The 246,438-nt window shown below is 33.1% G+C and overlaps 24 protein-coding genes and 1 pseudogene across 40 annotated transcripts; 9 read left to right on the top strand and 16 right to left on the bottom strand.

Annotated features, from left to right (window-relative positions):
* Positions 1 to 7,050: 7,050 nt before the first annotated feature.
* LOC129285995 (uncharacterized) lies at positions 7,051 to 9,014 on the bottom strand. Of its 2 annotated transcripts, none has more exons than XM_054922024.1 (2): positions 8,917 to 9,014; positions 7,051 to 8,594 (listed from the first exon to the last, which is right to left on the bottom strand). In XM_054922024.1, the coding sequence occupies exon 2, from the start codon at positions 8,572 to 8,574 to the stop codon at positions 7,267 to 7,269; it is 1,308 nt and encodes a 435-aa protein (XP_054777999.1). In that variant the 5' UTR covers positions 8,575 to 8,594; positions 8,917 to 9,014; the 3' UTR covers positions 7,051 to 7,266. The 2 variants fall into 2 exon arrangements, with proteins under 2 accessions (XP_054777999.1, XP_054777997.1); XM_054922022.1 differs by lacking the exon at positions 8,917 to 9,014 and adding an exon at positions 8,701 to 8,832.
* A 16,923-nt stretch (positions 9,015 to 25,937) lies between these two features.
* On the top strand, positions 25,938 to 28,500 carry LOC129285200 (tubulin beta chain-like). The gene is made up of 3 exons (XM_054920779.1): positions 25,938 to 26,408; positions 26,932 to 27,201; positions 27,590 to 28,500. The coding sequence occupies exons 1-3, from the start codon at positions 26,015 to 26,017 to the stop codon at positions 28,258 to 28,260; spliced, it is 1,335 nt and encodes a 444-aa protein (XP_054776754.1). The 5' UTR covers positions 25,938 to 26,014; the 3' UTR covers positions 28,261 to 28,500.
* A 90-nt stretch (positions 28,501 to 28,590) lies between these two features.
* On the bottom strand, positions 28,591 to 32,795 carry LOC129285201 (protein CutA, chloroplastic-like). The gene is made up of 6 exons (XM_054920781.1): positions 32,633 to 32,795; positions 32,436 to 32,551; positions 31,973 to 32,035; positions 30,834 to 30,865; positions 30,530 to 30,624; positions 28,591 to 29,014 (listed from the first exon to the last, which is right to left on the bottom strand). The coding sequence occupies exons 1-6, from the start codon at positions 32,770 to 32,772 to the stop codon at positions 28,933 to 28,935; spliced, it is 528 nt and encodes a 175-aa protein (XP_054776756.1). The 5' UTR covers positions 32,773 to 32,795; the 3' UTR covers positions 28,591 to 28,932.
* Positions 32,796 to 34,200: 1,405 nt separating this feature from the next.
* On the top strand, positions 34,201 to 35,347 carry LOC129287315 (putative germin-like protein 2-1). The gene is made up of 2 exons (XM_054923530.1): positions 34,201 to 34,488; positions 34,602 to 35,347. Exons 1-2 carry the CDS (start codon positions 34,371 to 34,373, stop codon positions 35,135 to 35,137), a joined length of 654 nt encoding a protein of 217 aa, XP_054779505.1. The 5' UTR covers positions 34,201 to 34,370; the 3' UTR covers positions 35,138 to 35,347.
* Positions 35,348 to 43,923: 8,576 nt separating this feature from the next.
* Positions 43,924 to 48,284, bottom strand: LOC129284925 (uncharacterized). The gene is made up of 11 exons (XM_054920438.1): positions 48,089 to 48,284; positions 47,892 to 47,975; positions 47,176 to 47,271; positions 47,004 to 47,079; positions 46,811 to 46,906; positions 46,641 to 46,714; positions 46,441 to 46,548; positions 46,218 to 46,355; positions 45,199 to 45,304; positions 44,780 to 44,985; positions 43,924 to 44,349 (listed from the first exon to the last, which is right to left on the bottom strand). The coding sequence occupies exons 1-11, from the start codon at positions 48,155 to 48,157 to the stop codon at positions 44,281 to 44,283; spliced, it is 1,122 nt and encodes a 373-aa protein (XP_054776413.1). The 5' UTR covers positions 48,158 to 48,284; the 3' UTR covers positions 43,924 to 44,280.
* A 1,755-nt stretch (positions 48,285 to 50,039) lies between these two features.
* On the top strand, positions 50,040 to 53,666 carry LOC129286775 (probable protein phosphatase 2C 39). 4 transcript variants are annotated; one of them, XM_054922804.1, is made up of 8 exons: positions 50,040 to 50,262; positions 50,666 to 50,731; positions 51,135 to 51,179; positions 51,639 to 51,803; positions 51,880 to 52,125; positions 52,267 to 52,540; positions 52,780 to 52,934; positions 53,331 to 53,666. In XM_054922804.1, the coding sequence occupies exons 1-8, from the start codon at positions 50,254 to 50,256 to the stop codon at positions 53,472 to 53,474; spliced, it is 1,104 nt and encodes a 367-aa protein (XP_054778779.1). In that variant the 5' UTR covers positions 50,040 to 50,253; the 3' UTR covers positions 53,475 to 53,666. The 4 variants fall into 4 exon arrangements, with proteins under 4 accessions (XP_054778779.1, XP_054778778.1, XP_054778781.1 ...); XM_054922803.1 differs by having other exon boundaries at positions 51,636 to 51,803; XM_054922806.1 differs by lacking the exon at positions 50,666 to 50,731 and having other exon boundaries at positions 50,044 to 50,262.
* Positions 53,667 to 56,688: 3,022 nt separating this feature from the next.
* On the bottom strand, positions 56,689 to 57,696 carry LOC129286052 (uncharacterized). The gene has a single exon (XM_054922093.1). The coding sequence runs from the start codon at positions 57,694 to 57,696 to the stop codon at positions 56,689 to 56,691; it is 1,008 nt and encodes a 335-aa protein (XP_054778068.1).
* A 7,131-nt stretch (positions 57,697 to 64,827) lies between these two features.
* LOC129284919 (uncharacterized) lies at positions 64,828 to 69,633 on the top strand. Its single transcript, XM_054920431.1, has 6 exons — positions 64,828 to 65,372; positions 65,731 to 66,387; positions 67,716 to 68,165; positions 68,480 to 68,652; positions 68,727 to 68,910; positions 69,236 to 69,633. The coding sequence occupies exons 1-6, from the start codon at positions 64,959 to 64,961 to the stop codon at positions 69,329 to 69,331; spliced, it is 1,974 nt and encodes a 657-aa protein (XP_054776406.1). The 5' UTR covers positions 64,828 to 64,958; the 3' UTR covers positions 69,332 to 69,633.
* Positions 69,634 to 70,699: 1,066 nt separating this feature from the next.
* On the bottom strand, positions 70,700 to 77,620 carry LOC129285829 (histidinol dehydrogenase, chloroplastic-like). Of its 2 annotated transcripts, none has more exons than XM_054921749.1 (14): positions 77,460 to 77,620; positions 75,974 to 76,078; positions 75,803 to 75,855; positions 75,582 to 75,654; positions 75,375 to 75,476; positions 74,828 to 74,929; positions 74,641 to 74,712; positions 74,489 to 74,551; positions 74,318 to 74,359; positions 73,740 to 73,799; positions 73,533 to 73,643; positions 72,958 to 73,128; positions 72,447 to 72,537; positions 70,700 to 71,238 (listed from the first exon to the last, which is right to left on the bottom strand). In XM_054921749.1, the coding sequence occupies exons 2-14, from the start codon at positions 76,064 to 76,066 to the stop codon at positions 70,967 to 70,969; spliced, it is 1,305 nt and encodes a 434-aa protein (XP_054777724.1). In that variant the 5' UTR covers positions 76,067 to 76,078; positions 77,460 to 77,620; the 3' UTR covers positions 70,700 to 70,966. The 2 variants fall into 2 exon arrangements, with proteins under 2 accessions (XP_054777724.1, XP_054777726.1); XM_054921751.1 differs by having other exon boundaries at positions 73,533 to 73,638; positions 73,744 to 73,799.
* An 860-nt stretch (positions 77,621 to 78,480) lies between these two features.
* On the top strand, positions 78,481 to 80,293 carry LOC129286746 (pentatricopeptide repeat-containing protein At5g43790). Of its 2 annotated transcripts, XM_054922756.1 has the most exons (2): positions 78,481 to 79,688; positions 79,784 to 79,924. In XM_054922756.1, exons 1-2 carry the CDS (start codon positions 78,567 to 78,569, stop codon positions 79,790 to 79,792), a joined length of 1,131 nt encoding a protein of 376 aa, XP_054778731.1. In that variant the 5' UTR covers positions 78,481 to 78,566; the 3' UTR covers positions 79,793 to 79,924. The 2 variants fall into 2 exon arrangements, with proteins under 2 accessions (XP_054778731.1, XP_054778730.1); XM_054922755.1 differs by having other exon boundaries at positions 78,481 to 80,293.
* Positions 80,294 to 80,531: 238 nt separating this feature from the next.
* On the bottom strand, positions 80,532 to 88,971 carry LOC129285021 (small RNA 2'-O-methyltransferase). The gene is made up of 10 exons (XM_054920558.1): positions 88,707 to 88,971; positions 86,951 to 87,277; positions 85,986 to 86,075; positions 85,313 to 85,767; positions 84,991 to 85,236; positions 83,177 to 84,102; positions 82,790 to 82,941; positions 82,598 to 82,714; positions 82,182 to 82,319; positions 80,532 to 81,301 (listed from the first exon to the last, which is right to left on the bottom strand). The coding sequence occupies exons 2-10, from the start codon at positions 87,218 to 87,220 to the stop codon at positions 80,861 to 80,863; spliced, it is 2,835 nt and encodes a 944-aa protein (XP_054776533.1). The 5' UTR covers positions 87,221 to 87,277; positions 88,707 to 88,971; the 3' UTR covers positions 80,532 to 80,860.
* A 7,431-nt stretch (positions 88,972 to 96,402) lies between these two features.
* Positions 96,403 to 97,953, bottom strand: LOC129284820 (uncharacterized). Of its 2 annotated transcripts, none has more exons than XM_054920302.1 (5): positions 97,757 to 97,953; positions 97,611 to 97,665; positions 97,404 to 97,508; positions 96,918 to 97,304; positions 96,403 to 96,758 (listed from the first exon to the last, which is right to left on the bottom strand). In XM_054920302.1, exons 2-5 carry the CDS (start codon positions 97,662 to 97,664, stop codon positions 96,753 to 96,755), a joined length of 552 nt encoding a protein of 183 aa, XP_054776277.1. In that variant the 5' UTR covers position 97,665; positions 97,757 to 97,953; the 3' UTR covers positions 96,403 to 96,752. The 2 variants fall into 2 exon arrangements, with proteins under 2 accessions (XP_054776277.1, XP_054776276.1); XM_054920301.1 differs by having other exon boundaries at positions 96,403 to 96,666.
* A 124-nt stretch (positions 97,954 to 98,077) lies between these two features.
* LOC129284821 (uncharacterized) lies at positions 98,078 to 101,687 on the bottom strand. Its single transcript, XM_054920303.1, has 5 exons — positions 101,462 to 101,687; positions 101,134 to 101,307; positions 100,723 to 100,890; positions 100,312 to 100,463; positions 98,078 to 99,838 (listed from the first exon to the last, which is right to left on the bottom strand). Exons 2-4 carry the CDS (start codon positions 101,294 to 101,296, stop codon positions 100,378 to 100,380), a joined length of 417 nt encoding a protein of 138 aa, XP_054776278.1. The 5' UTR covers positions 101,297 to 101,307; positions 101,462 to 101,687; the 3' UTR covers positions 98,078 to 99,838; positions 100,312 to 100,377.
* Positions 101,688 to 108,558: 6,871 nt separating this feature from the next.
* LOC129285249 (probable 3-hydroxyisobutyrate dehydrogenase, mitochondrial) lies at positions 108,559 to 113,532 on the top strand. Its single transcript, XM_054920837.1, has 10 exons — positions 108,559 to 108,764; positions 109,281 to 109,369; positions 109,529 to 109,643; positions 110,010 to 110,160; positions 111,142 to 111,224; positions 111,587 to 111,682; positions 112,045 to 112,187; positions 112,512 to 112,596; positions 112,873 to 112,952; positions 113,223 to 113,532. Exons 1-10 carry the CDS (start codon positions 108,651 to 108,653, stop codon positions 113,317 to 113,319), a joined length of 1,053 nt encoding a protein of 350 aa, XP_054776812.1. The 5' UTR covers positions 108,559 to 108,650; the 3' UTR covers positions 113,320 to 113,532.
* A 1,301-nt stretch (positions 113,533 to 114,833) lies between these two features.
* On the bottom strand, positions 114,834 to 119,898 carry LOC129286925 (LRR receptor-like serine/threonine-protein kinase GHR1). Its single transcript, XM_054923031.1, has 4 exons — positions 119,497 to 119,898; positions 117,885 to 119,217; positions 116,204 to 117,745; positions 114,834 to 115,721 (listed from the first exon to the last, which is right to left on the bottom strand). Exons 2-4 carry the CDS (start codon positions 118,945 to 118,947, stop codon positions 115,138 to 115,140), a joined length of 3,189 nt encoding a protein of 1,062 aa, XP_054779006.1. The 5' UTR covers positions 118,948 to 119,217; positions 119,497 to 119,898; the 3' UTR covers positions 114,834 to 115,137.
* A 1,639-nt stretch (positions 119,899 to 121,537) lies between these two features.
* LOC129285342 (obg-like ATPase 1) lies at positions 121,538 to 140,721 on the bottom strand. The gene is made up of 12 exons (XM_054920979.1): positions 140,403 to 140,721; positions 139,752 to 139,919; positions 138,152 to 138,275; positions 137,955 to 138,046; positions 135,989 to 136,087; positions 135,067 to 135,180; positions 134,391 to 134,455; positions 131,056 to 131,172; positions 129,882 to 129,957; positions 124,110 to 124,202; positions 123,543 to 123,593; positions 121,538 to 121,956 (listed from the first exon to the last, which is right to left on the bottom strand). Exons 1-12 carry the CDS (start codon positions 140,487 to 140,489, stop codon positions 121,858 to 121,860), a joined length of 1,185 nt encoding a protein of 394 aa, XP_054776954.1. The 5' UTR covers positions 140,490 to 140,721; the 3' UTR covers positions 121,538 to 121,857.
* A 6,578-nt stretch (positions 140,722 to 147,299) lies between these two features.
* LOC129284962 (polyadenylate-binding protein RBP47C-like) lies at positions 147,300 to 151,665 on the bottom strand (annotated as a pseudogene).
* Positions 151,666 to 151,681: 16 nt separating this feature from the next.
* Positions 151,682 to 155,001, bottom strand: LOC129284961 (pentatricopeptide repeat-containing protein At2g30100, chloroplastic). 2 transcript variants are annotated; one of them, XM_054920486.1, is made up of 3 exons: positions 153,832 to 155,001; positions 152,491 to 153,172; positions 151,682 to 151,796 (listed from the first exon to the last, which is right to left on the bottom strand). In XM_054920486.1, exons 1-3 carry the CDS (start codon positions 154,585 to 154,587, stop codon positions 151,777 to 151,779), a joined length of 1,458 nt encoding a protein of 485 aa, XP_054776461.1. In that variant the 5' UTR covers positions 154,588 to 155,001; the 3' UTR covers positions 151,682 to 151,776. The 2 variants fall into 2 exon arrangements, with proteins under 2 accessions (XP_054776461.1, XP_054776460.1); XM_054920485.1 differs by having other exon boundaries at positions 151,682 to 153,172; positions 153,832 to 154,997.
* Positions 155,002 to 156,569: 1,568 nt separating this feature from the next.
* On the bottom strand, positions 156,570 to 159,947 carry LOC129287274 (probable receptor-like protein kinase At1g30570). Its single transcript, XM_054923483.1, has one exon. The coding sequence runs from the start codon at positions 159,340 to 159,342 to the stop codon at positions 156,766 to 156,768; it is 2,577 nt and encodes an 858-aa protein (XP_054779458.1). The 5' UTR covers positions 159,343 to 159,947; the 3' UTR covers positions 156,570 to 156,765.
* A 4,726-nt stretch (positions 159,948 to 164,673) lies between these two features.
* LOC129287276 (WPP domain-associated protein) lies at positions 164,674 to 171,951 on the bottom strand. Of its 7 annotated transcripts, none has more exons than XM_054923484.1 (6): positions 171,550 to 171,951; positions 169,089 to 171,328; positions 168,448 to 168,574; positions 166,806 to 166,907; positions 165,332 to 165,415; positions 164,674 to 165,077 (listed from the first exon to the last, which is right to left on the bottom strand). In XM_054923484.1, the coding sequence occupies exons 2-5, from the start codon at positions 171,248 to 171,250 to the stop codon at positions 165,341 to 165,343; spliced, it is 2,466 nt and encodes an 821-aa protein (XP_054779459.1). In that variant the 5' UTR covers positions 171,251 to 171,328; positions 171,550 to 171,951; the 3' UTR covers positions 164,674 to 165,077; positions 165,332 to 165,340. The 7 variants fall into 7 exon arrangements, with proteins under 7 accessions (XP_054779459.1, XP_054779464.1, XP_054779466.1 ...); XM_054923489.1 differs by having other exon boundaries at positions 164,674 to 165,071; XM_054923491.1 differs by having other exon boundaries at positions 164,674 to 165,068.
* A 31,577-nt stretch (positions 171,952 to 203,528) lies between these two features.
* Positions 203,529 to 210,153, top strand: LOC129287263 (probable ADP-ribosylation factor GTPase-activating protein AGD13). Of its 2 annotated transcripts, none has more exons than XM_054923466.1 (9): positions 203,529 to 203,684; positions 204,458 to 204,540; positions 205,043 to 205,124; positions 205,249 to 205,324; positions 207,228 to 207,391; positions 208,827 to 208,956; positions 209,226 to 209,342; positions 209,473 to 209,568; positions 209,670 to 210,153. In XM_054923466.1, exons 2-9 carry the CDS (start codon positions 204,504 to 204,506, stop codon positions 209,949 to 209,951), a joined length of 984 nt encoding a protein of 327 aa, XP_054779441.1. In that variant the 5' UTR covers positions 203,529 to 203,684; positions 204,458 to 204,503; the 3' UTR covers positions 209,952 to 210,153. The 2 variants fall into 2 exon arrangements, with proteins under 2 accessions (XP_054779441.1, XP_054779442.1); XM_054923467.1 differs by lacking the exon at positions 203,529 to 203,684 and adding an exon at positions 204,123 to 204,195.
* Positions 210,154 to 211,375: 1,222 nt separating this feature from the next.
* Positions 211,376 to 212,214, bottom strand: LOC129287149 (uncharacterized). The gene has a single exon (XM_054923315.1). The coding sequence runs from the start codon at positions 212,010 to 212,012 to the stop codon at positions 211,527 to 211,529; it is 486 nt and encodes a 161-aa protein (XP_054779290.1). The 5' UTR covers positions 212,013 to 212,214; the 3' UTR covers positions 211,376 to 211,526.
* Positions 212,215 to 214,342: 2,128 nt separating this feature from the next.
* Positions 214,343 to 218,257, bottom strand: LOC129286700 (ferredoxin--NADP reductase, root isozyme, chloroplastic). 2 transcript variants are annotated; one of them, XM_054922694.1, is made up of 5 exons: positions 218,105 to 218,257; positions 217,764 to 217,820; positions 216,721 to 217,053; positions 216,414 to 216,633; positions 214,343 to 215,235 (listed from the first exon to the last, which is right to left on the bottom strand). In XM_054922694.1, exons 1-5 carry the CDS (start codon positions 218,126 to 218,128, stop codon positions 214,736 to 214,738), a joined length of 1,134 nt encoding a protein of 377 aa, XP_054778669.1. In that variant the 5' UTR covers positions 218,129 to 218,257; the 3' UTR covers positions 214,343 to 214,735. The 2 variants fall into 2 exon arrangements, with proteins under 2 accessions (XP_054778669.1, XP_054778671.1); XM_054922696.1 differs by having other exon boundaries at positions 216,721 to 217,032.
* Positions 218,258 to 224,187: 5,930 nt separating this feature from the next.
* LOC129284784 (nuclear transcription factor Y subunit A-7-like) lies at positions 224,188 to 228,591 on the top strand. Its single transcript, XM_054920260.1, has 6 exons — positions 224,188 to 224,431; positions 225,782 to 225,844; positions 226,946 to 227,088; positions 227,336 to 227,434; positions 227,518 to 227,682; positions 227,884 to 228,591. The coding sequence occupies exons 2-6, from the start codon at positions 225,817 to 225,819 to the stop codon at positions 228,067 to 228,069; spliced, it is 621 nt and encodes a 206-aa protein (XP_054776235.1). The 5' UTR covers positions 224,188 to 224,431; positions 225,782 to 225,816; the 3' UTR covers positions 228,070 to 228,591.
* Positions 228,592 to 234,680: 6,089 nt separating this feature from the next.
* On the top strand, positions 234,681 to 239,111 carry LOC129285602 (translocase of chloroplast 159, chloroplastic). The gene is made up of 2 exons (XM_054921351.1): positions 234,681 to 235,675; positions 235,775 to 239,111. The coding sequence occupies exons 1-2, from the start codon at positions 234,859 to 234,861 to the stop codon at positions 238,864 to 238,866; spliced, it is 3,909 nt and encodes a 1,302-aa protein (XP_054777326.1). The 5' UTR covers positions 234,681 to 234,858; the 3' UTR covers positions 238,867 to 239,111.
* Positions 239,112 to 246,438: the final 7,327 nt, after the last annotated feature.

Raw genomic sequence — 246,438 nt, 5'->3', positions numbered from 1 at the left:
GGGTTTATATAGCATGATTTTTCCTCTGGCCATTTCATATCATAGAGAAGAATGATTATTGTTTCCTGGGAATGTGCTTGCTTTCAAGTTCGTTGCTACAGCAAGTTAGTAATTAACTACCATGTCAAGTTAGTAATTATTCCACAGATAGATACTGGTCAAGTGCAAATTCTTGCCAATCAAGGGGCCAAACTTTCGGAATCTTGCGTTATATTACATGACATGACATTCCCATTATTTTTTTAAAGGAAAATCACAATTAAAACCTTTGTATGAAAATTTATATAAGATGAATAGGGACGGATCCACATCAGCTATGGTGGGGGCAATTGCCCCCACAACCCAAAAAAAATTATTTAAAATAATCTTGGTTATATTTTTATTTTTATTGCCCCCTCAAAAAAAAAAATTAATTGTCCCCTTACTTCAAAAGAATTTCATTTATTTTCTTATAAAATTTTACTTATCCCATTAGAAAATTTATTATTTAAAACTATAATATATTTAACCTTGAATAGCAATAGTTTTATGATGGAAAAGTAATAGTCCAAAAAAAAATTGTTTATGAAAAAAATTTTGTACAAAAATTCTCAAACATGTAATTTCTTTGGAGGCAAAATGATGATAAGAAAATGAAGAGATTTTTGTGTGCAAAATTCTCTACCATACAAAAGAGGTCTACTTCCTCAATAAAGCATTTTTTAGATATTGAATATTAAAAAATATAAAGTATTTTTAATATTTTAATGTGTAATTAATGTGTTTTTTAAAAAGTGCTCTTAATAAATAGATCACTTTATATTTATTTTAAAGTAAAACACTTTATTAAATAAGAATAAATATGAAAAGATTGTATTATTTTAAAGAAAACTAACTAATTTATTAAAGTGAGATTTGGTTAAAAACGTATTATATTTTTTAAGTAAGGAAATATTAATTTTATTTAATGAAAATTAAAAAAACACAATGCTATATATAAAGAGAGTGTTTTATGTTATTCTAATGCTATCTTTATGTGTTGTTTTAAATATTTAATTTTATTAACTTATATAAAAATAATTATATATGTAGTTAGTTTTTATAAAAAATATAAATATTTATTTTAAGTACAAATTATGCCCCATTAATTAATTTTTTTGGGTTTGTCACTGCAGATGAGGATCAGTTATTATCAAAACCTAAATAAATACTTATTGATTCAAGTTAATTTTTTGTTAACAAATATTGATTTAAGTTTTAATAATAATAATTTATTCTAAATTAATAATAATCCTTAATTCATAGAAATTTCATGTGGGGATATTTTCTTGTTTTTTTTTTAACCCAAATTTTGCGTTGCATCCCCCCCCCTCGGTCCTTGTCACATAGGGTTCCTCGTTTCATGCTCTTCTCTCTCTGTTTTTTTTTTCCTTGCCCCCTCCCCCCTTTATGCAAACAACTACAAACATTTCCCGTACATTGTAGCTCTTTGTTTGAGTTCTTTATAATGTAGTATAACATACAATATAATCAATCTCACATTTATGAATTCTAGATCATATTAGCATCCAATGTAACATTTGCATCTAATTTTACAGAATATGAACTTCACTGTGACCACAAAAGGTCATTACCGCTTTAATTTTTTACAATTCAATTTGATGTTGATTGCCGCTTTAATTTTTTTATAATTTAATTTGATTTTTATTGGAACTGAAATTCAATTTTTTTTAGTTCTGGTTTTAAAAATGACTCGAACTTTATCGCGCCATAAGCCATATCATAAGTGGATTAGTTTATTTTGTAAAAAAAGAACGAGACAAAAGATGGGTTACTTTCGTCTTTTTACGGATGGACATGAAAGGGCTATAAATCAAGGGAATTGATAAATTTGAAAGCGACATTGGAAAGCAAGGACGTGTCAAGAACCGATATGGTGGCTAGATCGCTTCTTTAATCTTTAAGGCCTGCAAGAATCCGCTCACCGAATTATAAAAAGGCTCCAGGCTTTATAAAATTGTGGTTGGTCTCAAAAGAAGAGAAAAAAAAAAAAAAGCTTTATCAGATTGCTTATATTACAAAAAGAAATTCTATGTATTCTTCACAAACAACAAGAAGTACTAAATGTGATAGAAATACTGAATTTCAAAAGATAATAATGAGTTTTTAAGCTCTCTTGTTATAATTTATCTGAATGTAAAGATAAAAAAAAATTGAGATGAACAAGTATTTTAGTTAATAAGTATGTAAAGCACAAAATTGTAAACATTACAAAAGCTGAAAATGATAATTATTAACTATTTGAGAAGATAAGGGTAAAATATTAAAAGTGCTATTAAATGCTGTTGGTTGATTATCCGTCTCCTCTTCTTTGACCTTTTGTTTCTTTTATAAGTATTCAATTGAGACTCTTATTCTCGCAAGATCCGAAGCCTATTCGTGAAATATCAAGGATCTCTTAGCATAGGCCATGAGATTCTTGGCATGTTACATCATATTTCCTTAACGGTCTCATACATCTAGTCATTCTAAGTCTTAAAGACTACATCATGTTCGTGTGTGGGATGCCTTTTTCCTAAAAGCCAACTGGGTTATGGTTCTTGGGTCTATTATGTTTTTTATCTCTCTTGTTTGGTTTGTTGCTTCGTTTTTAGTCTCAACCACTATGAAATTATAAAAAAGGCATGTTATTAACAATAAATAATCAATCAATTAGTTCTCATGATTTACTTTAAGTTTCAATTTTAGTTGAATATTTATTATTTATTTACGGTTAAGCGTTAAGTTAGACATTAAAATAAATTATACAGACTATTTTAATGCACATATTATTCATATAATCCACCTATTTGTTTCGTAATCTGATTTAAAAGTTCCCTATATACCATTATCATTGATTTAAAAGTTCTATCTATCTAGTTTACCTTGAGAACATCTAATAGTTAAAAAACTTTATAAACAATAAAGACAAATGTTATTGGAACATTGAATATGCCTGGCCTTGCAAATAGAGTAGTTTGGAGATGTTATTCTTTTTTCTTCATTTGATAGTCTTAATTGATGCCATCAGCTGGTTTCAACAAGTTTGTTATTTTTTTTAGGCAGTATTTTGCTTACCTTTACTTTAGAAGTATACAGGGATCCTCTTGTGCACCCACAATCGAAAAGCTATTAAGGTAATGTTAACCCTATTGGTAAGTACTTAATCTAAACTTGAACCAATGTCATATTAAATGAGTTGCTATAAGTTTTATGACTATCATAATTTAAAAGAGTTTGTTGTATTTTTGTACAACTTCTGTTGATATCAAGAAAGAAGCAGAAGCATGATCCCTACCTTCTAATGTTGCTACTAGAATGGAGGAATTGCACAAGAAATATGAAAGTGCAATATGTATTTTGTTGATCTTGTTTATTTCAATAAATATGTGCTATATTTTAGATGTTTTGTTTTGAAATATATGTGAGCTTTTTATTTTGTCATATGCATACAAAATGCAATCATTTTATTTGGAATCACTTTATTTTGCAATAGATATAATGTAAATGAAATACTTGACTACGATCTACTTGACTAAATCATTCCGAATATCATAATGAAATCTTGTAAGTATTCAAAACATTATAATGAACCTCAAAAAATTTATATTTCACGTATTAATAATATTTTGAGTCTATCATCTCTTTTATTTATTAATGTTTGTAACTTCAATCTTTACCTTATGATTGGCATATCATCGTATGATGTTGGATTAATGTTGGTGTACTTTATATTGTGATTTTATCTTTAATATATTTTATTTTTTTTATTTGTATAATAAAAGGCAAACTTATTATAGTATTAAATCACCCCCATGTCAGTTGTCACAAGGAACCTAAATTTTTTACAAGATAATTATAAATTGTAATGGCCTGTTTAATAATCTTTTGAATTGCTAGTTGTAATTTTATGGGTGTTGTATATTAATACTTGAATGACCTACTTGTGATGACTATTAATTTTTATTTCACGCATAATATTTTAGATACACTAAAGCATAAGGTTTTGTTTGAGGATGAGGGGGAAAAGTTTAAGTCAAGAAGCTCTTACACACATGTCATAATTCAAGCGAGCTACAAGGAATGCTAATCAAAGATGACTTTTAACTCAGTGATCATCATGTAGGAATCTATGATGATCTCAGATCAAAGAGCTTAGTGATATGGTTACATATGAAATAAGCTTATAACTTATATCATGCAGCTTTTTCATAGTGGGTCAATCTAGCACCTTGTACTCTTTCAAGTGCCTATGACTTTAATTTGTATTTCTATAATTAATCAAAGTCATATTAGTCTTATTTTCTCTATGATTCCTCATAGATGACCGATCAGGGACATTTAGAATAATCACTATAATTTGTCTAAGGATACAGTTATCATATTGAACATGCAATTGATATGATAACAAAATAAAAATTAATTAAATAACAATATGCATAATATAATGATAGGCTATAGGGCATAATTTCCAATAGATGCACTGCGGCGTGTGGCTTAGTAAGTTCAATCTTACTTGTGCTTGCTCGTTTTACCCTGAATTGTCTTTCTATCATTTAATCCTATTAATATAACATCTAAACAATACAAAATACTAACTTAACACCCAAACTACAATCAATCTAATAATTACTAATTTACATCTGATTAATAACTAGCTCCTGAGATTAAAATTCAAGATGTTACACACCCTAAGCAAAAATCCTTGCACCCTTTGATTGCTGAGTTTACACATAATCAAGGAGTGTTGAATTTTTTCGACAACCTTCACCTGTTGTCTAGAGATCTGGAAAGCACATCATCAATTGTTGGAGGAGTAGTCGAAGCTCTAGCAATCGAATTTTGTGCCTTTATCTTAATTTTTTTAGTTAACATAAAGGGACATTTTGGTCATTTGATCAAATTATTTTATGAATAAAATAATAGACTTGATCCTTTAATTTACTTTGGTCCTTAGGCACAATTTTGGTTTCAACTAAGTCTTTTCTACCAATTTTCATTTTTATTTGTGGAAGATAAATCCAATGTTGTGCTTTCTTCAATGTATATACAATGTAGTGTAAGTACGTCTCTTATAGTGCATGATTAAATTAAAGTATCATGTTGTCTTATTTGTTTTTCGTAATGAGTGAGTTTGTATCAGGGTCACTTTGTAATCAAAATTTCTCTATTATTTAACTGAGCAGACTTAAGGTTAAAGGGTCTTAAGTATGTACTAAAATTACCTTTATGAAAAAAGAGGAATGGGGATTTTTGCAAGGAGAAGTGATACAAACGTTAGGTCTAACATTGTATCGTGGCTTTACAAGTGCTCGGATCTAACTTGTGGTTATATTGAAAAATAGAGGATGTAGGCCAAGTGAATTGGGTTGAACTAAGATAAATTTCTTGTATTGTCCTTTATCTCTCATATTCATCTACTCTATTTTATTATCTTGACATTCATATTCCAAGTTTTTGAAGTCAAGAGCTTTAAATGAAAAATCGAATGACATCCAACCCCCTCTTGGGTGACTAACATATTTTACATTGGGTGCTTTGTACTAATAAGTTAGTAAATTTTTCCCTGAACCATTTTTTTAAGGAACAAAAAACCCATTTTGTTAGTTACCTATTAACCTTGCTATTTTTTGACTAATGTGGTTAGTACGCAAGGTCCACATGTAATGACAAATAGAATTTTGACCATGTTTTTTTAGTGATAATTTGCCTTTAAATTTCTTTTTCAAAAGTGTTGGACACTCTGAAATCTTGTTAAAATAAAATTTAATAAATATTTTAAAATATTAATTATTTTAATATTTAATGACTTAAATATTATTATTTATAAATGTTCATTCAAAATTTATAAATTATTTTTTAAATATTAACAGCTCAAACTAGTTTTTTAGAAATTTATAGATGATTTGTAATTTTTTATACATCTATCATATTTTTAATATTGATTAAGTTTTTTAAATTTTTAGGTCATTCTCTACAACTTTTATTGTCAACTAATGATCTTTTTTTAAAATACTGCACCACTCAAATTTAATATTTTAATATTTGACATTTTTTTATCAAAAACAAATGAACTTCTAAATTAATTGATAAAATGAACTTTTAAATTATGGGAGAGATTTTTTCCCTCATCTCTTCATTATTCTCTTGTTAAGTTACTCTTTTTACAGTACATAAATGGGGTAGGCATTATTTTTCAAATAAAAATTATTGTTGGCATGTTGGTCTTGGTGTATCATGTTTCTAATTTTAGCCGTACCACTGCATTATACAATAAGTATTAAATTTAGTTGGTGTAATATTTTGAAAAAAAGAAGACTGTTAGTTAATAAAAAAAATTATAGAGAAGAACCTAACAAATTTGGAGAATTTGATCCATATTAAAAATATGATCGATATATAAAAAAATTTTAAATATTAAAAATTTAATATTTTAATAATATTTATTAAACTTTATTTTAATAAAACTCCAAGTGCTTGATGCTCTTGAAAAAATGCTTCAACGTTCCCAACGTTTTTGATAAAAAAATTTAAGGGCAAATCATTAACAAAAAATATTATTAAAGTCTTACTTGTCACTGTACATAGACCCCATGCATATGTCACATCATAAACTTCATTCACATGTCATATCAATAAAAAATAATAAAATTAATGGGCGACTATCAAAAGTAATGTTTTGCTCTTTAAAAAAATAATTCAAAAAAAAATTACCTTACGTGTCAATATAAAATATAAGATATTCAGTGCTTTTAAAAAAAATTTAAAATAAAAATTCCTTAATCTTATATACAAATTAACTAATAATATTAATAATAAGAAGTTTTTATATAATGAATTGGTTGAAAACAAATGTCTCAAATAGGTAAGGCCAAATAGCTGAAATGTTTTTTTTTTTTCTTTTACTAAATGAGAGGTACTCATCTGTCTGCAAAGAATGAAAAAACAGTGTCAGCTTTGAAGCTGAGCAAGAGATTTTGAATGCATAGCAACACTTCAGATCCTGTTTGGGGGAGGGGGGCCACACTGTGATTTGTATCTAACTATCTATGAAGTTGCATTCCAAGGTACAACACTATCAAATTGGCTTATCAACAAATGACGAGCATTCGAATTAGAATGCAGGTAGCAGGATAACTTCTGTGAACTGAAAGCTGTGAAAAAGAAAATCTGTGAGAAAAGAACCAAGTTGTCCATCAAGAGATATGTTCACAACAACTTGATAAGATGTACATTCAGTGATCTCCCTCAACATTTGAGTATCTTCAGCATAAACATCCATACCACTGCAAGTAAAAAAGCAAAGAAGCGACCCTCTACAAGCCCAGCAAGAGCAACTAGAAACAACATCAGAGCCCCCGATTCTGAACTCCAACCTCTATCTCCCCTCTCTTGTTCTTGTTCATTACTGTCACCTTCCCCTACCTCCTGATTGGAACCAGAGATTCCATCATCAACCTCCTTATCTTCAATACACTCTAGTTTACTCCAAGGCTCTTGCTCTTCTATACCTTGCCCCTCTTCTTCTATCTCAGGAATTGCTGGTTCATCTCCTTCCGCAGAGCTAGGAACTTCACTGCATGACTCTTCTTCCTTCTCCTTGCTCAACTTTCCAATTTCTTCCCTCTCTTTCATTCTCTTTCCCCTCTCCAGACCTCGAAGCTTTTTGGGCACGAGCCTCTTCACTATCTTGGATTTTAATTTGCCGCTTCTTTTACTCTTGGTTTTATCTTGACTAATTCCACATGCCTCCTCAATTTCTGAACCAACCCCTTTCTTGCGTTCATAGAAAGAATTTAGTTCAGATCCCCCAAAACAAATCTCTTCACAACCATTTCCAGTCTCGGTATCGCTCTTGGGTTCAACAACTTCAATCTCTTCCACTGACGAAGAACCAGAGCTCGATTGAACTTGAATTTTTTCACGAACAAATGATGGCGGCTCTAAACCTTCACAACTATGCCTTTTCCCCATCACCGACACAAGATTTTGGAACCAATCACAACTATAAACCCTTACGGCAAAACATTTGAACGCCATGTTTGCATCGGGGCAAGGTTTAAACCAGGGAACGACATGTTTCCCAGCGTATTCAAGGAACAGGAGCACAAATGCGGAGATTGTGATCCCGAAGGTAAGCTTCTTCACACTCAAAGTCACAACCAGGACCACAATCATCTTCAAGATTGCAGCAATCACCTTATTGGGATCCGAATTCGATCCGTCGTGGACCTGCTCCGAACCCGTGACCCCATCATCTCCATTTCCCGCCAACCGCCTCGAAGTCGAAGCTTCCGGATATGTCGGCTCCGCACGAGGAAGCAAGCGGTGACACGAATCGGCCGAGTCCGGCGGTGGCGGATCAGGAATTTCTTGCGGAGGCCGTTTCCTGGGCTTGGGTTTCTGGAAGCGGCCGCGGTTCTTGACGAAGAGGTCGATGAGGGAGGTGGGAAAGCCGGTCTGGACGACGAGAGAGGCACCGCGTTTCGGAGAGTGAAGATCGGCAACGAAATTGGATATTCGGGCGACCTTCTTTTTCTTCCAGGGAAACGGCATGGCGGTCTCCTCAGCGTCGGCTGCAATTTCACAAGGAACAGTGAAACATAGAGAGAGATCAAAATCGGGAAATCCTCAATTGGGTGATAAGAGCAGAGGAATTGAAGAATGATGGTGGAGGCATACACTAGAAAGAGAAAGAGCAGAGCTTTCCGAGGTGGGAGAAAAGGAAGGAAACGTGAAGAGAGGAAAGGGGCGGAAAGGGCGTGAAAGTGGCAGAGAAAGTAAAATTATGGTTTTATTACAGGAGACGCAGTTTCTACTTTTGAAGACAGCGGAGGTTTTGCTGATGAGAGAGAAAAGAAGAAAGTGTACAGAGAGAGAAAAAGGCAATGTTAGAACCTGAAACGTTCCCCAGTTCAGTTTCCTCATCAGAGGCGGAATTCACAAGGCAATCCTTATTTTTTGGGCAAATTTCCAAAGCTTTCAAGTAAGTTTGTTTCGGTGTTTGTTATTTACTAAATTTCTCGCAACATAAAAACTCTATGAAGTTCTCACCAATGCAAACACCTTTGGACATATTTCACAACTTATTTTAAGTACAGTTTTTAATTTTTAAGAATGAAATGATTAAAAAAATTGTTCAATAATATATTTTTAAAAAGTGTTTTTAAAATAAAAAATAAAATATTATTATGAAAAATAAAAATCGAATAGATCTTTCAGATGTTCTAAAATTATTATTTTAAAAAATAAAAAATAATAAAAAAATATTTTTTATTTTTTAAAAAATATGTACTATAAAACACTAGTTTGTATAATAATAAAATAAAAACAATTTGAAACAGCTATTTGTTTCTTGTGTTTTCATTCAAAATTTTAAAAAAGAAGTGGAATATTTTTTTTATTTAGAAAAAAAGTAAGGAGGTTAAGTCACCAAATCACACATGGCTCAGGAATAGAAACACTAGAATGTTTTTGGGTTCAACATTTAATAATTAACATTAGAGAGAAATAAAATTACTCCCTCCATTCCTATTTACAAGATAAGAAAAAATATTTTTTATTGGGATTGCAAGTCATGTCTTAATATTTTTATCACAAATTTTCTTTACATCCTTATTAAATAAGGATGAGAGAAAATATGTTATTAATTTTTGAGAATGTAATAAGAAATTGCAGGAAGAGGGAAGGAGGAGAAGGAAGCAGGTTGCTGGAGGGAAGTGGAGAATGGGGGGATGGGGATTGGCTGATTTGTGTATCTCATAATGCAAGAGAAGGGAAGGGAATCAATGTGGAGATGCTTTTGCAAGTCTGGGTTTAGAATTGGAGGCTGGCCTTCATACTTGGCCTGAGTTGATTGATGGTTTGAAGTGGCCGTGTTTTGCGGACAAGTGCGGTTTTGGTTTTGATTTTGATAGGGGCAGCTACGGGTTGTTTTTTGTTGTTCTGGTTTTAGTTGTTTCCTATGTTGGACTTCAAGCCTCATGTTTCCTCTCAAAAAAAAAAAAAAAAAGAGCATATGATAACAATGATAGAGTTAAAAATTATAAAAAGAGTCAATAAATTTTAAAATTTTTTAATTTTAATAAAAAATATTAAAATAACTTAAAAACAGATATGATAGAATATTTTGGTAAATAATTTCTTTTTTTGAGATGAGGAGAGATGCATGTTGGTAAGTAAATTGGGGGTATAAAAAATGTGTGGGGTAAATGATTGGAATTTGGAAGGGGCATGACTAGTAAAAGGCAAAGCAATCCAAGAACGAATGAAGAGAGGAAAGGGGTGGCGGGCTCATAATTGGAGAGAAGCAAAGCACGCCAAACTCGGTTGCTTTAAGGAATGAGAAAAAGGTACATTCATTGAGGGAGGGGGTGGCGAGGGTCCAATTCCAGAAACTGTGGAGGCTGAGATGGATACTAATTAGGAAGAACTATTTCAAAGTCATGTACAGATGCACAGAAAATGAAAATGTTCTGAAATCCCACCAATTACACTAATTATCATACAGTCCCAAGATTCTTAAATGTAATTGATTTTTTTTTTGTATACATTTATCAAAATTCTTTCCTTTCAAAAAAATAAAAAATCTCTCCCATAATCACTTGCGCATTTGCTGCCGTAGGTGACCAGAGCCTTGCTACATAAAGCATTGACAGCAAGGCAAGCAGAAACAACAATAAGATAAAGGGCATTGACAACCAAAATAATTTGAAATGTAATAAATTCATGATAAAATGCATAAATTATATCACACTAGTTATTTACAATGAGGTAGAGAGCATCGACAACAAGGTAAGAGAAAATAACGGCAAGCAAAGTGCACTAGTTATTTATAATGAGGTAGATGGTGATGCCAAAAGGGCGAGAGAAAATGACAACAGGATAAAAAGCATTGACTACTAAAGTTTTGTAGTTGACATTAGGTTCCATAAGCGTGTGCGTGTGTAAAACTTTCGTATATGTTTATCAAATGGGTTCAATAGTCACCTGATGTTGTGACCTTTGGGGATCGAAGAGGTTGCATCCTTAAATTGTCTCATGATCAATAATTCACTTTCTAGTGTCAGAACTCTAATGGCTGGTTGGCGACGGCGGTTTTGGCTTCAATGACCATGGGGAGATTAGGAGGATATTTTCATAAATGCACATAAAAAAATAATTACATCTAAAGAACTTGGTGTTGTATAACAATTTATGTAATTGGTGGGACTTTATGGTATTTTCAATTGTTGTGTGGGACTTTGGAATAATTGTGCCTTGGTAATTAAATGTGTGAATATGTATATAATTCCTAAGACCTCAATTCATACTTTTAATCCTATTACTCTCTATCCTTCACTTGAAATTTCTTGCTACCTAACGCTTGTTTCGATTTACATCATTCAACATTTGAAAAGTGCATTCTCACATTCAAAAAGCCAGATGTTGATTGAATGCTTTAAAGTTGTGCAAATGAACTTTTCAAAAACACATATAAAGGCTGACTGGAGTTTTTTAAAAGCACATTCATAATATTTTAATTATATTGATAATTTTGCCCTTACATTTTTATTTTTATATCAAATTATTTTTGTATTTTCCTTTTTTTTCTCCAAGTCCAATGAATTTTTTTTACATTTTCATCCTTTCTTTCTTTTTAAATCGATTTCTCCTGGTCAAGTAATAATTTTTTATTAAAATTAATAAAATAATTTATCAACAATTATTGTGTTAATCATGTATATTACTCGTTTACGATTTATCCCCAATATCTAAGGGAATCTGTTAATTAATATTTTTTCCATCCCAATTTACTGTTTTTTTTGCAAAATTACACGTGGATAAAAAATTTTATTAGATACAGTTTTTAATCGTAATTTTTTATAAGACATTTTAATCTAATATGAAGTATTTACATAACAAAAATTATAAATAATAAAAAATAATATTATTTATAATAATTATACATTTAAACACACATTTCACTATATATGATTCAAATAAATTTTAATTTACTAAAATATTTTTTTAAAAAAGAATTTAAATATAAATTTTATTAAAATAATTAATTTTTACTAAATTAAGTTTTTCTAAATAAACTTTTGAAAAACTAATTTTTTATCAACAAAAATTAAACACGCAATTAATAAAGGTTGTTATTATTAGTATGTTTTAACAACTAATCCCAAACAGTCAACTGAATGTGTGCAGAGGTTATGTAAGTATTGGGCTACTCCCTCCATTAAATTTATATTTTTTGAGGGGGTTAGATGTTAAAAATATAAAATATTTTTTATCTTTTAAGATGTAATAATTATCTATTTTTTAAAAGTTCTTTAATTGATAATAATTTATATTTATTATAAAATATTTAATAAAATTAAATATAAAAAATAAAATTAATTTAAAAATAAATAATTATTTTATTAAAGATAAAATTTGATTAAATTTTTTTTATACTTTTAGACGAAGGGAATACGTTACTGAATAACACTTGGATTGGGCGAGGAGTAAGGCGCGCGTGGGAGTGGAATGAATCCCGTGCTGTCGTTTGACTCTGACTTTTGGTCTCTCCTGCGCACTCTCAGAAGTTGCCACCTTGTCTCTGCCTTTTAGGACACGCACCTTCGGGCAATTTCAGGACCAAGATGGGGTTTAATTACTAAGAAGCCTCAAAAAATTTTAAAATTTCAATTTAATCTAAAAGGATCAAAGTGAAAATAATTTTAACAATAAAAAGATTAAAATACCTTTTATTTGTTAATTTTATCAAAAATATAAAATTATTAGTTATTAATTTTATTAATTACTTATTAATTTATCAATATAAGTTATAAATTATATGAATTGATCTATAAATAATTATATAAAACTTAATATCAGTCAGTCAATCACAAGTAGTAATATCATTTATTAAATTACTAATTTTATTTATTAATTTACTAGTGTCAGTTATAAATTATTGACATTACAACTGATATTAGTAAATTAATTTGTAAAGTTAGCAATTTAATAAATGATATTGTTGCTTGTTTGACAAATTGATGTAATTTACAACTCATATTTGTAAATTAGTAAGTGAAATAAGTGAATAATAACTAATAATTTTACATTTCAAATAAAATTAATAAATGAATAGTACTTTAATTTTTTTTACTATAGTCATCTTGATTGAAATGACATTTTAAATTTTTTGGGATTCATTTATAATTAAGTTACATCCTTGACCTTTAGTTGAAATTTTCCTTTTTATATACTGCTTTTGTTTTTTTATTATTGAAAAAACTATTACTTTTCACTCATATTTTTTTATAAACAAAATCGGGCCATTTCAATAAGTACTTATTACATATTTCTTAAATCATTCCTCATAATTCATACCAAAGAGAAATAATTAATACATGTTTATGTTAATTAACACAGAACATTTTAATTTTTTATTTTTAGATATAATTATTATAATTAACTAACTTTTTAAAATTGTGTAATAATTTTTTTTTCTTATACATAAAAATGAAGGGGGTACATGTGCTCAATTTTTTTTAAAAAAAAACATAGATACAGGAAGGGTGCTCATTTTACATGTTTTTTACGATTAAACCATTGCATCTTCACTTAACTAATAAATCACATACCTAGAATGCAAATTAGATGGATTTGTAGTAGCAGCAAAACCAAATTCTAGTTTTCAGATGGCACTTGAGATAGAGTTAATAATTTAGATGGTCCAAGCTCAATTCAAGTTGAATTCATTCTGGTTGAATTTAAAACATCATACCTTTTTTTAACAAAAAAACTCATATAATCAAGTTTAACTCTAACTTTTTAAGAGATTTGGGCCGATCTGTCAGGCTTAACTTGAATTGTCAGCTCTACATACATATAGAGTCAATAATTCTAATAGTCAAACTTATTCAAATCAAGTTTAAAATATTTTACTTTTTTTAAAAAGTTCATATAATCAAGTTTAATTTTAACTTTTTTTCAAGCAGATTTGGGATAGCTTGATATGTTTAGCCTGAATTAAGAGCTCCATTGTGAGATATACTCCCTCCACTTCAAAACATAAATATTTTTTTACTAATTTTAGTACAAAATATAAGTAATTTAATACATGTAAAAATTTTAACCTTTCATTTTATCCATTATATTTATTAATTTAGATTATTGTATAAAGTTACTTCTCATTTATTATAATATGCATTGATTTTTTTTGGCTTGAATCATGATCTGTATTAATAATTAAGACTAAAAGTAAAATAAAAAATAATAATCATTCTGTCAAAAAATGTAAATTTTTTTTTAAGGATTGGATGTTAAAAAATATTAAACATTTTTAAATTTTTTAAGGTATAATTTTTTTAAAATATATTTATTAAATATATTATTTTATATTTTTTTAGGATAAAATATTTTATTAAATAAAAATAAATATAAAAAATAAAATTAATTTAAAAATAAATAATTATTTTATTGAAATGGATTGAATTAAAAATAATGGAGGGAGTAAATATTTTCGTGAAACCGAATTTTATCCTAATGGGAATTTTTTAAAAAAACTGAAGTATAATATGGTCTGAGACAGGGGGAGGACCGAGGTCTCACATCACGTCGTTCTCTCGTGACAGTTCATGTCCTATCATGTCCTCCTAAACCTAAACGCCTCCCTCGCTCCAATTATATAATGTTATTGCTGCGGCCACAGTTACATTTTATTCAAAAGTTGATAATTTTCGTTTGGTTTTACGTTTAGAAAATAAAATTTTATTTTTAAAAAATTAAAAATTATTTAAATAAAATATTTTATAAAAAAATACATTCTAAAAATACATTTAAACAGTAACTGAAAATGAATTTTTGAAACGTAATTATTTAAAATTTTTAAAAAGTGAATTTAAAAAATAAAATATTATTTCACTATACTACCCTAAATTTAATATCTTATTTTTTTATTTAAAAAATAATTAATTTATTAAAAATATAATTATTATTTTAATAATAATAATTAGGTATCAATTTTTTTAGTATTATAAATTGAGTAATTAATCATGTTAATTTTTAGCATTAATGTATAATAAAAATTATAAATCTTTATTACATCTTTTAAAATTATAAATTAAAAAAATACAAATAACTAGAGATCAAATTTTTAGCATTATAGATCAAAATTTATATTATTCAAAATCTTTATTATATTTTTTTAAATATTTTAAATATATTACATTTGTATAATAAAAATTATAAATAATTATAAATCAATATCATTTTTAATAATTGTATATTCAAAAGCACATTTCACTATCACAAACCAAACAACTTTCAATGTATCAAATTGACTTTTGAAAAATATATCTAAACATAAATTTTATTACAACAACTGACTTTCATTAAATTGATTTTTATCAAATGGACTTTTATCAAATGAACTTTTGACAAACTAAAAAATAAACGCATACTTACAAAACTAGAACAGGACGGGCGAAGCTTCAAGCTCATCCAAATGAACTCCAAGCTGTATCCACCATCCCTCGCAACTATTCTCTTTACTTTTATTTATACATTATTTTTAATATATTTTATAAATATTAAAAAAAATCTTACACCATTATCAACCTCCCATTACTTGATTGGGGGGGTTGTTTTTTTTTTAAGCTTTTGGTTTTGTTGTTTGTTAGGCTCTGTTTTTTTTTTAGGTTGTTCTTTTGTACTGTTTTTTTTTTTAAAATGAAGATTCCGGTATCACTCCAAAAAAAAAAAGAAATCTTACATCTTATTAATCTATTTTTTACACATAAAAGTAAGATATGTGTGCATTTCTAAAAATGTTATGATTGTAAGCTATTCATCTCAACATTAAGTTTTAAAAATGATTTTTGTATAATAGTAATAAAATGGTTTTGCAATAACAAGAACAATATGATTTTAAAATTTCTTATTTCTGGATTTTCTCTCCCACATTTTATCCATTATCATAACTTCCTAACTTTTCTATCTTCCATTCTTCTTAATTTTTTATTTATAATTTTAATTTTTTAATTTAAAAATCTTGTGAAAATGTTGATAATAAACAAATTTCGTATATATATAACTTGCCTATCCCTCAAAAATCTCTCTACTCCACTGAAAATTAAAATCTCTCCATTTTAAAAATTCGATTAGATTTCTTTAAAAAAATATTTGTTGTCAGACATGGTTGAAATTCATGCTTGAAAGGATAATCATACATGATGGAAACCAAGCTACAGTCCATTTTTCTTTTCTTTTTTTTTTTCTTGTTTGGGCCCTGCTGCAAGTTTTCCCTTTACCCCACCCATGCCACTCCAATGCCTTCATCTCCATGATATTTCCCCCTTTTTTCACTCCTTTACATGCAATATAAATTTAAATCCTACAAATTTCCATCTTAAGAGTAACTTACAGGCTCACTCACATTCATATGCTTGGTTTTTGCAATAATCATTGGAACGAGGTTTGTCTTCTTGGTTTGTTAGTGTGTCGAGGTGCAACCTTTCTTCCTCTAGGATTAGAATTTTCAATTTGCACCTTTTATTTCAATGCTCTTAAGTAATATGCTTATAATAAGGAGATTTGGCTTAACGTGAAGGGGAATGTTTTCTTGATTTAAAACTGTTAGGAAATAATATGAGTCTTAATTATGTAATTAGTTATTTTGTAGATAAGGATGACTTTTGTACCTTGTATAGTTTCTCTCACTACGTGTCATTTATTCATTTGTTACCTTATAACAGTTTTGCACAGACTTGTACTATTTATATCAATGGAAATGGCAGGCCAAAGCACCGCACTATTCAGAGCACTCTTCATTTCTTGTCTGATTCTTCTCTTGGCATCAGAGCCAGAGATATTTTCTGTTATTCAAAAATGTCGTCATCTTCGTCCACTGTTGCTGCTAATGCATCCTCTGTTTCTCTTACTATTACTGTTCACACTGTTTCTAAAATGAATCCCCTGTTTAGTAATCAGATCACCTCGGTCAAGTTGGAACGAGGAAACTATTTGTTTTGGGAGTCTATCATTCTTCCACTAATTGAGGGCAACAAATTGGAGGCCCATATTAATGGTGTTGGTCCTGTTCCATTGCCTACTGCTACAAATGATTCAGGTGTTGAACCAAATCCTGATTACATTGAGTGGTGCGCTGTTGATCGTTTGCTCATCGGATGGCTGAGAAACACAATGAGCATGGACATTGGAGCTCAACTCTTGCATTGCCGAACTGCCCAGGAGATATGGGATAGTGCTAAAGCTCTGGCAAGTGCATCTACTAAAGCTCGTGTGCTTGTCTTCAAATCAGAACTCCAAAGTACCAGAAAAAATGGCATGAAAATGGATGCATACCTTACCAAACTGAAGAATCTAGCTGATCAACTTGCAATGGCAGGATCTCCTATCTCAACTGAGGATCTCATTACTCAAGCTCTTAGTGGTTTGGATGCTGAATATAATGCTATTGTTGTTAAGCTTGTTGATGTTCCTAACCTTACATGGATTGATGCTCAGGCTTCCTTAATGGCCTTTGAAAGCAGACTTGAACAGCTTAATTCATTTTCTGCACTATCTCTTCAGCCCAATGTGAATGCTGCTCACCATGATGATTCTTGCTCTTCTATTGCTCGTGGTCCCATTCGTAGCTTTCGTGGTGGTCGTGGATATCGTTCTCGTGGACGTTCCTTTCGTGGGGGAGGTCGTGATACTCGTTTTTGTTTTTACTGTCACATACTTGGTCATATGATGGCAAACTGCTTTCAGCGTCTTGATCGCTCTTTCTCGTCTAGTACTGATTATGGTTCACCTCAGGCACATTTTGCTTCACCACAGTCTGTGAATGACTCTGCCTGGTATATGGATAGTGGTGCAAACTATCACATTGCTCCTACTTCTACGCCACTTGATTCAACTATTCTTATTGGTAAGTCTCACTTACTAACATGTACTGGGCAAAAGACCCCTATCTCAGCCATTGGTACCTCTTCTCTTGTTTGTGATTCAACCTCTTTAAATCTTAATGATGTTCTAATCGTTCCTTCTGCGACTAAAAAACTGTTGAGTGTTCATAAACTTATTGAAGACAATATGGTGGATGTTCTATTTACTGATCATGGCTGTCTTGTGAAGGATAAAGTGACAGGTCAAGTGCTACTGCAAGGGAAACCAAGACAAGGAATGTATCTAATGGGACAACCTCCACCTGAAGCCTACTCTGTTGTTTTTGCTATTCATCCTGAAGCTTACTCTATTAGTTTAGATGAATGGCACCGTAAACTAGGACATCCCTGTGAAAGGGTTTTGCATCAAATATTAAATAAATGTAATGAAAAGGTGAAAACTAATGGAAAGTTTTTCTGTGAGGCTTGTCAGTTTGGCAAAGCAAAACGTTTACCTTTTCCACATTCAATGTCTTGTTCCTTAGCACCTTTAGAGCTTGTTCATACTGATATTTGGGGACCATCACTAGTTCAATCTGTGCAAGGTTATCGATTTTACATACATTTTCTTGATGATTTTAGTCGATATACTTGGCTGTATCCATTGAAACATAAGGGAGAAGCTATTAATGCCTTTAATCACTTTAAGGCTCTTGTTGAGAATCAGTTTAGTACAAAAATAAAAAATATTCAAAGTGATATGGGAGGTGAATATAGACCCATTGCTAATGTTGCTACTGCTTATGGTATTAATGTTAGATATACATGTCCTTACACCTCTGAACAAAATGGACGTGTGGAACGTAAGCATCGGCACATTGTTGAAACTGGTTTAACATTACTTGCACAAGCCAAAATGCCTTTCACGTATTGGGTAGAAGCTTTTCAAACAGCAGTATTTCTTATTAATCGCATGCCTACTCCTGTGCTTAATAATGACACACATCTGTTTAAGTTGTATGGAACAGAGGCAGAGTATAAGAATTTTCAACCATTCGGTTGTGCTTGCTATCCATGTCTTCGGCCTTATAATGATCATAAATTCCAATTTCATAGTCAAAAATGTGTGTTTCTTGGATATGCTTCCCAACAGAAAGGATACAAATGTCTAAGTTCCAGTGGGCGCATTTATATCTCTCGGCATGTTGTATTTGATGGCTCTGTTTTTCCATTTGCTACTGGTTTTCTTCATCAACCAGTGAAAGATATTGCTATAGAGACTTTTATTCCTGTTATGATTACTTCTTCTTCCTCCTTATCAATATCTAAGTCTCAAGAAGGTGCAGAAAATACTGTAGAAAATTCGACAGCTATGGAGTCTATATCTCCTCGGGCTGCTTCACCATCCGAATTTGTCGAAAGTAGTTTTCTATCCAGTATTTCACCAAGAAGCTCCACGTCAGAGTCAGCTTCTGCTTCACCTCAGTTAGCAGATCACGTGACCGCATGTGATATTGTTAATGAGCATCCCATGGTGACTCGGGCTAAGCGTGGGATCTTTAAGCCCAAATATCCATTTATCGGGTTATTAAAATCAGAGGATCCGGTTGCACTTCATGAGTTTGTGAAACCTAAATCTGTCTCTGAAGCTCTCGCCGTTTCTCAGTGGCGTGACGCCATGACTGAAGAGTTTGAAGCTTTAAATCGAAATCAAACATGGATTTTAGTACCTCATCATAAAATGCAAAAGGTGATTGACTGTCGCTGGGTATTCAAGACTAAATATAAAGCTGATGGCTCGTTTTTGAAGTGTAAAGCACAACTGGTTGCAAAGGGCTTTTAGCAAACTCCAGGTTTTGATTATAGCGAGACCTTTAGCCCAGTTGTTAAATCAACCACGGTACGTGTTGTTCTTACTCTTGCTGTGACCTTTAATTGGGAAGTTAGGCAACTGGATATTAATAACGCTTTTCTCAATGGATTTTTGGAAGAGGAAGTTCTTATGCATCAGCCTGAAGGATTTATCGACTCTCAAAAACCAAATCATGTGTGCAAGCTTATTAAAGTAATTTATGGCTTGAGACAAGCACCGCGTGCATGGTATGAAAGATTGCGACTTACTCTGTTGCAATGGGGATTTCAAAATGCTCGAAGTGATACTTCATTATTTATGCTTCGCACAAATGGATTAATGGTATTTATCTTAATTTATGTGGATGATATTCTTATAACTGGCAATAATCCTTCTTATCTGAGGTCTTTTATTCAAAAACTCAATAGCTTGTTTTCCCTCAAAGACTTGGGTTCTATTCATTACTTTCTTGGCATAGAAGTGGCTCGTGACAGCTCTGGAATGTTTTTGAATCAAGCAAAATATGTCCTTGATTTGTTAAAACGACATGATATGCTTGATGTTGCCCCTGTGTCTACACCCATGGTTAGTGGTCGACAGTTTTCAATTTCTGATGGTGAACCATTGACTGATCCCAGTAAATATCGACAAGTTATTGGTGCTCTTCAATATTTAACAACTACTTGACCTGATATAGCCTTTTCTGTGAATAAGTTGAGTCAGTTTATGTCAAGCCCAACTTCTGTTCATTTTCAAGCAGTAAAAAGAATACTAAGGTATCTCAAGGGAACTTATAATCTTGGGTTGCACATTAAACCATTTTCTCAGCTACAATTAAATGCCTTTACAGATGCTGATTGGGCTACAAATGTGGATGATAGAAAGTCAATAGCAGGTTTTTGTATATATTTAGGAAATACTTTGATTGCCTGGGCATCTAGAAAACAAAGGGTTGTGTCAAGATCTAGCATTGAATCAGAGTATAGAGCTTTAGCAGACACCACTGCTGAAGTTAATTGGTTGTGTTCATTACTAGATGAATTGGGATGTGCACCTAAGTATCCTCCTACTGTTTGGTGTGACAATATCAGTACAAATGCTCTTGCTGCCAATCCTGTACAACATGCTAGAACTAAGCATATAGAAATTGATTTGAATTTTGTGAGAGATCAAGTTATGGCCGGTATCCTTCACGTTAGATACATTCCTTCTCATAATCAAATTGCAGACTGTTTTACCAAAGCTTTGGCCTCCACACAATTTTCAACCTTCAGGAACAAACTTGGGTTGTCAATAACCCCCTTGCGTTTGAGGGAGAGTGTTAGAAAATAATATGAGTCTTAATTATGTAATTAATTATTTTGTAGATAAGGATGACTTTTGTACCTTGTATAGTTTCTCTCACTACGTGTCATTTATTCATTTGTTACCTTGTAACGGTTTTGCACAGACTTGTACTATTGATATCAATGGAAATGGCAGGCCAAGGCACCGCACTATTCAGAGCACTCTTCATTTCTTGTCTGATTCTTCTCTAAAACCCCAATAAGGTAACATTACTTTGTTTTGCATATTTCTTTAGTCCCTCCTTTCATTCTCGCCCTTCACACCTCAACAGATAATTGATGATCGCTAACTCTCTGGGTTGTTAGGTTGTTTAGGTTTTCTACAATCATGTTAGTTGGCATATTTTAGCCATAATCTACCCCAACGCAAAAGACAAAAAGCCTTTGGAAACAATTGTTCCATAGGTAAGGGAAGCAACAATTAAAAAAGAAGGCATATAATGTTTATTCCTTTACGGTCTTCAAGCAGTGGATTTGCTTAAAGAGTTGCATTGTCATTCTTATCTCATAAGATCATGAAAAATGCTTTCGTAGTGATCCACCTAGTCTCGAGGTAATGAAATTTTTATTTGGGTATTGACTTAGACTTCGATGGGGTCATCAGCCTAAAAAGAGTGATTAACATGTGTGTGTTAGTGTGTATCTAAGATCCCATCAGCTAATAATTATAGCAATGGTTTTATCTTATAGAAGAAGGTCGAAAGCATATGAGCTTGTCTTTATGCAACATTCTAGATTTTTGAACTTATTTTTCAATCTGAAAGCAAAAACAAGGATGCTTAAAATGCCACCCGTCCGCATGCGGTCTTGGCTAGTGATAAGCGTTTAAATGAAACGCCCATGATTTTGCACCTTGTCCTAGCGCAGTTGAGCTCAGTTTTGTGTTCCTCTACCCTTGAACAACACCAGGATGAAGAAGGCCCAATCTTGTCGAGCTCAGTTCAGCCTAGACTTCTAATTTGGACCTTAATCTACCTTCTTATATGATCCTTGCCTCAGTTTAATTCATAATCAAGTGCCTAAATGTGTGGTTAACCCAGAATAACCTTAAATACATATTTGTTCCCTAATTTAAACCTTAAACAATATAAATCTCTAAATTTTAAATCCTCCATAAATCCTCATTTCCACAATTTATTTATTAACTAAAAATCAAGATGTTAAACTTTAACCAGAGCATGGAAAAAGCTGTCAATACATTGATATGAAAAGCATGCAAAAGATGAAAACTTATTAGGACAATGTTTTGAGCCTAATATTGTATCTATCCGCTAATGATAGTACAAACATATGCTATCTGATTATCGTAAGTTTAGGTTATGGATGAACATTCTTTTGACCATGCTTCATTTCTTAGTCACATTGTATCTTGCCATGTATGTTTACGGCCCATTAGTATCATGAATGAATAACACATTTCTTTGAATATTTACCAACAATATCATTGCTTACTTACTAATCTCTTCTCTTTTATGTACTTTTATGTACATATTACCTTGCTTCATGATGTCCTCCTATTTTCTTCAAGTTGGATTTCTTATCGGTTGTGCAATGCCTAGGAATTTTGCTGATTGAATCTGTAGGTGCAATTCTTTTATAGCCTATAATCTAGTGACAAGCATCGATCGGGGAAAATGAGCATGCACTGATATTTCCATCATTGCTAAGAAGACAATTTAGATGGAGCCAGTGGATTAGTAATGTATTTCTTTCCATGTTTTTGTGTTTCTACCAATGTTTCTTTGTTTCTAAGAATTTAAAATTGAAGTTTAAGATTCTTTTTTTTTTTTTTCCTAGCAAAGTTTAGAACTCAGCCTTTTCTTTGTTTACAGTTTGTCATTAGCATGTGTAGACAATATATTTTGCATTATAATATATTTACAGTGATGTTCTTCCCTACTTTGTGCCAAGCATTTTCATATTATGTGATGGTCATGGAAAATCTGATTCGCCCACATTTTTAAATTGTAAGTTGTTTCATTGGAACATGGGGTGCATTTCAAACATCAGTCAAAGTTATAATACTTTCTCCTTAGAAAATATTTTATAATGTTAATAAATTTTAATCGATTTATGAGTCTCAAATATTAAGTTCTCTCACACACACAAATATGTGGGTTACACTAAAAACAATTAGGAAGAGTAAAGTAACAATAAAGAAAATACAATAATAATAGCATGCTTTTGTGTGTGTATGAAAAGTTAATTTAAACATAAGAAAAAAAATATTTTCACTTAATAACATTTTAGATTTTTATTTTTATTAATTATTATTATTTATTTAAATTATTTTTTATTTTTCACACCTCATGCATCGCACGAGCCAGGTGCTAGTTTTATCCTAAAACTTAGCAGCTTTCCATCTCCTTCCCTAATAGAAACACAAAAAAAACTATTTTCAGTATTTTTTTCTTAAATTTTAATAAAGGCGAAAAGGTAAGGATAAATATAAAAATTAATAAAGTACTTTATAAATAGGACTAAAATTAATATTCTTTCTCTACTTTATAAATAGGATTAGAGGAGTATGTGTGTGTTTTATTTTTTATTGGCCAAAAGTCAGTTTGTCAAAAAATAATTTGACAAAAATAAGTTTAGCAAAATTTAATTGTTGTAACAAAATTTATACTTGAATATATTTTTTAAAAAGCTAGTTCTTTAAACTAATTTTTTTTGGATTATATATAATGAAATTTATTTTTAAATGCATAATTAAAAATATTAATTTTGATAATTTTTAATTTTTGTTAGACAAATGTAATATATTAGAAGTATTTAAAAATGTCATAAAAATTTTAAATAATATAAAATTTGATCTATTGAATAATAAAATTTAAAAATAATATAGAGTTTGATATATTTGACAAAAAATTATATACATAGTCAAATATACATGAATTAAAATTGAAAATTTACGTGATTAATTATTTAGTCTATAATGCGCAGTATGATTTTTAATTAAATTGCACACATTATTCATTTCTCCTTAAGAAACTACACGTGAAAGTGAGGAAGTGAGAATAGAGATGCATGCTAGGAATTGGCTTGCTCGTGTCTCAAGGTTTTTATGCTTTACCAAAAACATTTGAGCATGGTTTCGAGCTCGTAGGTCCTTTGAGATTGTCATTCTCCCAAGAAATACTTGCTAGGATTATCATAGCATCATCAATGTAGGAAAATTATATGTCATATTTTTTAAAAAAGTAAAACTATTTAATTAAAAATAACAACTCTATATCATTTAATTAAAATTATATTTTTTTAAATTACAGCATAGGAATTAAAAAATTGCTATAAATAATTTTTTTTAAAAAAAAATCACATTTTTTCATTGGGTGAAAGCACGTTAATGCTAGTTTGAGAAAGACTTTCACAATGTACCTTCATCTTATATTTTTTACCCAAATATCTTTTAACTACTTTTTTAGAGAGTTTCAAATGACTTTTCAAAAATTGAAAGTGGGTTATCCAAACCCACTCTATGTGCACCTGCTTAATTTACATGGGTGGCGATGGAAGCTTAGGCTTGTTTGGTTATCTTTTTAGAATCAATTTTAGGTTTAAAACTATAATTTTGAAAAATTTTATCTAAACATTTCAATTTTTTTAAATTCCATTTGGATTTTAAAACTCCATTTGGGATAAGTTAAAATTTATTTTATTTTAAAAAATCAATTCTAAATATTATTAGCTTGTCACTTTGAATGGTAGAATTATTGATTTAAAATTAATTCTAAAAAAATTATCTAAACATCTCAACTTTGTCATAACTAATTTCTGAAAATTTATTCAAATATCATCCCATTCTAATAATTAATTTGTTTTCATAATTAATATTTTTTAATTGAAATCCAAACACATCCTCAGTAGAGCCCAACAGCCCCAAACACCAATGGCTTTCGTGCTCGTTAATTCCCATATACCAACAGACCCATACATAGTATTTGGGTTTACATATCGCAATTAACAACTCGCCATCATACAGAATTTAGTCCGCAGAATTATGCTTAAGCTTCCACATAACTTAGTAGCATTTTCATCATCAACACAACATTTATATTTCAAAACACACTCCCAGCCCAGTCCACACAACAAACAAGCGTGCAGGATGAATTGAATCTTGCCTGCCATTTTTACTGTTTGGTTTTATATTTCTTTTACTAATCTTTGATCTTTTCCTAATTTAAGAATTTCAGCTCATGTTCTGGCCAAAAAAAGACAAGAGAATTTGAGCTCCGTGCTCTAATCAATCCTGCCCAGCTTTTATTACATGAATTAGAAATGTTTTGTTATCTTACTAATTAGTAATTACTATCAAATTGGCAAATTCTTACCATACAAAATTATACTATTTTTAACTAATACCTTTTTACTATAGTAATAAATAGAAATAAATTTAAAGCTTCCTACCTCGAAGATATTTTAAACATCAGTGGATTTGGGTTGAGAAATTGTCTTTGATGGCAAAGTTTTGAAGTCCCATTTTATCCTAAACATAGAATAAAGATATAGTAATTATTTTTTTTAATATTATCCTTCTTTAACTGCATCAAGTTATAATTCTGAAATTACATTTTATTGCAACAATTAATTTTCAGCAAAAGAAAAAATATAAAAGTCAAATATTTTTTATAAATTAAAATTCATAATAGTCATAGTATAACTGGAATCAAAAGAGGGGGTGTTGTTCATAGCTTGCAAGGGATTGAATTTGAATGTAAACCTCTAGGACGTACCCCATTCCGTGCTAAAACTTGAGGGGATATTTTGTGATATTTTGAAAAGATGGGCAGTCATTGATTGGTGCATATGATTTTGAAAATGATGTGTCACCAATGACATGCACTTCATCAAATTAAAACAGGCCCCGCCCTCGTTGGACTCGGACTGCAACAAAACCCTCCCCTTCCTCCATTTTCCCCCACAACAAGATGAGAGAAATCCTCCACATCCAGGGCGGCCAGTGCGGCAACCAGATCGGTGCCAAGTTCTGGGAGGTCATCTGCGACGAGCACGGCATTGACCCCACCGGCAAGTACGACGGCGATTCCGACCTCCAGCTCGAGCGCATCAATGTCTACTACAACGAGGCCAGCGGTGGCAGGTTCGTCCCGCGCGCCGTCCTCATGGATCTCGAGCCTGGTACCATGGACTCCGTTAGATCCGGTCCCTTCGGTCAGATCTTCCGCCCTGATAACTTCGTCTTCGGCCAGTCCGGTGCCGGTAACAACTGGGCCAAGGGCCACTACACCGAGGGAGCCGAGCTCATAGATTCCGTTCTGGATGTTGTGAGGAAGGAGGCCGAGAATTGTGATTGCTTGCAGGGTAATCACCCTGCTTCCTGTCTCCCTTAATGTTTGTTTGCCTTTCCTTTTTCTTATCAATCGCTTATCGTTGAGAAACTGCTCGCTTTCGTTCATTATTATCTTGTCACTGCCTGATTTGTCCATTTGTTCTGTCTTGTTCTCGTTCTTTACATTTTCTTTCCATCTTAATATTTCGTTCCAAACAAAGGCTTGATATAGCGCATGATTGCTTGGTACTGGTATATGTTCCTGATACATTATGCATGTTGACTTGATTTGCGATTCTCATGTTATATTGTTGCTTTCATGATCTCCAATAGTGATTCATGAAAAGGCAATGTATCCGATAATGCTGCATTTAATGTTCGCTACGCTTGAGTTTTTCTTTGGATTCTGCACATTCGTTGTTTGTACTGCTAGTCTTGTTTCGTATCATTGTTAATTTTGCAGTTTAGGTTCATCATAATTTTCATTTCTGTCGAGAAATTTCACAAACCTGAATTTCTCCAAGCTAATGCCGGTTAAATCTTATATCTAAACAGGATTTCAAGTCTGCCACTCTTTGGGTGGAGGCACTGGCTCTGGAATGGGAACACTTCTCATTTCAAAGATCCGGGAAGAGTATCCAGACCGTATGATGTTGACATTTTCTGTCTTTCCTTCTCCGAAGGTATCTGATACAGTTGTAGAGCCATACAATGCTACACTCTCTGTGCATCAGCTTGTTGAAAATGCCGATGAATGCATGGTCTTGGACAATGAGGCTCTGTATGACATCTGCTTCCGAACTCTGAAACTTGCTACGCCAACTTGTAAGTCTTTCCGCTTAAGTGGAGTTGAGTCGATTTGGTGCTGCATACTGCCATTTTTTTATCATCACTAATGGTGCTGATATTGTAGTTTGTTTCCTTTTGAGTGATGGCTAATATTTAACTACAATTGATATAGATATAGTGGCGGGGTTTACCTTTTCGACCTTCCAGTTAATGAGACAAATAAATATCATTATGTTTGTTGTCAGTTTCAAGGGTGTCTAGGTCATGTGTGTCTCTTATGGCCGGTGGTTAAGGTTGTTGTCTTTTGTAATCATTGGGTTATTTTTTGCATCAATGGATGAACGCTCACAATCTTATCCTTTTTCTTTTTTCTTTTGATAACCAATCTTATCCTTTTTCTTCTTTTGGAATTGTTTTATTACAGTTGGTGACCTCAACCACCTCATTTCTGCTACCATGAGTGGGGTTACTTGTTGTCTACGTTTCCCTGGACAGCTGAACTCTGATCTTAGAAAGCTTGCCGTTAATCTTATCCCATTCCCGCGTCTCCATTTCTTTATGGTTGGGTTTGCACCCTTGACATCGAGAGGATCGCAGCAGTATCGTGCCTTGACCGTTCCTGAATTGACTCAGCAGATGTGGGATGCCAAGAACATGATGTGTGCTGCAGATCCACGCCATGGTCGCTATTTGACTGCTTCAGCAATGTTCCGTGGTAAGATGAGCACAAAGGAGGTGGATGAACAGATGATTAACGTACAGAACAAGAATTCTTCTTACTTTGTTGAGTGGATTCCTCATAATGTAAAGTCTAGCGTTTGTGATATCCCGCCCAAGGGTCTAAAGATGGCATCCACTTTCATCGGAAATTCAACTTCAATTCAGGAAATGTTCAGGAGAGTTAGCGAGCAGTTCACGGCAATGTTCAGGCGCAAGGCTTTCTTGCACTGGTACACTGGCGAGGGAATGGACGAAATGGAGTTCACCGAGGCTGAGAGTAACATGAATGATCTGGTGGCTGAGTATCAGCAATACCAGGATGCTACTGCTGACGAGGAAGAGTATGAAGAGGAAGAAGAGGAGATAGATGCTTAAATGTCCGTTTCCATTTCTCAAAATTCTTGAAATTTTAATATGGTTGGCTTTGAACGTGTGAAGTCCATATTTTCGAGCAGTCAAATTAGATTGACTTGTTAATTCGTTTGTTGTTGTATGGATTATGGGTCAATACCTAAGCTGTTTTTTTTTTTTTTTGGGTTGACAAGGTTTTGAGATAACTATTGGATATTGGATTCTACCAGGCAAATATATATGTATATCGAAGTTGTGAACTAATCTGTCTTAACATTCATCTTTCTATCCTCGTTGGCAACTATTGCACTGTCAATAACAGTAAATAAATCATAGTTGTCAACATGCAAAATATTATGAAAAAGAATAACATTAATTGCCAAAGCACTGTAATGCCTGTCATAGCATGCTCTTTTGCCCGAAAGAAAGCCATATAACTAATATTTTACCCTTTTGATCGATAAATTATATGCCAGAACATATTGCCATAATGTAACTAAGATAAGAGACAGGCTCAAACCACCCCCGAACTTCCGAAGTGAAAAGACTATTTATGAATCTCATTTGTCTAGGATTTTAACTATGCCAACGTAAAACCAGTACAAAATATATCATGATATTTAGTCGCGTCATATGCCAGCTACACCCTCCACAAAGGGTGGTTCACTCAACTCATCCTCTGGCTAAAATAAATAGTTAGTCCCGAGTGCTGTCTTTGATCCATTCAAGGTATTTGAGATTGCCCCCAGTGATCGGTAAGGATATCACTTCAGGTGTCCTGATGAAATGACACAAGGAAAAGGTGAGATGACAAAATATTAGAATGCATAACTATTTTCTAAGTTTGCCCCAGCATGGATATCACGCCAAAGTTCTAAGAGTCTTGGCAAATTCAAAACTTTGACTTAATTGCAGTTTTCTTCCCTTTAGTTTCCAGAAAGTCAAATGTTGGTGCCCATTTTTAATTCTCCCTCCCGGTTTTCAACTTGATACAAGACCCTTAGAAACACGCTACTGATCAGGTAGAAGTGAGTAAATATATATTGCTGATATTAGCGAGGGGTCAATACTTCCCTACAATATTCCACATGACCCAGAGGCATTAGCCACCTTAGCACCATACCGCAACGAATACTGTCTGAGAATGGCAAAATAGTAAATATAGAAAAGACTCAAGAAAGTTAGTGATCCATAGAAACATTTTCAATTCTGCGCCATTAAGTTTGCCTAATTTATGAATAGTCCTGTTATGTTAGATGTAGTTCTGAACCACAAAAATCAATTCTTAAAAGATTGACCGAAAGACAATGGCCTTAGTCCCAAATCTATGCGGCAGCAGACCTCAACTGAACCGCATAGGTGACACAGACACATGCTGTCACAAACCTTGCTGTCCTATCAAATTTGTCATTTTGTTGGCATTGCCTATGTTTTGAAATGCCACGATGATGAGGGACTTAGGGGAGAAGCATCCTTTCTCGTGCATCAAAGGGTGTGACTGATCAATCAACTAATAATGAGGATTTGATGATCCACATCAAAAGGTCACTTTTGCATAATAAGTAGCATGAGTCTCTATTAGCAAGAAGTTGACTGATCAAAGTGCACAGTCGACTTCTCAAGGAACTCATCATATTCCATTAGCTGTCAACAATCCATCAATGATCCAACTACAAGCCAACTTAGACCACATCCTCAGACCTTGAAGTTCAAGGAACGACCCTTCCTCTTGAATCCCTCCACGTTATAATATTTCCAGACACAAGCAATCCTAGAAAAATGATGCATATGATAGGAACTCAAGATTTGTGACATATACAGACTCATTGTGTTGCCTCCCTTGATCTATATGCAGCGATTTGGATTTGGAGATTTGAACTACAATATTCAACACAGTATAGCTATTAATATATTAGGAAAACCAAGAGAGGATAATCAAAAATGTTTCTGTTGATTGTTGATTAACAAATTTTGCTGGTTCTCACATGTAGCTTGGCAAAGTTTCACATGGGCAGCGTAACTAGCAACATGACGCTGAGAAGGCAACTCCCTATTGGGCCATGTGGAGGGGCATGGATAGACCCAACTTTCCTCTTTTATGGAATAATTTAGTGCCATGATGGCAAAGAGGGAAACCTTGTAAAACAGGAAGAAACAGTAGATTTGAGCTTTTAAGTTACTACATTCAGGTGTACCAACTACCATTTAAGTCCTTCCATCTTAAAGATTCCTTTTAGTATCTTATAATACAAATTTACACTTATCTCATGTCAACTAGAAGCATCGGCCTTACTCATATTCATGATTTTCTTTGATGTGCTCTGTCAGTGCTTCCAAAAGGGACTGCCTAGTCTTGATTATGAGAAGTTCTTCAGAATCAGTTTGGATCTGTCATTTTTCAATATAGTGACATAGTCAATCTACATTCAACAGCATATTTTCAATAAATTTCTGCAAGCTATTCAGACTACTTATCCACGTGAACATTAAGCAAACAAGAAAATAAGACGAGCTTGTAATGTTAGGATGATAAAGTTCTAGAGAAGTTTCTACCAATATCAGGATTTTTGGTCAGTTATTGGAAATGTAGTTCATACCTCTCCCTTCCACTGATATACAGATTCAATACCTGCATAAGACAATACACATGGTTTATAAAAGTCAAATAAGTGAAATTCATACTTGCAGCTGCTTAGTCAGCACAGCTGACAATGACATATAGCACTCTTAATTAGCAAACACAAAATTTTAGATCGAATCCAATTCAGTCCCATTGAGTCACAGTTCTACCAGTACCAAGTCAGGGATTCTTGGCTTGATATCTTGACCATGCAAAGCCCAGACATGAAACAAATAAGTAAAAGCTCAAAATGGAAAAAAAGATATCAACACATACCAACTCATTCAATTTGTAATTACTGAAACGGCTATATCTATAAAAATGTGCACAAGTAGATCTCAAAATGCATCATCTATGGACGTTAAGCACCAAACCAGCAGCTTTTCAAAAAGGAAGGGAGTAGCCAAGGCAATGTCTTTAAACTGGATGGATCATTAAATCGGTCAAAGTATTAGTTTGAGTTTCACTGATTTGACTACAGTAAAAAATTGACATTAATTAAATTAATATGTTTTCAATTTCATATATTAAGATATTATATAGAAAATAAAAATCCATAACTAATAAATTTCTTAATATTCAAACCTAAATAAATTAATATTCATGCATGGTCGCACATTGAACTCAAAATAGGCAACTAATAATCCACCATCAAGGCATTATAATGTAACAACAACAACAAGCCTTATCCCAATAGGTGGCATTTATTATGTAAATTCATAATTATTAATAATTGTGCACAAGAATAATACTCCTATAATATTAGAAATTTAGAATATAGAAGGAAAAAATTTATCCCAAAAGCATGCCATTTTGCACCAATAACCAAAAAAAAAAAAAAAAAAGAGTGTAAACCGGTTGAACTAATAACCCTGTTGGTTCTAGAGTTTGGACTGCTTTTGGCACTGGTTCACTGGTTTTCTAGCCGGTTGGTTTGGTCCAATTATGATAACCATGAGTCAAACACATAGTTTGTATAAGGTTCTTTGTTTTGAGGAAACTATTTCAAAAGATAAAACGAGTTTCAGTCTTGATGATTCAAGCGAATATGTTCAGGACATACAAATAAGTCCATATCGAGAGAAATTATCTGATGAGTTAACAATTCTAATATACCTGGAACCCTATTAACACAAGCTGCAAGTTTTTCTTTGACAATGCTTTCAGCCAACTTTTTTCCTGCAGAATCAAGAATCAAGTGAATATACAAAAACTCGTTAAAAAGGGCTGAGCCGGCCCCATTATCCCTTGCTTCATTGTACTTCCAGACGCAAGTAGGATCCTTGACTTTAGAACAATGACTATTTCAGTTTTGTTTCACTAATATGCTCGCGTAAAGATATAAAAGCACAAACATATGAACTCCGAATATGGTCGACCCTGAAAATCAATTCTTGATGTAAATCTTAAGCTCCAAACTAAGCATTTGAAACAAGAAAATGATCAACGGAATCAGAGTAAACAGCTTGATCCCGACGAGACTCATTCATAATCCAATTCCGCCGTACCCCAGTAAAAATGAGGGAAAGAAAAAAAGTCGAAAAAGAGAACTGACGTTCTGCATAAAAAAGACTCGTACCTGCTTGTTCATTAGGAACGGTAACATAAACAACGATGCTTGGAACAGTGGCGCTACTGCCTTCCATTCCGACAGAGTGAATAGTCCTCGCAGGAGATAGGCCACTAAATTTGGACCTGAAACGGTGAGAAATGATAGTGAGAAATCAAACTAAGCAAAGATGGAAAGAATTGAAAGGTAAAAGAGGAAGAAGCAACCGTGAGTTGGCGAGAGAGGAGTAGAAGGAAGAGGAGGCGAAGGCGAAGATGCAGACGGCCCCTACGATCGGCAAACGACGTCGTAGCGTAGAGGGAGAAGGGAGAGGGAAAGATGGCTTAGAGCGGATTGAGGAAGGCATTGGCGTCAAGGTTAGTTTAGGTTCGCTGCCCCTTTTCCCTTCATGTGCTAAAAATATCATTGATTAATTTATGACAAAAATTAGAAAAATTAATTATTAAATTTTTTATAGTTTTGAGGGTTAGTCACTCAGCTTTTTTTTTTTTTAATCATCACTCACCCCTCTGTCACTAAACTTACTGTGTAACTCACTTTCTATAATTTTGATTATTTAACACTAGTATCTAAATTTCAAAAAATAATTTTAGTACTTATAATGGAAAAGAGACGACATCAAATCTTCATATTAATATAAAGTCTTGGAAAGATCAGCTTATTCCATAAAGTAACTATTTACCCATTGAGGAATGGTCTCACATTGGCATTCTTATCCTAATTAAATTACAATTTATTTTAATTTATATTATGAATTATAAATTGAACGAAGCAGGGTTTATAAATATAAGAGGTTAACATGTGTGATTATATTTTTTGTCATTTCACTGTCCATGAAATTTTACAATTTCATTTTTAATTTTTTAAAAAATTATTTTTTTGGTAGAAAATGAATTTAATTGATCGTAATCATATCTTAAAAACAAAAACTAAAAAAAAAAGAAAAGAAAAGAAAAGAAAGAAGAAGAAAGAAACACTGAATTGAAGCTGATTATCTGGCACCACATTGATATGAATGAAAGCGTTATGTATCATGCATGATCCTTTAATTCATAATGCAGATTCTAGTAAGATGCTTCAATTAGTATTTTGTTTAAAGAGATATATTTTCTATACGATTTTCAAATTGTTAAGTGCTCGATCTTCAATAATATATCTAATTTTAAGGGAAAATAACAATCAATGATTCTTATATAGAATTTATATCAATCAAGAATTAATTGTTATCAAAATTCAAATGAAAATTAAACTCAAATAAATTATTGTTAATTTAGAATGAATTGTTATTAAAACTTGAATGAATACTTATTGATAAAATGTTAACTGGAATCAACAAGTATCTATTTGATTTTTGACAACAATTAATTTATGACTGATATAAATTTTATGTAGAGGTTTTTGATTGCTATTTTCCTTAATTTTAAACCTTTGGTATAAATTTGAAGTTATGAAGGCATCGTATGGATTACTAAGAATCCTATTGAAAAGCACGTCCACACAAAGCTATAGTTTTTAATTGTCTAGGTAATTTTGATCGAACAAAGTTATAGTTTTTAATTGTCAAGTCATCTCGATCTTGTTCATTTGGTTTCCTCCATTTATATACGTCAATTGAACAAATAAATGGAGAAGTTGAATGCTTTAACTTAATCAATCAAATAATGAAGATTCCATAACTAGTGGTTAGCCGGACAAGCCAAGCAAGGTTGGCCAGCTATAAATCTATACTCCATGAACAAAAGATGACCATTTCAGTTTCCTTGGGCGGCAAAGATGTCATAGGTTCACAAATCCTACATCCCCAGTGCCTATAAAGAGGCTACATTATTGCCACCATGCACTTGCATGCATCTCAGTGAGATCTAATTACACACTTCCACAATATTCATATCACAACATTGCCGAATTAAATCTCCTTTCTGTTCCTTTCTTGTTGGTCATCAAATGGCTAATCCACCTTCATTGATATTGTTGGGCCTCTTGGCTCTCTCATTCTCGCTCGTTTTAGCAGTTGATCAAAGTACTCTTCAAGATTTCTGTGTGGCTGATCCAAATGGCCAAGGTAAGCATGTTTGTGTGTGTGTAATTACATGTATATTATCTTATATATGTGAACAAGGCTCTAATTCGATTAATTAATGAGATTCTAACCGGAAACATGTCCCTCAATTGCAGTCTTGGTGAATGGTCTGGTGTGCAAGGACCCAAAACTAGTTGAAGCAGAGGACTTCTTCTTCAGCGGGCTTCACATGGCAGGCAACACATCAAACCAAGTAGGGTCTAAGGTGAGTCCAGTTTTTGCAGCTCAGGTTCCAGGATTGAACACTCTGGGCATCTCCTTAGCTCGCATCGACATCGCTCCATGGGGCATCAACCCTCCTCACTTACACCCTCGAGCTACCGAGATCCTGACTGTTCTTGAGGGACAAATTGAAGTTGGATTTGTGACATCAAACCCAGAAAATCGCTTCATCAGAAAACTGTTGCAGAAGAGTGATGTGTTTGTGTTCCCAATAGGGCTCATCCACTACCAGAAAAACGTTGGTGGTGGTTATGCTGTGGCCATTGCAGCACTCAGCAGCCAGAACCCAGGAGCTATAACCATTGCTAGTGCTGTGTTTGGGTCTAACCCAAACATACCCAGCAAAGTTCTTGCCAGAGCTTTCCAATTGGAAGACAATGTTGTTAGTTACCTGCAGCATAAGTTCTAGAACAAGTGGTTTTTTTTTTTTTTAAAAATGTGTTTGAGTTTCATGGTACATGTTTGAGTGGTCTTGAATATTGAGGTATTCCATTGCATTTGTTTCAACGTATTATTAAAATATAATGCTTGTACTGATAATTTGGTTTTATGTTCCGTATATACGTTCATTTATACGTTGATGTACGTTTTATATTATTAATGTGTTAGTGATGTGCAATGAAAGGAAATGTTGAGTCATCATAATTATTTTTATGTATGTTTATTTTGTGCTAGTACATTTTTCTTGCTTCTCTTAGCTCCTCCAAATTCACAACTTCATTTTTCCACTTCTAAAAATTCATGTCCATCGAATATCCTTTAATTGATTGCAATGTATATCTATATATATATATATATATATTCTAATAAAAAAATTAAAAGCCACTAAATTGGAATTAACCAATCATGTTTGGTAACGTTGACATGAAACATATGCGTAGTGTCCTTTAATTCATATGGGGCAAGAGGCAATTGAAACAAGACACGAAAAACACTGGTACATTTCTTGTATAGTTTGGTGAAAGATAATGGATACATACATACATACATATATATATATACATACACGCACACAGAGAGAGAGGGAGAGAGACAGAGTCGAACAGCTCAAAAAGTAAAAAAAGAGGAAGTTAATGTATGATTTGAAGCAATTTGGATACAATTAGTATAGGCAAACGGTATATTTATATAGTGTATTTATATAGAGTTCAATTAGTAAACGAATTGACTCCGATCCTTAACAGATTTTTCAATATATTTATTGATTTCCTGCATCATATATGAGATTTAACCAATCAAAAACCCGGGTGTTGCAAGGAATTAATTATAAAATAATAATATAACCTTTTCAAACATGTGTCAAGCATAATAAATAGGTTTAATAAAAAAAATAGAATTGGGAAAATAACAATTAAGACCTCTTTGAGGTTTATATCAATCAAGCGTTATTAAAACTTAAATGAATACTTGTTCATTAAATTCAAATCAATAAATACTCATTCAAATTTTTATAATAATTGACCCTTAATTGATATAAATTGCATACAAAGGTCTTTAATTATTATTTTTTCTAAAATTATGCTAGCTACAGAATTTGTATTGAATACAGCATCATCAGCATAAGACAAAAAAAAATTAATTAATTGCCTATTAGGATCAAACATTGCAAATTTTTGTAAGTTTCTCAATACACAACATTTGTTGAAGAGTGGCTTATTGTCATAATTGTCATTCAAAATTTTTAGCACATCTATATTGTTAAGAGGAAATGGTATTAAGGGCCCTAAAAATAAATTTTATTATAATTTGAACATAAATAAATTTAATATTGCTCTGCAGGCCTTGGGGTCCTTATTACAATATTTTTTTCATACCAAAAATACAATTTTGCCCTTTATTTGATTTGAATTCAAAACTTGCTCAAACCCTTGAAATGACAGAATAGATCATGCACGATACAATATTTACTATACACAAGATGATATTCATACATGCTCAATAGAAAGTCTATGCATTTTGAGTATTTCACTAGTCTAGGTTCTAACAAAAATGACAAGTTAGGCAGATCATGTATGACACAACATTCATTATGCATAAAACGATGTCCACGCATGCTCAATAAAAATTCTATATATTTCGAGTATTTCACTAGCCTAGGCTCAACAAAATGACAAGTTAGGCAGATCATGCACGACACAACATTCACTATGTATAAGATGATGTCTACGTATATTCAATAGAAAGTCTATGCATTTTTAGTATTTCATTAGCTAAGGCTTAATAGAAATGACAAGTTAGATAGACCATGCACGACAAAATATTTACTATGGATAAGACGATATCCACACATGCTCAACATAAAGTCTATACATTTTTAATATTAAGAAGAAAAATTACGTCAGAGATGAAGAATTTCATATTAGTATTGACTTATGTACTAAAACAAGTATCCATATAAAATTTGACATGATGTTTCAAGTATGATATATTAAAAAAAGTAGCCACTATATTTAAAATATCTAACAGTTACTTTTCTATATACAAACAAAAAATATCCGTGATTCTCAATTACCCAAAAAATAGTACTTGAGAATGCTTCTATATACATAATTATAGTTGCCTATATACACCAAAAAGGAATAATGTGACTACTTCTCATGTTGGGTTCAGATTCTTGCATGTCTGGCAATTATGTCCAGCCTCCCTCCATCTTAAACAATGATAAATCTTTTATTTTAATCTGTAATGAACAAACTAATTTAGGTAAATGTTTACATACAAAAGCTTAACTTTTATTTTACACAACTCAAAGTTTATTTTTGTACAACAGATACCTTAAAGCCTTTGATAACTAATTTTTTTCATATTGGGAGTCATATTTTATTCAATTTACATGTCAAAGTCCAATATGAATAAACCAACCATCACTATTGTACAGCAATTAATCCACTCTAAAACTTCATAACTAACTTAATGCTTCAGCAATCTTTAGCTTATATCAATAGGTTAGGCTTAATAAAATGTATAAGTAGGCAAACAATGTATAACGCAATATTCATTATGCACAACATAAGATTTATATATTCTCAATTGAAAGTCCATACAATTCTACAGTATTAGTAGGCTAGGCTTAATAAAATATTTAAGTTAGGCAAATAATGCACAACACAATATTCACTATACAAAACACAAGGTTCATATATTCTCACTTGAAAGTCATGTGATTCCAATTTATTATTAGGCTAGGCTTAATAAAATGCATAATTTAATGTTCAACAACAATAACTTAGAGTTTATTTTTGCACAATAAATACTCTAACATTTCTGATAACAAATTTTCTTCATATCGAATAATATTTTATTCAGTTCTCATGTAAAATTTCAATATGAACAAGTCAACCATTATTATTGTACAATAACTAATCTACTCTAAAACTTTTACGGCCAAAATGATTCAATAACCTTTAGCTCATATCAGCAATAAAATCATAAATAAAATTCTAATTTCAACAATATCACAATGTAGTTTGTACAACAAAACGTACATCTCATATGTATCCTACTACCTCATATAAAACTCCCACTAAATACTTCCATTAAATGGAAGTACTACATATTAAATGAGTGAAGATCACCTCTGTTGCTACTTTAGCAGTAACTAACATGTAGCAATGACAAACCTTTTGCAAGCCAGAATGTGAGAAACTTTCAAATAACAACAACAACAACAATAACAACAACAATAACTCAACTCAACTCACCAAATAATAATAACTTGTGTAAGCCAGAACATGAGAAACCTTTAAATCATTAGCTGAACTCTCAGCTTAACAAACATTTAGCTTATGCAAGTCAGAAGATGAGAAAACTTCAAAATCTCCAGTTGAGATCTTGAAATCATCAAAAGCACTATTTAAGATGGAGGGATTTTGAAATCTATGCACCTCAAAATTACTCCTAGCCATTAGAGCTCACAAACCTTTGCATCCTTCAGCTGAATACCAATTCCTGTGTTTGTCATCCTTTTTCTTCATTCAATTTCATTTATTTTCATTAAGGGCAAAATTATATTTTTGGTGCGAAAAAATATTGTAATAAAAGTCTTAAGGCCTGCAAAGCAATATGAAATTTGTTTAGACTCAAATTATAATAAAATATATTTTTAGATCCTTTGATGCCATCTCCCCCATTGTTGACTAGTGCTTTGAGATATAGATTGGGCCAATCAATTTAATTGTTTAGACTGAGAGCCAATCACATGTTTAGTTTGATTGACATGAGAAAAATGGGGAGGTGATAAACAACTTTGGCTGGAGAGTTGGCCCCATATTTTCAACTTTTATTTTTTTTATAAAAATTAATTCACATATTTCAAGTTATGATTTATGTATATTTATATTTAATAGGTCTTAACAAATAAAAATATGAAACAAATACATATTAAATATGCACGCTCGCGCGCACATGCGCGTGCGTGTGTATATATATATATATATTCTAAAATTATAAATTATAAAATAAGTAAATATTTTTTTCAATAAATTAAGACGAAGAAGTATTGATAGATATTATTTTACTATATATATATATATATATATTACTTTTCCTTGAATTTAGTAATCATTTTTATGATTATAGATAATTATTTTTATTTTATTTAAGCATATATCATTTAAAATACATTAATTTATTAATGATTGATATGACTAATAAAATTAGACTACAATCCTAACGTTGAACCTTGAACTTATGTCTCGACCTGTTCAATGGCTAGGCTAATTTTCTTAACATTGTCCTTAATTAACTATGAGTGAACATAAGTTTGGGAAGATATACAACCTAATATATGATATGGAAATGTCTTGACTTTTATTTATTATCATTGCAAAGGAGATGGTAACGAGGAATTATCTTCTTTGCATATGTGTACGGAAGCTTATGTTATTGTCTAATGGAGATTTATTATTCATTCAATGAGTAACAACCTCTTGAGTTTTGACCATCATCTAAACCATTCAATGTATTCAATTATACTCTTATCAAGATGTGAGACATGCAAGCGCGTGCAATTACACAATTTTAAAGCTTGATCAATATTTTTCAATAGCATAAGTGGTGCCTATATTCCCAAGGTCATTATCATCAATGTGGACACCGGTAATGCACAATTAATCGAGACATGCATCCTTTTTGTCTTGCATTTGTTTTAATCTTGTTCATTTCATCGTATATAAACTTGAACAAGAAAGAGATTAAAAAAAGCTGAATGTTTCAACTTGATAAATGCATCTCAAGTAATTAAGATTCTATATAGTTAGTGATTAGCCGGCCAAGCTAGCCGGTAATGTTGGCCGGCTGTAGTCGAGTTGTGAGTGCATGAGGACCAAATTAGGATGACCGTTTCAGTTCGTTTTGGGCGGCATATAAGTCCCTATGGTTTCACAATTCTTAATTACATAATAACCTTCAAGTCCTATATAAAGAGGGGCTACACACACACATATATATCAGCATATAACTAAGATCTTAATACACACATATCGATATTTTAATTATCACTAGCAAGTTATATCAACTAGCTTATTTTTGTTCCTGTTCTCACCACTCATCATCAGTCAAATGGCTTACCATCTTTCATTAAGATTGCCGGGACTCTTGGCTCTCACATTCTCCCTTGTCTTAGCCGTTACTGATATTTGATGCAACATGAGTTCTTGCAGAAGATATATTTGCTGAATGAATTTCTTCATGAACAGATGTGTAAGGAAGGGAAGGTCTAGGAGATACAATCAGTTGTGGACTTGGAGAAGAGTGTTCTGGTGAACTTAATGAGGGTGTATTAGATTCAATAGCAGATTCATCAGGACATAAATTCGGCAATGAGGAAAGTGCTTGCTTAAAGAAAACTCGAGGATGGACTTCTTCTGCAAGTACACTCTTCTTGTGGATGAAACCTGTAGAAAAAGGGAATTCAAACTCATTAAAAACCACAGGTCTTGACATGTAAATTCTACTCGTGGGACTTAAGCACTTACAGCCCTTATAAGAGTTGTCATAGCCAAGAAAAGCATACTTCATGTCCCTGAACTGAAGTTTGTGTTGATTATATGGCCTTAAGCAAGGATAGCAAGCTAAACCAAAAACTTTTAAATCTTTATAATCTAGATGTCTTCCATGTAGGCGAAAAAATAGAGTTATCCCACCTAACACACTTGAAGGTAACTGATTAATTAAGTAAGTAGCTATGTGAAAAGCTTTCCACCAATAAAAAAAGTGGCATTTTAGCTTGAGCCAACAATGTCAAACCCAACTCAACAATGTGTCTAAGTCTTCTTTCAGCTCTACCATTTTATGGTGATGTACGAGGACATGAGTGTCTAAAGAGAATTCCAGATTACTTCAAAGCATTAGAAAATTAAAGCTTCTATATACTCCAATCACTTTGAACGACTATAATTTGACTATCAAATTGTTTCTCAACAAATTTTTTAAACTGTAGAAACATAGGAAGAGCCTCATTTTTTGTCTTTAAAGGATAAATCCAAGAGTATCTACTATAATCATCAAGAAACAAAATATAGTATTGAAAAACCATTCATTGACGTTATAGGTGAAGGGCCCCAAAGATCTGTATGTATAATTTGTAGTGGTTCTGAGGCATTTGATTTTGAGACTTTAAAGGGAAGAGAATGAACTTTGCCATATTTGTCATATTTGACACAATTTTTTTTTATATACACCAGCAGATGACACATTAGACTTTGCGCATTCTCCCTGCGGTACATTGAAATTTCGGACTGAATATTTTTTTATGAAAGTAATTGATGCCACACATCAACATTTACATATATCTAAGTGTCCAATAAATTGGCGTCTCTTTAGTAAACAACTGCCTATGGTGATACCTGTGCCCTGGGAAGCACAATAATCTTGGAAGGATGTCGTACGGATGATGCAGCTCATGCATATAAAAGCTAGAATTATCCTTGCTGGGGTAATTCTTCACTACAGTTGCAGAGCCTTGGTTTTTAACATGTTCTTCGTCTTCCTGGGCCTGTTTTCATTTCGTTTGTTCTTGGCTTTTTGTGTTACTATTTTCCAGCTATTTTTTTGTCCCCATTGTGTGTCTGTCAGTTATTTGTAATTGGCCCAAGTTAGAGTAGCTGCATCTTTTTTTTTAAATCATCTTTAACTTTAAAGTTGTCTTTAATACTATGTATATTTCACCAAATTATTGCAAGACTCAATGGTATCTAAAGATCTTATTCTTATCCTTACTCTAAATTCTTACACAATCTGGAAACCTTCCTCCATTCAGAGTTGGAAGGAATTTTGATATGGAAAGAAATAAAGTGGTTTCAAAAAGCTAGAACATAATGGATAAATAGTGGAGATAGGAATATTAGATATTACCACATAAAAACAACTTTGAGAAGAAGGAGGAATAGAACTTTATCTCTAAAAAATGAGGAAGGAAATCTGATTGAAGGTGATTAGGAACTTCATCTGCTTGTCTCTCAATTTTTTAAGGATATATATAGTGTTGAAGACACTCACATGACCTTGTTGTCCACTAAATCGTCTTTCCCTGCTATCAACCCAACTATTGTTGAGAGTTTGACTGCTATCCCTTCCAAAGAAGAAATCAAAAAGGCGGTGTTCTCCATGGGTCCCTATAAAGCTCTAGGATTTGATGGTTTTCCACCAATTTTCTTTAGATCTAATTGGGAAATTGTGAGGGACTCGTTCTACAGATTTATCACAGAATTTTTCTAAGGTATTAAGCCTGTAAAAGAGGCTAACAAGACTTTAATTTCACTAATTCTCAAAAGAGACAATCCTTTTTTGGTGAGCCACTTTTGACCAATCTCCCTCTACACGGTCTACTATAAGTGTATTGCAAAAATCATCAATCAACGGTTGAAAGTCTATTTGGATTCAACTATATCCCCCTTTCAAGCTAGTTTTGTTTCAGGAAGATAAATTCAAGAAAATATAATCATAGGGCAAGAAATCATGCATATTATGAAAAAAACAAGGAGAAGGCTTAGTTTTTTTTGCTATGAAGATTGATCTTGAAAAGGCATATGATCGCATAAGGTAAGAATTTCTTAAACAAGTTTTGATTGAAGCTGGCATGAGTTCAAATTTTATCTCATTAATTATGAATTGCATCTCAACAATCTCTTATAATGCTCTATAGAATGTGAACCAATCTGAGTTCTTTTCTCCCCAGAGAGGCCTTAGGCAAGGAGACCCATTGTCTTCCTCCACCTTTACACTCGTGAGTTATAACATTATTTAATATCATTTTCCCCTTCATTTCTGGAGTTATTAATAAAACATCATGCTAATGATGTTATTTTGGTCACCGATTGACGTTAACCAAAAGAGCATATGCATGACTGGGTTCCATTTCTACTTGAATGCCAAGTGATTCCCTATTCCCTTTCTGCCAATAATTTATCATAAGATGACACTTTTTTTTTTCAATACCAGCAGATGACACATTAGACTTTGCCCATTCCCCCTGCGGTACATTGAAATTTCGGACTAAATATTTTTTTATGAAAGTAATTAATGCCACACATCAACATTTACATATATCTAGGTGTCCAATAAATTGGCATGTCTTTAGTAAACAATTGCCTATGGTGGTACCTGTGCCCTGGGAAGCACAATAATCTTGGAAGGATGTCGTACGGATGATGCAGCTCATGCATATAAAAGCTAGAATTATCCGTGCTGGGGTTATTCTTCACTACAGTTGCAGAGCCTTGGTTTTTAACATGTTCTTCGTCTTCCTGGGCCTGTTTTCATTTCGTTTGTTCTTGGCTTTTTGTGTTTCTGTTTTCCAGCTATTTTTTTGTCCCCACTGTGTGCCTGTGAGTCATATGTAATTGGCCCAAGTTGGAGTAGTTGCATCTTTTTTTTTTTTTTTTAATCATCTTTAACTTTAAAGTTGTCTTTAGTACCATGTATATTTCACCAAAATTAAAAACATGTGATTACAATATGAAATTTGTGAAAAAATAGAATAAATATTTAATTTTACATATACTTAAATAAAAAAATTTAAATTTACATTACATTTTCTCTCATAACTAACAAATTTAAATAGAAATAATATTAAAAAAAATATAATTAATATCTCATCAAGTTTTTTATATTAAGAACCAAATTTTTCTTTTTTCAAAAAACGTCTTATAATAAAAATTGTAGTAGAGAGAGAAGGGGGGAGGTTCACTGTAATCATGAAGCCATAGGATGCAGGATCCGTGAAATTTTATTACTTAACAACTGAACAATAATAATAAACAAAAATTATATTACTTTAATGTACGCGATGACCACAAATCTATCAAACTGAATAAGCAAGCTTCACAATGCAATGTCTTTCGATCTAGTAATGAACTTCTCGATAGAGCCAAATTCTGATTCAACTAGTTACCGATACCTAAATACAACATGCTATTGCTCGAAAGACAATAATGTAATCAGGGACGCAGATGGCTAGGAGGCATCTAGAAAAAGCCTCCATAACTACGTTCAACGGTAACCTAGTCCTCCACTCTTTTTGGGTGAAAATATTTGTCATGAAGCTTTCCTTGCTTAGTCAAGCTTGACATTAGAATAGAGGAGGGTGTCCCTTGTGAGTGGCATGTTCAAAAGGTAGTATATCTGTCAGAAAAAAGAGAAATGGTCAATATTTACCCTTCCTCTCTCAATACCAGCTGGTATTGTCAGGATGAAAGCAAGAAAGAACTCCAAATAAATATCTGTTTATTGATTCTATCATCAGAAATATAACACGTGGATATAATCTAAGCATAATTTTGAGCAATACGTGCAGTTTACAAGAAAAGTTTGCACTACCTATCCTCGATAAGAGGTTGACACTTAATGAAATAAGAAAACAAATCAATGAAAAATTACCCCCCAAAAAGTCATCTAACCGGTAGCAAGATCTTATTGGTAAATATTAGTCATCCTTGCTTTTAAAAAAAAAAAAAAGTTACTTTTATTGCCTTGTTTTCGTTTTAAATTTTTCTTGCTTTAGTTAAGGTCACCAATTTTCAAATATTACGACCATCATTCACAGAGGACTTACCCCTATCAGAGTTGAGAGCAGCAAAATCAATCCCGTTACCCATGCGAGGGTTCGCCTGACCAGCACCACTTCCGCAAGTGATGCATTCAATGCTTTATCTTCCACCAACAATCGAGCAGCATGGTGAGAGGTAAACACAACATCAAGTGTCTTACCTAGCTCCTGAGTAGTCCTTGAATGAGAGTAGATAACTCCCACAATTTGACCTGCTCAATCATCAATAATTAACAGTTACGCAATTTAATTCTTTGGAGCAATCAACTTTAACGGTGACATCTCAACAATCCATCCGAGAATCTTCAAACTTTGAGAGTAATATCACTGAGGAATTATTATTCTAAAGAAAATCATTGCCAATGAAGTTGTAAAGCTCTTGTTTTAGATCATGTAGCGAGTATTTAAGACAAACAATATTTGACCTTTGTAAGCTTCCTGCAGTGAACCAAGTATCTTGGTTAAAGTAGCAAGTAACAGCTCCACCCCATCCTGAAAAATACTTTCAGCTCCATTTTGCTCTTGCAAGGCCTACACCATATTTGTTCACAAGACAACTATAATCCATGTTGATAACAAACATTTAAGGTAATGATGAACATAAATAAGCATTGAACCACCAAGAGAAAAAAAAAACTAAGCTCTAAGCACTTGAGGGAAAAGTGATATTCGAATTCCTTTCTTTTACATTGAAATTTGAAACTAAATCACATCTCTATTAACTATGCAAAGATCGTCTGTATTGGCAAATTATGTAGAGAAATCAATGCGCCTTTCCCCATGTACAAGCACCACATAGTGAGCAAGCAAGCATTGGCCAAAGTGATTCAGCAAAAACCTTAGAGTGTAAGCAAACAAATTCTCACTAAACTAAAGACTTGCATTTCCTGCTATCTTCAGTATGAAAATCATGACACGGAAGTCAGTTGCTAACATGTTTAAGGAAGTAATCAGCTTGTCAAACCCTTTAGTTTAATTATTCTACTGCTGCGTCAAATAAAACCATAGACTTGAAAGGGGCACGAGGTTTCCCTTAAATTAGTAATTTTCATTAATTTGGAACATTCACGTCATCTTTTTGGTTCCTTTATGCCTCATCTGGAATTTAATCAAAGTTTTCAGCAATCATTGGGGTGGGTACATTGACAACATTTTCATAACAAAATACCACTTAACTCAAGTATTATTGCTTCTCACTTTCATAGTTTCCACTATTTTGAATTCATTAACGTAAGCCTAGCCTTCAAAACATGACCTATAGGAATTTTGATATTAATAGCTTTTCTAAAAGCACAATCCAGAAACTATGACACTTCTAGTATGTTGTTGAGCAAAACAACAGAGGCACAGCAATAGTGGTTTCACTACATTCTTTTGAAAAGTTTAAGGACAGCTAAAAGAAAAGAACATGAATGCAGGAAACAAGAACAGAAATAATAAACACCTTAATACCACTGAAGCATCCCATCAACAACTCTGCCGGATTCCATGGACTCTGTGATAAGTCGTCATGCATTTGGATTGCCCTTTCAACATTGCGAACCAGAGATAGAATGGCCATTATATACTCCCTTTCTGATTTCTGCAAACAAAAACATGTAAATCTTCAATCAGATTCACAAATAGGCTCATGAGGTACCAAATAAAGTATTTAATCCCCATGATACCTTCGACATATGCAATTTCATCATTGCACCATTTGCCAAAGGGATGGTCAAGACTCCATTTAATGGCTCTTGGGCATCAGGAGCGTATGATCCACCCATCATAGATGCCTAAGAAAACAAAGATAAATTTCATTTTCATATAAAAATTGATAATCAAACAGCATAAAAATAACTCATAAAATTATATAATCAAGACTGACATAAGCACTAATTTCTTTTTCAGTGCAATCTTCTGACAGTTCATCCAAGAGAACCAAAGAAACATCATCTTCATCTGCATACATTTAACAAAAAATAGTAAGGAATAAGAACCTCCACAACAATCTATATTCTATTATCCCTAGTAATTATGAACTTTACTAAGTCTCACCTGGAAAATGAATCTCAACTTTGTCTGAACCAAGAATGTTTGTGCTTCTAAATGCATTGCTGAACATATTGTTATATTGGGAAATTTGTTTATGGTCTGCACGTATCAATTTTTTTTTGCATTCAATTATTATAAATGAAAAATTATAATAAAATAGATAAGCAAAAATCCAGCTCAAACACAGGCCAGAGACCGATAATTCCATTCACTTCCAGCAAAAGCACGGCACGGGGCCTATTGAATGGATTGGGAACAAGGATCGCATCCAACTGCAGGAAAGCAAAACATTAAGATTGATTAAAACTTAAAAAACATAATTAAACATAAAAAAAGGTTATCAGAAACTCAAAATCGCTAATAATTACCTTGGATGAACCAGCAGCTGAAAGGCTGGAAGAAGGTGCAAAACCAAGTAAAATAGATACAGCGGCACCAACTTCCTGAAGCAACAATGATGGATTCTGCAGAAAGTGTTAGTAATACATTCCAGTGAGATAGTGTGGAATATGATATTGACTACAAAAATAGAGCGCAGTTAAGATTTCTCCGTATATCAGGAGTTAACTTCGAAAAATCTTCTCACATTTCACATTATATACTTGCACGCAATTTGGTTCATTTTGCAAGACAACCACTCTAGAATACAATACATTTAATCAAGCGATTAAGACTTAAAGAAAGACGGGGAACGATAGGAATGATCTTACGTGAAACTTGGAAATAGAAAAGTTATCGGCACTAGCCGAAGGGGTATCCCAGAGGACCACAATTCACCCAGTGAACAATACTTCCACTTCCGTGGCTAGAACTTCGCGAGTCAATAGAACATCAAGCTTTCATTGATTCGTCACTTTTACTTCCCCATACTTCAAATACCAATTATTAGACTTGAAGGCTTGTGTTGTACGAATTATACATGAATCACAGGATTCAAGTAATTTTATTTTTCAAAGAACATCTTCTCGTAAACAAAGGAAATTTGATAAAGATAAACTCAATGAAATTACATAAGTTTACATGGATCTGTAATTTGAATCGGAAGATATAATATAATCTAAAAATGGTATAAGCACAGAAGTACCTCAACTTCATGGTCGGACGATCTCGTGCGAAGGAATTGATGGTCAGTGCCATCAATGAAGAAAACCGAACCCGAATCCTCACTCTGGCCAAATAATCAGATCAGAAAAGACAGATTGTTAGATCATAACCACAACGGAGAAGCTTACTCTTCAACCCAGGTTGATTCATTAAGGCAGAGAGAGAAGATGGACAAACCCTAGCTCGAGGAGAGATGAGAAAAAAGATCACAAACAAGCTCAAAACGCTGTAAACACGAAACTCCATCGCTCCAAGAAAGAAAGAGACGCTACTCGATCTCGCGGTTCAACGATGAAGCAGGAAGGGAGTCGGACTTCCCAAGTTGCCTCAAGATACTGAGAGGCGTCGTTTAGAATTAAAGGTAGACGACGTTTGTCGTTACCCATCCTTTGGCCATACAACGACGTCACCTCCCCCACCCCCTCTTTCTCACGCACCGATCCTGGACTAGCTTAGTTGGGTGAAGCAATATTTTTAAAATCGAATATAAAAAAGTCAATAATTTATGATTTGTATGGTTCAGTTGAGTTAGACCCGATAATGTAATAATTAAATTAAAAAAATTATATACATATATAATAATCTAAATATAAGAAATATATATAAAATTGCTATTTAACTTAAAAAAATCAAATATTTTAAGTTTATCATGACTTAACAAGCCACATGATATAACATAATATTAAATGATTAAAAAAATTAGTCATTTTTTAAAAAAATTTTGATAAAAAATAAAAAAAAGTTTTTTTAACAGTCCAGTTTTTAAAAATCGAATCCGATTTCCGATCCGACCACCAGTTTGAAACTACTCAACCTAGTTCAACCTCTAAAATGGCTTTTTCCTCTGAACTAAATCGATAACCAGACTGGTCGATAGTTGGACTAGTTCGATCGACCGGTCCAATCCAATTTTAAAAATATTGGGGTGGAGGTTAGGGATGAAAATGGGTCAACCCCTATACTTTTGACGGTTCGACCAAACCTATTTCAAGTTCAATTTAATTTATTTATTAGTTAAGTCTAGATAAATTATATTATACAAATATAAACTTTAATAGTTCTAAATCATATTTAAAACATTTAAAATTAATATATAAGCATATTTAAAAATCTCATTTTTAAATAGATTTTTAAATAAACTTTTCAATTATATTAAGTTTTGATAAGCTTAAGTTAAAGTTATGAAAAAAAAAAAAATTTATATAGGTTTTAAGTTAAATTTAGGTCTTTGTTTACTACACAAATGCTCAGGCCTATTTGTTAAAGTTTAGCTAAGTCTGATTTATTTCCACCAGTAGAGATGGGTAGGAAGCTGTATAAATTAAATTAAGATGATATATATTTTGATTATTTGATTTTGAGTTCAGAAATTAGAATATAAAATTAACGAAGAATTGATTCACTGGCTGAAAAAAAAAAATCTTATGCTAAGAAAAAATGGACCTAATTTTTAAAAATTTAAAAGTATGATCAATTCATATTGATATATAAAATATTTATTATTAAAAATTTAAAAATTTACAAAGAATTTATTATTATATACAATGATATATCATTGATAAATATAATAAATCGATCATAATATAAAATATAATGAATGTTAAGGTATTTGTTTAGTTTAGCCCTATAACATGGGTTATATATGCAAAATCTCCTAAAATTAAAACAGTATTTTGATTATCACTTAAACCAAAATTAAAACAACATAAAATTAAGTACAGCATGTCTTACCGCGAGATGAGTAGAGAATTCAACTTTTTGCGACTAGTTTTGTTTGTATTATTGTTCGAGGTCTTAACTTATTATCTATCAATTTTTAAATTTATGTCATATTTATTTTTTGACAATGTTAAAAACAACGTATATAATAAATACTAGCTCGATGCATTTATGCAGGCATGGTGTATGCATTTCGCAGTGATATTCGAGATCGAGACAGATAAATGTTCCAGTTAAAGAATCCAATATTTAAAGTTTAGTCAAGACTTGCTTTTAAATTTAAACGATTTTTGTTTGGGCAATTCGCTGTGTAATTGATAATTGGTTGGTGCAGGAATATTTGGAAACATGTGCTGCTGAACAAGGAGAGGAACACTCAAAGCACAGTCACAATATATGAATGTTCGCCACTTGCCCCTAGTAGAACTGTAGACTCAAGCCTGGACGGTGAAGGACACTGCTACTTTCATTCTATAGCCACGCGTCCTTTTTGCTATCCCTGTTCTCTCCTCCGCCTCCTCATTTATATATATAAGCAAAACCATGCAATTCCTTTCTCTCTCAGGTCTCACCTCCATTCCTCCAACAGCTTCTCATCAAATCCGCAAAGCCATTCCCCACATATGACCAAGGTATCGGCTTGAAACAAATTACACTTTCCACTGTAGTACTGAAGTGGTTCACAGACATAGTTCACAGAAACACATAAGTTGTTTAGACGGCCTTTTTTGCTAGAATAATTGATCTTCTATGTGAAAGAGAAATGATAAGTAGGTTTTCGGCTGATTACTGATTGCTATTTTTTTTTTTTTTGGGGACAAATACTGATTGCTAATTACCTGCAGTTGAAGTGTAAAAAGATAGGCAATGGAAGTCACTTCTGCTAACTTTAGTTTATTGAGATCAGATTACGGCTTTACACAGACTTTTTGTGCATTATTCCACCACACGTATGGAGTCTGAGGTTTATATCTGGTCCTCACGCAACTATTTTCTGACTTCAAACCTTTGTTTTTATTATTGTGCGTTGGGCAGGGCTCTGTTAATTCACACAAAAGAAAGTCTTCTTTGGATAATCTTGTAAACCCTCCTGCATCCAAGGTGTGAAATTTCCTTTTTGGTCATGGAATGGAGTTCTTTTTTGGAGGATGCTTTCCAACTTCTACATGTTTCATTTTTTGTTCATTTTGTCAGCAGTTGCCGTTGGCTTCTCTAGGTTTCTGCTTTATAATATATTTAGGATCTAAAGAACTTGAATGAGGGTGCCTTCTGTATTCACAAATTGACGATATATACTGCGGTTGGAGGGTGAAATTGGCCTCAAATACATTTTTAGCTGTTTAAGAGTCACTTTCTCTCTGTCCTTTGGATCAATCACAAGCCTGAGTTCTTCAACACAAATAATTCGAAATGACATTTAAAACTCTGAGGCATGACTGATATAGATGTATGGATCAGATAAAATTATTTTTTTCCTACTTCAAATAACATTTTTCTACTGTAGATTACAAGATGCAGTCCGGAAGAAGCTTTGTTTGATAAGATGAAGGTATGCATGCTTTCCTTCAGGCTTTAATTCGATGCATCTCTGTATGATTTACGTGCTTGAAAATGCTTTATCACCTGAGAAATACTTCTCCAATACTTCTCCACGGAAGAATATATAACCAAAGTCTGAAAGGAGCGGATAAAGTGAATAATGCAGAAACAGTAAGTATATGTGCTGAGATGTCTCACTTAGAGAAAGAAAGCTGTGTTTGCCTTCTGCTTTTTATGAACTCCTGTGCTTGCTTTCTTTTATAACTTCTTTCACTGACATTATCTCATTTATATCCTTTGTCATTTGCTATATCATATAGCACTTAGCCAAGCCCAAGCCCAAACAAGTTCACTTGGAGACCAAATTTTTATGGGGCCAATATTGACTCTATTGCTGCAATATACCTGTTTCTCATTAATGTTTCTCAGTTCTCGAAGTCTGCAACCTTATCCTTGCATTTGACAGAAGCCAGAGGAATACTTGATTAGAGCCGAAAAAGATGATGAGAATGAGGACAAAATTGAAAATGAGCATGGTGGTGATGATGGAGAAGGTGAAGATGCTGAGATTGGCAATGATCTTCAAGATGAGGCGGCGTACTTGTCACGAGACGAAGGCCCAACTTCTACAGAGGTATCAATCCGTTAATTTAACTGGAGAATCTGTGTAATTTACATGTTTACAGTAATATTAACTTTTCCTCATAAAGAGGGAACTTGAAAAGGGTTTTCCAGCAGAAGATGCAGATGAGGAGAATAAGTCTGCTAGACATTTCAGCCATGGATCTTACCTGGTTCAAGGAAAGCTAGACCATGGAATGGAAGATTATATTTTCGCTGAACATAGGAACATCAATGGCTACGACTTAGGGCTATATGCAATTTTTGACGGCCATGCTGGTCGAGTGGTCGCAAAATACTTGCAACGCCATCTATTTGAGAGAATATTGAATGAGGTGTGTGGCATATCTTTTAGTCATTTTAAAAATACTTGAGGTATTGTTAATATGTTATCTTTCGAGTCCTTCAATGAAAGTATTGTATATCTTAGTTCATACCATTGCTAATATTGTGTTCCTTTATTATGCAACGGTTAGCCTGATTTCTGGAAAAATCCAGTACGTGCTCTTAAGAGAACATGTAAGGCTGTAGATGAGGAGATCTTAGAAAAGATAGCAGATTCACGAGGGGGATCAACAGCTGTTGTAGCAATATTAATTAATGGAGTGAGGTTACTAGTAGCTAATGTTGGCGATTCTCGAGCAATATTATGCAGAAATGGTTCAGCAAAACAAATTACAGTAGATCATGAACCACAGAGAGAGAAGGACCTTGTTGAGAGCAGAGGAGGTTTTGTGACCAAGGCACCTGGTAATGATATCATGCTACAATCAAAATATCCTGCAAATTTTTAACTGTTATTTAGTTTTAGAATCAGTCAAATTCTTTTACCAGAGTAGGTCGGATATTAGAAGAACAACCATTACATGCTTGTAACTCTTTAAGTGATCATTGGAGTCCTACTTAGTAATTTTGAACAACCAGTAATGTCCTTTTGACCTTTTCAACAATTACTTTGCTTAATATGATGATTTTACCTGTGAACTTAGGGTGTGTTCCAAGAGTGGATGGCGTATTAGCAATGAGTAGGGCATTTGGGGATGGAAGATTGAAGGAACATATTACTGCAGAACCAGATGTGATGGTCCAAAACATCACCGAGGACACTGAGTTCATCATTTTGGCTAGTGATGGCCTCTGGAAGGTAATATTTGTATCAGAATATTTGCATATGAAGAACTCACACAGTATTTGCTATCAAGTTTTTCAAAAAAAAAAAAGAAAAAGAAAAAGAAAAAGAAAACTTCAAATGTGGAAATTATTTTTTAGAAGCTTTGTAGACTTGAAAATATGTTTCACATGTTCTGATGTTGACAAAGTACTTGATGATAAACTAATTACTTGAAAAGTAGTTGATACACAAGTTAATCCTACACAATAACATAATACATACAAGAATTCGGAGATTTTAAGCTTCACACAACTGTGTGTGTGTGTTTATAAATGCTTGATTTAATTGTTTGAGGGATTTATATTTTGTCAATTCGGATGATAATGTGTGGTGGGGATTTGGTCATTTTAGTTGAATCTTGTATTGCAGGTGATGACGAATGAAGAGGCTTGTGAGTGCATCAAGGATATGGATGGTGCTAAAAAAGCTGCAAAGAAGCTGGTTAAAGAAGCATTAGTTCAAGGAAGCTATGATGACATTTCATGCATTGTTGTCATGTTCTCCACTAGTTAATATGTTCCCACCAATGATTTATTTCTTTTTTTGATCTTTTACTCTTTACTTTTTTCTGAGAATGAACTCTCAACCATGTAGCAAAGACATGTGAGGAAGACTCCTGCATAGATGTTGGATCCAATTGATTTCGCAAGAGCTATGTATAATACTTCCAGCCAGATGAGCCCATGCATTCTCATGTTGGTTTTCATAGTTTGATAAGAATGTTACATTTATGCTGATGATTGATAAAGATTCAATTACATTTTTATGACAAAACAAAAATTATATTTAGTAAGCTAAGGCATGTGCGTGCTGTGAGAATTTGGCTTGCCGTGCCACGCACCCCGTGCATGTATAAGTGACTTCTTAAGTCGTGAATTAGGTTGAATTTTAGAGAGGTAAAAGGGAGAAAGCATGAAGAAAGAGGAAAAAGAAGAATTCCTTAGTTAGGGTAAGTTGTGGTTGGAGCTTGGGTGAGATGTTTGATTAATAACTTATTGAGTAAGTTTTGTATAATTCATACTTTCAATTCTATTATAATTTCTCTTAATATAAATCATAAAAAAATTAAATCAAAGAAATTTAAAGAGTTTGTTTTTTACCTTATAGTAATAAAAAGGTTCTCAAAAATTAAATTAGAATTTTATAATTGATTTAGAGTGGAATGATGGAGTTTTGAATTTGTAAGCTCAATTTTGGGCTTAATTCAATGAAAAGAGAGGTGGAAATTGTGTCCAAGCGAAATGGGGTCATTTGAGGTGATATAAAGTGATAATTGATAGTAATTGACTTAAATGGATTAAATGAAAAGTAATGAACAATTAACTGTGGGCAGCAACTAAGTGTTTTTGGTCAATTGAACTAATTAATTAATTGTGCAAATTATGTGTAGACTGGTATATCGTGCGTGTAAGTTGAGAAAAGGAGTTTGTAGAGATATAAGTTGAGAAAAGGAGTTTGTAGAGATAAGTTAGTGATAACTGAAATCCATGGATAACTTTTCTTGTGACAGAATGGTTGAGGTGACCAAATAACTTCTTCTGTTAGACTATTTATTGTAATTATATGTGAGTATACTATTTTTTACATGAAATTATTTTAAACTAAGCATGTTTTATGATATTGTATAAATGTTACATCAAATGTGCTTTTGATCAAATGGACAAATGAATATACATGATTTCATACTATATATATATATATATATATATTAGGTATTATGGATACATGTATAAACATTAACGTGAATTCTGTGATTGGTATGGAAAGTATGATAATAGAGGTGTGAGTTCACCCGTGTGGAGTGTAGTGAAAGATCAAATGGCATTATTCTTCTTAGTGCCCGATGGGATGTGGTATTGGAGAATTGTATCTCCTGAATGGCTTTTGAGGTGCAATATTGGAGATTATCTCCTTAGTATTTTTTAAGGTGCGATATTAGAGATTGAGATTTCTTAGTATCAATGTGATGTGATGTTGGAAGCAACGACATTCCATTGTGTGTATTAAGGAAAATCATAGTCCAGAAGTGAAATATAACACCTTTAGCCGGGTGATTTTACCACTGAATATGAGCTCAGGGCCAATGAAAGTATATATTGGTTTAAGGAGAGTCTATGATTTCAAGTCAGGATGATTTGGAGATTGGGTTAGTAGTAATCATACTATATGCTAGAAAAGCAGTGAAAAGTAGTGAATAGTAGTGAACATACTTCTAAAAGTGGTGAAATGTTATATTGATGTGATTTGTAATGAAACATATGTTATATTATATTTAATTATATATTATACTATACTTTTATATAGTTACATGTGATAATTAATAGTATAAAGTTATTTTATTACTAAAATTTTTATTTCACCCCCATGGTTATATTTTTACAGGATCGAGTAATGAGCCAAGCAAGGAAAAAAAGTTAGGATCGACTTAAAGTTATTAAAGCTATGTGATTGTCGAGTTGGTATAATGAACCTAAACCTTATGAATATTATGTATATAAGTTGCCATAGGGATTACATACATATTATAAGTTGTAAAATGTTGTAATTGTGGTGAATTTGTGACTATTAGCCTAGGTTACACAGATACGGGTACGAGTATCGGATACGATACGGCATGATACGGGGATACGGTAAATTTTTAAAATTTTAGGATACGGGTACGGTAATATATAATATTTTTTTATATAAATGTAAGTAATATGTCAACAATCAAAATGCATAGCAATCCAAAAAAATACAAAATACTATCAAATGCATCACATTTCATCATCCTCATTTTTCATTACATTACTAGGCTCTCTTATAATTTCTTGCTCTAAAATGGGTTCATCAAGTGACAAGCTTGCCATTTCAAGGCTATTGACAGCATCAAATGGCTCCATAGTGTCTCTACTAATATCCCACATTCTACTTTGCCCAATGCGATACTTTTCACTCTTCCTTGACAAGAGACGAAGATTAGTATGTACAAAAACTAAGTCTTCAGCTCTTTTAGGAGTGATCTTGTTTCTCTTCAATGAGTGGATAAAGGAGTAAGTGCTCCAATTTCTTTCACAACAAGAGGAAAAGCACAGTTGGCCTAGAAGTTTCAATGCAAGCCTCTGAAGAATAGGGGTGAAAGAACCATAATTTAACCACCACCCTTTAGGTTCTAAATTCCACCTATCTTGCAAGCAATCAAATGATAAATAGAAGTCTAAACTTCCAACAAATTTTGGGAACTCTTGAAAGACCGCCTTTCTCTCCTCAGGATCAGTAAAGTCCCTATAAAGGCACTTTACTCTCTCAGATGATATTTCATTATCTAAATGAGGCGGAATTTTATTGGGAGCACCTTCAAGCCATTGGGGTGTATAATACTTATAACATTTGCAAACAAAAAGGATTAAAAACAAAACTAAATAATTCATGAATGAAAAATATTGCAATAGTAATATAACTAACCTAGGATTCAATGAATGTGCAAGACAATGAAGGGGAGTGCAACTTTGTGTCTATCGATCAATAATGATCCTATAAACAACATCAAAGAAAGTTGAATACTCAGAAAGCTCCTTATTCTCATGCTTGTAGATGGACTCCTTCACTTGTTCTATCATTGAATCCCGCATTTCATAAATTAAATGAAGTATAGGCTTATTTGTGTTAGCCATCCGAAGCATGTCATAAATCGGTCCAGTGAAAGAAAGTATATAATCCACCTTATCCCACCAAGAGTCATTAAGGATCAAGTTTTCACTATGGCTGCCTTTCCAACATCATCTTCCTTATAAGCATTCCATGCTTCACTTATCACCATTGTACGAAGTGAAGTTTTAATGAGCTTGAGTCTTTTAAGCATAACAATGGTAGATGCAAAGCGAGTGTCAGCTATGGCAAGTAATTTTAATGGCACAAATTCATTAAAAATTGCCAATCGCATAGAATGACACATGATAAATGTTCTAATAAAAGCAGCATCATCCTTAACCTCCTCTATCCAATGGCATTTATTATACACAATCTCATTTGCCTCTGTGTTTTTTGCTGCATATATATTCTTTAATGCAAGATTAAGCGTATGCACAACATATGGCGTCCAGAAAATAGTGGGATACTCAGCCTCTATAAGCCTACCTGCTGATTTGCAAACAGATGCATTGTCAGTGATTATTTGAACCACATTTTGAGGCTTGACCTCTTCAATCACTTGACGCATCAAGTCAGCCATATAATGTCTGTCATTATATTCTTTGGATCCATCAACTGCCTTCAAAAACATGGGATCCCCATCACACACAGCCATAAAATTAATCAGAGGCCTCCTTTGAGCATCTGTCCAACCATTTGTGACTATACTCACTCCTTTCAAACTCCAAGTTCCTTTAATTGGTTCAAGTAACTTCTCTGTGTGAGCTCTTTCTCTTTGCAACAATGGACCCCTTAATGCATTATAACCAGGTTTGTATCCAGGAATGATGTTGTTCGCAGCATATTGATATGAACTAATGAAATATGGATTGCGTGACAAATGAAAAGATAGACCACCTGTATAAAACATTCTTGCAATTTCAGCATGTAGATTTTCTCTTGCCCCTTGTTGGAAGGCCTTTTCTAATGGACTTACTGCCCTTCTCTTGCTTTGGTTGCTTTCACTTGTCATAGGATATAAGGGAGATGAACCTTCAGCCGGGGGTGGTAATGGCACTTGCTTTGACTTGGTCTTCTCATCAGCATCTTCTTGTAATTTTCTCATCTCAACTAGGCAATACTCATCAACTTTCGAGCATATAGCAATTCCCTTGCTAGAAGTTTTTAACAAGTGCCACTTAACTCTAGAATAAGAGCCATTGAATTCTTTGTTACAATAATTGCACCTCTAATATCTATTTCCACCTCCTGGTATGTCTCTATTTTTATTCACCAAAGTGACATAGCACCATAAGGGAGTTCCATCTTTTTGTAGCTCATTTATAGAAGAAAAATGGGCTGCTGAATTAATACTTCCCCCAGAACTATTTGTTGTAGCCATAGCTAATTAAAAAAAATTGAGATAAACTAAAATTAAATATGACTAAAAGCATTGAAATGCAAATTGAGATTTGAGCAAAATAACATGTAACATAAAAATAGAAAGCAAGCATGCATTAAATATAAATTCTGCACATGAACATTGCAATCTAATATATTAAATTAATAAATAAAAATTAAATTTAGAGAAGAGGGCAGAGCATGAGCTTCGGTCAAAAGGGAAAAAAAAAACTGGACATGAGAGTTGAAGCAAAGTTTAAGTCTTTAAGATAAATCAAAAATAAAATAATAAAATCTATTTATTTTTCAGTTTCAGGCTCGTGACAGCGTGAGAGACAGAGTTGAGAGTTGAGAGACACGAGAGAGAGAGAGAGAAGTGTAAACTAGTGAACGGACGAAAGACCGACGCCGGTGAGCTGAGCAACTAAGAATGCGTAGGAGCACGAAAGAACACGGCGCACGACAGGTCGGACAACGGCGCAATCTGGGAAGGTTCGATCTGATTTCGCGAACTCAGTGTAAGAGAACGACGGCCGACTGATTTCGTGAGTTGGGAGAGAATGTCAGAATCAGAAGTGAGTAAGGTTCGATCTGCTTATTTAGGCACGCTCGCACGGAGCGAGTATCCGTGTCCGGTGTCGGATACGCCACCAAAATCGGCGTATCCGTGCTTTTTAATTATTAGCCCATATGTGAAATTATGTAGTGAAATAATTAACTGGACTAAGATTGTAATTATAAATATGTGGTAAATATGTAAAGCGGTGGTTTTATGGTGAAAATGGCCAAGTGGGTTAGTTTAGGTTACATGGTGATTGGATGTTGAAATGTAGAAATGGCTGATGAACAGTCATATTTTAATATATGTTATATAGTCAATCATGTGTAATGGGTCCTTTTAAACTTAATTTAAAGCCTAAAATGGTCTAAAGAGAGTAGGGGATCAATTTGAGCGCTTGAGTGCGTGAAATTTTTTTAAAAAGTAACTTTTTGCATCTGAATGTCTAAATTTTGATCAGATTATTAGATTGTGTTCAAACCTATCTCATTAGTTAACTTATGAGATTAGTTATGTGTGAGCGCTTGAATCACCCCGATTGAACGTCATATGTGAAAACGGTGCACATGCCTGATTCTTTGTTTTAAATGCATGCAATGATTGATATGAATGAATATTATTTATTTTTACTGTGTATTGGTCAAATGTATTATGATTTTGATAATTTTACAAAAGGGAAAAACTTATATACGTAACCTTTTATACTTAATGTGCTTATATCCAATTGAATCAAGATATGTAGAACCTTTATAGATTATTTATTCTACAATAAATTCTTGTTATTAATTTTGTTAACATATTAAGAACCATTTCTCATAATTTGATTGGATATAAGTATATTAAGTATATAAGGTTAAATATATAAGTCTTACCCTTTGCAAAATAAGTCTTAGGCATAATAAAACAAAGTAATTGATTACTATTCGATATTTCAAGTATGGTGATTAAGTTAATTCTTTCTAATATCAAGTAGAATTGGGAAAGGTTACATTTAGTGATTGAGTTATAGCTAATTCAAAACTACAAAGATAAAATGATTAATTTTTTCTTAATTCATTAATCATTCAATTTTACCATTTTACCTTTTTAACACTTAAAAACTCACAAATTGAAATCAAAAATGTTACGTAAGACACATTTAGAGATAATTCAGTGTTTCAAAATATAAAATACCTTAATAACAATAAAGTTTAATTAATTATACTTGTTCAATATTATCATTCTCTCTTTATTATATTTTCTTTCTCTATTTTCACAAACAAAGTTATATTAAATTAAGTATATTTTTAAAAATTTATATTCACGCTTTAAAACATTAAGATTGTAAAATGTATTTAATGAAATTTATTATTATACATAATTTTATAAAAAAATATCTTATAAATTACTTCATTTGAACCATAATATAAAAAAATTTAGTTAAAACTTTAATCTTTAAAAAATTACATATTTTCAATTATACCCTTATTATATACCGTGTATAAGTGCCTTGATAATGACAATTGAAATTTCAATGCTTCATTTTTTTTCAAAAAAAGTAATAAATGAAGTAGGAGTATAATTAGAAAAGCAACTATAAAAATTACTCAACAGCCTCTATTTATATCCAGCAAGGCTTTTAAAATATGTCTTTTATTACGATTGAAGGTAATATTTTTAGTATTGGTTCCATATTCACCATTTATTTTTCACTATGGGCCCATACCCACTTTATTGTTGTTGTTGTTGAAGCCCTTGTAATCTTTTTTTTTTTAGATAAAAAAACAAAAATACTTATAACATTATCTAAGTTAATGCAAAAATGACCAATTTGTTAACTATCACTAACCTCCATTAATTTTTAATGTTAAACCCCTCTCTCCTTGCTACTTGGAATAGAAAATGTGATGCAATTCTGAATGTGCTTGCCACCTATGTGCATCTTCTTTGTTTCCTTCTTCACATTCTCATCTTAGAAATGCTTCAGAATTAAAAGAACAAAGAACACAAGCAAAAGAAACCCAAAAAGGAAAGGAAAAGCACCATCATTGTTGAAGAATTGTACAAGTCAATAACAATTTCAAGAAAATAATCAATCAAAAACTCAACAACAATTAGTTTAAAAAAAATTATACAAGTTGAGACAATCGAAGAATTGAAGCAAATCAAAGTGAAAGGAGGAAATCAAAGAAGGGAATCGAAGACAAGGAAATCAAACACAAGAATACAAGAATCAAACACAATAACATTTTTAGGGTTTGAGTAGGTTTGTTGGTAAAAAATACTCCCAAATTTCCACTCCTATTAACAAGCTTTCATAGGTGACCTTTATAGCCTCATTTTAGTGAGCTGATGCTTGCACTCCCAATTGATGGCACCCTCATTACTAGAGTTGAAGGACTCTCTCATCTCGGAGCCTTTGGGTTTTGAGTATGTTAAGCTTCTGGGTCATGCTATTGCTCTCTACATCGAACCTTCTAAATTTATGACCCCCAAACTTTTAGATCTTAGAGCCTTCTAGATTGAACCTCAATTTGAGAGCTGTGACCCTTATCTCTTTCTAGATCCATTGTTGCTCATCCTTTTTTTTGGATTGTGTTGATTGAGTTCGTTGCTACTCATTCCATTTTCACCATTTTCATGCCGCTTGGTTTGTCGAGAGGTATCAAATTCATTGCATGAGTTCATCATCACCGCCACATCTTCTCCCTCCATTTGGTGCTCTATGAGGTTTCACTTCATTCGATGCTTCATAAGCTAATCTACTGTAGTAATCGAGGATAGATCGAAAGAGGAGGAGGGTGGGAAGAGCTGAACATTGAAGAAGAAAAGAAACAATATGTTCGGTTAAAGGAGACTCACACGTGGCAAGCACATTTAAATCTATGTCATGTTTTCTATTCTACCTGGAAAGGAGAAAGGTGCTTAATGTTAAAAATTAATGGAGGTTGGTGATAGTTAATGAATTAGTCACTTTTGTATCAATTCAGGTAATGCTATGAGTTTTTTTTTCACTTTAAGTTACTGGGTACTCCTGGTCGACCACTTGGTAGATATTTTTATTCCTTTGCCCTTTATTTTTATTTAATGTATAATAATTTAAAAAATTAATATAAAAATATGAGAAAAGGAGTCAGATGTTCACTGTAACCATTTAACAGTAAAGTGCAATATATTGGAGATAGAGATTTAGATCAATCCATTCTTGTATATTAGAATAGAGACAAATGAAGGGGATTATAAATAAAAGATCCAAGTTTATGAGTTTCTTTTTTCTTTTTCACCAACACCAAGTTTATGAGTCATATCTCATCTTTCACGTAGAAAGGATAATGAAATAGTTGATTGGGTAGCTATACCTTGTAAAAAGAAATTGTGTCCATTTGGATGGGTATTGTCACCAACACCCTCTTTAGTTGATATTTTAAACAATGATTTGAGGTTTGTTCTTCTTCTTTTGTTAAAGGAAGGCAGGTTGGAATCTTGGAGATAGTGAGACATGTTAGTTGAAGTGTTGTTGTTGAGAAGCTTATGACTGTTTTTACTTTGTTTTGTTTTTGTACTGTTTTTCAAGTTTTTTTTTGTTGCTTATTTGTTGTTTTGTTTTTCTATTAAGATGGCTTTGATATATTTTTTTTTATTCAGGTTTATGTGTTTAATTTTATTGTATAGGCTTTTGAATTGTTTTTTTTTCCTTCTTTGATGGCTTCTGTTATTAGCATGTGTATTATATTTTTTCTGTGATTAATAAAATTGACTTGTGCTTTGACAAAAAATAAAAAAGAAAAGAAATTAGAGTTATGTATCAGCTATCACCCTCTTAACTCGAACAATATGTATATATAATTATATCACTCCCTGTTGTATGTGTGTCAAAAGTGTGTGTGTCAAAGTCCCACGTTGACTAAAAGAAGGAATCTCTTAGTGTATATATACTAAGGAATGAAGTGGGCTAGTAAAATGGGCTTGGGAGAGAAGTGGCCTCGCGCACATGAGACAGGCCAACTTAGGGCAATCACAGTTGAAATCAGCCGATTCGCCCCCCCCCCCGCGCGCGAGTTCAAGAGGCACTGGGTTTCTTTTATTGGGTTATTCACTGGGTTCCTTTTACTGGGTTATTTTTTCCAAAAATGGTTAAATAAATAATTATTTTTGCTTACCCGAAAAACCTCTGATTTAGCTGTTTTCAATTTGAACTTGAGGCGTTGGCAGTTTTCTGGAAACCGAATTCTGTGCGTTAATGTTTTGTCTGCCAAACGTCTCCAGATTGAACGCTGAACGTTTTCAGATTAATGGACGTGCACGTTTCTGCTGTTTAAGGCGCGTAACTGAAGCATTAATCCATGAACGTTCGTTGTTTAATGTGTGTATAATCGAAGCATTAACCGGTAATTATAACCCAACGTTTGTGTCTCATTCCTCGGCCTATAAATAGACATGGGTGCGGACAGAACAGAGAGCCAGCGTTCTCGTCCTCTCCTCCCTTTGATCTTCTGTTCATCTGTTCTCATTTTTAGTCTCCGCTATTCTGTTCCCTTGCTCCGCCATAGGAAGTGCTCGTTTAATCCTGAGGGACTGCTGGTCCGCCGTCCAAGTGTATCGGAATAGTTCTTAAGAACAGTGTCCTTCCGGACATGACTCGAGCAATTAGTAGCTCGCTGTTTGCCTCTGCATCTGCTGTCTTCAACACTCCCTATATATATGGATATATATGGTGTCAATATAAAAATTTTAACAAGTTGCGTTGGTTTGTTTCTCGCACTACCTCAAATCCACAACCATAGGACTCATATTACTTATATGACATAAAATTTATAGAAAAATAGATTGTTTATAATTCATATTTAGTGCCAACTGTCAATATGAAATATTTTATACTTCACGCAAATCACAGGGCTGCCATGCAATCAGTCTGTATATAATGTAAAAATTATGACAAGTCATACCATTCTTTTTTTTTTCCTTTAAATGTGAGCACTTTTATTTTTCTGTGGATAACAAGTTTTTTTTTTTTGAGAAAATTAGTTCAATGGCCTTATAAAATATAACTCTCATAAATTATAGATAAGGTTTTTAAATATTTTTGAATATAGCCCATTCATAAAATTAATTAGATATTTTTACGTTTTGTATCCTCAAAATAAATTTATAATTAAAACATAATATATTTGATTTAACTAATCTTTACCTGATTGAATCTTTCATTTTTATTATAAAAAATCATATTGTGCGTGCTCCCTCTCTAATTTATCATCTCTAAATATTTTCTTCATTAGATTTTTGGATCTGATTTTCTTGGATCATCATATTCATCTCTCGTACAGTGCTTTTCATCATCAAAATTTTTGATTTAATTTTTCCGGATCACCATCTTTATCGCAGAGCTTTTCCTCTCTTTCCCTATCTGTTCTTCCCTAGATATTATGAAGAGGATATTAGACATTGAAAAGAAAACTTTATTACTGATCTGCGATATTATATCATTGATATACGAATGTATATAAATGGTAAACAAATTAGTAAGTTTTCATTGATATAACTTATATATTAGTGATATATAATAATATATCATTGATATGCTAATATAACCAAACAATCAAATATAAACTTATTTATAATTGATATACAGTCATATATCAATAATGTAGTATCACAAATCAGTAACATGAAGAACACATAGTCATTTTTTCAAAATAGATCAAACAAAATTTCAAGAAATCCTTGCTTGAACTCTAGCTTTTGTAATAGAGTCTGATCGACTTCTTCATCCTGGATTTGCAACTTTAGTGTGGCTTTATGTAGAAGCTGCAGTTTCAGATTTCCTCACCTTGCGTTTGTGATTTTTCAACCTGAATTTGTAGCTTCCAGTCTACCTCGCCTCATCTTGCGTTCTTGTGGTTTCCTGGCTGAATCTCTAACTTTGTTTATCCATTGATGTGAGTTATTTTATTGTCTATTGTCAGTTTCTTCGCCGTTGTGATTGAGAGTACAATGTTGACTCTATATCTTTGAGTGGGTGAAAGCGAGACTAGTGTGAAAAAAGAAAATCATGGTATTGTGATGTTTAAGGATAGTTTTATCTTTTGTATCAAAGAAAAATTAAAAAACGGCTATTATCTTAATTTAAAAAAAAGTGAATTATTAGTTTTATTTAGTTACGTAATATTGACTAAATTTGTGAAAGCCCAATTCTGTTTTTTTTTAATTTTACCATAAAAAATTCAAGAAGGTTTAGAAGTAGAGGCCCATGAGGCCCAAAATGATTTTATTTTATTCTATTTTATTTTGGTATTTCGACCCACGAGCAAAACCCTTGTTCAACCCCAGAAAGATTTGCGCGCGCGCCTCTCATCTGAACTGGATCTTCTTCTGCCACCACCGCTTCTCTCCCTTCAAGGTGGTCCTTCCCTTCGGCGAAGTTCTCCGGTTCACTCCGAGTTGACTTGAAAATGGCTGATGTGGTACAATATAGATTGGAGCGCATGGTCGACGAGCTCGACGACCTCGAGCAACGTGGCCTCTTCAGCCGCCGCGAAATCGCCGAGATCGTGAAGCAGCGTCGGAAATTCGAGTACAGACTCAAGCGTCCGAGTCCTCTCAAGCAGGACTTCTTAGCCTATATTGAATACGAGACTCAGCTTGACGCGCTCCGGAGGCTCCGCAAGAAGTTGGTGGTGTCGCACGAGTCCAAGAGTCAAGGAAATGAGAAGAAGAAAAGGAGGAAGTCCAAGTCGGATTTCGCTGGCGTGATGAGGATTATGGAGATTTATGAGTTGGCTTTGAAGCGGTACAAAGGCGATATTAATCTATGGTTTCGGTATCTTGAGTTTTGCAGACTGAAGAAAAATGGGAGGATGAAGAAGGTAGCATGCTATTGTATAACTATTTTCTCTAGAACAATGTAAGAAAGCAACACAGTAATATAGAGCCAAAAAAAAAAGGCTGGTTATTCAAATTGAAGATAAAAGCTGGAGATAATTATTAAATTAAATTGGGAAAGAAGCACGACTTTCTTCTACATAAATGATCAATATGATCTGGGTTCTGGAGACGTTTTCCGTTTTCAGACTAAGATTTCTGTTGTTCATTATTTAACACAAGTGATTCTTTGCATATCAATAACATTATAGCTACTCACATCCATGTCGTAATTTCATATTCTATTTTAATATTTGTGTTTTTATTATACCATCTGAACATTTGAGTCTTGAAATTTTTCAGGCCCTCGCAAAACTTCTAAGGTTTCATCCAAAGGTACCAGGAGTTTGGATATATGCTGCAGCTTGGGAATTTGACCATAACTTAAATGTTGCAGCTGCCCGTGCTCTAATGCAAGAAGGGCTTAGGGTTTGCCCAACTTCAGAAGACCTTTGGGTTGAGTATCTTCGGATGGAACTTACATATCTTAACAAGTTAAAGGCTAGAAAGGTTGCTCTTGGTGAGGATGAGGGAACTTTGACTCGAGATCAGAGGGAAGCTAGTGATAAACAACAGAGAGATGAAAATGAAGATTCATTCATGTCCTTCAATGTTAAAACAGAAAATAATGAGAATTCAAATGTGGAAGATGCCGACTCAGAAAAGAAACAAGCATTATTTGCTGAGCGTGGTATGAGAATCTTCCAAACTATCTACAGTGGTGCAGTTGAAGCTATCCCTTCAAGTCTTAATGTTCGGCAGCGATTTCTTGAAATATTGGAGGGTACTAAGTTAGCTAATTCTGAAGAAATGTGTAAGGAGATGCTGAATGGTATGAAGAGAGATTTTTTGACAGAGCCAGAGTTCTGGGATTGGCTTGCAAGGCGTGAATATGACTGTGAAAGTATGCAGGAGATGAGTGAAGAAGCCATCATTCCTCATATGCAAAAGGCAATACAGGTATGAATTCATGGGAATCACTAAGACCATAGAGAGTGATGTGGTAGAATAATTCTGAGTAAGAGATTTTAGGAGAGTTAAAGGCATAGAGAGAAAAAACAGAGGAGATAGAGAGAGAGAAATAGAGAGGAATAGGAAGAACAAGAGGGAAGAACAGAGAAGAGAAAGGAGATTCAGAGAGACTGAGAGGAGAGAATGAGAAATGAGAGATATTGTACTGAATAGTACGCTCAATCTTATTGATATCAAAAAGCATCCGATTTACAAGTATATGGCAGGGTATTTATAGGCTCTAATCCATCTTAATCAACTAACAGCTAATTTCCCAAAAGTAATACAACTAATAACTAACAATAACTGTTATAATTATAATGACATAACATGAATGGTGTGCTATGGCCGGTGATGACTAGCTTGGGTACCACTGATGTGGTAGAATAATTCTAAATAAGAGATTTGAGGAGAATTGAAGGGATAGAGAGAAGAATAGAGGAGATAGAGAGAGAAAGAGAAATAGAGAGGAATAGGAAGAACAAAAGGGAAGAACAGAGAAGAGAAAGGAGATTCAGAGAGACTGAGAGGAGAGAATGAGAAACGAGAGATATTGTATTGAATAGTACGCTTAATCTTATGGATATCAAAAAGCATCCAATTTACAAGTATATGTAAGGGTATTTATAAGCTCTAATCCATCTTAATCAGCTAACAGCTAATTTCCCAAAAGTAATGAAACTAATAACTAACAATAACTGTTATAATTATAATGACATAACATGAATGGTGTGCCATGGCCGGTGATGACTAGCTCTGGTACCACTGATGTGGTAGAATAATTCTGAATAAGAGATTTTAGGAGAGTTGAAGGGATAGAGAGAAGAATAGAGGAGATAGAGAGAGAGGAATAGGAAGAACAAGAGGGAAGAACAGAGAAGAGAAAGGAGATTCAGAGAGACTGAGAAACAAGAGATATTGTACTGAATAGTACGCTCAATCTTATGGATATCAAAAAGCATCTGATTTACAAGTATATGTCAGGGTATTTATAGGCTCTAATCCATCTTAATCAACTAACAACTAATTTCTCAAAAGTAATACAACTAATAACTAACCATAACTTTTATAATTATAATGACATAACAGAGAGCATATTATTTGTGTAAATGTAATGACATCATGTAATTCATATAGTAGACTCTATCTAGTAATATAAGGCTTCTTGTTGTTTTTACCATGAAAGTAAATTAAAAAAGTATGCATATAAAGATTATTGGTCTTGTGTATCTATGCTGCTCTGATGAATCTCATAACTTTTTTCCCCCTTCTTGTAGGTCTATGAGGAGGCTCTGAAAAGTGTTCCTTCGGGCAATATGTTTAGGTTGTATGTAAACTGTCTAATGGATTTTATATCTTATAAAGGGGGAGAAACCAATATATCTGGGTGTTCAGATGAAGCTGTAAATTATGTATTACATCTGTTGAGAATATATGAAAGGGCTGAAAGTATGGAGTGCCTTACTGAGGATCTGGCTTTTGATTATTTATCATTGTATTTGCAATTGGGACGGTTAGATGAGGCCAGGAAGCTGTCGACAAAGCTCTGCTCTGGTAAACTTGCGGAGTCTGTGCACTTATGGGTATTAAGGATAACTATAGAGATTAAATGCGTAGCCAGGAGTTCTCCTTCCCAAAGTGATGCTGCTCTGTTATCCCTCTTTGAACTCCTAAGATACAGTTTGACAAAATTTCCCGTTTCAAAATCTGAGAACTTGTGGGTAATGGTATGTTGTTAGCACGAAATTAATACTTTTGTTTTCTTTATTATATTTCCGTACCAGTTTGACCGCTGATTTGCACTGAGCATTGGAATGCATTTGGGCTTTTCTCAGATGATCTTTCAAGGCCCATTAATGAGCTTTTTTTTGTTTAGTCCCATCAATCTGTTATTTAAATTTCACACATTTTGTTCCTGCACAATCCAATCTTAAAGACTTGAACAGATTTTTTCCCTTTCGTCTAAGCTGTTCTGTACATTTGCTATTTCAAATTCATAAAGGCCTTAATAATTCTTCTTTGAAATTGGCTCTCCTCGCAGGCCCTTAAATTCTTTGCAAATCAAAGACTGTATTTTGGTAAGCTTCTGGAGACTTCTGTCACTACTTTGGCCAGGGATGGTGGCAGTGAAAGTGGATTTTCCCTCTCCTCTACCATTGTAAAGTTTATCCTTCAAAAGGATGGAATTCAGCAGGCCAGAGAGATATATAAACGGTATGTTCTGGATATTTTTTCTCATACTTATTTTTCTTCAGTTGGAAGTTTCATACGCTTTCTTCTCATTGCAGATTTCTAGCTTTACCACATCCCGGCCTTGTTTTATATAAAAACTGCATTGACCTTGAAACAAACCTTGCTTCTATTGGAGATAAAGATGGTCTCGTGAACGCCAGAAAATTATACGAATCTGCACTTGCAACTTATGATCAAGATGTCAAATTGTGGCAAGATTACTATCAAATGGAAAGCAAGGTATAACAACTTAGGCTTACTTGTGCTGTGACAGCTGCACGTAATGACAAAATAGCCATCATAATTGTCTGCATTTTCTGTATTCTTTGGTGGATTCCATACCCTTCAGAGTGTTTGATAAACTTGCAAAAGTTATGAGCTTATAAGAGTTATCTCGTAATATTGTCAGGTTACGCCTTGTAGCTGCGTGAGCTTGCATAAAATATCTTCATTAATTCCGCTGACTGTCTATCACATCAAATACAGATATATCATTTGAGCAGTGGCATATCTTTTATTTCAAATCGGTCTCCCATTTTGGTTTTTTGTTCACTGATGTTTGCAGATGGGAACATCAGAAAAGGCTACTGCCGTTGTGTGGCGGGCAAGGAGGATAATCAAAGATCCTGGCGTATTCATTGTTTCCCCCGATTTGGGATGATACTCAAAGACACTGATGAATCGTCTTGGCTTCAATTTTGACCTCATTTTTCAAATATCTTTCTTTTTAGATAGGGCCAGGCATGAAAGAGGTTTTCCCTTCATATTTTCTTTCGAGGAAGATACAGCAATTGCTTTAATCATGTCGTGTTTTTACATTGTAACCTCTGAATTGGAGGATTGAAATGTATGTCATCGTGTAATCTAAAAATATTTTTCTTTTTGGAGGAAAATATTTACAACGTTTTCAGTCTTACTGTAAATTTTTTAATAAAAATATCTATAATTAATTCAAGTTAGTAATTTTGTTCTTTTTTAATTTTTTTCGTAAATTGATTTTTCAATTGATTTGTGTACTTGAAGAAAACTCACTGGTCTTGGGCATGTTGGTCACTCCAGTCATCACGGAGGTGTTTTTTTTTTTTTTTTAGATGTGATGCATTGTTTGTGGGCCTCACGAAACATTAACGCTATCCAACAAAATCCATTTAGGCCGACCCTCCTCCTATGTAAACACAAGGCATTTTTTTAAAATTATAATAAAATTCCTAAAAAATATATAAATGATAAGTTAGTTCTTTAAAATGTTAAAATTTTTCTGAAGTCTTTTAAGAGTTTTTTAATCATTAATGAATATATATAAATTATTAAATTGTTCTTGTTGAAAATAAATGATTCATAATTTTTCTTTTTATATTCTTCCTAACTTCGCTTCTTAAATTTGTAACAATACAATAGCAAATCACAATGTTTTTTATTTGCTATTGTTTTATTGTGAATATAAAAAAAATTACAAATATAAAAAAAAAGTTATGAATCATTTATTTTTAATAAGAATAATATTATAATTTATATAAATTCATTAATAATAAAAAAATTTTTAAAGACTTCAAAGAAATTTTTGTATTTCAAGAAATTAAATTATTATTTACATATTTTAGAGAGATTTTATTATCAGTTTTTTTTTTTTGGTTATAAAAGTGGTTTTACTACTTCCAAAATAAAGTCACTTTCACATTACTCTGATCATTGACAAAAATGAACGTAAATTTTATACTCCTCCATCAAGTATAAGATTTAGTTAACTAATTCACGGAAATTAAAAAAATTGGTTATTTGTTATTATTGTGTGAAAAATGTGTCACTTTGCCTAAAACACCCCCTTCAAAGAGAATATTAAATGTGGGAGACAGTTTGAAAAACTATGCAGTTAACATGGATAATTTGGGGAAAGAATATTAAATGAGGGAGACAGAGAAGCACGGGTCCCATATTGAGGTCAACAAATATCTCAACTAAGTCTTATACTTAAGACTAGAGGGAGGGAATAGAAAAGAGTTGAGAAGTATGTCCTTGAATGACTCTCACATGTCAAGTAGTTTTTAGAGATCTAACCATTCCTTTTCATTAAAGACAAATCAATATCTAAAACTATAAAATGGAGTACACCACAGTTACAAAGACAAGTCATCAAGGCGTTCGTATAAACCCAGTTATTGTTGCATTGAAAAAAGTGGCTACTAAAGTAATAATGGTACAAACGTGTAGCCAAGCTGATCATGCTAAAGGCTGCAAATTTGGCGTTAATCAAGAAGCAGGGATTTGCAGAATAGTAGTCTAATGTTTAATCCTATCTTCAAACCTGCTTGGTTTCTATATCCTGAAGCCTTAGGGTAACTGCTCTCTTGTGGGCATCAAGACCTTCAACTTCGGCCATGGTTGCTACATATGGTCCAAGTTTTCTCAGACCATCCTCTGTAAGAGACTGTATGGTTATGTACTTCAGGAAAGAGTCCAATGAAACACCACTGTACATCCTTGCATAACCATAAGTGGGAAGGACATGGTTTGTCCCACTTGCATAATCACCAACACTCTCTGGAGTCCACGGCCCTAAAAACACAGAACCTGCAGAAACAATTATGATCACTGGGAGAGAACTAAGATGCCAATGAATCTAAAGCTCAAGAAGTTGGCATCAAATTCATATTCACTAATGCGGGCTTTTCTTTTTCCCCATGCCATCTCAATGTCTGAAATTATAAGAAGTTTAGAACTATAGGCAAAGAACTGCAAAAGGGGGTCACAAAATTCTTCAGCCATTAGATAACTGCAGCGAAGTTGTAGTAACCTCATCAACAGAAGGAACTAACTTCATTTATTCTTTAGATCTGACCTTGATAAAGTAAAGAAAATGCAAGTATGTGCAAATAAGAAACTTTATATTTAACCGATGAAAAAGTAAAGGCACATAACCTAACAGGCACAACAGACCAAGAAAAGGCCTCAAGGACTCCACAGACATGCTTTCTGAAACTGAAATTTACGTCTAATGTCTAAAACCAAGGGCCTGTTTTTTCACCGTCCCAAAACATGGTGCTCCATTAAAAACGGTGTTAGACACTCAATAAAAGTAAGGAATGGGACTTGAAAAGAAACGGCAGTCTGATGCTGCCAATGTAGTCCACTGTCCACCTTTGCAACATATATTTGGAAGGCCTAGCGATTAAAAAATAATTAAAATAAAGGTAAATGAGCAAATTATCTCTTGAATTTTAGGTCTACTCGTACCGTGATTCTGAATTTGTTTATTATGCAAATTATTACCTCAATTTTTGAAAATGGTGCAATTTAACCCTTGCCGTTAACAAAAGTTATTTGACAATTAGTTAATTAGAAAAGAACAGAAAAAGGATAAAAAAATTACAATAAAGGACCCAAAAATTACAAAAAAGAACATTTTTTTTTTGAGGTTCTTTTCTGTAATTTTTGAGATCCTTTATGTTATTTTCTAGTCAACTACATTGCACTGTTTCCAAAAGTTGAGGGAACAATTTGCAAAATAAATGAGCTTAGAATCTATGATGCTACTTGACCTAAAATTCAGGGGGTAAGTTGTTCATTTATCCTTAAAATAATAACAGTGTTCACGTGATGGAGTCCCCTTCAGTCAATGACAACTTTCTGTAAGTTCCAGTTTTAAATCAATACACTGCCACCGCCCCCCGGGTGGGGTTTGGGGGTGACTCTGTGTGGCTTCGTTGGTCACAGATACTTCACATTTTTACCAACATCATGAAGAAAAGCAATAGAAGGGAAAAACAATAGAGTCTTACCAGCATTCTCAATAAAACTCTCCCACTTCTCTGCATCATTCACATTGACAATTAGATGCTCAGGAGCGTATAAGTTTGAGAAATTGATTGCCTGGAAGTTCGAGAAGAAGTCATGGATATTGAAACACTAAGACTTGAGCGATCAGAGAAAATTAGGAACGAAGTGAAAACTGTTAATAAAGAAAAAAATTAATGGCTAATTTTTATTGTTTCAAGTTTTGAATTTAAAAATATCGAGACATAATCCTAAATATGATGCAAAAAACCCATATAGCATGCTTCAATACTCAATAATCTCTACTATTTTGTATAACCTTATTACCTCTGCACACTCACAGTGAAGCCCAGCACAGTTCGTTATTCCTAACAAAGAAACAGTTCTCTCTCTATACATACCTTTTGTCTTTGCTTTACTTAAGACAATCAAATATGCTAATATACACACATATAATGCACATAAAAGGCATTACTTGGGCTTGAGCATAAAGAGAACTTCAACTACAGGACTAACCTCAAGCATATCATGTGCATGCACAATAAAACTGTGGCTCAGGGCTTTAGAGGCAAACTCTCCTCTTGGAAGACTATTGCACTGCTTGCTGAGTTCTTCCTCTATAGCTTTTATATCCACACCATCTCCAGCAATCACAAGAACAACCTGACTATCAGGACCATGCTCAGCCTGAAAAATCATTAGTTAGTTATAATGACGTCAGAAATCCACATCAGAAAAATGTCTCCTGTTATTCACTTGAATAGATTTGAAAAAATGAATACTTTTAAGATTTTGAGTTGTTAATATGTCTAAAATGCAGGAAAGTAAAATGACTCTACATGACCATTTGTATCGAAAGGAAAGCAAAGTGAAACAAACTCTAGATTGAATATGTTAGAAAAACAGCCTAAATAGATGTCAGACACACATAAAACATGTCATACATTCTCTATCATGTATTTATAGCTTTTGTAAACCATTCTTATTGTGGAAAAAAAATATTAGAAGAAGAGATAAATACAAGGAAAAAGACAGAAGAAAACAGATGCAAAAACAAAGAATACACAAAACTTCATGATTTTTCTACAAACCTGGGAAAGCAAATCAGCTGCTACATGACGAGGCACAGCAAGCTTGTCTGCAATGACCAAAACTTCAGATGGTCCGGCTGGCATGTCAATTGAAACCATGGCTTCACTGTTCTGAAGGTTTTAAAGATTAGGGGGGAAAGCTCTAAGATTTTGAGTACATGAAACAACGATGAAAACAAAACCAGACTTAATCGTAAATGGGTATACTTGCAGTATCATTTTTGCAGCTGTGACATACTGATTTCCAGGGCCAAAAATCTTCTCAACCTTCAGAAGTGACACCACAAATCCACAGTTGAAAAATTGACACAAACTATGAAATACTGGAAAAAGTACAAAAAGTTACTTCCAGATACTTTTCAGTCATCTAATTATTTAATATAATAATATCCTCTTTAAAACATCAAAGTGAGCAAATTCTGATGCAATATCTTACTAGGTAATCATATAAAGGAAAAAGCAGTGGAGAAATATGTTGCCATTGACCATGAATTGTAAACACATTAAACTCTTCAAATTAATAATGACAGTACAGTGGCGAGTGAGATTCCAAAAGCTATTCAAATCTTATGAGATGACTTTGAATAAATCAAGCAAATTTAATCATGAAGACGAGCTGATTTTAATGAGATATGCAAAAGGAAATGATAAAATAATTAAAATACATACAACACACTTTATATTAAGAATTTAAGAGAGGATAGAGCTCAATCTAATGACTGCTAATAGCACAACAATAATTTGAATATAGAACACGACAGGAGAGATAAGTTATCATTGAGAACCTTTGGACAAGATTCTGTACCCCAGGCCATTGCTGATATGGCCTGAAATGGAGAAGAATATCATGTAAATTAATGTTTAAGATAATACAAATACATAAAATACAACTAAACGTAAAGGGTAGTATTCTCAAATTACAAAGCCAGAAAATTGGTTATGTCATCATTTCAAACCTGAGCTCCTCCTGCTTTAAGAATGTGGGTCACCCCAGCCTTCTTTGCACAATACAAAACCTCCTGCAGGAAATCATTGGTCATAACTCGGAATTCAGAGCAAGACTAGAGAAGCCTCATAATTATATTATTCATCCAAGATGAACAAATACCTTGCATATATTGCCATCCTGAGCTGGAGGAGTTGCAAGAACAATAGTTTTACATCCAGCAATCCGTGCAGGCTAGATACAGAGTATTTAAATGTAAACTTAATATGGTGATAAACGTTAATAATCACAACAATAATTATTAGATGAAAAACAATAACAAAAGCATATGAAATATCATTCAATTTACTATTGAAAGCATCAGAGCTGTTGATGGTAATACTGCAGTTCCCCCTGGAATGTAAAGACCCACAGAATCAATGCATCTTGCAACTCGCTTGCATTTCACTCCCTGACATTTATGGAAAATACATATGAATCAAAGATGCGGTATTGGATGGCAATGAAATTTGAAGTATCAAGAGTGTCACAGACATGAAGACTTGAAATGAAATGGCATGACATGCACATCATTTATGAACATCCACAAGTTTAGAATAAACCTTTTTGAGAATACTGAAGCATATGACTGCATCTGCAAATGAATCTTCTAAGCATTATATCCTTCCAGTATCAATCTAACTTTTCCAAGATATCGCAGCAACAACTTTTTTTTTTTGGGGTCAAATTGCAGCAATAGCTTAATTCTTACTATTGCACTTTGCTATACCAATTCCACTAAACTTTCAACTTTTTTTTATTTTATGGTGAACGTGAATATGTATAACGGCTCACACTCATTACTTTTGTCCACTCAACCTAGCCAAGAAATAAGAATGAACTAGTCATTAACATACTTTCATGTTCTCTACACTTTTATCTGCTGACTTCTGAGCATGATGAAACGCATATATATTGCTGTAGGCAATGTCAAAAGCTTCCTTAATGGATTCATCAAGCTGCAGAAAGGCACCAAATCAATAAGCATTCAAAATAAAGGAATAGTTTCAACCAAATGCATACAAAGTTTTTCGATTAAGTTATGCAGGTTCAAATAATTATACCACTGGATCAGGAAGCTCTGAGACATTTTCAACAATCTTGTCTAGTTCTGCTTTGTCAAATTTTGATGTATACCTATGAAACAAGAGTAGATACAATGTTTGAAGCTTAGCTAAAGAAGATATGAAAAGACACAGGAGATAACTAAATAGGATTAGTAATTGAAAGTAATTAACAAATTTAAACAAACTTCGCTGGGAACAACTTATTAAGAAGCACTGACTCTTTAACTGCTGCATCACCTCGTTTATGAACATCATCAACAATTGGGTTTACCTATAGCACAAGGATTCTACGTTAATCAAGCACAGTTCTGTGAAAATGATCTATAACAAAACATTATTAATCGTAGATAAGTTTATCAGGTAAATTAAAAACAATAACTAATACTTACCACACTGAAAATGGAAGAGAAATCTACGCGAGGGCGAGTCTTAAGACTCTCAATCTCAACCCAAGTAAGTTCTGACAATCTATATGACTTCATCAAGCACTTTATCTGATTACAGGAAAACATTGTAGCAAGAAATGCAATGTTATGGCATGAAGAACAAAGCTTAACGATATGGCAAACTGACAAGGTGGTTTAACACCTTATTTTCCAACAAACCACAAACAATATAATTAGCACAAAGATTATAAGTTAAATATGGTGCATATCTTTCTATCTATATCTGTGTATGGTCTATATTCCACAACTTTTGTGCTACTTAAGATACTGAAAAAAATGCTAAACTAAAATTCTAATGTGTCGATCAGTGACCAAAATTGAATGTCCCCATGCCCAGAGACAGAGGGCACATGCATAGATCCATATTCTCACAACCCCACAGAGTATCAAGAAAAACTGTCAATCTTCAATTGATACGCCTGTTCAATGCCGTGAGATTAAATCAATGCCGTTCTGGACCTTCTGGAAATGCCAGTAATTTGATAAGCTCAAGTTGGGAAGGCCTCTTCAAGTGATTGCTCTGGTTAAACATAAAAGCTGACTCCCCGCCATCATCTTTAATCAGACCAATAAATAGTACTCACTATGGAATAAAAGTTTTTAATCAAACAATGAAGAAAATTGGAACTTAAGGAAGAAAAAATTTCAATTGGACAAATGTTACCAAAACAACAATATAGACAATCAGATAAATATTTTAGGTAGCCAGCGAGGAGCAAACAAAAGGGATTTTACTTGAATATGGATACAGGATGAAGACTATAGTAGAAGTCAATAGCATCGAAGCCGAATATAGTCAAAAGGCTAATGGTGTCTTCAAATTCCATTTTTCAAATAAAGATCAGAGTCCAATAGAAAGATAGGAAAAAGCGGAACAGTTTATTATTTTGTGGCGTTAATTAACTTGCTTGGCTAGCTGAAGGTTTGTTTCACGTCCTAAAACACAAGCAATGGTACTTCCACAACTTTCCGGCCACATGAAAAACAACTCTGCTTCCCTGCCATTGATATGTAAAACAATCCGCCGAATCAATGGCGCAAGTCAACGATTGCATTTTGTGTAAACGGAGTTGTGAAACTATCTCTTCTCGGTGTTTTCTAAGATATCAACTGCAATGGATTTGGGCGGATTGAGCAGCACCAGCGCTTTACACAAGAAATATAAACCCATATATACAGCAAGCTGATAATCCAGCAAGCATCCAGGAAGCGCATTACAAAACCACAAAAGCTGTCTAGAAATGGCACCACCATTAATGCAACGCAAATTTATCACATAAATGCAGGGCAACCGAAGGGATTTGTTAAAACGATATGCTTTCATCGATAATGAAACAAACAAAATCATCTCGGAATCAGTAAATCTAAGACAAAAATGTTGTCCGAATAATTTGGTTAATGTTGATAAAAGCAAAAGGCGTAAACTTACAGTGTGCGCACTGTGCAGGCCCGAGAGCAGGTTGAAGGTCAAAAGAGAAACGCAAGTCTGACTGGCGATTGGCGGAGTCCTTTGCCGGACGCGAAGGCTAACGTTTTGTGCTTGACGTCATCGTTCATTTGTATAAAACTACAAATACAAACGTGTCATTGAAGAGAATAAAGCCTACAACAACTGAAAGAGAGTGAATTTATATGGGAAAATGAAAATTGAAAATTGAATGATGTCCAATAAAAATACAATTTGCAGCAAGAGTTTTTTTTTTTTTTTTGGCCAATGATTTGCAGCAAGATGAATAACTGAAAAGTTGAATACTTATTATTACATATAAAATTAATTATTAACATAAAATCGTAGTTTTCTTAAAAATAATCAAACACATTATATATCAAAACCAATTATATTTTTTAAGTTTATAATTAATTTTAACAAATAAAAATGCTTGGATATATTTTTATAGAATCATGGAAACATGACAATAAAATCTCTCTAAAATATATAAATGATAATTTAGTCTCTCGAAATATCATAATTCTCCTAAAATTTTTAAAAATTTTTCTGTTATTAATGAATTTATAAAACTACTAAATTTCCCCTATTAAAAATAAGTGATTCATAAATTTTGTTTAAATATTTACAATTTTCATTCTTATATTCATAATAATCAAACAGCAAATCATTATGATTTGCTTTTTCATTATTACGAATATACGAACGAAAGTTGTGAATATTTAAATAAAATTTGTGAATTATTTATTTTCAATGAGGGTAATTTAATAATTTATATAAATTTATTAATATTAAAAAAGTCTTTAAAAATTTTAAAAAAATTATGATATTTTAAAGAATTAAATTATCACAAAAAAAAATTATTATCATTTTTTTTTTTAGTCATAGTTGTTATCCTTTCCATGTTATTGTTACATGCACGCTCATTGCTCCATTCCCCTGCGGTGAGAGTATAAAAGAAGAAATCCATTCATATGAAGATTACAAAACCTTCCCATGAAAGCCCAAAGCCCCATCTTCAACAACCCAACACTACAAATCCTAGGAAGGTGCCATACACTTGACACCTTAAAGCAAGTTCATGCCCGTATGCTCACAATTGGTCTCGCCCTCCACACATACCCTCTCAGTCGTCTCCTCATTCAATCCTCCAAGCTTTCCTTAACCTATGCTGTTAACATCTTCAGAAGCATCCCAAATCCAACAATCTTCCTCTTTAATACTCTTATTTCTTCTGTCACCAATCATCATAGTGAACATACTCATGTAGCCTTCTCACTTTATAATCAAATTCTCTTCCACAATAACACTACCTTGAGACCCAATAGTTTCACTTTTCCATCCCTCTTCAAGGCTTGTGCCTCTGACGCATGGCTTCATTATGGCCAACCCCTTCATACCCATGTCTTCAAGTTCCTTGAACCCACATCTGATCGCTTTGTCCCAGCCTCTCTGGTCAATTTCTATGCTAAATGTGGGAAATTAAACCAGTGTAGGTATCTGTTCAATCAAATCTGCGAACCTGATCTGGCCATGTGGAACACTTTGTTAGCTGCTTATACACGTAATGCTAGTTTTGAAGATGCTGATGTGTCTTTAGACGTACTGCATGGGTTCAATGAGATGCAGGAGTCTCAAATACGGCCTAATGAAGTTACATTTGTGGCTTTAATTGGAGCTTGTTCTAATTTAGGTGTTCTTAGTCAAGGTATGTGGGCACATGCTTATGTCTTAAGGGACAATATTGTGGTAAACCGATTTGTGGGTACTGCATTAGTGGACATGTATTCCAAATGTGGCTGCGTGAACCTTGCCTACCAAGTGTTTGATAAAATGCCTGAAAGGGACACATTTTGTTATAATGCAATGATTGGCGGGTTTGCGGCTCATGGTCACGGGCATCAGGCACTTGAACTTTATGAGAACATGAAACCTAAGGGGTTGGTTCCTGATAGTGCAACCATTGTAGTTACTTTGTTTGCCTGTTCTCATGTTGGATTGGTGGAGGAAGGTTGTGAAATATTTGAGTCCATGAAGGAGGTTCATGGTATTGAGCCAAAGCTTGAGCATTACGGCTGCCTAGTTGATCTTCTTGGTCGAGCAGGACGTCTAAATGAGGCAGAGAAGACGGTGCAGAAAATGCCCATGAAGCCAAATGCAATATTGTGGAGGGCTTTACTTGGGGCAGCAAGACTTCATGGAAATATAGAGGTAGGTGAAGTTGCACTCAAGCAATTAATGCAATTAGAACCAGAAACTAGTGGAAACTACGTGCTTCTGTCCAATATGTATGCTAATTTCAACAGGTGGGATGACGTGAAAAGAGTGAGAATTCTAATGAAACATCGAGGTGTTGACAAAATTCCTGGATTTAGCTTAGTTGAGATTGGTGGGGCCATGCATAAGTTTCTCACAGGTGATAAAACTCATCCATTTTCTAAAGAGATATATTTGAAGATTGAGGAGATGAATAGAAGGCTACAAGAATATGGTCACAAACCAAGAACAGCTCAAGTTTTGTTTGACATGGAAGAAGAAGACAAGGAAGATGCTCTTTCTTACCATAGTGAAAGGCTGGCGATAGCATTTGCTCTTATAGCAGCATCGGATTCGAGTTCTCCCATAAGAATTTTGAAAAACCTTCGTGTTTGTGAGGACTGTCATGCTGGCACTAAGCTGATGTCAATTATTTATCGGATAAATATTGTAGTTAGAGATCGAACTCGCTTTCATCATTTCCAAGATGGGACTTGTTCTTGCAAGGATTACTGGTGATGTCTACCAAAGTTATAAATACCTGTGCAATGCAGTTTTGTTTTGATAAATTAATATGCTACAAGTGAATATAATTATTAAAATAAGATGAGAAGTACATATTCTTTGCAAAAATTTAAATACAATTTTGGCGTGTTTTGTTATTGAGTTCTTCAACAGAAGTATGAAATTTTTTATAATTCTTCAACAGTACACGATAACTTTTATTTAAAAAGATCACATAAATATTTATTTTTTTATAAACTAAAGTTATTACTTAAAATTTGCCGACTCAGTAAATTTCAAGGTGAACATATATACTTTATTTTTTTTAATTTCAGTAATTGTATTATTTTTCCAACGTTAGAAACAATGCTCTGTCAAGTTAAACATTTTGCATCACCAAAATTATATAATAAGCTTTACCCAACCCCCAAAGCTATAGATCACATCAGGATACACATGACATCTCTCTCTTCTTTTACAAGAATCGTTTGAGACCACGTCCAGGAAATATAACAATCGAAATTCTCCTTTCTGTCATTCTCGTTTGCTCCAACTTTTTTCATTCAGTTCCCAGCAGTTGAGTAAACTGTACGAGTTTCAGCTTGTTGTCCAAAAAACATATTTCATCTGCTGATTCCATTCCATTCCCATATAACATTGAATTGGTGATCTAAATCAGCATCCTTCAGCTCATCTTCAACCATAGATTCTCTTCTAATAAAAACAGCAATCTGTGAGGCAAAGCCCGGTTCAACATCAGCTGACCCCCCCACCCCACCGAACTCTACATTGTAATTGTGTCGTGCAGCTAAATCAGATGCCCACCGACTGAACTGGTCTCTAGTCCACTCAAATTTGTGGTCATGATTGCGAAATCTACATGACGGTAATGAGGATTTTTCATCCGACTCCTCTTCTTGTTCCTGGTTCGCGGGATTAGACCTCTGAAGCACTACATTGTATTCATAATTTGGTGTCGAAATTATGAGAATCCTTGGACGAAAAGAAGTTAATACTACATCACCAAATAGACATGCCTGGTCTTCTTCCATATGCTCAATAACCTACAATATCACCAATGATTTATATCAACTTCAAAATCACAATTTCCACAAACACACACACACACACACACACAAAACCCGCAGGTCTAAAATATGCATACCAACATGCAGTATTTACATAATACATGGTTTACATTAAATGGCAACAAGGATACTCCAAGCTGGTAATCAGGTATATAATACCCAAGCTCCACATCTGACAATCAAATCTCTACCAGTCTAGGGTTACTAGTATACAAATGCAAGCAAGAAGAAGCAGAAAGAAGTAAGCTCAGAAGTTCTCACAATTTATATATTTCCTTATTGCAATTTTCCTCATTCCAGAGTCAAAATCTTTTGGCAGATTGCTTCCCATTAATCCCCATTACATCCTATTTGCCCATTCTCATGCATGATACCTTAGCTTCATTTTAAATTGTGATTGATATATAGGTTTACTAGTCATATAAAGAAAAGTCATCTGCAACAAAAGTCTCAGTAATGCAAGCATGCATACACAGACACTATACATACACATATGGTCCTAAAGTAGAAAAGGTGGGAAGAAGGCAACAATTCTGGGTTAATTATTGAAACGTGTTGAATATTGACTAATTATCTGACAAAAACAACAAAGAACAGAACTAGCAAATTTGGTCTCAGGTGTGAGCCATTCAAGGTGTAATGTTGGGGTCCTGAGTTCAAATGCTGGTATAAGAAGTAGAAGACAATAAGGAACATATTCTCATATCAATAGTAGCTAAACCAACAGCCATTGATGAGATCAGCGACAGAGCAAAAATAGGAGAGGAACTTATGTTCTAAAGGGTATCTTTAAATTTGGATGTACAACGTGTAAGTAAGTCAATGCCAGTAAAAAGTACAATGGGGAAGGGAGTACCTCTAAGCAAGTGCCAATATCAAATCCATGCAATCTGGAATCAAAACTTGTAATTGAACCTTCATAAAGAATAACAGATTTGATCCCAGCAAATGGCACATCAACGTCTGAGTTTGTAACTAATTTTGAATTAAGAACCTGCATAGTTCATAGCTATCAGCATTGAGAACCTAATAGCTCCACAAAAGGGATGGTGGGTGCAATAAAATCATAATCAAATTCCGCAGAGCAACAGTCGAATTATATAACATTTTTCACTTGGTTATAGTATGAGATATATCGAGTGAAGACAATGTTGACTATCAATCGGAACAACAGAACTCATCTCTAGTAAAGCCAATAAGAAGAAATCCTAGGTGCTGTACCAAAAGAAAATGATAATTTCATGTTATAACTTATAACAATGTAGTTGACACCTTTGCAGCCCGAGCAAGACCTTTCAGTGAAATATCAACGCCAACAATTTTTTCAAGAGAAGTAGGATAATTTAACAATGCTTCCAGCAAACTTCCAGATCCACATCCAAAATCAACCTATCACCAAGGAGAATATTAAACTCATGTCTTAGATAAACAGTAAAGAATAGATTATAAGAAATTTATGTCTACCAAAGTGGCAGCACAGGATTCTATAATGTGATGCACTGCAAACTCCACCCTTTGCTTTGAAAGTGGAGGGCTAAAAAGAGCTTGTTCCATCCTTTCCTCCATAGGTTCTGTTAACTTGGTCAAAACTATTGCATATTCCATGTAGCAGGGTTCTGAAAAATAAAATGAGAATAATCCACTTGGTTTTTAGGAGCAAGTTCAGACCCTCAATCCCCAACCAAAATGTGATCTCCCCTTGCCTACACCACTTTTCATAGATAACTAACACAAGGCATCCTATCTAATTTGCAAGTTCAATATCCTAAAAGCATTTTGTTCTCCGTCAATTGAGCCATACCATCATTTAGAAAACCATCAAGATACAAATAACAGGAGAGATTAACTTACTAGAAGACAGCAAAGAAAGAGTTCTGACTGAATCAGCAGCTGAAGCTAAAATCAATTCAGAAGGGGGTAACTCTGCGGTGAAACAAGCAGACTGTCCAACACACATTTGCATCACAACCCCCTCAACATCGGTAATCACAGCACCAACCCCTATCTCAAACTCAAATTCTTCGCAAGCTTCAATAAGTTCTTTCATATTGCCACCCTCTACCACCAAAGAAATAGAATAGCTTATACAAGGTATAGATCCATTGCATGGGCAAACACCAGAATCTGACCCGTCAATCTTTAATGAGCGTATTCCATATGCAGGTACCGTACATGATGGACGCATACATTCAAGTGTGTTAAGCTGAGCATTTCGTACTGATTCACATACAGCAAACTCTTCAAAAAGGTTTTTGGAATGAATCTGAATATTGAAGCTGTCTGCAGTATGATATAACATCTCAAAAGGAGCACTGCTGTTCTTGAAATACTCATTTAGCCATGATAGAATCTTCAAACAAGCATTCTGTGAGGCATCATTCTGCTTCTTAAACTGATCCTCTGGGGAACAAACAATGATTAAATCTTTAGACTTTGAAAATAATTTAACTTCACATTTAAATGTGCATCCTGATACTTCTGATTGTTTTGCACTTGCTGTTAATGAGGCTCCTCTGGCATGTTCAATCCCTTCAGTAGATGAGCACGCATCCTTCAAGGAAGATCCTGATGATTCAGATGATCCTTTTGAAGGACAACTTAAGGGGAAGAAGACAGGTTCAAGTAGACGGTGCTGACGACAAAACATAGAAAGCATATCTCTGGGAAGGGAACCCCTCCAATTTGCTTTTGTTGTAAATGATGAGGGCAAATCAGCTGCAAGTATTGCTTCTCTGGACAATTTATAGATCCCAATTGGCGACTTACTTATAAGCATCCTGTGATAGCAATGTAAAAATAATTAAATGTTGGAGTTCACTAATCATAATGATTCAGTGAATAAAGAATGAGATGTGTAAAATTCACATGACAAAATGAGTTAAAATACTCCTCCGTTCAGTGTTATAAAGCACTTTATTTGAAGTATCATGTTAAAAAATATAATACATTTTGGATCTTTCAAGATGTAGTTAATAAAGTTTTTCCAAAAATGCCCTTAATTAGGGGATGCAATTAACAAGGTTTTCTAATTAAGACACCCTATTAAATAAAGATCAATATAAAAAGAATGTAAAATATTAAATGCTATTAACTAACTTATTGGAGGTGTAAAATAGTTAAAGTGCCTTATAATTTTGAACGGAGAGAGTATATGTTAAGTTAAAGACAAAAGACACAAATTATTAAGGATAAACATGAAAGATATCAACTTTTATTATCAATAACTGACTGGCTTAAACTATTAAGTGAGGGCCAAGGATTGGTTTTAATTAATATATTCAACAAAGAGAATTTCAATCAAGCAAAATCACAGGGCAAGAAGTTTTGCTTGACACATAAGCCAGAAATAGCTAGACACTACTACCATCATTTTAAGCATATGCAATAAGCCATCAGCCCAACATGACATAAGCCCAAGTACCACCACATAACTTAGGAGTTGATGAGATTTTGTTTCCTCTGATAGAAAAGCCAACAAAAATCTGCTCCAGTTTTTCTGAAAACATTTGAGTTGACCATCACATTATGCCACATGTGCAGGACGTATTGACACATTCAATTTATTCTGATCTCTCAAAGTAACACTTTTAGTTGTGTTCAGAAGGTAACATAAGGTTGAGATGATATGATAAACAAGTAAAAGATGCCTCAGAAAGTTAGGATACCTGTAATATGACTGAACTGTTATGTCTTCATAGAAAAGATCTTTAGATTTCCATGTATATCCAATGGATGCAAGTATTGCATCACCAAATATACATTGTCCAGACAAGTAACTAGCCCTCACATTTAGAGATCCCTCAAAATGTAGAGTTTCCTTCACATTTAGCAAATCAGAAGATTGATCTAGAAAAAATGATCTTGATGCAGCAAAGAATAATCTTGTTTCAGAAGAAGCTTTGCCCAAATTTCTGCCATAAACAATAACAAGTTAGACAGTAACAAACTAAAACAATGATGATGAGAGGGACCCTAGTTTTATGCTACCTTGAAATTAGAACATAGGATGCATCTTCTAAACCAAGTTCTTTTGCAATGATATCAAGGTAGTACTCTTTTGCAGGAATATGAAGAGTCACTGTTTCAATAGGTTTCTCCATTGAACTAGGAATTTTTGCAGCCGCAACTTGAACACACTCTAGCATGCCACTTTGCATCATTAATGACTCAATAATTTCTTGAGCATAGGGACTCTGTTTTTTAACCCAGAGATGCCGTTCTGAAGTAGAAAGAAACCCAGATAACTCTGCAGCAGCCCTCATTATGCACAAATTAACACACAATGGATTTGACTCCGCCTCAGGATTAATATATTTACACAAGTTAAAGAGCTTTGTGTCACAGACAGCAATCACAGAAACGGGAATTGACCCACAAAGATCACCTTCTCTCCACAAAGTCGCTCCAAGGTGACCACTGAGTGGATGAAGTGATGTAAGAAACTGCATGTTTGAAGACAACAAAGAATGGGTTCAGACTGGAGCACAATTCAGCGAAAGATACAACTGGAAAAACATAACATCAATCAAATCCCTTCAATTCCTAATTCACTAATTTATCATCATTGTGGCCAACAAATAGAGGCATTCCTGTCTTCCATTATTGACAGTAGACATAATTTTTTTACACTATCAAGTGAAAGCCCGATCAGAATGCCTACCATTTCAGAAAATAAGTAGGTGATTCGAGCAACTAAACTTTCCCATGCTTCTTGTGGAGTGGGATCACTGGCTGTAGGGTGGATGCCAAGCTGCATCAGAGTAACAAATAGCCAAATCATTTATCATAGCATAAAACTATAAAGGTTAATTCTCAGATGAAGGTGAAAAACTATAAAGGCTTAAGAGAAAACTATTAGGAAGGTGAAGCAAAATTACCAAATAAATGATACTAGTATAAAATCTCTCCCAAACTGAACAATAGTCAATTTCAAATCCTCATGTCTCATGCAACTCAGCCTTAAGACCTCTATTGCAGAAGCATCAAAAGAAACTTTAAAAATAAAACTAGCCAAGCCCAAGCTTCTCACAAGAAATCAGATTCTCAGCTACAATTTGATTTTATTTTTGCTTGGATGGTTCCCATAAGAAATAAGCAATCCAGTTCCAAGACACAAGAATTTAAGTATTTGAAACAATGTTGTCAATTCCAGAATTTATATTTATTTTACAAATCAAGCAAGAAACTAGTACATAAATTTCCAGTACTTGAAAAACATTAGAAAGGAATCCGTTTCCTTAACGAGAACAGAGAAACTAGTCTCCTTATTCATCTACAAAAGTCTATAATAGTTCTAAACAACTCAACCCTAAGTAGAAGAATGAACAAAGAATCTAAAGCATCATGATTAGAAACTCAAATTTTTGGGGTTAAGAATTAATATACAGGTTTTACCTCTCCTTGCCTGATCATAAAGTGTATGTTTAAAGAGACATATGATTTTAAGAGCCAGCCGGATGAGGCCATATCTAGCAGTAAAGCTAAAGTCCTAGGAGAAAAAGCAAGTGAATTACCAATCATGGTAAATATATACAAATCTAGGTTTAATAGAAATCACGATTAAGTATTAAGTATAATGCTATTGAGTTATTGATTGTGCACCATGATTATGAAACTAAGTCAAACCTTTTCTAAAGCCATCTCTGCAGCTGATTGCTCTGCATCCTTCTTCTTTCTAAAGGTCCCTGACACAACAGAAAGTTCTGGAAGCTGCAGACAACACCGATATAGGCAAGGACCCTTTTGTGGCATTAATCCAGGGCCTTCTGTTTGAATAGGCTCATTTACTTCCTCTACTGTGTAGCAGGCCTTCCCGCCAAATTTTTGGTGTATTATAGCCTTAGGTGTAAGGGTCGCTTTCTTTAATTCAACAGCAGAATGTCCTTTTGCTTCCATTTTAAATATCTGAGCACATTATACTCTTGTAAAACAATGATTAAGCGTCCATCAGTCCTACATTATTAAAATTTTGAAACTGTCAGACTAACATTAAGTGATTACTATCTAGTAGCTTTAATAGAATTAATGACAAATACAGCTTCCCATTTTCATGAAAGGAAAAAAAAAGAAGAAGAAAAGAAATCTTTTAGTGGAAGGATCACTAGAATGCAGAAGGCTTTAATTTAATTTTAGTTATCTTCTGAAATCTAATTTGTAATAATACTAGTAAAACCAAAGTGAACTTTTCAGCAATTTTCTAAATGTTTTTATCAACATAAAAAAACAGACATGTAAAAACTCCTTAAGAACTAACAAGTAACAGCAAATTATTTCAAGTATCCAGTTACATAGTGAACCATGCTACTCATCTATGCTAGTAGATTTTACATATTTAATAGGGAAAATAACTCCAAAGAACAAATGACTGGCATATTGCAGACAAACTATCTGCACTGCCCAACCAGCATGAGCAGCAATTCTAGCACTAGTTCCAAATTTAGGATGCTATAGATTCATCTGTTAGGACCTAAAGACTTCAAAGAGGTAATAGAATTAAAAAAATTATTTTCTTTTTTTCAAAAGCATAGCTCATATGTAAGGAATAAAGTATATTATAAAAAAAAAAAAAGGAACTCAAAAGCCCAAATCAAGTGAAAGTAAAGTGTTCCTTGTCCTCTAAGACCATCATAATAATTTCACAGAGAAAAACTCCGAATTCAACTTCAGTTCATTGACTTTCAACTGACATCAGAATCAAAATGATCATCTTATTAAGCGTATAATCATCGTTTAACAGCATAATTACAATATTGTACATTCGAAATCTTCTTAACGAAGAAAATGGGAGTACAAATTGTGAAATCCGAACGCAGATACTATTCTGTAGTCGTACATTATTATAAATGCGAACGCAGATATTATTCTGTAGTAGTAAATTATTATAATATTAAAAAAAAAAAAAAACAGTCGAAATCTAAGCGAATCCAATCGACCGAGTTAACAAAGGAAGGACCCAGAAGTAACCCTTCCTCCTTTTCCTTTATACGCCCAATCCGAGGGCTGCCAAGCTTCATGGTCTCCAAACAGAGAAATTTTAAGCATCTAATACACAACTATGCATACAAGGTCTTCCTCTGCCCAAGGGACTTAATAAACATCAAACATTTTCATGCACCATAAATCATGTTTCTGACATTCAAGCCAAATGCCAGATAATGAATTCAAATCGACTCGGAGAACACCGGGAACCAACAATGTAATAGCAGGGAAACCATCCAGAGAAACGAGAGGATGATTAAAATGGCTCAATAATTGGAAGCGAAAGAATATGAAGCAAATTCAATGTACGAAAGCCACTCCGGAGCAGAAGAAAAGACGAAAGAAACCAACATTGAATGAAACTAAAAATAGAAATAAAAATAAAAAATAGCAGCGATGGTACCTCCAAAAACGTAACCAAACCAACAATGGGAGCAGGAAGAGAGAGAGAGAGAGAGAGGTTTTAGATATGAAACGGAGAGACGAGGAACAATGACAGAGGTTGGAATTTAGGAAGGAAGGATCGTGATTTTATGATATGGAATCAATTAGGAAGCAAGAGGAAGAGGGAAAGTTAATGGCTTTTTTGGGGGAAAGGAGGAGGGAGAGGTTTTGGAGGGGTTTTTGTAACGTTCCTGCCTTCCTTCTTAAGTTTCACTCCATTACTTGACTGTCAAGTGTCGAGTCAAGACTAGAGCCCCTTCTCACCCTCAGCTCATCCTATTATCACAATATTCTTTCAATTCATCATCAATAATTTGACATTTATCTAATTTTTAAAATTATTATCGTTTTTCTTAAAAAATAAGAAAATGAAAATAATTTAGAATTTCATTTTTAAATAATAATAAAATACTTTTAAATTATATAAATAATAAATTAACCTTTCGAAATGTCATAATTCCAACAAAATCTCTAGATTTATCAATAATTTTTTTAGTGAAAATATAAATTTACCCTTATTAAAAATAACAAACTCTATGAACAATTTTTGTTAAGAAATCACAATTTTTATTCTACAAATCATAAGAATTAAATTGAAAATTATAACCTATCAATTATAATTTCTGTTATTAAAAAACAAACCCGAATCACAATTTTAACTTAAAGAAAAAAAAATTTTATTAATCGCAAGAATTGAACAAAAAATTACAATTTTGTCAAGTATAATTTTTACTATTAAAAAAAAGTTCTCAAAATAATAAACCCTATTTACAACTTTTATTTAAAGAATCATAATTTTTCTTCAAAAAAATCACAAGAATTAAACAAAAAATCACAAATTATCAATAAAGGTAAAATAATCTTTTCAATTTAAAATTTATTGACAAAAAAGTTCTAAGAGACTTCAATAAAATTATAATATTTCGAGAGATCAGATTGTTATTTGTATAATTCAAAGGGATTTTACTGTCATCTTTTCCTTTTTTTAGATATTTTATGTTAAAAATTATGCTTTTTTGTATTAATATTAAAGTTATAATTATTTACAATAAGATTCCCAAATCACCCCATAATTAGCCAAATTTTTATTTTTTTGTCTCTATAGTAATTTCAAAAAATATCAACATTGATATTACCAAACACATTTTTCTCTTAAAAATAGTTTTTAAAATTATTATACAAAATAAATTTTTTAAAAAAAAATGAAAACATCAACAAACAGTCCATATTCTCCCTTTTCTTCTAAGATAGGGATTTCAATTCAAGTAAATTTCCTTATATTGCATTTGGATGGGTAGATTTGGATTAGAAATTTGGATTTGAAATCTCATATATGAAATCTAACATCTAAAATTTATAGATTCTAAATTCTATGTGTGGATTATATAAAAAATTGTAAATTATAATATTAAAATATTTTATTTGGATCTTAAATAAAATTTTAAATTTTAAATTCTATGTTTCAATTTAAAGGCAACTCAGACGATATTAATAGTTTGGTTTTATTCAAAGTCAACAATTTAGTCCATATTAAGGGCAACGACCCAATCTTGGTTAACTCTAGCTATTCGAATCCTAATAACATTAGTGTTCTATTCTTGATTGGGAATGCTAGTTTAGTCATAGTCGACATCTGCATTTAATCCCAAATAATGCCTAAAGATTAGCACAAGACAATTATAGCATTCTGAGGTCTTTGAATTGGACTTTAATGACGATACTAGAACATTCCTTATTAACAGCAACGTTTGGTGCTAGATGATGAAGGCAGATACGTTGAAGACAATAATCATTGACCGGTCCAAAATGACGATGGAGGCGAAAGACCAACATATGTTGGATGCGACAGACCGGCACCAAATGGTGATACTGGACCAACACCAAATGACGACACTAGACTAGCATTGAATGATAACGATGATGACAAACCAACATTGGGTGGCAGAGGAGGGTGGTCTCAATCGGCACCGACATTCCTCCTTGTCAAATTCACCAATTTGGTATCAGTCACAGCCCACCGTCTGGTCCCGGTTAGTGGTGATGTTCCTCTTACTCAAAGATGGCAGTTTAGTCTCGATTGAAGCTAGTTGTTCAATATCGATCACATCTGGTCTTGATCATTGCTAGCAGTTTAGTCCTAATCGGCGTCAGCAATCCAGTCCCGGTTAGCTTTAACGATCCAATGCTAATCAGTGCCTATAGTCCAGTCCCAATTGGCTTCGACTATCTGATCTCAATCACAGTTAGTCGTTCAATCTCAATTGGCTCTAATGGTACGATCTCGATAAACGCCGACAGTCCAATACTAGTCACAGCCAGCTGTCAGGTCTTTACACAAACAAGTAGCTCAATCTTAGTCGACTCCAACTATCAAGTCTTGGTCACAACCAATAGTTCAGTCTCGATCCTAATTGGCACTAATGGTATGATCCCAATCAGCACTAATAGTTTGATACCAATCACAGTCTGCCATTCGGTCCTAGTTACAATCGACGATTCAATCCCAATCAAAGCCAACCATTTGGTCCAAGTCACGATTGACCATCTAGTCCCAGTCATAGCTGGCGATCTGGTTTCGATTAGCACCAACTCCAATGATGTTGAAGTTGAGGAGGTAATAAAGTCGACGAACAAACACAAAAGAAGAGAAAAGCTGCCATTGAAATTAAAAATAATAGAGGTTTAGAAAAAATTTAAAATTACAAAGGAATTGAGATAGGATTTGGATTTGGAATTAAATTTGAGTCAAATCTAAATCCACACATTTTTAATTGCCTAAATACAGATTTGGCTCAAATTTAAATCCATGCACATCCAAGCATAACATTAATTTAATTTAATAAATTTTTTATTTTAATTCTTATACATAATAATTATTATTAATTAATATCAAGCAATGAATAGCACGACTTATTTTTAAAGCTTCGTGTAATGTTAGAAAAATAAAAGAATATATATATATATATATACACATATATTTAAAGCTCCAACAATTGTAGGCATTTAGTATCTGTTTCATTTGAATCGTTAAAATATATATATATATATATATTAATGGTTTAAATAAATTTACTCACTATTAATTTCAAACAGAATATGAATTTAAAACCATTGATCTGAATTTCAATAATTTAAATGATGCAAGTATTTAATGCTTGACTAAATACAATAATCAAATCTAAATCCAAAAATTACTTGAAAATTTCATTTATTTAAATGAAAACATACTCACAATACGGTCAATTCACAGACAAAAAACAAACCAATACTTAGGGGTACATGAATTTCTTTTCTTTTTTCTCTTTCCGATCAACTAGTACGCGTTGCACGAGAAGTATATGTCGGCCCAAAAAAAAAACACGATAAGCATATAATACAATCATCATGAAATACACACACATGTGATTGCTAACTCTATGACTTTAATCAATAAAATCACTCCAGAAAAAAATTAAAATACAGACTGAACAACAATTACATAAATAATTGAGAACAACATAATCGCCTCATAATTGATCCTTAAGAAGCAAGACTCGTCGAAGCAATTTAAGTTTATTAATCAGTAATTTCCTGCACAAAATACATAATCATTAATCAATAATTTCTCAAAAAAATTACAATATGGTGCCTGACTAAAAAATTGTCTTGCAATTCTCAACTAATGATAGAACAATGAATATGGCATCTGAACGAATGGAGTTTTACAAAGAAATGTCATAGACATTTAAATCATATCATTACACTTACAATGCAAATGAATATGAAAGAAATAAAATAAAAATGAATTATTTAAATATAAAAAATGGAATTAAAAATATATTATCAATAAAAATGATATTATGAAAAAATAATATGAAATTAACTTATCTAATCACTAAATATTGCTCAAATAATAACTTCACTTCTCTAATCACTAGTCGATAAAAAAAAAATTGTCCAATCACCAAACATTGCTCCAAGAAAGTCTAAATTATGATTACTTGTATTAAATGGATTACATGAAGGAACTAAAATAAAAATGTACTTCTTTAAATATAAAAAAGAAAATTAAAAAAATATTATTAATGAAGAAATGATATTAAAAAAATAATATTAAATTAACTTATTTATTCACTAAATATTGCTCAAGTAGCAACAACTTAACTTCTCTAATCACTAAGTGGCAAAAATATTTGTCCAATCGTGCAATAACATTACATATTAAAGAAAAATAATAAAAAAACTTATCTATAAGTATTTTCTTGTTAATAATCATTAATCAGGACCTATATTTCAACCGTGCAATAACATTACATACCAAAGAACAATGAAAAAGAGGAAAAGCATCCAAGGGTAAAGGGAGTGAAAAAGACCACGAGAATATATAAGTATTTTACATTTCATCTGCGAATTTGGGGAAGGGAAGAGAGAGAGAAAGAGGTCATGAGAATGAAAAATTATTTCCCATTAGAATTAAAATTTATATAAAAAAAATCATTTGTCAGCTTCAACCTTATCTAATGAATGAAAATAATTTCATACTATAAATTATTTTAGCAGTCATGAATTATATAGCTGGTAATTATGGATTATCATCCCTAAAATTACAGTCTGACTCCTCAAAAGCTCCTCAAATTTGTGACAGCTAAACCAATCTTGAGAAATCAGATTCCATGTATTTCCAGCGCAGAATAAATAATGATCTGGGTTAAAAAAAAAAATTAATCATGTCAATTGCAAATTGTGTCACTGGAATGGAAAAGGCATTAACAGAGCAATAGGATTTGAATGCTAGAAAATGGGTGTTTCAGGCTGCAAAGGCACAATTTATTACTTTCAAAAAAAAAAAAAAAGCTAAGAAACGTATGGATTCCATGCACAACTTAAGCCAGCAAAGGTATTCTGGTAGCGCATGCATGCTGGGACAATCCAAATCAAATAGCAAGAACAAAAAACAACTAAGGCTAAACCTTGAAACCATCCAAAGATCTGCACCATATATATGGTTCCTTGTTGCTCTACTTTATCAACATTAAATTAGAATACACAGTACCTAACACTAACAACACCACATCCGAACAAAATGCAATTATGTTTGTTTTACAAGAGTGGTTGGGCAGAAAAGTAATTGAGGCTACTTTCATCTGAGCAAGAGTGGTTTGTTCAAAGAAGCATCGTTCAAAGGAAATTGGATCAAAGATTTTTTCAAGCATATTGAATATCTACCCAGCACTATAGCTAAGCTCATAAGAATCCACAAAGGCCTTATCCTTTGCTGGAATAAAAGGTTTCCAAAGTTAGTGTTCATATTGACTCGATGGAGACATTATCTTTCATCATCTATAATTATTCTAATAACCATCCATTATTTGACATTATCAAAAATATTAGAGAACTCACCCTGAGGGATTGGGTGATTACTTTTGATCATATGCACAAAAAAACAAATAGATGTGTTGATCACTTAGCGTATCAGGCACTTGATGATAATTTTGTTACTACAATTTATGATATTCCTCTACATGATTGTTGATGCTTATTGGCTTTAGACATAACTAAACTCTAGTCTTTCTGCATGGTTTAGTAGTGGCTTTGTATTCCAAAAAAAGAAGAAGAAGCACCGTTTTTTCTTCCCGTCACCTTTCCCTTTTAATGTGACTTCAAAATATTTGAAGACCATACTCTCTCTCTCCTAGACTTGTGGGGATGGCAGATTGGGATTAAGGCATTATTAGGCATTATTAAAATGGAATAAAAGAACAAGGATATGAAAAATAAAATAAATTATGGCTAATACCTTCAAGCTAAATACGCCCTTGAATATAAAAGAGAAGAGGGACGATGCAAATTGAGCACTATCACTGTCTGATTCTGACGAAAGTATGCCTCAGAATGATTGTAAGGAATTAAGTGGTGATTGGTACTCCAGAAAGTCAATGCCCTTCATTCTTTTGAAAGTCAAACCTTTTATGGACCCATGTTTGTACCATTGCCAAATATTTTTCTACCAAGTCCCCGACGCCTCACCAATAATTAACGGCTGAGTCTTCTGAGCTCAACGGCGGCAGGGAACAGGCGGCAAGGAAGAGATTTGATCAGGGAGAGGAGAGAGGCCGGGGTACCTTCTTAGAGCGGACAAAATAAACAGGAGAGCTAATGGGTCATGGCATGGGATGAGTAGTAGAACCCAATTTCACCATCTCGAATCTTCCTGGTCAGCTCTATGACTGCTTGAGAGCGTCGACCAGAGTCCTCCTCAAATGACGGGTGGGAATTTAAAAATCAAGACCCTCCTTCTTCTCTTGGCTCTCTCTCGTTGCCTTTTTCCTTTCTGCCTCTTCCTCTTCTTTCCGCACTCTCTCGCACCTTTTACTTGCTTTTCTGTTCCATCACATCATGAGAATGTAAACGGAGCTCGAAACTATTCACAACTTTCTTTTAAAAGGAATTTAAAAAGATGACAAAAAAAAAGGACAGGGAATTTTTCTGAAGCTCTCTGTGCAGCTCAAGACAGAAGCCGGTACTATTCATTAAGCCACCGGGTCAGTAAATAGAGGAGGAGTCTTTTGCAAGCCATGGCTTATACCATTTTGACATATATGATATATTGATGATATTAATGACATTGATGCTGATGTATAAATGAATTAGCCATAACCCTCGCGTGTGTGTGTGTGTAAATGAATTAGCCATAACCCTCGTACCCTCGTGTGTGTGTGTGTGTTTGTGTGTTGTAAATGAATTAGCCATAACCCTTGTGTGTGTGTGTACAGTTGGCTAGTTCAAGAAATGCTAACCACTATAGTATGTGACGTGTGGGCCAAAAAATTGTAGTTTATTAAAAGCTAAAGCTTAAACCAATACATATTAACATGTAACGTGCAAAAGTTGTTTAAGCAACAAAGTTTATTATTATTACCTCCTAATTATTTATTTGTAATTAGGAGGTAATGATAATAAACCTGATAATATATGATATGTTGATATTGATGTATAAGTGAATTTCGACAGAAAGTGATATTCACAGCATTAAGAGGAAGAAGGAGCATACATGAGCAGACTGGCAGAGGATGAGTGAGAGTATACAGCAGCAAAATTTCAAGCACGATAAATATCGAAGTCGTGAAAGCAAATTTATATGCACAAATGCATTTAATTAGTTGAATGTGAGGGCGGCCCTTAACTTCTGTCTCATACTCAGAGATCCAATACATATTTCTACTCAGAGATCCAATGCATATTTCTATTACTCCTTCTGTTAAAAAATGTAATGTATTTTTTGAAGAGTTGAATGTTAAAAAATGTAAGACATTTTTAATCTTTTGAGGTATAATCATTGCCTTTTTTTTTTCTTTCAAAAATGCCCCTATTGATGAATGACTTTATATTTATTATAGGGTATTTAATAGGAATAAATATAAAAAGATAAGATTAATTTGAATGTAGGTAACTACTTTATCAAGAGGTGAGATTCGGTTATGCCTTATATTTTTTATTGAAGGGAGTATATGCTTAGGGTTTCTTTTGCTTTTGATGAATAGAAACTGATGTGAAGACCGCTGATTTTATCATTATGGAGTTGTTCAATTATTAATTAGATGACAAACTGTCCTTTTGAACTAATAACTGGGGGCAAAAAAAATAGCAGCAGCATAAAATGTAATCTAAATCTTCTACGTTCATATAAGCCTATGTACATGATATGTTTGGAGAGAAAAATATAAGAAAATTATGAAAGTTAGGATGTGAAGTGAGCATAGATAGACATTCATTGTTTCATGAAGCTCCTAGGACTGTTCACATTTTCACTTTCCTAACGCATGCCAAGCCTTCGTAACTCTCCTCCAAGTCCTGTGATCACATCTTCTGCCTCATGAAGTCGTGCTTCAAGCCTCCGAGATCTTTCTGTGATGCGTTGATGAATTCCCATCTTCAGTCGTCTATTTGTCAAGATAGGCAGGTTAATGGCATGTAGTAGCAGAAACACTAGTGTCATAGACTTCATGTATTTAAATAGAGAAATAATTCAATCCTGCATAATGATCAACCTATTTCAAACCATTTTCATCATTTAACGAGCTTGAAAATACAGTGCCATGAATTTCTCAATGTTGATTTCGAAGAAAATTTTTTCAAGCTAAATGGTTACACGAACTGAACTTTCAACAGAAAGTTAAGTTTTTAAACTTACCAGTGGTTTTGGCTGTGACAATGCAGCTTGAATGGCTCTCTGGACCTGGCTGTTGATCTCATCCATCTCTCTCTGACGGTCCACTAAACGTACCTCTAACTCCTCTCGCTTGTTATGTTCCTCCATGAGTTGGGACTCAACCTCGACTAGCTTCGCTCTAACCTCGTTATACTTTTCTCTAGCATCCTCTGTTTCCTTCTTTTGGGCCTCTAACTCTGTTTGTAGCTGTTTAACTTGATTTCTAATGGAGCTTCCTGATGCTATACCTCGCTTGTGTGAGTTTGATTTCTTTCCTACAAGTGACATGAAGGCAGATTCAATAATTTCTGGTTCAATTCTTGCAATTTCATTCCCAGAGCACTGACCAATCTGTTGAACAACCTTATCCTACAGTTAATCAACATAGAAGTCAAGCATAGAAAGTAAACGACAAACATCACATAATTAAATTTAAAAAAATTTAGAGTTATTTAAGTTTTTAATTACATGTATCTCTTTAGATGCCTCGTCAACCCATTCACCACTTGCCCTTTTGCGTGTTAACTGCCACAATGTATGCAAATCTGGCTCCTCGCCAGTCACCATGTCCCGCTATCAAAGTGCATTATGAACAAATTATATTGAACAGTATAAGAAAAATGAAATACAGATTGATGAGAAATAGCACAAGTTAGGTTGAGATTGAAATCTCACAGCATCATAGCTGACAGCGTGAAAGGATTTTGCCCCGCAAGCATGATTGAGCATTCTGGTGGTAGAAAAGCAACATTTTATGCATCATGTTGATATTGAGATCCATAGCGCAGGGGTATCAGGTAGAGAAGCTTAAAGTCTTGTACCTCAAAAGCAGGACTGCTAAAATAATCTACCAAGATAGGCCAATCAGAAGCATTGATATCATCAGGGACATGCTTTAGAGCCGCCTCCTTCGTTTTAAATGTTAAGTAATAATTATGAAGCCTGCTGCGCCAATTCTTATACAATCGACCTGCTTTATCTACTATAGCCTTCCGAATCAGAACTGTATCAGGAAGTCTCCAATTATCCTACAACAATAACGAAAACACCAGTACAAATTCCATGTAAGAAAACAAACATGAAAGCAGAGGATAAGACACCCTCTTAAGATGAAAAAGATGGAAAGGATGCAACGATAGAATAAGTCTCTTCATCCCAGCTTCTGGGGGTGTACAGACAACCGCACAACCTTAAAGCTAGTTTCAGACCAGCCAAATGGGCCAAGATTTCTTTCTGTCAACAAAATGGGTCAAGTTGGATCAGCCAAAGAAATTTGCTAGGCTAGACGTATTTATGCATTTAGTGACAGATGCTGGTTATCTAACGAGTCAGTTGGTAGGTTGTACGGCTTATGTGTCCTTGTCAGTTAGTTATGTCAGTATATATATATATATATATGTATTGTGGAAGAATGAACGATAAAACATGGATATTCAGTGAATTCTATGGAGATTTCCCTTGGCTTAGTTCATGAAGTTAGAATCTGATTTCATAAATTGACAAGAGTTTCCCTTTCCTTCTTCTACCTTAAAAGCTCTTGGATTATAATCCAACAAAATGGACCGGATAAATGTAAACGGAGCATGTCACATAACAAATTTTGCCTCCTTAATTCCCAGAAAATATCGACGCTACATATAATAAGAATGAACCCAGCATGCCAAAAGTCAAAAGATCATGAGCAGATTTTCTGAAATATCGAGCCATATCACAAGGAAGACCTATCTCAAGATTCCAAAACATGCGAAGCATGAATTAAGAGACAATAACTTAGCATAGCTTTAACTAAGTGCTGCAATTAAGAGTTAAAAAAAAAAAAAACAGAATGTGGAGATCGCTTAAGCATTCCAAAGAGTATGGGCATAAAGAAATTAATCATGATTCTAGCAATGAATAAAGTCTTGCAACTAAGAAGGATTTACAGCGTAAACAACACTATATCCGAAACCAAAAAGAAGATATTATCACAAAATATTTTTATCAATTCCTCAACATTTAAAAAGAAAAACTAGTTTATTCAGGAAACCAGAGACTGATATCCACAAGAGCCAGGAAAGATAACTCTAAAGATAGTACTATTTTAAGTTAAACTATGATCCCCAAAAGAAGCATGAATAACTTGCCAGAATCTTTTGCACTATTGTATCCTTTACACTCTTTGGAACTTTCTTCCAATTGTACACATTATGACGAGCATTCTGGCGAACAATGACAGAAAGATCTGTAATGAAATCTTTACGTCCAGGACCAACAGCAACCATCTTTGTAGGATGAATGAGAACATCCAACTTTCCATCTGCACTCTGTTGACGCTTCATCTGTACCCTCAACCCCCTTGTCCGTCCTCTTCCCTTTTTCTTAGGCACAGTGCATAAATCTGAAACACAAAAGGTGGGGGAAAAGTATAAGATATCATATTTACAGCCAGGACCTCCAGCCATCATATTTTACATATATAAATGAGGACGTCCAACTTTCCTTCTGCGTTCTGTTGATGCATCTGCTGAGCTGTTGAGCCTTCTGGTCGTCCTTGTCCCCTTCTTTGAGGCAGTGTAACTGTAACTTAGCATGAGAGAACAAAGAGAGAGATAGAAAGCACAATATAAAAATTGGTTGATAGTTTTCTTGCGCGGATAAGTGTCACATTAGGCACAAATAAATATTGGAAAACCATCATGAAAAGAGAAAGAAGTAAACCAGAGAAAAAGAACTGTATTAATTATTTGCAAGTATTTCATAAAGTATACCTGCCTCCTGCTCCTCTTCACATCCATGACCTACTTCCTGTAAGTTTGATTGATTATTGGAAGTGCCTGAATTTCCATCAGCCCTATCTTTACTCTTCTTACCCATAGAGTCTTTTGGCTGTCCTCGCCCCCTTTTCTCAAGTGTGGTATCCATATCTTAAACACCAAACATATAGGGAAGTAGAGTATGAGACATGTTACACTGTAGGCATGTATAGCGGTTCCCAATTTCCCCCTCCCCCGACAAAAAGTAAGCAACAGAATGACAAGATAAATGACATCAGGCATTTAAGGTTAAAAAGGAGCAATTAAAAAAAAAAATGGTCCAATCAATGTTCTGATGGCAAACTGGAGAACCAGCAAACCCAAGGCACTGACCATTTTATCAAATTATTCTAGTCCTTTAAAAATTAAGTCATGCCATGTGGAACAAAATTTTAAACATGGATAAGCATCAAATTCAGCATACAAAAGTTTCTATATGAAAAACATAAACCAAATGCTTCATAGCATTTCAAAATCATATGTAAACAGGAGTGAAGAAATAATATCATCAGAGAGAAGAAAGAAGCAGTAAAAGTAAACAGGAGAACAAGATCCAAATAAACGATATTTAACATAAACTATACCTTCCTTCTGCTCCTCCTCAAAGTCAGTACGTATTTCCACAGAGGTTGACGGATTATTTAGAATGTTCACGTTACCATTGCATTCCTTTGGAACTTATTCAAACTTGATGACCCTTTTAGTCGTCCATGTCTTTTTCTCAATGCTGTGTTATCTGTTGAAGAAAGAGAACATATTGGATATAATACAAGTTTTAGCACCATGTCAACATATTCATGTTGATGCAATTTGATAATACATTTTAATATGGATAAACATCACATTCAACGTATAAAAACAAGTTTATACGAAAAAACATATAGCATATGCATTTTAGAACTAATCCTCTATCATTAAAGACAAGAAAGAAGGGATACCAATATACGGCTGGAAGATAAGATAAATACTGATACAAATGAAAGTTGTAACTTTACCAGCTTCCTGCGGCCCTGAGACCTCCCCACGGCCAGCCCCAACTTCTGCTAGATTTAATGGATTAGCTGGACTAGCTACGTTGCCATCCGTACTCTCTTCGAACTTACTCAGAACTGTTAGAGCTCTAGGTTCTCCAAGTCTTATTCTTTTAGGTTGGGTACTTGTATCTTTAACAAACAAACACAAATGAACATAAAACCAGAAGCATTAGCTTAAATGCCTCCAAGTTTTCTTATGGCAAAAAAAAAAAAACATATAAAGAATCCTAGATATAAGACAAGTAATAGCATACATATGCACCTCGCAATCTCACCCACGTTTGTTTCTTGTGAAAGAAGAAATAAGAAGGTGGGACATCAATGGATACAACAAAGCAGGAGGATAAGATGTATACTAATCCATAAATATACCTGCTTCATACTCCCGCTCTAAGCCAAAAACTCCCCGTACTTCCCTCATCTCCGATGGATTAACAGGAATGTCCAAGCTACCATCTTCACTCTCATGAAACTTCTCACCACTTAACTTTCTTGGCCTTCCTCGTCCTCGGCCTCGAGCCTTTCTCTTCGGCATGCTTCAACAATCTGAATTAAAATAAAAATGAGTGCGGAAGAAAATGCATGCAAACACCAAGAAAAGGAGCTGTTATAGATTGTTGGAGACATAAAGCTAATCTTATAGTTTTATATAATATCCAGTTAGGAAATTTTAAGACGTAGAGTCTCAGGAGAGTCTAACATTTAAATTTTCTCTCTGCTCTGCACAAAAGCCGTTGCTTGGTTTCGTAATCGTGACTAAGTTTTGCTCATATCTCGTCACTTGTGTCCTTATTCAGAATGATGCAATTATAAACGTTAGAAATAAGTAGAAGGGGAATAGAGGGAGACTAACAGACGAGAAACACCGATCGTCGCTGATATTGACGTCTCGGTTGACGAAAGCCGAAAATCCAGATACGAAAGCCCCCGACTTTCAATGTTTAGCTTGGCTGACGAAGACCCAACTGTCAGTGTCTTTTTGTTTTTGAGTTTGTTAAAAGTTTATTTTATAAAAAATTGATTGAACGAAAATTAGTTTAATAAAATCCTTTACTGTAATAAAATTTATAAATTAAAAATTGTTTAAATTAATAATAATTTATATTTTAAAAATATACTTTTAAATATATAATAATAAAAAAGAATATTGATTTATGATAATTTATACTCCCTCCATTTAAAAATATAAGGCATTTTTTGAGGAGTTGGATATTTAAAAATGTGAGACATTTTTAATCTTTGAAGGTGTAATCATTGCCTTTTTTTCAAAAGTGCCCCTATTGATAATAACAGTAACTTTATATTTATTGTAGAGTATTTAATAGGGATAAATATGAAAAGATAGAGTTAGTTAAAAAGTAGGTAACTACTTTATTAAAAGGTGTAATTCGGTTAAAAATGTCTTACATTTTTTAATGGAGGGAGTAATTTTTATTATATAAATATAATATATTAAAAAATTTAAAATAATGTAAAAATTAATATATTAAATAATAAGAATAAAAAATATAAAGTGTAATATTAAAAAAATTATATAAATAGTTTAACAATCATTAATATTAAATATCATACCTTATAAATATTATTATATCTCTTTTTTATATACAGAAAGTTTGTAAAATACCTCCTCATATAATTTATTTGACTTTATAACTATTGTACTAAATTCAAATTTTAATAAAACAGAACACATAATACATATTATAAAAGAATAAGAATAATATAATAAATTTAAAAATTCAACACCAGAAAGCTAGTTTAAAAAACTTTAGAAAGTTAAATTCTCAAATTTATTTCTAATAATTTTCTTAATATACATCTAAAAAATTATTTTATCCAACCATAAAATTCTCAAACAACATTTTACATTTAAAAAATGTAAAAGTATATTTCAAAAATCAAAAGTCATGTGTCCGAACAGGTCAGTCTCTCATGCTGCGTCGTCTTTATTGCCTTGCCTTTCTTGGTTTGTCGCCCTATTTTCCCTTCTGTTTTTTTCCCCCCGAAATCGCGCCTAAAGCTACATGGGACAAAATATATTTTGAAATTATTTTACATGGAACCCTTTTTACAAATATATTTTTTTAAAAAATACAATTATCCTTGGTGAGAAAATGTATCAAGTACAGTTCATATTTTTTTGATAAAATAATTTTAAATTTTTATAATTATATTTTCACGAATTTATAATTTTAAGTTCACATGTTAATAAATAATTGTTCATTGAAAAAAAAAATTATTTAGGGTTAACATGTTTATCTTGATTAGTTTAATAAATTTATAATTTAAAGTTGAAATATTTGCAAGTTAAAGTCTAAAATTCATTACTTTACATATTTAAAATTAAGGTTTATCATGACAATAAATTTAAATTTTTACAATTACATGTTCATAAATTCACAATTTTGTATTTACATATCAATAAGGAATTGTTCATTGATGGTGAAATTCTTATTCAGAATTTACAAGTTTGTCTTGGCCAATTTAATAAATTTACAATTTAAAGTTTGAATATTTATAATTATAGATTCATCTATTCTATATATAAGTCAAAATTCAGAATTTATGTCTTCATATATTCAGAACTAAGGTTTAAATTTTTACAATTAGATATTCACAAATTCACAACTTTAAATTTACATATTCATAGATAGTAAATCTAAAATTTTTTCTTTCTCATTAAGAATAATTGTATTTTTTCTTCCTAAAACATAATTGCAAAAGGCATTTAGACTTAAAAAATAATTTCAAAATGCATTAGGGTCTACGTGCAAGTTTTTCTCTTCTGGGAACCTAGATGAGATTTTCCCTTTTTTGGCATTTTAATGTTTTTGGCAAGCTTTTCGTTTCTTTTTTTTTTATTCCTTTATTTTGATTTATTGCTATAAATAAAGAAAAAGGCAGCTAAAATTGTTGAACTTACCATGATATTTTATTAGCATATTTTTATTTTGTTGTCAATTATATTCTTTTGGACTTGGTTGATAAAAAAAAACCGAATTGAGTTAAATCTTACTAATAGATATATTTGTAGATTGTCAAAAAAGAAAAGATTTAAGCACATATTATTTTGGAGTGTAGACTAACTTCTTTAAATTAACTTTTATTAATTTATAAAGTTATATTTTTATTGTTAATGTTTTTTTTACATATTAATGTCATTTAACTGCCATAAAGAGGGATGAGTGGGGAAAAGGGAAAAAAGAAAACTACCAGTCCAGTACAAAGATCAAGGGATCATTATTGGCGATGATGTTGGTGATATATATATATATATATATATATTGCAGTCATTTTAGTGAAGAAAACGCTGTATATCTAAATAAAAAATTCAATTATTTAAATTTGATAATTTTTAAAAATACATATTAATTTATATTTTTAAATTTAGATTAGAATAATTCAGATTTATAAAACAGAAATAATGGAAAGAAATTATAGTGAAGAGAAATCAAGTTATGAAGTACCAAACATCAATGTTATGCTTGGTAGGAGGGAAAAATGAGGGGGAGGAAAAAGTGGGGAGAAAATTAGAAAACAGTATGTTTTCCTGGTTATTAAGAAAAAAATGATAGAAAAATAACATATAGGATCCACATATTTTTACCTTCAATTTTTTTCTCTAAATATGGAGAGAAAATTTTATTTTTAAATTTACCTATCAATTTTTTATTGCTGCCTCTTGCTTTCCTTTATTTTTATTATGATATTTGTAATATAGTTATATTTTAATCATAAACTTTTGTCAAACAAGCAATATATTTAATTTTTAGACTAATTAAGCAAATACCAATTCTACATTTTTAAGTTAATTTTCAGTTAAATACTTTATATTTAGTTATAGTTTCAAATTTTAATATTATTATATATTTAATAATTAAATAAATAAAATTTTAAATTGAATAAAATAATTTTTGTAGATAAAATAATTTTTAACAATATTTTTATTTAGTCAATAATATATAATAAAAATTATTATATATATAATATATTAAAATATTAAATTTTATTATATAAATATTTTATAAATAATAAAGTTATTATTGTCTATACAAAATTAATAACTTTTCTCTTCTTCTAATTCTTTCTTATTTAGTAAAATATAATGAGAGAAAAGTATATCCTCTCATCTCTTCTTTTCTTTATTTCCTCTTCTTATGCAAGAAGCTAAACATAAGACTGGAAAAAAAAAAAAACAAAAGCCAAAAAAAAAAAAAAGAAGTACGAAACATTAGGAGGCATAAATGATCACTCCATTCTGACGTGTTGCCTTCCCGCTTCGATCATATCGCATAATTATCTGCACTAGTGATTTAATATTTTTATCATAAACTCTTTTTCTTTTCTTTTTTTTTTTGGTAAATCATAAACTCTTTTTCTTAATCTTCATGCAAAGCGATTCCTTCTTTTCCATAGTAATCGATTTGTTCAGTGTAATTTATATTTCAGGTTTAAAACAAAAAGTAATTCTAAATATCAGATTGCAAATTTGAACACAATCACATTCCAATCATATCACATTCTTATTTTGGCCATGATTTTTTCTTTTGAAAAATTAATAAATAATAAAATCCACGAAAGTTGAAATTTCAAAATATTTGCAACTTTTGTGGGTATTTTGAATCTTGATGTCTTAATAATTAATTATTTCTTATTAAATTAAAATATTTTCTTTCTGTTTTATTTTAAAAAATTAAAACATGTCTAACCGTGACTTCTACTACCATTTAATAAATTATTTTTTATTATGTTATTATAATAACATATATTTTATTTATCTAACTTTTAAATTAGAGTCATTTTTAAATTTTGCATGGATAATATATTCCGAAATAAAATAATTTTTTATTTTTTATAAGCAAGTTTTTTATATTTTTAAGTATATAGAAGAGCAAAAAATTATTTAAAAAATAATAAATTTTTATCAGAACAACTTATCGTGTATTTGTCATGAGCAGTAACTCTTGAAGTAAAATATGAATGGGGTAATAAGTAATAACAAATTGTTAGATTGATATTTTGTTTTGGGGCAACAGACTGTAAAAAATAAAGGTGAGCAAAACCGAATTAACCTGAACATACCAAACCAATTCAAACCAATCCAATAAAACCAATCATTAAAATGGCTTGGTTTAATTTTATAAATTTAAAAACCAAATGTTTTAGTTCAAATTTTGGTTTCAAATTTTGGTTTTTGTCTTTCAAACTTGAATAATACCTTTTATATTTTAAAATGTAGTTTTTATTATTAATATTAAATTATTAGTGTTTATTTTTTTAATTCTAACTTCAACTAAAATCTTGGCCAAATCCAAAATATTTTAATAGAATTTCTAACCCTTCCTTTCTTAATTTTGCAATTAGAAAGTCGAACGTATATATTCATGTTACTTTAAGAATAATCTTTTAGATAATTTTATATAGAATTTCCCCCTTTATTATTTAAAACAAATTACTTTTCATTATAGAGATTAAAACAATTTGTAATAAAATTTAACTCGTGTTACTTATAAATGCATGTACTTTGGTGTTTAATAATAATTGATGACTCTCTATATTTTCATGTAGTTTAAGGAGTTTCATTGGTAAATTAGAGAGTTATCTAGTTTTTTTTTTTGGTTAAATTTTTTGTGTTTAATGTTTAATTAGCTTGTCTTGTAAATATTATACTTTCTCCGTTAAAAAATATAAAGTATCTTTAATTAAATTTGACTCTCAATAAGGTAGTTAGCTGCTTTCAAACTAATCCTATCTTTTCACATTTACCCTTATTAAACACTCTACAATAAATATAAAGTTATGATCAATAGGGGCACTTAAAAAAAAGACAATTATTACACCTCGAAAGAATAAAAATGCTTTATATTTTTTAACATTCAACTCCTCAAAAAATGCCTTACATTTTTTAATAAAGGGAGTATTTTAATTTATTTTATTAGCTAAATTTTCTTCATGACTTAAGCAACTATAAACTTATTTAAGTATTAGATATTATTTTCTCGTATTATTGTATGATTAATGTTAGTTTTTGGGTTACTTAATCTTATTTATTGTGTTTTGCTTGATGGTTGGCTATCATTAAGTCGAGATTCAAGGGTTCATGATTTATCTTGGAAAAGAAAATTTTAGATAAACCTTGAGATTAAAATTTATTTTAATTTTCTATTTATATATGAATATATCTCTTAGACTTATATAATCATGTTAGAGTGTTATTGAACTTTTATACTTTTGGGATAATTGTGTTAAAATTAACATTCTTATTTAAGAGGACCTTGTAATTGATTTAGAAGACAATTTCAACTAAATGGACTCTAGATTGACTAGTCAATATTAACTATGAGTAATTCGGTAAAGTTAAAGTCTAAGAATATAATTAAACAAGGGAGCATGAGCTTAGGTCATTTCTTCAATGAAATTATTGTTTGGTGAAATTATTTGCCTTTATATCTTATTTGTTAACTTTTTAAGTTTATAAACTTTTCATTATGATTTGCTTGACTTGAATGAAATTGAAAATTTAATACCTGTTCATCATTTTACTTAATTCTTTATGGGATTAATCTTGATTTATTTTTAACTATATTTATGACCTGCATACTTGCGGTGTCTATTTGTTTTGGTGTGTTTCAATAATGAAATTTGAATATTTTTGTTTTGGATATATTTATTTACATTCATGAATGAGAAAGTTGAGAATGTGATTTGAAATTAGAATATGAAAAAAAGGTAAAAAATTATTGTTAGTCTTAATATATATTTTACAAATTAAAAAAATATTGAAACTTGAACTGTATAAAAATTGAACCAAAGCGATCTTAATAAAAAAAAACTAACCAAGTATCATCTTTTATGTAGATTAGTTGATTTGGTTTGGTTCATGTTTTTAACCAAAGTCGAACCAAATCACATATTTGATCATCCTTAATAAAAAAATAACAAGTTATTATTAGAATTACTTACTCCTTCAGTTAAAAAATGTAAGACATTTTTAATCAAATCTCACCTCTCACCATAGTAGTTTGTTATCTTTAAACTAATACTATTTTTTTTATATTTATTTCTATTTAACATGACATCACTTTAAAATAAATATGAAGTGACCTATTTATTAGGGGCACTCTTAAAAAAAGCACAATAATTACATTTTAAAAAATTAAAAATACTTTACATTTTTAAATATTCAATTCCTAAAAAAAACTTTACATTTTTTAACGGTGGAGTACATTTTATAAAAAAAATTTATGATATATTTTATAATATCATATTAAATATTTTTATATTACAATTAGATAACTTATATTTGGGAAAAAAAATTAGAATAACTTATATATTTTTGCAGAGAATAAGGTTGGGAATCGTTTACCTAAATGAAGAGAGTCTATATTGCAAATGCTAATTTTTTGGGTAAATAATTCTTATTTCCACTCTCAATTATTTGTTAATGAACCCACATTTTGGTTTGAAAATAGCCTCTCTCTTTTTTATTCTCTTAGATTTTTTTATTGGTGAGCTCACATCAATCCACATTATGTCTTTCACTCTCCACTTTTTACTGATGGGCCGCACGATTTAAAAAGAATGCTAACAAAAAAATTCAAATTAAAAAAATTATTATAATTATAATATTTTTTTTTTTTGGACTTTGTTAAAAATAGATTTTATATTGGTTGTATCTGGCAACAATAAGGTCACCACACCAGCCATGAAGTTCTCATTAACCCCCTGCGTGGCACGTGGTATTTTCTAGTCATAACACCGATCAAATCGTTGCTCGTTTAAACAAAAGGAATTCAAAGCGCGATGAGCATGACAAAAATTGACTCATTTTTGTCACCACGGTCTACTCGCAACTCGAGCTTTGTCTGCTGGTATTGCGAAGGATAACGATGGCCATTTGCAGGTTGAGATCACTAGTTCCTCTTCCTAGACGCAAATCTCTTGGGCTTCAATCCTTCCCAACATGCAGATTGTCTTCTTCCCGAATCCCCCCCCTTTTGGAGGTACGTAAACCATGTCTACTCTGCTCTTGTTGTCTCTCAAACCTTTCGCTGATTCTTGACTGGGTATAAGAGAAAATTGGTTGGCTTGATATTATTATTGTTTGCAATTCTTTTTTCTTCTCGGTGTCTTGATGTTTGACACCCAATAAAGATATGGTTTTCCTATCAATTTAGTTGATCGATATATTGCTTTTATTAATAAGTCCGGGTCAAGTAATCAATGTAAAGTGTGAGTTCATATTTCTTCTATCAGTTCTTGTTGATGTTAGACGACAGTGTCTTTTGTCTTCTTTTGTTAGGTTCTTAAGGGCCTCAAAGATAAATGTGTAAGCTACTTGTACAATGCTTGATAGATCATCGATAGTTTTCCTATTGTGTTAAATATATGGTGTTGGAGCATTGGTGGTGAAGTTTACTGGGATCAATGATGCATATGCTGTAAATTTTGATATTTCTCCACTCAAGGATGCATATTCTGAAAATTTCGATATTTATCCTTTCAATGATGCATTACAGAATGTTGGATTCATTGGTCTCGGAAATATGGGATCCAGAATGGCGAATAATCTGATTAAAGCTGGATACCGAGTTACAGTTCAAGACATGTACTTAATTTACACTTGTTATGTTCTTTATTTATTGAATTGTTTCATTGATCACTGGGAAAGTACAAACTTGCTGTTCATTTAAGTAGGCTACTCAATCCTTGTTGATCCATCGAGAATATCTTTGTATGATGTCCATCAAATTTGAAAATATTGCAGAAACTCTGATGTTACTGACAAGTTCTCTCAGATGGGAGTTCCCACTATGAAAACACCTTTTGAAGTTGCAGAAGCTAGTGATGCAGTAATTACAATGTTGCCTTCTTCTGCCCACGTGAGTACAGTCATACCAATGGCATTTCCTTTTCTGCAAAAACAGCGGGCTTTTTCCTTAAGTGTTGACTTCATGAAGACTCTTCAGTTCCTCAGCATTTATGAAATATAACTTTTTTACCTTTTGGACAAAACTTCCATTTTTTAAATGTCAATTAGCTCTATATTCATGGTGGCATCTATTTAGTTGGAGCAAACCGCAAACTGCAAAACTTTATCAATGTGAATACTGATCTGCTAATAAGCTATGTACATAAAATTCTTAGTTAGAATATAACAAGTTTGGAGAAATGTCTTATTGCTGTTGGTCTTCTTACCTTTGACTGTGTACTAACTCCAGAATAACACACTCATCTAACTTAACTAGGTGCTTGATGTTTACACTGGACCAAATGGTTTGCTTCAAGCTGGGAGAGTCCTAAGGCCATGGTTATTGATAGATTCATCCACTATTGATCCTCAATCATCAAGAAGCCTTTCTGTTACAATATCTAATTGTCTTTTAAAAGAAAAGAAAGGTATCCATGAATGAAATATTGTTGACCTTCAAGCTGTTTTCATGCTTTTCTTGCTCCATATATTTTATTTACCATGTTAGTAATTACTTTTTTCTCATGACAAATGATATGCCAATTTGTAAGAGTATTTGTGGCTATACCATACATTGGTTATATCATTCGTAACTCCAGGGGGGGTGTATACGAACATGAGAGGAGTTTTATAGTGCTCTTCAGAGTTCTACTTAATGCCCTGTCTCATCAGGATGTCCATTATTTGGTTGCCACCTACCCAGTCCTACTGTCATGTTTTGTATTAGGTCACTAGAACTTGCTTTTTTGATTATGGTGCATATTTAGCCTTTCTACTATTTATATGTAAAGCTCTTCTGGTTGCTTCTTCTGAAGTTGATTTCTTAAGCTGACAAAGTTCATTTGCCTCATTGGAGCACTGTGTCAAATGGCGAATTGTTAGATTTCATAATGTCATGATGCATGTATTTAGTGCTACACTCCTTTTTCCTCATAAAGTGGGTCCAGTTTTCCACTTTTGTTATGCTTCAAGTCGCCTTAATGATCCGAGATATTGTGTGACAGCATGTTACTTGAACTTAGTAGTTTATGTTTAAGGTGATAGTTCATCAATTTGTATGGTCACTTGAAAATAATTTCTAAATGATATGCGATAGCTTCCTTAGTCATTGAAGGAAAATGCCTCTTACCAAGTAGATTCTAATGGGGTATAATTGATATCAGTGACATATCATTAGTTATTTTGGAACTTTAAGCCACATTTTCTAACATATTATTTGCAAGTTAGTCTTGCTTGAAAAAAAAAGGTCAGCAGGCTCTTTATGGTGTAAATTTTTCTTTCTGGATGCCAGGGGTTTCCAAAGATCCTCCTGTTGTATATGAACTACTTTCTAAAAATTTTAGTATTCTGAGTTGGTCCCCTTTGCTTTTTATTTTTTTTACGTTGTTGAGCTAAATGATTATGCACAGGTGATTGGAAGACTCCCATGAAGTTGGACGCTCCTGTTTCTGGAAGTGTGATTGCTGCAGAAGCTGGAACACTAACTTTTATGGTATGGAATACTACTCAATTCTAAATTTCTAATTCATTCTGGGATCCCAAAAACTGTTGTTTAAGAATCTTTTTTTATTCTCATTCTTTTTAGGGACAATATATTTAGCATATTGGTTATAATTTTGATATTAAGAATTGATAATAGCCATTCCATGCACATATGTTTATCGTGCATTGGAACTTTGATAAGCTAAACAAACATGATGCATGTTATTGCATTTGAAGCAATAACAGATAGGTGGATAAATCGAAATAGATACATGGGCATTAGGGTAATAGTGCTAAATCTTTTGAAGTTTGAAGCAAATTTATTGCGTTTTGGAAAACCTAATTTATGAACCAGAATTGGATCTTTCTCAGGTAGGTGGCTCTGAGGAAGCTTTTTTGGCTGCAAAACCCTTATTCCTTTCAATGGGCAAAAGTGCAATATATTGTGGAGGAGCAGGAAGTGGTTCTGTATGTTACATCTTTGAACTTGAACTTTAAACTTTTCAATGCTGTATATATTGGCCAAAAAAAAAAATGTCAATGCTGTAAATGCTGCTTTTATAGGCTTCTTTACGAATCTTATAAAAAAAAGGTGTCAGTTTGAGAAATTATATCTAAAATTATGATAATTTTTGAACAGATAAATTCATTTATTGTTACATTAATTTCTTTTTCTGTTAGTTTGCTGATAGTGATTTGTAAATGATGAAAATCTATTCAAATTGAAAATTTTTATTTGGAACAATTTTATTTGTTAGTATAGATGTATGTTATCCTTGCAGTTGATACAGGGACGTCGTTTTATAGTGTTGGCTTGGTCTTGTTATTAGGCAGCTAAGATCTGTAATAATTTGGCTTTGGCTGTGAGTATGCTGGGAGTGTCAGAAGCCCTAGCTCTGGGCCAATCCCTTGGAGTTTCTGCCAGCACCTTGACTAAAATATTTAACTGCTCTAGTGCTCACTGTTGGAGTAGGTATTCTTCCCTTTTTCCATATGAGATCAATTTAAATAAGCAATCTGTAGCACAACCATAGTGGATGTTTACCCGCATCTTTCACAAATCACATGAAAATTGCTGGACATATCCACCCATTTGACTTTTCTGTTCGTATCCTGATAATAAAAATAGAAATCCTTCAGCAACATTCACTAAATCAGACAGAAATGTTATATGTAGAGTTTTGCTTTAGTGCAAAACATTGAAAACTAGAGCAATATTGGAGCACGCGCACATAGAGCAAGGAAAGATTTGGAATTTTGGTAATGAAACTTATATGTAGTAGTTGCATGATTTCAGTGCTTGTTACAACCCAGTTCCTGGTGTGATGGAAGGTGTGCCCTCTTCAAGGGACTATCATGGTGGGTTTGCATCCAGGCTTATGGTAAGTAACTGCATCTCTTAAAGTACTATTCCTTGGATTCTCAAACCAAATAGTAATAAATTGCTCCCAAGTTTTCTGTTTAACTATAAAACATGGATTTATTAAAGTTTGGATTAAAATTACCTTGCATTTCTTGAAGTTAATGTGATGCAGTAGAATCAGCCAAACAAGCTGGCTGTAAATATCCATTGACATCTCAAGCGCGCGCGCGCGCACAAGCTGTCGATGTTTAGGGTGTTGAACATAACCCCAAAACTTTGTGTTAATGTGATGCAGGCTAAAGACTTAAACCTTGCAGTAGAATCAGCCAAACAAGCTGGCTGTAAATATCCATTGACATCTCAAGCACAAGAAATGTAAGCCCCTCTTCTTCCATAACCTTGATGTAAAAATTATCAGATTGAATTATTTACATGTATACATTCAGAAAGATTTATACAAAATAATGCGACTGTCTATAAACTCCACGTTGAATTTTAACATTCATCTTTGTTTTTTCCCATCTCTCTTTCTAAATATACTATGGCCATTCACTTACGACGTTCAAAGATGCAGATTGAAAAGTTGACAGTATCGGATTAAATAATTGATGTTTGTTTGCTGATGAACAAATTGTTTTGCTCCAGATATAGAGAACTCTGCGTGGATGGGCATGAGGCTGAAGACTTTTCATGTGCTTTTCGCCATTATTACTCTGGATTGGACGAGCCTTGTGGTCAATAAAAGTGTTGCTGTATATGTGTCCAATACAACAATACATCCAAAAAAAAAGGAATGTTTTTATGTAAAATTGAAAATAAGCTATTTCATATTGTAGTGGGTAGTTGTTTCCGTTAAATGACTAGGCAAGTAAGTTAATCTTTCTTGTAACCTCATAATTTCAAGTACTACGAGACGCTGGGTGCCTTTTTAATAATTATTTGTGGAGATAAACGTAATTATCGCTCAAAAGAGCGGGACCTGCCAAGAATCTACAAGGTATTAACAAGGGGGAATCTCACTTAGGCCTCTAAGAGCATATAAATTTGTATTTAGGATCCTATGTAATCTGGAAACTTTCTACAAGCTTGAGGCCTTAAGTGAAAATATGTTTTAACAAAAAAAGTTGCATTTGCCCTCCCTCTTTTTATGAATGCACAACACAATGGTTATAAATTTTCAACACAATGTCTTGTAATGTATAATTGATTTAATGAAAATTGTTCAATTTAAAATGTACACGTTGTGCGGGATGAAATAATAACAGATGTCTATGAATATACAATAAAATGTTCATAAAATTTCAATACAATGTTTGGTAATATACAATTGGAATAGAAATGGTTGAATTTGAAATGTACAAGTTGCATAAGATGAAAGAGTAATAAAATATTCATAAATGTATAACACAATATTTATAAATACTCACCACAAAGGGCAAACACATTTTTTTTTCTCATTAAAACATTTTTACTTAAAATCTTTAGGCCTATAGAGAATTTTCATATTGTATTGGGTCCTAAATTCAAAATTTTGTGCTAAAAGGGGTCCTAAGTGAGATTCTCTTGTAAACAAGTCACTACCAAGATATTAATTTGTCTCTGAATGTCTCAGAATCAAAATTCAGTAGTCATAGAAATTATTATAGATGATATTTGGACTTTGGAGAGAAACATATACGTACACTAGTGTGTAAAATTGTACGTACATACATATGTACATACAACTTGGTAATAAAAATTTGCCAATAACTCAGTACAATTAAGAAGGGCAATATTTTTTTTTTTAAAAAAAATGTAACCTCAGTATTTTCTGACATTTAAAACCAAATAAAGGCTTTAAAATTTTGCTTTATAAGTAGGACAGTAGAGAGTAAATCTAGAATTGCTGGATCAAAACAAGCCAGACTACCTAAACCTGTACTCTCATCGGAAGGCGGAACCAAAATTTTGTTAAAGGGAGTTGAAGGACAGGGATAACGATGGATTCATGCAACTTCAGTTCTACTTTTCTTGTCTTGTATGCTATTATAAATTTGTCAAAAGCTTAACTGTATTTGAATGTCACAAACATCGTTCGCTTTTAGACAGACAAGCGCAGCTTGAAATCAAATGTCCTAGTTACTTACAACCATTATGCTACGATGAATACCCACACTATCAGGACTTCAAAACTAGAGAACTCGGAACACAACTTTATATTTTTAGTACATGCCAACAAGTCAGTAATAATAACTAAGATATTTAAAATGAACACTCTTAGCAAAGGTAATAATGATACTTCTAACCATTTCAAGGCCTACTTAACAAGTAATCCTGCCTTAGTCCATCGAAAATGCAAAATGATCATCTTCATAGTCATGGCACATCTTCGTGACAGACAAAAGGAGGAAATAATAATAACCCATCATGCGGCAGACAGATATATGCATTCTCAAATTTTAAACAAGAGTTAATACAATAAACTTAAAATGTTTAAGAGCTAAACTCTAATTCAAATGGGACACCAATGAGATATTAATTCCCACACGTCAAAACCTACGTAGTTAGGATGTGCATGCCGCTATATAGATGAAAGGTCTTCATATATGGTCTTGATACCTGGCCTCTCAGAAACAGTTCGAATGCATCGTAGAGCTATTCCTAAGAAATCCTTCATTCCCTTTTCCGCAACTGGATTTCCCATTTCTGGCATCAATGCAGCATCAAAACATTCTGATCCTCGACCTTCTGCCACACGCAACCTCACCCAATCAGTCATATCAACTCCTCCATCCTCACCTGATATCACATCACCAGCACACCTTCCCGTTAAAAGTTCCAAAAGTATCACTCCAAAGGCGTAAACATCTGATTTAAAGGAGGGAGCTGGCTTTTTGGAAGCAGCTAACTCTGGCGCACGGTATCCCAAAACCCCGGCATCAAGAATCTGTTCAGTAGTACCAGCCTGAGTCATAAGCCGGTGAAGGCAGTAATCAGCAACTCTTGCATTCAAATCAGGTGTATCTAACAGAACATTTGTTGCTTTTAGGTTCCCATGAGGAACAGCACGATCAAAGTGGAGATAGTTCAGGCCACGTGCTACATCAACTGCTATTTTGAGCCTCTGGGGCCAGGTTAATGGTGGACCTTTTCTTCCTGGTCGATCTAGTATCATGATATGCAAATGGAGTAAGTTCAAATCACGAAGAACGATGAATACAAACTATAACATTAGAATAAAATGGATGCAATTTCATGGACAAACGATTTTTTTTTTTTTATCAAGCAAAACTGATATACAGAGGAACTAAAACATGAATGTACAAAGGCACAGGCAACGCATAAAATTTGCTATACTCATCAATAAAGAAATTGTTATCATCTCTTTTTTGTTATACTCATTCTTATCATGAGTTCCCCTTTACACGATTTGACATTGCAAGTCTCTCTTGTGGGATAGGTTGACAATTTTTAAATGCAAGTATCATGTCCATGGCCAATTATGACTGAAATTAACAGGTTTTAATCAACCAAATTATCAGTTTCCGACCCTTTAATGGATCTTACTCTCCCTAACCAAATTTCCCACTGTTTACTTCCAGATGCATGGGTCTGATTACATTGGAAGGAAGGAGAATTGACATTACCATAAAGAAAAGTTGCAAGACTTCCAGGAGAAATGTAATCTGAAAGAATAAGCTTCTCATGCTGTGTAGGACCCCAATAATATCCTCTCAATCCCACAACATTTGGGTGCCTGATGTTTGAAAACTTTTTAGCCTCTTTAGCAAATTCTTTTCTCTGCTTTGCCACTCCTTCTCTCAGCCACTTCACTCTCAGTAATAACCCATTCTCCAGAGTAGCCTTATAAGAAGTTCCATGACTGCTTCTCCCCAAAACTTCAGCAGGGGCCCTTGAAAGTTCCTCAGGGGTCAATGTTATTGTATCATCAAGAAAATGCAGCTCGCCAATTAACTTATCAGGTGATCTCACATCAAGTCGTGCAAAATTTTCAGCAGTGAATGAATCACCAGACCCTGGTGACCAGGAAAAATGACTGTTTTTTGATGGGGACATAGCAGTTGTGGCTGCCAATTTCTCATCTGGGCTGATTATCTCTGACGATGATCCTTTCCTCGAGGTCACAAGATCCTCAGCTGATACAACCAAAGCACCACCCCTGTCTGTTGCACGGCCTATGCCAGGTAAGTTTGGTTGAGCATGCCTATGTGTATCCTTGCTAGCAGCATAGTCTGGTGGAGATCTTGATATCCGTATGTAATTTATGAAGATTGCAAGTAGGATTACTATGAACAGTGCAACCACACATGATACTATAATTATTACTTTAATGATAGTGCTGAAAGGCTTCTTCTTGGAACCTTCGGAGGGAATATTGGTTGATCCAGGAGGACCATTTGGGAAATACAACCGAGTATTCCCAGGATAGAAAGAAGAACTAGGGAACTTCCTAAGATTTTCTGGGACAATACCAGACAGATCATTGTATGAAGCATTGAAGTTTGTTAGTCCCTTTGGCAGGTTAGTTGGTAATGGACCTGTAAAATGATTCTCTGATATATCCAATGAATCTAATGAACTCATGTCAATGGTAGTTGGAAGAGAACCAGAAAAATTATTTCCAGCAATATTGAGCACTTTCAGGCCAGTTAATGATCCAAAATTTTCAGGAAAGTACCCATTAAATTGGTTGTGAGAAAGTTCAAGAATCTGAAGATCAGATTGACCAGGGGCAGATGATAAATTAATGCCACCTGCAATCAAATTATTTTCAAGATGAAGCTCTTGCAAAGTTGGCATATCAAGCAGCTTATCAGGAAGCTGTCCATCTAACTGGTTAGAACTAACATCAAGCACTCTTAGCTTCGGATACTGTGTTAAGACACTAGGGAGGAAGCTGCTAAGAGAATTATGGGAGAAATTCAGATAATTCAATCGTAAAAATTGAGGAGTTTCCCCGGGAAAGGGCCCAGTCAAATGATTCCTACTGAGATCCAGAAATTCTATATTTCCCCATTTCACCATCCTGGATAAATTTCCTTCTAGTTTGTTATTTGAAAGATCAAGAACTGCACAGCTCCCTGTTAGAAGTGGCAGCTCACCAGTGAAACCATTTGATGAGAGATTCACAAAGCGCAATGTCATTGATGTGATTAATCCTATTGGCCCTGTGACAAAACTTCAATAAGATGAGAGGCAATCCTAGCAATGGACTGTCTAAAGATGGCAGTGGCCACCAGTTTTGAAAGTAAAATATCATAGATTAATTATTTAAAAAGAAGGGACAATTAGATGTTGTCTATCTACCTGAGAGGTTGTTGGCACTCAAATCTAGTTCGGTTATAACCAAAGGGTCTCCCTTGAGCAGGCCATTTGGAAGAAATCCTGAAAATCTGTTGCTGCTAAGCCTAAGGACCTGGAGATCATAGACAAATTCAAATTCAGGCAGTTCTCCAGACAATTGATTGTAGCTAAGATCCAACACCTTCAGGTCTTCAAAAAGTGGCTGCTCTCCTTCACCATCCAACAATCCAATCAGCTGGTTGTGGCTTAAATTCAAATACTTGATACTTTCAGAGATTCGGGGTAGAAACCTCTGTTGCTGGGAGTTAGAACTCACTAACATATTATCACTAAAATCAACATAGCTGGCGCTTGTAAAAAGCATAAATTTAATATCTAGTTGACCATCAAGCATATTCCCGTGCAAGTCAACCTTTTCAAGAGCAGACATCAAATCAAAGCCTTTGGGAATCTTTCCAGTGAAGCTGTTATGAGACAAATTGAGAGATGCCAGGCTATCCAGCTTAGTCAAAGAAGCTGGCAGTGCCCCAGAAAAAGAGTTACGGCTCAAGTCCAAAGATAGGATCGATGACATCCCTGCAATTGAGACAGGAATTGGGCCAGAGAAATTATTCCCGGCCAATGATAAGTTCTGTAAGCTAGCTAGCTTGCCAATTCCCTGTGGTATGGATGAAGAGAAAAGGTTATTGGAGACATCTAGAAATTCAAGACTTTTGAAGTCGGCTATGTTGTCAGGGAGTCTTCCTGATATGGAATTGTTGGACAAGGAGAGCCTAACAAGTTTCGTGAGGTTTGAAAAAACACTCAAGTCTGCCTCAGCAGAGAGACCTTGGTTATCTAGGACAACCCCAGCAACATTACCACCATTACACAGAACTCCATTCCATGAAGATGGGCATCCATTAAAGTCAATGGATTCTTCATTCCAGGAATTCAGGACATAACCAGTAGGGTCATGCTTGATGCCTTTCTTGAATTCCAACAATGCTAAGATGTCCTGAGAAGGAAGTTGTCCCATGACAGAGAAGAATGATAACGATAAAACCAAAAGCCTAAAGAGCTTCATTTTCTCTTATTAATGACGTGATGCAGCTTATATATACTTCAACGTTCTTGTTCAAACACGTAGCTTGCTTCCAGAACCACTATCTCACTGAACAAATACGCCCGGATACCTTCTTCCACTATACTGAGAAAGCGCCAAAATCTATGGAAGCAATCTCAACCTCGTAAAAGAAGATTGGGCCGTCGAACTCAAATCCACACCACGTCAAACACTTCTTTACAGTCAAAACAAGAGGCCAAGATCTTCTCTTCACAAATATGAGCTGCTCACCTAAGAACGGAAAAAAGGATGACACGGTATTAGTAATGAAATGAAAAACCCAGACAAGATGTGAGCGCTAAAATCAAAATGCTTCTCCAGGAGAGCAACATCGCATTATATCTATATAGAACCATAGGTACCATGCAAAGGATGCATATAGAGTAAAGCTACTGCAGAAACAATCACTAGACGCAGAAACTACGACTAAACATTGATGACCTAGAATGAACAATCAAAACGAGTGACACTTCAGATATCTGACAAAAAGAAAAACGCGAAATTTCTTACCAAAATCACTTCCTTAGCACAATGTGGAGTCAGGCTCAAATGACCACTCTCAGGTATCAAACTTAGGAAGCAAAAGGGAGAACTCGAAAAAGCTTATGAAGTTCCGGGACTGAAGTAGAGACCAGCATTGTAGCTACAGCGAACTCGTGAAGAGGGAAAGGGGAAAAAATTTCCAATAAGACACATTTAAGAGCAGTAAAGAGAAAGGACCAGTCACCCAAAAAAAGAATAAAAAGAAAAAGAGATGCAAAAAGAAAAGAAGAGAAGAAAGAGGGACATAGAGAGAAGGGACCCAGAAGTTTTGGCTATTGCGGTTTTGATGAAGATAGTGACATATTTTTCACCCGAGAAACATGTAGTGAAAAACAGAGGTCTTTTAGACTGAAAAATAAACCTGAGAATGGAGCTTTAATGGTGGTGACAACAAAAGCATACAACTTTAGAAGAGATACCTTTGCTCCGTTGCTACTAATCTACTATAAAAGCCATCTGCATGTGAGGACCCTTTACACTAATTTAGATTAGATTTAGAAAAGTTTATTAAAAATGTCGCCTTTTTAACTTTTCTTTACAAAAGTTGCCATTCATTTCATCCTTTTGAGGGGTACTGTGAGGAAGCGACAATTGAGAAAGCGGGAAAATGTTAGGGTTTTTACATTTTTGCTGTGATTTTAGGAGCAAAGAAGGGAATTATTCACCCGCCAAGAAGGCAGAGAATCTCAGGCTGTGCCTAGTGGACGTGAGAAGAGTTTATGAAATGCAGTTTAAACCAAAGCATATGCGTCGGAAGTCGTGCAATCAGCGGCAGATGGGAACGAAGACCCACCACTACCCCGTGGCCTAGGGCTTTTAGTTTTGACTTCGAACAAAATCTAAGACCTTGACATGTTAGATTCCAGATAAATCTTTGTATTATTCCTAATTTTTCACTAATATGTATTATTCTTCTAGCATCTTTTTACACAGCTATTTTTTTGTAAAAAAATTCATGACTCAATCTTTCATACACTTTATTATACATTGACATTTTTTTATTAGTTGTAAGAAGTCAGCAGGGAATAATACTGAAAAGAAAGTTGATATGACATACATTGAAAAAATCAATAAAAATAAAATAAAATAATTTAGATATACATAGAAATATATACAGAAGTGCAAGTTCTTCAATTAGGCCTAACAAAGACAATGCTCGAATCACTAGTCAAATAGCTGTGTAAAAAGGTACTAGAGAAATTATTTAAAAGAATCTCTCATTAAATTGTATCTCCAAAGAATTAGTCGTTAGTACGATATCATGGTATTCATGCAACCAATTTTGCTTAATAAAATGAGACAATGATTTAAAAATCTAATTTGGCTAGAAGCTGAACATAAACAGTGGGGCTTTTCATTAATTTGATTATATAAAATTGATATAAATGAGATAAAATGTGACTGGCTGAATTATTAGAAGGGACAGAGATGAGGAGGGTGGGGGGTGAGTAGGTGGAAGCATAAAGGAGAGATGATCCCTGGGCCCCACTTTCCTGTTATCCAATGACACCATCACATACATGTGGTCCTCCCATTCTAACAGCATCCAGCACACGCATATGCATATATATGATTATGACATTAATCAAGACTACATATCTATTATCATACCCATCTAAACAAAATTTAGATGTATCCGAAATCGCAATCGGATGCAGGGTAAGTTGGGTACATCTATCTGTCAGCTTTGCCCTTTTCTTCAAATTAGAACAACAAAAATGTAATTTTAAATAATTTAAGACATGAAAAAAAAAAAAAGCGCACACACACACACACACACCCCCGTGTCTATCTGTCAACGCATATACATGTTTACACGCATGCACTTTTTGATCATGGAACTTTAGAATGTGGCGTATCCAATGTATTACGTCAAGTTATATGCACGTTCGAATCTGCTTACAGTAGTGTCTTCCTCATAATTAAATGGGAAAATACAGAAAATTACAATTAAAAATCCAAAACTTTAACAAATATTAAAACTATTTAGCTCCCAGAAAACATGAAAGAACAAACAAAACAGAGGCGCCATTTTATTTTTAATTAAACCTGCTATTCTTTTTCTAGTGAAAAATAAAATAGAATTTCACTAACAAAAACACCTTAGCAGTGCGGTGCCAGTGGCTCAGATTACAGTTCTCGAGCATGGCTAACAAACAAACCATGCAATACCAATATTTCCTATAAATACGTGGCCTCAATTAATGTTCAACATGTCTCACAAGTTACAATTCAAGCTCTCAAACTGCCAAGTGGTAACGCTTGTCTGCAAATGAGCACCTATTCCAAGCAAAACAGCCAGCTGCTACTACAAATGGATTGCTTGTTTCACTTCTTTCCCCCACCAGAGACATTGAACTTGAAGAATATGACGTCCCCATCTTGGACAACATAGGTTTTGCCCTCCTGTTTATACTTCCCAGCAGCCTAATAAAAAATACAAAGGCCACGCAGACGAAAAGCTCAAGCTCACATCATGTTTGCATCACAGAAAATTTACATTTGTACTACAGGAACATGTCAACTTTATGGGACGGCAGAGAGAGCCAATATCTAAGTCTTCCCTATGTCTCTAATATAGCAAGATAGAAAACTAGATATAAAAGAAGGAAACTCTAGCAGAATTCTATGGGAAACAGAAATCTGCCTACAGAATGTACAAACCAAGCAGATTAAAGATCACAACCTAACGGCCTTCTAGAAAACAGACCTCAAGCAAGACAGGAAAAAAAAAAAACAAAAAAAAAAAAATATAAGCACTAAATTCATGGCTTAGTCACACCTCATCATCAGCCGCAATCTCCGTTTGCCAGCAGTGAGCTCAACTAATTTTTCCATAACATCAAAAGAAAGTGACTAAAGCCGATGCATAGGATCCCAATTCTACTTCAAGATTGTATTTCAAAATCTCAGCCACAAGAGTGACCTCCCATTCAACTATAGCATCAATCACAAAAACACCAATCTCATAGTAACAAAGATCTAATAACAGTACGCCAAAATTTCAACAACAACAAGCCATTAACTGAGAAAACTTGATTAATGACTTCTTTAAGTGAAGTCATCTACATAAATCATGATGCCATAGTGCTTTGTCCAAGACCAATTCCACTAATTAGCAATTTACTGAGAGATCTTGATTAATGACTTCTTTAAGTGTTCTTTGTCTCCTTCCATCTCTCTTCATAGGGCTAAAGACTATTTGTTCACCCCTCCTTATTGTTGCCTCCGATAACCTTTGCACATAAACAAACCATCTTAAAATGTTTTTTTTTTTTAACTGTTTTCTCCTCAACAGATTCCACACCAACTTGTCCTCTTAAATGATCATTACGCATCTTATCCTTTCTTATATGGCCTCACATCAATCTGAACATCATCATCTTTGCCACCCTCATTTTATGTTCATGTTGCATCTTAAATACCCAACATTCACTGTCATATAGCATTGTTGGAGTTATAGCAGTTCTATAAAGTTTTTCTTTAAGCTTCAAAAAAAATAAATAAAATTTCAAAAATAAAAATAACCCCTGAGAAACATCAATACTTGTCCTCCAAAAAATTCTGACCCGGCTACATTTAATTAAAAGTCTAGTCGAGTTTGCAAATTTTAAAACAAAGTCCAATGCAAGGTCTTTCCAGCTAGATATGACTCAGAAAAATGGACACCAACCACTCAGAATACAACAGATTGTCTTGAAACAAATTCAAAAAGTAGTACAAGTACACTTCAACTCAAATTCGTGCTCATGAATAAAATCCTTCAGGCTCCAGCAAGGTGATCCTAAATAGAATTCAACAGAGAAAACAAGAGCTTGGAAATTTATGACCATGACAAGCCCAAGTCACATTAGCATTAAGTTTTTTCATAGCTAGGATTTTACTCACATTTTAACGAAACTATTTTTTTTTTAAAAAATATTGGTTACCAGTCTATGTTGACCGAGCAACACAAATCTGTCACAAGCAATAGCATTCAACACGAGTAATTACATCTCAAATTAAGCAGTCACCTTTACAGCCGCCTCACTACCAAGTTCCTTTAGATCATCAAACTTCATAACCTGAAAATCAACAAAACCCACAAGATTATTAAAAGGTGAAACAGAATTACAATAGGAAAAACACTCTGAGAGCACAATTCTCAGACAAAGAAAATGGAGGTGAGTCATGGCAATAACAGATAATTCATTTACACCCTTTCTATCTCAGTACTTTAATACATCAAATTCTTTTTTTTTTTTTTTGGTGGGGGGGGATGGGTTTCACTTGGGCATCTACGAGGCTAGAGTTCACCCTGAACAGCAATACGGTATCTTCACATTTAAAATTCTGAACCCGTAGTTGAAGCCTTACAGGGTTCATGAAGTTGAGGAGATTATCTTTTACTTCCAGCCATTGGGAAGAGAGAATTACCAAAATCAAAATTAAAAAAAAAAAAAGTTCAAAATGTCACCTGAGGTTAGCTCAAGCGGCAAGAGTGAGATGCAGATAGAGATCAAGTGTTCAAACCCTCTCACTATATATATATATATATATGAAAAAAAAAAAACAGGTTCAAAATAATGAACTAAAATAACCTCAGCACAAATAAATCCCCTTTCAAAATCGGAATGGATAGTCCCTGCAGCTTGAGGAGCCTTTGTTTGCCGTCTAATTTGCCAACACTTAACCTGGGAATACAAATTATACCAAAAGAAAAAATCATTGGCTTGTGGATAGCAGAAACTTATGTGCATCCAACGTGGAAATATATATTGCTTATATATAATGCTCTCTCCAGCCTCAAATATGTCACTTATCAAAGAGTTTTGTTGGTCCAAAATATAAGTTACTTTTCTAATTGTTTGGATCATCAAAGACATTTTTTCCCTTATATACCCCTCATTGAATTTTTCAACAAAACATGAAGCAATTGTTTTAGTGAGGCACAAGGAGTACACTCCACCACTGGCAAAGTCAAAATTTTTATGGATTACTAAGGGTAAAGGTAGATTGATAGGTGCTCAAAAGTTTAAAAGAAATAAGAGGAATAAATCTATTAAGATGATATAAAACAAGAATCCCATTCTATATCTCTCTCAATAGCCATGATTAAGAGAATCTTTAAAAGGTTTAAAGGACTGTTTTATTAATCATGATATGCTAGCTTCTAGGTTGCTAGTCATATTTATAATGCTAAATACAATCAAGAATAAAATCTAGATAACAATATAAGATAATGAATAAAATCTAGATAACTAGATAACTAAATAAAATCTAAAATACTGAATAACATCTAAATAGATAAAATATTGAATCTAAAGAATTAAATAGAATTTGAAGAAATATCTAAAAACTAAATAAAATACTAAATCAAACGAAATTAATCCTAATTTATCTTTTGCCGCTTCCTTCTTGAATAAGTCTGAATTTTATCTGGAATCTTATCATTACCCCCTCTTAAAAACTCAACTTGTCCTCAAGTTGAAAAGAAGGGAATTGAGCATGCAATAGGTCGTAGTCCTCCCGACTTGCCTCTTCCACAGGTCACTCCTGCCATTCCACCAATAGTTTAAGCAAATGATGACAAGTCCATCTATGATCTAAGACTCAGTGAGGCCTTACATGTAGCTCAAAATCTGCCGATAGTGTTAAGGAAGCTGGTGCAAGTGGTGGATCCATCCCATGAGCCTGGCATGAGAGAGATACATGAAAAATAGGGTAAATACGAGCATCAGCTGGCAGTTCCAATTCATAAGCTACTTTGCCAATTGTTCGAAGAATCTTGTAAGGCCCAAAGAAGTGACGTGATAATTTTTCAAACTTTCACTTGGTAAGTGATTGTCAGTGAAAAAACTGTACTCGTAACCACACAACATTGCCCATAGCATACTTGACTTCCCTTCGATACTTGTCAGCATAAGCCTTCATTCAGTCTTGAGCCTTGCACAGATCATCCTTTAGAAGTCTGATCATTACATCTCTGGTCTCAAGTTGATCTTCCAAGTCAGCTATAAGTGTTTCTCCTTTCACATAAGGAAGCAAGGGAGGAAGATCGCTCCCATATCCCAACTTGAAAGGTGAATGGTTGGTTGATGCATGATGACATGTGTTGTATGAGTATTCCGCCTAGCAAAAAAGCTTGTGCTAAGACTTGGGTTGCTCATGGGAAAAACATCGCAGATAGGCTTCAAGACCGTAGTTGACCACCTCTGTTTGACCATCCGCTTGTGAATGGTAGGTAGTACTCATCTTCAACTTGGTTTGGCTTAATCAAAATAACTCTTGCTAGAGTTTGATACTTATTTTGCTAACAAGTAACACAATGTCACACATATGCCTTCACATCCGCTTTCATTGCTAGCCAATAAAAATTCTTCGAGAGACGCTTAAATGTTTTAAGAAAATTGCCATGTCCTCCAATAGTAGTAGAATGGGCTTTTGCTAGTAACTTTGGTCACAATTGTGATGAATAAGGAATGACTACTTTGTGACCATAGAAAAGTTTTTGATTGACTAGGTGGAATCTACGTCGAGAGGTCGGATCTTTTTGTAAATCCTGCATTATTTCATTAGTGAAGGGAAGCAATGTCAACTCAGAGGAAAGGTCATCCAACTCGGCAGCAAAAGGTCCTGCCATTTGAAAAAAAAATCTGCATGTTGTCAATGCCTTGACAACATATCAGCCCTCTTATTCTCCACTCCTGCCTTGTGGATGAAAGTAAAATTAAAGGGTAAGAGTTTGATGATTAGCTGCTGTTGAATATTAGTTGTGATACATTGTTGTAATAAATATTGAAGACTTGCGTGGTTTGTTTTGACAAAAAAATGCCTCCCTAAGAGGTAATGGCACCATTTTTGGACTGCAAGAGCTAATGCTAGGAGTTCACGATCATAAGTAGACTTAAAGTGGTTGGAGAAAGAAAATCCTTTACTGAAGTACGCAATAGGGTGGTTGTTTTGCATAAGTATAGCACCAATTCCTTCTGTGGATGCATCGCATTCAACTGTAAATTCTTCCTCAAAATTAGGCAACTGTAGGATGGGGGCCATCATCAATGCATGTTTAAGACAATTAAAGGCCATCTGAGCTGGTTTAGACCATAAGAAGGCATCCTTCTTAGTTAAATCAGTGAGAGGACGAGCAATAATCACGAAATTCTTCACAAAATGCTGATAATATCCTGCCAGGCCTAAAAGTCCACGTAATTCCTTCACATTTTTAGGAATTGGCCATTCACGTCTGCTTCGACCTTTTCCACCTTAACTTCAACTCCTTGGGCAGAAATATTGTGCCCTAGGAAGGGAACTTGTGGTTTCCCAATAAAGCTTTTGTTTCAATTGACACAGAGCACACTTTCCTATAGGGTTTGCAAGACAATGCGTAGGTAGTCTTGGTGTTGCTGGAAAGAGGAACTGTATATCAAAATATCATCAAAGAAGACCAAGACAAACTTTCGCAAATAAGGACAAAATAAATCATTCATAGCTGCTTGAAAAGTGGCTGGTGCATTAGTTAAGCCGAAAGGCATAACTGTGAACTCATAGTGTCCAGCATCAATGTTGGGAATTGAATACTTATCTGGGATTGTATTGCTATTCAATTTTTGGTCATCCACATAAAAAACACCATGAACCATCTTTCTTTGCGACCAATAATAATAGGCTAGCAAATAGACTGGAATTGGGACGAATAAACCCTTTTTTTAATAATTCTTCAACTTGCTTCTCAAGCTCAGCCTTTTGATAATGTGGATACCTGTATGGTCATAAACTGGGTGGGTTGGCCCCAAGTAGTGGGGGAACGGTATGTGAGTAATTTCTAAATGGTGGCACATCTGTGGGTTCTTCAAAAACAGATGGGAATTCTACAAATAAAGGTTCAAGGTTGAAATATGTGAAAGGTTTAGAGTTAATGGAAGCTTCTATTTGTTGCATTGAATTAAATTGAGCACCTCTAGTAGTGTCAGGGACTCCTTGTAGCGTTGCCATTCAACCAGAAAATTATAAAGAGTTCATTCCAATTGGCTTACACCTTATTAAGAGATGCTAGCCACTTAATGCCTAGCACCAGACTAGCCCCTCCCAAGGAAAATGGGAAAAAATCTTGTTTAATAGTCAGCTCTGTGAGCTTAACTCCCACATCTTTACATACTTAGTTGCAGCATACAATATTATCTCCAATTTGGACTCCGAATGCAAAAATATAATGAGTAGGAAGACATAATTCTTGTACCAATGAGTCTGATATAAAATTATGAGTGGACCCATTATCAACAAGTAACAGGACTTCTCTTGTGAGCAGTGTCCCCTCAAGTTTCATTGCTGCCCCTGTGATGCTACCTAATATAGCATTTATTGAAATTTTTGTCCCTTCTACTGTGATATTCTCGGGTTCACAGTCTTCAAAGGGAAGGGCAACTTCATCGCCTTCCTTTATGATTTCCATGAGATAATGACCCTTGACAGCAATGCCTAGGACAAAACACGTCTCTAGAGTGAAAACACAACCCCTTATCTCTCTAATGCTGCTGTTTGAAATCTAGGGCAGAATTTCTGGTCATCACTGCACTCGCTGGTCTGGTTCCCATGGGCATTGAGGTGATCGATCTTTGCGAAGTTGACGAGAATGGAAGATCAAAATTTCTTTGATCACGTGCGCTAGGTATAGTTGGTTATGGAAACGGGTTTGGGTTTGGATCAGGTTGGGTTTGGGTTTGCTGAGACCCACTTTATTTTTTACTTACAAGGCTAGACTCACCGCTCAGTAGACCTATCTTGGCTTATGGATGCGTACGTCTAATCGCAACTCCTCCTTCAACCCATTTTAGAAGACGCCGAGCAAGCAATGCTTCAGCCAATTCTTCACTTGCACTGACGTTTTGCGAACTCTATGCGGTAATCCTGTACTAACACTTCTTGCTTGATGCTATAGAGAAACTCGTTTGGATTTTGGTATTCAAGGGGTCCGAAGTTCTCCTAAAACGCTGCCATGAGTTCCTCCCAATAATGGATTGTTTTTTCATGACTAATCCAAGCGAAAAGATCCAAAGCATCACCCTCCAATGACAATGATGACACGTCCACCTTTTCTTCCTCAGATGTGTTATCATATTTAAAGTACTTTTTAGCCTTTAAAATCCATCCTCGTGGGTCATCTCCATTAACTTTTGGAAATTCAATTTTAGTGTGATGAAATCTGGTGCGCCTATGATTTTCTTGCTTGTCTTCGCTCTCTTCACCTTCACAATAGTGTATGCAGTGTGTATCTCTACGTTTCTTGATTGCAAAGGTTTCAAATGCCTCTACCTTTTTTATAATAAATCGAGAGTTTCAAGTTTTCAAGTGATTGTGGCTAATTGGCCTAACATGAGTGAAATTGAATTTTCTGGGCCGTTGTTAGACGAGTTGTTAGAAGGATTGGTTTCTTGACCAATACATGTGATAACCATGGCTTTGATGCCAAATTGATAGGTGCTCAAATGTTTAAAAGAAATAAGAGGAATAAATCTATTAAGATGATATAAAACAAAAATCTCATTTTATATCTCTCTCAATAACTATGCTTAGGAGAATCTCTGAAGGGTTTAAAGGACTGTTTTATTAATCATGATATGCTAGCTTTTAGATTGCTAGTCATATTTATAATGCTAAATACAATCTAGAATAAAATTTAGATAACTATCTAAGGTAACAAATAAAATTAAGATAACTAAATAAAATCTAAAGAATTAAATAGAATCTGAAGAAATATATAAAAATTAAATAAAATACTAAATCAAATGAAATTAATCCTAATTTATCTTATACTGCTTCCTTCTTAAATAAGTCTGAATTCTATCTGAAATCTTATCATAGACCCCTCCCAACTAGGTCGCTACATGCACAAGAGTTGGGATTCAAACCTCCAACTACTTGCTTAAGTGACAAGAGCCCTTACCACTCATGCTAGCCTAAGTTGGTAAAAACAAAGCAATTTACTATGGAGGGAGGTCAACCATCTAATTAGGGACAAATCTGGAAAAAATATTGCTTTTTGGTACAAATTTAATTAGTTAAACTACCTTCAACTAATTTTTTTTAATAGAGGTAGGTGTTAGTAATTATATTTGAGATCAGATTGAGTAATTTATAACGAGAGCCTCAAAAAATCTTATCCCACCAAGTGGGATAGGCTACATGGATTGCACGACATCATCGTGCATAGAGCAAACAAATATCTGATGCTACAAATTTAATGGACATGATATGCATATGGGGGACTAATCAGATGATTTTATGAAAGCGGTAAAACAACTGCTTAAGATGTATAGTTTATTGGGGGAATACCATCAAAGTAATCTCTAGAAGTATTTAAGAACATGTCTAACCTCGTCAGGACCTGCTGTGAAAAAGTAAATGAGATTAATCGCAGAAAATCCAGTCTTTATGATTTTGGGGAGGGCACTGTTACAACAGAGAATGTAATAAATTAGTTGCATAGAAACTAGAAGTCAACTCTTTATAACAATAAGAATAAGCTCTTGATCTGGCCATCCAAATAGCGACGAGAGATCACAAATGTCATTCTTTCCATTATTTTCAAATAATGTCAGTATTAGGTCTCAGTCTGACAAAATCTTTGCATGCTTTGCACACCTTTGCAGAAGCTCACATCACATGTAGTTTTACAAGTAACACATCAAAATGAAATTTTTCATTATTTTTTAAGTAAATATACCTAAGAATGAATTTGTAGTACAATATTAGAGTCATTAATTACTCAGAATATTAGCATAATACAAGATTAAGTCACCAATAATATCTATTCACAGAACAGGTTGACATGGCTGCCTTATGGTGCCCTATTAACCCACAGTTTAAGCATAACATGTTTCTTACTTTATTTATGAAAAAGGTTGATGAGGAGAGTCAAACATCTGCCCAATGTTTGACCATATCTTACCATGTCAACGTTGCAAAAGCTACCAATATTAGGTGATATTATATTAGTCAGTTTCACAGTATACATATTTTAAATTTTAAATATCAATCATCTTTTAGGATCACATGATACTCTATCTGATCTAGCAACTTGACCTATTTTGCAGTTCAATTGATCTTACTTGAGATCTCAGTTTTCATTATCTTGGAGGTAAGTTAAAAATTATGCACTTAATAATTAAAAGTTGAAAGTTTTAGCAGTATTTCGAAGAAAAATTGGCAACCTAGTGCACACGCATTACAATGTCCGACAAGAAAGCAAACACCTGCCATTATTCAGTTTAGAAGGCTGACAAAATCATTATATAAAAATAAATAAAAAGAAGTTCAACAAATATATAGAGATTTTTTTTTCTGATAAAGCAGTATATTATCACATTTGTTCTAAAATGATTAAATAATGATAATTCTCACACATCAATATTAATATATCAATATAAATCTAAAACAAACCACACTAGGCATGAACGGTGAGGCTGATACTCAAACTTCGTATAGTGCAAGGAAGATGTACCTAGTTTTGTCTAATAATGAAAAGGCAAATAGAACTTTTCAACAAACCTTTGAACCTTGTTCTCCTCACAATACTTGGCTGCTTCATCTGGAGGCATATCAGCAAGATTCCTCTCTAAGGCACAGCTAACGGGAATAATTGGTTCACCACCATGGTCCTGGACCCTGGAAAGAAGAGAAGCAAAAGTCAACTTACCTAAAAAACACACACAGAGAGAGATCTAAAAATAAAAATAACATCAGAATAATAAAATTTTATCGGCAAACACTGTCTACATAAAAAATGTGGCAAGTCTCTGTAAACAGATTGTAAGAGAAAAACTATCGGTTGGTAATGTTTTTCTTCCAGTGAAGGGTTTCCTATTTTCAAGGGCTGAGAAAACTAGTATCTGACACTATCATTCAAATTTCAAACATAAAAACTATAATTGCAACATCATTCCACTTTAACTGGAAGTTAGGTAACCCTTCCTCATCAGGGGGGAATGAAAAGATGACTGAGGATCCGCCTGCATGAGTGAGAGTTGGAAATGGAGTGAAACAAATTAAATTGAAAATACGCCATGCCTGGACCTGGATAATTGTCAGCTTTTATCCTTAGCCTTCCATCCCTTCATCCATATTTTGACCAAGCATGTACTTAATAGCATGTGATGGCATTTGCATAAGCAGATCTTTGAAAATACTTCAAAATTGTATGATTTTATCTGACAGGTCAAGAAATTTAGCAAATAATGGTGTGCAAACATCTCAGATTCATAATTGTTTAGCATCTGTGGTTTTTAACTGCATCCTGAATCTGACAATTTAAGGAAGTGTCTCTTTTAGATGTGTGATGGAATTAGTCATCTTGGCAGTACAACAACAACAACAAGCTTTATCGCGCTAGGTGGGATCGTCTACATGGATTGCACGACATCATTATAACCTATCATTTACCAAGATTTTAAGAATATTGTTAACTAAGAGGTCTCAGTGAACAATTGTAATAAATGTTCTCTTGAGGCCTCCTTTACCTCTCTTAACAAGGCTCAAAGTTATCCATTCCACCCTCCTCACCGATGCCTCTCGCAATCCTCTCTACACATGTGCAAACTATCTCAAACAATTTTCTACCATTTTTCCCTCAATAGATACTACGCCCACTTTTTCTCGTATATGCATATTTTGGATCTTATCTTCACGTGTATGTCTACATATCCGTCCTAACATTTTCATCTCTACTACTCCAACTTTATATTCTTGCCATCCTATTGAAGCCCAACATTCATTACCATATAACATCATTGATCTCATAGCAGTTCGATAAAATTTCTCTTCAAGTTTATTAGGTACCTTTCAATCACAAATAACTCCCTTAGTATTTCTCCAATTAAACCATCTAATTTGTATCCTATGTGCAACATCTCTATCAATTTTCCTATTGTGTTGAATAATAGCACCCAAATATCTAAACTTTTTCACTTGAAGTACAATTTGATCTTCTAATTTCACTTCTAAATTACCAGTGACTGACTTCTTATCAAAATTACAATGTAAATATCTACCTTACTCCTACTCAGGCAAAAACCTTTTGATCCCAAAGTCTTCCTACATAATTCAAGTTTATAGTTAATCTCTTCTATTGTCTAAGCAGTAAGAACTATATCACCCACAAGAACATGCATTTGGGAATTTCCTCTTGAATATGCTCGATCAAAACATCTAAGGCCACGTCAAACAGATAAGCATGATGGTATGAATAACGTTTTATTTTGTTTACTTCTGTTGTTCCATGGCCTTGGACCTTTTTCCTAAGAGCAATGGCGGACACAAGGCCCTGAGCCAACAGGGGCATATTTTTTATATAAAAGTAATAAATACTTTTCTTTAATTTATCTAAATTTATTATTTTTAAAAATTTATTTGTCAAGTAAAGATTTGTTACTTCCCTTATTAATAAATTTCCATAAAAATAATTTCATTATCCTATTTGAAATTCATAAAAATTTCAATATACTAATTCAAAATCATGTTTTAACTTGGAAAAAATAATTTGAATGAATAAAAATGATTTAGAGGATCATAAATTTAAAAATATATTTTAGACAAAGGTGCTAAAATGATTTTATGGAAAAAAAGTATACAAAGTAAATGAAAAATTTTTGTGCTAAAAATAATATAAAAATCTTTTTATTTTGTTATAATATATTTTTGTATTACTTTTAAATTTGTTGAAGAGAATGATAAAAGAAATGGTTTATAAGGATTTTAAAATAATGTAAGATTTCATTTGATGGTTTCCTTTTCCAATTCCCACCACTTTAAGCACCATCATTGCCTTCTACAAATTGCATCTCTCATTCCCTCTACAACATAGAAAACGCACCTTCTTCAGCCATGAGATTTCTCCTTTGTTTTTGTGGCCGTGTAAGGTAATTTATTTTCAAACTTTCACCTCTGTTTGTTTCTTTGAAACAGAGCTAAACAGGGAAAAATAGTGACGACTAATCTACTACACAATGATGGTTTTAAATGTCTAAAATCTCACTCCTCTTAACAACCACACTCATTGGATTGGATTCGGAATCTTTCACTCTAGCATTGAAGGTAAAAGCAACCTTTTCTTTTCATCATTGTTATTGAACCTTCATTGTTTCTTCAACTTTCTCATCTGCGTGCTTGATCTTGATAAGAGCCACATTACTATATTAGTATGATGACTAGAGAAGAATTAATTTTGATATGTGCTCTTCATTGTCATCTCATATTTAACTCTCTCAAGTCTCAACTATGCTTGCTCAGTAGGTGTAAAATTAAGGAATGAGGAGGGGCAATGATACATATATCAATACTAAATACAAGGCTTCTAGAAAATTTGAGGGGGGGCATTTGCCCACCCTAGAAAAAAAAAACGTAGGTCCACCATTGCTTAAGAGTATATCTTATCCTCTCCATTTGCATCTCTTCTCTTAAAATAATTTCTTTTAAAATAATCTAAGGTTCCATTTGGTTGCTAGAAAGGATAGGAATGGAATTAATTAAAAAAGCCAAAGCAAAAACGAACTAAATCACCCTTTCCTTCAATGGTAAATATAATAAGACTCATTATTATATACCACAAATGTGGGAGCTCTCACATCCTCTAAAAATCTCATGAATCGTGACTCCTAACTTTATGAACTAAATTACCCTTCTCCCTTATGAATGTGATTCACTTATCCCCTTTGATCATCTTATTTTTACCTTTATTTTTTCAATCTATTCCATTCCTTTCTATTAACCAAAAGGGGCCTAAAGATAAAGAATAAAACTCCCTAGACTAATTTGTCATAAACAACATCTAATATTGAAGATAAGAGGCAAAAGTAAACAACCAAATAACAACCAAAAGGCTTACATACCATGCATGGATTTTTGGAAGAAATTTATTCTTTTTTCTTTGGTAGTCTCTCTCATTCATGTTAACCTGCAAATGATCCGTACGCATTAACATTTAGAGCTTCAATTAATAGATCTTAAGAAAATAACATCAAACACCAATATAGAGTCGTGACAATGATTTCAACTCCTAATGCTTTGGGAAACACTTTAAGGACACCAATCTACAGAGATGCAGCACAAATATCACACAAAACTAGATTTTTTTTTCCTAGATAGTAATTTAAAATTTTCAGAAAGATTGCATTCATCTTGTTAACATTTAAACCCTATTGAAATAAATAAAAAATATTGAAAGAATAAAACACATTAACAAAGATAAACAAAATGTGTAGAGAAAGATTGAAAGCTAGAGACAATTAATTAAAAAATAAGGAAAATTCAAATATTCTAGAATGAGACTTGACTGAAAACCCGACCAGTATACAAACATATATGCATTGATGCAATACAGATTTCATAACTATGAACTGAACAGAAAGTAACATGATTACAAGATCCAGTGCACCGAAGAACTACAATAACTGCTAGCTTTACTTTAGATGACAAGTTACAAGCTTTTCTTTAATATTTAAATTTCAACCAGAGTAACATTTGTTATTTTAATGAGGAAAATGAAGAAGAAAAAATTGAAGATACCAAGTATACAACTGGCTTGGCAGTGAGTAACTGAAAAGAATTTAGAATCTCAATGTCAGCAGCTTTCCAATCCCCTAGCCGTACATCTTTCCCTTCCACTAGGGATGCCTTGACCTGTAAGACAATAAGAACTGTCATCCTACTTTTCCAATCCAATTTGGATTTTAAAAAGTGGTTTGTATAAATAATGAACAAAAGAGATGCCAGTAAGAGATAAAGTGAGGTTGCATAGTAACTGCGTGAGAGAATAGGACAGAAGGTAAGCACACTCCAGTCCACAAATTATTGCAAGCTCAAAGTTATAATAATGGGCACAAACTTTAAATTACAGGGAGAATGGCAGTGAGGGACCCCAGAGGAGTAAAACTAGCAGTGAGGACCAAAACCAACTAAATGTTCATCTACGCACAACTACAAGTTTATCGATTAACTTGTGAATAGATGAATCTTCAGTTGTTTTGGACCCTGACTGCTATTTTTTCTCTTCTGCAGCCCTCACTGCCATTCTCCCTAAATTATATTGGCTTTATATCACATATTACCATGAAGAATTTCACATAAACATTACACTACTAAGACATGTTCAATGTCAGTCATAGATGCTATTTTATAAGTGAAACGGACAAGAGCCATCAAATCAAGAAAATGTTGAGAAGGAAGCCATGTAACAGAAAGTGCCACAAGAATCATACCATCAGGGAAGAAAACTAAGAATAAATGTACAAGCTTGACTGCTTAAGTTTACAAAAATGAACAAATATATCAACATATATGCAATAACAGAAAGCTCCAACAAGCCCATATCATTAGATAAGTTAAAAAAAACAAAGAAACAAAACTATATGAAACAAATAGTAGCAGTGACTTTTCAAAATAAATAAATAAAAATAAATGCAGATAGTGGAGAAAGCTCAATCTGTACCCTTTGACAACATTCGAGCTCAATTTTTAACTGCTTGTCATTGCTTCTCTTCATGCTCTTTTCAATATCTTCTATCTTCCTTTCTATGAATTCAATATCCTAGAATGTGATGAAAAAGCAAGACTCAGACTATTACATCAGCGGCTATATTACAGTGCACAAAAAACTTCATAGAAAGATAAAATCTATCTATTTAGCAATGAAACACATGGAAATATAAGTTTTGACTTTTGACTAGTGCACCAAGGGGAAATAGTTACCCAGCTACACAGACGCATCACAATTTGTAAGATAATATGACCAAGATGTTACATGTTACAAATAATATATAATTTCCAATTGCTTATAATAAACACACCAAATCAGGCATTCTCTGACACCTGAGCAAGACCATAAGCAACATGTGCGTTCACGCCTAGGCAAGGGAAGATGCTCCTTTGATACACATTGAGTTAGGGCCGTGTGAAGGGGTTTTGGGGCCTAAGGTTAAATTATTTAAGAGGCCTGCTGTATTACTTCATCCGATCCCTATTATAGAACATCTTGTAGAAAGATTCTTTGGTCCTTAATATGAGGTACATGGAGGGTCATTTATTGTCATTTTCCAATTTTATCAGTATTGTAAATTTAATTGTATGACTCATCGTATACTATGTATCTCTCTCTTTCTATTTTTAATGGGGATAAAGTTGAATTTTTTTTTTCATTTTAAGACATTAAATGAGTTAATTGTCCTTGATGAAGTTGTTAAAAGCACTTTATAATAGGGATCAGAGGAAATATTATTTATATCTATCTTCATATTAGTTTTCTTAATGACTGGTTATATAGAATATAAGCGAATAATAAATTCTAAATGAAAATATATAATTAACATTAATGCTTAACAGGAAAAATAGTGACCAGTTATAAGGGTATAAGTAAACACTTTCTGACGCCTAAGGGGATTGCCTTATTTGCCAAAGGGCACACACGGCCCTGATTGAGCCAACACAAGAGCTAGCAAAACTTCTTTTTTAAAGTGATCTATACAAAGAAGTTGGAACATTATACATTGTTTGGCTTCATATACTTTAAAAAACTATTAAATATTTGATGTCAAAATTAATTGGAAAGGAAATTGAATGAAGTGCGTACGAAGTTCAAATTCAGTGTTAGATCCCACAATTTTATCTCTCCCTAGTCCCTATAATTAAATTGAGCTTGTTTTTGGATAAATAACTCTATCAGCAGCTTCTCGACCAAAGAGACGATCACTGATAACATGGTAAATTTATTTAAAGCTTGCAAGATTATTTTCCAATCATTGTCCTTAGCCAATGACATAATCTGTTTATGGATCTGTGGCTGGTCTGCACAGGAGAGTTGGGTCTCCTAAGAGACTGGGAGCTCAATGGCAGTTCCAAGTTGCTTAAATTAACTATTTGGTTCGAGCTTATGAAGCAATGAAACTACAAAAACAGAATCAAATCGTGCCCAATAATCATCGAACACCCAAATCACATGACTCGACACTACAAATTGCATTTAAATACTTTACATCTAGTCTTGTCAGTGTCCTGGATTGGTCCTGCCCCATATCTATGTTAGCACCAATACTTCTTGACTGAAGCACAAAACCAGGAATTTCACAGAACCAGAAAACGTTTCATAAGGATATGGATAACAAGATAGTTTTCTTTTCCCTCTATTTTGGGAAACTTTATATCCTTTAATTCTATTCAACCTTTATGTCTGTCCTCAAGTCCTTACTACATTGTATTGGCAAACTGAATTTTAAAGCTTTCTTGGTTTTCCATCTAGCATTTGCATGTGGCATGTCATTGTATAAAGACTCCTTCAGCACATAGAAAGAAGGGTTTTGAAATTTTAAGTCACTAACAATGATATACATTTTTAGTTTGAGACTTTATTTGTATACTGAAGAGATAATACCCTGCCTTAAAAATGAAGCAAAAAAGCATACCTTCAGCCGTAACTCTTCAGAAATAACCTCTAAATCCCGCACGGGGTCTACAGAATCATCTACATGGATAATATCTGAATCCTCAAATGCCCCTGACAAATAGCAAGAGCCAAAAGTTATAATTCCCATGCCATTATTACAATCACCAATGATGCAACACAGTTAGGAATGTTAAACAATGAGATTGGACTTCTTACTTAAAACATGAAAAATGCCATCTACTGCACGTATGTGAGATAAGAAATTATTGCCCAATCCTTGCCCTTGATGGGCACCTCGAACCAATCCAGCTATATCATGGATTTCTAAGAAAGCTGATACCTGGATGAAAATTTTAAAATGTCGTGATAGAGGAAAGACCAAATCATAGATAAAAAAATGATTGAATCTCAACTTCAATAATTAGAAATGCATTGCAGCATAACTACAAAACCATATTTATTGGTTTCCAAAGGACACCACCAATAAGGTTTTGCTAGGAAAATTACAAAAAATGGCAGAATAGCTTAGGACCATCAAAAGGAGAATTTAGGGAGATAAGAAAATACATTTATAGCTTGAACTGAGTTCAGTGGGGGGGGGGAAAAAGAATACCTTCTCCCTTGAGTAAATGAATGGAGACATGGATTCTAGAACTGATAAATGCATGAGTGTTCAATTTAAATACCAGTACCTAAACACAGAAAAAATAATACATATAACAAGGCCTAGTACTAATAAAAATGGTAGTCAGGCGTCCACTGGCACTCTCTACGCCTCCTCTCCAATTAATAATACTTACTACGATGTAGCTCTTAACCTACATAACTTTCTCTAACAAAATTCTGTGATGCATGGACAGTTTTGTAATTTTTCCCTAGTTCCCAAATCCCAATTATGTCCCACATCACATTATTTACCTCTCTTTCCATCTTTAAATACCAACAAGGAAAACTATACATGGAAGTTTAACATTAGGTATAAAGAGAACAGTTCCACTTCTCCATCTTCTGAGATTTAAACTTAATTGGAAATTATGAAGTTTTTTTTTTTCAAAGGGAAAAAAAGGTTTTCTGGTCTTTAAACTCTTATATTTCATATAAAATATCCATCATGCTTCAATTATCAATCAGATATGATATTCTTCTTCTACCAACATAAAAAAGTTTCAATATAAATATACAATCAGTGAGAGTAGAATTCAAACAAAGGATATACTTTGTGCTGCCCTAAGTATATGGTTAGCATCATTGAAGGAGATCAACCAAGCCATTACAATTTCTAATTTTCTCCTCTCATATTTTTCACAGTTGCAACTTTTGTCAGCATTATTAGACTGTTAACATAATTTCCCAACACCATAACAAATCAAAGTTGTAATGTAATGACATCACATCATGTTTGAAACAAGTGTATCCCATGGCTTAATCTATTTATATCATCAAAAGAAGGTCTCTTTCATTCAGTGGAGGATAATTCAAGGTGGATTCATGCTGTGCACAATATTATCTCTTTTGCTATTACAGAAGCTTAGAAAGTGAAACCTAACCCATAATAATTTAAAAATCCAATGTATTTGCTTCTAATAATGTTGACTTTGTGGCTTTCACATTCAAGTGAAAACTGTACAGTTAACTGATAGTAGCCACCGGCTGTTATGCATAGAGATATCAACTGTAAAGTAACATAAAATATAAAATATCTATTAACAAAAAGATCTTGTCTATGATTCATGAAGGATCCATGTAAAGTTCCGACGATATTTTTACAATATTTCAAGTAACGAGACTCTATGATAGGTATGAATAAGTCGCATACCTCACTTTTTGGCTTGTACAATTGGCAAAGCCACTCAAAACGCTCGTCAGGGACATTGACCCGTGCCTCATTTGGCTCAATGGTGCAGAAGGGAAAGTTCTCAGCAGGTATAGACATCTTTGTGAGTGTATTAAAAAGAGTAGATTTGCCAACGTTCGGCAAGCCCACCTTAATACCAAAAAGGAAAAAGACAAGAAAGACAAAATGAATTAAGTTTGCTGATGGATAATTTGTTAAGTTCACGGACTGATTATAGTTGAAGAATAAGGGAACAGTTCAACATGCATCAGCGTGTAACTTTCCTAAACAAGCTAATCATATCATAAAAATTCATGAAGCTGCACGAGGAAACCAGCTTGATTGTTGAAAGCAAAAGTTTTTAAACTCAATTAATCAAGTATAAATCTTTTCTGCTTGAAGTTACTAATCTTTAAGAAAAATGTATAAATGAAATGAATATAGAGAAGCACATGGCAGTGTTGATTGATCAAGTAAACATCAAAATATAGGAAAGATTCATGAACCCAATTAATTGCCCATCTGAATTTATATTCGCAAGTAAAGAGTACAACTTGAAAGGAGAAAAAGACACCCATGGCCACAGGAGCAAGGGAGCGAGAAGAAAAACGGGGGAAAATGAAAGGAGCATACAATGCCAATCTTGAGGTGTGATGAGAATCGACCAAATATGGGTCGTTCAGCTGGCGCTTCCTTCGATTTGGCAGCTTTGGGTGGCATTATATCAGACTCACAGAAAGAGAAATTGAGTACAGGGATCGATTCAGATCAACCGGTGCTTCTCAGAGAGAGAGAGAGAGAGAGAGAGAGAGAGAGAGAGAGAGAGTGTGTGTGTGTGTGTGTGAAGAGGAAAGGATAGAGCTTTAGCGAAGCTCCGTAGGGTTTTGTGTGCAGGGTATTGCCAGTGGACCAGGCTGCGGCTGGGCTGCGTCTCAGGAGTGAGAATACCATCGCGTGCCACTGTTATACTTTGTTGTTCATAATTTCGCACTTTCCAAAACTCTTCCTTCATGTATTTGGACGGGGGATTTGAATTGGAGATTTGAGTTTACGATACAAAAACTTTTAAATTATAACACTAAAATTTAAAATTTAAATTATATATTTAAATTTAAAGGCAACTTAAATAATTTTAATAATTCAATTATAGTTAAAGTTTGCAGTCTAGTTTAGATAAAAGGTAACAACCCGAGCTTAATCGACTTTGACTATCCAAGCTCGTATGACATTAATAATATAGTCTCAATCAATAACGGTAATTTACTCCAACATTAGAGGGAAGTAGTAAGTGACAAATACCACATCAGTCAACCAAACCAAATATTTATTAATAATGATATTTGAATATAAATAATTTAATTTAATTGGTAGGTTTTGTTGAATTTATTTGTTAAATCAATAGTTGAAATTCAAGATTTTACTATTTTTTATTACTCATGTATATACTTTCATTATTAAAGACAGCTAGTTGGAATAACTTATTACAAGATTTCAACTTTTAATTTGAAATATGTAATATTGTAAACAGCCCACTTATTTCTTTACATTTTGTTTATGTTCATGGACAGTAACTTGAACATGTATCAAGATGCTACTAGATACTTCATACTTTTGCATGCTTTAGCATTCACTTAGGTCCCATTTGGTTACTAAAATGAATGAAATAAAATTGATTAAAAAAATCAAGATAAAAATAAACTAAATCATCTTTTTCTCATGATAAGTATGATAAAACTTATTAATATATATTATAAATGTAGGAATCATCACACCCTTTAAAAATCTCATAAATCATGATTCTCGATCTCATAAACTAAATTATCCTCCCCTTATGAATATCCTCACTTATTCTCTTTGATTATCCTATTTTTGTCATTATTTTTTTAATACATTCTTTCCTACTAAGTAAATGTGACCATAATATTTGTGCTTTATTGGGCTTACATTATTGGTTTTCCTTGTATTTATTTTTTCAAAGCAAATCTCGCTTGTTCTTTCACATCCAGTATTATTCTTGTTATCTCTTTTCGAATTGCCTGTAGATTGGTAATTCTCATATAATATGTTCTTGTCTTTTTTTTTTTTTTGGATGATTTAATTTTCATATCAATCACTAACCTCTACTACGTTTTGTCTCATTTAGATTTTTCTGTTTTCAATATGTTGATTTCACTGTAAACTCCTCATTAGCCAACCATCTCCGTCGAGGTATATTTATATTGTCATCTTCCACCCTCCTCACCTCACAATTTTTTTTCTAGGACAAAATTCAAGTAAAAAAAACCTATTGAACTTGCTCCAATCCCATGCACCCGATGGTAGATATAGTGTGTGCTTAGATAGGAGAAATAATTGATTTTTTACCCCAAAATTGATTTTTTCAGCCAATTTACCCAAACAATCAAAAAAGGTCAAAAATCAATTCTGAGGCAAGACACACGTTTTTTCGTAAACTCCTTTCATCAGCTTTCTGCTAAAAATTGATCAAAAGTATTGGAAAAAATTACAAAGAAAGGCCCAAAAAAATTAAAAAAAGGCACAATATTAAATAAAAAAAAAACTAAACTCTCTTCTCTTAACTTTTTTTTTAATAAAATTTAATTTTTGTATCCTTAAAAAATTGATGTTTGGTATCTAAGAATTAAATTATATAGTAATTTATATAGATAAAATTAATTATGATTAAATTATTCAAATATCTTCAATTCTGTTAAAATTAATTTTAAAAAAATAATATCCAAATAGATTGTGTTATAACATAATCAATTATGATTAAAATCTATCATTTAAATAATTATTTTCATAATCTATTATACTCAACTGAAATCTAAATGAGTACATAATTTGTTACCAGTGCCTTCAATTTTCATGTGACATTATTGTATGACATGCTTAATGAGCTTATCATGATGGGGTAACCGACAATGCTATAAGAACTTTATTCTTCTTCCATCCCCAAGCTGTCATGCGGCATCCTTCATCTTCGCTTCCCAAACTTAATTTCCTTCCAATTCTCCCCTTGTGTGGTTGTGTTTCAAGAGTAGGAAGAATATCCCCACCACACTTGTTCTTTTCGCGCATGAATTGCGCTCACAAAGCAACCCTATGTTTGATCAAAACCTCATTCGAGTTTCAACATAAAAGTTAGGTTTTGTAACTTAACATGTCTAAAACCAAGAACATCATTCTCCTTCTGACAAACATCATCTCAACCTCCTTGGCGTTATGTCTCTTTTGGATTTTTCATTTTTCAATATGCTAATTTTATTGCAAACTCCCCATTAGTAATGTTGGGTATTTTAAAATACATTGGCATTTCAAAAAGAATAATTATTTTTATTAATAATAGTAAACACTGTTTAAAGCTATTAAAATTGAAAATTGATTTCTTTAATTGTCTTTAAATGCAATGTTTAGAAACTACCAAAATGAATTAGTGTAATAAGCCATAATATTTATGAAACTAGTAATTAGATCATTTTTTGAGGTTGTCCAAAATTGTCTAATCTTGTCCATAAATAGTAGGGAGTGTTGTAAGTCCAGTGCCAGGCTCATGAGTATTCAAGTCAATTCTTTCCTTCATATCTCTACTATATTCTGTTGCCTGAGTATTATTCTGCTAGTTTTTATTGTTTTGTGTCCTTGTTTATTTTGTAAGAAGAGTTGTTTAACCTTAAAAAGTTGTCGCGCGATCAACCTGGTGTGACAGAACAGCTCTTAAGAATAGTTTTGTGGGCATGACTCAGACTTTAAATCTACCCGCTAGTTCTAACAAGTAAACCATTTCCATCAAGGTACAGCAATATTGCAATCTCAAGTCTCGTCAACTCATTAATTTTCTCTAAGAAACAATTTGGTAAAAGCCTACTGAACTTGCTTCAACTTCATGCACTTGAAAGGGAGACATAATCTGTAACCAGCACCTCCAATTTGTCTGTGGGGAATGTTGTACATACATCCTTAATGAACTTACCGAGGGGGTAACAAAAAATCCTACCACAACTGTATACTTCTTCCATTCTTAAGCCACCATGCCACACCATTCATCATCTTTTCCCACACTTAATTCCCTTGAAAGTTCTCAACTCCCCATTTTATTGCAATAGTAGGAAGAATATCCTCACTAAACTTGTACTTTTCATACATGAGCTTTACCTATAAAGCAACCTCACATTTGATCAAACAACATTCAAGTTTCATCATAAAAGCAAGGTTTTATATCATAGCACGTCTAAGGAGGAGAAATTCATTTTTCTTCTAACAAACATCATCTAAATATCCTCGATGTTATGTCTCCTCTAGATTTTTCAATTCCAATATGTTGATTTCACTATAAACATGATAGAGAACCTATTATGGTGGGATAATAGATAATTTGAGAAGTTAGAGATACATTAGAAATAAATATTACTTGGAGTATTTTATTTTATTTTAGACATTTTCTATTTAATAATATTGTTTAGATTTTATTTAGATACCTAGATATTTAGTTGTTTAAATTTTATTTAGATATTCAGTTATTTAGATTTTATTTAGTATTTTATATAGTTATAGATTATAGGAGATCTTATTCAATTTTATTTAATTATCTAGTTATTTAGATTTTATTCATTATTTTAAATTATATTTGGTATTATAAATATACTTAGCAATTCAGAAGCATGCATGTCATGAATACAATAGACTTTTGAGGCTTTTGGCTCTTTGAAAATTCTCCCAAACATGACTTTTGAGAGTATAGAACGACATTATGACTTTATATCATTTTGATAGATTTATTTTGTCTATTTTTTTTCTATCAATTTTATATTCTCTTATTAATATTGTGAAGTTAGATTTTAATTTCATATATTATTAGAGATTTATCTTCTTTAGTTCTCTCTATCCATCTTAGATCCCATTATTTGGCATCAAAACCATTCAATTCTTAATGAATTCCTACCACCTCTATACTACTTCTACAGCTTCACCCTCACCACCTATCTCAACATGCACTTTCTCATCGAACCATTTTTCCTCACTTTATGAAAGGCACCTATTCCTTTACATCATAGCTCACCTTGATGTCTTTAATTCTACCATTAGGGCACCGCTAATTATGCCAATTGGAAAATGAATCAAAGCTAGCCAAATTCATTTGGCATTAAGGGAGATATGAAAATTTAGAATCACAGAACTCCTGAACCTAAAAGTGTGTACAAGTACTTGACCATAGTCTTAAACAGTGAATCTAAGGTCGAACACTCTCATGGTCATAAAGGAGTGCAACAACCTAATCAAAATGAAACATTCTTGACTGGAAATACATTTGTTCATGAGGCTAAGGAGATGCATCCTTCTCTCCATCTCTTAGAGACCCTAACAAACTTCAAGCCTTTTGTTGCAAAGCTTGAACATGGCAAGGAACTCATCTCTCCTTTGAAAGACAACACTAAAGTCAAGATAGTGCTAGAAAGTATACCATCTTCCTTTGTTGTAGGTTTAAGAAAAGCTGCTCCAGCATTGATGAAGCTTCAGGAGACCTTCTTTGAGCGCAAGGTTCTGAATTTGGTGGATAGTGGATCTAACTACAACTTATCCTTAAAGCTTTCATGCAATCTTTTGTTCAACCTTTTAGAACCTACATTAGAGATGCTACCATTAATCTATTACTCCCATATCAACCTCCATATATACAAGAATGCTATTGCCCATGTCTCCACCTTGAGGATAAGGTGAATTTTCAAGGGGGAGTGTTGATAGAGTATCGATTATAATGGGATAATGGATAATTTGAGAAATTAAAAATATATTAGGAATAAATATTATTTCATTTCATTTTATACATTTTCTAGTTAATAATATTTTTTAGATTTTCTTTAGATATTTAGTTATCTAGATTTTACTTAGATATTTATCTAGATTTCTAGTTGTTTATATTTTATTCAGATATTTAGTTCTTTAAATTTTATTCAATATTTTATTTAGATATAGGTTCTAGGAGATTTCATTTAATTTTATATAATTATTTAATTGTCTAGATTTTATTCATTATCTTAGATTGAATTTAGTAGTATAAATATGCTTAACAACTCATAAGCAGGCATATCATTGATACAACAGGCTTTTAAAACTTTTGACCCTTTAGAGATTCTTTTAAGTGACTATTGAGAGTATAAAATGAGATTCTTGTTCTATATTATTTTAATAAATTTGTTCTGTCTATTTTCTTCTATCAATTCTATTTTCTCTTATTAATATTATGAATTTAAATTTTAATTTCATATATTAACATAGATTTATCTTCTTTATTTTTCTCCATCCATCTTGGATGCTATCAAAACACTCCGCTAACAAATCATCTCCACAGGTACATTGATAATGCCATCTTCCAACGTCCTCGCCTCGTTAATTTTCTCTAGGAAAGAATTCGGTAAAAGCTGAATATTTTTTTAGAAAAACAAGGCAAAACAATTCCACCTGTAGAAGGTGCAAGGAACTCAAATATTTGGTTTCATGTATTCTTAAGCTAATTGAGTATCTAACATCCATCTGGCTCTCTTGTAATGTTGTTAGTCCTATTTTCCCCCTTCACCCCCACCCACCCACATACATCTGGGCATGCAGACAACCCAATTTCAGGTCAAGCAAAGGCCAATATCTATGGCCTAGCTAATTTGCACTTTTGTGAGAACACAGAAGAGAAACAAAATGGAACTTTGTCCCATCAGAGAGGCCTTTGAGGTAGTGAACTCAAACCTACACAAATTATCAAAGCAAAGGAATTAAGTATAGAACAATATCACACAGCTCCAAATAGAGTATTCAGAAAAGAGAGATTTCTGACAAGACCACATTCATTGCCAATAGCCAAGTAATTAAGGAGAAACTACAAGTACTAACAAAGATTTCTGACAAAACCACATTCATTGACAACATCTTGCAGCAAAACCGCACATTCAAGTGCTGATTCAAGATATGCTATCCCCAAGACATCTTTAACTATTTTTTTAGAATCAAGAAAATGTAATTGAATTATTAACTTTGTTTGAAAGTGTAATAAACTTTCAAATTTATCTCTATTTATATAAAAAATTTTTCAAAATTTTCATTACATTCTCTCATAGCTAACAAGTTTAAATAAAGATAATATTGCAAAAATATAATTAACATCACATCAAGTGTTTTACATTAAAGATCTAATAATCCTTCTAGAAGATGGCCTATAATAAAAACAGGATGCAATACTCATAATCTTGTTTTTTTTTTTTTACTTTCGGTCTGAAACAATCTTGCTCATTTAGCGCAGGAATGATAGATTAAATGGACCTATCTAGTGAGCTCAAATCATTTTGACAGCTTTAATTTCCATTGAACCGTTGAAAGGCGAAACATGCATGTTACCCCAGACTTCAATAGGTAATTTCACCGTTGTTTGATTCAAGAGTGACGGCTTAATTCTACAGGCGGCACATAACCTCTCGCAGATGCAGAGCAACACACACAAACGGTTCATGAAGACAGGGCCCTAAGGTTGCATCACATGTGAAATTCTTTTGGCTAAACCCACACTAAGTATTCATTTCTGGTGACTGCATGTGCAGTGAAACAGGATAAGAACCCAACAGCTTTAAAGGTAGATATAGAAGCACGCCTAGAAGATAATTATTCCAATGACCAAGTTTACGTTACTCGTTACTCCTGTATGTCCAAACAAATGATTAATTGAATCCCTAGCAAGCTACCTCGGGCTGTCAAAATTCAACTCCGTTCCACAATTAGGAGGGATTCTTGAGATCTCAACAGATCAAGTAACGGGGGATATGAGTTGCCCATTAAAGAGTGATACTGTTGTGCGAGCTAATCTGGCATTCCGTTCAGCTTACTTGTTGCTGGTGGCCTCCATATATGGGGTAAGACCAATACGCAGCAGCATATATTCTTGGGTCAGGAGGTGTTGGCGAAGCATATCCATAACCATCATAAACAGGACCTCCATAATGCACCCGGCTCCAGTGGTTGCCAAAGTCCGCTCTAAACAGCTAGGAAACAATGCAAATATGCAATTTAATACATGAACTGTAGACTGTAACAAAATGCTAATGACACATCATATTCTACCATAGCAGTTATTAGTATTCAAGGAATGCTGTTACATTTTTCACCTCACCAGTTTGGCTATATCTCAAAACTTACGTATTAATTCTACAATTAGGTCATAATTCATTAGGATAAACGACCCAGTAAAATATACTTGTTAGATATATTTTAAAAAAAAAAAAAAACTCGTGGTTTAACATATTCAGAGAATGGTCCTTTAGAAAAGTCAAACTTGGGTGCTGCAAGCAGCTGAGGACAAGTTGAACTCTCAGACTTTATGTGATATGCAATAATGTGGTATTCCCAGGTGGACTAATTATTGAATGAAACAAACTCCTTTAGATTGACAGGGGCGATAAAATGGCCGTGAGAATGTGTGAAGGCATAATTAAAGAGGGAGAAAGAGAGAGAAAGGACATAACTGCTTATTTGCTGGATTGCGGCCCCATGAAAGACGAACTGTCTGCTTGCCAATCAGTGTCCCATTTAGCTTCTGCAATGCCTCCAGCATTATTCCTGCAGAAATGTTCAGAATAGCGTTGAATTGCAATCACACCATCAAAGAAATTTATTTAGGAACATGTTACCCATGAACCTCCAGATAACAGCAAGGCTACCTGTTTGCAAATTGTACAAATCCACATCCCCTTCCAACAGGTATCTTGACAGAAACGATCTCACCATACTGGGAGAATGGCTGCCTAAGATCATCATCCTTCAACAAATATCTACAATACATAATGGGTTAGCTATAGAAGATTAGTGACTATTGGCTCAATCCAAATGTAATAAAACAGCCAAAGAGCTCACAGCTGTGTTTGTTGAGTCTGCTTCAGATTGGTTGGATGTTCCATTTGACACATGGCCTCCTACACCAAGATACATTTTTAATCAGATAATTTTTCATCAGTGAAAGCTTGAGTAGTTCTCACATTATTAGAAGCATTTTACTTATCAGACAGACTTTGATCTACTCGTATATTCTTGCTCTATAAAAACTTGGTAATATCCTCTGTAAATTCAAAACATAGGTTAAGCCATAAGACTGATACTTACATAAGTGGCGAAAATGCAACTCTTAAAGTTCAAAAATCACAATATGAACCAGAAACAAAACAATTGAGGTTAAAACAGGCGTATTTTGAAGCATATTCTTTAGTGCCATTATTTTTGTTAATAACTCAAAATTCAGATTTCAGCAGAAAGGAGAGTGATTTAGACATTTAGTACCTTGTTGGTAGCCAGATAATTTCCTAGGGGTTGCAGCACCAATACGTACCCATTCATTTCAGTCATAGCCTGAGACCTCCCATTATCATCTCCAAACCTGACAAATCCACAACCCTTTGAACGACCAGTATTCGCATCAAAAACAACTTTTGCAACTTTAACAGAAGGATATCTAATAGCGAAAGTTTCATGCAACATGCTATCTATAACACCTGCAGCTAAATCTCCTGCAAAAATAGAAACATCAGGAACATTATCTGAATGCTTGTCTCCTGCTCTAAATGTTGCCCAGTTCAGGTGAAAAGGTTGATCTGTATTGGACATCAAAATGGAACCATAATTTCGTAAAACATTTTCTGCTGTGGCATGGGAATAGAATTCCACAAATTCATAACCCTGTGATAGGCTAGTCTGCTTGTTGCAAATCACCTTGATGAAGGAAATCTGCAAAAACGTATGATAGTCAGAATCAGTAGACGGTCAATTTTTCATCGGCATGGTTCTGTTAAAGTAATATAAAGAGCACATGAACCTTTGTTCTGTCATAACAAACGAAGCTTTTAAAGTCATGCTATTTTCTCAGTAAAGAGGATGGCAAAGAAATAGCACCGGTGTGATAGCAATCCACTGTCAGTGTACAGTAGGAAGAAGCCTAGAATTGAAACACCATCAATAGAAAAGGAAGTTATTTATTTAGGATAACTAATTATGTTGTGTTGTCAGTATTTTAGACTTGCAATTTATTTTAAGTGTTGTGCGGTCATTTTAGGGTTGTGTTGTCACTTGTCAGTCCATTAGGTCAGGTAGTAGTTATAGCAACTGCTATGCGTTTTACAATATAAACATGTAATTCCAGTATTATGAATGACAAGTGAATATGCAGATAATGTTCAGGAGATTCTCCACCTGTTAGTTAGCTTATGAAAGTGAGATTCTTGCTGTATAAACTAACTAATATTCTTTCTTTACTCTGTTTTCTCATTCCGGTTCCAACAAAGTGTCACCTTGAAAAGTCAAATTAGCTACCTGCAAATGTTATACCTGTCCCTTCATCACAAGTCACTAGGGCATTCCCCTCAACTTTTGTCATTAGTCCTCACCCTGAACATCAAGTTTTGACCTTTTAATTAATACTACAATAAAAACATCCTCAGCACTTCAAGAACATTCATCCACTTCCCTCGTTAACATTAAATATGCTCCTTAAGAACCTATTGCAAACTTTAAAAATACAGAGACCAATTTGAAACTAAGGAGAAACTGGTACTAACAAAGTATATAAATCTTTCCATAACACAGACTACAAACAGTCTCATGCTTAAATATTTTGATTTCTTGGTGAAAAAGTTCATGCTTGGAGTCCAAAATATTCAAAAGCTAGCCATCCCATGCAATGGAAATGATCAAAAAATCAAAGGGGTTTTGATGCAATTATCCTTAAACAGTTAAACTAATACACTTACTCTGACATTTGCTCTATACATAATCACCAAAGGACCACCGAAACAGCACATTGCACACTGCCAAAGGATTTGAAATGCTTTCCTTCTGCCAAAGCCTCTCAGCTTGAAAATGGTCCAAGGAAAATCCACAGCTCATCCTACAAGGTCAAAAGGCCTATCCCAAAGATGCAAAGCAACCACAATTTTGAAACAGAAACAGCATTTTGATGAAAACTATTTTTCTGGATCACCTTAGAGCATCTACACATATGCCATTCAGGTTGCAATTGTACACAAGACAGAGGGAAAGGCATTGTCATATTTCTTATGATCAAATTTCCCAGGATTATGTGAACAAGTAGTATAATACACCATAAAGAAGCTTTTTCTTTACTTTCAACAATCCAAATCCATGTCTATGCTTCTTAGAGTGGATGTTATAATGAAGACTGAAACCAGGGTGCGGTAAAACAAATAGAACCAAATGTAATGAGCCAAGAATTAATCCTGGTTTTTGCATGCATAAGTTTTGAACTCTAACTCGAAATATCAGCTTTCATAATCTCCAAAGACAAAACAGGACACTATAATAACATAAAAAGTTAAAGAGTAGGAATTAAATTAAAAAAGTAAGAACAATGATAGAGACCAAACTGCTGTAAGAACAACATATAGAAACACTCACCACCTATTTCGAGCTTCATCAAGCATAAGGAACTCAATGACTTGTGCCGCATGATCATCTATTTCTATTTCAAGGATGGATCCAGAGCCCCTCTAATAAAATAATTCTATTAGAGGTTGCTTTATGGTCATTTGAAACAAAGCTAGAGGTGCGAGATTTAGGTCATGGAGACAATGAGGAGCTCCTACTTCTAAGTCTCCTACAATGTCTGGAAGCAGGAGACCGTGTTCTCCGATGCTTAGATCTCATTCTGAATTAGATCTCAATTAAATTCATATTTACCAAAAAACACATATAGCCGCTCAAAAAAATAAATTGACATGACTATAACAGGTACATCTAATTAAATGTTAAGATATTAAAATCTCACCTGACATCCCAAAAATACGTATCAATTAACTGCTTCCACCACCAAAGCTGCATGTACATCTAGTTGCTAGTGTACGAATGATCATATTGTCAAAATTTATTCAAGCTTAGGTTACAAAGAGGTGTATAATTAAATTCCACCGAGACCAGTTGAACCAAGAACATTGGTAGGTTACATTTTCTTCCTTCACTATATCCCACATTAGCTGCGGTATAAATTGTCTTCACTATTGAGGAAAAACAAAATATATATTATGACACTGGACACATGAATTCTGCTCAAATCCTGATACTGTGCAAGAGGAAATGTTAACTGTGAGACAAAGTCAGTGCATTTGGCTAAAGTAAACAACCATCATTCTTCTATTTGATCATGTGAAAAACACGTGGCTTAATGCCCTCCATCAATCCCTATAGCACCCTTCTACTTGTTTAGTTTTGAGTCATCCAAGATATTGCTTGTTGGGTTTGTTCTTGTTTCAATAGCACAATCCATGTCCTCCCATTCATTCTTAACCAGATAACACCATTTGATGTGGTCAACCAAAGAGTACTTACACAGTATCTAGTAATAAACTTGAAGCAATAGCATTACCAAAGCATATTTCATGACATGAGTACTTCGCTCCTCAGTCAGAGATTATATGTATAAATCACACCATTACTTTACCACAAGGACTTGTCCATTTTGCAGATTATACAAGACCAGACAGGATGCTATACAAAGTAAAACGTAAGCAAGCACCAACGAAATCAGTGCTTGTGGTGTACTACTATACTTAAAGAAAATGATTGGAAAATTGGCATGATATAAACTCACTTTCTTAAAGCATTTTCACGACCCAAAGCTTATGTTTCCTTATATACAGATATACAAGACAAGGTCCTATTAGATTTGCATCAGAGAGGGACTTACAAAGCTTGAGGTAAGTATCTACATTTCCAAATTGTTGGATTCTCTTCCTCAATCCTTGAAGCACAGCAGCCCTGTCCAAATACTCTGGATAGAACCCTAACTCGAGCATTTTCATGAGTGTCTCTGCCGCCTCATTAAAATGCCCTCCTTTGATATAGCCTCTCAACAGCCATGACAAGCTCCTCTTCTTCTGTAGCGAGCTTGAAACCTCTAATCGGGTCAGCAGCCTTGCTGTGGCTCTGGCTTCCTTCTGTGAAGCACAAATGGCAAGAACAATGTCATAGAGGCCCCTGTCAGGCTCCTTACCCACAAGCTTCATTTCCCACAGCTGCCTCTCAGCCTCTATTCCTCGGCCAGCACATATGTACATAGCAAGGAGCCTCTCATGAACCACACCATAAAGAGATTGGCTACCGTCTTGCATAACCCAATTGGACAAGCACGCCCCTTCAGCTAGAAGATCTGATTGATACTTCTCTACGAGCTCTACATCTTCAAGATCTAGCTGAGCTACCAACCCAGCCCTCGCAAAACCTTTCAGCTTGCGAAGAGCTTTAGCAAATTTATTCAGCTCCTTAACCACAGCAGTCATTGCAATAAGATAACTGTAGGCCTCTGGCTTCAGCCCAGATTCTCTAAAATTAATCACTAATCTGATTGCGCCTCTATAGTCACCCTCAACCTAAAAAAGAGTGAACTTGTCATTGACTGTTCTAACAAAGGGTAAGGAACAGGTATTGCTAAGGAGTGACTAAGAAATGACATTTAGAATGAAATCGGACCCCAATTAGTGTTCCACAGCAAAATGATCCATGTACAACAAAAAAATAAGAAAGGATATTCCCAAAAACACATGTTCCTACCCCTTACTAACGAAGAACAAGCATAAAGTGCACACTTAACTTGATCAATGCTGATAATACCCATGTTAATAGCCACGCACAACTCTTACCACAAAAGTACGAATTTGAGAAATACAATGATAGGGTAAATACTAGGAATGAATATTGACTTCTACAGTTCCAAGAAGAAATTTCTTTAAGAGTTTTCTCTCCTTCCTATTTTCTTCCCACTTTTCTCTCCATCCAAACCAAGCCTAAAAGAGGGAAAAGAACAGCCAAGGGTAATAATGATCAAGATGACCAGCACTAATTCTACAAGTGTATAAGTTAGACTCAAAGCAAAGTAATCTCAAATATCTTGAAGTCTTAAGTGTGCAATTCAAATAAAGAGAATTTCACAGTTATCAGGTTCGCAAACGTCAGATTCAAATAACCGCTAATTAAATTTATTTATCTATGTGGGAATCCAAGCTAGCAAACATGGTTAGCAAATGTTTACCATCATCTTCCAAGCAAGATACCCTGTTGGCCCTCCTTTATGCCCTTCCAGGTCATCCTCGGCATAAGAAATTCTTCGCCTCAGAACCTCTTCCACAAACATAACCGCTCTTTCCTTCTCACCCATTTCCCAATACAAAGAAATCACCTTCTCTATCATGCTGAAACCAGGCCTCAAACCAACACAATCCATATCCACAAGGAGGTCAACGACGTCAGCAACACTATGCTGTTCTTGAATCAACTTCTTCACCCATCCACACATGATCGCCACCATAAGCTCCATTGTTTCCTTATCCACTCGGTTTTCCTTTCGCAGCCAATCAAACACCTCCAGTGCACACCACGAATCTCTTCCATCTTGAGAGAAGTAGACCAGCACGAGTTGCAACTCTCTCGCAGAAAGACGGTCGTTCATTTCCTCCAGAATGTCAGATGGCTCTCTCGCCATTCGCTCAAGCTCCTCAATTGCTTCGAAGAAGCCCTCACCCATTTCGCCTTCATCATCGCTAGTCAAGAAATGGTCCAACTCCACCGATTTAGATAGCCTAAATCCTCGACTAGAACTGGATTTTGAAACCAAGAACACAGGATTTTGGTATTTGTTGCAGACATTGATTGAAACCCCATGATAAAATTTGGTGGAAAGTGTACGGCAAGACGCAGCAGAACAAAAACGATGGCGCTGCAGTGAAGTCGAGGAAGAAAACATCAAACCCGAGTCGGCGAATGGAGAAAAGCCATGTGCAGAGGCCATTTAATCACACACGTTTCTCTTCCCTTGGACAAGTCCGGTTCGGGAGCAAATAGAACTGCCCGTCTATCAACTTTCTGTAAATTCAACTCATCCAACACAAAATTCGTCAAACTGTGTCTCAAAATAGACAGTGGCGAAACAAAACCACCCAATTTTGGAACAACTCGTCAGCATCCAAGAAGATGCTGTTTCAGTGTCAGGGGTTGAGAAAATTAGAGAGGTTTAAACTATCACATGAAATAAAAAAAAGAGCAATTGGGGTGCAGAGAAAGAAAAGAACAATGGAAGACGGGTTGAAGCTAACGACAGAATGAAGCATTAAGCGTGAGGATACGTGTACCAACCAAGACTATACAGTCCACACCATCAGCTTGAATAGCGAGTACGAGAAACGTTACGGAAGGGATAAAATAAAAAGGACATTATAAATGGCGCAAGAAAAGTACGCATTAACAACCAAGAAGTTCCTGATCAAAAATAAAAAAAAAAAAAAAAGGGCAAAGACGCTTAGGGCTAAATGGAAAACAAAGCCCGATAAAGACGAAATCCATTGGCGGTGGTGGTGGTGGGGCTACTATCCCAGTCCGGCCAGCCCAATAAGCAATCAGCGTTCACGGCCCAGTGATTGACATGTCGGTGGGACTGTCATGGAAAATGTAATTATTGTTATGTGTTTTTTTTTTTTGGGTAAATGTTATGTGGTTTTTAATTGTTTTAATTCATTTTATTAAATATATTTCTCTATCAGAATTGCATTGTCAAGTTAAAATACTTAAAAGAGCAAGTTTCACAACCTTGTCTGCATGAAAAAGGCAACTTACTTCACAATGCAATCGGACATATTTTTTTCTTGCGTCGCATATATCATTGGAAGTAAACAGAGCTTCAACGATTAGCGCCTTAGAAAATTTTTTGGTTTCTTTCCAATTAAATATCATTGTTATATAATATTTTCTAAGATATTTCAAAAAAAAAAAATAAATCAAAAGGCACATTGTCAAAACAACAAACATTGACCTAATTAATAAAAATTTGGTCCATAATTCACAAAATTGTGATTTCAAATCTCATCATCGATAGGAAGATATCTGTCTATAATATATTAGGTTCAAACCCCAAATGTTCAATTTTCATAAACACATCAAATGAGTCATCACGCATGGAATAAGATGCGAGCAAGAAAAATTATTTGATAAAAAGGGTATTCAAATGGAAGGAGATTAAAATCAAACAAAAGAAAACAAATGAAAAGCTAACGAGATTATTTTCCAGGGGAACATGGTACGGTAAATCGTCCTCGGATATCGCAAGAACATTGGCAGGTTACATTTTCTTCCTTTACTATATCCCACACTGGCTAGGGTATAAATTGTCTTCGAAGAAAAACAAAATGGGATACATGAATTCTGCTCGAACCGTGATACTGTGCAAGAGGAAATGTGAACAACAAAGTCGGTACATTTGACAAAAGTAAACAACAATCATTCTTTCGCAGTGGCCCTTCAGGGCATGAAATTAAACTGGTTCTCAAATATATCAGTTTCCAGCTGCAGCCTATGTTCAATCATTCTTTTTCATAATTTCATAGTACCAAAGAAATTACATTAAAAAAATATGTATAACTAAAATTCAATAAATGAAAAAAAAATCAGTATTATTTTCAGGATTTAACAATACTTCAAGCCCATCAATTTGAAGATATTTAGACACTATGGGAGTCATGGTTTGAGTGTTTGACTTTCAAGATTTGTTGCTACAGCTATCAATGACAACGCATTAGCGCATTCCTGGGAGAAGCCATTTTCTCGTACATCTAACCAAACTACACATTTCCAACATATGACCTTACTTCTAGGCCACTCAAATTTTTCGCTTTATTTATGAACACTTAACATATTAATACACAAGTGCCAAAGTTTTCGGACCTTACAAGCCACATGCATATCAGGGGGTTGTGATGAGCTTTTGCAAAGAGATTCAACTGAATATAATTGAGACTTGACTCCACAACAGAAAAGCATCACAGGGTTAGGATTTTCGACACAAAAGGTTCATAATTTATCCATTTCACTACCATGTGAAGTGAATATATATCCAATAATAATAGTAATAAACAACTTAAATTCAATAAAACAAATTGAAAGAATCAACAAACTAAACTGTTTTTATAGAAATAACTCAATCTGCAACATCCATTTCCTTGCCTCCTCTTGTAGCAGAGCTATTCTCTTCAACTACGCCAGCCAATGGCTCCTGAATCTCTTCTGGTTCTCCCTCTTTCACTCCTCTTAAAGCTTGGCTACTTGAGAATGAAACTTCTCTGCTTCTAGTGTTCAGCCAAGCTTCATGAAGTTGCAGAACATACTCCAAGTGCCACAACACCTCCCCCATTGTGGGCCTGTTCTTCCCCTCATCAGCAAGACATTTTTCTGCTATCTCTCCATACTTAGACAGGGACTCAAGATGATAGCCTTCTGCAAGGCGTGGATCGATGATAGTTTCAAGCGACCTTTGCCTCTGCCATCTCATTGCCCATTCTGCAAGATTGATTTGATCTTTAGGCAATGCAGGATTTATCACAGCTCGAGCACAAACAACTTCAAACAACACAACACCAAAAGAGTACACATCTGATTTCTCAGTTAGCCGCTGTCGTCTGAAGTACTCAGGGTCGAGGTAACCAAAACTTCCTTTCACAGCTGTGCTAACATGAGTATGGTCCAATGTAGGACCATCTTTTGACAAGCCAAAATCAGACATTTTGGCTACAAAGTTCTCATCTAACAATATATTGGTTGTCTTGACATCCCGGTGGATTATCCCCCGCTCTGCACCTGTATGCAGATAATGGAGTCCTCTTGCAGCTCCTATGCATACTTCTAGGCGCTGCTTCCAAGTTAGTGGTGGAAGATCGCTCCCAAATAGATGACTTCTGAGAGTACCATTTGCCATATACTCATAAACCAAAATCATTTCATTTTGCTCTTCACAGAATCCAATCAGGGACACAAGATGCCTATGCCTGAGTTTCGAGAGCATCTCAATCTCTGTCTCAAATTCAGCCACACCTTGCTCAGACTGAGGGTTGGCTCGCTTAATTGCAGCAGGGACCCCATCATCAATCTCTCCCTTGTACACCTTACCAAAGCCTCCAACTCCAATTATCAAACCCTCATCAAAATTTTTTGTCGCAGCACGAATTTCTGCTAGTGTGAACCGCTTGCCAAGTCGAGTTGATGCCACTGATCCATATGGATTCTGAAGTCCTGCTGATCCCTTGGCACTAACAGTGCTGTTCACAGTAGCGCCATAAAGAAACAATGGCCGCCAACCTGGAGCACTGCTTTTGGTATCACTTGTTGTTTTCCTGCTTCTTTTGCAAAACCAGAAAAACAAAGCAACTAATAATGTAATTATGGCAACAGAAGCTAGAACTGCTCCAATTCCCATCCAAAGAATTCGAGTTTTTGATTTGCTAGCTAAATTGCCTGCTGAACCATATCTCTCTACATAGGCCAGCTTCCCATTTCGGCTAATCTTGAAAATTTCTAGCCCATTTAAAAGGGCATCAGTTCCGGCAGCACCAGCAGCTGAATCAGGACCTAACTGAACCCACAGTGTGTTGATTCTTGAGGACACACCATCTACATAATCCTGGTGATATGCTTTATTCATCCCTCCTGCTCGTACAAATATATCGATGTTATCTGCTGCTGTCTTGTTGTTTATATAGATCCTAAAAATCCTCTCATTTGCCTTATCAAATATCAGCTCACAGAAATGTAATCGGATCATATACTCAAATTCCGGGTCCACTTGAAACTTCCAAGACATGTTAAACCTTTTCTCCAAGACTTCAGTGTTGGACATTGTCCTTGCAGTCTCATACACAATGAGAGGAGCCACTGAAGAATCATTCAGTGAAGCATATGTTATATTAGAACTGTTCTTTATTCCTGACCCAGCACTTTCTATGATCATGTAGCTAGAATCCACTTCCCAAGTTCTCCAAATATCTTTATCCTCATTGGATGTGATTTTGGGACCACCAACATTCAACCTGTACATGGTCTCCATCCCACGTCCAGTCAAATTCAAATTTGCATCACTCCCACCGACTTTATTGAAAGAGCCTGCAAAAAGCTCATCTGGAACTGGGACAATCTCAATGGCATTGATGAAGCCAAAGGAGCTTTTCGTTGGGATGAGTTCAATCACAAGCTTACCTGAATTGACAGCAAGAATATATTCTTTAATCAAGAAAAATGAAGTTGAATTGCTTCCAGAATTCTGCAAGTCCATGTTCTTGTGCGATATCTCTCCTGGAGCATTGAACTCCGCCAGTAGTTTCAGACCATTGGCCACAACATCAAATGAGGACTCATTTACATTGTAGTTCTCAAGCACAAAGGGACAGAAATGGAGCCTGACAACATAGTTCCCCTGAACACCTTCAATTGTGTAATTGCAAGCACCAGTGAAAAATCTGGCGGTTTTGTAGAGAGGGTCAAAGGAAGAATTGCCACTTAATGTGGAGGCTGAAGCAGCAATACCAGGAGAACTAAGGGTGATATTGTTATTAGGGGCCATATCCCCAATCCATCTTCTGTCATCAACATTTACGGAAGAATTTGAACCGCAATTAATGAAAATCGACTTTGATTGAGCTTCCCCAGTGGCTAGGATCACTGAGATTATCACTAGATTCAGTACACGGAACAGTCCCTTAACTAAAATCCTCTCCATTATGGCCATTCCTCGAGGATAACTTCGAGACAGTAGCAAATCTCAATGAGGAAGCAAAAACCAGTACAGTACCAGAGAAAACGAAATCAGCAGAGACCCAGAAAGCCTACCCTCTCAATTCACAGTGACAGCTCCTTGTATCCAAGATTTTGAAAAAGCAAATCAAGTCCATAGAAACAGGGAAATTCATCTATGGCATATGGATTTACCCTTGGGACGCCGCGTGAGCTCAAACAGTAAATACAAGCGAAAGCCCACCGCAAGCTCTTGCTTATCTGAATCAGTCTCCAGCAAACACAGATTTCCCAGATCTGAGTGAAGGTGAAGTCTAGGGACAAAAGGAGATGGAGAAGCAGCAGCAATGCAGCATGTATATATCACAGTAAAGATAACAACTTTACTCGCCGGTGATTTTGGGAAATCGGAGAAGATACCAAAACATAAGGGATGCTTCAGGAAATGAGGCTCTTCGTAAATAAACTACAAGAAATACAGAACATGGGGTTGTCGTTGTTATTTTCTTGTGAATAGATAGAAAAGAGCTCATTTCATTTTTCTCTCCCCGTTTTTTGGGGTAGTTGGTACCTTCTCCAGGAAGTCTGAAGTCTGACTCTATACAGTTGTGCTGTAACAGTCACCGTAGAAATGGAATAGCACCAGATCATTTTTGCAATAAGCAGATTTTTGGGTTTTTAATGAGAGGCAGACTTTTCGCCCGGTGCCAATAAAACTAGTAATTTAAACCAAACTTAACAGACCACTCGAATAAATTTATAAGAATTTAAGGTTCAACTAAGGAAAATTGCTTTTTGTTCTATTGAGTCGTACTTTTATGTTCTTGTTTTTTTTTTCCAAGCAAGTTATGCTTATGTGTTGTTACTTGTTACATTTAATAAAGAAATGGCAAAAAAAGACCAGTACAATTTAAATGTCTTAAATTAAAATTAAAATAATAACTAAAAGCTAAGGATTAATAGAGAATCGTTAGATATGGAGATATAGATTTAATGTGAGCCCCATTACCTATTGCCTTTATATTGTTCAGCTTTAAGGTAAGATTCATTGTAATTGTAATTAATAAGTATCCTCTAAAAACACCATTAGTTAAATTTCATGAAAGGACTATTTGCTAACAATTGACGGTCTATCAATTGTATATGATATTTATTAAGAATTTGTAATTCTTTTTTATTAGTTACTAACAATTGATGGTCTATTAACTGCCTCTGTATTCTTTCTTAACAAGACAAAATTAGTAATTAAATTGATTTTTTTTAGATGTTGTTATTTTCTATTACTTCTTACAATTTTCTTAAATCAAACTCATGCAATGCACGAGATTGAATTTAGATTCAAACACCATATGTTAAACATGTACTAATTAAATATAGTTATTAAGTTAACACATGTGCAATGTTAAAAGATACTTCTATGATCCTGTTTACAAGTTTTTTCTAACTGTTAAATCGAAATTAAAAAATTTTAAAAATTCATTAGTTTTATCTTAAAATTAAATAAATTATTAAATTTATCTTTGTTAAATATATATATATATATATATAATTTAACAACATATTTTTTCTCTAATATTCATTCAGGTTAAAAGAAAAAATTTGTATTAAAATTTAATAAAATAATTTATAAATAGGATAAAAAAATTTGTTTGCTCTGCTATATAAATAAAACCAGAAGGATTATTTCATTCAGTTGTCTCATATATAGTCCGTGCAGCACAAGCCAGTCTATTGCTTTTAAAAAGTTGAGTTTAAGCCCAGGTTGGTCTACATGATATAATAGTCTGGGCATTTGCCCCGTATTTTACCCAAAAAAAAAAAAAAGTTGAGTTGACCCATTCGTTTTATTTCATGATGCATAAAAATTTATCAGGATATAGATGCAAAATGAGATATACAGTAATTCTAAAATTTTGTTACTAATTATATATAAATGATAAAAATAAATAAATATTTTTTAAAGACGTTTATAAATGAATTTTGAATTAAAGGAAAAAAATGCTCCGAAATTTTTAAAAGAAATGCCTATCCTAAAATTTTTGGGAGTATAAAATTGCCTCACCAACTTTGACAGTTAAATTTGCGTCTTTGTTTGCCTCTGTTCGATATATTGAGCATTTTCGCTGGTAAAAATAAAAAAAGACTGACAGTTAAAATTTTACTTTTAACCAATGTTTTTACACGTGTTCATTACTAACTCTAACTGCCCTCTATCTCCCACACTCCCTCCTCCCCCCGGCCTTTGTCATGAACGAGATCAAAACCAAGGCCGAGGATGACCTAATCGTTCTCAATGAAATCGTAACCCTCAAGACCTGAAAGTGAAACAAGACAAATTATATTAATTTTCGAGAAAAGACACTGTGTTTTCTGGTTCAACAAAGTAGCAAAACAGAGATATATGATGTTTGTCATCAACGGTTACGAGGCCCCCTGCAAGTTGTCGAAAGCTCAGGCAAGCTTTGGATCTTGTGGTGGCTCAATTCACACTCTACCATGTAGCATGTTCAGACAAAAATGGCACCCCTTGTTGTCAAGTTCCGTGTCCGAGACAGCATCGTTCTGGGGTTCTTTTGCTTGTTGCCGATAACCAAGAGGAAGCACCTGTACAGTGAAGAGAAGAGTAAGGAGGAAAACAGGGAAAAGAAACAAGAGAAGAGAAGAGAATACAAGAGAGGACATAGTGATCTTCCAAGCACCATCAGCGGCAATGCAGAAGCGGCGGCAACTGCGATTACCGCCAGTGAGTCGCCGGCTTGAAGACTGGAAACTGCTGGCACGACGGGGCATGGATAGCCAGGAGGAGGAAGAAGTGAGCTATTGATTAAGAGGAGGACACGTTTCAATTTTTGGTCAAGCTCCAATTTTAACGGTCAAATGCTTTTTTAGATTCAACGCTGTATCTTTTAAAAAAGGAAAAATCAAAATAAAGTCCCTTTCCCATAAAATTTTCAGGAAATTTTCTATTATTAAAAAATTAATATAAATAATTAAATTATTTAAAATTTAAATATTAATTATCATTTATAATTTTTATTTTAAGATTCACAACTTTTTTTAAATCACAATAATTAACAGCAACTAAAAAGTTCGCATTTAAAATCCTAATATTTTTCAACAGTTGCAAATATTAATTGTTATTTATAAATTTTATTTTAAGATTCATAATTTTTTTTTTAAAATTACAAGAATTCAACAGCAATTCACAAGTTTAAATTAAGAATAATTTAATTATTTATATTAATTTATTAATGACAGAAAAATTTTTAAATATTTTAAAAAAATTATAATATTTTGAGGAATCAAAATATTATTTACTAATTTAAAAAATTTTTATTATCATTTTTTCTTTTAAAAATTCTAAAATAATATTACTTCTAATAAAAAATTAGGATAGGTATGTTTGAAATTGCTTTTGTTTTATTGTTTTGAAAATTAATATTTTGTAAAACATGTTTTAAAAAAAATAATAAAAATGTGTTTTTTTTTGTTTTTTTCTTATTCTTTAGAATAATAATCTCACACTTAAAAAATATTTACATTTTTTTATTTTTTAAAATAATATGTTATTTTTTTTCAAAAATATTTTTTAAAAAACATTACTAAATATATATTTTTATTTTTTTATTTTGAAAAAAAAATGTTTTCAAAATAGATTCAAACAGAAGTGATATTTTTCACAAAATTTATGAGCATTTTTATCCTGACTCATATTTTTAAAGATATTTTCATATAAAATGAACGATTAAATATTTTTTAATTTACCACATGGGATTGTCCGGAAGAGGAGGGGCAGTATGCAATTATTCTTCCGGGAGGACAAAACTGCCCCTCTCTCCTTCTCTGTTTAAAAAAGTTTTATCTTGTCTTATCCTGTTCCGTACCTACTGTACCCATCCCTTCTTTATCCAGACTCAGATTCTCATTTTTATTTTTAACTATTAATTAATAATTAATATTATTTATCACCGCCCTCGTATTTGCTCCATTTTATTCAACTTTGATATTTTTAGTGATTAATTTGAATATTTATTATTTCTTAAAAGTAAAATTAAATAAAATATCAAATAATATAAACAATAATTAATAAAATATAAAATTTATGCACTATTATATAAAAGTGAAACTCACTCTAAAATTTCCATAATGTAAGGAAAAATATATCTAATTTGTAAAAAATAACACTTTTGTTGGGTACATGAATATTCTTATCATAGGCATGTTGGATACACGGTTAGACATTAAACATGATCCCCACCTTTTAACTGGAAAACAAACCTTGACTATAATTTGTAAGAAATTATCCGCTTTCATTGAACGTTAGCTGTGAAAATAATATGATGAAAAAAAAAAAAGTATGCAAAAATGGATTCCCTGTTTGGATTTGGCGTTTTGTTTTGACAAGTGTTCTTTGTGATGACACAGATGGAACACCACTACAATGATGGTGTCATGTCGTGATGATACAAATGCGGATGCGCGCGTGAGCGCACATGTATATGTATATTAGATGATCAGTTGGTCTATCAAGTTCAAATCATTCAAGGTTGCATGGATCCCACCATCAACATCAAAATCGAAATAATTCGATCGAGTAGTCTCAGCTATTACTAATTATTTGGTTAGACTTAGCTTTCAGACTTTTAACCGCTCCTAATAATTACATTCATGGTTGATTAGCTGATAAACCACGGCCCCTGGTTTATTATCATAAATTAAAATACAATCATAATTGTTCCTTTAAAAGAGTTTAACGTTCTTCTCTGATCACAACCTCATAATTAGCTTCCAATGTACATATCATAAATTTTCCTTCAACCAGGGGCAAAATCAAGATTTGGTTAGTGGTTACCAGAGTCAAAATTTAAAACCATGTACAGTATATTATAAAATTTGCATAAATTATGGAGAATCAAGAATATATAATACCTATATATCATACCCAAAAAAAAAAAAAACACTTAAGACTCCGTTTGGAGTTTACAAAAATAGAAAAAAAAAAACTCAGTTTGGATAAACAAAAACATTTTCATGGTTTTTAAAACTAGCTGACTTTGTAAATATGTAATTTTACCAAAAGCTCATTATCTGAAAGCCGAAGATTAAAACAAAATATAAATCTGACAGTCTAGCTAAAAAATAATAATAATAATAATAACCTAGTTAACATTTGAGTTCGTAATAGTACATTTAACCATGAACTCCCGTGCATTTATTCTTTACCTTTCATATCCCTCATAGCATTAAGCCATTACTTTTGTATTTAATCTGTTTGAAAACTGTGGAACTAAAGATTATTACGAATGCTATACAGGCAACAGGAAAAGGAACAGAAGTCTATACAGACATACCTATATTACATGCAAGATTATAGATAAGCCCTCCAGAAACTCTCTATTACAATTTACAGAATGCACTAAAGGACATATACAACGACAAATCCAATAGCGAACCAGAAAAGCTAACACTCAGCATCATGCAAGCCACAAACAGGAGACTAAATTATGATTTTACTAGAGGGAAGGGGCGCATGGAATGTCACCAACAAAAAATAAGAAAAATGTGGATCAAAAACAAAAATGATGCTTCTTGTCGGTCACAGCATATGTTGTTGCAATCTTTCTTGTCTTGTTCTCAAAAGTTCATGCTTGTGGGGAATCAGAACCAGCAGCTGCAAATTGAGAGTGTAAATTTTTTTCCTCCCCGAACTGTACAACTATTCTGCTGTATCTATCACGAATTTAAGGGAATGGATTACTTTTGCATTTGGACCAAAAAAGGGATTAGTTTTGCAGGTACAGATCCACAATAGTGCAATAGAACCTCCAAAAAAAAAAAACATGCAACTGCAGGGACCTAAATAATTATGCTATATCATTTTCACAGCTAGATAAAATAGATCCAGAAAATCATTAGATAGAACAAATCAATCGACAACATGGTGCTTCAGAACAAAAGTTTCAATAGAATGACAATCTATTTACCTGGATAAATTAACCATACGATCGAATGGGTTTTTTAGAGTCTCCACTCAGTTTTCTTCTCACAAGCTCCAGAATCTCAATAACCTGCAAAAACAATGGACAGAGCACAAACCAAGGAATGGATATTTAGAGAAATGAGTGTTAAGAATCAAAACTCTAAACTATAAACCAGCAATCTCACTTGTCAAAGTTAAATGACCCAAAAAATAAAAAATTTGGAAATGTCAACTTTCTCAAATTGTCCTTTGTTTTCAATTCCTCTCAATTTAGTAGCGCTCTTACTCATCGTCAACAACTTGGTCTCTGAAAATGGATAATTAATGAGATATGGGTGTGCTCAAAATCAAAATCTCTAAAATCAGCATCTCAAATTTAATCTAAATGACCAAGAACACTGTGAGAGATGTAAACTTTCTCAGTGTGTCACTCTCAATTACTTTCAATTTACTCCTAATTCTTCAACAATTTGGTCTCCTTACATTGACTCAAACCATCTCTCTTTGCCAAAATGCTGAAATAGATTAATCAAATATACGTGTTTGTAGGTGGATGATCTAGCAAAAGAGGCCATGATAGTAATTTGACAAAGGACACATGATTTTGGGTTGATGGATGAATATGGTGAAGAATGAATATGTAAAATGTTTAACTATTATTTTGGGGGGGGGGGGTGTTAAAATCCAGGAACCACACATTGAATTTTTTTTTTTTTAAGGGCTCAAATGTTGCTTGGTCTTCAAAATTTGACGTTTTTTTCAGAAAAATCAATAGCAAAACTTGTATCATCACCTAATCAACATGACATGGCAGGCACTGACAAGCATTTTGTGCTAGAAGTCAGGTGAAGACCAAGAAATGCTGATATCATAAACAATGTCACAGAGCAGCCTCAGGGCCTCAAATAAAGTTAAGAATAATCAAAAGAATGGAGATTTGTTTTGTTAATATGAGGAACTGAGTCTATCAGCGAGTATAGGGGTTTTGTGACGCATGCAAAAAGAATAAAGAAATGCTCATTTCATTTCATCCCCTTACCTCCCTTTGCTTCTTTTACCCTTGCTAGAAGTTGCAGAGCTTGACAAAACTAGCAGACTAAGCCAGAGATGTTTCATTGCAGCCAAATTGGCTTACTGAATGAGTAAAGTTTAGATGCCTAACATTTTAATGCTAGATAAACAAATTCATCAATACAAAATCTCCCTATTACTGAAAAATGACTTATAAGAACATATGTAATATTTTAGTGGCCTGATAGGAGCATATATGATCTTATGAACTATAGGTGACCATTATCTATATATCCAACATGTTCATACAATTAATGTTTATCACAGATCGATGTTGAATGTGATCAGCATAAGAGTCCTATGATTACGGTATCTTCAAACTATGTTAATGTAAAATGAGTGACTATAGAAGAAAAACATAAACACTAACAATTAACGTATGGCATGATAAAAGAACAGATACTTACCCCAGGGTAATGACGCAGTATGGGTGAATAATGATCAAGTGCAATGTATATCTTTTCAAGGAGGTTCACAAGAGCATCCACCTCATCCCCCAATAGATCAACCTGAAATTCCCGTATAATATTTAATATAAGCACTGAAGGTCAGGAGTGATAAAAAGGAAAGAACAGGGGAGGAAAGAAAAGGAGAGCAAGATGAGACTCATTCAAGGGTCTTTAAGTTCACAAGCAGTAACTGAAACATCAGAAGGCATGTGGCGATCAATGCAGTGAAAACAACCAAAAAGGGTGTAAAGCAGTCAATAAACAAGGCTGCTAACAAGGAAGTTTTGTGGAAACTACACAGGAACTGCAATTTTGAAACCAAGGCCAAGAGATGAGACACCTGCTGGTGGGGAAAATGTCACTTTGAGACCAAATATTTAAGCAAGTAACAATGGGGTTTGTCACAAAAGTTACTCGAAAAATAAGGAATAATGAAGCATTTCAGAAGTTGTGGGTTCTAGCACTCTTACTCAAGCAAGACTTGGTCTTGGGGGGAAATTGGCAATGCTAGAAAGATTAGCTCCAAGCCGAGTATAATGGAAGATGGAGAATGTCTTCTTCAAACAGACAACATGCTTTAGTAGATGCTATTTAATAGTAACCTAAAATTAGTTTTTTATTAAATAGGGTTAAAGTGCATTTTTGCTTTGGAAAATTTCTTGGAGGAGCTATGAGTACCTACGGAAAATTGTGGGGCAATGTAGCACATGATCTTTCAAAATAAGATGCAATGTTGCCCTTTTTTAACAATCAACATTGAGTCAACTATCAGTGCAGGTTCAGAGACATTTTTTTACAAAACACTGACTTAATGTTGACCATTAGAAAAGGGCAACATTGTACCAGTTTTGAAAGATTATGTACATCATTACTCTACAATTTTCTTTAGGGTGTCCATAGCTCCTCCAAAAATGCTTATGGGGCAAAAATACACTTTCACCCTATTAATTACTTATTTGCCCTATAAGGCATTAACTTGTTGGGTTTTCTATTGCCTTATCTTTTTTTTCTTTTTTTTGGTAAAATGTGGGGCCTTATTAGCTTATCTTTTTGTTACAATAGGGGAATCATATTTAAATTTTTATCTATTTGTTAGGTTTAGGCCTTTGTTATTGCCATTTCCTGACCTAGAATTTTGGTCAAGATAAGCTAGTTTTAATTTAAAATACCTATTAGGTTGCAACGCAGCACTGGAACCTCAATTTGTACTCCAACCATTTTGCTCTCAAAAGGAATCAGGGCATAAGATTTCTGAATTTCTTCAACCATTTTATAATCAAATTCAAGAAAATTGACATGTATTGCACCAAAGATTCATGGATTGTGGGATTTTTTTAGTAACAACTGAATTTATTCATAACTATGAAAAAACTATTACAAAATACACAAAGAAGAACAATCAATCATCATTCACCTCCTTCTAAAAAAAAGGTGGGGGATGATCAAAGACACAAGAAGAATTCTTACAAACATGAGCTTCCCCAGCAGATTATGAGATTTAAGATCAATTAAATTCACACATGCGCACACACCAAAAAAAAAAAAAAGATGATGAAATATCTCTGATTGTGTAAAAAGTTTGATGTTTCAGATCATATACCTCTGCTTCAGCTTTTTCAAGGTCGGAGCATCGTATTTCCAGCCTCTGTTTGTACAGCAGCCCTGTGGTTTTAAGTATATTAACTTTGTCGTTAAGGAAACAGAACTCAGAATTCACGTTCTCAATCCTGACAATAAAATTTTATGCATGAATTAGTCCAGGCTGTGATCTTTAGAAGAACTCCTGATTGAGTTCATAAAAAAGCAGAAAGAAAACTACTTGTAACGCGTGCTAGAGGCAAGCAGAGCATAAAACGGAAAAAGGCAAGATCAATTTGGCACATGAAAAATTTCAATGTGCAACGTAAAATCAATTGATATTCAGACACGATGACCTTGTGATATATTCAAAAAAAAATAAAATTGAAGAGTCATAGAGTCAATAATGGCTCCAATCAATTAATTTTCATTGCACAAAGAATAAAACATTCAAACAAGAAATATCATTATAAACAGGAAAAAAATCCCAATTTGCAAGACATGATATCCTTTGGGAAGCCAATAAGTCCATGCCAATCAAAATTGTTGATAAATTTCTAGAAGACAAAATTACAGATGACATGAGAACCATACAAAGAGTAGTTAATAACAAAATCATTTCGCATTATACTAAAGAAGGGTCTTAACACAATCATTAAGTACCTCAAACTATTTCTTGAGATGTCTTCATTCACTCTAGATTCAAAATTAGCAAACGCTGTCAATAAAAGAGAAATTGCTGATTCCATTTGCTTCCTGGTCTCCCTTTCTTTATCAGCAGTTAGCGCTAATATATGCTGTTGCTCTTTTGAAAGAGCACAAAGCTGCCTTCTTTCTCCATCAATTTCTCTAAGTTCATTAGTTCTTTGTTCCAGCTTTTGATCTAACTCAAGCATTTGATCCTGATATTGCCTAACTTTCTCCCATACTTCGACCAGTTCAGCCTTAGTGACTTCCAACTCTTTATTGCTCTTCAAAATTACATTCTGTTGGTCAACTGTTTTTGCCCTCAAACTGTTTAGCTCTTCTACATCTAACTCCAATTTTTCCTTCTCACATGTCAAGGCATCTGCTGCTTCCTGTGCTAACTTAGTCTTTTCCTCCAATTTTTGGGTTTCTTTGTTAGCATCCAATAGAGCTTCTTTAAATATTAAATCCAACAGCCCTTGCATGATAATAGACTCCATATCTGCATCCTCAAATTCCAATCTGCTAGAAGGTTGAGCATCATGAGCGGCTTCTTTAAGTACAACTAGAAACACTTCTTCCATAACGGTTTCCTTGAGATGTGATTCTTCATCAATGCATCTAATTTCACTCATAATCTCTTCAAGAACACATTTATATACAGCTTGAATAACAGCAACTTCAGCATGTGCATCTCCTATATCACCCTCAAGCTTATCAACAGTATGCTTCAAATTCTTTTGAGTCAATTTTTCTTGAGACAATTTCTCCACAGCATCTGAAAGTTGTGATGAAAGATAACTAATTTCCTTTTTATTATCCGCAAGCATGTCCCTCAGTTGGTGATTCCCAGTATTTAGAAACTCCAGCCTCTCCTTTAAACTATTAACAGACTCAATGTTTTCACTCAACAGGTGCAGTTTCTCGTTTCCAACAAAAACTGTATCCAATTTTGTAATGAAATCAGAAATTTTTTTCCTCAACATTTCCAACTCCTTATCCTTCTTCAATGGTGACGAACAACCTCTTTCTTTATAAAGTTCCCCCTTAAGACGGATATTCTCTTCAGTAATCTTTTGGAGTTCGGATTCATGGTTTCTTTTCATCTCACTTATCTTGGAATCATAATGATTTATCAAGTCATCTTTAGACATGAGCTTTGGCAAAGCAGAATCTGAATTGTCAGGCTTGTTTGAGTTCCCACGTTTCCCATTTCCATCTCCAATGGAAGGCGATAGTTGATTAGTTGACAGCTTCCTGTGGAAATGGCCACCCATCTTATGATCACAATATTCCTCACCATTCTCTAGGGCTCCATGAGAAAGAAGCAGCCCAGTTTCCAAGACAGATAGTGTTTTGGAAATTACCTCCAATTCCTGACGCAGACTTGAGATCTCTTTAAGTTTGTGAAACCAATTTCCACTTTCCGAGTTACAAATTTGAGCATTTTGGTCCCATAATTTCTGTTCAAACTCTTCCTGCAAACCCCTGATACAATTGTTGATCACCATTTCTTCAATTTCTGACCGGAACTCCTGGTCCTGCTGCCACTCAGAAAGTGATGCCTTTGATGACTGAGTTATTACTTCTATCTTTCGGTAGAAGGTTTCAAGAGTACTGGTTAGATTTTCAATGGTTTTATCAACATAAATCCATCTTTCTGGAACCCCCTCATGCAGAATACCACCTAATCCTACTAACTGAGAGCCTGAGCTATTTCTTCTAAAGGAATTATTCCCTCCAATTTTATCATTTTCCTTCTTTAATTCCTTCAAAAGCTCATTAACTACGAGTTGAATGCTTTCAACAGACTCTAGCAGTCCACCGTGACTTACAATAGGATCAGATAAGTGATGATTATTAGTTTCATCCAGACCTGCATGATAACTATGTAGTTCTTCCTTTAGCCCAGCCAACTCCATTTCTTTCTGGCAAATTTTCTCAGCTGCCTCTTGCTCAACTGCATTAATCGTGCATTTTATAACGCAGTCGCTCACCATCCTAGAGATGGTCAGCCGTTCGTTGATGTCTACCATTAAGGACTCCATTTCCTCAACTATACAATCACCCAGACTCTTATTTCCCTCACCGTTATCACTAGTCTGCTCAATGACCTTCATCCCAGTTAAGACCTCCATTTTCTGCTGCTCCTTAGTATATGAGCATCGGTATCAAAAGTTTGGGGCCCTTCAAAGTATAAGGTGAAACTCAATAAGCTGCCAAAATAAGAAACACAAATATGTTTCATTTACTTCCCAAAAAAGCTAGACGAGGAAATAGAATTGTATTGTCAAATCAGCACATGATTCATTAACAATATTATGTGACTCAAAAGTATCAACAAACGATTGGAAGGAAATTATCTATTTGACTGCAGTGTTCGCTTCCAAGATCAGTTTGAAAAACGAATTTCAGTTTCAAAACTGTTATCTGATACCTGTGCTTCCATACATTTTGGCAACAAAAATGACCAGAGAGCTGAAAAGCAAGATGAACTGGAAATCAAGCTTCAATGAGAATCTACGCTGCTTAGTTTCAGCTGGAATGCAGGTTTTAAGCTTCAGCTGAGTCAAACTCCAGGGCAAAGCCAATCTCGACTAGAGCAAAAACTTGAGTGTCTGAAACTACAAATACAAAATTTGGCTATCTGAAACGAAACGAAGACTTTTTAATAAACAAAGAGTGTAAAAGTGTTTGAAAATCCCAGATGACCGTTGAAATATATTTAAAAAGCTCTGTCAACGAAGGCCCTGCGAAATGGAGCACCGGTTAGGGTTTAACAGAAGAGGAAGTGTTTCAGGCCATAAACATAATTCATGAGAGCGGGAGAGAACGAGAGAAAATAGACCCCCCCGGTGTTCATCATATTTACGGAAAGGCCGTTCATTAGACAAAATAGTAATAAAAAAAAATAGTCAAAAAGTGGACAACATTCTCATTTTGTCTTTTAATTTTTGGCCGTCTATATATATTCAATTTGTTTGCATAATTCAGGTCAAAAAAGCATTGTTTGCATTAGGCGGTTACATCCTATTAACTATTAATAACAATTATTAATAATAACGTTGTATTTTGTTTGCTTCGCAAAGCAATATTATCCTTTATTCTTCAACTCAGATTCCATCCAAAGAAATTTTCTTGTTTTACTTGTTGTGGAAATTTTTGAGGCCATCGAAAAGAATCGTATTGATTCTTTTTATATATAATGAAGGTTTAAATCATGCAGATGAAAAAACGAATCAAGTAGTTGAATAAGCTACTTTGCCAATAACGTTCGGATCTAATTCAACTATCAAATAATTTGGGATGTTTTCTACAAAGAAAGATAAATTTTTTTTTTAAATTGTATTAGGAGGGTTTAAACTCTTAATAACTCGACCTCATCACCCTCGCCACTTGAACTATCATCAATTGACTAAAAAAGTATAGTAAATTATTTGATTTGATTATATTTTGGTTTAAAAATAAAATATATATTTATCTAGTTATGTATGCTTTATTCAAAATATAATTGAGAGCAGTTGTTAATTGGTGGGGGATTTGTTATAAAAGATGGGAAGACATTAACATTTATCAAAAAGTCGTTTGCTAGCTTTTTCCCCCCCCTCGAAATCACTATTTTGCCTTGTAATGTCCGATGTGGAATAAAATTGACTTTCTATGAAAACAACAACAATTAATAATGACGTGGGATTAGGGATAAAATGAGAAGAAAATGGGAGGATTTATAAAACAATCATGGTTATCACAGTGAGTGATGATTAGCATCTTCCTTTTGGACCTTTCTAATTATAATTATGAGCCATTGCATGGCAGCTAATAAATTCTTAAAATAATCGCCCTCTTTTTTCTTTTCTTTTTTCTTTTTTCATACGTAATACCCCACGTTCCTTTTTATTTTAAACAGATAAAACTATGCTCTAGAACTCATTCCTCTTCTGTTTATTTATTTTCATGATTTTTTCACGCTAAAATATGTGTCACCTGCATTAAGAAATTTCTTTGCTGATATGCATTTTGCTTTAGTTACTGAATAAATTAACTGAAGTGCCTTAATTTGGAAGCATTCCTGTTATTGGGGGAAAAAAAAATAAAGTCCACTCAAATGAGAACTCCCAAAAAAATTGATGAAAAATGTTACTGGATATTATGAGTAAAGTTCTTATATTACACATTTATTTATTTGCTTTGCTTTTGATAAGTTCCTTTCTTAAGTATTAAGCTATGTTCTGTGCCTTTTCCCCCCATATATAAAAAGCAACTAAAATTAAATAACAAAAATTTACAACAATAAAGTGTGTCAAGAGAACGCCAATGTCTTTTTGCAAGGTGTCTTCTTTAGTCCATTAACAAAAGAGACACGAGAAGATTCGATCAATCTAATTCCTGTGGCAGAATAGTGGCGATCGTGAATTTCAAACTGTTCATCTAAGGAAAGAAGTGCTTATCGACAGCACCAGGGGAATTGTGTCCCTCTATTAGCATCTTGCTTTTTGACTTTTTGAAATTACGATTCATTGCATTGCATGGCAGCTAATTAATAAATCCTTAAAATAATCGCCCTCTTTTTTATTATTATTATTATTATTATTATTATTATTATTATTATTATTATTATTCTTACCTCATTCTCTACATCCCTTTGAATTTGAATCTCATGAGTATCCTTAAAGTATATTCACTTAATAAGTCTGTCATGTGACAAGATAACAACAATTTCATTTAATCAAATAATTATCAATGATTTTATTTAAAAAATATTAAATTTTAATTTTTTAAAAAATAAATCATAAATAAAGAATGTTCTGATTGTGTTGATTGTTTTAAATTTTTTATGAAAAATATATATTGATACATTTTAAATATAAGGGACATTCATTAAGCAATTGTATTTAGAATACTCAAAATTCAATAGGTGACACTCATTAAGTAATTGCATTTAGAATACTCAAAATTCAAATCACCTTCCATTCACATTCTGTTTATTTATTTTCACCATAAAAGACTTGTCACTTTCATTAAGAAAATTTTTCGCTGACACACATTCTACTTAGTTGTTGAATAAGTTAACTGAAGTGCCTTAATTTGGAAGCATTCCTGTTATTCGGGGGGGGGGGGGGGGGGAAGAAAGTCCATTCAAATGAAAACTCACAAAAAACAATCGAGTAAAGATGTTCAGCTTTATGAGTAAAATTCTTATACCATACATTTATTTATTTATTTATTCTGCTTTTAATAAATTCGTTTCTTAATTATTAAGCTATGTTCTATGCCTTTGAGATGAAAACTAGTGTCCCGCCCGTATATCATCTAACTAGATTAATTTACGTGTGTCTTTAGAGTTGCTTTCTTGCAAGATAAACTATACCGTAGAACATCATTGTTGTTACATGTTATATTTAAAATCAACGTTACCGTGTTATTTAGTTTTTTTATTAAGTGTGATCTTTAATTGAGTTGCATTAATTTGCGACCAATTGAAGGATTGATAAATGTAGGACAAAATATGCAGGGCAAGATATCATGCAATTGAATTAGTTTATGTGTTTTTAAAGTTACTTTCTTGTAGGATAAATTATATTGTTGAGCATTGTTGTTGTTACATGCTATGTGTTATTTGGCTTTTATTTTTAAACAAAGTATGGTCTTTAGTTGGATTGCATTAATTTGCAACCAATTGAACAAATAATAAATGTGAATGACATATTTGTAATTAATTTTGGTGGAGAAGTACAAATCATGCTTAAGCAAAAGTTTGAGCAAATAATTAATGTAAGGTATAACACACAAAAAAATTATAATTTATTTTTAATATTCTCAAATATCTCCATAATACAACATTAGTCGTTCTTAAAGATGGCTTATTACTTATATTGTGGATCGGTATTTTCATGCCTTTTAAGTGTAAATTTATTTGCATTTGAGTAAACTAAGTAAATGTACAGAAAAAACTTACAATGGCTAATATCTTGTTTCATTAGTAAAATATCAAGTGAATTATTCAATGGTTTTGGACTATAATTATTTACTAAGATATTAGAAGAGCAAATAGCAACAAATAAAAAGATTGATATTATTCTGTAATTTAATTTTCTGAAAAATATAACTTTGCTCAATGCAAAAAAAAAAAATCATACTTAGTAAAAGCACTTATGCCGAATCTCATCTCCCATTAAATTAGTTAATCTTATCTTCAAACAAACTAGTATTATCTTTTTATATTTATCTTTAATTATTTAATAAGATGTTTAACTTAAAAATAATTTACTTATTAAAAGTCACTATTAAAAAAAATTACACCTTAAAATAATAAAAATACTTTATATTTTTTAACATCTAACTATACAAAAAATATTTTATATTTTTTAATAGAGGGAGTTAAAAAAAGTTTCAAAATCAAAATTTTTGTAAATTCAAAGCATTCATTAATTTCCCTTGGCAACAAAATTCATACTATATTTTTTAGTTAATACTTAATCATGTTCTATAAAATTGTAATTGTTTATTATTATTAAACTATTATGAGTTATGACTTATAAGTGACTAAAAAAATGTTTATTTGACATTCTTTCATCATTAAAATTAGCACCACAACTTTAAAGATGATGACAATAATAAAAAGAAATTGAGAAAATTGATGTATAAAAAAATATAAAACCAAACATAAAAACTCTATTGTTAAGAACTAGTTTTTTTAAAAAATAAAATATGATAACGTGGCTAATAAATAAATAAATAAAAAGTGCCTCATTATCTTTTTGATGATATGGATATTACAATATAATTTTTACCAACAAATCAATTTAATAGATTTTAGATGTAACATCCCAATTTAAATTTTAATAGTTAATTTGGGTTAATAGAAATTTAAAAAAAAATATTTAGAGGTAAGCAAATTAGTAGAAAATGATTATTAAATCTAATTTAGGATATAATTCTAAATTAAAAAAATTAAAAAAAATGTTAATTATTAATTAATTAAAAAATAATAAATAAATATTATTAAATTATTATTATTATTTTAAAAAGAAAGAAAAAGAAAAGGTATGGAAAAAAAAAGGGAAGAAGAAGTGAACTTTCGGTGCTTTCCCGGCAATGATTATGTTTATATAATAAAAAAGAAGAAGAAGAAGAAGAGAGAGGAAAGAGTAAATAAAAAAAATGTGAGACCCACAGTATTTTTTTTAAAAAACCCATCCCTCCTTCTTTGTTTCTTCATTTCTCCCTTTTTCATTTCTCTTCGTGCGCGAACAGAGGGGGCGACGGTGTGCAAGTTCGCCGGTGCTGGGTTTTAAGGTAAGAGTTTTTAATAAGATATTTAGGGTGTGATTTTAAGCTTTTTAAGACTAAGTAAGTGTTCTAAAATTTTTTCTTAGTCATCTTTCTTCTTTGGTTTCTGATTTTGTAGTGGTAAAAAATTTAAGATCTGGAAGAGGGATGAATTTATGTTGAATAAATATGGTTTTTGAGGTTGTTAGTAGTATAATAAATATTCTAAAGTATAAATTTATTGGTGATCTTTGAATTTGTGGCTTATGGATCAAATTCTAGACTAGATATGAAAATATATGTTGATTTATTGAGGTTTAGATGATTATTTAGGATGAGAAATGAATTATTATGGCTATAGGATTATGATTCTAAGCTAGAGACTCAATTTTTAATTTTTGAGTACTTTAGGTGCGAATTTATAAAATAAAAAGAAAATTTTGATAATAGAAATTAATTTAGAAGTTGATTTTTAGATTATTAATGTTTACTGATAATTAAAAGAGGAGTTAAAAATTTTACTTAATAGTATTAACTCTAGATTTGTATTAAGATTGAGATTAGAAATTATGTTACATTTTTTTTATTCTATTATTAGAATTATTTTATTAGTTTCAAAAATTGAAACTAATATTTATAAATAATATGTTATTTGTAGATTGTATTATTGGTGAAGATTGTGGTGGGAGAGAAATTTTAAGGAATAATTTATTGAAAAAGCCACAAGGTAACCATGCTTTTAATTTGTGATTAGTGTTACTTCATGTTAATTGGGTGATTATTGAGAAAATTATGAATTTTGTAATATTGTATAATTGTGCAATATTATTATGAATTTGTTTGATTATTGTGGGAGGCATTGGGAGACTTGCTATTGTTGTTGTATTTATATGCCACGTGGTACGCCCCTATTGGAGCTCAATAGGTGGCTTGTAAGGGCTTGGGCTAATCTACCTTTGGGCGGGTAATTTAGCACCGAGTGAGGGCTACGGCTCGAGGTTAATAGAGGGATATAAGGATGGTCATTTGTGTGTATTGTAATATTTCTTGTATTTGTTGGAATTATATTATTTTTAAATTCTCACTTAGTAAGCGCACACTTAACTGTTTGTACACACTATCATAAATTGGTATTGGTTACTGGGACTTTTGAGTCTCATTATATGGTTAATAATTTTCAGGAAAAGAGCCACGAGTGACACGTGGAAGAGTCCCAGAGGCTTAGTGGTTTAGATCCACTGTCTCTTTTGGGTATTTGATTTATGATTTATAATGTGTTATGTTGCTAATATTAAAGCTTTTTGTTTATTGACAATTATATGAATATATAAATGTAATCATGCCTTTCAAACTATTTTTATTTTTGGTATATTTTGGATGACTATAATTTTAATATTTAATTTACTTTGGATTGGTTAAAATGGCATGATTATAAGGTCAAATAACTGGCTTGTGTTGAAAATTGACTAAATTGCTTATTTTACTTGTTGGGAGTATAAGGATGGACAAATGTGATTTAGCCTAATGGCATGTGGGAGGTAAAAATTTATTTGAAATGTTATAGTGTGTGAGTTGAAGCCAATTATAAAATATTTTATATTGAAATTATTGATATAAAAATGTGTTGGGTGGCTGTAACCTAACTATGGTTGAGTTAAATTATTTAAAAAAAAAATTTTGGTGTGTTACATTAGATGAGCCAAATATAGACTCCACTAATTCACGAGACAAGGAACATAATGTCTTTAAACCAAGCAAATGAGATTAGCAACAATGAAATATAGTGAAAATCATTTTAAAAATACTAATGGATCCATCATATGTATAAAATAAACACTTGAGATAAAAATAATCATAACAAGTAAAAAACTGTAAATAAAAAAACAAATGACAAGTGAAAACGCAATTACTTAAACTATAATTAAATTAACCATTATCTTTGCTTTTACATAAATAAAACTTAACACTAGTTTTGTAACACTCTAAAATTCATACATACTTTCTGCAATTTATGTAATTTTTCAAATACTTTATCTATTAAACATATATTATGATAGAAAAAAGTCTACTATGATAATAAAGAGTAAAACTTACTTTCAAAATATTATCATGATAAATAAAAATTTACCATAGTATAAAAACTTTAAATAATATTTTGAAACCTTATCACAGTAAAAAAGGGGGCTACCATTGTAACTAAGAGTCAAAATTATTTTTATAAAAGTATACCATAGTAGAAAGAGCTTTTCTTACAAACAAAACATTTTCAAATTTAACTACAATAGTAGAAAAAGATCTACCATAATAGAAAAGATTAAACATAATAAAATAAAATTACCCTGGTAAATCAAGAAGTAAATAACTCAAATAATTAACTGCCGATGAAAATCTAAAATAAATAAAATATACCTCATGGGATCTCATCAAAAATAGGTATTTAAACCCAATAAAATGGTGGAAAAGGTAATTAAAAGTGAAGTATGGTTTCCAAGAAACTAAATTGTCCAAAAATAAGTTTATTATGGATAAAAGTGTCCAAAAGGACCATTTCAAAAGTTAGAAACTTAATAGGGATAATTCTAAAAAAATTTGCACCATATACCACGACATATGGCACAAAAAGAAAAATCCAACCTTTATGAAATATGTTGTAGCATCTACAACATATTACATATGCCTTGGCTTACAGTGTTATATTAGTATGGTGATAACATGAATAGTGACAACAAACTTCAAACCGACATAACTTTCTCTACAAATATCTAAATTGAATTATTTAAGTGTACACACAAAACTTATTAAAAGATCTAGTTAATGGCTTTTTTTGGTATAAAAATGCTTTCAAATGAGGATTTTGACCATTGAAATATATGAGGATACAAAACACAATTTTCCAAACGCTTTACCAACCAAAACCTCTAGTCATTGTGTAGGACATTTAACTAACTCAAACTCATCTTAAACAACCATTTCACATCAACAACTTGACACATGCATATACAACTCTCATAGTTGGGTTATAACTATCCAACACAGTATATATATAATGCTATAACATATGGCATAAGAAAATCTTTTTCATTCAAAATACCTAAAGAAGTATTTAAGAATATCAAGAGCCATGAATGTAAAAAACTACTCTATAATGTTCATATAAAAAGTTAATCAAAAGTATGAGAGTTATGTAACATCCTAAAAAAATTAATCTCCTAATAATCAACCTAATTAAGGAAATTAAGTAGGATTTATGTGATGTATGGTTAGATAGAACTAACAGATATTTTGGGTTATAATTTTAGCCTTAGGATTGAGTATGAGGTGAAGTTGGCCCATCTGAGTTTTAGAAGTAGAGAAAACAAGGATAAAAGCCTATGTGCCATATGTCGCGATGCATGCGTAGTGTGTCGCGATGCACAAGGCTAGAAGACACAAAATAGCCTTCTCTATACCAGATGCCGTGATGCATAGGGATAGGCGCCAAGGCACACAATACGCTTTCTACAAAAATAAATCATGAAACACGGAAAAATCAAAAGAGAAAGAGAAGGAAGCACGGGAAGAAGCAAGGAGCTCTGCTAAGGTTTGTTTTTAGAGGAAAATCGGAACATTTTGAAGCCACTAAACCCCAAGAGTAAGTATTCTAGCTTATTTTTCTTCCTTCCTAACCCATTTTCTTAAAGTTTGTTATTATTGTTTGATAATGGAAGTTGATTTTCAATCCATATAGGTAATCGTCTAAATCCATTGACTCAAATTGAATTAATATAAATTGTTTTGAATATTTAAACCTAAAAATTATAGGTTTAGACATTAATGATGGTTGAGAGTCATTAATGTCTGAAATTAGGTGATAATGTGGATTATGGGGTTGTTGGAAGACATTAATGACCCTAGAAATGATTAATGAACTTAATAGGAGTTAGTGAGAGTTAAAATACCTAATAGGTATGCCCAAATATGAAGGATAAGGGTATTATGTATTTTTAGGAATAAAAAGGGAGAGTCAGAAATGTGTATTTGACAATACTGATAAGTTTGGATTTGATTAATTATAGATTAATCGTTCGAACACCATATTTGCTTGGAAAACAAGCTTGGAAGCATATATTGAGGGGTAAACCTTTAACCTCTCGAATGTTTAAAGTAACTAAGAGAACCCTATCTTAGGTAGTTTCTTGTTAATTAACTTGTAATGTGAAATGGGTTTTATTTGCATATATACTTGAAATTATGATTGTAAAAGCATGTTATAAACATATGATAGGGTATTCACTTTAATCTAACTAAAAATGTGGTATTGAATTAGAAAATGTGCATAATTTATCATTAAGTGTTGAAGCATGATAATTGTCAAGTTGATAAGATACTGTGGTTGTATTAGCACTTAAATATTATACATGTGGCTAAATGAGGATTTGAAATGTGTTATAAGATTGTGAGTTAAAGTATTAATGCTCACTTGGGTAGTATCATAGCATGAGCCTAATGTGTTGATATTTAATAAACGACATTGTAAAATGAGTAAATATATTACATTGCATGATTGTGTGGTGGGTGTTTGCCTATAGAAGGGAGCAGATAAAATTTATATGGTATTTATGGTTGCCTTTCGGTGCTTGAAGGCTAGCCTTGTCTAATTATTTTACCGAGAGATTGTCTTATAGTTTGTTAAGGGACTAGAATCTATCTCTATCTGTTTGTCAAGGAAATTAGCTTAAAGTATACGACATTGTGAAAGTTGATTTAATCTTGATTTTAAGAATTAACTGACAAATACAATATTAAAACATCCCCTTTTTGTTTTGTTATCAAAGAGGTTAGGGGGTTAGAATTTGATATTGTTGAGTATATGTGCATGTGATATGTTGTATAAGTAATCCTAAATTCTTTGAGTGTGTTATAGGTGTCAGAAATAGCTTTTAGCACATGTGTGGGGTTTTCAACACCTTTAAATTGTAAAAAGTGTGAAAAGTTGTGAAAATCCATTTAGATGTTTATCTTTCTTGTGTGACCTAATTTGGAAGTTAAACTCATACTATTAACTAATTTATAAAAAGAACTTTTTGTAAACACCTAGATTCCCTCATTCAGATATTGGACAAAGAAATAGGGTATGTCAAAAATTGCCTCAAGTTATTGTCCAATGACAACACAACTCACTGTCTAAAATGCGCAACACACCGCGGTATATGGCATAGGGTAGGACAACCGTGGTGCATGTGCACATGTCGCGACGTGCTACCCTATTTTTCATTCCTTGATATTTTTCAACAGATTTTTGAATCTTTTTACTCTTTTGCCCTATTTCTCATGCTTCTGAAACAATATTTTACTCTGATTAGAAATTTGTTAAATAATTTTTGAATAATTTTAAACTATGAAAACATGAGATCCCTTTTCTACAAATTTTAAATTTTATCCAATTTAATTTAGTCAATGATTACCTTGAATTTTATAATTAATTGTGATCAGGTAACAAAGATTTTATAAGTTACATGCTCACTTGCAAGATAAATGCCTTAAGGTTGACAAGTATACATAAATTAACTAAAAGAAGGCTGATAAGGCCCAATGGTGTCTACTCACCCCAAGCTAAGCTTCCAGTGCTTCTCTAACTAAACTCTTTCTTGCAAAAATATTAATCATGAGAAGTGAGATACAAAGATCTCAGTAACCAAAATTTATATGCGATGCAACTAGTTTGCACGAAAATTTTAGAATGGCTCCAAGAAAGATGTTAGAAGCAAACACTGCCATTAGTGGATAGAGCTTGACCTAGACCAGTAAGATAGATGAACATTTGATTAATTGTTTCATTGATTGGCATAATTATGGTGGCAAAGTGAATGGGGCATTCACTACTACTACCTATGACAACATTGTGAAAGAAATGGTTGCTTTCTTTAGGAACCAAATTGATAAGGAGAAAGTTACAAATTGTTGAAAGAAATTGAAGAAAAACTTCTTAGAAATTTTTGACATCTTCAAGAATGGTATGAATGGGTATACTTGGAATCTAAATACTTGTCAATGGGATGTAGAGCCCTAAGCCTAGGATAATTTGATTAAGGTGAGACTGTTTTACATTTGTGTTTTACTTACTTTAGTTATTATTATTATTATTATTAAATGCCTTGTTTTTACTAATAACTTGTCGTTTTTGGGTTAAACCAAAACTAGCACATTAGAGAGATACACCTCTCCCTAATTATCAAAAGATAGTTACATTTTATAGATATGATAGAGCCTTTGGAAAAGGATCATTGACTACCTCTGACATAAGAAAATGATCACATACATCCATCCAACCAAAGATAAGGGTAGAAACTATTGATGAGTTTAACAACTTTTCATCTCAAAATGACATTACTTTAAAAAACTTCCTAATTGAGGATCATTCCGTTGAAGCAAATAATGCAAGTAATAAGAAGAGCAAATAAGGATCAACATTTAAAGAGAAAGAATTTGAACATTTTGCTATAATTGAAGGAGATATACTTGAGGTTACAACTGCAATTAGAAGGGAATGCTGTCATTGAAGATAAGCACTACCTATCAATTTCACGAGAAGAAGCTTTGAAGATGATTGAAGAAAGTAGGCATGACATTGAGAAGGTTTCTAATATACATTGCTTCCTCATAAATGATCGTACCAAGCTTAGAGTTTTTATTGTCTGTCCACTAAGAGCACACATGCAAGGCATTATGAAGATGTTCTTTAGTTATTAGAGTAGTATTTGGTTGCATGTTTAAACTACTAATTTGTTGATATATTGTTGCATGATTTATGATTTTAGTCTTTCTATAAGTAAGGTGTCTCTTTTTTATCACGGCATTTGTTTATGTCATGATTTTGATATTTTGTAAATATTTTGTTGTATGCTCTTTGATTGAGCACTGCATTTGTAACATTCTCTTTATTACCCTGACACTTAACCAAAACATCCATGATAAGTATGGGTTAAACCATATGATTACCAAACCATGGTTATAAACTTTAACTAGTTATTAAAAGACTAACCATAGTAGAAGGGAATGACAAATCAAAGGTTTATTATGGTTTAAAATGTTTCAAAACAAGTATTAGAATACTCATTTTACAATCCAATAACTTCATTTGAAAATATAAATTTTTTAAAATTGGGATCTCAAGTTTAATAACTTAACCATTAAAATCATATATAAACTAATTTAAAATAGTAAAAACATATACGAAAGTGTGAAAATCATACCACATAAGGAAACAAAATAATTTAAGGTCAAAAGAGCCAAAACGACATTTTTAGCATAATACACCATGGCATAAAGCACATATGCCACAGCATAAATGCATAGCAAGCACGCTTTAGCAAATTTGGAATTACATCACAATGTAACACTTTATGCTAGGGGTGTTCACAAGACGGAATGAGACCGGGACACCCTTATCCCATGTCCCATCCAAAAAAAAAGATCAGGACTAAATTTTTGTCCCATGTTTCATCCTATCCCGAAAGTCATCCCGTCTTGTTAGGAATCGAGATAGGATTGGGACAGCAAGACGTCCCAATAAATCGGACAATGTCGAAGAAAGATTTAAATAATAACATTTATTAAAATTTTAAATCATATAATTTATTAAGTTTAAAATCAAAACAACACGAGTACATAAATAATAACAATTTAAAGTCAATTATTAAATTACATTAATCACAACTACATATTATGGTAGCAATTATAAGTGACCTCTAAGCTATAAAAGTAACAATAATAGGCAAGCCAAGCACAATATCAAATTATTATTTTTCTATTTTAGTTAAAATGTGCAAAGCTAATTACTCTTCCAAAAATAAAGCAAAAAATATGATATAAATAAAAATTATTAAATAGATAGATATAAGAATAAATTATATTAATATAATTAATATATTATAAAGAAGGATATCGTCTTGTTTACTCTATGTCATTAAAATTATCAATATAAAAAACTTTAATTTTATATAAGAATTGCAAGTATTGAAATTATAATTGATATACTTAATATAAGTATAAATTATATTAATATAATTAATATATTTAATGTATATTTTTTAAAATAAAAATAATATATATATATAATATTCGAGATAGGACAGGACGTTTTGATAGTAATCCCGTGTCCCATCCTAAACCCATTTCATGTTTTGTCCTATAAAGTCCTATCTTGATTATTTTCAAGCTGGAACGAGACCCGTCCTGATATAATCAGGATAATACCAAGCCAATCAGGATGGATACAAGCTAAACAACCCTACTTTATGCTGTGGAGTAAGATGCAGAACCCCATGATAGCAATATGGCAGATTTTCTGGCCAAACATCTCACATGCCCTAAATTTCTGTCTGACGTCCAATTGAGGTAATTAAGGTATCCATAGAAAGCTCTTTCAAAACTCTAACTAATCATATTGATTTCATTTTTAAATTTTAGTCCAATCATAAATTGGACACTCGAATGCAAACTAGCACATCTTTACCCTTAAACCATAACTCAAGTGTCCAAAATTTACTCTAAGTGTCAAAAGTGCAGCCTAACATCTAGATTGCACTCAATAGATTTAAGACAACCTATGTAACACACTACAACAACCAGATATCATATATCTCACAAATTTAACCCTTAAACCTTTAATTTCAGAAATAGTAGGGAAAGCATTTTGACTTTAAAATTCAATATAATCCAATACAAACATACATATAGTCAAATTTATACTTGTACTAATATTTTGACCTTTCTTAAATATTTCAAATAAAAAGATACCACACATACTAGGACCCAAAATACACATTTCAATACTCAATATTCAAAAGCATAAGTAATAACTAAATATGCCCTAGTTGGCAATATCAATTAATTACACATATGTATCTAAAATTATGAGAGGCCTACAGTAGGAAATCGAGTTCCTAAGCCTCTAGTGCTTTCCCTTTATTTTGCTCAAAACTAGTGCCTGTAAAATGTTAAATAAAAGGGGTGAGTACAACCACTCAGTAATCAAGGTTAATCTAACCTATGCAAATGTACATTAATTAATCATAGCAATGCAAATGACATATTCAAATTAAACATATTCTTACAAAACTAACAATCATGTAACATTAGATTACTTAGTATGCATGGGTTATAACAATAATAACCATATGCCATTTATAAGTCATGTAAGACCACAAAAATAACAATCATGTCGTCATATAATAATATGCATCAAAACACATTGGGTCACAATACTAATAACCATATGCCCCTATCAAATTATGTTAGACTATAATAATAACAATCATGTGGCTGAGATATAATATGAATGATCAATGCTAACCTTATACCCTCTTTACCTCTAACATAAAACCGATAGCTATTTAACGGGTTATGTTCATGAACTCAGACTTCCCAAGCCTTCTACTCACTAGGAGCTGCCCGGCCAAAGCTACTACACTCATTTGTGCAACATGGTTTCCCCCTCTACTAATAATCATAGGGTGTTATACCTCTAATCTAGCCTCCTTATGAACCGGTGGAGACTAGTTAGGTTTGAGTCCCTCAAAAAATAAATGGAACAGTCCCTCTACAATAATGAAACAATGACTACCTCTCAATTCCAATGGTTGACGTCTTTGCTAGCTTTCAATTCCAACAGTGAGAAGCCAATACCACATGGATTTACAACATCTACTTCTCTCCTATAGATAATCTCTCGCCTAATGATCATGCAAATGAAACATGCTTACTCTAACATAAAATTTCTCATTAAATGCACTGCATGCAATTTCTCAATCATCAAACTCTACTAACCACTTTGTTTGCCTTTAGTTATTATTCCTATCACATATTCCACCTCATTCATATCACATTATTATCACATCATAAGTCGCGGCATGTTCTCATATTTATCCTCAAACATACCATTTATCCACACATCACATACATATTTATATAAATAATTATTCTTACACATGTCATTACATCAATCTCAACACGTCACATAAACTTACTCACATTGCCATAATTTGCATCAAATATCGATTTACAAACATAACTTGGTTTTCAAACAATTTATTTAAATATATAATTAAATAACAAGCAAATGCATAAATCAAATTTTGTTCCAGTTACCCCAAACCTTTGAAAGGTCAAAGGTTACCTTTCAATCACAACTTGCTTTTCGAGCTAAATTCAAGCTCACTGATGCTTCACGAGATTAGTCTATAATTAACATTAACACTCATCTCTAATAATAATCAAAATCATCACTTCTAACATCTAATTTTATACTCTTAATAACTAAATTTCTCAATTACAAGATCAACCTCATATCTAACGAGTTTACTAACTTCATTTAGTTCTCAACAACTTAAATAATCACTAATATATCATCCAACAACTCAAAATCATCATCAATGTCACAAATTACTCACTTCTTACTCTCAAATTTCATCACTTTAATCACCTAAAACTCTCAACTCTTGAGTTTAATCACCATATTAGGTTTATTAACTCCTATTTGCTCTAACTAATTTTATTAAAACCATCTACAACCAATAGTGGCTTCCAACAATTCTAACTTTTATCATTAATGACACTTTAACGCACAAATTCATCCATAATCGAGAGCCCACTCTCATAGATGCATAAAACTACTATATCTAGGTTTAGACAACTTAAACAACTCCACTTAGTCCCATTTAGACCAATGGACTTGGACCTATAGCCTTATGTCTCAAAATTCTCATCTCCCAACCTCAAGTCTCACTTCCAAATGTGTAGACAGAAGAAGATAAAGAAGGTATACATAAGTGAAATTAAGCTCCAATCACCTCAAAATGCCCAAAAATTGATGCTTTAGCAGAGAAAATACTCTCTCTATTACCCCTTCTTTGTTTATAGTGTTCCTCCCTTGATTTGAACGTTTTTTGCATTTAAAAAAATTGATTCTGGAAATTACATTGCGGCATAAATTCATTATGATGTAGCATAATGCACAGTGGGCCAAATTCTAATTTTCTCTCTACACTTTGAGTCCAGACAACCCAATTCACTTTCAAATCCAATCCAATGACAAAACTAAACCCAATAGGCCTATTAGCCATCTCTAATTTATCCTCAAATCAATTTATACTTAAATTTATGTATTTACCCTTTATTAGCTTAATTAATCAAGGGGATAGTTTTTTTAGGATGTTACAACATTCCTTACTTTTTATGGACTAAATATTATTATTGTAGATCATGCCACTCATATATAGCTAATGCATACAATTAATTACAAGTTCTAATTGATTTCATTTTATTATATATATTCAATGCATATGGTTATAGTTTCCAATTGATTGTTATATATATTTTTTAACGTTTAAATAATATATATGAACTATATAATTATGATTATAATTTAGCTCATTCTATTTTTACCCTTATCTTTTTAAAATTCACATGTATGTTTTATTAAATATTTAAAAAAGTAATGAAAAAATAATTTTAATAAAATAAGACTATATTTGTCTATATGTAATTATTTTTCCTCCCTCCTGAATCAAATAAAATCCCTCCTCTCAAACCAAACAAAGTGTAAAGATGAAGAAGAAAGAAGAAGAAGACACGGATCTTGAGGGGAGACACTGAGAGTGAAAGAGAAGCTATAGGATTGAAGAGAGAAGGTTAGAGAGGGAGAGAGAAGATACAAATGGGTCCCACAGTGCAAAATATACAAACGTTAGTGGAAACTAAACAAGAGGTGCCGGGTGTTCTGTTTTTAATATTTCAGAATTTATTTCGCTTTAGTAGTTATTTAAAAATAGTTCGTAACTAAATTTATATTTTTATTTTAAATTAATTGATTTGATTATATTTTGGTTTAAAAGTAAAATAAATATTTATCTAGCTATGTATGATTTATTCAAAATATAAAGAAAAAAATTACATATAGGTTTTATAGAATAGATTTATTTATAAATAAGTTCTATAAAATTTAAAAATCACAACTAAGTCTCTTGAAACTTTAGTATAATTTGAAATTATAATGAAAAAATAATAATTTCCCTGTTAAAAACATATTATATCAATTAAGTACTTTACAACTATTTTATCAGTAATTTACAACTATCATTTCAACTTTTTACAATTATAATTTCACATATCTAATAATTAAATTAATCATGTATTACAAGTTTAATACTAATTATATATGACTATCTCATTATTAATTTATAATTATCACTTTAATTTTTTACAACTATGACTAATCATACATTATAAGTAAAAATAGTTTGTTTGTGCACATTGATTTTAAATTATACTCATGTTTTAAAGGACTTGCCTATAGGTTTTAAATTTTGCAAGATTTATTTATAAATACATTTATTTTACAAGACTTTTATGTAATTTTTTTAAATATAATTGAGAGCAATTGTTGGTTGGCGGGGGATTTATTATAATAGATGGAAGACATTATTTCTCAGCAAGTCGCTTGCTAGCTTCTTTCTTTGTTTTTGGGAATCACTGTAATGTTCGTTGCGATCACACTAAATGAGAAGATTTATGTAGCAATCATAGTGATCATGGTGAGCGATGATTAGCATCTTGTTTTTTGACTTTTGTTAATTACGAGTCATTGCATGGCAGCTAATAAATTCTTAAAATAATCTGTCTCTTTTTTTTTTTTTTTTAACATTCATACCTGGTCCTCTACGATCGTTTGGATCTGAATCCGGTGATATACTCATTCAATACTCATTCAATGAGAGTTTCATGTGGCACAGTAATAACGATTTAGTTTAATCACATAGTTATCAATAATTTTATTATATAATATTAAAAGAGTATCAAATTTTAATTTTTTTAAAAAAAGATATCATAAATAAGGAGTATTTTAATCGTGTAAATTGTTTCAATTTTTTTTGTGAAAAATATATATTAATACTTTTTAAGTAGAGGTGAAATTAAATTATTATAATTGAGACACTCATTATTCATTAAGTGATTATATTTAAAAGACCTACTGAATTCAAATCACCTTAACTTTTTATTTTAAACAGGTAAAACTGTGCTAAAGAATTCATTCCCATTCTGTTTATTTATTTTCATCATTTTATTTTTCACGCTAAAAGACGTGTCACTTGCATTGAGAAAAGTCTTCGTTGACAAACATTCTACTTCGTTATTGAATAAATTAATTGAAGTCCCATAATTTGGAAGCATTCCCATTACTGGGGGAAAAACAAAGTCGATTCAAATGAAAACTCCCAAAAAATATTGATGAAAAATGGCCAGCTTTATGAGTCAAATTATTATATTATACATTTATTTATTTTGCTTTTGATAAATTCCTTTCTTAAGTATTAAGCCATATTCTGTGACTTTGAGATAAAAATAGTAGTCAGAGAGGAAATAGGATGCAATATTCAAACCAACAGAGTATTTGTTGAAATAGAGTTGCGTCGTTATTAAGCAGATCACATTTTATTGGTTCAAGTGATGTATTTCTCCTGTGACATTAAAATACATGCATATAACATTTAATCACTATTTTTTATTCAATGTCGGATGTTTCATAACCAGTACCCTTGGATTAAATGTAGCATTGTTGAGTGGAAGTGCGAGTAACCCTCCCATAACATTTTTCACATTTATATGATTCAAATCTAAGACCTTATGAACTATTAACAATTTTTCCTCATGATCACTCAATAAAAAAAAAACCACTTTTTTGAAACATTGAATGCTAAAATATGTATGGTATTTTTAGTATTTTAAAGTGTAATAATTCTAAAAATATTTTTAATAAATGAATCACTTTATATTTATTTTTAAATAAAACATTCTATTAAATGAGTGTAAATATGAAAAGATAGTATTAATTTAAAATAATTAACTAATTTATTGGAAGTAAAATTTAATAAAAAATATTTTATATTTTTAGATGAAGGGGATATTATTTTATTAGTATTGTCTCCAAAACTAATCTGATGCACTTATTTTATCACCATTGTCAAGTGCAGACAGCATTTTCATAGGATTCTCTGCTCACCACTAATTTTTTAGTGGCTGATTAAGACACCGTTGTTGGGTACACATTCAATCCTTAGCCACAAAGAGGAAAAAAAACAAGATGTAAAAAAGTAGAGAATCCATGATTTTTTTAAAAAAAGATTTTTGCCCCCACTAAAGTGTTAAAGGCAACACATCCCAATGCTTTCATCTTTTGTAATGGTGCTCGCGGTCCTTGTCAACTTATTGAAATTGATCTCACGACTAACCAGGCCAAATATCTTGGCGTGCCTTTGCTCCACTCGTGTCGCTAAAATGACCTTTGCACCAGTCCTTTAAAAAGTTCAGCAAAGACTCACATCTTGGCAAGGGAGATTCTTAAATATGGCAGGTCAATCAGCAGGTCAATCAGCTTTCATTAAGTCTCTGTCCTATCAGCTCTAAGGTGTTGCTGCATGCAAACCATGCTCTTTCCTAAAGGTGTCATCAAGGAAAGTGAAGGATATAGTGAAATTTATGTAGTCACGTTGTGTGTGTGTCAAAAGTATTAAATAAATGACTCTCCTAGTGTATATATATTAAAAAATGAAGTGGGCTAGTAAAATAGGTTTGAAAGAAAAGTGAGCTCACGCATATGAGACAAGTCAACACAAGGCAATCGCAGTTGAAATTAGCCGATTCGCCCCCCTGCACGCGAGTTCAAGAGGCAATGGGTTTTTTTTACCGAATTATCTTTACAAAATAAATAAATAATTAATTATTTTTTGCTTTCGAAAAATCTCAGGTTTGGCCTGTCTTGAATTTAAATTCAAACCATGAACATTTTTTTGCCATTAACCAAATTAATTTTCTAAATGTATTTGTCTCCCCAACATTTCCAGACAAAAGCTTAAATGTGATTTACGTTTGCGTAACCCTCCAGACAAGTGTTTAAACGTGATTTATGAGAGTGTCACCAAAGCTTTAATCCGATGATTATGAGCCAACGTTCATGTCTCCATCTTCGGGCTATATATAGCCATAGGTGCAGACATAACAGATGACCAATCTCTTGAGTTTTCGAGGCAATTCTCTCCTCCCTCTGTCATCTACTGTGTTGTTCATCTGATTGTGTTTTAGTTTTTGCTGTTCTGGTTTCTTGCTCTGCAGGAAGTACTTGTTTAATCCTGGGGAACTGTCGATTTGTCATCCAAGTGTGCTGGAATAGTTCTTAAGGACAGTGTCCTTGCGGGCACGACTCAAGCAGCTCATCGTTCATGGTTCACGTCTATAATGCCGGTGTCGCCAACAATCACAAAATCTAAATAGACGAAAGATGCATCTGATTTCTTCAAAATGAGCTAAAAAAAGTAATCATTATGGTGGTTTTGGATTCAAGGATTTATATAGCCAGGGAATTGCTTTTATCATGAACACTTTGCTAGAGTCTCCTTACCCAACTAAATGTCCTTTGGTTTTAATGTCTGAAAGCTAAATATGGATGTGCTAACCATCTTTTACCTTTTGTTTGTAGAAAGCTTACTTCTTCCTACGGATGTTCACAGGATAGGACAGGATCGAGACACCTCTATCTTGTGTCTCATCCCAAAAAAAAGATCGAGACTGAATTTTTGCCCCTTATTTTGTCCCGTCCTAAAAGTTGTCATGTCCCTTTAGGAATAGGGATGGGCTCAGGATAAGATCGAGACATCCTGTTGTCTCGATGAATCAAATAATCTCTGAGAAAGATTTAGATAATAAGATTCATTTAAATTTTAAATCATATAATTTATTAAGTTTAAAATCAAAACAACACAAGTACATAAATCACAACAATTTAAAGTAAATTATTGAATTACATTAATCATAACAACACATTATAATAACAACTATAAGCGATCTCTAGGCTATAAAAGCAGTAACAACAAGCAAGTTGTAAGGTCTCCCTTACTAAATCACAATTGACTCCATAATTAGGGTAATTATGGGACTAATCTAAGCAATTTACCAAGTTTGTAAAATTATAAAAATGAGAATAATTCTCAAATAATTTATAACGAGATCTAAAAATTCAACATTTTTACTCTCTATCAAACATTTATTATGCTCAAATCAGAGTTTTAAAATAATGCGGAAACTTGAAAATCGATTAAGACCCAAAACATTGAGTTTCAAAACTCAAAATTGTGTTTTGTGCAGAAAACTTGTCATGCACTGCAACTAAGTATTAGTGTGTTGTGGCTCACTCGCCTCTTTGCCATATACCATGGCACATTGCACGAATATGATAGTAATCAGCTATCAATTTGATAGCATAGGAGCGAACTTCGAACGCATCTCAAATCTCCGTCCGACATTTTGACCGACGTTTGATTGATGTAGTTTCAGTATCTACACGGAGCTTTCTCCTAATTCTAGCTAATGACACAAGTTTCACACTTAAATTTAATAGTGTCCCAACTCATTTTATCACTTTTTCATATAAATCTCACAACAATAGACTCTCAACTCAATCACACATGCTAAAAGTCTACACCGACCATCTGACCATACTCAATGGACTCCCGTAGACTCGTGCAACACACCATACTCAATCAAAAACACATAAATCTCAATTTCACCAATCCACCCTAAATTTCACAAAACACGAGGGGGAGAAATTTCTTGCTCAAAACAATCATTTTCATTTCAAATCAATCAATTTATACATTTTCCTACTTGCACAAATATTTTAGCCTTATCCAAGGGTTTATAACCAAAACTTACTAACTCAGGGCACAAAATATACAAGTAAGATATAAAACTAATGCAAGTAGTACAAAATAATGACATGTGATCTAGTTGGCAATTTTACAACATTAATACACATAAATAGAGTAAAGAGGCATGCAGGTAGGATTTTCATTACAATCCTACACCTCAGTACGCTTTCCCAAAACTAGATCTAATAAGTTAGGCCCTGAAAATATTGAGAATTGAGAGGTGAGTACAACCACTCAGTAACCAAGTTTTACTTAATCTATACAGTTGTATATCAATTGAAAACAGATACAAATAAGCAAAAACACACAAAACAACACATGTGATGACATCAATGCAGTACTAGCAACCAAGTGACCAACCCAAAGTACAAAAATATCCATATAATATCAATACACATCATGGAGTTGTAATAATACCAACCATGCACCTCTAACACATACCAGACCATAATAATAACAATCATGTGGCTAGATTTAAATACATGATCAAATGCCAACTTATATCCTCATGTTACCTCCGACATGAAACCAGTGGCTATTTGTGACTACGTCTTTTACGAACTAATTCAACCTTCCACTTGTGAAGAGTTACCAAACTAGGGTTAATTCACTCACTTGCGTAATCCAGTTTCTCCTAATAATAACAACCATGGGGTGTCGTATCCCTAATATAGCCTCCTCATGAACTGATGGAAACTAGTTAGGTTTGAATCCTTCATAGAACAAGTGGGACAATCCCGAATCAACCATGGGATAAGAGCTACCTCTTGATTCCAACAGTCGATGCCAAGGCAAGTTCTTGATTTCAAAGGTCACTGCTAATACCATGTGAATTTAACCATCTACTGCTTTCCCTATACTCCCTCCATTGATCATGCTATGCATAACTCACATGTTTATGCATTCAAATAACTAAGCACATCACATAAGCTCGCAAATCCATACTCACATACCCAATTTAATCCACATACCAAGTATCACATTTTTAAAAATTTCATAATGATTAGCCATTTATCAAATCATTAATTTCAAAGAGATGGCTTACTAAAGGTTTCTATTTTCAAAATTATGCCACAATTCACAAGTTCATCACTTTGCCAAACATTGCATCAATAGTTAAAAATATCAATCATGATTCAAATCAACCATTTTCAAACAAATAAACAATTAATATTCAACTATATAGGCTTAGTTTTCCTAGTTATTTCAAACCTTTAAGATGTCAAAGGCTTACCCCTCACACTAATGACTTCCAAAACTTCTCCTAAGCTCGAATAGTGCCAAATTGAACCACACTACAATCATAATACAAGGACATCATTACTATCCCATTTTTGTGAGTTTTACCAACAACATAACTCCATATTTTATATACTTTATCAATCCCATAAGTCACTATACATTCATACCTAATATTTTCACTAGGTTTTATTGTCCCACTAACTTTAAGAAATCAATAAACCACCATTAATAAGCCATAAACACATCCAACAACCTCATTTATTATAATTTTCAAATACTAATTACTCCACCCAACTAACCATACATAAAATCATCAATGTAAGGTTTAAATACACTAAACAACTCCCATTATACCCATTTTAACTATTGAAATCAGACCCATAGCTCTTATGGACTAAAAACCAATCTCCCCACTCAAACCCTAATTTAAATCTTTATAAACGTGCTAGAGAAAGGAAGATGAGGGTATAAATTACTTACTTTAAGTATTTGAGAGCCTTAAAATATCACTAATGGGATCTGATGCACATGCCTTAGTAGAGCCAAGTCATGTTCTTCATGTTTTTCTCCTTCCTCTTCTCTATTTTTCTTACGCAAACATGAACTAAATTAACCTGATTTTTGGCCATGCGCTACGGTGCACGTGGCTTCCCACCGTGGCACGTGGCATAAAAGATGCCTAATGCGCGTAATTTTGCCTCTATGCATCACAATAAATTGCCCACACGCTGCAGCATGTAGCACAAAGAGTTTTTTTTTTCACTTTTTCTTCCTCTTTCTTGCCCAAATGGCTCAACTTCAATCGGTATCCATAGAGTTTTTTTTCCTAATGTGGACCAAACAAAATTGTTTAAGTTAAGGTAAAAAGAAGAGTTACCTTTTTTTTTCTTTTTGTGCTTCACATGCGTTATCTTCAAGAGTCTAGATTTTAGGAGTCAATAACGTAGATCTGCTCCCTCTATCGGTATCCATAGTATAGTTCTCTAACTCGAACAACATGCTAACGCTCCCAGCATTCGTTCTTCTTTAAACATTGGGTTTCCTTTCTCTCAGATGTTTCATGGCTTTCAACGTGTTTTGTCATTAGAACTTTTCTAACTCTCTTCATTTAGCACGTCCCCTTGTATCTATTATACATAGATTAAGGTTTTTGCCTTCCTTTTGAAGAGACAACCAAAATTTAGATTAAATTTATCTCATAAATAAAATCTATAATATCATATCTAATTTTAATTTATCTTATAAATTCAAACTATAAAACTGAGCTGATATTCTTTCGTATCATACTAGTTATTAAATTTAATCTATCATATAAAATTAAATTTAAAACTAACATAACATAACATAACATAATATAATATATACATATTATATTTTATATATACGAATATATATACAAATGTATATTTGAAATATATATATATGTATATATTATATGTATTTAATTTTATATATCATATACATATACATACACATACATACATACATACATATATATCAGATACACACACACATGTAAATATATATATTTCAAAATATATATATAATTAAGTTTTGAATTTTATATTTCATATAAATATATATATATATATATATTTATGAAATAAATATTCATATATATATATATATAATTCATCCACCTTATATTACATTCATTAAATCTAAATATATCAGGTTCATTGAATTTGGACATTATACTTCGAGTTGGGTTGTTCTTGTGTGCGACCCTGTAGGCCCATATGAAGTTGGCAATAAACTAATTATGCTATTAGCCCACAAGTCACAAGTGGCTTTTAGCAAGACATTACAACTACCCAATTCATATGGGATCGATGATTTGATGCAACCTATCATGTAACCGTATTACATCCCTTTTGTCACGTGATATTTCAATTAAGTATGAGACATGAAATTGTCATTCTCTTTTACCTGACCATTACTTTCTCAATCTCTGAGTGGATTGATTGTAGCAATGAAAAAACCCTTTCTATTGTAGTATGGTCATACATTTTCTCGATATTACTCATTAAGGGACCCAGTAATATCTCTCACTTAATCTAAGGAACAAATTTCATCTTACCACTCATATTCCTCTACATGAAAATCACTAAACTCAATCATAGCCTTTATGATCACTCGATCAAAGGTAATTTTTGACTAGGTCAAAGTTCAATGGTTATCATGTAGAAATTCATAATGATCTCAGATCAAAAGGCTTAGTGATATGATTACATATGAGATAAGCTTATGACTTGTACCATGCAATTTTCTCACAGCGAGTCGGTCCAGCACCTTGTACTTTTTTAAGTGCTTATGACTTTGATTTGTATATTTATAATTAATCAAAATTATTCTAGTATTGTTTCATCTATGATCCCTCAAAGATGACCACTAGGAATATTTAGGACAATTACTATAGTTTATCCAAGGATACAGTTATTATAGTAAAGGTGCAATTGATATAATAACAAAAAAAGAAATTCATTGAATAACAATGTACATAATACAATAATTGACCCTAGGGCACAATTTTCAACAGTAGCATCTCTAGGAATCATTCCCTTTCATATCACCTTGACTAAGTGAATTGTTTTGTTCCTTAACTGCTTTTCTTTCTTATCAACTATTCTCTCCGACAAGTCAAATTCTTCCATAACTCCACCTCCTTTAGCTCAATTATGTGCGACGGATTAGGTTGGTACTTATTGAGTTGAGAGATATGAAGCACATCTTGTAAACCAGATAGATGTGAAGGTAATGCAATCTGGTATGCCAAAGGCTCGATTCTCGCCAAAACTAGATTGGAGGTGTGCCAACGATTAAAATTCTCTAGAATTCATTTATACTTTGACTCTTTAGAAGCCACCAATATGCTTCTTCATGATTATGTGATTGACCATCCTTAAAAAGAGGAAATCATAAGGGATCTCATGTATGGATCAATGGAGGTTGAAGTTCAACATGCGTATCGTGAAACCCTTTGTTGTGCAAATCTTATTGCAAGAAGAAGCCATAGATATAGGCGCACAATAAATTTTATCATTGATATCCCAACCATTTGTCACGTGCTTGCATGATGATAGACTAAATTATATTTCGGCGTTTTCATATTTTGTTTTAAACTTCTCAAGCCTCGGGCTTGCCTCTTTATTTGAAAATAAATAAATAATTTTTAAGAAAAATTTATATATAAAAAAAATTCATTTTCGTAAAAATATATATATTATCTTTTCTTTTTTCCTCTAATTTCAATTATCAATGCACTCCTTGATGAATAAGTGATACATTTACATAACAACATATGTTAATAAATATAAGGGGTAAAATGAGAATTGTTTTTTACATGTAGAAGGTTGCATATATTTTAAATCAAGATTAGTTGAGAAAAAATGATTATATTTTGAATGGGAGAAAGAATGTAGATAGAATCTTCAACCAATAAATACTCCTGAAAACCGGTACAGTTGTCTCATCTTATCCCTCTATTATATATATGCATCTTTAGATTTAATTTTTAATATAAAATAAAAGTATAAATTTAGTTACAAATCAATTTTTAAAAATCACTAGATAATCTATAACGTAAGATGTTGTAAAATAAATCAACAACTAATTAAATCAATGCACCGAGCACTTATTGTCAATATTTGCTGACGTCTGTTATCGTGGGACCCATATGCATTTGACCTTTCAAAAATTGTTCTCCAAGTTCTAGGTTCTCACTCTACCACCATCGTTCACATTTTTTCCCTAGCCATCTTATAATTCACTATTATGCTCACTTCCTTGCTTTTTTCCACTGTGAATATATTCAAATATAAGTGATCTAACCAATATCACAAATAAACTTGAAGATTGAAGTTTTATTGTCCCTCTACATCGTGCCTTGTAAAACCATTTAAAAAAAACAGAATGATGTTGCAAAAATGAAACAATCCATCCAGTCTATGGTATTTTCCGTGCCATTAGTGTTGAAATCACTCGACAAACTAATAACATAATGTCACACTCTCATCTTAATTATCCCCCCTTGATTACTGTGATACACACACAAGCTTTATCTATCTTACAAAAGCCAAAAAGAAAAGGGGCTTGATCGGATCCAGGAGGATGAAGATGATGAAGAATGAATCAATTAGGACCCCAGCAACTCAAGTACATGATGGTTATGAGAGACTCTTTGACTTGCTTAGGCTTATCGGAATTGGAAGCATTCAAGGCGGTGGGAGAATTGAAAGGCGCGAGAGAAACACTTGGTCTGCACAGAGGAATAAGAGTCAAAGAGATCTAATGGAAATATCGCCACACTTGGGGCCCTGATCTTTCATGGCTTGCAACCCTCTCATGACTGTTTGTAGAATACCCTCCACTCGTACCTTAAGCTCATGCTCGGAACAAAGTTGTTGATAAGTGGATTGAAGAAATGTTTGATGAGTGGTACAATGCCCTCCTCTCGAATCCATTGCCCTCATCGATCTCTTGAACCCATCACCCTCGCCGATCTCTTTTCTGCAAGCTCAAGCTTTGCTGGAGAAGGAAATGGAGGAGAGTGTGAAGGGCATGCCAGAGAGAGAATGAGAGTGCGAACGTGCAGTGAGTGTGTGGAAGATGAGACGACGAACATGGCATGCCAACTCTTTATTCCAATTGGAGACAATAGCCGTTTGTTGGAAATTAATGAAAGGTGTTAGATGCTCTATTTTTTATAATTAATAATTTATTTTACATTCACTCATCTTATTTAGTGGTTTTTGAAAAAATAATTCGTAGCTAGATTATACATTTACCCTTTACTATATAATAAAAAAATTATAAAAAAATTATATTATTTATAAACTACAAAAAGTATTTTTAAACTCCACACAATGTATTATAAAATTATTTATTGTAAAGTGTACAGATATTTGACACAAAGGATCAAAAAACTCTTTACCATTAGCACCCAGAAAGCAAAAACAGAATCGAGTTCGCAGAAAAAAGTCCAATTTCTTTATACTTCTCGCAACAAATTAATAGACACAATAAGTTTTATTACTGTAGATTAAAATTGTGAAGAGTGTAACTCCCTTTTAAAACTCAATAAAATCCATCCAAAGGACGCGTGTTAAGCCTATATTAAATGAGTATTCATAATTATTAAATTTTATGAGGAGATAATTGAAAAAAGGGTGAATATTTGTTTAGAAGATAGATTTCGATTGTTAGATTCCAATGGACTCAAGATGCTAATTGTTATTGGAATGTCTCAACATAGTTGTTAATGGGCTGAGCCCAATGCACTTCATCATTCCCCAAGAAGACACCAGTGGGCCTAACCATGTTCGGCGACATAGTTGTTATTGAGGGGCACTTAAGTTGATTGACTGACGGTTTGGAAATAATTTATTCTAAGATGTGGTGCCATCCAAAGGTTCTCAGGGTACTGGAATAAAAATATTGGATTTTAAACTGTTTATATTTTTTACATTTTCAGATAGAAACTTTTTTTTTATTACGCCCCACCATATTTTTATCTGGAATTTTTTTATTAGTACTCTCTCTAATTTTATTTATAAGACACATTTTATAAAACTTATTCAGTCTCATTTATAAGTCATGGTGTAACTTTTTAAATAATATTTAAAAGTTATTTTCAAAATTACCTTTTCATGAGAGAAAAAAAGTAACATGCCATCACTTTTTTGATTTGTTTTATAGGGATATATTTGAAATTCTACACACTCTTATTTTTTATACTTTATTTGCATTGATATTAATTGGTAGAAATGATTTATAAAGATGATCGAAGGAGTATTACATAAAACTGAATTGGCACATGTCACTCACTTAATTTCATCTTATTGAATAAAAAAATTATTGATGAGATTTTGAGACGCAAAACACTAAAAAGTTCTTGATGAGATTGACTCTAGTAGATGGGGGCACTAATCCATAACATGCTGAACTATGAATTGAATTCCTATTGAGAAATTTATTTATATTTAATATTTTATCATGTTTTAAATATAATTATTTTCAATAAAAAACACTTACTCTTACAAAAAGTTAAAAAATGGAAAAATATTACTCAAGAATTACTTAGGGTATTTAATATCAATTAATGATAAAAAAATTTCAAAATACAATTGCAAGATTAGGAACCGATTTGAAAATAATTTTATATGAGAAAATACTATAATATTCCTACATTTCTATTTTTTTTGTCAAATCTTTTTTTAATTGATAAGTAGTTATTCGTGAATTAACAAGCACTTACTTGTATTTAAAAAAAAAGCCATTTACTAATTAACAAATTTAAGAATATGAAATAACTTGATTGTGAAAAGAGATAGTTGTAGATCATGTTCCAACAAGTAATCATTTATTAATTTACAAGTACTCATTAGTATTTAAGAAAAAGTCATTTACTAATTGATAAATTCAATAATCTAAAAGAACTTGATTATGGAAGGGGCTAAGTGTAGATCATATTTCAACAAGTAACCATTCATTAATTACTAAATATCCATTTAAATTTAACAAGAAATCATTCACTAATTAATAAATTTAAGAATTTGAAAGAATTTAGTTGTGGGAAAGGATTAATATAAATCATGTTTTAATAAACAGTTGTTCGTTAGTTAACAAGTATTTATTCGTATTTAATAAGAAACTATTCACTACTTGGAAGATTTTTTAAAGAAAAATAGGAATATTATAGTCTTTTCTTATATAAAATTATTTTCAAAGTTCCTAACTTTGCAATACGATATTTCCAATTTCTTGATTTTTATTTGATATTAAATTACTAACATGATTCTTGAATGATATTTTTTCCAAAAAATTGGGAGAGATGGAGTTGGAGAAGGTAGGGTTGTTTGTTTTCACCTCACCCATGCATCTCTCATGGATATTCTCTCTACAAAAATCAATCTTCTTACGTGAATATTCTCAAACTTCTTGACAATGAATAATCTACATAATGCAACACTACTATCACATCTCAAATTTTCATCCTTTTCTCTGAGCAGATCACCCTCATCCTTTTGCTATTAAATAGTAGTTTAAAATTATATTTGGTTGAGAGGTTTTAGATGGGAGGAAGGGAAATAGCTTCCCTCCCCTCATTCAATTAAAAAATTTTCAATGGGAGGAAAAATCTCTAACTTTGGTTCCCTTTAAATTGGGATTTGTTGGAGGGGAGTCAAAATTTATGATTAAGAGCATTCTCATCCTATTATTGCATTTTTGTCACTCTTGTCTACGGATCTAATTTCTCTCATGGATCTGATTTGAGACATTTCTTTTTTTATGCTAAGCTTTTCATCATTTCCCCCTACTCCTCTTGCTATTATCACCTCTCTGTTTTTTTTTTTTTTTGTTGCTATGAAGCCTTGCTCACATGACATTACCAAAGAACAATATTTATTGAATTTTCTTGAATTGATAACAAAATGATGTTGCTAGTTTGTCCTTATCTGCACAGTATAATAGCAAAATTATTTAGTTGATATGTACTAAAAGGAAAAAAATAAATGGCAAATGAATATTTAGTTGTCTGTATATACATTTTTTTGGGAATAAAATCTTGTATTTTTTAAATACTCATATGAACAATATGTTAATATTATAGTTATTTTTTTTTAGAAATTGTGCAATTTGAGTTTAGTCTTTAGATGTAAAATTGATTTATATGAGAAAGTTAAAAAAAAAATTCATATGAGGGTATAATAGTAAATTATTTATTACCTTGCCTCCTTTTTTTCTTTTGAACTAAATAAATGATCATTAAAAACTTCCTGCTTCCTCTCCAATAAAACTAAATATGATAACATTAATATACTCCCTTGCATCCCCTCCCATCCTTCTCCCTCAAACTTATAATGTGGTAGTAGTGTTGCGTTATGCAGTCAAAAGGCAAAAGGCAAGATTACCCTTAGCCCCATCAAATCATTAAACTCTCTCTTCAATAAATAATTCTCTCTCTTATTCTTACTATGAAACTAATATTGTCAAACTTACAAATTTAAGTAAATTTATAATGTGGATGTAAATTTTAATTGTAAATTCAGATTGTAAGCTCATAAAATATAAAATAAATAGGTATTAAAGATATATGATTATATAATTAGAATATAAAATATAATCATTGTTGATAAAAAAATAAATGATATATAATCATAATTTCATTTAAATATATTGCAAATATAAATTATTGAAATTAAATTCATTAACATTGATAAATTATCATACTCAATATAAAAATTTTAAAATAAGAAAACTTATTTTGGTATTTCTTATTTTTCTTTTTTTATTAATATTAATTTTTACTTTTTGAGTTTTATTTTTGTTTGAACTGGCTCTTACCTTTTTTATGAATTGAATTCTACACATTATATACCAAACTCACCTAGCTTAGTAAGAAATCAATGAATTTAATAAGTTTAATTGAGTTTGCACTTAGTACAAGTTTACGAGTAAGTCAATATAATTTTGTAAACTAAAAACATAAAAACGATAAATTTGAAGAATCAAAATGTAAGTTTAACTAAATTCGTATTTAATTTGAGTTTATGAACTAATTAACATGATTTTGTAAGATATAGATGTAACAATGATAAATTTAAAAAGTTAATTCAAAGTTTGACCACAATATATGAGACACTTTTTCAAAAAAATCTTTAATCCTTAATATAAGATACTATCATCTCAAATTACACACAATTTGAAATGAGAGGCCAATTAAACTTAAAATCGTGAACAATTTATTTGTAGTAATCACATTTACATCACATAAACAGAGCATGCCAAAATTGAACGTAGACATTGTTATTTTCTTTTCTTTTCTTTTTCTTGTATTGACAATGTATTTTCCTGTGCGGTGGCAATTATTAACTTAAGACACTATTTAAACGCGCATTAATAATTTTTCCAAACATTTTCAAGGGGTTATTGGTAATTCCAACAGGTTTTTTGGTCCGTTTTCATCTAACAGTTGAATGTCATGATCTTGGAGTACCTGAAAGGAACATAAAGATGAGAGGGTGGATTTACTTAAACTAGATTTTCTAACATGTGCGGTTGCATGGGGTGAACAAATTCTGTAGCGTTTAACCGTTACCAAGCGAAAAACAAATAATTTCAACTGTATCACCAAACAGGTTGGCATAGTTATACTCAAAATAAATCACAGAATAAAAAATTAACAAATAAAAAATTAATAATCATATTAGTTTTCACTTTTCCTCGATTCCTATTATGCATCGGAAGGCTTCCGGGATCGCTCCCTCGCATCTTTCCTCTGTCCAACTCTGGAGATTTCCAGCCCGTTCTTGATTCACTGGTAATTCATTTCTCCTTTCTTTTTATCATTCTAATCTCACATGCATTCGCAGTCACAATTTTCTTCTCAATGTCTTTGTTTCTTCGTTGATTTGTTTCTTGTGAGATTCATGCCATGTAAACCCAACCCATGATTGGTTTTCTCCTTGACGGAATTCGATTACTACCTCGAAATCCAGCATTTCTCGAAGTTTGACAAAATACATATATTTTCAGCTACTAAACATATTGTTTTTTCAATCCTTCCATAGCTAAATAATCCCAAATTAGATTTTTGGTTACTGAAGAAAAAATTGTACGACTTGGGCAACATTTACATTTTGGTTATCTTGGGATTGTGTTATTTGGAAAATGAAAATGGAGAAAGTAAAAAGCTGGTGTTTCCTGGAATACAGTTAATATCGTTTTTGCCTTTCCGTCTTATCTTGTTTATTTGGAATAAAACCTCTCCCCCACTTAAATTTCTGTGAAGGATTCAAAACTAACTTGCTACTTTCTATGATTCCTATTTGGTAAGTCAGACGGAATCTCTCTCATTCCATTTCATACTTCTCTCTCTCTTACCTGAGTAGTAAGTACAGATAAGTTGTAAACCATGCCTCCGCCTTTTTCTATTTAAAAAATGTTCCTTTTTATTCTCGATGGTTATTGTACTGGAGAAGTGTTGATTATTTCAGGATTTCACGTGGGGTTTCAGTTGTTTGGTATTCAGGATAAGATTTTCTTTGCTTGATTTTTCCGTTTTTAACTCTTGTTTATGCCTGACTATTACAGACGCTGTACTTCGGGTGGTCGCGACTTGTGAGCTTCAAGCACAGCAATGAATAATCGGCTGGAAGTTGGGAGGGCTGCCTCAGGTATGCTTTTATACTTAGTATAAAATTAAATAATATGGTGTTTTAATTGAGAAAATATGCTTTTCTCTCATAAACTTCTCTGCTCTTCAACAAAGTGGGATTATTGATCACAATATGTTTTTGGTGATGAAGATGTTATTACATTTTTTGATATATACTTGGTCTCAAGTTTCTGTGATGGTTTATGTGTTGAAAAAGTTTTTTCACCCCTCCTTGAGGGGAAGTTTGAGGCGGGGAGAAGCTTCCTTTTTTTTTTCTGGTTTCTTCACTTGTAGATTTCTGAGCTTGTTTTATCCTTTAGGTGCATGTAAATTTTTAAGGAGTTTTATCTTTTGTCTGTATGGTTATTGGAAAATACTTTGGCTGTTAAGGAGCTTGAAATAGCAAATTAGTTTAGGATCCTAAAGAGCATGAATGGTATAGAAATATGTGGAACTCCTAAAAGCTATTCTCATTTGATTTTCTTGTGAAGTTGAGTAGTTATTGGTAGCTTTTTTTACAGGTAAAAGAAGACTGAGAGACCTATTGCTTCAAAAAGACAATCGTTTTTGTGCTGATTGTAATGCTCCAGATCCCAAGTGGGCGTAAGTGTTGCCACCTTTACACGCAAAAAAAATTTGGGTTTTGTTAGTAGACATTACCTTACTCAAAATCATGCTCAAAGTCAAATTGTATATCGTTATGAGTATATTCTAACTTCATTTTCAGGTCAGCTAATATTGGAGTTTTTATTTGCTTAAAATGTTGCGGTGTGCACAGAAGCCTTGGTACTCATGTATCAAAGGTAACCATTCCTAGATTGTCTGGTTGTTGTTGAGGTGATTGTCATTAACTCAGGGGAAAATTATTAAGGGTGGGCACATTTGGAGATTTTCTTTGGTTCTCATTAAGCCATAGAGGCTACTCTGATGTCATGGTGTCAAAGCTGTGTGTGTATGTAACTTCTATTACGATACTTGTGGGACTCTGGGCATGCTTTACTCTTAGATCCCAAATTGGCATTTTCTGATATCTCACAAAAAATCAGAAATACTCTCAACTGGTAAAGGTGAAAAGGAAATATTTGGATAAGGATTTCTTTCAAATCTATGATAGAATGATTCTACACTTGGCCTGTTTTGTTTGTCTGTTTGAAATTTAGTAGATCAATTTGATGCACAGTTTTAGTTTCTTCTTAGATGAATAGGACAGTTGGCAATGAGAAACAATGAATTAACTGAAATCATCACAGGCAAGGCATCTCTCCTCATATCTCTTCTCGTTAACTATGTCTATTTATATGGCTGTATGTCCGGATTCTTTATCAGGCATTGCTGATTTTGAGAAAATAAGGCGTGCAAAAATTAGGGAGAAAAGAGGGGCGAAACAAACCTTTTTTCTTGGGAAAAGAAAAAGACTCAATATTAGTGTATTTAGCTGACACATATACTCTTTACTCAGGCGCACTGCAAGGAACTATTTTCTTAACCTACAAGACGTCCTTTATTCTTAATGCTTCCTCACACTCCTTTTTAAGTTGAAGCTCCCAAAACTTTCGACTTGCAACAAATAGCAAAGAAATATAACCAATCTAGGTGAAATGTGTCAACCATTGGGATCTTAAGCAACTATCACTTTCTTTGCCAGTGTCCTAAACGAACTAATAACTCTCATTCTTCTAACTGCTTCCCTTGAACAACTCTCATTGGCCAAATTATCTAACCCAATGAAATAGCCACCTGAAGTCTCTTATCTACTTCCCATGATTAGACCCTCCAACCTTCTCCAACTAATGCCTGCTACAAGGATGCAACGATGAGAATCTCAACAACCACTACGACTTCTAACTGTAACCTCAATTACAAATAAAGCAGCTAACCAACACTAAAACATAGAACACAACATCAAGAGCTATATAGCAAAATGCAATACTTCCACATATTTGAATCCCATGAAAGAATGGCAAATCAATGTGAATGATCAAACACAAGGAACACTCAAGTCAAGAGATTCCCTTTTCCTTTTGTAGAAGCTGGGATTTGGATTTTTTTTGGGGGGGGGGTGCCACTTAAGCTTTGATACCATGTTGGCAAAATGAAGGAAGCGTCAGTTTGGGGGAGAGGGAGGGGGGGGGGCAGATAAAGTACAATGCTGCTGAAAATCTTGATGACCATGTGTATTATTCTGGGCCCTCAACCTCAATTTTACAGTGGCACGATAAGCACAAAAATGCACTACTAGTATATATGCTTTATTACAATATTTTGTCTGAATTCATAATACCTCCCATCAGGGAAACTCTTTTCTTAACCTTCTGTTCTTAATGTCTCTTAACAGACAACATGCTTCAAATTTACTGTTTTTCTGCCATAGTATTTATTTGAAGTTTTCTTATGCTGAACTAATTTTGAAGACTATGAAATGTGTGTACTGTTTTATATGATTAAAATATGAACTATTTGGACTTTGAGTAGTCAAGCAGTAAGTACACCATAATTGAATGTTTCAATAACCAATAACATTTGGATTTGACCCTTTCTTTTCTTCCAGTTTCTCAATATATATGTTATCTCTGTTTTTTCCTTTTTCACCTTATTTGTTTTCAATTAGATATGCTTGCCTAGTGCCAAGACAATTAAGTGCTGAACACAATCATTTCTTCTACACAAGCATTAAACCCTCCGGACAACGTTATATTTTATTTTCAGGTTTTGTCTGTGACATTGGATGAATGGTCAGATGATGAAGTAGATGCAATGATTGAAGTTGGAGGAAATGCTTGTGCTAATAAAATTTATGAGGCTCATGTTCCGGAAGGATATAGTAAGCCAACACCAGATGCCAGTCATGAACAGCGTGCAAATTTCATCCGGTTAGTTGTGCTTTCCCCCCTTTTTAATGAATTGTACCACGCATGCCTTGATCAGAGTATTGTTTGCTTCTTTTTGCGAATCTATTATTTCATTGATCACCATGAGGTATGTAATTATGTAGGCCATTCTTTAGTGGCAAAGCCACATATAAGTGAGGGTTAAAGACAATATAATCAACTCTTCTCATTGGTGCCTCTAACAGCCTTTTTACTCAAGTCCAAATGACCTTAATTGATTTTCTACTATTTTTTTCTCGATTGGGGGTCACATCAAGTTTTCCTTGTATATAAATTAATCTGGATTTTATCTTATCTTGTGTGATCAAACATCCATTTTAAGATTCTCATCTTTATTAACCCTATTTTTTGCCCTTACCTCTTCAATACCCAATATTCACTGACATATGACATTGCTTGTCTTATAGTAGTTTGGTTTAACTTCCTTTAAATTTGGTAGGCACTATGCTTACAAGTGACTCTTGATGCCTTTCTCCATTTTAACCACTCAACTTATATTCTATGTATAACATTGACATCAATTTTACCGTCACTTTGTCATATTCATTTCAAATACATAAACTTTGACACTTATGGTATGTATTGTTCTCTAATTTTTACCTCCAAACTCTTGCCTCTTGCATCTGATATTTTAGGTCCATAATAAAAAGCGATATATTTTTTTGCCCCTGCCACTGTCAGCATAGTTGTTATGAAATTTCCTTCCTCCTCCTTTCATTTTACCTAGTTATATATTTCACTCACGGTCTGTTCTATTGTTCTTGGGTACGTATGAGTAGTTTTACCTAGCTAAAGGAGTTATTTGCGACCGTAAGGTGCCTAATACACTTAAAGGAAAGTTTTATCGCATTGCTATCAGACCGGCAATGTTTTATAGTAGTGAATGTTGGGCTCTAACAGGATAGCAAGAGCATAAAGTTGGAGTCGCAGATATGAGAATGTTACGATGGATGTGCGGACATACACGTAAAGATAAAATTCGAAATGAGCACGTACGCGAAAAAGTGAGGGTTGCACCTATTGAGGAAAAAATGGTAGAAAATCGGTCGAGATGGTTTGGGCATGTACAAAGAAGACCAAGGGAGGCACCAGTGAGAAGAGTGGAACATATAACTTTGAGTCCGATTAAGAGGGGTAGAGGAAGGCTTAAGAGAACATTCTTGAAAGTTATTAAACGCGATTTCTTAATTAATAATATTCCTAAAAGCTTGATAAATGATAGAGTACAATAGTGTCTTGCAATCTATGTAGCCGACCCCACCTAATGGGATAAAGGCTTGTTGTTGTTGTCTGTTCTATTGTTCTTGGGTACGTATGAACTGCCAAGTGTGATAGTTAGGACTTGGGTCTCTGCATAGTGGCACTATTGTACCAGTTAGGTCATGGCTCACGCAACTTGTGTCAATTTTGACTGCAGATCCAAGTATGAGCTTCAAGACTTTTTGAAACCAGGTTTACGCATTGCATCTGGAAAAAGCTCTCAGGAGTCAAATTCTTCCAACAAACTTATGGATAGTTTCCGAAGCACTAGTGGTCCGCAGAAATCGGTGATTGTTTTCAATAAATTGCTTCCATTGATTCTCTACTTGTAGTTGGCCAAAAGGGGGGGGGATAAAGGTAGATTTGATAGAAACTAGATCGTGAAAGCCTTTGAAACATCAAATTTGTTTGTCTGCCGCATATTGTGAAAGTATTTATTTTTGGAAGTAGATGAGGTAAGATTATGCAGCCAACTTTACTCTTTGGTAACAATGTCTATGCAGTAGTATCATGAGTGATTTTCTTGGATTTTTTCTGATGTTGAAAGTGATAACAGGAAGGAATGGTAGAATTTATTGGGTTGCTGAAGGTGAAAGTGGTTAAAGGCACAAATTTAGCTATTCGAGATATGATGTCTAGCGATCCATATGTCGTCTTAAAACTTGGCAACCAGGTTCTTCTTTTCAGCATTTGTTCTTGCAATGATAGCTTTAAAACCTATTTCTCTCTATCCCTTATCCTTTATATATAGCTAAAGGATATAATCTCCCTCTGAAAATGATTTCGGTGATATTTGCCTTCAGACAGTTCAGACAACAGTAGTGAATAGTAACTTGAACCCAGTCTGGAATGAGGAACTTATGCTATCTGTTCCCCAGGAATATGGATCATTAAAGTTGGTAAGTTTTAATTTGTACTTGGTGAATAATAGGAGTAGCTTTTCTGCTTCAAGTGATTTTTCTGATTTGTGGATTTATCTCATCAACTGACTGCATCACAGCAAGTATATGACCATGACACATTTTCGGCGGATGATATAATGGGAGAGGCAGAAATTGATCTCCAACCTATGATAACGTCAGCAATGGCATTTGGAAATGCAGAAATGTTTGGCGATATGCAGATTGGAAAATGGCTTAAATCTGATGACAATGCTCTTATAGAGGATAGCTTAGTCAATATAGTTGATGGAAAGATTTTACAGAAAATGGCTCTCAAGCTCCAGAATGTTGAATCTGGAGAACTAGATCTAGAACTTGAATGGATGCCTCTTGATCAATAGGTACATAAATGTTAGTTGTTATTGTTGAATTATTTAATTAAGCTTGGGTGCATTTTTTCCCCCTCATTATGGCATATTACTTGTGTATGAATTATTGATACTTGTAAAACGATACTTTGTAAAACCTTGTCCGGATTACACTTCACTGTGTACATACCCTTAAATTGTTTATGTCCATTGTGGCTACCAAGCCCTTTTCTAATTTTTTATGCATTAGCTAGTTGATGAACAATTTATTTGGCCGATACATAAGTTCCCCCCCCCCCCCCCCCTTTTTTTAAGAATAAGGAGCAGGCTCTGGTGCTCTGTCAACTGCAAATAATATCTTCCCAAGATGTTTGAGAGCAACGTGTAGTTCTTTTTTAAACTGAAGAATATGAATAATTTATGTATGGGGTCCTTCATGAATAAGATGTTGAATGCATAATATTTCATATATTTTCATTTAATTGTCTAATTACATTAAAATATTACAATTCCACAAAATATAATAACTTTAAATAATTGCGTGGTTCTTCAATTAAAACATATATTTGTTACTTTATTATTAAACAAATGCACATTTGTCAGTTTTAGATTGAAGAATTCAATGATAACAAGGATATAAGATTGGATTTAATTATATATTTTCTTATAATACTGTCATTAGAATTTTGAAATTTTCATTAGAACAAAGCAAACATTTAATGTTTTTAATAATAACTAGCCATTTCTTGCAAGGATTCAAAATTAAAAAAAACTTATATACTTAGCGTTCAATTAAATTAAGTCACGTGGGTTATCTATATATTATTTATTCTACAACAAACTTTTATAATTAATAAAGAAAATAAAATCATTAGTCTCAATAATCTCATCAATTTTTACTTTCAGTTTTTATATTTTTTTTAGTATTTTCAATCTTTATAATTTAAATAAGATTAAATGACATTTGTTACTTAAATTCTTATAGTTTTAGTATTTTCTATCCTTATAAAGATTGAAAATTCTGAAAAAAAAAAAACTATAAGGATTAAAAATAAAATTTGATAAAACTATAAAAATCAATAATTATATTTTCTCTAAATAATATTATCAAGATATTAAAATTCGCTTGTTTTGATTTTAATCAAATCAAAAGCATATCAAATATAAAAAGTTAAATAGCTAAGTCTTGCCTTTCTTTCGCTTTTTGGCTGAAGTTTTGCCCTTCAAGTATTCTAAAAAGTTTAAATTAATAATAAACTAGTGTAATATTAAAATATGGCAAGAGACATCAAACTCCCAGCAGGGACCATACACCACATTGTGGATGCATGTTAGGTAAAAATTAGGGATACAAGTATAATTAAACACTGTACAGACAAGTGCCACGGTAAATTAATTTAATTCATCGACAAAAAAAAAATGCAACATTGAAGATTTTTTTTTTTAATAACATTGAAGAATCTTTCAATAATGATATTTAATAACGCGTAGTTAATTTTACACTATTACTGCTCTTTAGCCCGGGGGGAAAAACACTGTTACTCTTTGCAATGTGGAATTGCTACATCCAAAGTAAAGGGAAATTGCAAGAGTAAAACAAAAACAAATTCAAGGGTCCACAGTCCTCACCGCTAACTGTAACTTGTCGTTGTCTTTGTCACTGCATGACTCGTTTACTTCATGTTTATGCTTTCGGTGCTTTGAGAGAAAAAGCAAACCCGTAGCCACTAATAGAATGACACCTGTCACTCCACACACCAAGCTGGCTACCACTAAAGCATTCCTCACATGGTTCCTCTCGCCGCCGTCGGTGTTGCTCCACCAGGACGACCGAGACGAATCGCTGGAATTCGTGGGCTTCGGCATCGTCATAATATCCGAGGAATTGGATGCCTGCGAGGAATTGAAGAACGATCTCATCTCCGATGAATAATTCAACCATGCCGATGGCGAATTCTGGAACTCAAGGCCGTGTTCTGATGGCCGGAGATCCTTCCCAATCGATTCTCCGGCGAACATGAGCCCGATGATGACGGCAGTGGCGAATCCCGGGAGTGACGCCATGAAGAAGTGGATCTCTCGATGCAAAATCATGCTCTGCTTGCTTGCGTATGGGTGGTGGCAGAGCAGGAAAGCCTGGGAGAGAAGATAAACAAGGAAGGTGGCGATGAATGCGGCGTCGTTTCAGGTTGAGATTCCTCTAAGCTTTCCTCGAAAGACGAACCGCGGGGTTGTCGTGCTTCTCATCTTTCGCGTTTGTTCTTCGTCTTTTCCCCATTCGCCATGCTTTCGCTCTTTTAAGCTCTTTTTTTTCAAAAAAGAAAAAAGAAAGAAAAAGAAAAAGTTATTTTAGAATTTAGAGTTTTTATCCTTTGCTTTGTCTAAATTTAAAACTGATTCCAAACAATCTTAAAGTATCAAAGTAATCTCTGACTTTTGTCCACGTTGGCAAATTCCCTCAAACTAAGTAAATCAAGATACCCCGAGATATTTGAATCTTGGTTATTTTAATGCAGTAAGTAACAAGGAAATTTTTTTAGTGAAATGACGAAAAATAAAGAAGTATTAGGGAAAAATAAGATTTGAGCTGAGGCTCCTTATTATATATATATATAGAGAGAGAGAGAATGACATAAAAATCCTTCTAAAATTAAAAAAAATTTGACAATTTAGTCAAGTTTTAAAGGATTTTTTTGATATTAAATTTATGCGTGAAATCATTTTAGTATCCATCTGTAATTAATTTTATATGACTTACAAGTTTGATATAAATATTAACAAGTTTAGTTTTACTAGCAACTAAAATGATTTAAAAAAATCACAACTTTTTATCGATAATTTTTTTAATAGGTAAAGTTCCACTAATTTTATGTGATTTATAAGTTTGGTATAGTATTCACAAATTTAATTTCACTAATTACTAAAATAATTTAAAAAATTATAACTTTATATTAATAAAGTCCAACTAATTTTATATCATTTATAAGTTTGATATAAGTATTCGTAAGTTTGGCTCTACTAATGACTACAATTTTCTAAATTGCAAAAGGGTATTAATGTAATTTCACACAAAAATTTAATATAAATTTTTTTTTTGAAACCTTATTATCATTCTCACATTTTACTGAACCAAATTTTCGTGAAAGGAATTTATCAATTCTCCCTTCCTTTTTTTTTTCCTTATTTATTTATTGTTAAGTTCGTGGTTCCTCACTAGTCACTTGTCTCTTGTCCATATTTCTAAAAGCCTCGAGCCTCGAATTTACACAATACTACAACTTAGAAATTAATAACATGTCAGTGGACTTAAAATAAAAATATTGAAGAAGCTTGACTCTACAAACTGAATAGGACGAGGGACTTGACATAAGTTCAATTATTCATAAATTGTATAGTGTTAAAGAATATTATATTCAACTTTTATAAATTATATACAGAAACTAAAATAATCATCTTGGTTTCTAGTTAAAAAGAAACTTAAACTAGTTACATGCCATTGTCAACTGTAGAAAACTGCCTTCACATGTGCAATGATAAAAGGGCAATGAGCACTTGACTGATGCAATTTTAACAAGGTTTGTATTATTGAAAGATAAAAGGAGACAGGTTTCCAAAGGCAAAACCAACATTTTGAAACAAAGCTTAAGAACACACTTACGATCCAAAAGCTTAAATTTTTTAAACAGGTTTGCAAGGGCTAGACCAGCATGGAACATTCAGCTATTTAAGCTCATAAACTCGGCAAGGAGAGCAAATTGTTCCAGGGCTTCAAAGCCCTTCCAGGAGTTAAGTTGTCCTTAAAGCATACTCTCACTAGACCATAATATTTATTATTGTTAATTAATTCACAGTTTACAAAAGATGTAAGTTGAAATCTTATTTTTTTAAAAATGTTTACAGCTTTCCACTCATACCATTGAGTTTTTCTAATAATACGTGCATTTTCTTTAAATATGAAACTTTTTTTTTTTACCAACCTATAAATATAAAAATTTAAAGACAAAAAAAAAACAAGGGTATAAATGGAGGGGAAACATAAAATTTATCCAATACTCTACATTTTCAACTAAAGAATGCTTCTTAAAAAAAAAAACTTATAGTGATCCCAAAAGAGTTTGCCACTTTCTTCTCATAACAGTTCCTAAAGTTTCATACTGTTACTTACAATGTTCTGATTGGAATGGGGAATAAGTAGGAAGGAGAGAATTAGAAGAGAAAACTAGAGGGAAAAGGCATTTTTCACCTTTGTTCTCCCCTAATTTCCCCTAAAGGGAGAAAACTAAAAGAAAATACTGATGCTAGAGATGAGAAATGTCTCTTTCTTCTACTTTTCTTCCACAGTTTTCTCTCCTCCTTATTTTTTCTCATTAAACAAAGAGCTAGTGAGATTGCGCATTGCCTAGCATAATAAAAGACAGCAGTCAAAAGTCGTTCCTCTGCAGAAGAACTTCTTAACCACCACCAAATACTGGGTCTTCAGTGTTGTATTGATCAAGAAAATAATCTCTATCATCACAGAACAATTATTATCATAGAAACTACTTATTGAATTTATTGAAAATGAAGAAGACTAGAATAAAGTCTTTAGGAGTTTGTTATCAACTTTTTTCAATAAAACTATAACATGCGGACATCTTTTACTTTCTCACAACAGAATCATCTTCATTAAAAAGAAAATCCACATGTCATAATTATATTGAAAGATGATATAACAACTTTGAGCACCTAAGTTTTTTACTTGAAACAAATCCATGGGATGCCTAGGTGTGAGGAATGTATTTCTCCAGACAGATGGGAATATTCAGCAAAACAGATCATCAGTAGACTTCAACATGCCATTGTTTGTTCTTTTTAAGTTGTGAAAGTTTTTCCTCCCAACTTTCTCCTCTCTGCTCAGCAACCCTCTTCAAGGTTTCTTGGATCCCAGGCATCATTCCTTTAAGACCGCAGAAATAGATGTGAGCCCCGTTGTCCAATAGTTTGAAGATTTCATCACTATATTCCTCAATCTTGTCCTGAACATACATCTTGCCACCATTCCTATTCTTCTGCTCCCTGCTAAGAGCCCGATCATAGCGGAAGTTGTCTGGATAGTCCTTCAGATACTTGGTAAATTCATCATCGTACAAAAGGCTATCGCTATTTGCCACGCCAAGGAACAGCCATGCTAAACCTCCAAATTTGAATGTAGGGATTGATTCCATGAACATTCTACGGAGATAGCCTCTAAAAGGAGCAACTCCAGTGCCGGTGGCAATCATTATATGGGTAGCATTTGGGTCATCCTCAGGCAACAGCATTATCTTCCCTGAGGGGCCTGCCAAAAAAAGTGTGAAAGACTAAATTCCTAGCCAATAAAAATCAAATTGTAACCGCCCTTTAAAATGATAAAAGTTGATAATCAAATCTTCATACGAAAGCACACTAAACTAACCTTGTCATTTTGTTATACATCTTTTCACATATCATTTTATCAGTATCTCAAACCTAAAATAGCAGCTCTATTACCAGAACAGAAAACCAGCTAATACTAACATGATAATGCAGCCGTTTAATTATACCCATTTTACACAAAGATCGCAGAGAAATAGTTTAATGATAAACACAGAAATGGAATTTTTTTAAGAACTGAGCAAAAAATTTAAAGAATGTTGCAAGAAACATGAAAATTTTGGGGTGGCAATTCAGGGGAGAAAAAGAATGGCATTTACAATGACGTTTGAACTGCACAAAGAAACAAAAAACTGAAAGGGCATAATAATTACACTGAGCTGCATCTGTGAGAGGGACTACAACCAAGCCGCTTAAAAGCAAATTCATGAACATTAGTAACACGGCCCATATGCTTTCCATTATATATGTCCTTTTCACGTGTCTTTACCATGCTCCAGACCATTGAGTTTGATGGTGCACAACAGACTAACTTTTGGAACTTGAGAACTGTTAATTGTGAAACTTGACGCACTATTATATAGAAATAATATCCTTAGTGTAGCAACTTCAAGCATATTAACAAGTCATCAAGTTTGTCTGATTTTGAACTCCAGCCATTATTTATCAAGGGAATTAAGAAAGCTTATCTCACATATTGTCAATTGTCCGATCTATTATTTAAATCATTTATCACTTTCACTTGCACAGCGCACCTTTTACAGAAGAAGTCCAGAGGATTAACCCAGAAACAATTAATCAAGTAGCTACCAAGAATTTCCATTAATATGATTCTTAAAGAAGTGCCTAGAGCAAGATTATTTGCAGGCACTACTTCAAGGAGGCAATGACAAAGCCTATGCACAGCTTTTGCGCATTTTTTGGCAATTGTAAAACAAGCCTAGGGTAAAAGGAATCACAAACAACTGAGCAAGTACAAAAGAATTAAGACATTCAAAACCTAGTACCACAAAAATCTGGGAATAAAATTTTTGAAAAACGTAAAAAGAATTGAATCATCTTGTAGAACCTTGATCTTTGACCAAGTAAGATAAGATGAGATACCTGTAATCTGCACTTTGTCTCCAGGCTTTGAGTTACACAAAAAATTGCTGCAAACCCCATTCTTAGAAGGATCTTCTTTTCGTGTCTCTGGATCATAATAAACAGCACGACGCACACACAAGCTGGCTGTTTTGCCGTCAAAGAAATCTCCATACCTAGTGGAAGCAATGGAATAAAGTCGAACATTATGAGCAGTCCCAGGTTTCTTTGGATTTTCACCCTGTTGCCCCATGCACATTATTAGTTAGAAATATCAGTCACAAGTAAGGAAGCATTAGATAACTACCAATGGGATAAAGGGACTTACAGGAGGAATAACACCATAACTCTGTCCTTCCCAGTAAGGAACATTTCCACCATGATCAATCACGATATGACAAGTTTCCCCAGGAGCTTTTGGGCCAACTAACCTCTCAACAGAAATAATTGTTGCTGTATAGGGTTGTTTGGGCTTGTATATATTCAATGGAGGCTCAGGGTCATCTTCCAATTTTAAAGGGGAGACAGAAAGTTTAGGTACACTTGCTTGTTGCACTGACTTGCATATCAGATGATGATTTCTTGAGCGCAGATTGTTTGATTTCAAGTCTAGAGTCAACACCTTTGCCCACGATTTCTCCTGAAAATTTACATCACATGGCTGAAAATTTACAACATTAGAAACTTAAATTATAGAACTCAAACAGAAAACAAAAATTTCTGACTGTAACTATTTAAAAATAGTCTGTAATGCTAGAAACTGCACTATGATTCTAAGATGTTCTATGCTACATAAAAATGAATAGCATAACAAAACATTCATTTGTTTAGACATGATGAAAAAGTCAGAATTTAAGATAATCCAATTCCCAATAGGAACAGACGTGTGCCAAGTAGCCACAGTTGATGAAACATCACTGCACTGGCACAGACCACAATTTATTAAAAATGCCTAGTAGCAAGTCTAGATAGAGGATTATCATTATTCACACCTAGAATTTGCCTTACAAAATACAATGAAACTAAATTTTGTCCGTGATCTCTTCTACTCATTTCAGTCCTATTAGATACAGTGGTAATTCAAATCAAGAGTGAAACTTGCTTTCACCTACACTCATTAACAGAACATCTTTAATCGATCTTTATTCGTTTCCTCACGTTTATTCAACAGTCATGTCATACTTCACCAGAGTTGTCATAAGTTCTAGCAAAATTCCAGATCCGAATCCTTCAGATAGTTGATTGTTTTAAAACAAAGCGACAAAGGGCCAATTACAGCACCTGTTTCTCGAAAGTCAAAAACCCTTCGGGCTCAGTTTTGCATTACAAACCAACTAGAAATGCCAAAGCAAATGGTAAGAAATCTCAAACCTTAAGAGCAGATCTTCTCAGAGATAAATCGCTGCTGACAGGAACAGTTACAGCCACCTGCAAAAGATATCACAGCCCACATATTCGTCTATTAATAAAATTTCGCTAAATAGCTGAGAAATGCACAAAGAAAAAGAATATCTCAATTTGTACATCAGAAACCCCACATAGCTTGGTTGAAAATTTGCGCTTTGACATATAACTAGCAGAAATTTAAGTTCCCCCTAAAACCCATATAAAATACACAAAAAAGTCAAACCACGATTCCATTTCGATTCGTCATGTATTCCATTCGGCCAAATAGAGTGTCAGCATCAAGAAGATAAAGTCACTGGGTTTACCTGGGACATAGCCGAATGACTCATCGTTGGATCAAAATCTGAAAATACGTAGCTCCTGCCCCTTGATCTCAGTCACTAATTGCCAAAGAAAACTGCTAGGAATCTGAGAACTTTAAGGGCATATATATATATATATATATATGAAATATGGGGGGGGGGGGGGTTAGATGCCTTGATCATGCAGAAGTTTGACAAGCCACGTCTTAGTGGTCTTTTGGCGGCTGGGAAGAGACGGTTTTTTCCTTTTGGCCCTCCGGAGTGTCACCGGCTCGATGAGTTGCGCCATCGACTAGGCAATAAAGTCATTAAATCTTTCCTTAATAATAAGGGACAATTAATTTTTTAGTCTCGTACTGCAGTGTATCAAATTTTAGTTTAGCCCTTATGCCAAAATACTAAACATTATTGTTCGAATGAGAGGATTCAAAATTTTGATTTAGTCCGAAACCGTAAAAACGATGGTAATTCTATTATTGATTATTAATATATATTAAAAAAATCACAACCTAAAATCACTAAAGTAACATTTTCACAAAAAAGAGCCAAAACATTTTGATTTTACACTCTCGATAATAAGATTACATAGTAAATAATTTTGAGTGTAAAATAATAAAAATACCCTTACATTTTTTTTTTTAAGATAAAGGTCAAACCTCACAGTGATCATAGATAAAGTCCCAACACTAATAACTAATTAATTTAAGAAAGGTGGTCAATGGAGTGTTGTTTGAACTTATGACCCATTGGCCAACCAAAAGGATTATAGCTGTTAAATCACAAAATCTACTTAATTATACCACACAGAAAAAAAGTAATAATCTAAGTTTCTAAATCACTTTCAAGTTATAAAAAATATTGACTTATTAATTTTTAAATGAAATTTATTATTTTATTATATTTACTTGTTAGCTTGATATAATCAATTACAAATTATGAGGGTTGAAAATTAATGTATTTTATAAATTTTTATTTATAAATTGATATTTAAATATTATTAAAATAACATGCTCAAATAGGTAATAAATTTAGTTTTTAGACTACTTATTTGTTATAATATAACTGTGATTTGTTAATTCCTGAATAATATTTTTTATTTTCCTAACTTTATTTATAAATTTGATATGCATAATTATAAATTGAAAAGATTAAAATTTCATATACTTTTGCAAATTTTCATTTATACATTGACATTTAAAAATCATTAAAATAACTTGTTCGCATAGGTAATAATTTAGTTTCAAGGCCACTTGTAAATTAATATACATTACAAGTGCTCATTTGTAAATTAATATTTAAAAGTCATTAAAATAACTTGTCCATTTAGGTAATAGATTTCAAAACTACTTGTTTGTTATAGCATAACAATTACTTGATAACTCTTAAATGACATTTGTTATTTTTCAAACTTTACTTATAAATTTAGCATGGTTAATTACAAATTGAGAGGTTTAAAAATTTATATATTTTGTATAACATTGATTTGTTAATTCATGATCAGCACTTGTTATTTTTTTAAGTTTATTTATTAATGAATTTTTAAGCATTTCAATTTGTAATTGACCATGTCAAATTTATAAGTAAAGTTTGGTAAATAACAAGTAATGTTCAAGAATTAATAAGTCATCGTTATGTTATAACAAACAAGCAATATTCAAATTTTGATTCGTCATGTTGTGAGGGATGACTTTTATTTCACTAGATTCAATCCCATTGATAAATTACAATGTTTTCTTTCTACAGTTTCTCAATTTTTTATATTTAATATTTGCATAAAATACATGTTCAAACTTGGAAATAGAGAGGAATTGAGTAACATTTTGCGTTCCGCACTTTGTTTTCAACTGCATTTTTAAATGAGTAGTTTCAGCCAATATTTTCAAACTTACAGTTACACTAGTTAGATTCAAAAAACATTTTATACTAAAAAATTCTAATTTTCAAAACTTCAATAATAAAAAAGGCTCAAACTATTGGCGTAATTGATTTTTATTTTTATTTTTTGGGCCAATAGCAGACTTCATTAAAACACCAGAAAAAGTTCCAAGAGACAAATACAAAGACCAAAAAAGAAAAAACGAAACCAAATGACAAAACAAGAGAAAAAAACCAGCAGCAAACAAAGTTAGAAAAGGCAACAAAAAAAAAAAAAAAAACAACGACATTAGCCAATTCCCATGCATGCATCCACTGCTGAAGAGTCTGCGTTTGACAACTAATTAGATTGTACATAGCATCCGTCTTTAGTATGGAAGACGAAGGAGGTGTTGGTGAAATCACCCACCTACAAGGGAACACATCCTTACCAGCACCAATTGTCAGAAAGTTTGCAGCCTTGTTACCATCGCGTCGTGTGAACGACAAAGAGAAACCAGCGTTGGAGGCCATAAAATCTAAGATGTCATGAACTGCCTCTCGAAACAGCACCAATCACGCTGATCAATTTGGCCTTTCTGAACACAAAAGACGAGGGAAGAGCAATCACTTTCAAAAATAACGCATTTTGATTACCCAGATCAACCGCAAGCATCATTGTCTCTTTCAATGCCATGGCCTCAGTCATAAAAGCAGATAAGGATTTAATTTTTCCAACAAAACCCCATTGGTATTCACCTGCATAGTTGCAGTAAATTATCCCAATAGCAGCAGCGTTATTCTTCATCTTAAAGGACCCATCCAGATTTATCTTCAAGAAGCCAAAGGGTACTGGTGGGTGCCAAGCAAACGGCTGTACCTCGCTATTATCCACATCATACAGAGGATTGACGGGCTCACATGCATTCCAGTACTCAGCCACTGCAGATTTAGCTTTAATAATCACAGCTAATGGATCCACCTGTAAAATGTTGAAGACGCTATCATTTCTCCCCTTCTAGATAAACCAAACACACATGAGCTATTTCAAACTCAAAGAAATCCTTACTGTTACGGACTTGAACCTGTTCTAAAAATTAGAAACTGCACACGGTTCTAATTTCATTGAAAATTTCATATGTTGTTTGAAGAAAATTATAAGATTATCACTAGCTATAATTAAGATTGGATCCCAGATATATAAAAGATATTAAGTTGATTTTAGCTCATATAGGCACCATGGGAGCCATACAAAGATACAATGAAATTAATAGATCCATCATTGATCCATATCAATCAATTCACAACCTGAAGTTTGTAAGAGAAAAATTATATTATGTGCACATTTTTTTAGTCTATTGATTTAGATGATTCACTTGAAAATACTAGTAATTTTATATCTCATGTTTAAATAAATTTTGATACAAAGAAAGGCCTATTTGTCACAATAGTTTATTAAGATTATTTGTGCCTTTAATGAGATGATTAGACCAATATTGGGAAAACAAGATTTTCCATGTTACAATACTAACATGCATCAAGCCAATAAAATATTGTAAACACCTCTAAAATTGGTTTCCTAACAAGAACCAAAGATCTTGATTGTACAAACTCCACCACAAATCAATATTTGTTCAAATAACCTTGGGAGTAGATGTTGGGATAGATACTTCTTTTTCCCGTTTGTTTTTAACTGAAACAAATTGATATTTTTATAAGAAAAAAATGGATTTAGAAGGCTTATATTGTATGGTTTGTTATCCCAAAATGAGGGCGATGTAATGAATAGCTGAAAATAAAAAATTGAATAAATGCATTATCTATGTATTATATAGATTCTTGTATATATATGAACTATAAGTTCATAAACGTTGCATTCATGAAATATTAGAAAATATGATCTTGAAGCACCATATATGATTACTTTCATATCACAACACTCTTTCCAACCTAAATTATAAGACTCTTTTAAATAAAATCTCACATATCAATAAACCTCATTAAATACACTTAACAACCTCATCTTTTTAAAACAAAAATATAAACATTCAAAAATACTCATCATTTAATATATTGAAAAGAAAAGAAATGAAAATTAATTATAGAGAAGGAAAGCATAATATTAACATTGATGCATTTAATAAAACTTTAATCTACTTAAAATATCTTATATTTTGATATGAAGAAACTCTTTTAAAAGTGTCATATAATTTGGGACAGAAGTAATATCATTTATGGTATTGCATTGATTTGCAATGAAATTATGTATATGATATGGTCTGTCTGTGAAATTACGAATGGTTGCTTTACTAAATATATTTAGGATCAAAATTAATTAATTATGCATATGTGTTATATATGTTTAATTTGAACCACATGAGTTGACCTCCAAAAAGTTATTTATTTGTGAAAATACATGTATATCAAGATTGTTTTGTTACTCTCACAAAATATATGATAAGTGGAAAATGAATTCATATTCAAAAGATGTGTATAGAAGAAATATTTCAAAAAATTACATGAAAGCAATGGTTCATGCATAGTCTAGTCAGAAGAGAATATTAGCTCGCAAAGGCACAAGCAACAAAGAATATTCAATAAAATGACATACAAGTTTAGGATGCAATGACTTAAGAAAACTCAAGGAGTGATACCATGATCAGGAAGAGTAAATATTATGCTATACTCTTTTTCTTTAATCAAAGTTTTTTCCTATTAGGTTTTCCTAATAAGATTTTTAATAAGGCAATTTTGCTAAGGTTGAAAATATTGTGTATTCTTTTTCTTTCACAAAGATTTTATCTCATTGAGCTTTTTTTTTTTTACAGTTTTAAAGAGGTACAATATCTAAACTTTTGAGAGAAAGTATTATAAATGTCAGACGATTTTGTGCATGTCCATATCGTTTTGTTATTGTAATATTTATTATTATTAATATTTTATATATTTTATTTGATTTGGTCGGTTATATCCCTGCCTATAAATATAAAATATTTTAATTGTATTCATTGAATTGAAATGAGAAAGCTATCAGTTCTTTCATTCTCCTCTTATAGTGTTGTCTCTTCTCTTCTCCTCATAGCCTCTATTATAAATTAAACGGTGCACCGTACTTTTTGAAACTAACAAATATTAAATTAAGATAACATAATTTTAATATGTAAAAAAATTAAATCCTGAAGAACAGAAGTCTGTTTTGAACAGACAAATCAGAGTGAGAATTGGAACCTATCACAACCACGCAATATAGAATTGGGAAAAATGACAATTAGAGACTCTTAAGGACATTGATTACGATTAAAAATTCTAAATTTTTAAAATCTCAATAACTAATCATAATCCTTACTTAAAATTAAAAAAATACAAATAGTCTAAAATGCCCCTCAAAAATAATTTTAATAAATTTTTAAGTGACTATTATACATTCATGAATGTTATTGAACAGTTTTAAAAGTAAATTTTAATTTTATATTAAAAAACAATCTATTCTTAGCTATTATTCTTTGGGTTTTCAACTAAAATTAACAATATTTTCATCGTATGACAGTAATTTTAATTATATCATTTCTTTATTTTTCAATTGATATACTTATATATTAATAAACATAAAAATTCACAAGTAATTGGATTCATATTCATAAATAACTTTCGTACATTTTTAAATGACTATGTATATTTAGTTATTTATAAGTGTTCTTAAAAAGTTTTAAAATTAAATTTTAATTTCATTATAGGAAACAATTCATTTACAACTATTATTTCTTGATTTTCCAACATTAATAATATTATCATCCCATAATAATAATTTTAATAATATTAATTTTTTATTTTTTAAGTAGATGATATCTTAGTACTAATGCATGTTTTTAATTCAAAAGTAAAGACCATAGTTCATTTTTATAATTAATGACCTTAGGTCCCTAATTGTCATTGTACCTGTAGAATTTTACTTTTTACTTTTTACGTAGACAAATAAAACGTGGAATTTAGCATTTTAATAGGTGGCCGCAAACAAACAGAAACCCTATCAAAACTCCAATCCGCGTGGGTGGGCCCACCTGATACGATCCGTACACTTCATCCATCTTCCCTGAGCTCCCCCTACGGTCAGCGGTGAGACCTAATCTCCACCACTATCCAGTGGGTCCTACCCATTCCTTGGTCCAGATTTTCTCTCTCGATTCTCGGTCACCCATTCTCTCCTGCCCGAAATTTCCCTCACAAACCTCAAATGTTCCCGCTGCCACGTCACCCACCACGAACCGATCGGGAAAAGGAGAGCGAGCGAGCTGGTGAAAATGTTGAGGGCTTGATGGTTCAGAGAAGTTTCTGTGTAGCTTATTGGTGGCAGTGAATGTTCAGTGAAGGACAGTGAGGTGAGAGTGGTTTTTCTCCCATTTCTGTTGGAGGTCGCCTGTCTCGCAGCATCGAGTTTCCGTTCCTCTCTGAAGCCGAATTCGGTTCAAGCTTGTCGAGGTTAATTTCGGATCTCAGACCTTAATTATGTTCCAAATTTGATTTTCTATTCTTAATTGTTCTTTGGATGCGCCGAATTCGAAGTGGAGGAAAACTTCCCAGTTTTCAAAGTTCGGAATTTTCTTCTTTGTTGATTTTGTCATTAATTTATGCGTTAAACTTATTCAAAGCGAAATTAGAGAATGATGAAAGGGGTGAATTTCAGTTCTTCAGCAGGGCGGACCCCCTTTGCATTCCCTTTCTTATTTATTTTCAAATTTTAAGTAGTTCGTTAGTCGGGATGTCGTGTCTTCGATGTTCATTCTTACTTTGATAGATTTACTGAGTTGAACAAAATGTAATTTTTGGGTGTATCTTGAATCTTTCTGTCTGAGTAGACTGTTTATGCAAATTATGGTTTTGAACTTCCGTGCCTCGGAGCGTGAATTGACACATTTTAAAACAGAAGTATTATATTGTGTTCTTGTCCCATTTTCAGCGGTTACAGTATGCATTGATTTACTCTAGTAGGTTAAAAACTCATCGTATGACACACATGTATTCTTATTTTTCTCGTGTGTTATCAGGACACTCTTTCTACCCTTCTATGCCTGGGACCAATAGAGCTGTTGATTAAGTTCTCTTGTGCTGCTTGGCACACTTTTCTTGTTGGATAGGCATCGTTTGAGATATTTGGGAATTGGGGAAAAATTGCAATATTTGCACAGAGAAATTGATTATCATCTGGGGAGTGGGAGTGAATTTAGGAGGGCAAGTGTGCATGGGCTCCTATTTTGCGGAGGATGCATAGATGTACCATGGTTTTAATGAGCGACTAAAGTGAATATTTTATTCCTTTTTATTTAAGACGTAAATGAATATTTAAATTAGATTGTTACTGTTATTTCTGAGAAGAAGATTTCATGAAACCACCAACATTGATGTTACTGAATTGGGACATGGTGTATGATGCAACGTAGTTTCCTTACACAAAAATTGTAGCATGACAGCATGCAACATCCAGGCTTTCAGTTTGATACTATGTGGCAATCTGTAGCTGCTACTTGATTCATTCCCCTGGAAGTTGTGACTGCTCTATGCTTATGATTGCTGCCTTTGTATTGGTGAAATTGTTGATCAATTTCAATTTTGTCATTCTTTTTTTCTGCTGATATTTCTTGTTTGCTATTTCCATCCCAGCACTGTTGTGGATTTTTGTCTTCTGGTTTTGTGGACATAAAGGTTTCACAGAGAATTTTGGATTCTGTCAATTATTTCTTATTTTTCTCCTGCCCCGTCTTCTCTGTATAGCTTGTAGCTGTTAATGATAATGCTATTGGATTTTGTTGACAATTTTTCTTTTGCTTCCAGATTTGGGCACAGTATTGCACGTGAATTTGGAAACTATGACTTCATCTGATCATGACCTGATTGGTATTTTCATGAATAAAAACCTTGATCTAATTGATTATTCGTTGCTACTTTTTTCAAGCATAATAAGTGGATCATATTTGTATCCAAAGTTTTTGAACAACCTAAAAGATCTTCTCGTGTCTAATGCGGTAGTTGATGGAAACTGTCCTATTCAAAAGAAATAGCTCTTTAGAGGTGGAAAATAAGCATAACTATTGGCATAAACATGATAAATACTATCCATTATGGTGGTGAATTTCACTTTTGGTCCCCATAAGTTTTGTTTTTTTCCTTGTTATGTTTGGGATATTTGTTTTTCATTTAAATGCTTTTCTTCCCATTAGTTTGGTCTAGAGTTCTGTACTTCCATAAGATCTTGCATATGAGGCGCTGATGTTGTAATCAGTGATCAGAAAGACTCCCTATCTCGCCATTGCCTTTATGCCTCACTTCCTCTGTGTGCGTTTTCCCCTTTCTTCTTGAAAATATATTTTTGGGTTTTCCTATGTACTTCCTTTAATCTTTGGCGACAGTTTATTGACCAGTGACCACCTCCTACGAGATGCTACTCTTTCTTTATAGGTTGCCCTTAAATCATTAACCTTTTATTGTGATACCTTCCTAAACCTCTTATTTTAGCTTTATTTTAATTTATATGAATTTGTTTTATTTTAGTCTCATATCCTGTTATCTCATGACTCTTGTTAAGCTATGGTGATATGTTTCCTTGCGTTGTTATTCACTTTACTAAGAATCTTACTTATATTTCAGTATATAAAACTTGTATCTTTTGTAATCCAGGGTATTCTAGATTTTAAAATTTTATCCTGTATGGAAGGTGCATCAAATTTCAACCACACTGTATATATATTTTCTGAAAACAATTGAAGCATACAACTAATATATCTAAAGATTGTAGTAGCTCACTTTTCATGTTTTCTGCTTCCTTGATAATTTTTTGTTATTTCTTCAAGGATGGGATGAAAACATCAGTTTCCTCTTCAAAGACATAGCAGATAAATTAGTTATGATGATAAACTGTATTTCACTTGTTCCAAGTCCCCTTCGCCAAAGTGTGTAAGAAAAAAAATATCTGAACTTTCTTTGGAATATGATTGCCAGAAAACGAACCTAATGAGCAGCAACATCAATCAAACTCAGAGATGCAGTCTTCATCTACAAACGGAATTTCTGATTCAGGTATTGTTACCCAGAATGTTCAGTATGCAGCGCCTCCTCCACAGATTGGAACTGGACATCCTATGGTATTTTCAATAACCTTTTTAATTTTGCTTTGAAGATTAAAATTTGATACTTTTGTGTTTTGACATTTGGAGTTATCTCTTTTCAGCCCATAAGTACTCATATTAGAACTTGCATCCTAATTAATATTTAATTACTTTAAGGAATTTGAGAAATCCTATATCAGCAGTAGCAAATAGCGTTACTTACCAATTTCTAGTATTTAATATTGTATGCATTTTGCTTATTTCTGTTTTATTTTTTTTGAAGGCACAAGTTTACCCATACCCAGATCCTTACTATAGGAGCATCTTTGCTCCATATGAGACGCAGCCTTATCCCCCACAGCCCTATGGAACACAACCAATGGTTAGTTTTAGTTCTAATAAAAGTGCAATGGCTGTGAAAAGTCTTTCTTGATTCGTTGATCATTAAACAATATTTTGTGGCAGGTCCATCTTCAGTTAATGGGAATTCAACAAGCTGGTGCTCCTCTACCAACAGATGCAGTTGAGGAGCCTGTATTTGTCAATGCAAAGCAGTATCATGGTATATTGAGACGCAGACAGTCTCGTGCCAAAGCTGAATCATTAAATAAAGTTATCAGGAATCGCAAGGTATATTATTCTGTGCATCTTTTCCATATAATTCTTGTTAAATGGAAAAAGAAGTGATGAAAGATCTTGGAAGTTGTATTGGAAGCCACTAGTCTTATTGATGCTGAAATCTTTTGTTGCCATAGATGTATAGACTCGCATGTTCCTGTGTATCCTAGTGCTCCTTCTATGATGTACTCGATCATTATTTTAAACTTGCAGCCATATTTGCATGAATCCCGGCATTTGCATGCATTGAGAAGAGCACGAGGATGCGGAGGTAGATTTCTTAATTCAAAGAAAAGCGAGAACCAACAGAATGAGGTGTCATCAACAGATAAATCACTGTCCAATACCAATCTCAATCCTGACCAAAAGGATCTTGCTTCATCAGATAGGATTTCCTAAAACTACAGAAATGGCTATTTCTTAGATAGCACGGGTCTAATGTATATCAGGAGAAAAATATTCAACCAATAGTAGCCCTAGATGTGGCACTATGTGCTTCAGTCTGGTTCTGCACAACCCCACAGGCTTTGCATAGTAAGGCTTGTTAGGGAGGTTGCAAAATGAAGCAGGTAAAATGTAAATTGAAGTGCTTTCGACCATAGTTTTTTTTCTCAGCGTTATCCTTTGTAGCCTTGGATAGATGAGATTTTTGTTGTGTGGGCATTTTTTGGTTTTTGTAACGGGTAATGTGGATCCTTAAGAGATTATCCATAGTCATGCGATTTGGTTGGTTGGATTGTTTTACATTTAGCTTGTTGCAGATCAAATGAATGTGGTTTGTCATGATTAAGCAAGGGAGATTTAACCCAGAATTGTGTTGGTTATCGGTAGGTCTGGCGAGGAAATGATGGATAATGGATATCGTAGCTAGTAGTGTATTTATATATAGTAATGATTAAGATTTAGTCCTTGTTGATATGACATTTAGGTCTTATTTTTACTCGTTGAATTTTGATTATTACATGTAAATGCACTTTTTTTTATATTTATTTTGTAGTTTTGAATTTTGTGGTTGAACTGATGGTGAAAGGTTTATATTTCTTGATGTTTGATTGTTCTTTGTTTTAAAAATTGTAGTCGATTCCTTGATATTTTGATATATATTGTAAAAGTTTATATTCTTTTATTTGTTTTCTTCAAAAAGTCAATTTCTTGTTTGACATGAAATTTTAGTTTTATTTTTGGGAAAATTAATTAATTAGTTATTATCATTTCACCGAGTTTTTAATGCGGTCCCTGTACTTTGAAAGCCAGTAATTCGGTCCTTGTCCTTTATGATATCACCGATTCAGTCCTTAACTCGTTATTGTTTCAGTCATCAGTCAAAAATTGTTGCGCCCGTGCTGAGTAGGATTAAAAAACCGCATGCCTCGTCGCCACATCAGCACGCTTCTTCTTGCATGGCTTTTTTTCCCTTCGCCTTCTCTCTCCCTCTCTCTTCGTCGACTCTTTCAATTCTGTCTGTAATTACCTTCTTACACCGAAAATTGGATGCTCAAGTCATAATCGTCCAGATCTAACTCACGATTATAGACTTATTTATCATCAAATTTGACAGTCTTTTTGAAGAACCTGATATTAAAATAAATCAACATTTTTTTAAGTTTGAAAATGAAATTAAATTGTCATTGAGATGGGTCTAATTTTTCGCTGAAATTAATTTTGAACAAATCTCATGCTCCGTGGCCATCTTCAATGTGCTATTAGAGGTGTTTGATCAATTAATGAATTAGAGTCTGAACTGTGGAGTTTGCAAGCAACGGGACCAAATCAATGAAGTTAGTGGAAGTAGAGATTTAGTAAGGCCTTTCTTGACAGTACAGGCGAGTAGCACCCAATCGAAGAGAGAAGGTAAGAATAGAAGCTAGGAAGTAGGAGGATGGTGATAACATATGTTAAGAAGGAGAAGAAAGAGGAGATGCCGGAGAGAGAAGACCAAGAGAAGGAGTGTGGTGATGTGGCAGCGAGTTATGCGGGTTTTTTAATCTTGCTTAGCACTAGGTGCAACAGTTTTTGACTGATAACTGACAATATAAAGTAAATGGACTGAGTTGAAAACTCAGTACAATTATAAGAACCAGTTAATTAATTTTTCTCTTTATTTTTACTGTAACAATAATAATTGGTAAACTAGTGATAAGTTCTAAAATGATATAGTAATTTTATTCTTTCTAAGGTAAAATAGGCAATTAAAAATTTTCTTTTCGAATAATAAGTTGTGTTCTTTATTTGCTTTCTCTCTGCCCCTTGTCTAGAGAGAAACAAGAACAAACAATTAATAACTCAAATTGATCAACATCAATTAGATAGAAGTAAATATGGTCTTTATGTGGGCGACAACTATGAGGATTTTTATTTAGTTTTTGTCTTGCAAATGCTGACAGTAGAAAAAGGGGGAATGAAGATGAGATAAATGGCTGATTGTGAAGGAGGGAGAGTGATGTGCAGCTCTGACAATAGGGCAATATTATATCGTTTTGGAGAGTTTCGAGGCAATATTACTCTCAAAAAGTTGAGAATATCAAGTGCTCCTAGAAGAAAAGTTTTAAAATAAATTTATACTTTTATCATTTTTTAATTTTTAAAAAATGTTACGTGGCAAGTTAAGTTAGACAAACGATCAACTTTGATGGTAAGACAGCATTGCACTATTTTAAAGAGTTACAGAGCAATATTGCTCTTAAAAAAGTTAAAGATAACAAATGTCCTTGAAAAAAAAGTTTTAAGATAAATTTGCACATTTACCTTAAGATAAAAGTAGCATTAAATTAAATTTAATCAAATGTTCACAAAAAGTTATAATGGTTTTCAAAATTTGTTGGGTGTGTTAGTTTTGTCTTGTTTTTGGCTATGGATATTGGATGAATTCAAATTTGAATTTTCTCGTTGCATACTTTTTAATATACTTTATTTTTAATATGATTTGTTTTTGAAATTTGAGAGTTACGCAAACAAATAACTAAATTTGAGAAACTAGTTATGAAGAAGTGGAAGAAAACCCTAGCTGGGAATAGATATCTTTCCATTTGATTCCATAGCTTAGTATTCATTCATACCATGTATGGATATTTGAGTAGCCTTGTATAATTTGCCAACATGACTTTTGTGTTCCCAAACATGTCTACTTTTGATTAAAAAAGGAGCTGGAATACTATAACCCATCATGGGGCCTAAGCCATTTTCTTACTTAGCGGTCAAGGACTCACAATTTTATGTACAATATGACTACTTGATATTTTTTATTGCATGCACAATACGAAATAAATTCAATTTTTAATATTTTTACATTTGAAATTTAAATATTCAAACAGGGTTTTTAAAAGAAAAATGCATTATTTATTTGTTGATTGAAAATTATACCAATGCACTGTTAAGCCTCATGAAATTGAACATCATAACCAAAGTTGTGTTCCAAAAATATCAAATATGAAGCAAGATGTAAGTTGTTGCCAAATATTTGGGGAGTTTTTGGGAATAGTTTGGACGATGAGATGACGAGAGGTATGAGCAATGGTGACCAATGAATTGAGATGAGGCACGAGAGGGTGAAAATGGATACACGTATAAGTATGAGCCATCCAAATCCAGACAAAGCACTACCAAACGAAGCCGTAACTTACTACTATTCCTATCCCTTACGCTATCCTTTATCCGCAACCAAACATAATCCGAATTCTGCACTTCTCTTCCCCTTCCCTGATAATTCCAATGAAACTCTTGTTGACAAAATCAACCCATTTTGTCCACTTCACCTTTAGATTTTTGTTTCTTTTAAAAATATCATTCGTAAATATCATGAGCCAAGAAGTAAAAATCCATCATTATATATACTCCATCATCTCCTAATTACTCCAAACATCAGATAAAGGTATACTCACCTCCAATCCAAAATATAATTAATGTTTTTGAAATTTTTTGCATATCAACAAAGCTCCCATTCTCATAAAATATATATATATATATATATATATTACCTTCAGTTTCAAGTACCAACGCACTTTATAATGAGCGAGACCTGAGAGATAATCTAGGTCAATAAATACACAAGCAAAAAGGTAATTTTTTTTACATGTACTAGATTATTTATATTTTGAATCAAGATTAGTTAAAATAAAATATTTATATTTTTGACCAAATAGAATAATAGTTACTCTCTCTATTTAAAAATGTAAGATATTTTTTGAAGAGTTGGATGTTAAAAAATATAAGACGTTTTTAGTTTTTTAAGGTGTAAGTATTATCTTTTTTTTTTTAAGTGTCCCTATTAAATAGATCACTTTATATTTTTTTAGGGTGTAAATAGAGGTAAATATAGAAAGATATGATTAATTTAAAGATAAGTAATTACTTTATTGGGATAATATTTGATTAAAATACCTTACATTTTTAATGAATAGGTAATTTCTTTTTACTATTTCTCTTCTCTAATCGTGCCAAGTTATAATTCCCATACGCATTTTACTGCAATTATTGACTTTAGTGTAGAGCAAAATTGAAAAGTCAAACATTTTTTATAAGCTTAAGCATATTGACTAAAGTATTTTTTTTAAAACCATGAAACTAATTAATTTTATCTTATAATTAGAATTGAAGGGAATATATTTCTTGTTAGAAGTTGTGATTCATGAATAATAGTATGATTTAATTTAGTTGACACTCCTTCCATATTTAAATGTAAGCAAATTATAATCATCTCATATAATTTTAAAAATATGGGTCAAGCATAATAATTATATTTAAAAATTGAAAATTTTGGATTGAAGTACCCTTACAATTAGTCTTTAACATGTGAAGAAATCAAGTTTGTTTTGTGGAAAATAAACTCTGGTTTTATAAGGAGTAATTTAAAAAAATGATAAATGTTTCTTTAATTTTATAATTTTACTTAAAAAATAACAAAACAGTTGAAAGTTTTGTCATTAATACAAAACGGACGGACGTGTTTAAGAGGCATTGTCCAACCCACAAATTAGCAATACATTCAAGCAACATGACTCATGAGTTATCAATTTTTTTTATGGCATCATGACATGAGTTATTATTCCAATTATCAATAAAATATTATTTCCGCTCTTAGTAAAAAAAAAATTGTTTGATGGGGCATTTGGTTATTCATGAGTTAAAAACCATTATAAATGCAACTGCGCAATTTATATATCTATATATAATATAATATAAAATAAATCATATTTATAAAATTTTAAACATGGCTGGCATTATTCATAATTATTTAAAAAAAGTGACACTTGCTATATGTTTTATATTGATGCTTATTTTTTTAATAACAATTTTATATTATCATGCACATGCAGAGCATGAATTTATTTTTTTTTCAAAAACAAAAAAAAAGATGAGAAATATATCATATTTAAATTTAAATATGACAATAGTTCCAATATTTTGTAAAGCTAGCGTGGAATTTCATGCATTCCATAAATAATGAACTACACTATTCATGTTTCACAACCAATAAGATTTATTAAAACTTTTCAGGTCGTTCATCAATATACATAGATTAGCTTTCTTATAGAAAACCTTGAAAAGGTCCAGCAATAACTGCTAGTATAAAATTAAAAGGCATGGCATGTCATTCTTTTGTTGATATGTATGGGACATTTATCTCTCTCTTTTTTTTTTTTTAACCTTTATTCGACATTTATCTTGGGTCACCAGAAATGGATCTTTTGTCATTGATATTTATGCTACTTGTCAGACACACTTTCTTTATGCATAAGTGAAAAGAATATTAAACTTTTGATCCCTTTTATTTAGAAAATCAAAATTATAAGTAATGGATTTTTGCACGAAAAATTATAAGTAATGTCGTTGCTTCAAGAAGAGCAGAAAAACAAATACCCAAGTTCCACGTTTAATGTTAACTAGTCATCAAACTCTTGATTCATATATTATTTAAATTATTTAAAATTTTTAATTGTTGATAGAGTTGGTTTGTTTTTACTACTTTCTTTAGCCAGTATATTGACTAATTATGAAGATATATTTTCAAAATTTTATCAAAATTGTTGTGACATTTTATCTATATTAATTTTTTTTTTGAAGAATGATATTGAAGTCCTTAAAAATTAAAATTATTAAAATAAGAGCCTAGCCATTTTATAGTGGATATTATGTTATGAAAATACAAGCATGTTATGAAAAGCTGAACCTTAACTTTTATTTTATGTTAGGATTTTCTTAAAAATTTAATAAGTTAAGGTTTAATTTTTTACAACATGTCCGTATTTTTATAATATAATATCCAATGTAAAATTAATAGATCTTTATTGTAATAATTTTTTTTAGAGCCTTCGACGTCTTTGCTTTCACCTCCGTGCTATATGTCTTTAAACTAAATTAATCCAATTGGTAGCCTCACCAAGAATTTAATAAAAAAATTATATTTTTTATAAAATAAATAAAATTTTTGTATAATTTTTAGAAAAATTTAATTTTCTAGTTTTTTAACTTTTAACTTATTTACAGTGTAGTTTTTCAATTATGACTCATTGTTATTCAATCTTTTAACTTTTAACTTACCCCCTCAACTTTTCACTTGTATATGGTTTGATCTCTCAACTTTATTAGTTCTTTTTTTTTTATGTTAGCTTAAATTTCACATTAAAGAGTAAGGGAGGGTATTTTAGAGTAAGATATGGCCATTTCTTTTATCTCTCTTATTTGATAAAGATAATTTTTTAGAAAAATTGAAAAATAAGAATTAAATTATAAGTTTGTCAAAAATTGAAAGATTGAGTCATAGCGAGTTATAGTTAAGGGATTAAGTTACAAGTTGAAAGATTAAAAGATTAATTTTTTAATTTTTAAAATAAAAATTAAGGCATGCATGATTTATTATTTTTTTAAAAAATATTTAAATATTTTTTAAAAATGTTTATTTATCATTTCAACAAAATTTAAAAGAAAGTCTTATTTTTTATATATTTTTTAAGTGTACCATAATTGATACGTGATAATTAAGATGGAATGACATAGTCTCGGCCTGAGAAAAAGCCCTCAAAGCCACCCGCATTCGTTTACCACTGCTCTAAACTCAAACCTGAGAGAGGCTCTTTCTCCGAACCTTATCTCTTCAGGGCCTCTCTTCATCTCCCTCACTCTCTCTGTTCTATTCATCAAAGCCTAATCTTTTGTTCCATCTCCTTCATTCAACTATAGCCACCCTCACCCATGGACTCCGAACGCGCTGCACCAGAAATCGACCCTTATGCCTCCAAGCAATCGGGCCCTGCTGCTTCATCTTATTCGGTTGATGATTGGGATAAAGAAGCTTTGAGTCAGAAGCAAACTACCGGTGTTATAGATGCTGACGATAACAAGGATACTAATGTTATTGTTAATGGCGGCGGCGATGATGACGGGTCCGAGAATGATGGGTTCCTGAGTGGCGGTGAGGAATTTGAGACGCCGTCCACGGGGCCAATTCTTATCTATCCCGATGAGAAACCCGTGGAAGGGGAAGTTGTTCGTGCCCCTCTTGTGAATTCCGAGGAATTTTTCACGCCGAAGTCTGGGAGGCCTATAGCCAAGGTATCGGCGGATGATGACGAAGATGACACTTTGGGAAGCGGTGACCCGGACCAACCCGGTGATGGCAATTTGAATTTAGCTGAAGAGGCTACGGCGGAGAAATTTGAAATTGGAGCATCGACGGGGGAATTGAAGGGGGATGTGGAGCAAACGGAGTCGCTAAAGGATTCGAATATTGGTGAAGTGGTGAAGGAGAGTGATTTCAATGATAGCCACGAGGAATCTACTCAGCTTTCCGGTGACATTAATAATGTGGGGTCTGAGGGTGGAAAAGTGGAGGGAAGCATGGACTCTTTGTTTAAAGGTGGAATTATTGCTGAGCAAAATGGGGTAGAACCGCACGACTTGAACGATGACGAGGCTGATAAAGAGCAGAACAATGAGCTCATAGACGATACAGCGCAAGCGACTGCAGTTGAAGCTGACAGTGGTGCTGGTGCTCAAGGGGTAACAGCAGGTAACACTAACACCCATAGTTATCGAACTTACCATTTAGATTCTTTGGTTGGAAATCATCGTATTGTAATTCCTTTGAATTTATGATATCAAATATCAGGCCCAGTAGATGCGGTAGTTGACACTTCACAGGTCAGCACGTTGGAGTCTGGAGTGGCTGTTGTTAGTGATAAGGAGGACACTGGGGCCTCTGAAGGTGAAGGGCTGGCTGCTCCAGATAGAGGTATTAGCGTGGATAATGGGTTTGATTCAGTTGAAGGGTTTGCTGAAGAACCTGTTAATAAGTTTTCGATATTGGATGCCAAGGCTGACCAGAATGTTGATAATGTAGTCAATGGTAATAGTAAACCCGCAGAGAAGGAGCTAGATGTTGATTTTGATAGTCATGTTGATACTGAGGTGAAGGCTCTGCAAGATGATATAAATGTAGAGACTCAAGCTGATGATGAGGAAACTAGCAGGCATGTCAATGCGTCTGGTGAATCTCATACAGCTGAACATGTGGATCCTGATTCTTCCTGGAGCGAAGCAATGAGACAAGATGAGGATGATGAAGAAAAGCATCATCTTGGTGCAGGAGAGCCTGATGGTTCAGTTTCAAACCAGGAGGCTGAGGGCATGATATTTGGGAGCTCTGAAGATGCAAGGCGGTTCTTGGAGGAGTTGGAACAGCATTCAGGTGCTGACTCATACTCTGGTGCTGAAAGTTCACGAGAAGTCTCACAGAGAATTGATGGTCAGATTGTGACTGACTCAGATGAAGAAGTAGACACTGATGAAGAAGGGGATGGCAAAGAGTTATTTGATTCTGCTGCCTTGGCAGCTCTTCTAAAAGCAGCAACTAGTGGTGGACAAGATGGTGGCAATATCACAATAACCTCTCAAGATGGGTCAAGGCTTTTCTCTGTTGAGCGCCCAGCTGGCTTGGGACCATCACTTCACTCTGTAAAACCTGCAGCCCGACCAAGTCGTGTTAGTCTTTTCACTCCTCCCAATCTCAGAGCGGGTGCTGATTCTGATGGAAATTTAAGTGAAGAAGAGAAGAAGAAACTGGAGAAAGTGCAGCAAATAAGGATTAAATTTTTAAGATTGATTCAGAGACTGGGTTTTACTACAGAGGAATCTATAGCAGCTCAGGTTCTATCCCGATTGACACTTGTTGCAGGTAGGCAAAGCGTGCAACTATTTACCTTGGATGATGCAAAGAGGAGCGCTTCCCAGCTTGAACATGAAGGAAGAGATGACTTGGAATTCTCCCTGAACATACTAGTTATTGGCAAATCAGGTGTGGGTAAGAGTGCTACCATTAATTCCATTTTTGGTGAAACGAAGACCAGCATTAATGCATATGGACCTGCCACAAGTGCTGTGACTGAAATTGTTGGGATGGTAAACGGGGTCAAGATACGAATTTTTGACACCCCAGGCTTGAAATCTTCTGCCATGGAACAAAGTGTCAATAGAAAAGTCTTGTCTATGGTGAAGAAGTTCACGAAAAAATTCCCTCTTGATATTGTACTCTATGTGGATCGTCTGGACACACAAACGAGGAATCTCAATGACTTGCCGTTATTAAGATCAATCACTAATGCCCTTGGTACTTCAATCTGGCAAAGTGCTATAGTCACTCTGACGCATGCTGCTTCTGCTCCTCCTGATGGGCCATCAGGTTCTCCGCTTGGCTATGATGTATTTGTTGCTCAACGATCTCATATAGTTCAACAAAGTATAGGACAAGCTGTTGGTGACCTGCGACTCATGAATCCAAGTTTAATGAATCCAGTTTCTCTGGTTGAAAATCATCCGTCTTGTCGAAAAAATAGGGATGGTGAAAAGGTGCTTCCTAATGGTCAAAGTTGGAGACCACAGTTGTTGCTCTTATGCTACTCAATGAAGATTCTTTCTGAAGCTAGTAACCTGTCTAAAACTCAGGATAAATTTGACCACCGAAGACTTTTTGGTTTTCGTGCTCGCTCCCCTCCACTTCCATACTTGTTGTCATGGCTGCTGCAGTCACGTACCCACCCAAAACTCCCATCTGATCAAGGTGTTGACAATGGTGATTCTGACATTGAGTTGGCTGACTTGTCCGATTCTGATATAGATGAAGATGAAGATGAATTTGATCAGCTCCCACCATTTAAGCCTCTTAAGAAATCTCAGATTGCAAAGCTTAGCAGAGAACAGCGCAAGGCATATTTTGAGGAGTATGAATATCGAGTGAAACTTCTCCAAAAGAAGCAGTGGAAAGAAGAGTTGAGACGGATGAGAGAGATGAAGAAAAAAGGTAAAGCTACGTCAAATGATTACAGTTACTCGGAGGAAGATGATCAGGAAAATGGAGGTCCAGCCACTGTGCCAGTTCCATTGCCTGATATGGCCCTGCCTCCATCTTTTGATAGTAGCAATCCAGCTTACAGATACCGTTTCCTGGAGCCAACTTCCCAGCTCCTGACAAGGCCAGTGTTAGACACCCATGGTTGGGACCATGATTGTGGGTATGACGGTGTAAACATTGAACACAGTCTAGCCTTTGTCAACCAATTCCCAGCTGCAGTCACTGTTCAGATCACTAAGGATAAGAAAGACTTCACCATCCATTTGGATTCCTCAGTTGCTGCAAAGCATGGAGAGAATGGATCCACCATGGCAGGATTTGACATACAAAACATTGGAAAGCAGCTGGCATACATAGTCAGGGGAGAGACAAAATTCAAAAACTTGAAAAGAAATAAAACTGCTGCTGGGGTATCTGTGACATTTTTGGGCGAAAATGTGTCCACTGGGCTGAAACTTGAGGACCAGATAGCTCTGGGGAAACGTTTGGTGTTAGTAGGCAGCACTGGGACTGTGCGGTCTCAGGGAGATGCTGCTTATGGTGCCAATGTTGAAGTGCGTCTCAGAGAGGCAGATTTTCCAATTGGGCAGGATCAGTCTTCACTTGGTCTTTCTCTTGTGAAGTGGAGGGGAGACTTGGCTTTAGGGGCCAATTTTCAGTCCCAATTTTCTCTTGGACGAAGTTACAAGATGGCTGTCCGTGCGGGATTGAACAACAAGCTCAGTGGGCAGATCAGTGTGCGAACAAGTAGTTCAGACCAGCTTCAGATTGCGCTTGTTGCCATTCTTCCAATTGCCAGAGCAATCTATAAGAACTTCTGGCCCGGGGCTAGCGAGAAGTATGCCATCTATTAAATTTTGTTTTCTTTCATGCTACTAGTTCAAGAAGTAGAATCTGAATTTAGCATAGCTAGTTGCTGCTTATCATTCTCTCCAATAATGAGTGAGCTATTCATCGTGTTTAGACCAATAGATTTCCTACTATTTTGGGGTGATTGTACTGGAATTGAGACCAAACCACGAGGGAATTTATTCATAACTGTTGTTTGCTGGTTCCTGTTATTTCTTCTTCATTGCTAATAAAAGTTTGAATTGTCCAAGATACTTAGGACACAGCTGCATGTGTGGTGGTACCATGAGCTTGGTGTGTAAGAACTGCATGAACCGTCTCATCGACATTAGTTTCTGAACCTTTTTTGTCAGGGTCATTTACTGTGCCTTCCCGTTTTAGTTCCCCTAAAGACATAAAAAACGTATCATGTGAACTTTGTTACCTCTTGTATGCTTTTGAGTATTTGCTTCCAAGACAGTTATTTTTTGATTATAGGAAGCAATGTAGGACACATACCTGCTGTGTTATTAGATGAACCCAATCAACAATTAGAATTATTCTCTGTTTCGTTTGATTGCCTTATGTTATTAGCAGACCTTGCTTGGTGGCTGTAGGGTGAGGGCCATGCATAGTACCCATCCGTTGTATGAGGTACGAGAGCGTGAATGACCAGTGCTTTTTTTGGCTATGTGCATTATTTGAAGAATTGAAGTTCTAATAATGAATACATGTTGGCTTGATCTCTCGAATGCTCGTTGATGCTTTGCTTTCCTCGGTTTAGTGGAAATTGTGATAAACTCCCACGTCGCCCCTACTGACGAAAGAAAGAGACGTGGGGAAAGGTTGCTTCATGTTTATATAACTCAGATGAATATATATATATTAGCTCTTTCATCCCCTTCACCTCTGTTTATATCAAATGGCTTCGATTTTTATTTTCTGTGCTATTACTAAGTTTGTAATGGACAATTGGAGCAATGGCATAATTGATATAATAGTAGACTATTGGTCTTTCTATGGAGGGTCCTTCATTAGCAGCTCCTGCTATCAGTTCAAACTTGTTTTTATGGTTGTTATATCGTCTTCAATCATGTTGTATCGTGCTCAAACATACAGGCAAAACAGAAGAGAAGCGAGGACCCCCATTTCTTTTTCATTTCATTCTATTTTGGGCATCAAATGATTGGGAATCTGACATTGCGAAAAGTGTAATTTAGTTTAATATCTTTTAGCTAAATTTGAGTTTAGTAAAATATAAGAGTATCAGAAAACACGTAATTACTCAAGATACTAATAATTTAATGTATAATATGGTAGATTGTTTATAAGGAATGAAGAAATTGAAATCCAATAATGTAGGGCAGAGTCAATGACTTGATGAGTCAATATGTCAATCAAAATGATTATTTACAGAGGCTTTGATATGAAACATGAGTCGTCAAAAATTCAAAAGGAGCACGATGAAATATGCGGTTTTGTTTTTTGGATTTTATGTGATAGTCAAAGCGAGAGTCCATCCATTATCATGTCGCATATACACATAGGTATGCATAACTCAGCCTCCATTGAATTTGAAAGGACATGTTCAGACATGCTCGTCCACCAATCTATAAATATGATTCGATTCTTATCCTTGACACAGAAAAGAGTGAAAGAGAAGATGAGGGATTCCCAAAAAGAGAAGAGAGCACAGATAAACATGTTAGGGAATCTGTAGAGATGGATCAGAATTCAGAAATTGAGCAATCTTACTTTTGACCTCAACAACTTATTCATCATTTGCAGGTCTCCCTCAGACTGATCACAAGAACTACCCACCACCAACCTCCCAAAAAACCTCTCATTCATTCACATCCCTTTCTCTTCTCTTCTCTTCTCTTCTCACCCACTAATTCACCACCATTTTTTGTTTCAATTGTCTCTCACTTTTTCACTTTGTTTTTATTATCATCATCTTCATTTAATATTTTTGTTTCCGGTTCTTCTCTCTCTTTATATATATATTTATATATTTAATGACTAAGTTTCTTATTAATAACTAATTGTCTAGTGACGACGTTTCCTGTTTGAAAGTGGTCTCAAATTTAAACTTGATGTAGGTATGTCTGGATGTGTAAGTTTGTGGGTGTATGCCTCTTTTCTATGGAGTAGAATTTTTAAAATGACTAAATTTCTTCAATCATTTGCCCCCATATTATCTTCCAAATAGCTCCAATTTCTCATGTGATCATGGCCCCAAGGATTGCCTCAACAATCAACATAACTGCTTTCTTGGCGCCATAATATGTTTGTGTTTTGACTTCAACTGCTCTGTGTCTTAAAATTATATAGCTTCCAAATCACATTTCATCAACTCCTTTTTAGACACAACAAACCATCCACAAAATATTGAAAACAAATTCCAGACTTTTTTTTCAATATTATGTATATTTATATATTATAAAGACTCAGAACCGAACCTCTTATCACTTATTTTAAGAGCTAGATTGAAATGTTAATAGATAGAGAAAAGAATGTGTGTGTGTGTGTGTGAATACTTTTTTATGCTTAGGAAATAATTATTTCTTTTATGCACAACCAAATATCAGAAAATAATAATGGTTTATATTATGATTATTAATATTAACAAACAACAAAAGAAAAGGCGAAGGCAGTGAGGTTTAGATGAAAGAAATGATTAGATAGGTGGCTGGTTACCGAAATACTTACGCATACAATGTTCATGCTAAAGGCTCTTCTTTTTGAGACAGTACGTAATTATATAATAATTATCGGATTATTTAATAATAAATAAATAATAATATAATCACAGGCATTGCATATCGATCAAAAGTAGAATATCTCCGAAACAATGATGCATCTAGCTATCCGATCCATTTCTATTATGCCTCACATCACGCATGCGAGGTGGAATGCATTCCGCAATATTTGTTCCCCCCCTATTAAATTTGAATATGAATAATATTCAATCTTTACATAAAAAAATAAAACTAATTCTACCATTCAACTTGCAGGAATGGGGAATGGCTACTTGAAAATAAAAAGAGAGCATAAATAGATAAGGATAGTAAAAGAACATGACATCTTAACTCAGAATGTTAAGACTTAAACTTATGAATCTTTTTTCTTTACTATAATAGTTATTCATCTGGTCTTATTTATGTAACAACAAGAGAAAATTAATGTTGGTTATATTTATAAGACATTTCATTATTTTTTATACTTGTCTCTACCTTTTTTGCTTTTATTAAATGGCAATAAAAATTATTAAAAATAATTCTTCTTGTTTCTTATTAAGAATAGAGGTGAAAACTTATTAAATTTTAAAATAAAATTAATAATATTTAAGATTTTTTTAATTTTGATGAAATATATTGAAAATGACTCAAAAATAAGACAAAAAAAGTATTACTAAATAGTGATCATAATAATAGAAGATATACTCAATTAAGTGGATATGAGAGAAGAATTCCATGCATTGTGCTTTCAATGGAATAGTCCCTAATTAAATGAGTTGTAGTAAAGGAATTGAGATGGTTATAAAAGGAAATGTAATGGGGAGCTTTTGGAAAGTATAATGAAGAGAATAAATGAAGGGGGAGTGGGGAATGATGAGGGATAATAAATGAGAAGAGGACATAATAAGATTTGGGGTAATCAAAATCACATGTTGCTTTCTCCAAATCTATGTCTACCTTTACACCTCTTATCAATGAATCCAAAGTAGAGAGAGAGATGTAAAATAGACGCAAAGGCATTCACACTCTTCGGTGCTGGGTGGGGTCTGAGTTTTTCACACTCCTTGTCTTCCTCCTTTCCCATCTCAAAATACCATCTCTCTCTCTCTCTCTCTCTCTCTCTCTCTCTCTCTCTCTCTCTCTCTCTCATATGGGAGAATCAGAATGCACTTTGGTTTTAAAACAACGAATTTAAATAACTGTAAATAAAAAATTAAATTTTAAATATAACTTTTAATCTGTAATTAAAATTCCTGTTATTAATTGTTTGCATTGATACCTGATAAAGTAACATTTAGAGGAGACTGAGGAATTATTAATTATTGATATACCTTTTTTTGTTCCCTTTATCTTTTGCGTACGATTATTCTCCTATTAAAGATAATTCTATTGAAAACATAGTCAACCCCCCTAAATGATAATATTTTTCTATTTCCACCAAACCCAACATTCATTCAGTGTTAGTTTTGCCCCGTAGCAAATGAAATGAAAGAAGATAAATTGGCATGCAGTTTAACACAAAATTTAATAGATTAGATCTTGAGGAGTCATGTTGCCATATCCTTGAAAGGGAAAACAAATAAAAGAGTATGGTTTGTGTGTGTGTTTTGCTTCTATCATTTATATATATTTTATTATTGTTATCTCTTACAACAAATTTCATATGATCAATACTAACATACACACACATATATATATAAAGTAAAAGTGAAATTGAGGGAGCAGTGGAGGGAAGGAGGGCCCTAGCATGAGCTCCACAGTGTATGAAATGGAAAACACATGAAAGTGGAGCTGACCCACTCCTGTCTCTTCCTCAACCTTCTCAGCCCATTTTACCCACACCACTCCTCCTTCACTCCCCCATCATCTGCCATGCACCCCTTTCATAATATTATTGTCTCTTTTGATTATATGTGCGCGCGCGCGCACATTTCATGTTTTATTTTGTGTAAATGCCAAAAAAAAAATATATCTGGGAGAGCTATTCCCAATTGGACCTGATAATAATTCAATATGACTTAATTAAATAATCATATATACACGCACATGAATCTCAATGCAACGTACGTACGTATGTCGGTATGTGGTGCTATTAACTCAACCAATGATTTATTTTAAAATCGAATCTAAACTTGAATCATCACACTTGTTCATGATCAGTTGTTCAGTTTTTTCTCCTGATTAATTGTTTACTTGCAAATCTATTGAATTCTCATGGATCTCCGCTGTGATCTGGAGTGCACACCCTGAAGCTTTGGATGCTTTAGACACATGTGAGGCTTTGTGTGTAAAAAGTCAACGTTGTGAGTGTGGGATGAAAAGTCAATTGCTTTTCAGAGGTACCATTACCTTTATTGTCCCTTTCGTGTATGTATATTATATATGCTGTATGTGAATAAAGGGCAGTAATTAAATTAAACACTGTCAATCGTGGCCAATATGGTTGGTGTGGTCGATGAATTCCATTTCTATCTTAATCACGATATTAATTAATAAATATGCTTTATTGCTTATAGCTAGGGTTTAGATTCTACAAATGTGGCCAACTTGAAACTCTTTGACTTACTCAACACTTCATCTTCTATGAAAGCTTTTAGATCTGTAATCACGTAAAGTATCAGTGCTCTTTAAGCCATTATCATAATCACCCATTAGACTAATCTCTCTTAATTCTTCCTTCTTGACTACTTACATGGGACTGATGAAAATCCGAGGTATGCATGCGGCGTTTGATATACATAGTCGACTTCATCATGACAATGCACGTGAAAATTATTATGTTTATAGTATATTTATATGTAACAGATTTCCCTAATTTTACGTGCAAAAGTTGTAATGGATAACTATAATTATACCAACATATGCATGATCAATGGAAATAATAATTTGAACTATATATTAACCTTCCATAAATTCTTCAAGCTTTCTCTCTAATAACATATATATATATATATAGATATGACTGCTTATCTCTCTGTACCTGTTCTCATCACTTTAAGTTTGTCTGTTTCTAATTGTTGCCATCAGATTCAGGTATAGCCTTCCTTCAATTTTATATTATTACCAATCCAATATAAATGAACAAATATTAACTTATCTAGCCAATGTTTAAAACTATGCATGTTAAATGGGACGTTTAAGACAAAATGGTACGACGCGTATATTAATTAATTAGTAATGGTTCAGTGATGTGTGTGTCACACACACACACACTCCTACGTGTATTTGATAATTAATTAAATGTAATAATTATAAGAAGCATTGGACATCTATATATCATGTTTCCATAAGCACCTAAGGAATAATAGCACCTAGCGCGCGCACAAAAAAACAATACAAAAGTAGTTCCGAGATTTTTTTTAAGTTTATTGTCTACTGCACTTTGAAATATTCATCATAGGTTAATTTTATGCTTTATATCTTTATAAATCTAATTACTTGTTTTATATAAAAAAAAACTGTAAAACATTGCGGAAAAGAAAACTTGTTACAATCTCTCTGTCTCTCTCTCTCTATCTATATTCACACACACACACACCCCCCAATATTACTGTTGTGATATTAAAACCAGTTGATCACTACTTGCAGTAGCTAAATATAGTCTCTCTCCACTTGACGTGAGACTTAAAAAATAATCTCAGCGACAGCAAGAAATAAGAATGGTTTTTAATTAGATTGAACTCCGAGTATGCAGTCTTAAATGAACGTGAGACCAAGGTTATCAAGGATATAATAATAAGTCACAAATTGTGACAATAAAACAGAGAAAGTGATTGTGTATGTCCTACCAAATTGATTAAGGCACACGGTCAACATTGGTTGACTGAAAATCATAGACAAATTAAATCTGACTCGGGTACATAATTAATAATGTGCGTTTTATCTTCCTGGAGGGCTTTAAATATATGCAAGCTTAATTCATTTAATCTTTTACCGAACAAGTCCAAACAATTAGAGATGATACATTGTCTATATTTATAACACTGAATGGTTTGCCAGCAATGTAGCGAAGTGCTTTTAATTTTAAATTAGCTCCTTTGATAGAACAATTAGTGTATGATAAATTTAAATTAAGGCTCAGAATCTTCTTCGAGTCTTTAATCAGGAGCAAGCTGAGCAGTGTATGTTTATCAGACCATCATCATATTTTCATTTTTTATCCATGATGGGCTCCTCATCATTTTAATTGTAAATTCAATTAAAGTGGACAATGTCTTTTTTGTTGTTGTCGTTGAAAAAGTGGATAATGCTTTCGATGACTGTATGAAATTGCAACAGATCAGATAAAACAAAAAAGTTACTATTCGGTGTAAAATGAAGGTAATGTAAACAACTTTTGGGGTAAGCATTAAGTCAAATCCACCAACCCTACAAGCTTTAATACCCAGCACAGAAAATATTTGTCGGATTCCTTTTGTCTATGGTATATGTGGGTATAGATATATATATATATATATATGTATGGATGTATGTATGTTCAACACCAGATGAGGCTGCCATGCATGCATGCGTGATGGCACATCATATCATGTCACACAAACACACATAGTTTAATATAATATAATGAAACACGCCATGGCGGAGGAGTTGGGGGGGGGGGGGAGAGAGAGGGCGGCAACGCCCTGCTGCTCCACCTTTCTTCTTTTTTTTCCTTTGGGGAGAGAGATAGGAGCAGAGACTGGTTTCAATATGGACAACACATGACGCTTGTTTTGTCTGTGTTCCTCATTTTCTGTAACAATACTTTTTTTTGTTGTTGTAAAATATGAACAAAGAGAACCTCAAACTGACACATACCAAATAAATAATCCAAAGAGACGTACAAACAAGGGAGAATTTCGTCTGAACACCACAAAT

The sequence above is a fragment of the Prosopis cineraria genome, unplaced genomic scaffold, assembly GCF_029017545.1.
Source record: "Prosopis cineraria cultivar Desert tree isolate PC_DT_omini unplaced genomic scaffold, ASM2901754v1 PC11, whole genome shotgun sequence".
Classification (NCBI taxonomy): domain Eukaryota; kingdom Viridiplantae; phylum Streptophyta; class Magnoliopsida; order Fabales; family Fabaceae; genus Prosopis; species Prosopis cineraria.
Note: the sequence above shows the minus strand (reverse complement) of the source record. Positions and strands in the feature narration are given on the sequence as shown.

Bases quoted from the DNA above. Each gene is read 5' to 3' on its own strand.
- LOC129285995 (XM_054922024.1), bottom strand. From the start codon at position 8,574: ATGCCGTTTCCCTGGAAGAAAAAGAAGGTCGCCCGAATATCCAATTTC.
- LOC129285200 (XM_054920779.1), top strand. From the start codon at position 26,015: ATGAGAGAAATCCTCCACATCCAGGGCGGCCAGTGCGGCAACCAGATC. The intron at 26,409-26,931 runs GTAATCACCCTG...ATATCTAAACAG, and splicing joins GAATTGTGATTGCTTGCAGG to GATTTCAAGTCTGCCACTCT. The intron at 27,202-27,589 runs GTAAGTCTTTCC...GTTTTATTACAG, and splicing joins GAAACTTGCTACGCCAACTT to TTGGTGACCTCAACCACCTC.
- LOC129285201 (XM_054920781.1), bottom strand. From the start codon at position 32,772: ATGCCTTCCTCAATCCGCTCTAAGCCATCTTTCCCTCTCCCTTCTCCC. The intron at 30,866-31,972 runs GTATATTAGAAT...TGTCTTATGCAG, and splicing joins TTGTGTTAATAGGGTTCCAG to GTATTGAATCTGTATATCAG. The intron at 29,015-30,529 runs GTAAGGCCGATG...TCATTTCATCAG, and splicing joins AAAGAAAATCATGAATATGA to GACACCTGAAGTGATATCCT.
- LOC129287315 (XM_054923530.1), top strand. From the start codon at position 34,371: ATGGCTAATCCACCTTCATTGATATTGTTGGGCCTCTTGGCTCTCTCA. The intron at 34,489-34,601 runs GTAAGCATGTTT...CCTCAATTGCAG, and splicing joins GGCTGATCCAAATGGCCAAG to TCTTGGTGAATGGTCTGGTG.
- LOC129284925 (XM_054920438.1), bottom strand. From the start codon at position 48,157: ATGGAGTTTCGTGTTTACAGCGTTTTGAGCTTGTTTGTGATCTTTTTT. The intron at 46,907-47,003 runs GTCTCTGGCCTG...TGATACGTGCAG, and splicing joins GGAAGTGAATGGAATTATCG to ACCATAAACAAATTTCCCAA. The intron at 46,549-46,640 runs GTCAGTCTTGAT...TTGTTTTCTTAG, and splicing joins AAAAAGAAATTAGTGCTTAT to GCATCTATGATGGGTGGATC.
- LOC129286775 (XM_054922803.1), top strand. The intron at 51,804-51,879 runs GTATCAATCCGT...TTCCTCATAAAG, and splicing joins AAGGCCCAACTTCTACAGAG to AGGGAACTTGAAAAGGGTTT. The intron at 52,126-52,266 runs GTGTGTGGCATA...TGCAACGGTTAG, and splicing joins TTGAGAGAATATTGAATGAG to CCTGATTTCTGGAAAAATCC.
- LOC129286052 (XM_054922093.1), bottom strand. From the start codon at position 57,696: ATGAGAAAATTACAAGAAGATGCTGATGAGAAGACCAAGTCAAAGCAA.
- LOC129284919 (XM_054920431.1), top strand. From the start codon at position 64,959: ATGGCTGATGTGGTACAATATAGATTGGAGCGCATGGTCGACGAGCTC. The intron at 65,373-65,730 runs GTAGCATGCTAT...GAAATTTTTCAG, and splicing joins AAAATGGGAGGATGAAGAAG to GCCCTCGCAAAACTTCTAAG. The intron at 68,166-68,479 runs GTATGTTGTTAG...CTCTCCTCGCAG, and splicing joins CTGAGAACTTGTGGGTAATG to GCCCTTAAATTCTTTGCAAA.
- LOC129285829 (XM_054921749.1), bottom strand. From the start codon at position 76,066: ATGAAGTCATATAGATTGTCAGAACTTACTTGGGTTGAGATTGAGAGT. The intron at 75,477-75,581 runs GTATAATTATTT...GCCTTTCTGCAG, and splicing joins CAGAGCTTCCTGATCCAGTG to CTTGATGAATCCATTAAGGA. The intron at 74,552-74,640 runs GTATTTGTTCAT...GATTTCCTGCAG, and splicing joins AGGATGGCAATATATGCAAG to GAGGTTTTGTATTGTGCAAA.
- LOC129286746 (XM_054922755.1), top strand. From the start codon at position 78,567: ATGCTCACAATTGGTCTCGCCCTCCACACATACCCTCTCAGTCGTCTC.
- LOC129285021 (XM_054920558.1), bottom strand. From the start codon at position 87,220: ATGGAAGCAAAAGGACATTCTGCTGTTGAATTAAAGAAAGCGACCCTT. The intron at 86,076-86,950 runs GTTTGACTTAGT...ACTCTGATGCAG, and splicing joins CAGAGATGGCTTTAGAAAAG to CTTGGCATCCACCCTACAGC. The intron at 85,237-85,312 runs GTAGCATAAAAC...TGTTTATGGCAG, and splicing joins TCCTATGTTCTAATTTCAAG to AAATTTGGGCAAAGCTTCTT.
- LOC129284820 (XM_054920301.1), bottom strand. From the start codon at position 97,664: ATGCTCAATCATGCTTGCGGGGCAAAATCCTTTCACGCTGTCAGCTAT. The intron at 97,509-97,610 runs GTGAGATTTCAA...GCACTTTGATAG, and splicing joins ACGCTGTCAGCTATGATGCT to CGGGACATGGTGACTGGCGA. The intron at 97,305-97,403 runs GTAATTAAAAAC...GATTAACTGTAG, and splicing joins AGGCATCTAAAGAGATACAT to GATAAGGTTGTTCAACAGAT.
- LOC129284821 (XM_054920303.1), bottom strand. From the start codon at position 101,296: ATGCCGAAGAGAAAGGCTCGAGGCCGAGGACGAGGAAGGCCAAGAAAG. The intron at 100,891-101,133 runs GTATATTTATGG...TGTTTGTTAAAG, and splicing joins AGAGCGGGAGTATGAAGCAG to ATACAAGTACCCAACCTAAA. The intron at 100,464-100,722 runs GTAAAGTTACAA...TTTCTTCAACAG, and splicing joins CTCAGGGCCGCAGGAAGCTG to ATAACACAGCATTGAGAAAA.
- LOC129285249 (XM_054920837.1), top strand. From the start codon at position 108,651: ATGGCCATTTGCAGGTTGAGATCACTAGTTCCTCTTCCTAGACGCAAA. The intron at 108,765-109,280 runs GTACGTAAACCA...GATGCATTACAG, and splicing joins GAATCCCCCCCCTTTTGGAG to AATGTTGGATTCATTGGTCT. The intron at 111,225-111,586 runs GTATGGAATACT...GATCTTTCTCAG, and splicing joins CTGGAACACTAACTTTTATG to GTAGGTGGCTCTGAGGAAGC.
- LOC129286925 (XM_054923031.1), bottom strand. From the start codon at position 118,947: ATGAAGCTCTTTAGGCTTTTGGTTTTATCGTTATCATTCTTCTCTGTC. The intron at 117,746-117,884 runs GTAGATAGACAA...GTTTTGTCACAG, and splicing joins GAGTGCCAACAACCTCTCAG to GGCCAATAGGATTAATCACA. The intron at 115,722-116,203 runs GTAATGTCAATT...TCATGATACTAG, and splicing joins TCTTGCAACTTTTCTTTATG to ATCGACCAGGAAGAAAAGGT.
- LOC129285342 (XM_054920979.1), bottom strand. From the start codon at position 140,489: ATGCCACCCAAAGCTGCCAAATCGAAGGAAGCGCCAGCTGAACGACCC. The intron at 135,181-135,988 runs GTACAGATTGAG...ATTGTCTTACAG, and splicing joins AGCTCGAATGTTGTCAAAGG to GTCAAGGCATCCCTAGTGGA. The intron at 124,203-129,881 runs GTTAGACATGTT...TTGTATTCCCAG, and splicing joins TCACAGCAGGTCCTGACGAG to GTTAAGTGTTGGCAAATTAG.
- LOC129284961 (XM_054920485.1), bottom strand. From the start codon at position 154,587: ATGGCCTCTGCACATGGCTTTTCTCCATTCGCCGACTCGGGTTTGATG. The intron at 153,173-153,831 runs GTAAACATTTGC...ACTCTTTTTTAG, and splicing joins ATCTTGCTTGGAAGATGATG to GTTGAGGGTGACTATAGAGG.
- LOC129287274 (XM_054923483.1), bottom strand. From the start codon at position 159,342: ATGGCCATAATGGAGAGGATTTTAGTTAAGGGACTGTTCCGTGTACTG.
- LOC129287276 (XM_054923484.1), bottom strand. From the start codon at position 171,250: ATGGAGGTCTTAACTGGGATGAAGGTCATTGAGCAGACTAGTGATAAC. The intron at 168,575-169,088 runs GTACTTAATGAT...TTTTATTGTCAG, and splicing joins ATCTCAAGAAATAGTTTGAG to GATTGAGAACGTGAATTCTG. The intron at 165,416-166,805 runs GTAAGTATCTGT...TTGTTTTTGCAG, and splicing joins TACTGCGTCATTACCCTGGG to GTTATTGAGATTCTGGAGCT.
- LOC129287263 (XM_054923466.1), top strand. From the start codon at position 204,504: ATGAATAATCGGCTGGAAGTTGGGAGGGCTGCCTCAG. The intron at 207,392-208,826 runs GTTAGTTGTGCT...TTTTGACTGCAG, and splicing joins CAGCGTGCAAATTTCATCCG to ATCCAAGTATGAGCTTCAAG. The intron at 208,957-209,225 runs GTGATTGTTTTC...AAGTGATAACAG, and splicing joins CTAGTGGTCCGCAGAAATCG to GAAGGAATGGTAGAATTTAT.
- LOC129287149 (XM_054923315.1), bottom strand. From the start codon at position 212,012: ATGATTTTGCATCGAGAGATCCACTTCTTCATGGCGTCACTCCCGGGA.
- LOC129286700 (XM_054922694.1), bottom strand. From the start codon at position 218,128: ATGAGTCATTCGGCTATGTCCCAG. The intron at 216,634-216,720 runs GTAAGTCCCTTT...ATGGGGCAACAG, and splicing joins GTTATGGTGTTATTCCTCCT to GGTGAAAATCCAAAGAAACC. The intron at 215,236-216,413 runs GTATCTCATCTT...TTTTTTTGGCAG, and splicing joins AGACAAAGTGCAGATTACAG to GCCCCTCAGGGAAGATAATG.
- LOC129284784 (XM_054920260.1), top strand. From the start codon at position 225,817: ATGACTTCATCTGATCATGACCTGATTG. The intron at 227,089-227,335 runs GTATTTTCAATA...TTTTTTTTGAAG, and splicing joins TTGGAACTGGACATCCTATG to GCACAAGTTTACCCATACCC. The intron at 227,683-227,883 runs GTATATTATTCT...TTAAACTTGCAG, and splicing joins AAGTTATCAGGAATCGCAAG to CCATATTTGCATGAATCCCG.
- LOC129285602 (XM_054921351.1), top strand. From the start codon at position 234,859: ATGGACTCCGAACGCGCTGCACCAGAAATCGACCCTTATGCCTCCAAG. The intron at 235,676-235,774 runs GTAACACTAACA...ATCAAATATCAG, and splicing joins TGCTCAAGGGGTAACAGCAG to GCCCAGTAGATGCGGTAGTT.